General features: G+C 50.5%; 2 protein-coding genes and 1 pseudogene across 8 annotated transcripts; 1 reads left to right on the forward strand and 2 right to left on the reverse strand.

Moving 5' to 3' along the window:
- The first annotated feature begins 6,315 nt into the window (after positions 1-6,315).
- Positions 6,316-37,482, forward strand: NSG1 (neuronal vesicle trafficking associated 1). The gene is made up of 5 exons (XM_086705464.1): positions 6,316-6,473; positions 6,770-6,924; positions 10,448-10,564; positions 29,217-29,327; positions 36,109-37,482. Exons 2-5 carry the CDS (start codon positions 6,796-6,798, stop codon positions 36,310-36,312), a joined length of 561 nt encoding a protein of 186 aa, XP_086561590.1. The 5' UTR covers positions 6,316-6,473; positions 6,770-6,795; the 3' UTR covers positions 36,313-37,482.
- A 768-nt stretch (positions 37,483-38,250) lies between these two features.
- On the reverse strand, positions 38,251-159,525 carry STX18 (syntaxin 18). Of its 7 annotated transcripts, XM_086705458.1 has the most exons (12): positions 159,252-159,525; positions 139,919-139,987; positions 88,888-88,955; positions 77,793-77,908; positions 75,951-76,028; positions 75,720-75,786; positions 61,514-61,629; positions 51,849-51,937; positions 42,645-42,703; positions 41,274-41,343; positions 39,532-39,612; positions 38,251-38,828 (listed from the first exon to the last, which is right to left on the reverse strand). In XM_086705458.1, the coding sequence occupies exons 1-12, from the start codon at positions 159,417-159,419 to the stop codon at positions 38,733-38,735; spliced, it is 1,077 nt and encodes a 358-aa protein (XP_086561584.1). In that variant the 5' UTR covers positions 159,420-159,525; the 3' UTR covers positions 38,251-38,732. The 7 variants fall into 7 exon arrangements, with proteins under 7 accessions (XP_086561584.1, XP_025777324.1, XP_086561587.1 ...); XM_025921539.2 differs by lacking the exon at positions 139,919-139,987 and having other exon boundaries at positions 159,252-159,523; XM_086705461.1 differs by lacking the exons at positions 139,919-139,987; positions 159,252-159,525 and adding an exon at positions 140,371-140,613.
- A 124,765-nt stretch (positions 159,526-284,290) lies between these two features.
- On the reverse strand, positions 284,291-286,549 carry LOC112858274 (RNA-binding protein FXR1-like; annotated as a pseudogene).
- Between the last annotated feature and the right edge of the window lie 526 nt (positions 286,550-287,075).

The raw sequence follows: 287,075 nt of genomic DNA on the forward strand, positions 1-287,075 counted from the left end.
ACGGGGACTTCTAAACTGGGGGAGGTTAAGTTATCATTCTAGCCCAAGCCCCTCATCTTGTAGAAGGGGAAACTGAGGCCCGGGAAGGCCCTTGCTCTGCCCAAGTCCACACAGCTAGAGCGACTCGTTGCCGGTGATTAAGGGAGTGACAGTGGCTCACCAACGCAGGCCCTGGGGGTACCATTCAGGGGTATCTTCCTCCCCCTGTTTTGGGGCCTACGTGGAACCTGGATCTGAGGCGTAGTCAGGTCCTCTGGTCTGACTCCCAGCATGGGGAGTCCCAGTCTGGTCCCGGCGTGGGGCTGGGCTTGGGGCAGGCGGAGGGGTGGCATTTTTGTCGAGAGTCCACGCCTAAGTCCTTGAAGTGTCTGCTTTTCTCCCTTCTTCTGCCGATGCGTCTTCCAAACATCTTCTTTTTAAGTATTTTTAAAAATTTTTAATTCATTAAGAGAGAGCACGCACGCACAAGCAGGGGAGGGGCAGAGAGAGAGGGAGAGAGAGAAAGAATCCCAAACAGGCTCTGGGCTACAGCGCCGAGCCCGACGTGGGGCTCGATCTCACGAACTGTGAGACCCTGACCTGAGCCGAAATCAAGAGTCAGAGGCTTAACCCACTGAGCCGCGCAGGCGCCCCCGCCCCCGCCCCCCCAGCATCGTCTTGACGACCATGTGTCACCTCCGCCTCCACGGCCTCGTCCGAAAGACGAAGAACAGAACCTCACAGGCGCTTTGAGGACGTCGAGCGCCGGCACCTGGGGCGCACCTGACTGCTCACTGCACGTGAGCTCTTATTCACGCGGTCATTTCCACCGGTCACGATGGCTCCTCAAGACGGTGGCGAAAGGGATCCCCTGAGGCGGTTTTATGTCAAGGGAATTGTTGGCCAAGGGGTGTCACCGTGTGGGTCATTAAGACTATATAGATCGAACGACACACAAAAATGCCCCAAATTCAAAACAATAACATAGTGAGTCACCAGCTGACTGTGAGCCCCACACTATTTGCTCAGGTTCTCCAAGGACAAAGAAACATCAATTTCGTTCATTCATTTTTTAACCATTTACTGAGTACTCAGCGTGTGTTAAGTGCTGGGGTCAGAATACGATGGTGAAACACCAAGGGCCACCAGGGAAGTGGACTTATGATTTTGTCTATACCTTATGTATTTAAAAATTTTTTTTATTACATTTATTTTTGAGAGGCAGAGAGAGCCAGAGCGTGAGTGGGGGAGGGGCAGTGAGAGAGGGAGCCACAGAACCCGACGCGGGGCTCGGACTCATGATCTGTGAGATCGTGACCTGAGCCGAAGGCGGACGCTTAACCGACTGAGCCACCCAGGCGCCCCTATACCTTATGTATTTTTATATAAGGGTTGGCGTTTTCCAGAAAAGCGCGTTTGCAATCAGGTTGAATCCAGGAGGGGGCGTGTCTCGGTGACATCACGGGCAGACCTGCCTTTGGCCTGAATGAGACCATGAATTTTCTTACTATACCCTTGAACTTGGCTTTACACACCTGACATTTAAATGTCTGAATCTGCTGCGAATGTGAAATGAGTGGATGCCTATGCCATTTAACGTACGCTCTCGGAGTATCTGCTGTTCCCCAGACTCTGTTCTAGTCTCAGGGGATGCAGAGATGAACGATTAAGCTGTTCTGCCAGGATTGGCTCACACTCCAGGAAAAGGTATAAATACCCAAACCCAGCAGGAAAGAAGCATAAAGAAGCTCCAGGGAAGCCTCAAGGAGGAGGTAACACTGGATCCGGGCTTTGAAGGATGAGGAGTTTGCCAAACGGACAGGGGATGGGGATACATTCCACGCCGAGGAAACCGCATTTGCCCAGGCTTGGAGGCAGGTGCTTTGGGAATGGGGAGGTTGGTGTGGCTGGAGTGTAAGGTTCAAGGAGAGACGGGGAGGAATGCTCAGGTGGACTGACTCTCCCCATCTGCAGAAACATCCAGAAGCCCCATTTCTCTCCCTCGTCCCTGTCAGCGTCCTGACCCACGGAGGACTAAGGAGCTGGGACAGAAAAACTGGAAACCCATCAGAAAGGAGGATGGGCACAGAATAGGCAAGTCCATAAAAAGTCGTAAGGTCTTAAATGTCTCACCATCAAAAATAACCGCACACACGCGCAAAACAACGTAAGATGATAGACGTGTTAACTAACCTCATTGTAGAAATAACTTCACCATCTACATGCCTATGGCATCATCAGCTTGGACGCCTTAAACGTACACAGTTCTATCTGTGTCAAGCTGGGGAAACTTTTTTTTTTTTTCCAACGTTTATTTATTTTTGGGACAGAGAGAGACAGAGCATGAACGGGGGAGGGGCAGAGAGAGAGGGAGACACAGAATGGGAAACAGGCTCCAGGCTCTGAGCCATCAGCCCAGAGCGTGACGCGGGGCTCGAACTCACGGACCGCGAGATCGTGACCTGGCTGAAGTCGGAAGCTCAACCGACTGCGCCACCCAGGCGCCCCTGGGGAAACTTTTTAAAAACACAGTGTCTTGTAATTGTCAGTAGGTTAAAGAAGGTGGATTAGCAGTTGCCGGGGAGGCTGGGGTGGGGGAGGGGAGAGTGGGTAGCGACTGATAATGGGGGACAGGATTTCTTTTTGGGGTGATCCAAGTGTTCTGGAATTAGTGCTGATGGCTGCCCAACCTGGAACATACTAAAAACCCAAACGACGTGCGCCCTTCAAAACGGTGAAATTCGCGGTATGGGAATTACTTCGCCATGAGACAAAAAGACATGTGGCCAAAGCATCTCAGGAATTCGCTGCCCTGCTCTGCCGGGCACTCCGTGGCCTGGGACCCAGCATGTCCCTCCCTGAGCTACAGAGAGGCTCACCAGGACTCTGGCGGGGAGGGTGTCTCCTCAGTCACTCGGAGCGCTGATCCTGTGCCCACAGCAAGCATCTAGCCAGCACCTCATCCTGGCTCCACATAAGCCACCAAGAATAGAGACCACAGGGATACCGAGTGGCCAGCAGCACTCAAAGCCGTAACAATAGCTGAAGCAGGTGCTGCTTTTTATAGCTCATGTGATTTAAAAAAAAATTTTTTTTAATGTTTATTTATTTTTGAGAGAGACAGAGACAGAATGCGAGCGGGTTAGGGGCAGAGAAAGAAGGAGACACAGAATCGGAAGCAGGCTCCAGGCTCCGAGCTGTCAGCACAGAGCCCGACGCGGGGCTCGAACTCACGAGCCGTGAGATCATGACCTGAGCCGAAGTTGGGCGCTCCACCGACTGAGCCACCCAGGCACCCCGCTCATGTGCTTCTTACAGCGTCACTGTGATGGAGGTATTATTGCTATCATCTCTCTGGATGGGGAAACTGAGGCATAGAGAAGTTATGCAATTTGTTTAAAGTCACACAACAAGGAAGCAGGAAAGACTGGAAATCCGCCCCCCCCCCCCACGATACAGTCTAGGGGCGTCACTGCGAGGCTTGAACTTGGAAGTGGTGGCAGCAGCAGGGGGCAGTCCTGCCTCCCCCCCCCCCCCCCCCCCGCCGCTGAGGGCAGATGGGGCAGGGGTTGCTGCCATTGTCCAAGAGGTGGCAGGTCTGTCTCCTGGGGCAGCCCTAAAGTATCCTACAAAGAGTCATTTAGAAAAACCAAATACTGGCCAAAGACCTTGCAAGGGGGTCTAGGGTGGAGAGCAAGTCCTGTTGATTTTACTGCGTATATGCTTCAAAACACCTTAACACCTGTCCACAAGCACCCTCGGCGGGCAGCTGTCCCCTGTTCTGTGACTCCGGCCTCTTCAAGCTAATCTCTTGCGGAGACCCCGCCCCTCCCAGAGGCCTAGGTGAACCCAACGGTGGCCCCCCCACCCAGGATCCCCAGGACCTGTGAACGTGTCCTCCGGTAACCCAGTGAAGGATTTCGAGAGGATCACCTTATCCGGGGTCACCGAGTGGGCCGGAAATCCAATGACCGGGGCCGTCACGGGGGACACACGGAGGAGAGGAGGAGGCAGAGTGACCGCGGGGACAGACAGCGGACTGACGTGGACAAGCCTAGGAATGCCTGGGGCCGGGACGCTGGAAGCAGGAACGTTCGCCCCTGCAGCCTCAGCAGGGAGCGTGGCCCCGTTGACCCCTGGCCTCAGGACTTCTAGCCTCCGGCTCGGCCAGGCTACACATTTCTGTAGTTTTGTTTTTTTTTTTTTTTAATTTTTTTTTTCAACGTTTATTTATTTTTGGGACAGAGAGAGACAGAGCATGAACGGGGGAGGGGCAGAGAGAGAGGGAGACACAGAATCGGAAACAGGCTCCAGGCTCTGAGCTGTCAGCCCAGAACCTGACGCGGGGCTCGAACTCACGGACCGCGAGATTGTGACCTGGCTGAAGTCGGACGCTCAACGGACTGCGCCACCCAGGCGCCCCACATTTCTGTAGTTTTAAGCCCCGGTTTGTGGTAAGCTGTTAGGGCAGCTACAGGAAACACATTTTCTGGCACATTCTTTTCCTCCCCGCGCAAGAGCGCTGTCTGGCTCCCGGGTGATCACATACTTGATCCAGAGTCTCCCATGCCCTCCACCTAAGAACCTGCCATTTCATTTCCCTCTTCCGTCGGCTTCTGGTGGGTGGGCTGTGGGTTTGCGCACCTGCATTCCCGGCATCCTTCAGGGCCAGGCCCAATTCGGACCCCCCCCCACCCCCCACTGAAACCGCCAAAGTCCCAGTGACCAACCCCCCGTGAACACCCGGGACGGCACACAAAAGGGAGCAAGCGGCATTGGCTGTCCTCTGCTGTCTCTGTAGAACCGTGGGTCCTTCCTGTCCCCATCCTCCTCAGCTGGCAGAGCCTTTGAGGGAAGGAGGCGTACACACGGGGTCCCGGGGGGCCTGCCCCGCAGCTGCCTGTGTGGGATCCCAACCAGAGTGTGTGTGTGGCCTGTGCTGGGGTCTGTAAAGTGCTGGCACCTGAGATGGGATCAAAGCCCCCCCCCCCCCCCCCCCATGAGGCACACGTGGTCTCTCCTGACCGCTGAGTTGAGCCAGACCAGGGACTGACCCAGCCCGGCACCTGAGCGGATTCTAACTCCCTTCCTCACCTGCTGCAGGGAGTGTCCAAGCGTCAGGGGGGAGGCTCCTGGGGTTCCACATAAGAAACCCGAACCCCACACAGACATGCGGTATCACTGCATCAGCCCTGTGGCTTCAGGGCCTTTGCCAGAAGGAGGCTGGTGGCCAGGCGCCAGCCCTGTGGCAGGGGCGGGGGCCTGGGACACCACCAGTCTTCCGCAGGCTGGCTGGCTGGGGGTAGCATCTGCCCTGTGGTCAAAGACCCACTTGGACCCTGTTGGGGACCAGCGCAGGAATCTAATTACCTCCGGGGGTAAGAGGGGGTGGGGCCCTCCTGGGAATTTGGAAGTGGGGTTCCTAGCCTGGGCTGTTCCCGCTGTCTCCGTGCATTCCCTGCGGTTCTGGGGGGGAGGGGAGGCAGGTCCCAGTGGTTCTCCGTTGGCTGATGCAAAAGGCCCGGCCTCAGCCTTCGGCCGCGCGACTGGGGTGTGACAGAAGGACTTTGGGGACACCGACGCTGGGCCCCAAGCAGACAGGTGCCTGGAAGGTACCGATTCCCCAGCCGCCGCCCGCCTCCAGCTGCTGGTCTTGCCGCCGCACCTCGCGCGGTGGCTCGTCTGGGGAGGCCCGCAGCCAGGGCTGGCTCCAGGTCTGCAAAATGACGCCCTAGTCCGGGCAGCTGCGACAGCGGCCGTACCCCCCCGCCCCCTTCATTCCCGAGCGTCCTCCTCTGCGACCCGGACGATCCGGGCTGCGGCTGCAGGGAAGGGACCCCCCGCTTTCTCTTCCGAGGGGACCCGAGAAACCGTTCCCTGTCTCTCCGACGCGGCGCGGCGCGCGAAGCGCTCTCCCTGCCCCGCGCACCTAGCCCTCCGGCTCCGCCGGGGCGTCCTCCCAGCCCGGGCGCCGTCCCCAGCTCCGGAGGGCGCTCCCGGCACGGCCCGAGGTTCCCCCCCCAGCCCGGCCCCGCTCCGTTCCCACCCGCGCCTCCTGGCCGCGGGGACGCCCCCTGCCCCCTCCCGCCTCCCGGGTGCCCGCCGCCGCGCACGGCCCCCGCCCCTCCCCCCACTTTGGGGGCTGCCCCCCCCTTCGCGCCTCCCAGCGCCGCGCGCGCCCCCGCCCTCGTTCCCGGGGCGCCCCCCGCCGCCGAGCGGCCGCGGGTCCCCGGGGAGCGCTCCTTTGTGCGGCCCCGCACGCTGCGTCAGGGCGGAGTTGCCGCCGCCGCCGCCCGCGCACTCGCCGGCGCACGGGCGGCCCCGGGGGCGGCGGGAAGGGAGGCGGCGAGCGGGAGGAGGGAGCGGCCGCGAGCCCAATCGCTCGGCTCCCCCGCCCGGCCCCGCGCGGCGCCGCCTCCGCCATTGCTGCGCGCGGGAGCGGCCGACGCGGAGGCTCGCGGCGCGCTCGGAGCCAGACCTGCGAGCCGGCGTGGGTGAGTGCGGCCGGCGGGCCCGACCCTTCCGCCCCTTCCGCCCGGGGCGGGGTCCGCGGCCGCCGGGCTCCCCGGCGGGTGGACGGGGACGGCGCGCGGGGGACGGGAGGGTGGGAAGGCTCCGCGACGGGGCGCGCCCCCTCCCCGGCCGCGGTGCGCCCCTGCGCTCGGGTCCCGCGGGGGGAGGGGCCGGGACCCCCCCCCCCCTTCCCCAGCCCCGCCGGGTCGGCGTCCTCCCGACTCCTCCCCGGGGGCGGGCGAGCTCGCGGTGACTCCCGCCCGGCCCTCCCTCGCAGGCGCTAGCCTCGGGTCTCCCGGAACGATGGTGAAGTTGGGGAACAATTTCGCGGAGAAGGGCACCAAGCAGCCGCTGCTGGAGGATGGCTTCGACACCATCCCCCTGATGACGCCCCTCGATGTCAATCAGCTGCAGTTCCCGCCCCCGGACAAGGTGAGAGCCCCCCGGCACCCCCGCGCCGCCGGGTGCGCACCCCCAAGTCTCGGGCGGCGGCCGCAACAAAAGAGACGCGCGGCGGTGCGCTGGCAACGCGAAGTGGGGGCGAGCCCGGGCGGAGGGAGGAAGCCCCCCGGGAGGACGACGTGCCCGCGCGGGATTCCGGATCGGGAGACGTGCTCCCTCCCCCCCCCCCCCCAGCCTTGGGTGACAGCTCCGTCCTGACCGGGGAGCGCGGTGGGGGAAAGGTCCCTTCTTGATTTTCGTGAGCGTCTTGTCCTAGAGAGGTCCCTGGCGCCACAGCCGCCGCCCCAGCCCTGCCTCAGGGTAGCAGGGGGCCGTGGGTCTGGGGTGAGTCTAGGGGCGCGGCTGCCCCGCGTGCCTCCCCAGGTGGAGCGGTGTCAGCCTGACTTGCCCCCTCGCGGTGGGGAGGCCCCTCTCTTTGGCCAGATGGACCCTCCTCAGGGGCTGAATTCCCGTCCGCATCCTCTCCGCCCGCCCCTCCCAGACTGGCTGTGGATGCTGCAAGGTGTCCCTTCTTACAGGGAGCCTCCCACCTCTCTTTGTTCCTTTTGTGAAATCTTCAAGTCAGGGCTCTCTCTGCTCGCCCGGGTATTAGTGTGTGTTAGTGTAGCCGGGGACAATCAATCATTCGTCATCCTTTCCCCAAAGTGGGTTTTCTTTGCTGGATTTGAAGAGTCCCTTCTTTTCTTCAATACAGTATCCAATCAAGTAGTTTCTGTACACGGAGGAGAATATTTTCAAGAGCTAACACTTAAAAAGGTAAACATACGATGTTTAAAAGTCTCCACAATTGTACAAGCCCAAACCTGAAACGGTAATAAACGGCATCCGTTCTGACCACCTTGCCGCTGCTTAAAAACCACCCTGGCCGCGACTAAGCTCATTCTATTCCCCAAAGTGCGTTTCCTCGTATTGTCTCATTTAGCCCTGGTGAGGACGGTCTGACTCAGGTCTTTGTCTTTTATTCCCGCACGATGGGGATTGCTGACCACCAGGCGGGGACCAGGAGGGGGGAATGTCTCTGCAGCGGTGGGTCCTTCCTTTCTGGAAGATTCCTTCATTCCCATGTGGACTCTTTGACCTACTCAGCTCTCTGGAGTGGTTTCTGTCCCCCCAACTTTATTGTCTGTGTTTTGGGTGGGGGCAGGGGCAGGATCGTGGCTGGCAGCAGGTGTCTTGAGTTCAAGAGGATCAGCTCGTCGCACCTGTGCACCCAGGCCACGTGGGGCCACTCTAGGGCACCGATGGTCCCGAGGAGCTTGGGGGAGGGGTGGGGCCGGGCTGCCTCAGCTGGGCGGGGGAGCTGGACTTGCGGGCCAGTTCAGCCCGGCCCCACCGCCCCCACCTTCCCCTCCCAGCTCAGCCCAAGAGTGGTGGCAGCCTGTGCCAGGAACGCTGCGTCCTGAGGCAGCACCTCTGTCAGGTGACTCCCGCTGCTCAGCCTGAGCCTCCTCTTGGGCCCTCAGTCTGTTCCATTCCAGAACTGTCTGGCACTCAGTTGACTTATACCAGGGAGGGGGATTTCAGGCAGGTGTGCAATCCATTGGCCAACCTGCTGTGCCGTCCAGAAGTGGCCCAGGTAGGTCTGAAAGAGAACGAGCCTCCCATCCCTGGGGGTGTTCAGACAGAGAGGGAGCTGGCAACGATGCTCCAGGGACAGGAATTCTAGCGGGAACCAATGATTAGGCTGGAAGATTTCAGAGGTCACGGATGAGTAGACTGACTCTCAAAGAGTTCACGAGATGTGCCCAAGGTCACGTGGCCGAAGGCCACACTCCTCCCGGATACAGAAGCTTCTGGCAGGGCCTCATGCCCCGCCCTGCTCGGGACCAGACATGTGTCACTCAAGACCTCGCTTAACCTGAACAACAGCGCTGTGATGCTCACAGCCAGGGTTCAGGGGGGTGATGTCACCTGTCCCAGGTGACATGGCTTATGGGGTCAGGGAACGCTGTCAGGGTTCCAGGTGGAATCTGTCCTGAGCATGTGTACTGAGTGCTGAGGTGCCCCAGGGACAGCAGTCACGTGGCAGCAACGTCGGGGCGTCTCACCGGACGTCTGATGAACGCTCGTCAGGGGCCAGGCACTTGTCTGCGTGCTGGACGGGCTTACGTTTCTTTAACGAGCTGACATTAGGAGGGAACTACCGTTGCCGCCCCTGTGGTACAGATGTGGAAATAGAGGGTCTTGTCCAAGGTCGCCTAGTGTCAGTGGAAGATGCAGAGGGATCCGGGCTGACAGAATACCGACCGGGCTCCCTCCTCCTCCGTACTGCAGCCCAGTCGGAGACGCCTTGTTCCCGCTTGCAGGCCAGGACCCTGAGGTTCTGAGCGGTCAGGCACGTGCTCAAGGTCACACAGCCAGTCAGGTGCGGTTGGGACTTGAGGACAGTAGGGTGATGTGCAGACACTGCCTCGGAGCCGGCTGCCCCTCCCCACGTGGGCGCCCAGGCTGTCACTCCAGGCACGCCCTCCCTCTCAATGTCTGGAGAGCTGCGCGCACAGAAAGGAGCAAAGAAGAAAGCAGGAGTGTGGCCCTTGGGTCACTTTTCGGTGGCGGCTGGCACGGGCCGCTTTCTCTCCCAATTCCTTCCTGGAGGCTGGCTCCAGGGTCCCGGCTCCCTCGGACAACGTCTCCAGCTCCTGACTCGCTGGGTCTTCCTAGGTCTGCCCTCCCCCAAGCTGCGTGCCGCCCTCTCTGGGGGAGGAAGAGCGTGGGGGTCGCTGGCTCTCCGCAGTCCAGCGGCCACTTGTTGGCTTCCGGAAGTGGGGGACCAGGGGCTGGAGACGTGTGAGCTCTTGACGCCTCCCTGCCCGGTGGGGACAGGAGAGGAAATGGTCCCGGCCGCAGGTGTGAGGAAGAGGGGGCCGGGAGCCTGAGGGAGGAGGCTGGAGGGCGGGCCGGGGCTCATCTGAAGCTGGGGGGGGCCACAGGGGAAGGGGGTGTACGGGGCAGGGTAGGGCCGGCTTCCTGGGTGCAAATGCCTCTCCCACCTCACAGGGGGCAGAGGGGAAGAAGAGGAGGGAGACCCTCTGGGGGCCGCTGCAGGGGCAGAAGAGGGAGAGGATCGTGGGGTGGAGACAGCCACGAGGTTGATTTCCTTGCGAGCTGGCTCCTGCGCCTGGAGGGAAACGGTTAATCCGCTGTTGCCTCACTTTACCCACGGCGTAGAGACCAAGGGAAACCAAGCGCTCTCCCCCCACCGCTGGGCTTGCGATATGAGTGCAGTGAGCACCGTGTCGGGAGTCCACCCTGCCGCCTATCGGCTTAACTCCTCTGCCCCCGAGTTCTCCTACTTCCCTCCTGGGGCTGCTGTCAGGGTTATTAACAGGTAATTTCTTAGAAGGCCCCGGCATCGAGATTTCCCATAAATGGGGGCTGTCCTCATTCTTTTTGCCAAACACTTGGTGGCCAAACAGCGACTCGACTGCCCTCTTTGTGTCTGGATGTATCTGGCCGCACCCCTGACGCTCTGCTTCTCTGTTTCCCCAACAAGGTGGTGGTGAAAACTAAGACCCAGTACGAGCCCGATCGCAAGAAGGGCAAAGTGCGCCCTCCCAAGATAGCCGAGTTCACCGTCAGCATCACCGAGGGGGTCACCGAGAGGTTTAAGGTGAGTGGCCCCCGATGGGGACTACGCTGCCTTTGTGTCCAGGAGGGAACCACCGAGCTGACCCACGAAGTGAGGGGGGTCGGGACAAGACACGGTTCATCTGGCTGACCCCCACTGTGCAAAACCAGCCCTGTGGCTTTTAAGTTTTCTTCATTTCCTTGCTTTTCCAGAATGACCACACGTAACTTAGTGTTGTTGGGCTTTTTGGGGTTTTTTTAGTGTTTACGTTTTTCAATTTTAACAAATGACTTTTTAAAAAAAATTCCAGCATAACTAACACCGTGTTCTGTTAGTCGCGGGTATACGGGTGCAGCGTAGCGGTTGAACAGCTCTGTCCGTTACTCGGTGCTCCTCACGGTAAGTGCTCTCCACTCGCTTCCCCGACTTCACCACCCGCCACCGCCCCTCTGGCCGCCACCGGATCCTTCTCTATAGCCGTGAGTCCAAGGGGAAAACCCACCCCTAAACTTTCTTTTAGACAGCAGTCACCCACGTGGGGAAAATCACTTCCCAGACTTGAAGTCTTTACCTCCGAAGTTCCAGGGAGGAAGCAGACTAACAAAGATAAGGCGGCCTACTCCCCACGTGCAAGACCCGGTTCCGGGCCCCTTACTTGTGCCAGCTGAGCTCAGTGACCCTCCTCCCCAGAGGGCAGGTCTGTAACCCATCTTGCAGGTGCGGAAGTTGAGGGCCGGGGCAGTCCCAGCTGTCTGGGGATCAGCCTCCGTCCTTCACTGGCCCCGGCAGTGTGCGGAGGCACGGTCTGTGCACGGGCCGTTGGAAGCGCTCACTCGTGGAGGGGGGAGGCCTCTCTCTGGTCGGTTCTCTAGTGGGGTTAGAGCTGTTGGAAGGGGCGGGGTTCCAGCCAAGTGGGGGGCGGGGTGGAGCCTCCCCCACAGGCTGGGTGGTCTCTGAGGGTGGGAACAGCTGGGCTGCTTGAGGAGGAAGTTAAGACACTGATCTTCTGGGCACTTGTTCTTTGGGAAACAAGACGTGGTAAAACGGTGCCCGTCACCCAGATTCAAAGGGGTGATTTGAGAGACACCACTGGGTGGCCCAGACCTTGCAGAGGGGCCGTGGCTGCCTCTCTGTTCACCCCGTGTGGCTGTGTGAGCAGTCTGCTCGTGTCTGGGTGCACAGATGCTCGCACACCCACACTCCCAGCAGTTCCCACAGCACCTCACGCACTGTGTGCGGTTCTAGCTCACGAAACCCCGTGGGTCGGTCGCTAGGTGCGAGCGAAGCCCGCAGAGGTGAGGCGGCTCCGCGGGGTGACTGGCGAAGCTGGGGTGCGCTGTGACCTTGAGTCCCTCCTTCCCATCACTCCGGCCTGCCTCGTGGGCTGGAGGGACACCGTGCCGGGCCTGCCTGGCCCGCGGACCCGTCAAGAGTCACGATCTGCTGTGTCCGCGGGGCGTTCACCCATGTTATTTGTCTGCCCCGAGAGGTGGGTACTTCTAGGAGAGCCCCTTTCCGGCGGGAACGTTGAGGCACAGAGAGGCCCACGTCTGTGGTTCCCGCTGGTGCCATAAGGACGGTACGTGGGCTGAGAAGCTCGTCCGGTGGCTCCCGGCTTGGCAGTGTATCTGTGGCTTTAAGCTCATGACCGGGACCGGGTTGGAGTGACTCAAGGTCGACGTCTTTTTCCACTCTGGCCAGCCGGCTTAGCAGGTGCCTCATCTGCGGCCACTCACGTGACCTGCGCGGTGCGTGCCCTGGGGATTTGCCGCCTGCCGGCCCAGGCAGAAATGACCTTGGTTTCAAGGTCATCATATCCATCATTCTGATGGCTGACACCACCTGGATATCTGGGTTTCTCATTCCGGATTTGACCTTTGCCCTTCTCAGCCCTGGCGTTTTAGGTCCCCGCGGAGTGGGGTGCAGCGTGGCACCTGAACGGCTGCCCATCGTCTCTTGTGGTCCATTGGGTGCAGGCTCTGTCCCCCAACTCCGGTGCTTTCCCCACATGCTTACCTGCTGTAGGTCCCCAGGTTCCCTGTTTAAGGCACAGGTGACGCACATTGGCCACGAGGGCTTTGGGCAGCCACAGCCGAGCATCTGTGTGGTTACCTGGTGCCCGTTGCCCAGAACCCGAGGGCTCAGAAGATCTGAGCCCGTCCCTGTGGACTGGGCTGTGGTGGCAGGATCCTGTCTCACCTCTGCCTCCTCCTGCTGGCTGGGGGATGTCTGAGAAGGTGATGTATACAGCAGGCGCTCAGTAGAGCACTGCACTGCAGTGAGCCCGTCTCCCCGGTTTTCCGCATAAACAGTCCAGGCAGGTCCGTGTGCTTATTAGCACCTGCCTCCTCCTTAGGGTTCACGACCACCCCGGAGGGGGCGGTGCTTGCCCGTTTCACAGATGAGGTTTTCGAGTCCCAGGTGGTCACCAGGCGGCTGGGGTCCTTCGGACTAGTCTGTTGTCTCCGAGGCCAGTGCCTTTCCACCACACGGCCTGCTAGGCACACCTCCCCATTGGGCTCCGCCTTCCAGCTCCTTCCAGTCCCGGCTCAGATACCAGCTCCGCCATGCAGCCTCCAGGGATTAACCTGACCCTCCTGGGGTTCCCATTGCCAAATGTTAGGAGACAGTAGCAGCATCTAAACAGGGAGCCGGACTCCGGGTCAACAAGTCACCTTCCTCGCTGGCAGCCTCGGGATGTGTGGTGGGCCACATACCCGAGTGTTCTCCAGGGCGAGCATCGTTTTTCTCTGGTCTCTTCCTTTTGTGTCACGTTGTCCAGGGTCCTTTCCGCCCGGGGCCCTCCTCTGAGGGGCCGTTCTTGGGCCATGCTTCTCTAGGTGTGACCAGATGTCCTGGCAAGGTCCAGCAGTGTGGCCTCTCTCTGCCAGCCAGGATGACAGCCCCTCCTCTTTGGGGCTATATATAGGCACGGGAACAGCTTGATGAATCACTGGGTGACTAGCCATGCTGGGGGCCCAGAGTGCATGGGGACTTGGGGAGATTTCCAGGGTTTTCCCGCCGGACCCTTGCTTGTTGAGTAAGGCAGCTCCCCATGGAGCCCTCTCTCTGGGCTGTATGTGGATGTAAGTCCTTTCCACGTGTCACCGGTTCCCTCCCGGCCAGGCAGATGACCCCCAAGGTCACGGTCAGGGGCAGAGTGCGACCTGAACCGTGTGGCCTGGCCAGCTTGACCGGGAGGCCTGTGGGCCAGACGCTCACAGCTGAAGGACCTGCGTTCTGTGGGCACCTCGGGCTTGTGCCCCGACACCATTCTCAACAGGGAGGGAGAGTTAACCTGGTTCCCTACGTGTCGGCTGTGGGGTCTGCGTGTGAGGGGAGGCCCCCAGTGCACTGTTCCTCTAAGTGTGATCGGGGGCCGCCTGCAGTAGAATCACCTGAAGTTTGATTCTAGCGGAGGGACCTGGACCCTGGGAATGTGCTTTGTGACGATGAGCTCTCCCGTGGCCCTTCGTGGCTGGAGGTGCATTCTAGCACAAGGGCAGGGCAGGCTCAGGAGGGCCGGCACCTTTCTGAAGTGCTGATGGTGTTCACCGTTCTGGAATGTTCTCCCAGCCTTTTCTTGCCCAATTAGGTGTCTGGCGTCTCTGAGTGGAGCCCACAATAAGGCACGCTCCTCCTGCGACGCATCAGCTGGCCGAGGGTTGGGGAACTTGGGGGGGGAAAGGTTGACCCGGAGACGGATCTGTGATGGAAGGTTCGGCCTCCACCCTGGGCCGTGCTGGGGGCTCCGTCACAGTTTTGCTTTGGACAGAACCTCTTTCTCATCCTTTCGGTGACTGGGCGGCTTCTGTGTGGCTCCCAGCCCAGCCACCGCCTCCGTTCTTTTCGTCTCCCTGTGTGAATTGCGGGAATGGAACTGCGTCTTTCAGCTGTTGGAGCAACAAGTAAATAACGTGTCCCCCTTTGTCTCTAATTTGTGCGGTTCGGGAGCGGGGAAGCCGGCTGCTTTGCACCTCCTCTTTATATACCTTTGGACGGCATCCTTGAGACGAGATGTCTTTTTGGATGTTACTTTATGGTTATCGCTCGGGAATGAATCTCTTGGCTCCCAGGTTGCTAGGCTGGTTGCTAGGTAACCGCTGATGGGGAGAGGGTTTTGTAAGACTCCGCCACACTGGGATTGCTGGATGAATCACCCAGCAGCGGCCAAAAGCCTAGGCTTGTGAAGAGGTTAGTCAAGGAGGGAAGTGCTCGTTTAATTAATTGGAGGTGTATTTATGCGGAGAATAAACACAGGCTGAGATGGTTCTCAAATTAAGTAAACCTAAACATCTTTTCAGTCATGTGTTCCCACTCACCCACGCAGGGCGGGGTGTCAGGGTGCAGCTGGGGCTGCTTGCTTAACGCCCCCCTCCCATCTTGGAAGATGGAGGGACCGTAATTAGGCAGATTAAAGGAAGGCTCCGTCGGGGCTCTCCTGAGCCCTTTATGCTCTGTGGCTGCCACGACGGAGAGCTGTTGACATTTCTGAGACCCACATGCCTTCTCTTTGTGAGTTAAGGGTTTGGGTGAGCAACCTGCACCCCCTCCCCTGGGGCCGTGTTTCCTCTGGGGCTCCGTGAGATTCCAAGGTCAGCCTTGCACGTGAACGCCTTTCGTGGTCCGCGCAGAGCTGGGAGGATGTCCTAGGAGGAGAGACCGAGTTCGTCTAAATGGCCCCCTGTGTTGGCAGTGGATCCTAGGGTGGGGGCATCCCTTTGCATCCCGTCACAAATGATTCTGTGGGTGGTTGGTACCTTCTTCTCACCTCCTTAATGACCTTGAGCTTCCTGTGCACCCGGCTTGTTTTCCACACTCTCCAGTGATCCCCCGGTGTGTTTCGAGACGCATTTGTTAAATATTTATGAACGGCAACACCATTTCCTTGGTGTTCGGCAGTGGGGGAGGTCTCCAAGCAGTGGCACTGGAGATCCCAGAATTGTTTGGACACCCCCGTAACCTTCAGCCGAGCGCGGGACTCGGATGCCAGGTTCTGCGGTGGCAGAGCCCACGGTTTTCTGGCCCAGCTGTCGAGTGGGGGCTTCATCCAGAATCGGATAATAAGTGGTTTGAGTCATCTTGGAGAGGGGGTGTCTGTGTGTTCACTTTTTTGTCGGTTACCTAAAATATTTAGTGTTGCACATGCTTGAAGATGTCAGGATTCATCCTATTTTTCCAAGTTTTTTTTTTTTTTTTTTTTTTTTTTTTACTGCATTACTCAGCAGAAAACACGTTTCCTTTCCCCTCCCCCCTGAGGGGGGAGGGCAGAGGGAGCGGAGGAGGGAGCACCTAGCAGCCATCGACCCAGAGCCGACTCAGGCGCTGAGTTTTATGAGTGTCATTCCTTTTTGTGTTAGTAACAATCTTGAAGGTTGATCTCGCTGGCTTGACTTTGTAGGTGGGGAACGAAGGTCAGAGAGGTTAAGGAGCAGGCGGACGGGCAGCCAGCTAACCGGGGGTGGAAACAGGATTCAGACCCACATCCACCTGCCACCCCAAAGCCCACCAAGCTCTGTCTCCCACACCGGCAGCTGCACAGGACCTGCGGGCCGGCTCTCCCCCACTTTGGATGTCCCAGTCCCACCCCCCCCCCCCCGAGCAGTGACCTCTCCCAGGGGCCCCCAGCAGGAGAGGAAGCCCCACCTGTAAAATGGGGGTGCTGCCCCGTTCCCCACTGATCCTTAGAGAACTAGGGTGTGGACCAGGGTCTTATAAGTTGAGTGGCTATATAACTTATGGCCCAGATTGGAACGCTTTTGAGAGTGACCATGGACACTGCACATTGGGGATGCCAGGGCGGTAACCAGCAGCCAGGACTGTCCTAAGAATCCAGGGTACGTGGTCCCCTCCTTACAAAGTTTGCCCTGAGGCCCACATCTTGTTTGCCATCCATTCCTGGCTGTTCTTTCCAGAAAACATCCCTCAGCTCCGTCTTGCCTCTGGGGCTGGGCTGCCGGGACCTCTGTCCCAGGCTGTGTCTTGCCTGCCTCCGGTCTCTCTCCCTGGCCCATGTTTCCTTAGTGCGGTCAGATCTACGTAACGTAACTTTTATACTTCAAAGCGTTCAGTTCAGTGACATGTGATCTGCATTGTTGTCCAACCATCACCACTGTGTAGTTCCAGAACATTTCATCACCCTGATAGGAGACCCCCTGCCCATTAGCAGTCACCCCGTTTCCTCGCCCTGTCAGCCCTGGGCAGTCACCGATGTACATTCTGTCTCCGGATGTGCCTGTTCTGGACATTTCACATGGATAGAACCATACAACACATGGCCCTCTGTGACCGGCTTCTGTCACCGGTGTGTTTTCACCGATCATCCCTGTCGTAGCAGATGGGTGCTTCATTTCTTCTTCTTTTCTTTTCTAATTTTTTTTAATGTTGATTTATTTTTTGAGAGAGAGAGAGAGAGAGAGAGAGCACACAAGAGGCAGAGAAAGAGAGAGAGAGGATGGGAGGCACAGAATCCGAAGCAGGCTCCAGGCTCCAAGCTGTCAGCACAGAGCCCGACACAGGGCTCGAACCCACGAACCGTGAGATCAAGACCTGAGCCAAAGTTGGGCACTTAACCGACTGAGCCACCCAGGTGCCCGCCTCGTTCCTTTTTGTGACTAATACTGGGTAGTATGGCTAGACCGTCTGATTTATCCCTTCATCCACGGATGGGCACTGGGGCCGTTTCCTCCTCTTGGCTGGCGGGAACAGCGCCGCTGTGAATGTTCACATGCAACTTTTGTTTGAACACCTGTTTTCCGTTCTTCTGGGTTTGTACCCGGGAGTGGAGCTGCCGGTTCGCGCGGTGATCTTGTGTCTGACACACCGAGGAGCTGCTGTTTTCTCTGGCAGCTGCACCGCCCCCCAGCGCCCCCAGCAACGTGTGCAAGGCTTCCGGTTTCTGCACATCCCGCCGGCACCTGTCATCCTCCGTCCCTTCAATTCTAGCCGTCCTAGCGGCTGCAAGGCAGTGTCTCACTGTGGTTTTGATCTGAATTTCCCGGGGGGCTGATGACGCTGAGTGCTTTTCCCCCCGCGCTGGCTGGCCGTTCGTGCATCTTGTCTGGAGAGGTGTCTGTTCAAGTCCTTTCCCATTTCGAACTGGGTTGCTTTTGTGCTGTTGAGTTGCATTCTGGACACCAGCTCCTCATCAGATCTGTCATTTGCAGATGTTTGCTACTATCTGTGGGTCGCCTTTTCATGTCTTTGCACAAAAACATAATCTGGCACAAAATTTAAACGTTTTGAGGTACGATTTATTTTTTCTTTCACTGCTTGTGCTTTCGGTGGTACTTCTAAGACACCATTGACCTCTCCCGGGGGCCCCCAGCAGGAGAGGTGTGTCACCTGCCAAGTCTGAGGTCATGAAGATTTACCTCTGTGTTTTCTTCCAAGAGTTTTATGGCTTTAGCTCTCACATTTAGGTCTTTATTCCATGTGGAGTTAATTTTTGTGGATGGTGTGGGGTAGGTGTCGAGCTTCGAGCTTCTTCTGTCTGTAGAAAGCCAGTTGTCCCAACACCAGTTGTTGAAGAGACTGTTCTTGCCTCCCTGAATGGGCATGGCGACTCGATTCAGAAACCAGTTGATCTTGACGTAGGGTTTAATTTCTAGACTCTCTGTGCCATCCCGTTTATATGGTTATTCTTATGCCAGTACCGCACTGTCCTAATTACTGTAGCTTTGCAGTAAGTTTTGAAATTGGGGAAGATGAGTCCTCCCACTTACTCTTTGCTTTCAAGATTGCTTTCGGCTGTTTGGGATCCCTGTTTTTTTTGCGTCTTCCCTGATTTAGCAGTGTTTTTCCGTTTGCAGAGTTCAAGTCCTTTCCCTTTGGCCGCAGGCAGTGAACGACAGCAGGGCGAGTGCTGCCTGTGACCCTCACCGGTGCAGAGCACTGGTGTTTTTGTGTCACGCCGTAGCTGGTGCCCGGATCCCCTCCTTTCTTTGAAATCACAGTATTTCTCAGATCTTGCTTGATGTTAATAAAGAAACAAGCATATATGTATCATCAGTTTATATCTTTTGCGGTCTTCTGACAACAGTGTTTCAGCACGATGGGTTGTCCGCGCCGTCCCAGGTATGGTGTTGTGCGTATCTCGAGCATGATTCGGAGAGGGATCTGTAGCCTTTTCTGGCTCCCGGAGAGTCAGTGGCACAAACACAGCGGACACCCTGTGCTGGGCTGGCCCCTGGTCCCTTGAAGGCCGCGGCCCAAGGCACGGCCTGGGCCCCCACGCGGCAAGTGCCGGTGGACACGGCCAGGAGTCCAGCTCCGGTAGAACAGCTGTGATTGCCTCCCACAGTCTCCTGCTCTGGAGCTTTTACTGACAGCTGCACAGAAGTGGTACACATTTGGGGGTGATGTAGAATCTGCTTCCTCTCACTCACTCTCGCTCACACGCACGCACACATCGGTGGCGAACGTGTCCTTCGGCTAACTTGGAGCCTCCTAGTGTTGTGAGAAATGGTAACTTGTCACAAAGAGGCGGCTGCCTCCTGGAATTCTGCAAGTGCCCAGGAACCGTCTGGGTTCCTGCTTCTTGATGTGGCAGACAGGGACCTGTGTCACCTGGCTTGGGTCCCCTCCTGCAGGACATGTGATGTGCCAGCCACACTGGCCGAACGCACTGCGTCCCTTGATGCTCTGGGCTTTGGCACAGCCTTCTTCCTCTGCAAACACGCCTTCCACCCTTGCTGCCCTCATGAGCTCCTCCTCCGAGACCCAGACCCCCCCGCCCCCACGTCTTCCCCAAGCACAGTAGGGATTCCCCTCCTCCTCCTGCCCCCCCCCCCCCCCCCCGAGTCATGATGAGTTCACACCACGCAGCAGAGAGCAGGGCTGATGCGGTGGGGCCAAGGACAGGTCAAGGTAGCCACCTTCTTGAGAATGTCCACCAGCCACCTGGGATTCTGTAGGTGGAAGAAGGCAGGGCCCTGGGGCCCTTTTTTGCCTTTGTAAGCCCCTTCGTCCTTAGGAAAAGAAAACAGGACGTTAGCATATGACTGTCTCGGTCTGAAGAATATAATCCAGGCTGGACCCATTATCATCATACAGTTCTTTTCTTCCTGGTTTTACAACAAAACTGAAAACCATTTTTGTGGGCCAGGGAAAGCGTCCGTCGCCAGCACTGGGCCCCGGGGTGCCCGGCAGAGACAACGGCTCTGAAAGAACAGCCCTGCTTCTAAGGAAAGGTGCTTCTCCAGCGCGGGGGCTCCCTGCCCCCCACCCCTGCCCACAGCCACGCCCGAGCGCAGGCGACAGCAGGCGCCGTCCGTCTGGCAGCCCAGGCTCTCCAGGCCTCCAGGAGCCCGTGGGGGGCACAGCAGCCCCGGGGCCCCCCTCCTTCCTGTGTGTGATCGTTTGCTTCACAAAACCCAGACCGACTGGCACCTCTAGAAACTGAACTTGTGCTCCATTTGACGTGGGTATGCTCGGGGTTGGCTCCGGGTGCAAGTACTCGCTGAGAAGATGGGCCGCCGGCCAGCTGGGTCCAGTGACTCTCTGTCTCCCTCGGCGCGCGCTGGGGCCTTGCGCTCCAGAGGAGGTGAATGAGCTCCCGGGGGCATCTGTAACAAAGTGCCACCACCTGGGTGGCTCAGGACAACATGCACGGATTCTCTTACGGTCCTGGGGGGTCAGAAGCCCCGAGTCAGTGTCACTGGGCTGCATCCGGGTGTTGGCAGGTGCTCCCGCTGGGGGGCTCCCGCTGGGGGGCTCAGTCTCTTGGGCTTTTGGAGCCGCCAGAGCCACGGCCCCCACGCTTCTTGGCTCGTGGCCCCTTCTTCCACCTGGCCCAGCATCCTCCAGTCCCTGCTCTGTCTCCTCTGCTCCCTCCCGTAAGGACGCCTGGGACTTCGCTCACACCCACCCGGATATTCCAGGAGGTCTCCTCGCAGGGGCAGAGTCACTTTTTGCGTAGAAGATAATGTGCACAGGTTCCAGGGGTTAGGACCTGGATGTCCTTGGGAGACACCACTCAGCTTACCCAGCCCGTGTGCCCTGGGCCGGTCACCTACGCGTCTGAGCCTCAGCGTCCCCGAGGGTAAAACGCAGCCCATGGTGTTGCCTTCGGGAGCTGTCAGGAGGAGTCCACGAGCCGTGGTTAACCGTCTGCTAGAGCGCAGAGTGTGGTGGCAGTCTCTGGAGCTACCCTTAATAGTGGTGTTTGGGCACAGGAGTGCCCAGGCTGGGTGGGGGGAGGGGAGCTCAGCAGCTCTCAGGCTCCAGGAATCCCATGCAGAAGGGGTTCCTCCGTTTACCCCGTCCTCAGCTTAGATTGTGCACGGGAAGTGTCTCGGAAGTTTTAAATGCTACTGAGGCCTAGTCGTTGCCCCCCCCTCCCCCCACCGTCTTCTGCCGCCTCGCTCTGGGTGGGGTCCTGGTGTTGGGATCCTCAGAGGCTCCTGGGATTCTAACACAGCCATGGTTCCGCCCGTTTTTGTGCTCAGGCTGGGCCACTGCACGTGGCTGCTGCTTCGCTGCCTGCGTGTGTCCCTGGGCTCGTCGGACTACCTGGGGGTCTCGTTAGCTCGACTCGAAGGTACTGCCTTTTCAGCGACCGGGCCTCCGTCACACATCAAGGTGCCAGATGCGATGGTCTCTGAGCATCTTCCGTGTCCCGGTGCTGCAACACCGTGAGGGGATGGGCTTTGTGAAGCAAGGGCTCGCCCTGCCCACCCCCGACTGCCCAGCTGGGGTCTCCTGGGCTCCCCACCATAAACCCGGGGGCTGGGCTGGCATGGCCACTTCCCGGCGGAGAGGGGCCACGTGCCCTTTCTGGAGTCACGATGCGTGTGGGCCTGGCGGGCCTGGAACCCAGGGCTCTTGACGCGCGTTGGGCAGCGAGTGGCCAGTTTGTCGTCTAGTCAGACTATTCTGGAACTGGTTGAAAGGTGGGGCCGCTGGGGGCTCCCCAGGATGCTTCTGGTCAGGGTGTGTCGACATAGGAAACAGCCTAAAGGGTACTCCCGCGAAACGGCTCTAAGTAATTTCACACTTCTTTCTAGAATGTGCCTAGCTGTGTCACGGGAGTGGGGAGGTTGGTGAGACTCTCCGAACTGGGACACAGTTTCGTTTCACTTGAAGCACGGAAACAGTAGATGCTGGGCTGTGCGGTGTCCATGCTTGTGCTGCTGGTGCTGGGAGACGCTGGGATGTTCCAGAGCCTTCCTGGAGGGGAGGCAGGGGCCCGGCCAGGGTTTCAAAGGGCGAGGAGGAGAGCAGGTGACCCCACCTGGCATGCTGGGGAAGGGACAGGGATGGCAGCAGACAGAGAACACCTCAGGGGACGCGAGCCAGCCCTGGCCCTCCCCCCCCCCCCCCCGAAACAGCTCCAGCCCTCGGGGCCGCTGTGGCAGGTTCACTGCTGGGGGCTTAGCCAGCAGACGGGGTGTGTCTCCGTTCCGAGGGTCAGAAGCCCAGATACGGGTATCGGGTATCGGCGGGGACGTGCTCCCTCTGAAGGCTGGAGGGGAGTCCTTCCTTGCCTCTTCCCAGTTTCTGGTGGCTCCTGGCGGCCCTCGGCTTACAGACACCTCCCTCCCACCCTCTATCTTCTCGAGCTTCTCCCTGCTTGTAGGTCTCTGTGTCCTGTCTCCCCTTTCATAAGGACACTGTCAAATTGGGTTAGGCCCCACCCTAATGACCTCAACTTAATCACATCAGCAAAGACCCTATTTCCAAATAAGGCCACATTCAAAGGTAGCAGGGTGTAGAACTTCTATATTTTGGGGAGGGGAAGACACAGTTTAACCCATAATGGGCCTAGCACATGAGGCTGACCTCTCTTCAGAGCCCTGATCCCTAGTCATTCTCCTGATGAACGTGGAAGAGCACGAGGCTTTGTTCCCCGCCTGCAGACATAAGATACGCAGGTGACCTGCTTAGGCACGCAGGTGGCAGAGCCAGGAGCCAATTCTGAGCCGGCTGGGGAATCTTTCTGGAAAGGCCCGGGGCGCTCTCCTCAGGCCACGATAACCGCAGGGGTGCCCTATGCCAGGTGGTGAGTAGGAAACCCACATTTCTCTTCCGACCATGGGGCACTTCCCAGGTTTGTGCAGACCCTGGGGCCCAGGAGAGGCTTGGAGTTTGCAGAGGTGTGGGGGAAAGAGCGGGGACAACCCGCAGGGGAAGGGCTTTGCTACACCAGGCGCCGCCTCCCGACTGTCCCTGGATTTCTCTGCCTCCCTCCTTTGAGTCCTCCGGGAACCGTCACGTTCGCTCTCCTTGGTTCCGTGGGCTCCTCGGTCATCAGGCCTGGGAATCCTGGTTGCAAGGCCCAGGCCGGGTTCCAGGAGGAGAGTGGTTCCCCACAGCACCGCCGAGAGATGGGGCTTATTTTTAAACCTAAACAGATGGGGCGCCGTGAACCAAACACAGTCGCGGCTTCCAAATTCAAGGGACAGGTTAAAGACTGCCCTAGGACGTGAGAGCGTGTGTGCGTGCGTATGGATTTTAATTGAGAACTGTTGTACACAAACCATTAGTTTCAGGAGTGAGACACAGAGACTCCGTATTTGTACATGTCGTGAAATGATCACCAAAATGGAGTCCAGGGAACACCATCACCACACAGCTACAGTTTGTACACGTGATGAGAACTTTCAAGGTTTAATTTCTTAGCCACTTTCAAACATACAACACAGTATTCTTCTTCTCTATCGTACCCCCAGGACTGACTTACCTTAAAACTAGAAGTTTGTACCTTTGACCACCTTCACCCATTTCGCTTACCCCACCGATCTGGTCGCTGTATCTCCGAGCTTTTTTTTGTTTTGTTTTTAATTTTTTTCAAACATTTTTTTTTAAATGTTTGTTTATTTTTTGAGAGAGAGAGTGCGAACAGGGGAGGGGCAGAGAGAGAGGGAGACTTGGAATCTGAAACAGGCTCCAGGCGCTGAGCCATCAGCACAGAGCCCGATGCAGGGCTCGAACCCATGAACTGTGAGGTCATGACCTGAGGCGAAGTGGGAGGCCCAACCAACTGAGCCACCCAGGGGCCCCACCCGAGCTTGTTTTTTTTTGTTTTAGATTCCACACAGAGGTGAGCTCATAAGGTACTTGTCTTTCTCTTCATTTAGCATAATGCCCTCGAGGTCCATGCTTGTTGTCATCGCAAAGGACAGGATTTCCTTCTTTTTCTGGCTGAATACTACTCCATTGTGTGTGTGTGTGTGTGTGTGTGTGTGTGTGTGTGCAACACACGCATACACACCGCCTTTTCTTCACCCTCTCGTCCATCCATGGACACTTAGGTTGCTTCCACGTCTTGGCTGCTGTGGATGAGGCAGATATGAAAACGGTGTATTCGTACCGACTGTTTGAGTCCGTGCTTTCACTTCTTTAGGGTATATACCCCGAAACAGAATGGCTGGATCACATAGTAATTCTGGTGTTAACTGGCAGAGGAGATGCCGTACTGTCCTCCAGAGTGGCCGCACCCGTTTGCTTTTCTGCCAGTGCTCAAGGCTTCCTGTTTCTCTGCATCCTCTCTGGCACGTGCTGTCTCTTATCTTTTTCGTAACAGCCATTCAAACAGGTGTGAGGGGTCACTCCCTGAGGTTTTGATTCCCTGGTGATCGACGTCGAGCGCCTTTTCACGGTCCTGTGGTCCATCCACAGGTCTCCTTTGGAAAAATGTCTGTTCGGATGCTCTGCCCATTTAAAAAGTTAGATTGTTTGGGTTTTGGCCATTAGATTGTAGGACTTCTTACATATTTTGGATACTTGCCCCTTGTCAGATATATGACTTGTATTTTCTCCCACACAGGAGGTTGGCGTTTCCATTTTGTTGATGGTGTCCTTTGCTGGGCAGAAGCTTTTTGGTGTGATCTAGACCCACTCATTTATTGTTGCCTGTGTTTGCCTTTGCTTTTGGGGTCAGATTTAAAAAATCATCACCAAGACCAATGTCAAGGAGCCTTAATCTTCTAGGAGTTTTATGGTTACAGGTCATTATGTCTTTAATTGCTTTTGAGTTAGCTTTTGTATATTATGTAAGAAAGCGGTCCAGTTGCAATCTTTCGCATGTGGCTCTCCAGTTTTCCCAACACCATTTATTGAAGAGACTGTCCTTTCTCCGGTGTATGTTCTTGCCTCCTTTGTTGTAAGTCAGTTGACTATGTGTGGGTTTATGTCTGGGTTCTCTGTTCTGTTTTTATGCCAGTACCGGACTGTTTTGACTGCTGTTGCCTTGTAATATAGTTTGAAATCAGGGAGCAGGATACGTCCAGATTTGTTCTTCTTTCTCAAGATTGCTTTGCTTATTTGGGGTCTTTTGTGGTTCCATCCAGATTTGAAGATTGTTCTACTTCTGTGAAAAATGCCACTGGGATGTTGACAGGGGATTGCATTGAATCTGTAGATTGCTCTGTGCAATTTGAACAATATTAATTCTCCCCAACCATGAACACAGACTACCTTTCCATTATTTGTGTCTTCAGATTCTTTCATCAGTGTCTTAAAGTTTTCAAGGCACAGATCTTTCACCTCCTTGTAAAATCTATCCCAAGGTATTTGATTCTTTTAAATGGAAATACAGATGAGATTGTTTTCTTTTTTAGGTAGTTTGCTATTTATGTATAGAAACACTACAACTTTCTGTGTATTGATTTTGTGTCCTACAAATTTGTTGAATTGTTGATTACTTCTGAGTGATTTGGTGGAGTCCTTAAGGTTTTCTATGTATAATGTCATGTTGTCATACAAAGGGTGATAGTTTTACTTCTTCCTTTCCAATCTGGGTGCCTTTTATTTTTCTCAGGTGCTGTGGTGAGGACTTCAATACTATGTTGAACAGAAGTGGTGAGAGTCAACATCTTTGTCTCATTCCTGATCTTAGAGGGAAAGCTTTTAGCTTTACACCATTATGACGTTAGCTGTGGGCTTGTCCTATGCGGCCTTTATTATGTTGAGGCGTGTTCCCTCTATACCCACTGTATTGAGTTTTTTATCGTAAGTGGATATTGAATTTTGTCAAATGCTTTTTCTCCATCTGCTGAGATGATCATGTGTTTTTTATCCTTCGTTTTAAATTTTTTTTTTTGGGGCGCCTGGGTGGCGCAGTCGGTTAAGCGTCCGACTTCAGCCAGGTCACGATCTCGCGGTCCGTGGGTTCGAGCCCCGCATCAGGCTCTGGGCTGATGGCTCAGAGCCTGGAGCCTGTTTCACATTCTGTGTCTCCCTCTCTCTCTGCCCCTCCCCCGTTCATGCTCTGTCTCTCTCTGTCCCCAAAATAAATAAACGTTGAAAAAAAAAAAAATTTAAATTTTTTTTTTTCTTTTAATTTTTGGGACAGAGAGACAGAGCATGAACGGGCGAGGGGCAGAGAGAGAGGGAGACACAGAATCGGAAACAGGCTCCAGGCTCTGAGCCATTAGCCCAGAGCCTGACGCGGGGCTCGAACTCACGGACCGCGAGATTGTGACCTGGCTGAAGTCGGACGCTTAACCGACTGCGCCACCCAGGCGCCCCTATCCTTCGTTTTATTCATGTGATGTATCACATCGTGGGTGCTGAAGGTGCCTGCCTCCCTGGAATTGGTGTACCCTCTTATGCTGTGTGATCCTTTTAATGCATTATTGAATTCAGTCTAATACTTTGTTGAGCAGATAATACTCTTTTTAAAAAAATTTTTTTAATGTTTATTTTTGAGAGAGAGAGTAAGTGTGAGTTAGGGAGGGGCAGAGAGAGAGAGGGAGACAGAGAATCCGAAGCAGGCCCCAGGCTCTGAGCTATCAGCACGGAGCCCGACGCAGGGCTTGAACTCATGAACCATGAGATCATGACCTGAGCCGAAGTCGGATGCTCAACCCGCTGAGCCACCCAGGTGCCCCGATTTTATTTTACTTTTTAAAGGGTTTGTTTGTTTATTTTATTTATCAGAGAGTGAGCATGAGTGCGGAAAGGGCAGGGAGCGAGGGAGGGAGAATTGGAAGCAGGCTTTACGCTGTTAGTACAGAGCCCAACATGGGGTTTGAACCGACGAACTGTGAGATCGTGACCTGAGCTGAAGTCAAGACGCTCAACCGACTGAGCCCCCGCCCCCCTCCCCGGGCACCCCGAGGAGATAACATTCTAACAGGGCCTCTTAACTTCTTGTGTGCTGTGCTCTGGACTTCTTGGAACGATGTTTTCAAATGCCCAAAATAAAACACGAAGGCTTGTGAAGGAAGCCAGTTCTGTCAAACGCAGCTCTTCTCACCGACCACCCTGGCAGAAGCAGCAGCTGCTCTTGACCTCGTGGAGCCCCCCGAGCTGCCCCCAGGGGCTGCCAGCAGATGGCTGGGTCCCGGGCAGGGCAGGTGCGGCTGAGCAGCAGCCTGGGTGAGCGGGGGGCGGGGGGGGCCCTTGGGAAGGACAGGGCGGTGGGCGTGAGGGGGGCTCTGCGGCCTGGACCGTGAGCCGGGCCACCCATGCGGGCGCGATGGTGGGGACAGGGGGCAGCGGCCAGGGCAGACGCGTCCTTCCGCAGCGCCCGCCGTCCTCAGGAGCACCGCGTGCGTCTGCAGCCCTCCCACCAGGCCTGGGAGCCGGGTCCTCTCATTGCCCCTGGTGGGCAGGAGTCCGGGTCCGGCGGAAGCTGCCTGCCCGTCCCAGGTGTCGCCAGTGGCAAGGCGGCTCTTGCCGGAAAGCCTGGGTGTCCCAGAAGCCCCCCCCCCCGCGCAGATCTGACCTTCTTCAGCTCCGTGCCCTGCCGTCTCTGGCCTCCCTGGGCCGTCTGGGGTCTGAGGCTGCATTCTTGCCGTGTAGTGCAGTCACCACCGGAACCCGGTGGCCTTTCCGATGGGCGCTTTGAGCCCCGAAGCACCTGTGACTTCATCTCCTGTCCCTGTGTCAGGCACGGGCTCCACGTGCAACACAGGCTGTCCAGGCAGGCGGAGGGCCTCTGACCCTTAGGGTGACAGCCCTGACGGTCCAGATGAGGGGGTCGCGGGGTCACGGGAAGGGAAGAAGGGACTTGGGGGGCAGAGAATGGGGATGGGTGGGACTTAGGGATGGGCAGGAAGGGCCTCAGGGAAGGGGATGCGGAGACTTCTTGGCTGCCTGGGGCCTGAGGGGCTGTTCCCTGGACAAGGGGACACAGGGGACAAGTGTCCCGGCTGCAGTGAGTGGGAGGTGGGAGCAGTGGGGAGGCGGCGGCCAGGCTGGGCGTGCGGGAGAAGGGAGAAGTCTGGGTGCCCCTGGGCCCCAGGGCGTGGGAGCCGCCTGGAGCGTGACGAGTGTCAGCACCGCGCCAGGAAGGCACAGTGGGCTGCACCCTTCACCTCCGTGCCGCCCAGCGCTGGACTGGGCCGGGTCCGGCCAAGGCCGAGTTGCAGGCCTCAGAAGGACTCTGAAGGCTGGGGATGGAGAGCCCGGGAAATGGAGGCAGGGCCCAGCGATGGGGAAACACTCGCTGTGGTAGTTCCTACCGTTCCTCGTGAGTGTCTGTCCAGTTCATTCCTCCCTCGTATCCTCATGGCAACTGGGAGGTGGGGAAGTGTCGTCTTGTGTCACAGGCGAGGGGCCTGGGGACCAGAGAGGTTCAGGGGCTTCCGCATGGCACGGCACAGCCCAGCGGTCAGACCAGGGCCGTGGTGCCCGGAGCGGGTGTAGGAGGCCACACGGGGCTGGTGACTTCGGTTCACAGCCGGGCCAGTGTCTGTCCTCCAGGTGAGCGGGCAGTGCGTACCAACTTCCCCCACACATCCCGTGAGGCCCAGCGCCACCCTCCGCTTCCCCAGATGGAGAGCTCGTACGGTAACTGAGGCCCCGCGGTGTCAGGGGACCCGGGCACGGGTCCCCTGAGGCCAGGACAGGGCTCGCCCCTGGGCCTCTTGTGCAGCCTCAGGAAGCGGCACAGCTGTGCCCGCCCTGCCCCCGGGGGGAGGGGGGCTGCTCTGTGCCAGCACCCAGGGCCGCGTGGCTCTGAACCTGTCCCCCTCCTCAGGAGCCTCAGAGCCCTCCGTAACCGGGTGGGGAGGGGCAGCCCGTCAGCAGGAAGGCTCCCGCTCCCCCGAGCTGACCGGCCGTGCCTTTGCACATCCTTTTAGCCTCTGGATGTGCTCTGCCCCTGCCAGGGGGCTCCCAGCAGCCAGGTGAGCACCTCCGGTGCCCGGACCTGGTGTCGCATTGTCCCCTATGCCCTGTGTCCTCCCGCGGGGGCCGGATCGCCCGCTGTTCTGTCACACGTCGATCCGCAAATGTCAGAGGAGCACACGCTCCGTGACGGCGAGCCCCACACCTGGGCTCGTGGGGACTGCCCTCTGGGGAGGGACACAACTAACTGAACATGCGGGAAACTTGAGGGCAGAGGTGATGGGGGCCCCCAAGATCCTGTCTTTCCTGCCTAGCTGGTCCCAGCTCGCGAGGGCAGGGCTGGGGCCCCGGGCGCAGGAGACATCTGAACAGCTGGTGGCTGCCGTGTCACCTCAGTAACTGGCAGCAGGCAGAAAGTGTCCGTGACGTCGATCATCCCTGTACCCGAGCTCTCCCCACAGGGCCTGGAATCCTAAAAACGGGTCACTCAAAATAACGGTGGCATGTGGAGATCGTGAAAAACGCAGACGGTACCAAACGTCCAGTGGAACGTGATGCAGCTGAAGCCTTCCTGGGGCTTTTCCAGCTGCGTCCCTCCAGAGACCGTCTCTCGTCTGTCCGGCCGCCCCACACGTGGTCCTCGCAGCCACCCTGACGGGCCCCCCTCTGCCCACAGGTCTCCGTGCTGGTCCTCTTTGCCCTGGCCTTCCTCACCTGCGTCGTCTTCCTGGTCGTCTACAAGGTGTACAAATATGACCGTGCCTGCCCCGACGGCTTCGTCCTCAAGGTAAGGCCCCGCCCCCGGTCCCCCACCCCCCACCCCGTGCCTTCTCCGAGGGACACAGCCCTGCTCTGGCCCCGGGTGGCCTGGATGGGGCCCCTGTGGAAGGGAGCAGGGGAGGGAGGCAGAGGGGCAGGGGGAGAAGGCAGGGTGGAGCTGTAAACAAGGCAGCTTCTGGGAACGGACCTCCGCGGGGGGGGGGGGGGGGGGGGGGGCGTGCGCAGAGGCCCGGAGGGAAGGGGAGCAGAGCTGGGCACTCCCCACCTCCCGCCCGTGCCTGTCCTTGTCCCTCCGGCACCTGCTTGGCCAGCTCTCCACACTGGCGGAAATGCCTGCTCTGCTGATGCGACGCGGCCTTGTTCCAGAAAGCCTGAAAGTGGCACAGAGGGTCACACAGGGGAGGAGTGGAGACGATGGAGGGGAGGAGGGAAGGCAGGAGGAGGCAAGATGTACTCCCAGTGGACTCGCTCCCAGTTCCCACAGCGCGGCATCTGGCCCCCCACCCTGACCCCCCACGTTTGGTTCTGACCTCTCGAGAGCCAGCGTGAAGGGAAAAGCTACCATTTCCAGGGGCCGGTGTTGCCGAAATCAAAGCCGGAGAAGCCCGTGCTGAGCACGTACACGGACAGGCTTGGTCTGTCGCGTCACCGGGTGGCTTTGCTTTGGGTCTCGCGGCTGTGAGGGAGCAGAAGGCTCGCACGGGGCAGCAGGCTCAACAGACCTCCCGCTTCCCGGCATGTCGCCCGTGCGCAGTGCTCTGACCCTGCGGCCCTTCCCCGGCCGGCAGGTATGCATTTTGTGCGTGCCACGTACAGTGGCTGCCGCTGGTATTCCGGGTGCAGCACAGTCGGGGCCCATCGGGTAGAGACCCCCACCTTTGGGAAGCTCCCTGCCCTCCTCAAAAGACGCGTGGAATTGGTTGTATTCTGAGTTAGGGTATGAGCCCTGGAAAACCAAAGAGCAAGGCAGGGTCGGGCGCTGCAGTTTCTAGAGGGGTGGTCAGGTTGCCTCTAGGAGGCCAGTGAGGGAGCTGCGTGGGGACCCGGGGAACCCCCCCACACCCCACCCTTTCAGCAGACCCATCCGCACCCTGGGCCAGGCTATCTGGAGGCTCAGGAGGCACCACGGTTTAGAGGAGACCAGCCCAGAGGCCTTGGGGGGGGGCTTGGAGGAGGGCAGGGCTGGCCTTGACCGAGTACGTACATCAGCAGACTCCGGAGGCCGGCCGGGCCTGACCAGGTGGGCTAGGGGAGCGGCAAACACGGTTGATGGCAGAACGCAGGCAGGGTCGGCCTGGAGGCAGCGGGGGATGAGCCAGCTGTGGCCAGTCTGTGCACCACCTCTGGTGCCAGGCAGAGGCCCCCGGAGTGCAGGGGGGTGGGGAGTGACAGGACGGCCACTCACACTCAGTGGCCCAGGGAGGCTGGAGGGTTGGCGAGATGGCCCAGCAGGCTGCCACAGGGAGCCTGGGAAGAGACTCGGCAGGGTGCTGGGGATGGAGAGGACACCCACATGACATAAGGCTGAAGAGTGACTCTGGGATGCAGGGGAGAGCCTGGTCCAGGGCTGGGTGACGCAGGGGGGCCGAGGTCATGGAGAGGAAGCAGAGCAGATGTGGGCACGGTGCCCTGACGGGACCCACGTGTGCAGAGGACAGCTTCGTGGGACTAGACGGGCTGCTCACAAAGAACAGGGGCCAGCGGCTCCATCAGGAGGACGCAGGGTCCGCGTCTTGGCTCTTTCTCTGGGCCCGGGGCACGTGTCCTGCACGGAGGAGGAGGGTGCAGCCTGAAGCTGCCCCGCCCTCCCTGCAAGGCCAGGTTCTGCTGGCGCAGGCAGGTGGAGTCAGATCAGAGATGAAGGCCTGGTTCTGAGAGTCCTGGCAGGGAAGGGGGCAGGTGCCTGTGCGTTCAGAGGCCGGGGCGGGTGATCCTGGTGCCCAGCTGGCACCAAGTGAGTGTTCCGTAGCTGCGTCCCTTGGGAGTTGGGCATCTTCCACTGGCGTTTCCACCTAATTGGGGGCAGATGTCCTTCCTGGAAAACACAGCTGGAGGGCTGGAGAACTGCTAGTCTGGGTCCAAGAGCCCTTGGCTGAAGCTGGAGGGGGGAGAAGTGCGATGCGTGCCGAAGTCCCCTCCCTGCCTTTCCGCCTGTTTTGCGATTGCACATGTCACACACAGACCTGACGGTTCACAGGGGTTTTCACACGGGGATTTCTGAATGCTCCCCAAAACCTGGGTAAGTACCGGTAGATCCCCATTGTATCGGTGGTTAGATGCAGCACGGATACGATATTACTTGTGCCCCAAGGTCACCCCCCATGGGTCCTTTGTACATATTTATTCAGTGCTTCCTGTGGGGAGCCCTGCTGGGTGCTGGGCATGTGGTGCAGGACGGGAGGAGTCCAGGCCCTGCCCGTGGGGCCGGTGTTCCGGTGGGGAGACAAGTGGCAAGCAGACAGGCAGATACCCAGTGCCAGGCAGAGAGGCGGCCAGGGTGACTGTGCATGCCCAGGGTCACCGCTTCCAGGTCACCTAGGGTGCAGACTGAATGAGGAGTCCATTTTGCCCGCGGTGGCGAGGGCCTGCTCCTGGACTGAGGCCACAGACTGGGCTGGGTCCTGCTGACCCCAGAGCTGGAGGGGGGCCCGTGGGAAGGGCTGATGGGCACGGGTGCCGCAGAAGTCCTGGCACAAAGCAGAGGGCAGGCACCTGCGCTGCGGGTGAGGGGAGGCTCCTTGCGGCCAGGCCTCCCCGCCAGAGTGTCCCGTCCTGACAGGTGGGCAGGGGCGGGGGCGGGGGCGGGTACTAAGTTCCTGCCTTTTTCTTGAAACCGTGAAGCCGTCATAGGAGTTTCACGGGAGGGTTTCCACATACTGGGAAACTGCCCGGCCCTGCGTGTTGACGCAGACGGTCAGACACCCCCGTTCTCTCGGTGGAGTTCGTGCCCGAGGAACACTTGCCAGTGCTGACCATGTGCCGGGGCTGGAACACGCTTCCTCGGATTACCTCGTTGGTGTGACGGTCATTTGCTTTCATGGCTGAGAGATGAGGGGCAGGGCCCCCCTCAGGGGGACGTGTGGCTGTGATTCTGGCCTGATGGGGACCGGGTCAGAACATACTGGGGAGCCCCTGGCCCCATGCTACTTCGCAACTGGGGTTCTCACCTGCCACCTGCCCACCGTGGTGCTTGCCCCGCATTTGCTTCCTGTGGCCCGCGTGCGGGCAGTGGCAGAACCGCCCGTCGCCCTGGCCTGGTGCCCCGAGGGCAGGGCCACTCTCTTAGGCCTGGAGGCCCTGTCCTGGACTGGAGTGGAGTCCCACACTGCCCGGCGGGTGCTGGCGAGTGTCAGGGGGAGAGGACGGAGCACAGGTGGCAGTGCGGCTGGGGGGGTGGGGGCCACCTGCCTTGCCGGACGGGGGCGGCTGCTTCCTGACACCCGGATGTGGGCGTGGGTGAGCGTGGACACATCCTGCCTTCTTGCCCGAGCTGCCCATCGCGGACCACAGTCCTCACGGCCACCCAGTATGCGGGGCCCCTTGGCCCCATCTCGTAGATGGGGGGGCGCCGAGGCTCAGAGCGGGAGGAACTGCGGTGAACTTGGCCTGCAGCGTGGGCCGACTCTGAAGCCGCCGCCTGGCCCACCGACGGGCTGGACAGGCAGAGCAGGGTGTGGGGCATGCCGCAGTCCTTTGTCCTTTCTCTTCTGGAAATAGTCCTCCGTGCTCCCAGAAGGTGGTTCTGATCCTTTGACCAGAGGAGGACTGTTCTCCGCTGGCGGGGCAGGACCGGGTTGAGGGGAGAGCATGCGTTCATTCCGTCCCCTTTCCGCTGTCCGCGGCAGTCACTCGTCTCTGGGTTACCCAACAGGGAAGTACCCACGGCACCCGCCTGGCATGCAGGGTCTGTCCTGGGGAACAGAGGCGTGTGGACGTGTCATCCACCCCTGCAAGACCCCAGTGCTGTCTGTACCCCTTCGCTGTCTTCCTAGACCCAGCAGTGATGAAACGGTAGCTCGTGGGCCGGGCACCGGACCAGGCACGACAGCCTCCATCCGTCAGCAGCCACACCGAGGAGGCCCCGACCTCGCTCCGCTGAGGGGCCAGACCTGCCACTTCTCGGTGTCGGAGGAGCACAGCCCGGGTCTCCTGAGTGAAGGCCCCGGGGAGGGGCACGGGGGCTAGTAGGTAGCGTAGGGCCCGTGGCCCGGGCTCTGGTGTGTTCCTTCTGGTGATCCTGGTGCCTGGCACAGCTCCTGACCCTGCTGGACAGCCCACCCGAGGGAGAGCCGACCCCCAGCCATCCTCGTCCTAGACATGAGGCCGGCATCCCAGGAGAGCCATCCGGGCGGAGAGGGACTCCGATCACGAGCGGCCGCTACGTCTGAGCGGCGGGAGCTTTTCTGTGACGGGGGCGTCATCCCTGCTCTCTCTGCACAAGTCGTGTGCTCTGACCTGTGTTGCTGTTTCTGGCACCGAGCAGGGGCCGGGCTGTGTGGAGCCGCCCACTGCGGAGGCCTCGGGGTTCAGAGGGCGACGTCACAGTGTGTCGCTCGCCTGTGAAGGTGCCGAAGGCTGAGCCGGTAGTGCAGGCAGGGCGCGGGGAGCCGAGCCGCGTTCCCGAGGCCTGTTTGCGCCCGAGCTGGGGCTTGAGCTCTGGCTGAACCAGACACTGCCAGGGCTCTGGGAAAAGAACGTTCTGCCCCGCCGGCCCTGGGGCAGACTGTTTCACTTCTCACTCTTCTCGACTCGGGAGTCCAGCGGGTCACCTGTTGGTGGCCTCCCACGGCAACACCATGTGGGGCGCTGGGCACTCTGCTGTGCCTTCGCGTCTCTGGGTCTCATCTGCCCCGGCTGGAAAACGGGGCTAACGGCACCTGCCTCGCAGCGAGAGAACGTGCATGGGAAGCGCCTGGCCAGCTGTCAGGTGCAGAGAGAAGGTCGGGAGGAGGAAGAAGGTTGGGAGGAGGAAGCATGGGTGGCGAAACCCCAGTCCCGTTTTCTCTGCTGCCGGTGAAGTGGCAGGTGGGCGTTACATCTGCGGGCAGATCTCAAGGAGCAGCCTTCTTCACCTGCCGTTGGGTTTTAGAGACCGAGGAAGAGCTGGGCCCAGGCCAGGGGGAGGCTCCCCTGGTGCATCCCGGGCCGGCACTCGTGTCTCCCAGCGCCCACGTCTGAGGTGCAGCAGCTGTGGCCGGTCGGCCTGGCGATGGCCCGAGGTGGCCAGAGATGATGTCATCAAAGATCCTGTCACCTTCTCCACTAGGCGCTTGCCCAGGAGAGGTGAACGGACGGTCTGCACCGCTGGGCGTCTTGCGAAGCCCCAGGAGTTAACTGGTCAGAGTGCCGTGGATGGTGCCTGGGCTTCAGATCTGGGCGGTGCACCCGCCAGCGGGGCGGCCTTGGCCGAGACACCGTGTACAGCATGCGGAGCCTCAGAATCGTCTGGGGAGGTTTAAGGATACAGAGGTGCTGAGTCAGACCCTTAGCGGTGGGCAGAGAGCCTGGGTCCTCAGACTCTTCCTGGTGAGTGTGGAGGTGGCCAAGTCCAGGCACCCGTCTTTGCTGTGGTCTCCCCTCACTGAGGAAGAGGCCGTGGCGTTCGTGTATTGCTTTGGTTGCTCAGACACACAGGTAACGTGGCTTCCACGAGGCGGGAGGTCCGTCTCTCTCACATGAAGGCTCCAGGCAGAAGGCAGGGGGGGAGGCGGTTCTGTGAGATCATCCTGGAGCCCCGATTCTGTCTTGTGCTGCCCTGCCAGCGCCCCAGGGCATTCTCCGCCTCTGGGCAGTCAAAGCCAGTGAGAAAGGGCCGCGGGAGAGGTGGAGGGTGGGCATCCACGCCCGTCCCTCTGGCCTGGCTGGGAAGCGTAGTCGTTAGCTCGGCACCAAGCGCCTGCTTGGCTCGGGAGAATGCGAGGTGGAAGCCGATTATCCGCAGCCCCGCCCACCTCACTCGTGGGCCCGGTGAGCTGCACGTGTATGGTGTGCTCGGGCCACGTCAGCTGTGGTGGCCCAGTGGCCTGGGTCGGCTCCTGGACCCACCAGCAAAGGCAGCCTTGGGTGCAGGATCTCTCTGGGGTCCTGGACGTTTTACCAGCTGATGAGAGCTATGGACTGGACTCCCCCACCCCAGGCCCCCTCAGGGTTCCGTGGCCTGTAGGGACAAAGCCTCTTCCTTCGTGGACAGCTGCCTGGGATAGCCCACTCCCTTGCCCACCCCGCCCCGCCGTATTGCTGTCTGGGCTCCTGCTTTCTGGGTCACAAGGTCACACCAGCTCCCTGACGGGACTTCTAGCCCTTGTGTGGCCGTCTGACCCCGGCCGTCCTTCCCAGTGCCCTCCTCACCCTGCTGGCACTGTCCTGTCTGTGAGGCCCATCTCCTCTGCCTTGAGGGCGTGCCCTCCCCCGACCCCCTCCTCTGGAGAAGGCCTACTAAAGATCCAGCTCCCAGGAGGTTTTCCTGACTTCCCTTCTTTTACTATCTGTGTTTCCAGCAGACAGGTCCAAAGTATTTTCTGGTAGATGTAACGTAAATGACAACTAGTGGAAGGTCTTTAGCGAAGCAGGACAGCTCATCGTGCCCCTGCAGCCCAAGCCCCGCTGCGTCACGGCCTCGCTAAGGAGGTCTGTCCTGCCGCGGTGGGACCAGCGCAGGTGGTGGCTGGGCTGTGTTTCTCCTCTAAGCCCAGGGAAGGTCCCCGTAAACACTGGGGGGTGTTCACCGGAGACCCTCCGGCACCCCCGCAGCATCGAGACGTGTGTCTCCACGGCCCCTTGTCTTTCAGAACACCCAGTGCATTCCAGAAGGCTTGGAGAGCTACTACGCGGAGCAAGACTCCAGTGCCCGGGAGAAGTTTTACACCGTCATCAACCACTACAACCTGGCCAAGCAGAGCATCACACGCTCCGTCTCACCCTGGATGTCGGTTCTGTCGGAAGAGAAGCTGTCCGAGCAGGAGACCGAAGCCGCTGACAAGTCAGCTCAGTGAGACGGGCAGGTTCCTCACAATGTGTCACTCGAAGGTAACAAAGGGACTTGGAGGGACGTTTCGTTAAATATAATTACCGATAATTTAGAGGTTACTCATTTATGGTGCAACCGCTTCTGTTTGCTCATGCTGCTTTGCCAATAAAACTTGCTGCCGACCGCTCATGGGCATAAGATCAAGTGCATATCAGCATTGCTTAAAGAGCTGTGACACCACGTTCCATGTAAAGGAATCTTAATTTAGCTGCTTTACTGGGATTTATGGGATGCCATCAGAAAGTAAATTTACACTGGATATGCAAGGGGTTTGGATTCAGATAAATAATGCGTTTCGTGGAATCGATTTTTTTTATCGCCCTCCCCCTCCCCACCGCACTGCTGTTTGCAAACCTTACTCCACAGCCATATTTAGACGGGTCCCCACTTGGTTAAGAGCAAGCTGTACTTCAGATTTCTTCCCACCTTCAATCAGGCGGCAGCCGGGCCATCACCATGATGTGTGGCAGTGAGAGGTGCAGAGAAGGAAGGAAATGGGACGTCCGGTGGCGGGTGCGCCCTTCCCTTCCCCGCGCCCACTCCGAAGCGGCCGAGTGTCCCGCAGGAGGGCCCGCTCGGGAGGCGCTATTCCGCCCCCTGGAGCTGGCTGGCACCTTGGTGCGGAGAGCACCGTGCTTCAGGCCGGCGCATGTAGACCAGGTCCGGTGTCCCAGCACGTGTGGTGAGGGGCTGTGGGAGGACCCTGGGCCACGGGACTGAGGAAGTCCAGGCCCCTGTAGGTAGTCCGTCTGCTCTGTGACGTGTTGAATAGGAGCGACACCCTTTGGTCTTTTTTGTTCTGTCCTGTTAATGAATAAATTTGCACCAACAGCCCTGTTAGCGAGTTAGTTTTTAAGACCTTATTTGTGTTGGCAAAGTGAAAATGTAATTGCTGGGAAGCCAAGACTGATTTTTATTTTGTGAACTAGAAATCTTTTCATGTAAGAAGCAGGCAGGGGAGGCTGGGAGGGGCTGGCGTGGCAACTTGCAGATCCACTGAGGACATTTCAATTCACGATCTTTGTAAAGAAGTTACATTTCAAGCTGAATCTTGACATTAAAGGATATGTTTACAAAATTGCCAGTTAGCTAAGCTACGTGTGTAAAACCATTAAATGGAAACCAGGCATCCGCAGACATTTTCTTCCATGTTATCTGTGCTGTTTCTGGTGGACGTGTCAGAAGTTTCACTGTTTTCAGTAGGTCAAAAATAAATGGCAATGAGTTTGAGATCTGTTGCAAACAAGCGTGGTGGCCACGGCCAGCTCCATCACTGCTTTCTGAAATATGCTTCCAGAACCGGATTCTATTATGGAGGGTGTTTCGCAACCATGACCGTGGCCTTGGAGCCGGGGCGCGTGTTCTAGAGCTGCGTGCTGTGAGGGTGTGACGTGAGCACACACGAGAAGCACTGACTACGTGCCAAACTCTCCCGCACAGATACACCTCTGAAAGCTCTAGCCCGCGTAAACGCACTGCTAAGGCATCACCCCTTTGTATTTTCTAGTAGACGCTTTATTGACTGTAAATGCATTCACATGTAACTTTTGACGTTTTCACTCTGTGCAGAGAAAGAACACAAGGGTCCCTGTGGCTGCACCACAGACTCGATTTTGCATACACAGCACACGATTTTGCAGGGGGCAACGCAGAGCCCTCGGCACCCACACCGAGGTGGGGCCCCGTGAACACCAGCATGCTCTCTGCACAGATGTGGTTCCCACTGCAAACAGGAACACCTGTTCTAGAGGGACAGGTGCACGGGCCCAAGGGCAGACAAATGCTCCTTGGGCCCCAGCAGCCCCTTGCTGAGGGCCCAGGGTCTGTCCCCACACCCCTTCCCCCATAGGCAGGCAGGCGTCCGCTGACCTTCTGTATCTGGACCCACTGATATTACACAAAGTAACCGTAGTTGCATTTATTATATTTGAGGCAAAGGCGAGTTTTCTACAACGCAGCGACTCTGCAGCACTTGGCTCAGGCAGACAAGAAGCCACAGGAAACTAAGTGATGGTCACTTGCCGTGAGAAGTTATCACCCAGCACTCCTCCCTAAGCCACTGGAAGGGCCAGGTCGGTGCCTCCCTGAGCCCCGCCTCCGGGCAGCCCCTCCACGTGGGCCGCCAGTTTGGGTGCAGCCAGTAACGACCCCCCTCTCTTCCACCCTGCCTCAGGAGTGCCACGCAGTCCGCTGTCAATTTGTGTTCATTAGTTTCTTTTTCAGCTACTAAACGGGCTAAGACCACAGGTCTGGGTGTCCCTTTTGCGGGAGCACGTAGCTCTGCCACCGCCCCCTCCCCCCACCGTGGTAGGATCTGGGCACAGCCCTGGTCCGATGCCGGAGACCCTCGACAGCGCCCCATGCGCCAGGAGCGAGCAGGGCAGACTAGCTGTCGTACCAGTCCAGGAAGAGCAAGGAGAAGGAGCACATCACCAGGAAGAAGAGCACCCACACTCGGAAGCCGGCGTTGTTTTTGATGGCCTGGGGGGCGGGAAGGGCAGGAGCACAGGATTTTGGGTTGAGGAGTGCTCACGCCCTCCGTGTGTCCGCACGCACTCCCTACCCTGGAGCTTATGCTTACCTTAATTAGTAAGCAGAGCCAAACAGTGGGTTTAGAATCCACCAGAAAACAAACAGGCGTCTCCCCCTTATTCAGACGTCCTACACCCTTCTCCCAGCAAACACCCGGAAACGGCCCACGCGGGGCCCAGGGTTAAAAAGAGCCCCACGGCTGGCCCGGCAGCTGTAGCGGCCCAGGAATGGTCCCACGTCAACCCAAACCGAGGACCACACTCAGAAGACCACGTCCACTCAACAGAGTCCACTGTGGTGGCCTCGATAAACAGGGACCAGGGCTCTGGCCCTCGGGGTGGGGGGTCCAACAAGCTTCTCCGGTGGCGCCCACCCCTGGTGCAGGTGGCTGATCCAACCCTTGCCAAGAGTGACCTCATGTGCCTCCGATCGCTCCTTTGGAGGGCTGTGAGTCCTGTGTCTTGGTAATAGCAGGTGCCCCAGGTTTGGCGAGGACAGAAATGTGACTGTCTTAGGGGTCAGTACGGTTAGGAGGTCAGCCCTGCAGGCTGGGCCCCGGCAAGGCTCTCACGCAGCCCTGACTGCCCGCAAGACTACCACCGCTGCCCGGACGGGGAGGCCGGTGGGGCCTGGGGGGCCCAAGGGTACTCACCTCTCTGATGTCTTCGTTACCCTCCTTGATATTCTCAGTCGCCCCTACAACTAACTGGTGAATGCTGTCGATCTCGGCTTCCTATGGAAGAGGAGAGGCAGGTAGACCCGACCACCGTCTCCTTCCCCGAGCATCTGGACATCAGGAGCCAGCAGCAGCCAGGGCTTTACAAGCGGGAGCCTGTGGGTCCTCGCCGGGTCCCGAGGGGCAGGCACAGCCCCGTTTTACAAAAGGGAAAGTCAGGGTTCAGAGAAGTACAGTAATTTGCCAAGAGTCACACAGCAACCACGTGGCAGGACTGGGACCAGAACCCAATGCTGTTGCCCTTCCACCCCCAGCTGCTACCTCCTGTGCCACTTGCCGGCCAGAAGGGACAAACGCGAGAGCTGCCAACACGTAGCAGCCACCGCATGCCAGGGGCTTCCCTCTGGTCCCCCGCGTATTTATGAAATCCAGAGACATGAGCTTCCAGATGCGTGTGCTTTCAGACATGCACGCTAGCTTCAGGGGAGCGCTTCGTGTCTTACCATCTGTGTCTCTCTTAAAAAAAAAAAAAAAGAAAACCTAAACCGTAAAAACATCAGCTCCCGTGTACTGAGAGCCTGCCACGAGCTGGAAGTGCGTCAGGAACCTCGAGCCCCAGCCCTGAGAGTGCGGGGGGAACATCTGCCCAGTCTGAAGAGGGCAGTGTGGCTGGGGTGCCCAGGTCACCTGACACACTGGAAGTCAGGATTGGATCGGAGCCAGTGTGTGACCCAACGTGGCCTCTGAGCTCTCCTGCCACTCTGAGCTGTCCCTGGAAGCAAGTCGTGTGCTCTGACAGGGACAGCTGACTTAGCTGTTTTATGGGTCAGGAGGCTGAAGTGACAGCCATCAGGCTTCTAAGTGGAGGCTTAGCACATACACGCTTAAATTGGTCCTTCAATGTAGTTAGAAAGGGTAACTCGTGATCCCGAACTTTCCGTCAGACTGCACATACCTAAATTTACAGCGATTCGACTCTGGTTGTGAGGTTTCGGGCAGGTTTTGTGGGGGCGGGAGGGTCTTAGGCCAACTGGGCCAGTTTAACACAATGCAGCAGAAATGATTTTGACTCTGAAACCGTTCCACGGTCTGTGGATGCTAAAAAGAAGGATAAATTTATCGGGTCCCTAAAAGTTTTGCCAGTTACTGGCCGGATGAGTTTCAGAACTGGAGGCAGGAAGAAATAACATGAAAATCCTCTTCAGAGAACAACCCTATTTCCTGTGTGGACGGGACACCTGAGGTGGCACGGACCTGGCGTTCCGAGAGGGCCAAGTGTGAGCCCTAAGTCACACTGTCGACTGACAGGCTGCTACCCGCCAGGTGTGCTGGGTGTTTCCTGCGGGTTATCTCCGAGCCTCACGACGGCCCTGCGAGGGCCACTCCGTTTGCAGACGGGAAAACTAGCTCAGAGGCACCCGGAAGGAAGATCTACCCAACTCCCTCCTCTGTGGGTGTCACTGCACACACGGGCCACCACACCCAGTCTGGCCTGGGCCAGCCAGCAGTGGGTCAGGTGCAGAGAGCTCCCTGCCCCGCACAGAGGCTGCACCGGGGGGTCAGGAGGCCCTCACGTGAGGAGCTGTACGAACCCACGCGGCTTGGGGCACATGGCTGCAGGGATCAGGCAACCTCAGAACAAGCACCCTGATGTCACAGTAGATGTCACAGTAGATTCTTTTTAGCTAAACCTTAAATCGTAATTTTTTTTTTCTTACCTGTTGTAAAACCTTCTCTGTGAATATCTCTTGGAGCCTGGAAATTTCAACCACTCTCCCTTCGATTTGCCTTCATTAAAGAAAAAAAAAATTACACACAACTATTAGGAGGTGGTGGTCCTAGCAGGAGTGTTACACATTTCTAAATGGACCACGTAAGTGAGAAATGGGAGGGGACACCACATCATTCGTGGGGGGGCACCACGTCAGGCTCAGGAAGGAGGAGGCCAGCATTGCACTTCCTGGCTCTCCTCTGAAGTCTCTCGCTTAGGGGGCACGCTGCACTGCGGAACCAGCCCTCCCCTGCAAGCTGACCCGCGGTGCCCCTGCCTCGGAGTCTGCACCCCTGGTTGCAACAGGCAGCCTTGGAATGCTAAGGCCCGTACCCGGCCCGGTAACCATGGTAACGCGGCGGAGACTCAGAACGCCAGTGTGTGCCGACCACTCAACGTCGTTACCGCCCAGGAGGTCGAGGGGCAGGGTGCTGCCACCCAAACCAACTTCCCGGCGAAAGGAAAAGTCCTCCGGTTCTGTCTGAAAACGTATCTGGGTTCAGAAACCAAGCGTCTGAGCTTCTCGCTGTTTCAGGGCCAGCAAGGGCGCCCCGGGCGTGGGCTGGGGGGTGGCACGGGTCTAGAAATGGGGGCGGCAGGGGCTGAGCCTGTCGGGGGAGCCGGCCGCCGCTCCTCCCGTGCTTCCGGGTGTGGGAAGGAAAAGTGAGGCGGGCGGGGACTGAATCTCGGAGCAAGGACCGCAAGGCCCACAGAGCGAGGGCAGAGGCCGCAGAGGAGCACAGGTGCCATCAGAGTCCCCGGGGGCTGTGGGTATGGCGTCAGGACGCACTTTCTTTTGGATGAGCTCACAGCACAGCGGGTTTAATTTCCCTGCCAAAGCCCAGGCCTTCCTTTCAGATGCTCCAGACACTCTCGGGGAAACAGGCCCCACCCACGTGCCTCCCCTAGACGGCGGGGCAGCGATGGCTCACGTGGGCACGGCCACTCTCCTTCCACGCTGCCGACCCCTTTGCTGAGGGGGCAGACGGACCCCAGCGGAGCCATATGCAGGAGGCTGCACCTGGCCAGCCATCCCTCACAAGGCCCGCCCCCTTACCCGGGAGCGATGAAATTAACAGCCCCTAACCATGCAACTTGCGGTCACTGGAAGCCTGGAGGCAGCACAGAGGGGGTGACCTCCCAAGGGCCCGCAGGTTAAGGGGAGTCACTGAAGTTGGGCAGCTGCCTTGACCCCGAATGGCTGAGGGGGGTGCACGTGGCCAGGGCCACAAGGGGATGCCTGGCCATCGAAGTAAATGAAAAGTTCCCAGTTCCTAGAAAAGCTGAGGCCATCAGCTCCTAGGAACCACATACATACCTCACTTCATCGAACAGGCTGTTCATCTCACCAATTAGGCGCTGGTTCTCTTGTTCAAACTGTGAAGAGACAAACACACTAAGGGTGACGTCATACTCAAAAGCAACACGGTCAAAGGCAAGAGTCTAGCAAGGCGTCTGCTCGGAAATCTTCGATCTGCCCTCCGAGGGTGGCCACCAAGTCCCTCCTTCTGGCGTGGAGGGATGCGGCATCAGTGTGAAAACATCCCTGTGGCCGGACTTCTCCCTGCCTGTGAGCCGACGTGACGCCTGGGAAGGTGCGGGCGGGGTGGGGCGGGTCGCCTGCCGTCCTTCCTGCTGCTCTGTCTCCCTCTGGCACTGTCTTAAGTGGGGCACTGAGCTCCAGCGGCTCAGCTGAGGGCAGGGCAGTCTCATTTCAGAGCCACGCCTTGGCCAGTCCACCGTGACAGGAACACAGGCCCAGCAGCCCGAAGCGCTGTGTTCCTGGGCTCAGGCTGGCGATCGGGCTTCAGGACTCAGTCTGGGTGAGGGCGCCACCCTGACACCCGGGAGCCCATCGGAGCCACATAAACTCGGAGCAGACAGCTGCTGCCCCCACCGTTCCTGCCAACTTGACACCAGCCCCACAAGAGGATGGCACGTCTGAGGGTTCGCCGTGCCGCGGGGCCAGATCTCCTCCTCACTGCGGGACCCGCTACCCCGCCTTCAGACGCCCACTCCACTGCCTGAGCGTGTACTCAGCCCCGGGCGGGGGCCCACGTCCCACAGCCCCAGCTCGAACGCCACCTTCTCCGTGACCTATCCCGGCCCCCGAGCTGGAACTTCTTTCTCCAGTTTCTAACCTTGGCCTAGCACCTTGTGAAACCTCGTGAAGATCTCTCAGGACGTTAGCCATTTTCAGCCCGGTAATAAGCTGTGCATGTCCCAAACTCCCCCTTGACTAGGAGCTGCCTGAGGGTGGGAACGCGTCAAACCCAAGTCCGAGAAGGCCTCACGCGCGTTCTTTCCTTCACATCTACTAAAGCGGCAGTCCCGTCCACAGCTGTTTTCGGAGGCACGGTCTGCGCCAGGCGCTGTGTGGGGGGACGGGTGGAGGTGAGCTCTGGGCCTCCCAGGCTCTGCGATCCAACTGAGGCTCCAGCCAGACTTGCTCAGTGAAACAACAATGGAGGGAAAACAACGGTTAGGGAAGTCACGGCAGACACCGTGCTGAGCAGGTCACGTGCAGGGACTCACGTTCTCCCTGCCCAGTCGCCCCCTGACTTCACAGGGAGGGCATGTGCAGTGCTCACTCTCTGCTCCGTCTGCCCCCCTCCCCTCCCAGCCCCCCCCCCAGCCCTCCACGCGGGCACCGTCCCGTCCTGTCTGCCAGTTCACCCGCACCCTTGCTGCATCCATTCCCTCCCTGGTGCCTGTGCTCTGCCCCCATCACCTCTCACTCTCCTCCAATCTGCCCCCCACCCCTCCGTCAGAGTGATCTAAGATGCTGGTCACGTCACACCGCACCAGGCTGGCCCTGTCCGTGGCCCTGTAGATCAGCGCTGAGGCGCAGCCTTCTCCTGCAGCCCACTGCCTCACTCCTGCACAGACTAGCTGAGAGCTGATGGAGGCCGCCGCGCACCAACCCCCCACCCCGCGGGGGGACTCGGACTGTTTCCTCGAAACCCAGCGGAGGCACCTTCCTAGTGACCAGACGCACCAAAGCAGATTTAATCACCTTCTACCATCTCCTGTCTTTTATAATATAAAACTCCCCTGCACTTGATCCATCGCTACACTTCTTGCCCCTGTTGGGGGGCCGTCTTCCCGCCTGGGGTGGGGCTTTCTCCTCTGGCCTCAGCACAATGCAGGGCCTACCACACTGCAGAGCACCGGTTGTCAGTCCCCCTGCTTGTCAAAACACAAAGGGGCCTCCACTGCACCCCAGACCTACTGGGTCAGAAAATGGGTGGGCCGTCAGTTTCCAGAAGGGCCGGCGGGGGGCGCTCTGCTGGGCCGCCTCAAGCACGGGCAGGATGCTGACACAGTACCAGGACGGCCCTTCTAATTATGAAATCAGGCTATTTAAGGGAATAAAAACTTCACTCTTGAGTTTGAAACTATCAGCCCTGTTAGCTGTCAACTCAACAGTTACTTCAGAGCCCAGTAATTTAAGGAAAAAAACAATTACTTCAGCATGTAGGTGCTCATTTACTTTCACTAATTCTCCCAGGTTATTACTCAGGGTTTTTCTCAGGGGGCTGGGATAGGGGGCATTTTCTTATTTTTTTAATGACAAAATACGGCCCTGTCCTTTTAAATCCTCAGACCTTTTATGCTTTCTAAACTACTCCTAAGCAAGACTAGGGGTTTGAGGTGGTTTACTGCGGGAACGTCCCCCGGAACAAAGCCCTCTCTGTCCCCTCCCCAGCTCTGGGCATGAGGCACCCACTCCCCCTCTCGGGGTTCTGGGGAGCTGTTACTTCTGAAGGACTCCTGTCAGCAGCAGGATCAGATTCTGGCTCTGATTTCCTTTCAACCTATGGGTTCTTAATGCCACCTGAGAAGTACCCATTGGGGGTGGGGGTGGGGTGGGGGTGAGCAAAGGGGGGCGGAGCAAAAGAAACAAATGCCTCGAGGGATCAAGCGGTGACAGGGCTGAGGGGAGAGTTTGGCGTGGCCAGGACCTTTACAGAAAGCGGCCCCCATTTGGGGGCGGGAGTTACAATGGAGCTGTGTCTTCAAAAACATCACCTGTTTTTCCCATAGCCAGGTGCGAGGGACCCACTTAATAGGGTCTGGCAGGGCTCAGGCAGATCAGGTAATGGCCAGGCCGCTGACAACATTCACCTGTGCCACATTTCAGGGTGGTTTCCGATGCTGTCTTGATGGCCAACCTGTACACCTCACCCCTCCTCTGCAGAGGAAGGCAGGGAGCGGCAGGTGCAGTTGGTGGACACGCCCGGGACTTCAGCGAGCCAGCCCCTGTGGCCTCAGTGGGAACTCCTGGGGTGACTGACCCCTGGACCAGTCACTGGCTTCTGTCCGGCCTGTCATGTGACAGGGCCTCTTTGTGAACAGACGTGGTGATTCTTATCCTTTCCTGCCTGATGCCGAGGGTGGGGAGGGATGATGATGGCTCCTTTACCTTCAAAGCTATATGCCCTTGGGCAGGTAACTTTTCTGTGCCTCTGTCTTTGTCACTAAAATGGGACGGAGACAGTACTTACTAGAGAAAGACGTGCTAATAATGCATGTAAAGTTGCGTACAGAGTGCGTGGCACATACAAAGCCCCCACTAAATGTTAACTATTATTAATCTCCTGGGACTGAGATTCCAGATACGCAAAATGAGTCATGAAATATTCTGAAGGCCCCTTCCACCTCTCTGGTTTCAAATTTTAGAGGGCACTGTGACTTGAGCGGGATCTGGGGCACTCACACAGCATTCACTGGGGCTCGCTGGCAGCTGGCTGGTGTGGCATCCGTCCCTCAGAGGGACAGGGACCTCACAAGGTGCAGTAGCCAAGGAGGCCTGGTCTCCACAGTCAGCACCAAGGACAGGGGTACCCCCCCACCCCCCCTCCCCAGCCCAGGAAGACCAGCCTGCCTGTCACAGGGCCCCCGGTTCTGTGAGGCACTGGAAAGCGGGACACGAGGCCTGCAGGACAAGGAAGGTGGACAAGCAGGGCCCGAGAGGCATGACAGCAGCCAGCCTGTCTGTGTGGGCCTCCTGCCGTGGCTCCTTCCACTCCATACTGTTTGGTCTCCCACCAAAATGCAGTGCTTTCGCTCAACACAGATGGATGTCTGGAGCAAGTTCCCCTGACCGCTCAAGCATGGCGGCAGGCACCACATTTAAAGGCCTAGGACCTGGGAGCTCGCTGTAAAATGGGGCCAGCGACAGTCCCTACCACACGGGGTGGCTACATTAATAAACACTCAAGCGGTCAGGGCCGTACTTGGCATGTGTTGTGTGTTACATGCGTGTTAGGCAGTATTAACTGCCTCATTCCATTTAGAAGTCAGATTTCCAAACAGAGGGCCCCAAAAGGGTTTATTATCTGCTTTAAGGGATACAAATCCACACTGTGAATACACTGTTACAGAAATCCTTTTCTAATCTAATCCTCTTTACTATAGTTTTAAAAAGAAAATCACTCCTACAAAAGGCCTTTGGGTACAAGATGAAGCCACAAGAAGTTGTTTGCATTGCAAAGAGGCAAGAGCAGCTAACTGGACCAAAGACTAGGAACCCACAGGGGCTGGGACCCACAGGGGCTCGGCCTAGAGAGCAGTCTGCCCCCACCACCATGGCCCAGGACCTCTCCGGTTCTTCAGATGCGCCTCATCTATGCCAAACGCCTGCGTTCACATGGCTCTGTGACCCTCACCTCCATCCCCACCGCTACCCCTGCGAACCTGAAACCTCCCCAGGGTGTGGACCTCAGCCCTCGGCTGCGTGGTGCCCAGATTCTACCAACAGTTCTTGCCAGGAGCTGAGTTTGGGCCCAGATCACGAGCCCTGCCAGCCACCCACCTGGTGCTTCCAGCGGCCTACCACAGGGGACGAGGGCTAGGGACACCTTTCATGCAGATTTAGGAACAGAAGTCATGCGCATGGCTTTAAAAATTATCCTAAGGGATACATCAATAAATGCAGGTGGTTTCACTTGAGGCGAGTAAACTGACTGCAGGCTTACAAAGGAGGTATTTTCTCTATGTAACATCAGAAAACAATCTGGTCCCACTCAGCCTGACCGCAAAACATCTGCTTATAGTAACTCAAACGTTAATATACCTGCATCAGGAGTTATAAATGGAAATTCAGTGTGCAAATCACATAACACTCAGCAACCATTTTGGGACACGTAACAACTGCTCCTGTGGGTGAAATAATGAATTAAATTGATATTATAGGGCTTAATTCATTATTTTACCCTGAGGAAAAATTCCAAAACAGTGATTATGAATTATGACCACAATTTGCTACAACACTTTCCAATTTAAAACCAATAGTGTCGTATTTATCTCTCTTCATTTTCAGGCTTGAGCCTGTTAAGTAAGATTTGGGTTAGTCAGCCTGTAAGTTGTGGTACTTGGCTATTGTTCCCAATTACAAGAGAAGTTAAGTGAACACTTAAGAGCTTGCCATGGAAGTTCCGAACGTTACAGCCTTCTGCCCACCCACTGGCAGTAGAACAACACAGATGAGGAACTCCTGCCGGTTCTGACTGCTTTAGTCACTGAGACTGGGACCCTGAAATAACCCGCATCACTGGGAATGGTCAGTAACATGTTTTTAGACCGCCACTCAGGACAGGACACAGAAGAGGGAACATGGGGTGTCAACAGTCATTATGCACAGAAAAGCTTTATGACGTGAACCTGTCTTCTTCACGTGCATTAGCTCCAACCACATCCCGGACATGTGCAGTGAACGCAGGTGTGCACAGGGACAGAGCCAGCGTCCCAGCGTGGGGGCCACCGCCGGCCGAGCAGACATTACTATGTGCCCCACACTCCGCGAGGCACCCTCTATCCGCTACTGCATTCCCGACCATTCCATGGGGTGCTGATTCTTGCCATACTGAAGTGCAGGAAGGCTAGTTTTCTTGCCCCAAACTACACAGACAGGAAGTGATATAGAGGATTGGTAAGCAACTCTGCCAGGTCCCTGAGCCCACGCTCATTCATCATCTCTCAGTGGGACGGAGCATCAGTGGACGAGGCGCCCCTGCCACGCGCCTTCGTCTGGTCCACCCCACCACGTGCCCGGAGGCTTCCAAAGGTCGCGCATCGGCAAGGTTAACAAACTGCCTATGCTCACCACGACCAACAGGAGAAAGGCAAACTTCTCTGGCAAACAGCTGACTTATTCTAGCTACTTCCTTTATGAAGTATATTCTGCTTACGTACAAATGCATTCAAGAAAAAGAGTTACACATATTTTTTTCTCTAGCAAAGAGATGTGGTCCTGTTACATTATTTGAGGGAAATATTAAGCCATTATTTCCATTAAGAAAATTATTTTGTACAAATTGAAGAAAAAAAGGTGAGATTTTAAGAAACTTGCCATCATTTGGCTGTAAGAAGGGGGTGTGACCTAATCGTCCTTTACTTTGACTTGTTGGTTTCTCTGCCTCCGCCTGCCTCCCCGTGGAGAGTCCCCAGGGGACGTCCTCTGCCTCTCCCTCTCCCCAGCACGCACAGTTTCGGACATCAGCAGTAGGATGCCTCCCACATTCACGTCTCCAGCCTGAGCATCCAGGCCACTGCCCACCAGACACTTGCCCTGGATGTCCCAGAGGCGCCTCGAACACCCACGGGTCTCAAATGGAATTCGGCATCCCTGCCCCACCCAGCCGCCTCTCCCTTCTGACTGCCTGCATTGTCTTCCCAAGTCAGAAAGCTCCAGGCTCCTCCTCCTCCCAGCCCAGCCCCGCCCAGCCCAGCCCAGCTCAGTCCAGTCCCCTGCACCTCTGCTTTCTGTCTCCGCTGCCGTGCCCTGGCCAGCCCCTCATCACCTCCTGACTAACTAGGATCCACGCTGCAGCCTTTCCCCGGCCACCCTCCACTCTCGAGGCCTCTGGCTGCCACATCTGAGTCTGGGGAGCAGTGAGCACATACTCAAGGTCAGAGGGTGCACTCTGGAACCCAGGAGAATCTGGAGAATGGCAGGGGCCTGGTGAGCCGTTTGAAGTTGTTTTAGTCCATTAAGACAGTTATTTTTGTCTGTAATGAACAAAGATAGCCCTGCTGATTATTCTAGACAAAGTACCACAGGTTCTGAGGGGACACCCCAAAGAAGTCCCAGGAAAGTCACGGCTAAGAGTACAATCACTGCAATCAGTTTTGTGCTTCGGAGCCCGGACAGGAAACCACTCAACCTGGGGGGGGGGGGGGGGGGCGGGGAATAAATGTGGAACTGTACTGTGTATAAAATACACATCGAGCTGCCACTGCCACCTGCATGACCTTTCACGCTGCTGTGAGCGTGGCACGCACACCACCGTCCTCTCTGCACACGCGCAGCTGTGACCCAGGAGCCCGAGCCCTGCCCAGTCCCATCCATCCTGTGCAAGGGAGAGCCTGCCTATGTCTCCTCACCGCCTGCCACACCGAAGGGGAAAGGCTGAGGGAGCCTGTGAGCACCTGCCGTGTGCCTGGCACCGCAATGCAAGAACCTCCTGGTCAGCTCACTCAGTCACTAGTGCAACGGTGAGGGGGCCACAAGTGGGTCAGGCCTGGGGTGGCCAGGTGGCTAAGTCGGTGAAGCGTCCAACTTGAGCTGAGGTCACGATCTCGCGGTCCGTGAGTTCGAGCCCCGCACTGGGCTCTGTGCTGACAGTTCAGAGCCTGGGGCCTGCTTCGGATTCTGTCTCCCCCTCTTTCTATGCCCCTCCCCACTTGCTGCGCTCTCTCGAAAATAAATAACAATAATATAAAAACGAGAAAACAACAACAAACAACAGCAACCACACCAGGTGGGTCAGGCTTGGAGAAGAAACAGGAAGTCTGGAGAGCAAGAAGGTTCCGAGCCAGTTCTCTGCCCTCGGCGGCCAGCGTTCAAGGGAATGGGCACGCGCACCTGGCCACCCTCGCGGGGCCCTGCCTGCAGACCTGTGCGTGTGACGTCTCGCAGTGGGCCCGGCGTGGCTCGCTCCTCTGCCAGCCCGTCCGTGTCAGTTTGCCCCGAGGCTCCTACACAGGCTACACTCCCTTACGCCCCCAGATCCCACCGGGGACTCCCGTGAACCAGGACACAGGGGAAAAGCGCGGGCTCAGGGCACAGGACGCAGCTTGCCTGTTCTACTGGCTCGGTGACCGTGGAGGGCTTTAGAGGTTTTGTGCCTTATTCTTTTTCCCGTGTACAGAGGGATAATTCCTACTTCACTGGACCGTTATAAAGATCAAGTAAGACAACATGCATACCGGCTTGGCATTTAGGGAGCATTCGTAGGTGTACACAATAGCAGTAATAACTTAAAGCTTGCATGTCTCGGAGTTCTTACTGGTGATCCTGCCTGCAGCTTATACTCACCCAAGGCACGCACCCACCCAAAAACCACTCTAGGCTCCAGGAACATGGCAACAAAAGCGCAAAAGCCCCTGCTCTCGTGGCACCTGTGTTCTAGTGGAGGGATGAGGGAATAAAGGGGCAGAGCGGCCGGGGAGGCCTCTCTGAGGACGTAACACTTGGGACCCGCAAGACACGAAGACAGCAGTGAAGAGGAAGGGGCTGGCAACACGAGTGCCTCGGTCGGAGAGGCTGGAGGCTGGCACGCGCCCGGACCCCATTCTGATGTGACAGCGCTCCGGCTCACAGCTCTACTTCTCTTCTCCCGCAGGCGACTTGGGGTAGAAACGTGTGAGCCGATCAGTCATAAGCTCTACCACTTATCAACAACCGGGGGACCTCGGGCCAGACACTCTACTGATTCTGCCAAAGTTGAAAGGAGACGGTAATGCCCCGCCACCTCTGAACACGATCGTGAACAGGACCAGGGAGAAAACGAGCCCTGGAAAAGTTCTGTCCGCTGTCAACCACGGTGTGAAGTGACTTGCTGTCATTTGTCAGGGACAGCCACTGAAAGCACGCCGCGTGGGAACCAGCTTCCCCGCTCTTCAGGCCGAGGACAGCCTTCCGCCAGGGCAGCGCTAGGAAACGTCTGCTCCCAACCACAGACGGCGTATTCCCTTGGGCTCCGTCATGCCAACGTCCAGACGCACTGTGGGCAGACACTGCTCTCAAGGAGCTGGCGGGGGCTCCTGCCAAACCTGTCGGTTTCCTTTTGAAACTCACCCAGAGCGGACAACCTACAATTGGCAACTGGACCTTAGCAGTCAAGGTGTGACTACATTTTTCAGGCATTACTTCTGCTCTCTCCGCGTTAGCATAGCGTCGGCAGTTCAAACAATTAAAAAGCAGCACAGCGGTAATTATAAAAGACCCATTTAGTCTGGAGGACTATTTTATTGCAGCTGAAAAGAAATCTAATATTAGTACAATCATTCCAAGGCAATTTCTTCTTTAATTATGCTACGGCAAATTTAAAACTTATGAAAAGCATATGAAGAACTAGGAAATCAGGTGGAAAAGTTGTATCCACAATATGTATTTATAATTTTGAAAACTCGCTATAACAATCAGGGCAAAGGCGTTTAGGATGACCTCCTACTTGGGGAAACGGTCTTACCAACACTAGTTAACAACACCCGACTGGGCAGAGAGCAGCCTTACCATCTGTATTTCTTCTGGGGATAATTCGTCTTCACCTTTGCCGTCTCCCCACGTGCCCAATTCAGGTTGGGATTCAGCCGGAACCTTTTCTGTTAAAGAAAAAAAAAAAAAGAAGAAGAGGAAGAAGAAAAGAAAGAAAAGAGAAACAGAAGGCAAAATACTTCCTTTTAGACGGTGCTGATGCTGGCTTGGGATGCAGGCACACCGCAAGCATGAGCTGTTACAGCTTGTCCACACTCGGTCATCTGCTGGCTCATACTCGGGCGCTGTACCATGACCCTTCTACAGTGTTTAAGCTTGTGCGTGCATTATGTGCATGTGCGTGTGCCCACGTGTGTGCGCGTGGGCAGAAGGCGCCCCCTGCACAGTCTCAGTGCCACAGTGACTTCGGCAATGGCTGCAAACCAAAGGGCCAGTCTTCAAGTGTGTTTTACCACAAAACACAAGCTCACGCATGCCCTCCCTCTACTGTTTAAACATTGCAATATAAGGGTATTTTCACTAAAAAAAACCGCCAGGACAGGGGTGCCTGGGTGGCTCAGTCGGTTAAGCCTCCTACTTTGGCTCAGGTCACGATCTCGGGGTCTGTGAGTTCGAGCCCCGCGTCGGGCTCTGTGCTGACAGCTCGGAGCCTGGAGCCTGTTTCAGATTCTGTGTCTCCCTCTCTCTGACCCTCCCCCCGTTCATGCTCTGTCTCTGTCTCAAAAATAAATAAACGTTAAAAAGTTAAAAAAAAAAAAACAAAAACGCCAAGCCAGGACCTACCACTCCCTAATCCTATTCCTCCCCCAGAAGGAACCACTGTTAGCATTTGGTGTGGCCTCACAGACCTTACCCAGTGTGTTCACATACAAACACCTATGTAATTCTCTGCGCCACCACCCCCACTTCAATCCAGTGTGTGTACACAACAGTGGCTTATAAAACTTGCCGTGTAGGACTTCACTGTATTTGGGAGATTATCCTGAATCTGTCACATAGATCTGCCTCATTCTCTTGAAATGCTGCAGGATATTCCACTGCAAGGATACATGGTTCTTCATGTCCCGTCACCCCATGGATAACCCTTCGCTCATCTGGATCTCTCCGTGGTACAATCGCTCCGTGTGCCAGTCCTTACTTGGAGGCTCCGGGTGTACCCCGGGACGGGCGCCCGCGCATCAACTGTTGTTGACTGGACCTTTTAGAGAACTTTTTAACTGCAATCACAAATGCGTGATGGATGCTTGATGAAGTGCACCAATGGCTCGGGCTCCTAGGAAGGGCTGCAGCAGCACGTTAGAGAGGCCCGCGAGGTCAAAAGGGGTGTGCAGTGGGAACAGGGCAGTGGACGGAAGTGACCCATCCTTGATGGAGACTGTAATGGGTTTTTTTTTTTTTAAGTTAATTTACTTATTTTATGAGAGAGCTAGCAGAGGAGGGGCAAAGAGAGGGAGAGAGAGAATCCCAAGCAGGCTCCATCCACGCTGTCCATGCAGAGCCCGACATGGGGCTCGATCTCATGAACCGTGACCTCACGACCTGAGCAGCAACCAAGAGTCGAATGCTGAACTGACTGAGCCACCCAGGCGCCCTGTGGGGTCTCTCTTTCTAAAGATGAGTGTGTCTGGTGTCTCAGCGGTGCCTCTAGGCTCGTGAGCCTGGCGTTGGGTACGGCTTTTGTTTCTTCCCTCAACCTCAGTAACTTTCCCATAGCTGGTCTCGGCCCCGTGAGATGCGTGAAAGTCCAGAGTGTTGGTTTTGAGACTATGATACGGGAAAAGAATGTGTGATAGCACCAATTTAGGTATTATTATTCCAGATACATCATCACAAAAAGCCTCCATGTATCCAGAACATTGTGCAGGTTTAAAAAAAAAAAAATGGCTGTTTTTGCCAGAACTGTATTTATAAAGTTTATATATGATGTATATATACTAAATATACACGTAAATATAATAAACGTGGAGAATTTACACATAAAACGTAGGCTGAAAGCACCTTTAGAAACTGGCGGGGTGTTTTTCTGAGAGGCCATCTTCAGGCAGGAACCTCTGCACATTTCACTCACCCCACCCCCACCCCAAAGGCCCTGTGTTTCCTGCTTGACCTCGTTATGGGAGCCGAGTCAAGCTTCTCCTCTGATGTTGCTTCCGGAGAAGAGCACCAAGATGAGAAGCGTCCGTTCACATCAGGAGCTCTGAGCTGGAACACAGAATTTGCTAAGAGGACGTGCGCTCTATAACATGCTCACGTGGACAGCCACCGGGGGCCACCCTGACCTGCTGTCATAAACACTGGCCTGAAGCACAGTGCTCTTCACGCCGTCCTTGATGCAGACCTCCAGTGGCCCAGCCCCAAGACTCACGTGCAAGCTCTCGGCCCAACAGGCCCTCGACACGGCCCAGCCTCAGTCCCCACAGAACCCTCCCCTTTGCACACGCTGCACTAACCGCGTCCCACACGGCTCCACGCTTTCTGGCCTCGGAGTATTTCACATGCCGTTCCCTCTGCCTAGGATAAAGCTTCCATTTTCGGTCCAGACTCATTTCTCAGGACACTGCCTCCTGAAGTCCCCTCTGAGTGGACCCTGTTCTTCCCACCTGTGCCCTCTCTCAGGGCACGCGTCACTTTCTCAGGGGCTGGAAGCTGGTCACTCCCGTCAATCAATTGTGAGTTCCCTGAAGGCAGGAACCAGAGCTCATTTGAGAAGTGCAGGCAGTATTCACAAATAGCCACACCCATCTTAGCACCAGGGGAAACCGATGTGAGCAAACAAATTACAAACGGGTATGTCAAAGTCTCATCCTGGCACAGTAAGAATATGGAAGAGGCCTGAACCTCAGACGTGGACGGAAGGTCTGCCTGACCACAGAGGTCCCCGATACTCCAGACTAAATAAAAAGTCACAAAGCTAGTGGCTTTTTAAAAGTCGGGAGTGTGGCAAGCAAGAAGGCACCCTCTGCCTAGAACTACACCGCCTAGTCCTAAAGTATTGAGAATACAGCTCATGTTTCAGAGGAGAAATGAAACACCGACAAGATGAGACAAAAAGATTCCCTGTCGCCCGAACCTAAAAAGCCCTTCTTCTACCTGTAGATCCACTTAGTATGACGTCCATGGGCAGATGTGTGGGCCCTAAGTGGGGGACAGTTGGGGGAACAAGAATGACCCCCCCCCAGCATCAAGGTCGGGATGGAGATGAAATGTCATGGGCCTCCAGACAACAGGGCTGCACAGGGGTGGGCACGGCTTGTCCCCTTCCCCACGGGCTCTCGGGGTGGGGTGGGGGGAATGCAAGCCTGGAGCTCCACGTGACCCCTCCCCATGACTCCCAAGCGTCTCCAGGCCTGAGGCTCTCCCCGAGTTCTAGGCTCACTCCCACAACGGGCTGTTTCCACCTGAAAATCCATCAGCCGGCTCAGACCTAGCATGCATAGACGAGAATCCTGGTGTCGCCCTCTCCCCCAGCCTCCCACCCCCCACCCCAGTGGGTGCTGGGTGCTCTTCCCAGTCTTGCTGTCAGACTCCTCTTCCTCTCCCTCTCCTCCCTGCAGTCCCCCCCACCCTGCTGCTCAAGCCCCCAGCCTTGGTGCTCTGTCCCTCACATGTCCCATCCCACCTACTCACTCGTCTGCAGCTGCAAACTAGGGCTGGAATTGGAGCATTCCTCCCGCCCACCACCTCGTCTCCACCACTGCCCTGACATGCACCTGTCACCCAGCGCCCACATCGCAATCTGTCCGGACAGGCCCACAGCTGCCACCTCTTCCTCACTCCGTCCCACTCCATGCAGCAGAGAGGCTTGGACCACGTGCCGGACCTGCCATCCTCAGCCTGAACACGTCCAGACACAGAATCAGAGGGAAACCTTCACTGCAGCCCGGATGGCCTGTCCACGCGGCTTCTGCCTCCATCTTGTCTCCTCCTGTGCCTCCCCACCGTGCGTGTGTGCGTGTGCTTCCATGTGCCGGGCCCCCTTTCCCCCTCGACCCTTCCACTGGCTGGATCCTCTGCCTGGAGAGCTTCCACCTGAACGAAGGCTCTGATTTCGCCACATCCTTGCCCACGCTCGTTATCACAGGCATACCTTGGACTTCACCTTGGACTCGGACTTCACTTTCGTGCACTGCGCTAGTTTTCCAAATGCAAGGTGCGCGGCAACCCCGCGTCAAGCCAGAGTGTTGGCACCATTTTTCCAACAGCATTTGTTTACTTCGTGTCTCTGTGCCACATTTTGGTAATTCTCACAGTATCTCAAACCGTTTCATGATTGCTGCACCTGTTAGAGTGATCTGTGATCAGTGACTATGACTCACTGAAAGCTCACGTGACAGCATTTAGCAGTATTTTTTAATTATTTTTTATTTTTTTAGCAGTATTTTTTGATGAAGGTATGCACACTGTCCTTTACGCGTATGCTGCTGCATACATAACAGACCCCATAAAGTGTACGCATGACTTTCATATGCACTGGGAAGCCAACAGTTTCCTCTGACTCCCTTCCGTGTGGTGGTCTGGAACCGAATCCACGGCGACTCTGAGGTGTGCCTGTATCTGCGTAGTCGTCCTGGTGGGTGTGAGATGGCATCTCGTTGTGGTTTTGATGTCCATTTCCCTGAGGACCAACGATGTGCATCTTTTCATGTGCATTGGCCACCTGTATGTCTTCCTTGGAGAAATTTCTGTTCAGATCCTCTGCCCGCTTTTAATTTATCATCTTGTTGTTGGGTCTAAAGCATCCTTTGTACATTCTGGACGCAGACCCTTTATCAGGTGTGGGATCCACACACACCTGCTCCCACTCTATGGGCGATCTTTTCACTTTCCAGCTTTACTGCCCGTCGAAGCAGCAGAAAGGGTTTCACTTTGACGAGAGCCCATTTGTTCAGCTTTCCCTGTTGCCACTTGTGCTTTGGGTGTCCTGTCCTTAGTAATCCTTGGTCAGATCTGAGGTCGGGAAGATTCGGCCCAAAGAGCTTTTAGGTCCCAGATCCGTTTAGGTTTTTGGTCTGCTTTGAGTTAACTTTTGTATAAGGTGAGGTTAAGTGTGGAGCCGCCCTTGTGTGTGTGGTTGTCCCCTCCTCCCGGCACCACCTGAAGGGACTGCTCCCACCCCAACGAGGCGTCTTGGCCCGCCTGTCGGAAATCGGCTGGCCGCACATACACGGTTTTAGTTCTGGACTCTCAGTTCAATCCTGCTGCTCTGTACACCTATCCTATACGTACCCTGTGTTACTGCTGCTCTGTTGTGAGTTCTGAAGTTGGGAAGTGTGAGTCCTCTTACGTGTTCTTTTTCAAGGCTGTTCTGGCTATCTTGAGTTCCCCGTACATCCCTCATGGATTTCAGAATCGACCTGTTAATTTCTACAGAGAAGCCAGCTGGCACTCTGATGTAGAATGCACTAAAACTGTAGATCAATTTGGGGTATATTGACACGATCTTGGGAAGTTTTTCCATTTATTTGGGTCATCTTTAATTTCTTTCAACAATGTTTTATAATTTTCAAAGTAGAAGTTTTACACTGTGGTTGAATTTACTCCCTAAGTACTTTATTCCTTTTGATGCTATAAGGGAATTGTTGCCTCTTAAATTTCATTTTCAGATTGTTCACTGAGAATATATAAAAATTAAACTGATTTTTGTGTATTGATTTTGTATCCTGCAACCTGACAAACCAATTTACTACTTTATTTTGGGAGATGCCTTCAAATTTTCTGTATACAAGATCAGGTAGCTGGTGAACAGAAAAAACTCCCTTCCTAATCTACATTTTAATCTCATTTGGTATCTGAGCCAACCTAATTGCCACCCAGTGCTAAATCTGAAGAAGGATACGGCCCAGTCCTTGGTGTTGAGCGATGGATCCACACGCTAATGTGAGATGTGCGGTTTGGTAAGCTAGCTCACATAATGCTCACAACAAACCACGGCTACACGGTACCACAAGAAAGTGCAGACTCAGAGTTTAAATAAATTGTCCAGGTCATAGCCCAGGACAGAGGCCAGGCTGTGAAACCAGCCCAGTCTGTAAGCCCTTCCATGACACCATGCTGCAGCCATGTTTTTTTCTCTTCCCCTGCAAACAGGAACTAGACAAAGGTGGGCTACAGTATGGTAATAGCTTTCTTTTGGCAAAAAACAATACGAAGTATTTAGGAATCTGTTATATACGCAGGGATTTATACATACAGTACATTGTGTACATTTTTAATAAGAGCCAGTTCAGATATTATTATTCCTTGGGATTCCACGTAACCAAGGAAGAGAGGCCTGCATAACAAGCATCACCAAATGACCTTGAAGGAAAGGGTGGCCTGTGGAGTTGAAGGGACAGTGAGGCTGAGCCAGCAGAAGCAGGCAGGTGCCAGGCTGAAGGGGAAAAGGCAGGAGAGGACTGGCCATAGGGCAGCTCAGAAAGACATCCCAGGACCAAGACGGGAGTGGGGGAGTGTCTCAACACACAAGGAGAGCAGTAAGCAAAGGCAGCACCAATGACAACCTTACACCCTCCCCCCTGTACCCCTGAAAGGTAGGTATCATCACTCCCATTTTAAAGATGGGGGAGCTGGTGGGCGCCTGGGTGGCTCAGTCGGTTAAGGGTCCTACTTCAGTTCGGGTCATGATCTCACAGTTCGTGGGTTTGAGCCCCGCGTCGGGCTCTGTGCTGAAAGCTCAGAGCCTGGAACCTGCTCCGGATTCTGTGTCTCCCTCTCTCTCTGCCCCTCCCCCACTCACGCCCTCTCTGTCTCTCAAAAATAAATAAACGTTAAAAAAAATTATTTTTTTAAATGGGGGAGCTGGTGCTCAGAAGTGTCAGTAGGTGTTGGAGCTGGGATCACAATGCCCTAGAAGAGACAGTCTTCAAACCATTCTGGGTCCTAAGCAGGGGTCAGAAGCTAAACTGGAGAGTTTTCCCGTTTTAATATATGGTGGGCTAATAACTCGTGATAACTTGCGATTATAAAACAACAAATGCTGACTTTACAATAAAAATATAAACTGTGAGGGAGTGTTCTTTTACTCTGACCGTTTACTTTCTATTGCCCAGAGGCATTAGTTCCTTTTACATGAGGAAACACTTCCACAGCAACTAAAGGCAATCAGCCTTTCAAATCACCTCCCTCCCTCCCCGTCTTCCTCCGCTTTCTTCAACGAAGACTTACTGACTTCCTCGGTGTCAGGCACTGTTCTGGGTGCCAGTGTGAGAATAGTGAACAAAACACAGACATTCCTGTCCTCGTGAGAGCTACGTTTTAGTAGGAGAGACAGGTCCTGAAGAATATAAATGACTACAACAAACAGAAGGCTAGCGGTACGTGCCGGGGAGAAGGATAAAGCAGGGAAGATGGGAGGTGCTGGGAGGCCTCGGTCCTTCATCTTCCCTTCACCCATCCTCCTTCTGGGGGGACCCCAGCCTGTCTCAGGGGATCGGTGCTGCCTACAGACCTGTCCCCTGACCTCTAGACTCAAAAACGCAACTCCCGACCAACCTCTCTGCCAAGCATCTCAAAGTCAACGAGCCCCACCACTGAGCTCCTGATCAAACCCATCTCCGCATCTCAGGGAAGGACAGCAAACCTCTCCCTCGTCAAAACCGCCACAGCCTTCCTCCACCCCTCCTGCCTCTCACGTCTACGTACAGGAAGCGATTTCTGTGGCTCTACTTTCAGAACGAACCCAGAACTCCACCACGTCCCCCCACTCCCCTGCCACCATGTGTGTGTGCTCACCAGTACCTTGTTCTGGGTGACTGCGGCAGGCTCTTAACTGTCACTATTTCTCTTCAACAGAGCAACCACAGGGGCCCTGCTCAAACCGGGTTTGACAGTGCTCTGTGCACACCTCCCCACAGCTTCCCACCTCCTTCAGAGTCAAACCCACAGTCCCCAGGGCACTTGGGTGGCCCAGGCAGTTGAGTGTCCGACGTCGGCTCAGGTCGTGATCTCACGGTTTGTGAGTTCGAGCCCCACGTCAGGCTCTGTGCTGACAGCCCAGAGCCTGGAGACTGCTTTGGATTTCATTTCTCCCTCCCTCTCTGCCCCTCCCCTGCTCACGCTGTCTCTCTCTCAAAAATAAACAAACATTTAAAAAAAAAATTTAAAAAAAAAACGTAACAGTCCTAGACTCCGTGACTTTGGTGCCCGGGTATTTCCCGGCTGGGTGGCCCCCTGCCCTCTCCCTTGCTCTCCAGCCTCCAGGCTGCTCCCCCACCATAAGGCAGGCCCCCGTCTCGGGGCCTCTGCACTTCCAATGTCCTCTGCCTGTGACACTCTCCCCCCAGGAGACACGGGGCTCGCTCCTCACTGCCCTTGGGTCTTTACTGAAATATCAAGGTCTCTGACCTCTCTGACAGGCCCAATCTCTCCTGTTACCCGGCTCCGCGAGGGCAGACTGGCTGCATCTCTTCACGTGAGATCTACCCTCAGCTGGGCCCCAAGAATCTGCACTGGCTTCTCCCCACTCTCGTCAGCCCCAACAATACTTCTTGCATGAATGAATGATTAAATGAGTATGCTGTGTCTGGTTCGAGTAAATGCAAACACGGTATCCCTGTGTATTGTCTTAGGAAGGGCAGGCCCCGTTAGTTCACGAGTGATGTCGGGGCTCTCCCTCGTTAGGGACCAGTGGACACAGGAGTGCAAAGCCTCTGGCCCATGGGGTCAAGGCAGCCACCAGAGAGGATGGGCTCAGGCTCTACAAAGAGTGACTCAGGTGCTGCCCGTTCCTTGGTTTCTCGATTTCCTCACACATACATGACGACAGCACCACCTCAAAGACCCAAGGAGACTCGACCTGTTGATGCCCCAGCAGGAACCCAGCACAGTGAAGGGGCTGGTGAGACACCAGTTTCCCTGCCCCCCGACACGGTTCCCAACTACAGAAAGGGTCTCTGGCATCTTTCAGGCGCTCATTCCTACGCTGCATTCTGAATCCCCTCTCTTGTAAAAAGCAGGGAATAAATCAGATGGGGAGGCATATAAATCCTGGGTCCACCATTTATGAGCTTTTCAGTTTCCCAGCCTCTCGGAGCCTTTCAGAAGGCTCATCTGAGAAACAGGCTCATGAAACGCATTCCAGAGGCCTGCTCTAAGGGTGGCGGTGATGTCCGTAAAGATTCAGGGCAGGGCCTGGCATCTGGGAGACGTGCAGTAAATGAGAGCCACTGTGACAATACGGAAGAGGGGACTGACTCTCGGCCCCTGGATCACCAGCATCCCGGGATTCACACAAAGCAAAATTCCACGGCCGCCACACCTGAGATACAGCAAACCAGGCACACGCTGTCCATACACGGCGGCCAGGCAGGGTCAACGCTAACAGTATGCCGAGACCACGGGGACGGCGCAGCACGTGGGTGCCGGGGCCCCTGAGACTGGCGTGCACTATTCCTCGGGCAGAGAGCTCTTCTTTTCTTCCTGGTTCTCAGTCTCCAGTCCCCAACCTCGTGATGCACCACAACTCAGGTCCCTTCCCCGGACCCCGCCAGCTCCCAGGTGACTGCAGCAGCCCCCTGTGCCGGCCCGACAGTCACTAGCTCCAACCGGGACAGAAAAGAGCTGGCCCTTCTGTGTTTCCCTCGCTTTATGCAAATGCAAACACCACAAGCTGTCTAGGACTGTGTTCCTTCTTTGTCTGCTTTGCATTTGTGCCAACGTGTCCTAAGGAAGATTCTGATGCATACCTGGATATTCCTCAGTGACAGATTTTTCTCCAGAGTCTTGCGAAGGACTCCGTGAAACTTTCTCAGAAGACACGGATGCCCTGGTCTTTGTCCTTGGTTCCGGTTCCAGCTTAGATCTAAATAAATAATTAGCAATCACATAAGTTGCTTCTACAAGATTCTGTCCTGACAACACACGCAGTCACACGTGACCCCCGCACACTGGTTCTGTGCTCTCCGCCAGAGAGCAGAGTTGCTAACCAGCGGCCATCCCAACGCACCTCCCGCGGGACACTCACTACAAGGTGCCAGCGTCACTGCCTGCACGGGGTGGGAGTGGGGGGGGGGGGCGAGTGCAGTCAACAGACCAAGGAGAGAACGCACAACCCTGCCCCACAGACCGACACCACACCCAACAGCTGCGTGGCAAAAGCTGACTGTTCAATCCAGGAGCTGGCTGTTTCCCACCAATGCAAAAGTGTGGCTAAATACATACACATGCACACACGGGCACACATGTTATGTAGTACGTGTAAGTAATTCTTAGAAGAGTTAACTATAAAAGCACAAGTCTTTAAATATCCACCGGATGGAAGCGACTGGTCTCAGGAGCCATGGCCTCTGCACGTGGCAGCCGCCCCAGGGCTTCTCCTGTGGCCGCATGGCCTCACCTGGGGGCCAGGCTTCATCGCACTCACCCAGAGAGGCCTTCTCCGACCCTGTGATCTCAGACAGGCTCCCCCACGTTCCCCCTGTGCCACAGCCCTTGTATTCACAGTGGCCACCGGTCTGCAATGGCCCAGTTCATTTGTTTACTGCCTGCCCCACTCCCCAGGGGTGTGTGCTCTCGGTGCAGAGGTCTGGGCCGTAAGCCGTGGTTGCTTCACAGCCCAAGGTCCCAGATGAGTACCCGGGATTCAGCGTTTAAGAAATACAGCTTGTGGGCGCCTGAGTGGCTTAGGTGGTGGAGCATCCAACTTTGGCTCAGGTCATGACCTTGTGGTTCGTTGGTTCGAGCCCCACACCAGGCTCACTGCTGTCAGCGTGCAGCCTGCTTCGGATCCTCTGTCCCCCTCTCTTCTGCCCCTTCCTCAATTGCACACCCTCGCTCAAACATTAAAAAAAAAAAAAAAGGAAATACAGGTTGCCTGAATGGATACAACGGTCAGTAATGAGCTAGTAAGAGAAAAAACTTGATTATGGAACAAGCCTTGTAATAGCTTCACTGGAATCCACACAGCACTACGGCAATGACAGGTGGACTGCCAGAATGATCTATGAGGAGTTCTGTATGACCAGCCAGAAAGCATCTAAATAAAAAGAACAATGTAAATACGTGTATGGATGATCTTGCTAATGCCAGCTAACATTTACTGAGGGCTTATTATGTACGGGGCATTTTTCTAAGTATGCTGTGTGGACACACTTACTGAATGCCATACGTCCCTATGAGGTAGGTAATGGTATTAATGACCTTTTTACAGAGGAGGAAACCGAGGTATATGGCAGTTAGGAAACTCTCCCAGGTCACACGGTCAGTAAATGGCTGGGCCGGAACGTGACCTCAGGGAACCTGCCTCCAAGGCCACGCTCCTAACAACTCCATCAAGAGGATCCTACCCATCAGGACCCATGAGAAGGACTTGTGGTCAAGCGAATTTGAGGAAGCTGGGTGGGTATTTTACTAGATGGGTATTTTACTCTACACATTTTCAGTCTTTAATATCCTAATATACATTGTGAATTTCCCAAAAAGACGTCTCTTCCAAAAAACCTGGCTGCAGAGACCATTTTCATGGAGTTTTGGGAAAAGACAAAGGTTCTGAGAAAAGCTGTTTAGGAACTGCTCCGCTACGACGTTCATAAAAGAATTCTCAAAAATAGCAGTAGTATCAACCGTCCTAAACATCCAGCTACTACGGCTGGGAAACAAATCACCCTAAAGCTCAGTGCCTTGAAACAGCAATAATCGGTACCGTCCATCAGCATGTCTGGGGCCACAAATGTGGGAGTGGCTCGGCGGGGCGGTTCCGAGTCCCGGTCCTTCACGGGGCGCAGCCCGACGGCAGCTGGGTCTGCGTCACCCAAAGGCTTGCCAGAGGCTGGCGGGTTCATCGGGACGAGGCTCCCTCACAAGGCTCCACTGCAGGTGGGTGCCGGCCCGGAGCCGCGTCTCCCTGTCAGGGGCCACGTTGTCTCCCCAGCGCAAGGAGCGTCTGAGCCAATGGCAGAAGCAGCAGTGCCTTTTATAATAGCCGCAGGAGTCACACCGTCATTGCTGTCCTACACCACGGCCCAGGCAGTGACAATGGTCCACTCGGGCTCAAGGAGAGGGACACGGACCTCACATCTCCCTCTCAATGGAGCAGCGGCGAAGTCGATTTTAGTAAGACCATGTGGGATGCGATGTGTTTGGATGCAGCCACCTTTGGAAAATCTATCGGCTATTCTAAGCATCACAAATACACACAGAGACATATCCATCACAGCACGGCTTGTAGTAACAAAACAATGGCTTAAATGTTCGTCAAAAAGTGCCAGGCTTACGGTGAGAAGATTCAGGGGGAAAAGACCCCATTTGCAATAGCCAAAACAACAGATAAACAACTAACAATGACAACAAGTATCACAACATAAACTGAACAAGAAAAGCCCAAAGCCTATGTGTGAAAAACTAAAAGATTTTCTTCAAAGATATAAAAATATCCTGTAACAAATGGAAAGAGATATCATGTTCTTGGATTGGAAAAAGAAATATCATAGAGATGTCAGTTCTCGTGGAATTTAAGAGACAAAACAGATGAACATGGGTGATGGGAAGAGAGAGGCGAAGATAAAACAGACTCTCAACTATGGAGAACACACGGAGGGTTGCTGGAGTGGAGGTGGGGGTGAGGACGGGGGAGGACAGGGGGAATGGGTTACACAGGTGATGGGGATTAAGGAGGGCACTTCTGATGAGCACCAGGTGTTATATGCAAGTGCTGAATCACTGAATTCTACACCTGAAACTAACAATACACTGTATGTAAACTGGGATTTATTTAATGTTTATTTGTTTTTGGTGGGGGTGGGGGGAGAGGGGGAGAGAGAGAAGAGAGAGAATCCCAAGCAGGCTCCACGTTGTCAGTGCAGAACCCAACGCGGGGCTTGATGACTAACTGCAATTTAAATAAAAACTGGAAACAAACACAAATAAATAACAAATTTATTTTAGCCATAAAAAAAAAAAGATGTCGGTTCTCCCTAAATTAATTTATAAATGTAAGCATACCGATCCGAACAGAAATATCAGCAGGTTCCCCTCCCCCATCCTGAAACCAGACCAAATCAATTATGAAATTCACCCGGAAACTTGCAAGGATGTTAGGAAAAACTGTAAATAAATATCGAACTGTACTTAATGACAGAGCTGCTGATGCTCACAACTCCCTGTCAAAGACATGAAGGTAAGAGGACTAAGCACCGTGCAGTAAAACGTAAAGGGTAAGATTGACGGCAGGTAGCTGGTGTTCACTGGAAACTCGACTGTGCTATAGACGTGAGAATGTTTCCAGCAAAACGTGCCCAGAAAAACCCTACACGAGAGAGCGGTATCAGGGCCTGGAAAGGCTGACAAACCACTGACAGAAAATTCAAAAAGAGGCTCGAATGTACGTAGATATTTAGCACACAATACAAGCTTAGTCAGGGGGCTGAAGGATCAAAGTTTCCTCACTTTGCGCACCAAGATCAAGTCCAAACGCACAAGTGATACAGACATAATAAATCGTACACGAGGGAGAAACACACGGGTGAATGCTTCTCTAAGCTAGGTGTGGAAAAAAGTTCATATGACTCAAAATCCAGAAGCAAGAAGGGAAAAAATGATGAATTTAACTACATAAAAATTTTTTGATACATTTTGTTGCCCGGCAAAAACACACCAGAAGTGGTGGGGGATGCCGACAGCAGGGGATGTGAGTGAGCGGGACCAGGGAGGGGTGCACAGAGCCTCCCTGTACTTTCGGCTCAATTTTGCTATGAACCCAAAACTGTTAAACATATGAAAAGATGCTTGCTCTCACTCAAAATAAGATAATGCATGCGGCGCCTGGGTGCCTCGGTTGGTTAAGGGTTCGACTCTTGATTTCGGCTCAGGTCATGCGTGATCTCGTGCTTGTGGGATCAAGCCCCGAGTTGGGCTCTGTGCTGAGTGTGGAGCCTGCTTAACATTCATTCTCCCTCCCTCTCTCTCTCTCTCCCTCTGCCCCTCCTCCACTCATACACACATGCAGGCACTCTCTCTCAAAAAAAATGTATTAAATATACTAAAGTTAAAATATATTAAAATTTAACATTAAAATATATTAAAAACATATTTTAAAAAGATAACGCATATTAAAAACTACACCAGGACATACTTTCTTGCTCTGGAAGACTGGCAAAAAATCACAAGACTAGCGGGTTGGTCAGTTTGTGGAGAAGCAGACACTTTCACAGATTGATGGGTATGAATGCCAAATGGTGTTAAGTTCCATGGAGGGAAATGTGGTAACATCTAGTGATGTATATGGGGGCACCCGGGCAGCTCAGCTGGTTGAGCGTATGACTTCAGCTCAGGTCGTGATCTCGCAGTTCGTGAGTCTGGGTCCTACATGGGCTCGCTGTTATCAGCGCAGGGCCCGCTTCCAAACTTCTGCACCCCGCTCTGTCTCTGCCCTCCCTCTGCCCCTCCCCTGCTTGTTCTCTTTCTCTCTCTCTCAACTAAATAAAACATTTAAAAAAAAATTTACAGACCTATTACTCTCTAATGCAACAATCTTACTTGTGTGAATCTATCCCAAAGACACAGCAACAATATGAAACGGTTTGTACAAGGCCGTTCATTGTAACAATTATGTAATTCAACTGTAGTACAGTCGAAGCCTGGAAAGAATCCGAACGCCCATCGCTGTGGCACTGGCTGTATCACCTTGGGAGTGCTACGCCGACGTGGAAAGACATCACGAAAACGTGTGCACGCACAGCTGTGGGGCAAAGCACACAAGAGGAAGAACTGTGCGCAGGAGAGAACGTCCTGCACCTGCTAAGATGCTGACAGAAAACCCACAGCTCACCGCATACTTTGTGGTGAGAGACTCCATGTTTCTCCCTAAAATGAGAAGAAAGGCCAGGATACAGTAGACCTGAACACCAGTGGACAGAGAACAATTACAGACTTTGTGAGTTTCTGGTATGAAAACCCAGCAAAGACATTACAAGAAAGGAAAACTAGACAAACGCCCTCACGAACATAAATGTACATCTCCTTAACAAAATATAAGCGAACCGAATTTAATAATATATAAACACAACCATGCATCATGACCAAGGGGGGTTTACCCCAGGTATGCAAAGTTGGTTTCACATTTTTAAATCAATGTAATATACTACATTAAAAGAAAAGAAAAAAACCACAATATCATCTCATTAGATGCAGAAAGAGCATTTGAAAAATTCAAGATCCCTTCAAGATAAAAACCGTTCACAAACTAGGACTAGAAGGTGTGCAGGAAAAGGTTGACTCAGCAGGTTTGGGGTGTGCCAACTCTGCCCATTAGAAAGAAGCTGGCCCTGGACCAGTTCCTGGAAGAAAACCTCCATGCTCCTGGAATATCATGCCTGATAAGCAATGTTTTTGTATACCTGGAGCCTTGGACCACACCAGAGAGTTTATGCCAACCATGTGATCTCTGATGGGGGCCTCAGACCAGACTGTGCGGACCTGACCTCTGGAGGGACTGGAGACAGAGTAACGAAGGTCTGCTATTTGGGTGCTCCGTGCCTACATGACTGACTCCCAGTGAAAACCCTGCGTGTCAAGGCTCTAGTGAGCTTCCCCGGTTCACAATATTCCATACGTGTTGCCAGACATCACACATTTTCATTGCCGGGAGAATTAGGTGCGGTTTTCAGAGGACAACTGGAAGCTTCATCTAGGTTTCTCCGGGACTTTGTCTTACATGCCTGTTATTTAGCCTTGCTGCTTTTAATCTGTATGCTTTAACCATGAGTACAGCAGCATTTCTAGGAGTCCTCCTAGCAAATCACGGAACCAGAGGGGAGTCTTGGGAACGCGCGACAAAGAAGGGCATTTCCTTAACCTGATATAGAGCAGCTATATCAGAATATATCAGAATACCTACAGCTAGCATCGTAGTAAATCCTTGCCCCTTAAACAGACAAGGCAAGGATGGCCATTCTTTTTTTTTTTTTTTAAGTTTACTTGAGAGAGAGAAAGAACACGAGCAAAGTAGGGACACAGAGAGGGGGAGAGAGAATCCCAAGCAGGCGCCGTGCTGTCAGCACAGAGCCCGGTGTGGGGCTCGGTCTCATGAACAGTGAGATCATGACCTGAGCCGAAATCAAATCAGGAGTCAGATGCTGAACCGACGGAGCCCCCCAGGGGCTCCCCAGTTCTGACTACTTCTGTTCAACATGGTACCTTCTACTGGCTTGTATGCAAATGCTGAGTATGCAAATGCCGAGTATGCAAATGCTGAGCACACTGCACAGCATATGCGAAGAGCTGCACAAGCTGGCTGTTCCTACCACCCTAACTACCACCGCGACGGCTATCATGACTGCGTAGTAAGAAAAGGCAGAGTGGTTTCATAAAGAAAACGTCTTGTGCAATCCCCAGGCTACATGCACTTTTTCTTCTACCAAGGTGCAGACCAATGGGGACAGAAGAAACCAGCTGACACAATCCATCAACAGTTTTAAAACTCCGGGGGAGGGGCCACCCCTCTCTAGTCTGTGCAAGGGACCCAGTGCAGCCTCCGACTGCTGGCCCAGCCAGGGCTGGTCTTCCAGGTCGGTGTTGCGTGGTAAGTGCGGGATGATTTAAGGAGGCCTGACAGACCGGCAGGGGAGAGGGTGGGGAGGGGGGTGGTAGCCGCATGTGTGAGCGATGGGCGGCCTTCTCCTCGGCGGTTTGCTCAGCAGCGCCAACCTGCCGCCCTTCTAAGAAGACCCTCTAGGCCGACAGGGTCCACAAGTCCCACGGCGGTCAGAGATACGGTCCTTACCACACTGTCTGGCTGACCGAGAAAGGTACATTTAGAAATAGGGTTTGGAGAGGAGAGGGAGTTTGAATTCTAGCCTGCCGCTTATTGGCAGTGTGACCATTTTCTCCCCAATCCTCTTTGAGTTTTGTTCATCTGCAAGATGGAGAAGACAGCGCCTTCTAAAAGTGTTCTCGCCAAGACTGGGACCATCCGCGAGGCCGTACCCAGCAGGGGAGGCCGGCACACAATCGATACTCTCCTGGCTACTCTTCTAAGTGCTGGACCTCAGTTGCCGTATCTGTAAAGTGGCTTTCAGTAGCTTTCGTTCCAGCCCAAAGAAACAGATCTTCATCCTGGTTTTCCCCTCCTCATGTCTGTGACAATGAGAAACCTGGCTTCCAGAAGTAATATCGCACCTCAAAGCTGTTGCAAAGGCTAAATGAGACGGTAGATGAGAAAAGTACCGTGTAAAATGTAAGTATTTTACAAATTCCTTCTACTGCCAACTCCGAGCGTAGAAATTACGAGGGGCTTCGCAGAGCAGTCACTTGGGCGCACTCTTGAGAGAGGAGTGATATTCTGCCAAGCACGTAAGGGCACAAGGGTATGGAGGCACAGGGAAGCCAGCAGTGGGACCTCTGGGTCAAGGACGGCCCTGCCCTCTGGAGAACTATTTGGCTATTTAATAAAGAATTCTTTTATACTCCCAGAAGCCGTGGGTGAGAGTTCCAGCTGCTGCACACACACTCCCGCCCCCAACACCTGTCACTTTTATTTTGGCTATTCTAATGAATGTGACATGGGATCTTGTAGGCTTTCATTTTGTCGCGAAACAATCACACGCACAAAAATCTTGAGTACAAAGAACGCTTTCTCCTGAACCATCAGACAGTAAATTGCCAACCTGATGCCCTTTTCCCTCCGAGTATTTCAGGATTCCCTGAAAACAAGAGCATTCTTTGATACAACCAGAATATAACCATCAAAAATCGGGAATTTCACGTCAACACGTGACTTCCAGCCTTTCCCTGGACCCCATTCTAACTGGACTAGCTGTCTCGTGGACATCCTTTAGAACGAAATCACACAGTGCATCCAGGGCATCCATTTTTTGTTAGGCTCCTCTGGTGTAAACAGTTCTTCAGTCTTTCCCCGAGTTTCATGACCTTGAGACACAATAACGTGCCAGCTATCCTCTAAGAAGCCCCTCAGCTTGCGTTTGTCTGCTGTTCCCCACGGTTGGAGGCAGATTATGCATCTTTGGCATAAAAGAGTGACACTCATCTACGTTCTCCCCAGGGCCTCCTAGCAGGTTGTCCCAGATTTCCCTCCGTCACTTGGTTAAGGTGGTGGCTGCCAGGCTTCCCCACTGCGGAAGTTACTCTTCCCCCTTTGTAAGTCTGAGTACTGGGGGAAGGAGTGCTTTGATGCGATGGAGTTATCAATGCCAAACCTTCAATGCACTCACTTACGGATTCCTATCTAGATGGATGCAAGATGTCCTATTTTATTCAGGTTATCTTCTGCTACTAGCATTGATTTGATGCTCAAACGGTCTCAAATTTGGCCAGTCGAAGCCCCTTCAAACTGTCCTTTTCCCATGTCCCCGTCATCCTCTGAGCCCTTCCCTGCTGCCTGCTATGACAAAGGTTCCAGGCTCATTTTATACTTTTCCCTCCTCTGGCCCCAGACGGAGCCATTTCTGCAAGGAGCTCTGGTTCCTGGAAGCTGAAATTGCTACTTAGAAGCCAAGATCTGAATGCTAAGTATGCTTATCGCTACTGGGGTGTCCCTGCTTCCAGGCCATTTGCACTACACATACATACTCACTTACAACCATAGTTAGTTCCGCATCTATCTATGCAAACTGAAAACCATGAGTTCGCACCCGTACCTTCCATTCCAATCTAACACCACAGGGTTCATTCCGGTTTTAGCCCTTTCACTTCCCGGAATGTGCAAAACCGGCTTCCATCATCCTTATGTATTCACTTGTTTGACCAATCCTATTATATAACCAAGGGGTCACCTCCACTGCCACTCTTCCCCCACAAGGGCGCACCCCCCCTCCTCACTCAGGCTCAGGACCTGACCAACCCTTCAGAGCTGTGGCCCCCACCGCTTTACACACCCACCTGACCCTGCCCCACCCCGGGGCTGCAGGACTGAATTGTTGAGGAAGAAGGGCTTAACTGACTTTTAAATAAAGGGCTCTGGGAATGTCTGTGATCCTTTGTGTGGAGAGTATGCTAATGTGCCAGTTTTCAATTTAAAATGAATAAAAGATTACAATGCAGTAGACAAAGCTGAGAGCCTTTTTTTTTTTTTTTTAACAGTGATAAAAACAGATCTCATTATACACAGAATGTTTCTTGCAATCCTCAGGGAAATTACAAATTAACTAGTTGAAGGCACTTTGAAAAAAGCAATTTTTCAAAAGTCATCAGAATGATCAGTTTATACCCCATGATTTATTTAAATTGATTTCTCTAACTGAAGGCTGCTCATTTCCTAACTGCAATCAACACAGTTTCCACCTGGCCAACATCTGTTTCCAAATCCCTTATTTGAAAATCTTGGGATTCTATTTAAAATCTGAGAAAAACAGGGGTGCCTGGGTAGCTTAGTCATTTGAGCATCCAACTCTTGATTTCAGCTCAGGTCATGATGATGGAGCCCCACGCACGCTGGGCCTACGTGACATATTTCCATTCGTTCATTTTCTTTCCCTCTCTCTCTCTCTTTCTGTCTCTCGCCCCCTTCCCTCCCTCCCTCCCTCTGCAGCCTCTTTCTCAAAAAACAAAAACAAAAAAATTTTTGAGAAGAGCAGAAAGAGGGAGAGAAACAGATTTTTCAGTTTTGAAACAAGAAAACGTGTGGAACAACTTCTTGCCCTTATACAAAAGTTAGAGAAAAGTGATCAATGTTGCAGAGTTAAGTACGGCTCTTACACTTCTTTTCTGCCCCCAACAAAGGCTCTAGGTAGAAAAAAGATATTTTCAGTATCGTTCCATCATTTCAAAAGTGACTTTCAGACGAAGGTATCTCCTCTGGCACAGGCACCGTGCGCTCCCACAGCAGGAGAACCTCACGCCACCTTGAGCAAGTCATCTCCACACCCACACAGGTATCTACTGGGCACCAAGCCAGGGCCGCACAAAGGGGGCTCCGCAGACCAGCACCAGGCTACCGACTGTTTGCTACTGGTCTGCTGCAAGACGAGGATAAAAACACAGAGTAAACACACAGAGACATTTACGGCGATCTGACGTTGCCCCTTCATCAGAAACACATCCTGCTCATCAGTTCAGCTCAAACTATGGTGGCAGGGTCGCCCGCGCCCCAAGCTGTGAACCCGACCTGCGCAGTGGAATACACCTCCATCCACGATGGATGGCAAAGAACAAACAACAACAAAAAAGCGGTCCTTCACCTCAGAAAGCCTGTTGTAAGCCAGGGGTCGGCACGCTTTTTCTGTAAAGGGCCAGATGGTAAATATTTCAGGCTTTGTGGAACATCCATGATCTCTATCTCGTATTTGTTTTTTTCCTTTTGCTGTACAGTTGCCAGGGGAATGGAAGAAAAAAGTCACATTTAACAAGGGTGCTACCCTTCTAAGACAACAGTCATAGACAGGGAACTGCAGAAAGGTCAGCTGAGACTACTTCTGGCTACGTGAGCAAACATCTCATCCAAGTAAGTGCCCTTTGATAGGAGAGATTAGTGTGCCATCACCTTGTCTGAAAAAAATACCAGCATAGAGTCTCTTTTATCCTATACTATGACAGATTGAAAACAAGCAGTTCCTTAACTAATAAATAGGCTTTACTTTTGCCTAGAACGAAAGAAACATGATAGTGACAACACTGCCATAAAACATGAGCCCTTGGGTTTTTCGAATCCGTTTTATGGAAATGATTTTTATCAATAACCATCACCAATCAAAACAAAATAATACAAAAGCAAAGTTCCCACAGATCCGACTTGACGATTAAAAACCCTCACAGCCAACTTATCTTCAGGCACCCTGTCACTCTTTCACTCGAGAGCCCTCAGTGAGTAGCCTCCCCAGGCCAGGCCAGGCATGGTGCCACGTAATGGGCTCGGGTGGTGCGACGGCAGCCCTCTGAGAGCATGTGGGTTACACGGGCCATGACGGTGAGCAGGGGACCCACACAGAAAGGAGCCACCAGCACGGCCTGCGGGAGCCAGGGAGTCTCTGGAGAGCAAGCAGCATCCTAACTGGGGCTGGAAGGATAAATCAGTTTGCTTGCCAAAGGAGGGCAGGGAGGAGGGACAGAAGATGTAGGGTTCCGTGAAAGACGTTCTGGGCAGAGAAGTCAGCGAGCATTAAGGCATGAGGGCTTCAAAGCACAAGGCCTCTTCAGAACACAGACGGAGTCACGTATGGTCAGAGCAGAGATCCACAGGGACCGACCAAGAGGCAAAGGCCGCTGTCCAATCACGAGCCTTGAATGCCATGCTACGAAGCTCTGTTTTGGTAAGACATGGGGAGCAAGAGAGTGGTAAAATTTCATGTATGTTTTGGGCAATGTCTTCTGGGACAAGGTGAGGAAAGAACTAGAAGGAGGCTGGACTACACTGTGAGGGTCACACAGTTATTTCCCTCAAGGTCTTTTGCTCAAAGTAACTGGCACAGGGCAGCTATCCGGCAGGAGACGAGGCTGTACTTGACTTGTGGAAATGAGAACAACTCCCATCTGACTGACGTTAATTGGTCAAAACCTCCGCTGAGAACCAAGAACTGAGGCGGCGGCAGCAAAAGCCCGTTCTCACTTGACCCGGGGTGCCTGTTGAGTCTCAAGTGCCGGGGTCCGCTTGGCTGGGGAAGCAGAAACGGGCGCCTCTCCGGCTGGTGGCTGGGAGGCAGAGTGACCGCCACCCGGTGTGGACGGTAAGTCACACGCGGCCAGAGCCCACTCTTCTTCTTCAGGGCCGGCTCTGGGCACCCCTCCTCCCACACCCCTCCCCAAGCCTGGACTGCCTGCCTTCTCTGTCGTCCCTTTCTGGGATCCAACGCAAAGCCTGCTGAGAAATCCGCCACGTTGCCCCGGTGTTCAAACCTTGCTGCGGCTGTGGGGGGCGGGGCAAGTCACCCAGATTCCCCGGAGCCTCAATTTCCTCTACAAAACCACATGCTCATACTTAATATTAACAGGGAGGATCAAATGTCGGGGATCAGATGAAATAAGGTGACACACTGGTAAAGACGCGGTAAACGCTTCACCGGAGGTAACAGTCCAAATGAACACATGCGAACGCTTGCCCTACAGACACCGATGCATTTTGTTCTCACAACCCACCAACGTAGGTATTCTGAATTTGTCCACTTCACGAGTGAGGGAACGAAGGCATAGAGAAGTCAAGCAATCGTCCCAAAGTCACACAGCTGGTAAGTGGCAGAGGGGGGACAGGGACACAGGCTGCCTGGCGTAAGGTCTGAGCTCTGAGGCACGACGCTGTGCTACTCGATGGCACCGTTTCCCCTTCTGAACTTGCTAATTAGTTATGAGACATCTTGATGAAACTGGCTACCTTTTCGTGTTTCCATAGCAACCAGCCTGAGTCTTCGCTCCTTGAGGGCAGACTCTCTCTCTCTCTCTCTCTCTCTCTCTCTCTCTCCTTGCCTCTCCTCATTGCCTTGCGTAATAAACAAGTAATTATTTGCCGACAGGTAACACATTAACGTATCCACTTAGTATCCCCTGCAAATGCTTCCACTTGTTGGCATTTACAATTTCAAATGCGTCTCACCAGCGTGGGGACAAGTATCCGTGCAGGCCCGAGACTGCTCTCTGGAAAGACCTGTGCACAGGCTCAGCCCTGGGCTGGTGTCTGGGAACTGGGACTTTGGGAGGGTTCCCGCAACCCTAACTGCTAAGAGTGGCTCCCTGTGCTTGAACCGTTGTGCAAACAGTGTGGTTCATGCGGAACACGGGCTTTCCTTCTGGGAGTCTGGAATTTTGGTAAGTGCCAAGCAGAAAGCGCCTTTGTGAGCAGCCCCCCAGTAAAATCCCTGGGCCAGTGAGCTTCTAATAAGCTTCCCCAGTGGCCAGTTCACACGAGTGGTCACAAGTCACATCCTGTGTGACTCCACTGGAGGGGACCCTTAGAAGCCTGCTCCTGGCTTCCTCTGCACCTCGCCTGGGTGCCCTTTCCCTTTGCCATCTGCTCCGTGCCCTCTCACCGCAGCAGATCTCGGCCCTGAGTCCCACAGGCCCTGCTAGTGCAGCACCGAACCGGGGCTGGCGCTGGGGGTCTCGACACAATCGGAATTAAGAAAAGCTGCCGCCCAATAGTACGTACTGTTACCTTCTGAAAGAACACCCTCCAGTCTTCTCAAGACCAGTTCAGAAGTGGTCAAGAGTTGAGGCCCGGACCTTCACTCCTCGCTCATTTAAGAACCCTGTCTCAGGCTGGGCAGCTGGAGGGGAAGCAGTTTTGAGTCCCTGTGCCCCACAAGCCGGCACGTGCTCCTCCAGGGAGGACAGCTCGGGGGACAGACACGTGCCACGGGAGATACCGAAGCGTGCCTCTGCTGCTTCCTGGCTGTGTGGCCTTGGGCAAGTCATTTAACCTGCTGGGGCTCTAATGTCCTCACCTGCCAAAGAGGGTTCGTGACAGCGCCCGGCACCGAGCGGGTGCCTTGTTAGAAGGGAGGTGCGTGCCGCGGGTGAGCTGGGGGGGGGGGGGGGGGGGCCTCACTGGCTGCTGCGCCCCAGCTCCGGTCTCAGGAAAACACTCTGAGAGACCACGAGGAGCGGCATGGGGGAGGCGGCAGGGAAGGGGGGCGCAAAGAGAAAGAGGTGAGATGGCTAAAACTGCGCCAGCCTCACAGGGTTATCTACACAGGGTGGGCGTGCGTGTGAATTCTGAACCACACAGCCTGGGCTCGAACCGCAGAGCTGCTACCTCCTGAGTTCCCCACAGCCGCCCCACAGCGGCCGCCCCGTCCGGAAATCAGGGATAACAACAGTACCTGCCCTGTAGGGCAGCTGCGAGCTAGCGATGAATCTGGTACCGTGCCCAGCACAGTCAGGGCTCAGTAAGGCCTGGCTATGGCATTTTCCGAGGACACCCGAGCTCCGTACGTTGTAAAGCATGAAGACTCCACAAACGTCCGTTGTCGTTATTACTATTATTAATTACGGAACACCAACAGAGACAATACTCACAGTCTCTTCTTATCCACCACTCGCTTAACTCGGATGGCTCTTTGTTCTGAGTAAAGTTTACAAACTCCTGTTGTAGGGAAAACACCAGAACAGAGACCATTTAAAACCGCTTGTCAGGCAAGGGTGTCACGAAACATCATGAGACACTATGGTCTTCAGCTAGCAAAGCTACATCTTGCATCACGCCTATCGTGCAATGCCACATTTGACCCTTAAAAGAAAATGAAATACTTTTCAAGTAATCTTCAATGAAATCCAAAACGGCGCTCCTGTGCTCCTTCACTTGCTGGGAGTGTATCTCCTTGTGGGCTGGAACAGAAAAGGACAACAGTCAGGTCTCCGTATTCAATTACACCGAAGAACAATTCATCAGCTTCCTTAGAACAGTTTCTCTATTGAAAGTATTTTTAAAAATACGGCTATAAAACAAGCCTTCTGTCAAGTGCCATTCCATTTGTAAAAGAGTAAGATTTACTGGGCTTCGCACGAGCAAAAGATTAAACCTGTAGAACAACTACAGTCAAAGAATTTATGGTTTATTACAGCACGCAGGGCTCGTACTCGATGTGGCTCACTTCTGGAGAGCTGACCCCGTTTGTACTGACAGCATCCAAGGCTCAAGCTGACCTTCAAGGAACATGTTTAAATCAAACTCAAACCACACACCAGCCGGCCGGTCGGTGCTGTTTTCCAGCTTGGAATGCTCCGTCCTCCCCCTTTGCCATTCACGTTCCAAGCGCCCCTCAGACCTGGAGGTAAGCCTTCCTTCTCAAGGAAACCTTCCTGGACTGTCTTAGCCACAAGGATGCCCGGCTTCTGCAACTATCACGTTGTCTTCGAGTCCATGCCATCCATTGTGGCAGGACAGCTCCCACTCACTGGGAGACCGGGTGCCTGCGGCGGGCAGGCCCTCTGGCAGCACTTAGCATATATTACTGCTAATCCCAAAGGCAATTTGGAGCTCTGTTTCTTTCTTTCTTTCTTTGAGCACAAAGAAACCGCCACAGTTCAGTCAACAAGAAGCCCAAGCTCACACGGTTTGGTACCTAATTGCTGATTTTATTCACAATCATGTATTTTCTAGGTGATTTCAATGAATGTACAGGCCCTTAGGGGGACAGGACATGAATCACGTTTTTATTATACGGCTGCGTAACCTGAGATTCCCCTGAGCGATTCAGCGGATCCGTGAGACTGCACACAAAATTTTGGGTGTACGTGTATTTCTCGGGCAAGAATGCCCATAGCTGTCGTCAGACTCCAATGGCCCTTCAGGGCTGTGATGGAAGCTTCCCAAGTAGAAGTCAGTGTCAAGAACACAGCAGTCATCTGCCCACTCTGAACTTTGGGCTATTTCATGCAATCTGTATCCGTCTAAGCAGGCTATGAAAGAATCCAGGAGGATATACGATTTGGGAAGCTATCTCACTGCCTCGATAAAAGTGAAACATCAGTGGAAGCAAGTGACTAATAACCCAAGGGCCAACTACGGCTCTAAGCATGGGCTGAATTCAACTGAATTCTCGTAACAACCCAAAGAGATATGCCCTGGCACTGTCTCCATTTTATAGACGAAGAAACTGAGGCCTAAGGTGGTTAAGTGACTTGCCAAAGCCATCTGGGCAGAATGTGGTGGGGCTGGGGTGGGCACATCAGCCCCCCCTGGCTCCACAGCCCTCCTCTTCGGCACGACAGTTGGATCCCAAAGTCCAATACTACAGCTAGAGCGCGGAGATGACCCTCTTCCGTCCTCGTCCACGTGCCTCGACCACGGCCCCCTGAACGCCACACACAACACAGGCACGCACACACCATCCGTCCGCTGTGCCCCGGCACCCTTACGAAATGTTTGGTTGTGCCTGGAGAGGTCCTTGCTACCCCCTCCCCGACCCGCGTAACCCGAACCACGGCCTCTTCCCTACTTTTAACGGCTCAGGTTAACACGCTGATCAAGAAAAGAAGAATTTTAAGTCCTGAAACCTACACTTGAGCAGGGACACAAGACAGAGCGTCAGCCGGCTGTGCGCACGAGCCTCGTCCGATCAGTCGCGCTGGCGGCTCAGAGCACCTCACCTTGTGTTCGCAGTTGCTGAATCGCTTCAGAGCAGGTCCTCATGAACGTCTGAGCGTCCTGGTCTATCTGGTCTCGCTCTGTGTCTGTCATCCTCCCGTACTCAGACATGATGTGGCTAAAAAGAGAAAAAAAAAAAAAAAAGGTGGGGAGGGGAGACAAAATGTTAGAGCAGCAGCAAATGACCGCCACTGCTGTGTGGACGGGGAGGGAAGGGAAGAGAGAGCTTCCCTGCGGACGTGACATTTACGCTGAGACCGGAGGTGGGGAAGAGGAACTGACCAGGCTGTGAGGTGGGAGAAACAGGGGCTAAATAGCGGAGCCAACACCGGCGAAGGCCGCTAGGTAGGCAGAGCTTCCTGCAAAGACCCACCTGCAGCCGCCAGTCCGGCCAGGGCGAGGCGAGCAGGCCTTGGCAGGCACGTGGGCTCTCGCTTTAAGAACAGGGGCAGCTACTGAAGGCTTTCCCCGTAACACGAGGGCAGAAGTCAACGAACGTCAGGAGGCCTGTGCCGTGGAGGCCCTGCGGGTGCGTGTGAAAAGGTGTCAGGCTGCCGTCTTTCCACACACCGTCTCGGAAACTCACAATTAAAGGGCTTTCAGACCATTTCATTTCCCCCTGATACTAAGTTAAAAACTCAAACGTGACCGAGCTGGTGAGGGCGCTCGCCTGCGATAACCCAGCGCCGTGAAACTCAAAACGTTGTAATTCTAGTACCTCGCTCGTCTTCCTAAGAGCCGGGCAGGGGTGGCATTATTATTAATACTCGAATGAAACACTCGAGACATTATCACTGAATTTAGGGTCACAAAATATCAGGTCAAAAGGGACCTCGGATAATGTGCAGACTCAGTTCATTCCGTCCCCATCCGCTAGCCCTGCCAGCCACTCATCCTCACCGGGGATAAAACACCAAGTCCCGATCGGCCCGGCCTGACGTGTGACCTACTTCCTGACACTCACCCTCCTGCCCTGCACCCCGCCTGCACCGGCTGCTTTGTTGCCCCCGATCAACCACGCGCGCCCCCGACCCTGCGCGGCCTGCCACGTCCGCATCCGGCGGGTGGTCTTCCCGCAGCCGTGCACGCGCCTCCTCCTCATTCGGATCTCTGATCACAGCCGGCTTCCGTGACCACCCCCTGGCTCACCCCGGCACCGCCCTGTCACCGATTCTCAGCGCCTGTGCTGGGGATTACGCTGCTGTCTCTGAGCTCCAGAGTCACCTTCTGCTCCGCTTTGTGACACAGGCTGGGACACTCCGGACCGCACTGCTCCTCCCCTGCCATCTCCTCCTCACCGGCTTCCTTGGCCTCACGCACTTACTTCTCCCCGAAGCAGTGACGTCTCTCTCCTCCCAGGAGAACGTCAGCTTCACAAAAGCAGGGATTTCATCTTTTTCCTTTCTGTTTCCCCAAGACCTAAAACGGTGTCCCGCACACGGTAGCTGAACAGGTAGTTTTGCGCCAGACTCTACTCTCAACGCCTTACGCGTATTTCGTTTACTTATTTTTGATCCTTGCGATTCATCCATTCGTTCACTTTTATACTAAACCCCATTGGCTGGCACTGCGGCAGGGGTCAGGGCTCCAAAGCTGAACAAGGCTTATTTCTGATCCCCGCACAGGGCAGGCACCAGGCCACAGGTACCTGGGGAGGAGGAAGGGGCACGAGAGAGAAACTGCGCTGGATGGTGTTGGTCTGCAAGTGGACAGTGGGGCCCAAGGGGGGAGAGGTCAGTTTGCGCAGGGCGGTGCCAGGCGGGCACGGCGGGGGACACTCCCACAGGGGATGGCGAAAAAGACCTGCTACAAATCCCCAGCCCGCGGGTCAGTGCCCGGATCACCACACGACAGACGGTCTACGCGAGGCTAATCTGAGTGTGGAAGGGAAAACAGGAGTACACCGGGCGGTCCCCACAAACTGAGCGTCCACGCTATGGGGCTCTCGGGGCCTCAAGTCGCTGCAGGGACACGTGCACGGTCGGTGTCTCCACAGTGAATGTAGAGCAATGTCGACACTATTTCTCAAAGAAACACGGACAGTGTTTCGATAAATACACGTTCACTTACAACTGTGCTGAACCTGCAACAGCTACTTCTCCAGCATCGATAGGTTTCCCCCCAAACACAACGACCACACAAATACTCCATCCGCTGTCAGCTGCAGAGGAGCCCTTGGGATACAGAGGTTAGGGCCTGCTGGTGCAGCCACGGGAGGATGTGTTGTTTTTTTTTTTTTATTCTAGAGAAAGAGAGAGCGAGCACACAAGCAGGGGACAGGGTGCAGAGAGAGAGAGAGAGAGAGAGAGAGAGAGAGAGAGAGAGAATCTTAAGCAGGCTCCATGGTCAGCACAGAGCCCGACACGGGGCTCAATCCCACGACCCAGGGATCGTGACCTGAGCCAAGATCAGGAATTAGATCCTCAACCGGCTGAGCCACCCAGGTGCCCAAGGAGGATGTTAAACAGAGGAATCTGCACTTCGTGCAGGGCCCTCTGCGGTGGCTGGCCTGGAGGCAGATGAGAGCAGAACTGGGTGGCCTGGTCATGGCTATGGGAAGACATGAAGAGACCCCAGGCTGAGGCCACGTTGGTGGGGAGGAGGCACAGCAGGTCCGAGAAAGACCGAACAGGCCGAGGACTGACTGGACGTGCAGGGATGCGGCGAAGCCCAGGGCGCCCAGCACAGCAGGCATGGTGGCGGCGGGGGGGGGGGGGGCGGAGGGGGGACAGATGTTTAGGTGGCACGCGGACCTGAGGACATGACAGGTGAGGACACAGAGCCAACTTGGAAGAAAGTTCAAACTCCTGTTTCTCTGTGATAATTTAAAAAGAGCACCAGCTACATAATGGCCATTTGAAACATGTCCGTCAAAAGTGATGAAGGCTTGCTGGTGCCACATTAAGTATCACAGTAACAAAATTATTACTATTTTGAAAAGGTTAACTATCTGGTAAATAAATTCCAAAAAATATATATTCTCATAGGACACATATAGAAATTCATCACACTTTAATTTTATTTACTTCCTTTACGAGGTACAGCGGGGTAATTTCATTACAGACCTCAATTTACCGAAATATTAGATTCAATGAAGGGAAACCATGTTAGGTATATAGGTCTGGACTAGTCAATTTACTTCAGGGGGAAAGGAGGAAGAAACTGGGAAGTTTATTTACAGGTTTAGAAATCTAAAAGAATATATGTATTTTTTTAAATTATTTGCTTGATCTGTATGTTAAAAAGGGGCAAGTTCAAAATCACAGAATACTGCTGGCACTCTGCCCATTACTTTAATATGCAGTTAAATGCTTCCTGAGGGTAAGGAAGAGAAAGAAGAGTGTAAATGATTTTCTACTCTGTTTCAAAGGTTACTGAAAAGGTACGGACAAACGTTAAAGGCTACAGTCTTATTTTTGCTATAAATATTACATAGGGGCAAGTACAGAACCCTGTCCACAGTATACGCCCAACAGACGGCACGGAATTACCTCATTAATGTCTGGGCTTCAGATGTGAACACAGACCCTGCTCTCAGTAAACTACATCATGATGGGCAACATCCACGGGCTCACATATATGCTCGCACATCACAAAGGCGAACGGTTATGTAACGCCTCCCGTGCATGAATACAACTCATTGTGTTAAGTGCTTCGCATATGTTTCCCCATTTATTTCTCAAAACTCTAGGAGGTGGGAACTATTACACTTTTCATTTTACACACGAAGCAACTGAGGCACAGAGGGGTTAAGTAACTTGCCAAGGTCACACAACTAGTAATTGGCAGAGCTGGAATTTGAACCAAGGCATCCTGGCTCTTAACCACCACCCAGGGGGTCTCTCGTGTCACAAAAGGGAAGAGTTCAGAAGACAGGATGCTTTTTTCCCACTAGTTGACGGGGAGGAAGGCGATCTATGAACCAAATCTTGAAAGGCAGGATGTGGCCATGGGGAGACCAGAGTGGACACTCTTACTAAGTAACGGGATGGAATCAGGAGACAGCGAGCCTATCTGGAGAACAGTCAGCAGTTCGATTTGGCCAGAGCACAGAACAGGTAGAGCTACGAGCTCTTGGTGGGTCTCCAGTGCCAGCGGAAGTAGCTGCATTCTGTAGCCCATCGAAGGGCTCAGCCTCGTGAAGATCAATGTGGCAGTATCTCATTAGATGGAATAGAGGGGGAAGATCAGTCAACGGGTTATCGAAACTAGACAGAGAATCCTGCCTTATTCATCTCTGTCTCCCTACGCTGTGTAAGAGGCAGGTGCTAGTACATTTCTGCCGGGCTGAAATTTAAGAAAGGGGCACTGGGCAGGGTGTGGGTGATGGCAAGGACTGGGAAGAGGTAACGGATCTGAGACATAAAGCTGTCAGGGACGGAAGAGATGCTGGAGGCACAGCCTCATCAGCTCCGGGGATCTGGGGCCTGGGTGAGCAGCAGACATTAGTAGAAAACACAGAGGAGTGAAAGAGCTGGAAGTAAGGAAGGAAGAAACCGCCATTAAGGCTGGTCCTTATAATGCAGTTGAAAAGGACAGAAGTACTGATCTGGAGACCAAATGTTCCATGACCGACACTTTGTTTTGAAAAAAGGAACCAGGGCAAATGGGCTTTTAGAATCATTTGGTGATAAAATCTGAGGAAACTAAAGGAGATTTTAAGTAACAAAGGACGGCTTTCTGATGTTCTATGCTCTTGTTTTAAGGAAAAGGGAAAAGTCACTGTGACATTCAGTATCGTGGCCACAGACTGCGGCAGGCCGGAGGCCACAACCCACGGCCGACCAACTGAAAGGGCAGAAGACACGGTGCCATCTAGACGCTGTGGAAACAGGCCGCTTTCCCGTGACGGGCACTCGAAAACCACCTGTTTGCCCGGGTCTTGTCGAACTGATTCGACCATTTTAATCCTAACCTCCAGAGGGCCACTCAGCAAAGTCTGGCTCCAGGAAGGAGGCCGGGGAGTGGGAACGAGACCGAGGACAGCGGTGGCCGGTGGTAAGACCAACAGTTAACTGCACACTGTTTAGCTGAGTTTAGGAACAAGTGGAAATCAGACAGACAGACATCACAAGACTGGCTCCATCAGGTGGGTCCCAAACGGTGCCGGGCAGGTGTGCTCCACGTGCCTTCCCTCGCTCCTTCTCCGCGCCCCCCCCCCCTCCGCCAGTGCTCCTCAAGCCGTCCTCAGGGTGAGCGATAACTGCTTCCCGGTTTTGGAGAATGCCCCCAGGCTCCCCCACTCCTCCCGGCCTCCTCTGCTGGGCCCGCAGACACTACCTTCACTCCGCGTCCAGGGTGGATGGCCACCTACCAGCTCTGCCCCACCTGACACCAGGGCAGCCCCCGCAATGCTCCTTCTCGCCCCTGCACCATCGACCATGTGCGCGCAGCGCCTAGTCGGGGCCAGCACAGAGCGAACGCTACCTATGTTAGTTACCCAATAGCATTTTTCCCCCGTCTACTGGATCTTTCCCCCAAATGTGGCATTATTCTCCCATTTTAAACAAATAAAATGAAACAAAACCTCTCAATTCCATGTCTCCTAAGAATGACTGCTAATTTCTCTCTTCTTAAAGGTGAAACTTCTCCAGTAAGTTTGCACCCAGGTCCCCAGCATCTGGACCACTGTTTCTTGACCCCAATCCAAGGAGACTTTACTCTCCTCGCTCCCAGGGCACCAGCGGCCCCCACAGGGGCTCAGCCCTTACCCAGTTACACTGCACACACTGGGAGGAACCGGGGGCTTCCCCTCCCTGACTCAAGTGTTCTTCCTCTGGCCTCCACGACACCACCCTCCTGATTTCCTCCTACCTCACCCACTGCTCGTTTTCAGGCTTTCTGTGGACACCTCTTAGCCCCCTGAACACTTAAAGATGGACATTTCATGGCCCAGTCCCTGAAATCTCTCCACACTGCCCGCTGGGTGAGTTGGTCTGGTCTTGTGGCTTTAGCGGTGCAAATACCAGCTTTATGCCCACAAGTCCCAAACTTCTATCTCAGCCCGAACCTCTCCGAGAACTTGAGGCACGAATATCTAACCGTCCAATCAGATGTTGAATTTGTGTCACGAATGTGCCCCACCTTGAGCCCCTGCCTGCTCTTCTCAAACCCGCTCCTTGACTCGACCTTCAGAATATTTCCAGAATCTGTCCTCTTGTTATCACACCCACTGCTCTGTCTCTGGTCCACGATGCCATGACATCCCTCGCCTGGATTTAACTGGAGCCTCCTTGGAGGTCTGCTGTTCTGGCCTCTCCTAACACAGCAGCCATACTGATGCTGTTACAAAGTGAGTCATGTCCTATCACTCGTCCTTACCAGACCTTCCAGTGGCCTCCCCCCCCTTAGAATAGAAGCCAAGGTCCGTGCAAAAGCTACAAGATCCTTAAGATGGCCTGTAAGATCTGGCTCCTGCTGTCTCTCTGAGCTCATCCTCACCTAGGCCCCAACCCTCCTGCCCCATCACACCAGCCCCCTTGCTGCTCCTGCAACGTTCCAGACATGCTCCTACACCCGGACCTTTATACTTGCTGGCTGCCCTCTTCTGGAACGTTCTTTCCCCAGATATTTACATAAACTGATCCCTTCTTTTAGGTGTTTACTGAACGTCCCCCTCTTAATAAGGCCTGCCTTGACCTACCCTAATAAGACTGTACCCTTTCTGACGTTTCTAGCCACTTTCCCCTCCCCCTCCTCCTAAAAGCACTTATCCTGCTCTAACACTCTGTATCGTTTACTTTTTAATTTTGTTTATCTGTCTTCCCCCACAAAAATCTAAGTTCCCCAAAGGCAAGGACTTTTTGCCTGTTCACTGCTGTATCCGCATCATCAAGAGCAATGCTTAGGATCTGGCAGGCTGATAGATCGGCGCATCACAATCAAATACTTTTTGAACGACCCGACTCGGTGCGTGAGGCTGATGGCAGAACAGGCTTGATATACAGCTGCATCTGTGCTCCTCAGGAGGCCCCCTGCAGAGCCCTTCCAGAGCCTTCCCTGGAAAGCTTCAGGGGCAAAGGCAGTGACTGCATCCATCCTAGATGATGGGAGAGAAGGGAGTAGTGAGCCTGGGCCTCTCAGTCCCGGGCGTCGGGTGAGTCTCCTCTCTCCTCCCTGCGCGAGGCACCTTCCCACCCCCTGACCCCAGCCCCTCACTTTCTGGGGCAGAGTTGGAAGGACAGAAGGAAACCCCTCGGTTCTTGGAAAACAGATGGTCCTACTCTCAGCGGAACCTGGACCTCCCTGGCATCTCATTTTCTTAGCTAGTTTGGTTTAACCAAGGTCACACCAGGTAATGCTAACAGAATGTGCCCTTCGGAAGGGGCACTCCATCCCCCCAGCCCCTCAGGCAGAGCGGGGAAGGGAAAACAGGAGCAGGGGGGCCTCTGGTCTTGTGCTCCTCCCCAATAGAAACTAGAAACACTCTCATCAGAAACGGAGGCGAAAAGGGGTCAGGGACAAATAAACAAGAAAGATACCTCCAAGTGAACACGCACCCCGTGGGTGGAGCGGATCTATAAATGACTAATTCCAAGAACATTAGATTAACATCCTCCTACTCTCTATTTTGATTTAATGGAAACTCGGCTCAGGGAAACTGAAAAGGTCTAAAGGTTAATTTGATAAGACTGATTACTCAATTAAAAGGTGATGTTCCTTTAGGAACATTACCCGTTAACCTTTCGAGTTGGAAATTGACAGTATGGTTATTCTATTAGTAACAACAGAAACCAAGGAAGTTTTCCCCCCAAGTGGTATTGTTTTGTTGCCAAGACATTGCAGAAAAGGTACATCTACCAGAAGTGGAAACATTATTTTTAATTAAAATCATTCAAGAGATCCAGCCAGAGGCTACCTCATTGCGTGCTGCTCTGCTCTAGTAAAATGTCATTACTAAAAAAAAAAAAAAAAATTAAATGGGTCAATAAAGTCTGAGCTCTACATTATGGAAAAAATTACAGCTTCCTAATTATGTCAAACTAACATAGCTTTATGGGTCTGAAGGCAATTTTTCTTTCAATTCCATGATCATACTTCATCTAAAATGTTCCTGGCCAAGGCCAGCACACTGGGAGGCAGAAGTGGTCAAAGGCAGGCCGTGGACGGTCTACACCGTCAGGAGGGGGGGACCTGCTGGGGGACGACAAGGGCGGCCCTTCTCTATCGGGAGAGAACGCATGTCACTGAGGGGATGCCTACCCCCTAGTCCTAGGTTCTATTAAGAACAACAGAAACCAAGGAAGTTTTCCCCCCAAGTGGTATAGTTTTGTTGCCCTCATGCGGGAGGGCACTTCACTGGGCACGGGCACGAACACGCACACGCATCTAGCCACGGCTCTGTTCTCTCTCTCCTCTCCGGGATCTGCTTGCTTACAGAGAACAGATGTCCTGCTGTCTTCCTCTCTCTCCTGTGCTATAAAGGGGCCTGCCCCGCTCTCTGTGCTCCAGCGCCTGTGACCGTTCAGTGGCGGTCATGGCTGAGCGAGTCTAATTCAGGAGCCTTCATTCAACAAGGCCGCCCGCCCTCAGACCTAAGCTCTGCCCGCCCCCCTGGATTTTTACCGGTGATAAAGCTGGTAACTCGTCCATCTCATCACGTTCACCTGACTCCTGCATGCCATCTCTCTCTCCTTCCCTCCCACCGCTGTCGGGCAGGAAGGAGACGCGTGTTTTTTATTAACTGACCACCCCCCCCACAAGTTCATTATAGGTCCCACGGGGTTCCAACCCTATTGCCGTTCCCCAGGGGGCTTCTATGTGCCAGGAGCTTGCGCGTCTCACGTAATCCTCACGAGAACATTATCCACATTTTACAAAAAAGAAAACAAGCACAAAGACGTGAAGCGAGCTCTAGCCACTCACACAATTAACACTGGGCGTCCGTGGGACTGAACTTGGGTGTGCCTGACCCCCTGAGCCCACGTGCTTTGCAAGGGACGCAAACGGGTAGGACTGGAGCCCAGGATGCACGTGGTGGCAAAGAGCAGCTGCAGCGGGGAAAATGAGTCAAAGACTGAGTTTCCACAAAGGGGAGACGGATGAGTCGGGACCAGGAAGCCTCAGGGGCCAGAGCTCCGACACTCAAGCCACCCAACCAGTAAGTGGCAGAGCGGGACCGGCCCCCAGAGATCTGGGATGTCCATCTGTGCATCTGCCGCAGAGCAGCTGGGAAGGAGGGAGCCGTGGGCCAGCAGCTGGCTCTACTGGGCGACAAAGGGAGAGGGCTCGGAGCCGTCTGGGAACACGGATGCACACTGTGTGGGAGCTGAGCAGAAATAAATGCCTTTAACATCACTTTTATCGTCAGAAGTTGAGGGGCGTCTGGAGGGCTCAGTCGGTGGAGCGTCTGACTTTGGCTCAGGTCATGATCTCGCGGTTCCTGAATTTGGGCCCTGCATCAGGCTCACCGCTGCCAGCACAGAGCCCGCTTCAGATCCTCTGTCCCCTCGGCTCTCTCTACCCCTCCCCGACTCACGCTCGCGCACGCGCTCTGTCAAAAATAAATAAGCACGTTTTTTTAAGAAAAGGTGAAAACGATTGCCAAGTTATAGAGCAGCACCCTTTACAATCATCTCGTAAATGCATGGAAATGCACTGCATTTCCATTATACTGTCTTGTATGAATCTCTCGACTAGCTGGTGAGGGATCATCAACCCCTCTGTTTAGAGCAGGGCTCTGCAAACGCTTTGAAAAGGGCCGGAGAGTAAATACATTAGGCTTTGCAAGTGGCACGGTCTGCCGCAGCCCTTCACTTCTGCTGTTGTGGCGCGGAAGCAGCCAAAGATAATGTGCAAATGAATGGGTTTGGTGGTATTCCAATAAACTCTATTTGTGGACACTGAAATGTGAATCTCGTATCGTTTTCATATGTGGTGAGATCTTAGTCTTTTCTCCAAGCTGTTTAAAAATGCGAAAACTATTCTTAGCTCACAAGCTGTACAAGAACAGGCAGCTGGGTGGACTTGGCCTACGGGCGGTAGTTCGCTAAGTCCCGGTTTGGAGAAAGACAGGGTTTTACAGATTAAATGACTTTCTCAGGTTCACAGTGCTAATAAGGGAGTGGGGTGGCTTGAACTAAACCGACATTTAAAACATCTGCCTTGTTGGATGCCTTTTCAAGGCAAAGGGAAGTTAACAATGGATTTCCAGGCAAGGCCTCTATAGCCACTTATGTGACCTAAGGGGTCAGGTACAAAGGGAGGAGCTAGACAGAGAGGTTTATGCCAGTTTGGTTGAGTTTCCCAAAATGGCTGCAGCTTCCACTCTTGTGAACTATCAAATCAGTACTGGAGACACACACACACCTCGGGAAATGAGATTTGCACTGCCATCTAGTGTTGAGCTGTTACTTTAACTGAGAGCTTAAAAAGAAGCTCTTCTTGGTACTATGCACTAAGAGTGAGAATTTTACGACATTCCAAAACCATACGAACAAAGCACATTTAAAAGTATAAAATTACTTATGATGTCATTTCGCACATCCCATCCAACTTTCTCGTGAATTCACACAGTAGGCCTGAAGCGGAGTCCCATGGCGGACAGTCCACCCCACTGCCAGGTATGAATGGAGGTCAGGAAGCACAGGAGACAAGGTGTCTGCCCTGCAACGCTCCTGTATCTGTTGAGAGCCGGAGTCCATTCCAGAAACCATTTTGGAAGGCTCAATCAAAATGCTTTCTCTCTTTTAAAAAAGCAAGCTAACCAAACCCTCTCTAGATGCAAGAAACGCACCGACATGACACGTTTTACGTGACCGGCAGCGTTCCATCGTGGGTTCAGTAAGTCCGTGCTGAGAGGGTGGGTCTCGCGTGTGTCTACGTGTTTCCCAACGTGTGTGGCACCAACACAGATGCAAACGTGTGGCAGCATCGATCCTGAAGATCGTGCCGTGGGGGGCACTGGGACTTGGAGGGTAGAGAAGAGCCTATCTTGGGGACGGGCGGTCCTTTCTGCCACCGACACCACGGCCGAACCGATCTTCCCCACGGCGACTCTGGGTGAGTAAGTAAAAAGTAAGGGCAAATGCCTCAAAAGGAATATAGGTATGGAAAAGAATTCAGTCACCAAAGCCATGGTAAGAAGTATGCACTTACCTATAAGCATTAATGTAATCTTTCCTGTGTTCCAGGAGAAAATCTCTCAGTTTGCCAATGTGTGAAATCTAGAATGAAAAGAAAGCAAACTGTTAACATGGGGGGGGGGGGGAGGGGGAGGGAGAGAGAGAGAGAGAGAGAGAGAGAGAGAGAGAGAGAGAGATATGGATATGTTACACTCATGTGTAATTTAAATTAATAGAGGATGGAATGCAGGTTATAGAAAAATTTTGAAGCCACAAACGGGACGACTTCGGTTTGGATTCTCATATGTAGCTGAGCCTTGAACAATGCGGGGTGAGGGGCGCCAACCCCCACACAGAAAATCTATATATAACTTTGAACTCCCCAAAAACTTAACTACTAGTAGCCTACTGCTGACAAGAAGCCTTACCAATAACATAAATGGTCAGTTCACACATATTTTGTATGTTATATCATATACTAAATTCATACAAAAAACCAAGCTAGAGGAAAGAAAATGTTATTAAGAAAATCACAAGAAAGATGGGGCGCCTGGGTGGCTCAGTCGGTTGAGCGTCCGACTTTGGCTCAGGTCATGATCTCATGGTTCCTGGGTTCGGGCCCTGCGTCGGGCTGTGTGCTGACAGCTCAGAGCCTGGAGCCTGCTTCAGATTCTGTGGCTCCCTCTCTCTCTGCTCCTCCCCTGCTCGCACTCTGTCTCTCTCTCAAAAATAAATAAAGATTAAAAAAAAATTTAAAGAAAACCATAAGAAAGAGAAAACCCACTCACAGGACTATACTGCATTTATCCAAAAAAACAATCTGCACATAAGTGAACCCAGGCAACCCAAACCCAGGTTGGTCAAGGGTCATCTGTTGTCATTAACTTGTTGGTTCACTTTCCCAAAGTCGCCCCTGAACCTGTAAGTGTTGTGATAGATCTAGGATGTTATGAAGAGATGATCTCTAAGGAACTTCCAGATTAAGTAAGATCATGCACGTCTAACACTGACACAACACATGCTCAACAAAGGCCAATTCCTTTCCTTATGTGTCTTCTAAAAGTACAGACAAAAACTGCATCTTCCAAGTGTTCTGGGGACGGAGTCTAAGGCTGGAGATACCAGGTGGGGCCCTGCAGAGCAGATAGACAGGTGGGGCCCTGCAGAACAGCAGATTTAAAAGCTTCAGAGGCAACGGCAGATTCCCACACAGCAAACCTCCATCTTCCCGATGGCCTACTTCCACGGATGAACTGAAAGGACACCAGGTACAAAGGACTGCCTCTGTGACGGCTGGGAACTAGCATAAGCAAACCCTACTCTAAAGCACCTACCGTGTGCCCAGGTACTGCGTGTGGAGCTAGGGATTAAAAACTAAGTAGAATGAAGTAAAAAGAGGTGGGAAGAAGTCTAGGATCATGGTCGACAGGGACAAAAGTGTCTCCAGAAGGAGAGACTGATTAACCAGGCTGGCGGCCTGCTTTGTCCTTGGACCAGCGCTCACTCGTTTTCCTAATGCCCCTGCTACCTCTTCCAGACACACACAACCCCGGCCTTGAAGGGTCCGCTGAACTTTCATCTTTTCCATGACAGTTTTTCTGTCGAGGCCAACTCAGCCTGTTTCTCGCTTTGCTCTCAACCTAAAAGCACTTCTGCATGCCACCCACGTGGCACCAAGTCACTCACGGCCACGGCCTCTGCTTCCCTGTCGGAGAGCCGCACGGGCGGGGGCCGTGCAGCCCCCACACAGGTCTCAGCGCCACATGGGGCACGGGGCTGATCGACGAGTATCTGTGGAACGAGAGTATGTCTAAATACAAAGATAGTATTTATCACAAAGAAAACATTCAGCGTTTGTCTGGAGACAGGTCAACAGGGGATCGGTTCGGTTTCCCACAGGGTCTAGATAAATAATAAATCTGGTTCGGAAAAGGACCTTCAGGCACGTGCAGAGCAGGAATCACACTGAAAATGAAGCGTGGCCACGGCATTCGCTTCTTTGCCGGGTAACGACCCAGGGTTGAGAGTCTGTCCGCTAGCCCTGCCCTGTTAGGTATTTTCACTCACACCACCTCGTTCTCTTCCCTGCTGTCCTGCTGTGGGCACTCGCGGCACTGCTCTCCGACGGGAACCAGTGTGGCAAAGTGAACCTCACGGAAGCTAAGGGACTCACCCACCGTTACCCACTTAGCAACTCAGCCTGTTTCTCGCTTTGCTCTCAACCTTGCCAGCGCGTGGCAAGGCTTACAGTCAAACGTAGGACCACCGGAGTCCACGTCCGACCTATTTTCCTGTACAACACAGCTCCCTTCCTCACACTCTTATTCCTACTTTTTCCACCTCAGCTGCCTTACAAAATCTGCCTTTTAAGACCGTTGGGGAAAATACTCAAGAGAAGCACAAACGAAGTGTTTACTGCACCACACGTTAGGAACTGATCACGTTACCGTCCTGTTTTCAAACTCGCAACGGTTTCTGTCCCCTTGCCCAGCCACTGCCCACCAGAGGCGAGGTGAACGGCGGATGCTACAGGACATCTGGTGGTGGGGACTTCTGGATTTAAAACACGCTGCAGCCAGGGGCACCCGCGTGGCTCAGTCGGGCAGCCGGCTCTTGACTGTGGCTCAGGTCACGATCTCATGGTTCATGAGATTGAGCCCCGCGTCAGGCTCTTTGCCGACAGCTTGGAGCCTGCTTGGGATTCTCTCTCCTTGTCTCTCTCTCCCCTTCCCTCCCTCTCAAAAATAAACAAACATTTAAATACACTACAGCCAAAAGCAGCAGTTCCAAGGCTGATTTGCCAAAGGGCAGCCAACAAGTAACCTCCAGGCCTGAACAATGGAGTCAAGTCCAAACTCCCATAAAGCACTCAAGGCCCCTCACAGTCCAGCTCCACAAGTCCCGTGTGGCCTCAGTCCCTGCCACACTCCCAGTAGGCGCCAGGCTCCAAGTCCCAGAGATGCCCAGCACGCACACCCATATGGTTCTCCTTTTCCCTGCAATGCCCTGCCCACCTTCCCTCCTGCACAGGCTTCTCCTCCTTCCCTCCCTGTATCTGCTCCACACCCCCGGGCACAGTCAGACCCCACTCGCCCACAAAATGTGGCACCTTGACCTCACCCCTTCCTTCATGACCTCCCTTCATGACCACAGTGACTGATTTCAGACCAATTTCCCTTCAGTAGATGGCAAGCCCCTAGAGGGTGATGGGTACCTTTCCCTTTCCTGTGCTTATCAGGCACAGTTCCCGGAGCAACGCAGAGCCTCAAAAACTGTTACTGAATGTTGACGAAACAGTGGGTACCGGAGAAGCCCTAAAGAACTGTGTTTGCTGTTGCAGGTACAAAAATGCCACCCTCCCCCTGCAAAGGCTTCCAAGTCCCGTGAATACGTTCTGTTAGAAGGCAGAGGAGAATTAACATAGCACATGGAATTCAGGTTCTCATCAGTTGACCTTCAAATAGGGAGATTATCCCGGCTCACCCAGTAGGAAGGCCCCATATAATCACAAGGGTCCTTAGATGTCGAAGGGGAAGGGCAGGAGGGAGGGCAGAGTGAAGCAGTGGGAGGAGGACTGGTTGCTCTGGAGACAGAGGAGGGAGCTGAGGACGCAGTTGGCCTCTACAAGCTGGGGAAGGTAAGGAGACAGATTCTCCCTTAAGTCTCTCCAAGAAAGAACGCTTCCCTGCCCAACCTTGATTTCAACCTACAAAGTCCCGTCTTGGACCTCAGACGACAAAACCGTAAGATAATACGTTCTTGGTGCTTTAAGTCACCGGGTTTGTGGTAAATTGTTACAACAGCAGTAAGAAACTAATACAATGTGTCCTAATTTAAGCTGCTATAACAAAATCCCACAGGCCGCGTGGCTTAAACGACAACACGGTCTCACAGTATTGGGGGCTGGGAAGTCCTGGATCAAGGTACCAGCAGACGTGGTCTGGCGAGAGCCCTCTTCCCACGGCGCAGAGAGCTGCCTTCTTAACGCACCCTCACGTGGTGGGGAGGGGTCATTGCCAAAGACAGCTTATTATATTTCAACAATTCTATTATGGCTCTTGTATTTCCAAATTTGCAGGGGTGTGAGCACTTGTATGCTTTGAATTGTGAATGTTTCCACATCTAGTGGTAACTTTAAAAGAATCACTTCTGTGTGTGTCCAAAGAGAACGTCCCTCACTTTTAAAAGGAGAAAGGCCATTCCGGTGTCAAGTTTGACAAGGAAATCGGAGTAAAATGGAAATTTTATTGCCCCATAAAGATCTAAACTAGTGTCTTAGTCTTGGTATCACTGAACGACATGGAGGGGGTGAGGAAGAGTCTCGGGAGAAGGAACAGGTCACTGGAAAGGTCTCTGTGGGACCAGGTGAGTGACAAACGCAAGGGCTGAAAACAGGGAGTATTCCGGGGACTGAACCATGTGGTGGGGCACATCACAGCCTTGGGCAGGTGAGGGACACCCCATCTTCACAGCTCTGTGCCTTCGTGACTGCTCCTGCTCTGCCTAGAGCAGCTCTCTTCACCCCAACCCCATGCCACCAGAAGAATCCCTGCTCGTCCTTCCAGGCTCCACTTAAATGTCACCTCCTCCGTGAAGCCTTCCTGAACACCTTTCTTAGTATTTTACAGATACCTGTTAGCACTTTCCATTGAACATAACAAGTATTTATCTGTGACCCCCCACTAGACTTCAACTGAGCCCCGTGAGGTCAGGATCTATGCCCTGTTCATTTTTGTATCTCCAGTAGAGAATAAATGTTGGAAAAGGAAAAGGTGGGGGGGGGGGGGAGTTTGTGGGGGGTTGGAAATCCAACAGAAAGAGCTTCAAGATCTGAGAAGTCCTGACGTACAAGTTGGGTCAAAAAGGTATCAGACCTGTCACAAGATTGTACCTACACAACCGAGTGAACCAACAAAGAAAGAGGAGCACACCGGCCGTCTGTGCGTGTTTCTCCTAGAGTCAGCACGTGCGCCCAGAGGGGGCAGCGCAAGCACTAAGGTCCGAGGATGCACACCCTAGCACGCTTCGCAGGAGCCGGTCTGCTCTCACAAAGCCCGTCACCTTCCAGCTGACTGATGGCCGGCCCACCGCGGAAGGAAGAGTTTTTATGCCCACCGGCTGTGGCTTGACTACACGGCTACATTATATGAGAAGCGTCCACTGTCTCTAACATAAAACGTAGTTTAAAATGAGACGTGAACTGCAGGCCGAGAGAGAAAAGGAACACAGGAGGTATTTAATATCTGATGCATTATGATTCACTTCCCTGTTTTTAAAATCCTTCTCTTTTAGAGAAATACACTGAAAATTTACCAATCAAATAGGACACCTGGGATTTGCTTCAAAACCACATGGAGAAGAGGGGAGCATCAGACGAAGCAGGACGGGCCGCGGGCCGGTAAGAGTTGAGGATGGGCACACGTGTACCTGCAGCTTCGTCATGCATCCTGTCTGCTTGAGGGAGTATCTGAAATCTCCCTTGATAAAAAACATTTTGAAACATCTCCCATTTAGCGCTTTCTTCCCTTAACACTTTTAGTCATTTTGTGTGATTTTCTGCTGTCCACGCTTGAACCAACAACTAAATTCCACACACAATCTCTACCGGCTTTATTTCTAAGTACTTGCAATCTTTGCTTAGAATTCCATTTATCAGGGTGGACGCCCCTTTCAAAATCCAAAACCGTCACCGAGAAAAGACGGTATACCAGGCTTTTCCCAGAGCTCTTCCCATTCCCAGAGCTGCGTGCACTGGCTCACCTAATTCTCCCAGGCGTGACCACAGGGGACAGCATCACGCCTATTTTACAGGTCACAACACGGAGTCAGAGACGGGACAGACCACGTGCTGAGGGACACCTCGGGGTGAAGTGTGGCTGGAGCCCTGGCGTTCTAAGTATCAGGCTTGCGTTCTCAGCCTCCAAATTAAAGCGCACATTGTGGACAGGTCACAACTGCAGTTTTCCAGCACAGTATCCACAAAGGGATGACTGGGAACCGAGAAGAGCATCCGAGCGAGTAACGTCCAGCTGTTCCTTTCTTCTCAGATCCCGTGTTCAGCAAAGCACCACACACGTGACTACAGCCGACGGCGACCGTCACTCACTGAGCACCAGCCATGTGCACCAGGCAGTGCAGAAACTGCTCGGCACGGGCTGCCCTTTACTCTCCCCAGAGCAGCCCGATGAGTTAGACATGACTGCTGTTCCCATTTAAGCAACATGAAAACTGAGGCCATGCAAGGTTACAAGGCTAGTAAGACGCAGAAGGGGGTGGGGGGGGGGGGGGCGTTGCACCTGGATGGCTCAGTCGGTTAAGCATCTGACTCTTGCTTTCAGCTCAGGTCGTGATCTCACGGTTCCTGGGTTTGAGTCCTGTGTCGGGCTCTGCACTGACAGTGCGGAGCCTGCTTGGGATTCTGTCTCTGATCTCCCTGCCCCTCCCCAGCTCGCACTCTCTCTTAAAATAAATAAATAAACAAAACAACAAAAAAAAAGACACAGAACTGAGACTGATCACAGGTCTCTGTGACTCAAAGGCGAAGTCACTTATCCTGTATTATTCTGTCAAAAGACTACTAATATTTAACTTAATGAAGTTTGACATCCTTCTTCCAAGTAACAGAAGCTGGGTTTCGTGTGAGAGTATTTGTGTACAACGTTGATCTTAAAAAACGTGTTTAACTACAGCGGATACAGAAAGATCTGCAAGAAAAGCTTCCACACACAGCGCTCGTTTTAAAAGTCACCTATATGTTACAGTAGGAATATTCACATATCGGAAGAGAATGTTGCCACTGGCTCCAGCCGTCTCCTCCCGGGTCGGCTGCTGGGTCTCGCGTTCTGCGACACGGCAGGCTTGGAATTGGCGAGGCCACCCGGATGTCGGGGGGAAGGCCCACAGCCATGAGCAAGGAAACAGGGCGGTCAGGAAGAACAGCAGTCTTCCTGACGCTCAGCTCATCCTGAGCTTCCTTCAATCCTTAAACAGCCTCAAAATATGGCTTAAACGTACAATGAAGGCAATTTCCCCAACGGCTTTTCTTCCCTGCGTTTGAGTTCCCCTGCATCCACCTTTAGCCCCGGGCGGACATGGGCAAAGGAGTCGACTCTGGGCACATGACTGCGGGTCTGGGTGGAGCAGGGCGGGCAAGAGAGAGAAGGGCAAGAAACCCAGGGGGTTTGGCAGAGACTCCTGGGTTCTGACCTCTGCTTTGCCACCCCCTGCTGAAGGAGACTCTGCTCCCCCACTCCTGAGGCTTCAGGTGCAGGGAGACTCCAGTGGGGCCAACACCCTGGCCTCAGAGGGAAGAGGAGCCACTTAACTGGTTTCTGATTTGGAGAAAGGAGAATGGGCACGCTCGGCTCCTTCTCGCCCTCTCCGTTTTTCCCATCAGCCAGCCAGCCAGCCAGCCAGCCAGCAGAGGGGGGATATTCTGACCCAAGCTTCCCCCATGTTTCACTACAAACCTAAAGCCAGGCTCCCTGTGTGGATTTTCATGTTCTAACTCCTGTATTTCTCTTTCAGGTGGCTCCAAAATTGGGCTGAGAAGAAAGGGGTGCTTTTATAGGCTCCCCTGAACTCTTAACCTTGCCAACTGAAGTTTTGAGCAAGTCGCTTAATCTCCCTGGGCTTCGCTACAAAGAGAGGGTGGCGAATGCAATTTCTAGAAAACAGCAGCAGCACGAGCTACCTGCCAGCTTTTACCAGTGTCGGTACTACCCGTCCATTGTCTCATTTGCTCCCGACGGCCCTGTGGGTAGGCTCCATTATAATCCCAGGTCACAGATGAGAGGACATGGAGGGTACACATCCCACGTAAGTGGTTCAAAACCAATGGGAGACTGTGACTCCCAAAGCAAGTGCTCTCCAAGTCCACCCAAAAGATGACCCCGCCGTCCCATCCGAGCACGGCAGGTCTGTGAGGCTTGCTTTTACCACGAGTGTAGAAGGAACATTTTGAGATCAGAAGTACCCAAAGCTGAGCCGAGCTGTTCCGGTTCAAGGCCTGGTCTCCAGCTATGGGACAGCACAAAGCTAACAGCCACACTCCAGGGTCGGCCAGGATCTGGCCTCTTTAGGAAGTTGAGACTTAATCAAACAAGTGATTTGAACTGCATTCTGAAACTACAGGTATTCATGTGGCCCGTTCCTTTCTTTCTCTGAACATAAATTCACTTTTAAGTGGCTATATTTAAATAAGACTAATTCCCAAAATCATCAAGATGTTGAAATTCTCTATAACCCATCTACCATAAAAAGTGTGCATCCTAATCCAGATGCATTTGACAGGGGAAAAAAAAAAAAGACTGTCACATCACCGTCCTTGTACATACGAGGTTTTACCAGGAGGGACCAAACTAAACCCCTAACATCCCAGCGTGCACACCAATGAAATCCTGTGAGGTACACAGGATTGTACCTGGGTGAGCCTGGTGTATTCTGGGTGAGCCTGGGCCGCAGACATGGATGGTTTCCCACAAGCATATTGTTGAGCATGGAGGGGAAAGCAAGGTCGCCCAAAGCACATACTGCATGATGCACTTATGGAAAAGATACCAAATCATACTTAAGGTTGTACACATACACAGAGAGGAAGTCGGAACACTGTTCTTCAAAATACTGATGGTTGTCTGGGTGGTGAGATTTGGAGATTTTGCTTTTTTCTTAAAACCTTTGTGTACTTTAACATTTTTCTATAATCAGCATGTATAATCTTTGCAGCCAGACAAAAAATACTTCTGGACAAAAAGGCAAATCTTCCCACATACTTCCTGACAAAGTACACAGGGACTCCCCATTACCGACAAATCAGGCCTGATTCCTTAAGCCCGAGGCCCTGGGTGTCCCTCTCCCTGTGGACATCTCCAGATTCGAAGCCCACCCCCCACCCGATCCCAGTCTTCTTGCCCCAAGCCCTCTGCTCAAGTCTGATGCCTCCTAAAAGCCTTCTCTGCCACTCCCAGGCCAGGTCAAGGCCCTCTCCTGCACGTGGATCTCTTTCAGAGACGTTAGCATCTTGTGAAATGTTTTCGGGTCTATCTGACGTAAGCTGCTCAGGCGCACGCCTAGCCCAACGCGGTTCCCCGAGGGTGATTCTGTGTTCCGAACCAAACCCATCATCTACCCCTTTCAACAGCTAAGAGTAGGGTTCAACCCCGTAGCGCGGCGGCTCATACTTCCCGTTATCCACTAGATGGCGACCCAAGTCTTACAGCTGTAGTACTAACAGGAACTCTAAAACACATCACCACGTTTTCCCAAGGGCTTTTAAAATTTCTCTGGTTCTTTGTTTTTTGATCTAGAATCAAAGCATTATCAAAGGTTAACTGTTCTGTGCAGGCCGAAGCTGAGACGCCATTGTCTGGACATCTACACGTGCGCTCGGATGAGCCCAAGTCGACGACGTGCAAAGACCGCGCTGGAGGCAGGTTGGGCACAAAGGGAGCTCCAGGGGCAGGAGCATGGCTGCCATCTGCCATCCCAGGCGGCAGGCCCAGCTCTGTCTGGGTGGGTCGCCCACAGAACAGTCCTGCGAGCTGCTCCTTCCCGGGGACTGTGTAAATTACCCAAAGCGAGATACACCGTAAAACAAAAAGCCTGGTACAAAACGGTGGGATTCTTCTCAAAGGATGGCTGCCTTTTAACTGGAGAGAGTTCAAAGCGGTCACAAGTGTCCTTTGCTGGTCACAGCAGTGGTTTGACTTGCAAGCCACCCCCCACACTCCCCCCCCACCCCCCCCCCACGCTAGGAATTCTGTTCTGCTGGCACTCACAACACTTCCAACAAAGACCTGATTGATTATGAAACACTAAGTACCGATTTGCATAATTTGCCTCTGCAAGAAACAACCATTGTTCAAGATTAAAGAGACTCCAGTAGGTCCCTCTGGCATATTGTAAAAAGTTCCCTGTAACACAAAATCATTATTTTTGTTTCATTCAATCAGTGGACACAGCTTGCTGTTCAGTTTAGTATGCAGCCAAAGGCACAGCCAGAACCACCGTTGTATAAGTGTTTGCCAACTACTGATAAGCTAACATGATTTTTCACAAGGACTGTGTTCCCAAGTTTAATTTGGAGGCCCACTAACTAAATCTGAATCCACTCCCTTCAGCCATAATTGAAAATGCATCGATACCAATTACAGCTACAAGTTCAGAACCAAGGCGCCTCTGGAGCATGGCGACCCTGCTGCAGTCACGCTGTGGGTCCCTGTGCCAGAGAGGCTCCCCGCTGACTTGTCACCCACAAAAGAGCCTGGCAACGCCACAGAAATTCCACTGGTGCCAGGTCGCAGCAGCTGGTCTGTGAAGGGACTGCATACATGAAGTGGCCCTTTCTTGCTTCCTTCTTTTCTTCGGCAACTGTTTGGGAAGCAAGAGCCACGGGCTGGGCCCCTCCCAGCACTTCCCCCCTAATTTCTATTGCATGACACCACCCTTGGATGAATGCAGGGTACTGAGGGGTGACAGTCACCGCGGGAGTGCTGGCCACTCTCTACCCGTCCTCACAAACTCCTGAGGAAGCTCCCTGCCCCTGCCCTTCTCCAAGGAACCAGCAGTCTCCCTCTGCTTCCTGGGACCCCACGCTCTCTCCCTCTCTCCGGGTTCTCCTCTTAAGCCTCTGGCAAACTTTTCTTTGCCTTCCTTCATCGCTTCCTCTGCCTTTGCTAACCCGTGAACCTTACTCAGGCTAGACTCACTCACTCCCACCCCCAGCTTTATTTACCATCTACAGAACACTCCCACCCAGCCTCTGCCCTGCTCCTGTGTTCCAGGTGAGCGCATCCAACCTCTCCTGTGGGTCCGCTGGTGCCTCAAGAGCAACATGGAGTGTTAATTATCCAACCACTCACATTCAACCCTCCTGGCCCCCTTCCTGTTCCCCCAAGGAGAAAGAGCCTCTCTCTTGCTTCCTCAAGATAGAAAGTCTCAGGGCTGCCCTCTTTTCTACCCCACAAATTAAACTGGTCAGGCAGGCCTATCCATTCAACTTGCTCAACATCCGCCAAAGGAACCACTGGCCACCCTCTCCTCGGCACTTCCTGCATCACCACCCCCACATTCCAGAGGCGAAAAGCCTTTCCCTGAAGCAGCCTCCTCTTCTGCCTCTGCACTTTGGCACCTACTGTTCCCTCTGCCTGGAATGTCTTCTTTCTCATCTGTCTTCTACTCAAATGTGCTGGGCCCAAGGAGGAATTAACATGGCATTCTGGGTTCGCTCCCACTTTCTCTGCAAAAAGCCTTCCCTGAGGCATGCTGTATCTGTTAGTTGGACGTTATATACATTACATACATTGTACATGCATGTATAAATATATACTTGTAAACATACAAATGTTAGCTCCATAGATAAAGTGCTGTGTATCCCCAGTCTGGTAACTTCCTTAGAAGACACAAGGCGATTGTGACCTACAGAAAACTGTCTTCAGTAGCTAAATAACCTACTCTGGATATTTGCTAAGAACCAGTGCCACCCTGGACTGTAGTTTCCAGAATTCAGCATGTGTTGACACACAGACAGACAGACAGACAGACAGACAGACACGTGGGGAGTGGGAGAATGAGAAATGTGTGCGCGAAAGATGAGAGAGACTGGTGTTCCTAGTTCTACTGTCGGTCCTGAGTAGCAGACGGGAGGGACGGTTAAACAAGGAGACAAGGATGATTAACATTTGTTGGGATGAATTTGGCGGCCCAACTTCCCATATTAGCAACCTGAAAAGTACCGCTTCTGATAAATATTAAGCCTCTATCCCTTTAAGAAATTTAGAAACCAAGAAAAGAAAAAGAAAAAGAAAAGAAAATCTTAGGTTCTCAGTGTTAGCGAGATCATCGAAGAACTCAGGACCTAATGTCGAAACGTGAAGAGCCCATACAACGTTGAATGACCCACGGGGCTCAATGCAACTTTCACTTGTAAACAGGTCTCGGACCTCTTCAACCTCAAGCAGCAGCAGCAGCAGCTTATCACGTGCTCAGCCTTTCCCCCCTCACTCCTCTGGCCCCAACCTTCCCTCTCCAGCTCCTTATCTTCTCGATCACACCTTAATCTAATTAGACATTCTCATCCTCACTCTTCTGGCGCCCCAAACTGCACTCACTTGGCATTGCTAGAACATTCCCATTTCCAAACTGTCCACTCCCGGCCGGTCTGGCTTTGCTCTGTGCCTCACGCATGCTACGTGATACACAGAGCGCGAAACAGGTAAATCTCTCCTCTCTTCCTGGATTCTCAAGACCAGAAGGGGCCTGGCAGGCGCTTACTGCTTTGACGGTGGGGGGCTCACCATCTCTCCCAGGTCGCCCGTTCTAGTTGGAACAGGACAAAGTTTTTTGTCCCTCGGAGTCAGGTTCAGCTCGTGGGGCCCCCCTCCACTCCCTACGTGAGTCTTCTCTCTTCTCTAAGCTAAACGTAGTCAAGACGCTCAGGCTTTCTTTAGTCTCCTCTGAATGCTGCAAATTACGGGCCTCAAAACTCAAATGCAGTTCACAGAACAGACTCGATATTCTGTGTGTCAGCAGGAAATGCAGGGGAAAGCAGAAACATCACCTCCCTTATTCTAGCCTTTAGGTTTCTATTGATGCCGCCGAAGAGCGTGCTCACTGTCATGTCACCGGGTCAGGACGACTTAATAGCTAGCGTTCTTTCTTTCACGACTGGTGCCGCTAATCTCCACCTTCACTATATTCCTATTTTCCCCTGGCCTCCTGTTATTTGCCGCTTGACCATTCTGCCATTAAAGACACCTGTAATTAAAAATAATTTTAAAAATGGGATGAAAGTGGGGCTGGAAAAGCATGGAATTATCATAGTCCCCTCCAGCTCCCTGAGCTGGACAACCAGCTCAACCAGTCACACATGCCCCAATAGTCCAAATCCTCAGTCCATTAAAAAAAAAAAAAAAAAAAAAGTTTCCTCTACAAAATATCATGGAGACCTTGTTAAGTGCCTTCTGAAAGCAGATCTCCTCACCTACCTGCCCAGCAACTGACACCAATGAGGCTGGGGGGAGGGGGGGCGCGGGGAGCAGTATGGCTCCTGCTTTGTAAGCCTGTGCTGGTTAATCATCACTACTTTCTTCTCTGTGTGCCTGGAAACCTTTCTTTTATTTGTTCCCTTGACAAATATGTAAGACCCAGAACGGGCCAGGCACAGTAAGAAAGGAGGTAATAAAGAAGAGAGGGAGGGAGGGAGGACGACGAACACAGGAGGGGTTCCAACCCAAGGTTGCTACATGACCTCACACTGCTTTTCAGATCCCCTCCAAGCCCTGTCTGGTCCGGAGATTATGCACAGAGCACGTATTCAGAGACTGTGTGCGTACAATGCGTGCAGAGAAACTGAATGTGTAGAGCTGGTATTCTGTGTGTGCAGACACCGTGTGTGTGGAACGTGTGCAGACAGCCCTGTGTGCAGAGACAGGGCGTGCAGGGTGCACGGGTGCTGCGTTGCTCCCAGTCCCGGTAATTCAAGCACAGACTCTACAGAGGTGAGTTCTCATCCAGCTCTGACGCTGGCGATACACGGTCTTGCTGCGCTTACGTTACTTCTCGGGCCCTGACCTCCGTACAAACGAGAGAAGGACTCTGAAGGCCACCACAAGCCATCGACGAAAGTAATGTCCGTGGAGGGTCTGACACCGCGTCTGGCACGCAGCACCTGCCCAAACGTTGTAAGTTTTCTTCTCCTGCTTCCCCTTCATCCCTGCTTGAGTCCCACCCACGAGGCCAGGCCGGTGTGCAGCACTGGGGACCGCGTGGGGCAGCGAAGGGAAGGGGGGCTGTAGAGACCTGGGCCACGCTAAACGGCTATGGCCTCTCACCAAGTTGCAGCACCAAGGAGTGTGGGAAGTTGCAGAGTCAGAAGAAGAAAAAACCTGGATTTGGTGCAAACCCAGCACAATCGGAGGACGAGTAACTAACACTTACTGGGTGCGTGCTCTGTGCCAGGCACCAGGCTCGGAGCCTGAGACGCACATACTGACTTGCTTAACCCTCATACCACCGCTCGGGGTGGGGGGAGGCTGCCCCCCTGTGAAAGAAAGAGAAAGAAACTGAGGCCCAGAGAGAAGCCGCACACACTGCTCGTGGCTCCACAAAAGGTCGCTGACATAGCACAACGCGGTCCCAGACAGTCTGGCCACAGAGCCAACGAGAACCGCCTCCATGGTGATGGGCGGCCCCCACAGCCTCCGCGGGCAGGAGAAAGGCAGCCAAGGGGACACAGGGCAAAGAACAAAGGGCAGTGGCAGAGGCAACCCCACCCAGGGTCCGTTCCGCGAGGGCGGGGCATCTGGAGAAGCCTTTCTGGAAAGCAGCTCAGGGGCAGCTCACCTGGGCACAACCCGCTCGGGAAAAGGGCTGAACTTGGCCTCATGCCGCCGTCCCTCGGGACTCTGGCCCCCTCCACGTCCAGCTTAACACTAGTGCACGAGGTGAAAAGCACATGACACCTACACGACACAAAAGGCCACACCGGGTTCGAACGCACCTTCTCGCACCAAGTCCCCCCAGAGTCAGAAGGGATCGCCAAGTCCTCAGCTGTGCATCAGAGGAAGCGACCGGTTCGAGCTCAGGGGCCACGAAGAGAGCGCAAGCTGGATGCTAGATGCTAGAATCACAGGCGGTGAGCGAGACACCCGTACGAGAAGAGGCCGGGCGCAGGGAGCCAGCCCCCTCACCCTCAGCCCTCGCCAGCCGGGTGCGGAGCGGACGACGGGCACCGCTGAAACGGCATTTCTGTCCTGGCAAGCACTCAGCTTCCTGTCAGTCCTGTGTCCTGGCGGGGTGCGCCTCCAGCGTCCCTCCCCTGCACCCCAACACACTCTCCTCCGCATCTTTCCTCCTTTTTCTCAGTGCAGGTGCTCTCTTCCAAAGAGCTGTCTCCAGACTCGCCACACGCTTTCCCCGCCACCTCCGTTCGCACCTGCACCCCACAGGCCGCCCGTGCCCATTCGGCTCCTTTGGAGAACACAGAGTGCTTCTGGGCAGGTGTGCTGGACGGGCAGGGTGGGGGACCCCGCTCCTGAGCCAGCTCTAGGACCTCAGGGTCACTGCTCTGGGCCTCGGTTCCTCACCCACACGCTGCTAAGGTCAGACGACAACGTCCTTTTGACTCAAACACGGAGATACCTTTTGGTGCTCGATCAACGTCAAAGCTCCTTATGACCGAACCCTGCTGGCTTCTTTCCAGTCCTGGGTGCTCGGCAGGAGTCTAAGGGCATATGTACTTGGGATCCTCATTCATTAGGGTTAATTGTTATTTCTGGCTCAGGGATTTCAGCCACAGAACCTTGGAAAGTCTGGTCATAAGAAATGAGGAACATTTAGGTAAAATAGAAACAAAAGAGGTACCTGGCTTGTACGTATCCTAAATGTTGCTGGGTACACTTGCAACAAAAATGGTGACGACACACATGTAATGCCTGCTATTAGAGAAGAGCTATCAGGACTTTGTGCAAAGGATGCCACCTGACCTTCATCAGAACCCTGTGGGGGGGGGGGGGGGCACTATTATTCCCTCTCTCTAGAGGGGAGGGGCAAAATAATGGGCTCAAGGTCTCCATTGGAAGTGGGAGAGCCGTACTCCTACCTCTCTTGGCTCTCACTGTGCCCTTCAGAACTTTGACAAGAGGGTAAGAGGAAAACGCACTCCGTTTATATTTTAGTTCCTCGAATTAAAACCCCAACCCTATCTCTAAAATTATTCAGATAGCTTACAAAACAAACTGTGAAATTCAAATTCGAGTTTCATTTTCTAGGCAGGGGGGTTATATTCTTAACTTCTTGAGCCGCCTTCCAGAAAGAATCATGAAATATTTTATGGCTCCTTACCTTTCTCAAGGGCACAGACGCCTCGGAGACTCTGGCAGAAGCTGTGTATCTGATCTCTTCCCTAAAGGAAATAAATATTCCCACAGGCACAAAACCATTTTCTGCTTTCCATTCTGAGAGTCAGAGGAACTCGGTTAAGGAACTCGGAACCACAGGAACTCAGGTCAAGAACCTCTGGTGTTGAAACACGGTTCAACCAACAGACACAAGCACGGGAGGGTACAAGCTTTCTGAAGACTTCTGGGCGGAAGGCAGCATTTCAGCTCGGCGCCCAGAGACAGCAGCCGGCCGCCCGTCTGCGGCGTCGTCAGCACGGGAACGCTGACCAGTCACACTGAAGGATGGGGGGAGAAGCGCGGGCCCCAGGGCCTCCAGGGCCAGGGACGGACCACCGCATGACGGCCACCACACGCCCGCCTTACAACGTGTCATCAGCGTCCTAAACGTTTGGTGTTTACCACGTGTCAGGCGCCGCGTGAAGCCCTTGCATTTGCGTAACAGAGGGAAACGGCCGAGGAAACCGAGGCACAGAGTCGTCGAGGAACCTGCCCAAGGTCCTACCGCCAGCAAGGTGAAAAGCCGAGGTCCGTGTTCCAAAAGACACTCCAAAGCCTCCGCTCTTAACTTCGTCGGCCTGCGTCCCCAAACTCGGGCCCTTCGACGTGAACACCTGAGCTGAGGACCAGAGGAGAGCTTCCAGGGAGCCCTTTACCGCCTGCCCCACGCCAAACTCACCGAGACGGAGCAGTCCACTTCGCTTATCAGCAGCTCCAAAAGCCCGTGCTAAATGTCTTCTAAAGCCGGCCAGTCCGTGCTAGAAAATACTAAGCACGTAAAACACACCTCCACTCCACGGCAGTACCTTCCGTATCCCAGGAATACGTTCGCTCCTTTTTGCGGTGAAAACTAAAAGGCTTTTTTAGAAGCATGTGTCCAAGAAGAACTGCATCAGATTCGTTTTGGATTCCCAAAGCCTGGCAGGGTTCCTAGCTCCGCAAATGCTGCTGAATCAGTGATGTATTTTATCAAGAATGTGTCATTCTAAAATACACATGAAGGAACAGCCGTTCCTAAAACAGGTGGTTACGATGTATTAAAAGTTTAAAAAACTACGGAGTTTTCTCACACGGGTTTTGCAAACGTCTCAGTGTATACCAAAGGCGCACTCCCCGTGTAACAAGCAGCCAACGACTGCACACAGCTGGTAATCAAAGCAACCCTCCCTGCGTAAGGTGAAGGGCATCAAGTGTGCGGCCACAAACAGGTTCTAGCCCAAAGGCAGCTTTCTTTTTAAATTTTGTAATTTATTTTGAGACAGAGAGAGACAGAGCATCAGCAGGGGAGCAGAGAGAGAGGGAGCCACAGAATTTGAAGCAGGCTCCAGGCTCCGAGCTGTCGGCACGGAGCCCGACGCGGGGCTTGAACTCACGGACCGCAAGATCGTGACGGGAGCCAAAGTCGGACGCTTCACCTACTGAGCCACCCAGGCGCCCCGCCCAAAGGTAGATTCTTACTAGGAAGGTTAAATAAATGCACTCAAAAACAGGAAATGCTGCCCTACTGACATTTTTTAAACCATCTTTTTATTTGAATTATAATATCAACCATAAGAAGGAGACGTTTGCGAGGATGACAAGGACCGGCACGTACACCTACAGGAGTGGGAAGACCGCACATAAAACTGACATCCCACCAGCTGCTCCCACTCTCATTCTCCTGGGATCCTAGCCCTGGGTAGAAATTAGGAGCCGGGAACAACACAAATCCCCTCACGCGCAAGCCGGGGGCACAGGCTAGTTCTCCCAATCTTCCACCCATGGCAGCAAGTACCGTTCCCGTCCACCAGGTGGTGCCCTGCACCACACTGTTCTTCCACAAACCGTACAGGACATCAAAATGACAACAGCTTGGTTTTAAGATGATTTGTCTCTTGAGGATATACATTTGGTTTAAGTTTCCACTGCAAAGTTAGAGTTCTTAAGATAGGTCATGCAGATCAATTGCTCCTGTAATCTGAAACTCAAAAGAGCAAGTAATATCTAAACAAGGGGAAGGGGTGGCCCTGAGCTTATAAGGTTCTCTAAAAGCCAGGAGACAGTCAGCCTGGCTACTTCTAATCTCATCATCAAAACTGCTACCTCGTCCAGTTTCTGCTTCACATCAGCAAGGAGAAGAGTGAAACCAACGACGGGCAGTACAAAGGGAGGACACACATTCAACTTCCATACCACCTGATGGAGGCCGATGATTTACATTCAACAGAAAACACTGCTTGATAAGACTCAAGCCCCAAAAGTGGAAGTGCTTTGCTTCACTAAAACATGTATTTTTCTCTGCTGGCAAAAACAAAAGCAAAGGACTCAGTGTGCATTTTATCATGAAGGTCTGAGAAAGACGGCTTGGTAACAAGACACCAGCCTCTCCTCCAAAGTCATCTTTCAACGGAGTGAATGGGAATAAAACGCAAAGCGTGCTGGCCTCAAGCAGGAATACAAACGTTCAAGTTCCGAGCACAGTCCAGGCGTTGTTTCATCGTTCCCTGTCCTCCAAGAAAATACAGATCCCTTTCCTTCATTACGATCTCCTTTGGAATGAATAAGTACTTCCGTACATGTGCAAAAAAAAAAAAAAAGGGCAGAAAATATCATTTCAAGGAATGTCACAAACATTCCAACATCCTCTGCTTGAAAAAAACGAAAATAAGATTGACTGGTTTCTCAGATTTAGAACAAAACTAAAAATCTCTAACTGCTAAGTTTTATAAAATAGGGACTAGCCTGATAAAAATTGATTCTTACATAAGTGTTCAAAATGGCATAACGTAATTAGTTGCTAATAAATCATTTGCCAGAGAAAAATCTGTGTATAAAATAAACTAGAAAAGTAATGGTTAGATCCTGAGCTATATGTTACATACAGATCTTGATTTTGAGAATCAAAGCCGCTCTCTTCATCCTGCTTTTAAGATGTACTGTTTTGCTTAGACACAAAAATTTTTAAGTCTTATATTCGAATATTATATTCAGAACTCAGTGTGAATGCTTTAAAAGTAAAACCAGTATATACAATTTAAATCTCTCTTAATAGTTTTTATCATTAGGTAAAAGCATCTGAAACACCACTATGTAAAAATTTCCTTTCTTATCATAGAAACAAATTTCAGTGAAAGCCACATGTCAATTTGTAAGCAATAAAATTGTCATCAAAACGTAACACTGTCCACCCAAACACGTATATACGCACTTTTAAGGGACCCATGTGACAGTGTCCTGAAAAAAGGAAAGTAAAACTTTACAACGTTCAAGGAATCTTTCAAAAACTCTATAGTATATGTTAGTCGATATCTGATGATTACTATTTCAAAAGCGCCTGGATGTAATAATTAGTAAAGTGATATCCTTCTACACTTACAGTGTCCCTACAGTAAAAAGTGAACAAATTTCCCCAAGAATTGGAGTGTAAGCAACTAAAATTAAAATGTCAATTTGCAGTTGTGAGGTTAATGCCATAACAAGGAGATTTAAAACATATTTTAGATTAAGGCTTTTAAATATTATTTTTATGTATTTATACTCTATGATTGTGGTCTATTTCAATCATCAAACCAACTAAAAACTTTTTCCTCCTTGCAAAATTAAGAATCTCACTATCTGCTAAAATTTAATGCTTATTTTGTAAAAACTTGTTTACGTTTTCCTGGCAAACAAGTATGCATTTTGTTCTTTAAACGGAGTCTATAAATAAATATATAATTTCTCTGCCTATAGTTGGAAAGAGGCACCCTTTGGGATTCCTATAGCAATCACTAAGGCTCCTAAAAGAATTGTTAAACTTCATCCATATTGAAAAACTCACGTTTAACCCTTATTTTCAATTACAGCCAAAGTCTTTGTTCCAGATCCACAGAAATGGACACCCCTCTCACTGCAGTGTGTTTTAGAAGAAAACATGATTAAATGTCACATCTGACTTTCACAGATCCCCAATTTGCTTCTTGAATGTTTATTATCAAACTCTAATCATGACTTTCACAAACTTATTTATACTTTCACACAAACTTCCAAAGTTTTCCCAACTTAAATAAAAACCCACAAAAACTGTGGGAAATGTTTCGCTTGAAAGATAAAAGTAAACTGGTCCAAATGTACATTTGCAATAATCAGTGTTTACTTTCGTTGCTCACACAGCTTACAGCACTTTCAGTATCTGCATTCAACTTAATTTTCTCCTCTCTTAAAAAAAAAAAAAAAAAAAAAAGGAGGGAAAGTAGTTTTCTTTCTCCCCCGTTTTGCTCTTAAAATATAAACTCATTTAATGCAAAGCATTCCTGAATCAGGCATGTTTTAAACTACAAGCGTATCTAGTCTCAACAGCATTCATGTTACATACAAAATGCCATTTCTTTCAAAACTTCAGTCTGAATATTTTGTGAATCTAATTTTACTTTTCCTAATAAACAGAAGACGTTTTACTATACAAGACCCAATTATAACTTTAGTAAATAAAAATAGCAAAACAAACAAACAGACACTACAGTACTAAAGTAGGAAAGAGGGTCTTAATTCATTTATGTAAAAAGTTGGGGATTTGCACTTCCATAGATGTTGCACTACGTTTATTAAAATACGACGTTACTTTTAGCCTAGAAACAATTTATCAGTTAACAGTTATCTACTCAGAGAGAAAGTATACTCTCAGTAAGTAAAACACTAGAAACCATTTATGCTGTCCTTGTTCAGAGCTGCTTAGAAAACTGGGCTATGTACTTTTAAAATAATCATTAAAATCAGTCTAAATAGTCTAATTGTGATATAGTTAATCCACAGTCAACTGATGCCATCTAATTCTAGAGACAGAAATCTGTCTCTCAAAGGGGATCTAAGAATACCCATATTTGTAATACAGTAACATGTGTTAAAGGTAATAAAATGACAAGAAAATATTTCCTAATAGAATGAATATATTTTAAAGTTTGTATGACTGGCAACAGAAAAGACTTTTCTACTATTTAAAAAAAAAAAAAAAAAAAAGTCTCCTGACAAGAGATTCTGGGTTTGAAGTATGCCACACCCCAGTTCCCAGGCCACGAATCCCAGTTCATTTTTTAAAATGAGGTCTATTTCCTGTAATTTTAGATATTTTAGAGTACAATTATTTTACATTTTTATGATGCCTTTGGGGTATCATTACAAATATTTTTATGTGTTTAAACTTAGGAAAGTAAAATTAAGTAATAGCTTCTCTTAAAAAGAGCTGTCAACTCTCTCCTGAACAAAAATCTTTGTTTTAAAGCAATCTAGAGATTTATATCCCTAGTAACCATAGAAATTAATCTTAAGCTTTAGAAAAAAATTGCATAAAATGCTCCTTATTTAATTAAAATCAGAGCTCTGCTCTTTAGAAATAAGGACCCTCTTTTGAACAGAAAGAACTCTTTCCACAGAGTAGAATTGTTTTAAGTCAAGGTAGCATTCTTTGTGATAAAGTAATCAAACACATGTTTAATTGACTCTTGAATTTGTGTGCACACGAAGTTAAACACTTTGTTGGAAAGGATTTGCTCAGGGAAAACACTCACCGAACACTTCTGGTAAGAAAAGAAAGTGAAACACACAGGATCCAAACCGTGTTTGTACATTATCTAGGCGGTATAAAAAGAGCAAAGAATTTAACAGTAACAATGAGGAGAACCACTCCCAGCAGAACTCACTTTGTTTCCACTAGGAAACTGGAAATACTATTCACTGCGCCTTAATACGAAGACCCATCAACACATCAGAACTCAGACTTCATCCCGTGATGACTATCACTTTCTACTTCATGCACTAAAACAGAGACATATTCTGAATTCTCCTCTCCCCATCTGACTGTGAAGTTTCGCTCAGATTTAGAAGCCAGTGGGGGACGTCTGGGGAGGGGGCAGCGTTCTCCCCAGCCACTCTCTTCCCCAGCAGTCTGACAGAATGTGTGCATCTGAGGGACGGTCAAGACAAGTCCCTCAAACATTTGTAAGATGTCAAAGTTTTCAAGGCTTATGAAACTCAGGTTCCGAAGAAATCTGGTGAACTCTCACGAGACTTAAATTTCACAGCTTCAGGTTTTTTCTGCATAATGAATATTTTTTAAAGTTAAGTCACATTCTGTTCCCACTATACTTTTTAAAACATGCTAATTTGGACTTTGCATTTTGGAAAAGTTGAGATAAACACACAAAAAGGTTAAGAGCTCAGTGTAGAATCAGGAAACAAAGATAGTGATGGCCATGTCAAAAACCGATATTAAATATTTGCAAAGTGCTCGTACAGTATATCGTAAACACCAAGTAAAGTGCAAGCTACAAATGTTCCTGCTTTCAGACCATCCAAGTCTTTGACGAGGTCTGGATAGGTGTTTCTCCATGCGAATTTAGGTTCTGCTAAGCCGGCTAAACAGTTATCTTCTCTAAGAAACCCGCTTTTTGGGAAAAGACACAGGCATTTACCCCCACACTGTCCATAGCTAATTTCACAGTCCTCCAGAGGAAAAATTTCCCAAGGGTTTGAGCGAATCGAGACGTCTTGTATATGGGACAGAAAATGATGAGGAATTACAAATGGTAAGAATAGGTAGTCTCCACCGTACCTGACTCCAGACTGTGGTCACCTTGGTGATTCTAAAAACTCTTTCGGGGGTGGGGGAGCAGGGATTGCTCTGGGCCGGGCAGGGGAGATGGGACACAGGAATCAGGAACTTTGATTCTGACATTAGGAAGCGGCACACCTTAGCGTCTTCATCGCAGACTGCACACGTCCCTAGCAAGAAGGCCCCAAATTCGACATACATGTTACATGTCAATGAACTGGTTCACTTTTCATTCAAATTCGAGTAATCACCAAAGACAGAAATCTACAAATCTATTCTCAAGTATCGGTAGAAAATGATGTTTAGTCGTAAAATAATCTCAGAGCATAATGCCGTTTTTGAAGCTTTAACAACATGATGTTTAGTAGAAACAAAATGCCAGTGTCTACTTGAGTTGCAATACCTTCCTTTCCCCTCTGCTCTTCACCACAGACAAGCAAGACCTTATGAGATAACAACACCGTTTTCACAGCAAACACAAGAACCGGAAAGAGGTTTGTGGGCTTTTCACCACGGTTCTGTCGGTATTTTCTTGGTGCCTCTCTCTCTCCTGTAGGAAAAACTGACAAGGTAAACATAAACTCTTTCTCCTCCTTCCTTAACCCCATGTCCCATGGTGGCTTCCTTTAGGACTTTACCTAACAGGCGAAAGTGTGCCTTGGGGGGTCAGATATTCCAGGCCCGAAGTGTTTTTCCGAAAGGTTACAGAACATAGACTGTGATGAAGTAAAAAGTAGCAACAATCAAGGCAACAGAAAGCGTTTGTTAACCAACTGCTCGTACACGTATACGGTATGGAAGAAGCGTCTGGGCTCACACTGTGCTCCTGGTCAAGTCACTTCTTCCTGCTTCGTTTCCTTGTTTGTAAAAGGACGACACTGCATTCCCTGATCCCTGAAGCCCATCTGAGCTCCAGAAACTCCATGACTTTTTGTATCTGACTGAAAACGAACAGTGTATTTTCAAGCAGTCTTTCATATCTCGGTTTTATGGGTAACTAGAATTTAATTTACAACGGAAAGAACAGAGCATTTATTTCCGACAACCTACTACGGGACAGAGTACACTCCGTATTTTCACAACAATATTACCACCCCTTCCCATTTTATAGGTGAGAAAACTAAGGCTCAGATTAGCCCCAGATGCAAAATTACATGTGTCCAATGAACTATTCATGCTCTTGGCACACACACGGGCTCTCCCCTGATGCAGAATAACGATACGCTGAATCACCGCTGAGAAACTGCCGATCCAGTGCTTATGAGTGGGAGATGCCGTGCCGGGTGGGACATACCATCCCTCCGTGCACCCCACTGTACACAGCTAAACCACAAAGTGGTCCGCCCTTAACCGCAACAGGTCATTAAACACCTACATCTGCCGTGAAATTGGGGGAAAGGGGGAATGGTAGACTGGACAAACAGGGAGGGAGTGTGACCTTGGACCTCGGAAACAGGAGAAGAGGGTACAAGGTACTTCTCTCCCCACTGGCCTCCTCTACGAGCTTCCAGAGGAGTTCAAACCAGAAGCAGGGCTGAGAACCACCGATGACGAGGGCACAGGAAAGAGGACTCTGGAGTCAGTCACTAGCTGTTTCCCAAATACTTAACCTATCTTTGCCTCAGTTTCTCCGTTTGTAAAATGGGAAAAACTAATAGCACATACCTCACTGGGTGTGGGAAGATGAAATGGGTGTTTTCCACAAAGGGCTCAGAGAAATGCCTGGCACACAACAAGCACTATGCAAACAGCCGAAGGCCTCGAATGCCCAGGAAAGGGCTTTCTGCAGGCCAACGGTGTTAAATGTTCTCTTACGCAGACGTGACAGATGACAGCCCTTCTTCTTTCTTGTGGTCTTTCTTCCCTGTATATTTAACTCTGTATTTAAATGCAAAAAATAAATGGTAACCTCATGCCACTTCACCTCCAGCTTCCCCACCCGTGTGTGAATTTACAAGCAGGAAAAAACAATAATAAAGTTCATTTTTAGGGAAAGTAATCTGTTGAGTTACTATAACAAGGAAGATTTTTCATTTTAAAGGAGGGTCTCACAGTACCCTAGCGGCAAGAATAGAACAAGTTAAAATGGATGGATGAAAGAGTTCAAAACAAAATGACAGAGCACAGTGGTGCTACCTAAAAACTGCCCAAATCTGAAACACTGGGCTGGTGAACAAGAACATCAGTGACCATCACATTACGTCATTTCAAGAAATCCTGTAGATGAATTACATTTTTTTTAATCTTTATTTTTGAGAGAAAGAGAGAGAAAGTGGGGGAGCAACAGAGACAGAGGGAGACACAGAAGCAGAAGCAGGCTCCAGGCTCCAAGCTGTTGGCACAGAGCCCTACACGGGGCTCGAACTTGGGATCCACAAGTTCATGACCTGAGCCGAAGTGAGACGCCCCGAATTACATCTCTTTAAATAAGCGTGGCTTCACCAAAACCTCTTTGTCATATGCACTTTCAAAAACAAGATTTCTTCCCCCCCCCCCCTTTTTTTTCCGTTTCTTCTTTACATTCCCGAGACAAAGGTAAAGCAGACAGCGCTAAGATCCTCAATTTCAAAATGAAGACACGGAGAGTCAGAAGGCCTGCCCAAGGCCACCGCTGAGGTGAACCCCGATTTCTTAAACAGCAGCGCCAGCGGGGAGGTCAGGGGAAACGCAGCGGCCTGGGCAGCGAGGCGAAGCGGCGTCCAAAGCCCTCAGAGGCCTCTCCCCTCCGGGTCAGTCCCCGCGTGGGAACCCGGCGCGGGCAGATGCCGTGGCGGCCGCCGCTGCGTCAGCGACGGGAGCCGGGGCTCGACCAGGAGGCCCGGTGCCAGAGGCCCCGTTGCTGCGCGCTGCTCCCTGCCGCCCACCGAGCTACGCCAGCCGATCGGCCGGATCGGCCGGCTCGGCCGGCAGTCTCTGCGGCCTGCGTGGCTCCTGGGCGCAGGCCCCCCCACTCATCCCGGCGGCCTCGCCCGTGGCCAGTGCTCGCTGCTGGCCCTGGGCAGCCTCGCCCGTCCCCGATCCAGGGTCCACGCTCCCACGCCACCCACCGCGCTAGCCCGCACTCTGGAGGAGGAGGAGGAGGAGGAGGAAGAGGAGGAGGGGGAGGAGGGGGAGGGAGAGGAGGAGGGGGAGGGAGAGGAGGAGGGGGAGGAGGAGGAGCCAGGCCTGGGAGAAGCGTGCTGTTTGACAATCAGCAGCTTGGCGTGTCCTTCCAAGCCTCCCATGATGCTGCCTACACAACAGCGGGCAGAAACGCTGGCCTTCTCACCCTTGCCGTGCTCGGCAACCGCCGCGCCGTGGGTTCTGGAATCCGAAAAGGCCTGTCGCCAGCCACAGCAAACCGCGGGGCCGTGTGCAGACTAAGGTGCTCTGAGGCCGAAGCGCTCGGGGGGCATGCAGAGAGGACAGGCGCAGGGAGGCCGTGCGGAGCAGGGACTCACACGCCCCGCGCAGGACGCAGGGAGGAGGTTCCCTCCAGCGCCAGCCGAGGCAAACCGGCCTGTGTCTGAGGGCGCTTCGCCGACGCCTAGCCAACGTTAAGAGCTGGCTTCTTCATGGTTTACACAGAAACGAATTCCATAAAGCCAGCGTTTCAAGCCGCGTACTTTCTGAGGACTGTGGTTGGGCCCGCCACCCCCGCGCCACCACCCAGACTGGCTGCAGGAATGGATAATCGCAGACCCGCAAGAGGACAATGGCCCAGATTCCCCCTCGGGCTCCACAGAGCCCGGGCAGCCGGGAAAGACAGGGCACTCCCCTCCTCGCCCCCCAGGATCCACACAAGAAGGCCTCTGTGGTGCAGGTTTAGGACAGGGTGACCTGTGACTCAGCTCTGAGGCTCAGGCTGGAGTGCCAGGATCATGAGACAACATGCCAACAAAGAGCACAGACTTCCAGTTTCCAATATGTTTATTATGCACCATCAATGAAGCAAAACTGTTGGGGGGGGGGGGGGCGGCGTGGAGGTTGGGGAAGGCAAACTAGAAAAAAATGAAGTCATCATTCAACTTATTCGGCAATGACTGACCAGGCCCCAGAACAGAATGTTGCTTCATTATTCTGTGATAAATACCAAAAACATCAACAGGCGATTGAACATCTATTTACTCATTCACTGGCACTCACAGAACACAATGCACCGGGCAGTTTTAACCTGTCCTACAAAGGGGAGCCCGGGGGGCTCAATCGGTTAAGCGTCAGACTCTTGATTTCCGCTCAGGTCGTGATCTCAGGTTCGTGAGTTCAAGCTCCAAGTCCGGCTCTGCACTGACAGCACAGAGCCTGCTTGGGATTCTTTCTCTTTCTTTGTCTCACGCTCTCTCTCTCTCTCTCTCTCCAAATAACTTTAAAAAACCAAATAAAAAATAAAAATGCACTGTCGTAAAAATATCAACTCAGTTAATTCTCATCAACAACAACCTTATGAGATATAATATTATCCCTATTTTACATATGAGGAAACTGAAGCACAGACAAGTAAAATACTGTACCCAATGTCACTCAGCTAACATGTAGCATAACTGGATTAAAACCCAGTTAATGTGGCTCCAGAATCTTTGTTCTTAAGTGCTGTCTATACTGCCTAACATGCTAGAACTTATAAAATCTGCCGGTATAAGATGTGTCCACTGGTCCTCAGAATCACCTTGTCATACCGTCCTGTGATACATCTACTATGCCTAGGACAAAATTCGTATTGTGCCTACTGAGGTCAACTAAGATGAACTCTACCTTCTGAGACACAAGACTAGAGAGAGACAATATGCTATCCCAGCCAGAGAAAGTATTTCTGGGTGTTTACATCTGAAGGTATATGATATGTGTCAAAAAAGAGGTATGATTACTAATTACTGTCACTGGACAGATGCTGCGGGTTTTTTTCTACTTGTTAGAAAAAGTCACTTAAGACGTTAATGATATTAATGAGGAAAATCAAACTTAACTCTCGCTCCACAGAACCTCAGTGAATACTGCTTGTCGTTATAAAGTTACAACTCATTTATACACATCTTCTCTAAATTTCGAAGTTGTTTGTTTTTAAGAATAAAAAGTGGAGGGAATCACGTAGAGTAAAAAAAAAAAGCAAACGGATTTGAAGCAACTCTCTTACTTCCTTGCAAAGTAAGATAACAAGCCCAATAATAATAAACCCCACATGGCCGACTACTGCCAGTGTATCAGCAAAGTTCCCTACTAGACTCCCTGTACTTTGAAACAATCTCACCCATTTATTTTATCTTCAATGCTCAGCAATGACCGGCAATGACTGGCACAGTCCCAATTGTCCATTAATATTTACTGTACTGCTAAACAAAAGTAAGTCCATGTGTGTGGACTGTTCGTGTCATTGGTCCAATCCAAAATCAAAGACTTTATAATCTCTCCAAGGAATCCAGTTCTGTAACGTTAATTCACTAGTACATAACACCATCGTTGGGACAAAACAATCAGCTAACACAGCACAGGCAATCAGGATATTTAGGAAGTATAGTAACAATTAGCTATGTCCAAATAGGTATAGGCTAGTATTCCCAAATATCAGGCAAATAACAAGGCAGTTTAAGTGTTAAGATAAAGATCTTGGTTTCATAACAGATGAGGAAAAGAGAGAGAAAAAGATGTGGACGATGAGAGATGCTGAACACCGGGGAGACGGGAATCTCCCTCTCTGAGGGCCTCTGACCACAGACATCATTTACTTCACAGGGCCTGGGGCTATTTCTGCAAGAAGACAGAAAGCTCACCTAGCGGCATATACCAGCTCTAGAATTCCTTGGTTATACAGCATGTGAAACAAAACACACAACCGGGCCAAACCCGCAAATGAAGAAAAAAGGTGCCACTGCTCAGCCAGGGGACAATTTGAGGCTCTCCTGAATTTACATAAAACAAACATTTCAAAAATTTACCCCAGTGCCTAACAAACTTTCCTTAAAAGATCTTTTCTTTTAAATTAAAAACAGTAGCTTTATTAATGCACAACCCATTTCAAATTTGAAACACAACTCTAAGCCATACCTTGTGGAATGGAAAGCCATAATTGTAATGTGGAATGAGACCAACTGAAATCAATGTAAACTATCTGAAGTAAGTAAATACTTTTTTTTTCCTAGGGGGTAGTATAAAACGTATGAAATTACATAGTAAGAAGTTATTAATTTGAAATTATGAAGTGGAATTGAGGACTTCAAAATATTCATAGATTTTTTTTTTCCAAAGACTTTTGAAAGCAGAGAAAACCATATCATGCTCTGGAAAAGCTTACCTTTCAGAAAAATAACATTTGCTTTGCACAGCTGCTTGACCGTGTACTGCAGAGCAACAATAATCTGCATCCCCCCCAAGCCCAGCACCGATTCAAGTGGAATTTTCAGGTTCACAGGTATTACACCGACTGGCTTCTACACACACACATTCGTTATTTAATAGCTAATCCAATTTAATTATTAAACCTGAGCCAGGTGAGAACAGGAACCGTGTCAAGTTACCTGTAAAACAGACTATTATGGCAAGCAGGTTTATGAAAACTTCAACAATCACTAAGCAAAAGAATCACGAGCAGCAGAACATTACCGTGAAGTCAGAAGAACTAACCAAGCACCAGGCACTCAAAAACATTTGCTAAATCAAAGACTAAAGGAATATTCGTTCAATGGGGGAAAATGGCTCTTCAGATTTATTTTTTTCCAAATAAAATGACTGTTGATTTAAACAGCAGTTATTGTGGATTTCACCTGGCTGTCCATGGTCCAGAAGGGGCACTGTCCCCCACCATTAGCATCCACGCCCCCAGGGACAGAGGTGGGGCAGCCGCCTCAGCGATCCTGTCCATGATCCTATCCTCAAAGGGATTTTAAAGTGGGTTCTTCATCGCTTGGTATTACGAAAAAATGTGCCTCTTCAACCATATTTCAAATTTCTTGTTTTGTAACTTTATTTTCTGCTTGTTGTGGATGGTTTATGAAATATGCAAAATATAAAGAAGAAAAAAAATCAACCCATAATATCATCACCTAGAAATAAGCTTTTACCGCTTTGATATATTATGACCCATTTTGTGTACATATCCTTTCTATAACTGAAACCATTATGTATACAAGTCTATATTCTATTTATTTTAATTGACACCATAATGAGCACTTTCCCATGTAATTAAAATTTCTTCTAAAAATTACTTTCATGGCTATATACATCTCATTGTTTAAATTTACCATAATTTGACTTCCTCTATTGCTGAATGACTAGGCTGTTTCCTCTAATTTGTCACAAGGATAAATTAAGCTGTAATGAACATCTTTTTGCTAAACCATACCAGAATATTTTTCCATACCCAAAACTTTATCGGATTCTGATTCCTAAGATAAAGAGAAATTGCAAGGCAAAAAGTTACCAACAGCTTTAAATGCTGACTTGCATCGCCAAACGGTCTCCCAGACAGGAGGGGATCTCTCTGCCTCACCCTCACTGGCCCCCCAGGCCCCGGCACTGGGCGGGGTCGAGCAGGAGTGCTGCCAATCAGTACTCACCGCCCCCCCCCCACCCCGCCCCACTTTGTGTGCCTGTGCAGAACGACTGCATTTAAAACAGTAAACAACACGATTATCGTGGTATCACTATTCCCAATTTCTTTGGCTCAACCTAGGGATAATTTGCTATAATACCGGGTGAAGTGAGCCTTCAGTTTCCTCATCTGGAAAGAGGAGAGTCAGGTTAATCGGCCTCTAAGGCTCTGCTGAGTCCTAACGTTTTATATCTTACCTGTCATAGTGCCGACACCCTGGGTGCAGGGGCCCACGGGGCACTGACAGAGGATTACAATGTAATGTAGCTCCTTAAAGCTGTTCAGCTGTTACTCATCTTGTTTTTCCTGGAGCAAATCATGAACAATAACTCTGCCAATTGGAAATACTTAAATACAATTGCCATACTGTTTTATAAAAAGAAAGATAGCATTTACTTCTCGTATTTAAATACACAACCTAGCTTTTGATTCTCAACTCAGGCCCTATAAAACTAGATGCAACAGCTGGAAATTCTGATTCAAAATTACGACTTCACGGAAAACCAGACGCTCCATGGAAGATAAGGTTTCCTGGAGAAGTGTAGCATTGTTAGAGGCCATCAAAAATCTGTATGAGATTTTCTTCAGAAAAACAGAAACCTCCAAGATACTACTGAGCATTAAGAATCTGCACATTAACAGAAAGATGAAGCCGCCAACCTGCAGGTCACGTTCCTTAGCAGCAATTAAGCGAATTTATTTGATGCGCGCACATACAGCTCTTACCCTCCAGCTCTTACCCTCCAGCCGTAACAGGCCTCAAAGTATCTGCAGGGTAACTCCAAATCACTGCACGTACAAAGAACACAAATGACAACACTATTGCTTTTAATCCTGTGAAAATTACGTTAGGTTAAAAAGTACTAAAAATACCCTAAATATTATTTCAGCAGCAAATTCAAGCTTACTAGGTCAAAAACCTTACATGTAAACACCACTATTTTCATTCTTGAAAATTAAAAATTAATTTCATAGCATATAATACTGTTCAGGAACGAAAACATTGTCCCTTTTGTGTCCTTTCAAAGGAAACTGAAAAGGTTAATAGATTTGAAGTCAAGTTTTACGTAAACATTTTACATGAAAGCTCTCGCCTGGATCAGGAGAGAAAAATACGGCTCTTTTACTAGATGCCCGGAGTCGAGGAAACCGTGACTGACAAAACAGCTCACGTGCTCACACACGAGTCCCAGGAGGCCGGGGGCGGCCACCCCTGGGGGTACGGGCGGGACTTGCCAGGGCACACCCGCACACACCTGTAAGGGGGACCCGTGTCCAGGCCCTCGGCGTCCACACATACTCGCTCCCGAGGCGGCCCTGCCTGGGGGTCTGCTGAAACCCACAGCCCCCCGGGCTCTGCTTTCCCATGCGCCCTCCACAAGCACCTCTCCCACGTCGTACAAGAAGGATGCAGCTGTCACCGCGCCTGAATCTGACCACGGGACACCGTCCTACATGCACATAAACACGTGTCGCGAAGGAAACTCGGACGTGCCGGGTGAGCTGAGACCGGGAGCGGCTCCGCTGACCAGACGAAAAACCCGCTGCAGCTCTCCGGGCACCCAACTTTTCTCACTAAACTCGATGAAGGAAGGATCGCACTGAGCTGTCATCTGACAGGTTATTTTTTAAAGTTCTGGGGGCATCTTGGCATGTCACTCAGAGGAAGTTCAAAGAACTGCGTGCAGTGGCTGTGCCCTAACAAACTCCTTCCATTCTTGTCCATTTATTTATGCAAGCGACGTTTCTTAGCTCTCATGTTGTAGGAGATGAAAAGGAAGAACATAGTGGATATTGGACACTGTCATAGCCTAGAAAAGAGCTGCTATATTCACCCACTTGCACATGATCTAGTTAAAAACATCTGTTGCCTTAAGGGCTTTTTTTAAAAATTTTTATTTATTTTTTTTTTTTTAAATTTTTTTTTTTCAACGTTTATTTATTTTTGGGACAGAGAGAGACAGAGCATGAACGGGGGAGGGGCAGAGAAAGAGGAAGACACAGAATCGGAAACAGGCTCCAGGCTCTGAGCCATCAGCCCAGAGCCTGACGTGGGGCTCGAACTCACGGACCGCGAGATCGTGACCTGGCTGAAGTCGGACGCTTAACCGACTGCGCCAGCCAGGCGCCCCAAATTTTTATTTATTTTTGAAAGAGACAGAGCATGAGCAGGGGATGGGCAGAGACAGAGGGACACAGAATCCGAAGTGGGCTCCAGGCCCTGAGCCGTCAGCACACGTCCCGACGCGGGGCTGGAACTCACAGACCGCGAGATCATGACCTGAGCCGAAGTCGGTGGCTTAACCGACTGAGCCACCCAGGCGCCCCTTACATGCCCATTTTTATTGCACAGAGGTATGAGAGAGTGATCAAAGTTTCACTTTAAAATGTCAAGTTTTATAATATCCTGGAAATCATACCCTTTCGACTAAACTTACAATGACAAATTATAGATGTCACCTTGAAATACAGGTGTCTGTATGTGTGTACATATTTTTGTGGGAAAGAATTTTTCAAATTTCTTTTAAAGGATAAATGAACAAAAATGCATAAAGGTTTATGGTCTGGTGGGGTGAAGAACACTGAACATATATAATTACAGACGATTAAAATTCTACGAAGCAAACTCATAGGGAGACTGTGAGCATAAAATAGAAGTGCCCAACCTAGTCTGGGGTGGGGGAGGGCCATGAAAAGTAAGCCTCAAGAGGACAAGGATTGCACCTGTCTTACTCACTTTTATATTCCCAGGGTCTAGAATAAACGACTGAAGGCAATGTTTGTGCTAAGAAATAAATAAAAATAAGGAACTGGCCTGGCAAAGACAGTGGAAGGAAAGGTGTTTCAGACAGAGGGAACAGCATACGTAAAAGCTATGCGGCAGAGAACATGAAATGTTCAAGGAACCAAGCTGAATCATATCAGGCTCACAATCTATATTAGAGATTTTTTTTTCCCTAAAGAGGTAACTGGAAATTTTTTAATCAGGGAAGTGATATAATCAGGTTTATTTTTTTATATATTTATTATCTCTCAGGAAAAAAATATCTGTTGCTAATCAGGAAGAAAGTAGTCATTCATTCATTCATGAAATATTAACTGAGTGGTATTTGTGTCAGACACTATATTGGGCACTAGGATATAGGAGTAAACAGACAAGGAAGCCCTGCTAGAACTTGCAATGTATCAAAAAGGATTTATGTTAAAAGAGTGAAAAGAGAAGCTAATTGGGAGACTGAGAGAAAACACGTACTTGCAAATCATGGATCTGACACAGGACTTGTGCCCAGAACATATAAAGACCTCTCTCACGCCTAATACTAAGAAAACAGTACTCAATTTTAGAATGGGCAAAAGACTTGTCCAGACACCTCACTAAAGATGGCAAATAGGCACATGAAAGATGTATTGCGTCATTAGCCATTAGGGAAAGGCAAATTAACATGAATTATCACTACACGCTTTCTGAAATTGCTAAAATAAAAAATGCTGCCAATACCAAGTGCTGGTGAGGATACGGAGCACCTGGCACTCCCACAACTGCTGGTGATAACACAAAACGGTATAGCCACCGTGAAAAACAAGATCGGAGTTAACTGTTTTCAGTAACAGTCTATCGAGATAGAATTCATAGGGCATATAATTCCCCCATTTAAAGTAGGCTGTTCAGTGGTTTCCAGTATGTTTACAAGTTGTACAACCATCACCCCAATAATGTGTTTTGTTTTCCCCATACCCATTAGCAGTCACTCCCCATACCTCCCCAAACCCTCCCAGCCTCAGGCAACCAATCTACCTCCCCAACGTCTACCAATCTATGTCCCTGTGGATTTGCCCATTCTGGACATTTCTTACGAATGAAATCATACTACATGTGGCCCTTTGTGACCAGCTTCGTTCACCTGGCATGTTTTCATGGTTCACCCATTTTGTAGTAAGGGTCAATACTTCATTTCTTTTCCTTGCCAATAATATCAATTGTATCTTATTTATCTATTCATCAGTTGATAGACATATGGATTATTTTCGCTTTTTGACCATTATGAATAATGCAGCTAAGAACATTTGCGTACAGGTAGTTTTCTTATAACATTAAGCATATACTTACCGTTCCCACTTTTGGGTACTTGCCCTAGAAAAATGAAATTTATGCTCACCCAAAAACCTGTACATAAATATTTGTAGCAGCTCTATTCATAATTACCAAAGACAAGAAACAGCCCAAATGTGCTTGAACAGGTGATGGATGGCCATAGTACCTCCACATGATAGAATACTACTCAGTAATAAAGAAAGAACTATTGACAGATACACATCTTGAATGGATCTCAAAAGGACTATGCTAACTGAAAGAAGCCCATTTTAGAAGAGTTAGATACTATGTGATTCCATTTACACAACATGCTTGCAAACACAAAACTACAGCAAGGGAGACCAGGTTGGGCAGAGGGGGACAGGGAGACAGGTGTGGCTACAAAGGGATAACATGAGGGAGCTTTGGGGGAGTGATGAAACTGTCCTGGATCCTGATTATGAAATGGTTACAGCAAAAGAGAATGGGTGTGTGTGTGTGTGTGTGTGTGTGTAACGTTAAAAATCCACAGAACTATATAGCAGAAAGGTCAATTTTACTTTCTGTTAATTTTTACAATTTTACGTGAAAAATTTAAAACTATGGTTAAGAAAAAAAGAAACTAATGGAAAGACACACACAGACTCTCCCAGCACCTTACGCTCCAGCTTTGGATAGTAAGCTTTCCTTAACTGCATGCCCATCATCACCCATCAGTCACCGTGCCAGAGAGCTGATCTCAGAACAAATGACTTTGGCCATCCTAACACAGACGGACAAGGTATTCTGAATCCAAATGTGGGTGTTTTTGCACTTAAATACTAGCATGCCTCCCATAACTGCTTGGGATAATTATGAATCATTACTAAATAAATCAATCACAATAACACCCCACCTAGAGTTTAAGACACAGGAATGCCTAGGTGGAAAGCACCTGGTTTCAGGACTTTTAACCCGGGGCTCATATCCTAAACCACTACTGATTTTTGTTTTCTGTGTGTTCAAGATGTCTTAAGTCTGTCATGTGGCCTTTCCATACTTCCCATTTAAGCTGCTTTGGAAGAAAACAGCCTCTCTTTGGACCCCCCCCCCCCCCACTCCCCTTCTTGCCTCTTGTTTATGCTACATAGCCTATATTTAACTTTAGATGATACCAAACAACTTCCAAGTTTGAAAATCCAGGGTTTTGGGTTACAGTGAGAAACACAATGAAACATCACTTTAATTATGTAGATTTTATATATGAAGTTTATTACTCTGAAGCAAAGACTGAGTCCAAAACTTCAGGAGGTGGCGGGGGGTGGGGGGACAGAAGGGGGGAGTAGTACACCCCAAAATGTCAGGATCATTATTCTAAAATCAACAAGAAGGAGTTGGGGCACCCGGGTGGCTCAGTCAGTTAGACGTCTGACTTTGGCTCAGGTCATGATCTCACAGTTCGTGAGTTCGAGCCCTGCATCGGGCTCTGTGCTGTACAGCTCCAAGCCTGGAGCCTGCTTCGGATTCTGTGCCTCCCTCTCTCTCTGCCCCTTGCCCGCTCACGCTCTGTCTCTGTCTCTGAAAAATGAATAAACGTTAAAAAAAATTTTAAATCAACAAGAAGGAGCTGGTTTGTAACAAAAACTGAATTGAACTTGGGAGTCAAAAGACACCAATTTGAATGATCATGGTTTTGTTCATAATCTAGTCAGACTCCAAACAGATAATAAATAATAACCATAGTATGTTAAAAATAACATAATAAACAGTGTTAATAAGGTATGTTAAATGGTGATAAGTGTTATGGGGAGAAAAAAAAGTAGTAGAGTAAGTGAAGGGAAATCAGGTAGAATATGGGGAAAATCTAGGTTGAACGTGGGGAAAGAGGCGAATTATAATTGTAATGGGGTGGTCAGGATGGTCGCATTGAGAAGATGATGTGTAAGGACATGTTTGAAGGAGGGGAGGTTAGCCACAGAGTTAGCCACACAGATATCTGGGGAAAGCATTCCAAGTCCAGGGAGCAAGTCCCCTAAAGTTCCCTAAAGGCCCAAAGACAGGGATATTCCTAGCATGTGTCTACTAGAAACCTCCAAGCAGAGATGTCAGGCAGGTAATCAAACAGAGAGTTGGGAAGAGAAGTCTAAGCTGGGAATAAAAACTGGAGAGTTACTGGAATTCAGATAATAGTGCTGTGAGGCTGGATGAGATCATCATCATCATTCTTTGAACAAATATTTAATGAGTGCCTGTGTGTCAACTCTGTGCCAAAGAGAGGGGAAAGAGAGAGAAAGAAACTCAGCCTCACAAAATACTCTACGGTTCAACTCTAGTTTAAACAGAGCAATTGAGGGGAGGCCAGGGGGAAAGAAACAGAGAGATAATCCCCAGTCATGGTTTTAAAAAAAAAAAAAAAAAAAAAAAGGCCAAAGAAAATTTAAATAAAGATTTAGTGTAAAATGTAGGTTAATACTAAATCTGATTCTTAAAAAAAATTTTTTTTAACATTTATTCGTTTTTGAGAGACAGAGAGAGGCAGAGCATGAGCGGGGGAAGAGGCAGACAGAGGGAGACAACAGAATCCGAGGCAGGCTCCAGGCTCTGAGCCCTCAGCACAGAGCCCGACCCGGGGCGCGAACTCACAAACTGCAAGATCATGACCTGAGCCAAAGTCGGTCAACCGACTGAGCCACCCAGGCGCCCCATTACTAAATCTGATTCTTAATCTCGGTGTTAAGCTGCAGGGCTCTCTATGCGCAAAGTCTCAGATCATCACTGACACTGCTCATCAGCCTGTTCATTGAGAAATCCATGAACGGGAGTCGGAATGTACCTTCTTTCTGAAAGTTTCAAAGAGGAACTTTGGCTGCCCAACCCACGTAAATACAGATGCTGGCTGTTCCTCCCGCCAGCAATGCTAGATCAAGGCTGTTCCAAGACAGCGTTAGGTTTAGTTCCACATATCTGAACTTTTCTTTTCATCATAGCTGTTCATAAAAATGGGTATTTCATTCCTCCTGTATGAGCGGAATGTGGACCTCAAGAGGTATTTTATTTTATTGTTTTTTAAATGTTTATTTATTTTTGAGACAGAGAGAGACAGAGCATGAACGGAGGAGGAGCAGAGAGAGGGAGACACAGAATCCGAAGCAGGCTCCAGGCTCTGAGCTGTCAGCACAGACCCTGACACGGGGCTCGAACCCACGGACCAGGAGATCGTGACCTGAGCCGAAGTCGGACGCTTAACCGACTGAGCCACCCAGAGGCCCCTCAAGAGGTATTTTAGAGAAGGCAGCATAATTCTGATGCAATACTAACAGCGACTCATGAGTGAATGGGCTTTGCTTCAAAAGTTTGAGTTTGGAATATGTTGTTTAGGAACCCAAGAGACAACAAATGTCCATCCGAACCTGGGTGGCAGCTGAATTAACAGTCCCTCTAAGCCCAGGGGATGGGATATCTGTACATGAGGTCAGCTATGTGCTGGAAACTCTGTTCAATGTGGGACTGAAATGTGTGACAATAACCAAACTACACTCACGGTTTATGTATACCACCAGGTTAGTTCAGGTTCTCTTGAAAGGAAACTAATTCTAGCTAACTTTCAAAAAGTGCAGAAGGGGAGAGAGGTACTGAATGGATGCTAAGGTTATTCAACATGTTGGCAAGACGGATTAAAATTCAGGGATTATCAACGTTAAGCCCCCCTGACCTTTTGAGCCAGATAATTCTGTGTGATACGGGAGCTGTCCCAGACACTGCAGGATGGTTTAGCAGCCTCCCTGGCCTCTACCCACTAGATGCCAGCTACAGCTCTCTAGCTGGGACAACCAAAAATGTCTCCAGACGTGACCAAATAACCCCAGGAGGAGATAAAACAGCCCCCAGTTGAGAAGCCCTGGTTTAATGAAAAAAACACGGGAAACGCAACGACAGAGCCGGGCCTCTGAAACCACTGGAAGCAGAGACTGAAAACACCTTTGATTTCTAAGTCCTTTTTCTCTGCATTTTAGCTCCATTCTCAGCAATGGACACATGGCCACCAAACAGCTCCTGAGTTTTGTTCGTTAAAATCTAGGCCTCTGAACAAAGAATGAGTCTCTTTCCTAATTCGAATTTTTAAAAACTCCTAGGGAGGGATTCCGATTGCTCTGATTTGAACCTGGTCTGGGACCTGGAGGGGAGGGGGTGAGGGGGTGTTACCTGGCAACACGGCAGCATCCGCTGAAACCACCAGTTTGAAGTCAGAGGCGGGATCAGTTCCCAAAAGGAAGAAGGTGCTATTGGTGATAAAAGGTGGGTTTGAGGACAAAGAAAAAATAACAGGTATGTACCACAACCATTTAATATTGGATAATCAGCATAACCACTACAAACAGCCACGGTTATTAACAGTTCTTCACGATATTGAACTGGATTTGTTTTTCTAGATTTGGGGCGTGTTTGTGAGTAAGGTACTCTGGGAAGCATTTGAGTCTACTGGGAGACCATTATTAATTTTTGGATAAGTGGGCAGAGGACATAATATCTATTCTATGCTCGGCTGTTTTGTCACTGATGTATTTTAAAGTGAATTTCTGGACGGTACATTTAAAAAATCCACAGATGAAATCTGGGAATATTACTATTACTATAATATTACTGCCCACAGTCAGACATGACAAAGGACTGACGGTTGGTATGCTTTGTGGGCTACTAACAAAATATACTTTAACATGTGACTCTGCCTAAGTCAACGGAAGACCATAATTGAACAACCATTGCCCAATTTGTGGGCTAACAGAAAACCAAATGTTTGCCTTGAAACTTTCCAATTGGGTTCAAGAATAAAACCCAGGAATAAGATAATATACACATCAAAAGGACATAATGCATTCAATTCAGAATTAAATGAAGAAAACAGTCTAAGTTAAAAAATTTTAAGACTCTCCCAAAGACTAAGAGGAGATAGGACCGAGGAAATCCTTCCTGCTTCTCTCACTAGCAACTCCCAGAAATTATGTTCTGTGTTCATTCAAGAAGCACTTACTTGCCCCTTGAATAGAGAGCGGGCGGGGGCGGGGCAGGCCGGGGCGGGGCGTGGGTACGCTAGCCTGGATCGCAAATCTCAGCTTTGCCTCGCATGGCCAGAACTCCTAAGGGGCTTTGCATGCATCTGTGAGCTCCACAGAAGTAGGCTCGAACACCTGATTAGAACCTTATCTCGGAGGAAGCACCCTTTATTGGGCCACAATTAAAGGAAGGACGGAGAAAACAGTCTAAAGGTGTAGAGGAGTCCTTTCAGTCAGCTTGATGGGAGTTGGGCCTAATGGTCACAGCCCTCTCTGTTCTTGGCTCTGGGCTATAGTTGGTTTTTGGGGCGACACACCCCAGGGAGCAACATAAAGAATTCGTAATATTTTCGAAGCCCATCACTGGATTACTTAAATACGGCACCCTGGAAATCTCCAAAATCCCACGGTTACTAAAAATCACATTTCTTCATTTTAAACAGACACCCAACAAAAAGGAATAACCAAGATTCTTCATCCTCCAATGGGGAAAAAGTGGCCCCACACTTAACAGCTTCACTGCCAAGCCAGAGGTCAGGAGGTCTCCTTGCTAATGCAGTAATAATGTGCCAGTTGGCTGTGATCAAACAACTATAAAGTTCTATCTTTTCTTATAAAAGACTGATGTTCAATCATTGCTTTCACAAATGACATGATTTCTCTCCACCTTGGAGAAAAGCATGCAAATATGTGAGTCAGTACTGGAGGTAAAACTGTAAGATTCCACCTTCCACCACGGGGGACAATCCAGCCTAAAGAGAAATGATGGGCAACCCTCAGACTTCAAAAACCACGAGGCCAAGACCTGTACACTATGACTTCACTGCATCAAGCAGCACCCCAAAAGTGTTCCACAAATGTACACCGAGCGATTCCTTCTGCAAGGCTTCTCCATGAGTCAGGAAGACTCGTAGATATACAAATCAGAGCAATGTTTCTCAATCTTCTCACTACAGATGGGAAAGCAGTTGCATAAATAATATCGCAAGTTAAGCAATCAACTTGTCAAGCTCGGCAACAGATAGTACAACTTCAATGGAAAACACACTTCATGAGTCAAATTCATTTTATCATTGTTCTCATTTTTAAAAATTTACAGTATGAAATAAAAATGTTCTTTCTTTCAGCTATTTGGTTATGGTCAAAAGAGACAGAGAGAGAGAGAACACTGAAGTGTTGTTTAGATGCGATTTCTATTAACTTTTAAGGATCCTTCACTCCTAACCTTTCAATACTAAGGACCCTGAATGGATGATCCACTTTGTCTCTATTTTTCAACACAACCATTTATTTAATGTTAATCCCTTTTATTTAATCTTAATACCTTAGGAAATGGCTTCTCAACTCTTCACTGAAACTATTCTCTACATGATAACCGGCTGGTCTTTCCTCTGTTGCACGATTCTTAACCGATTATTTAATCAAAACTCCCTCTTCCTTGGGATCCATGGTATTCTAATCTGTATCCTTTACCCTCTGAAGGCACACCCCAGGAAGAGTCCTGGCACCTGGCCAAAGGAGCTCTTTTTAGCACCTTTCTCCCTAAATTTGACCTGTGGAATTCACAAACGTCCACAAGGCAGCATAAGCAGGAAACACGGCATATGTTTTGTTGGGTGAACGCACTGTTGTCTTAGGAATGTTCTCCTCCCATACTCACTGTTCAGTATTCAACGACCTCACTCAGCTTCAGCCACCCAAATTACCCCAGCAACTCCTTAGTGTTTTCTACTACTTTTGCCATTATTGTTATATATAATCAGGTATGTTTACATGTGTTTATTTGTGGATGCCTATCTTTGTGGCCCAGCGGCCTTCTGTGGCCTATATTAATAAAAGCTAATACTTATTGAACATTTACTATGAACGGACACTACTCCTAACTATTTTTGTAACAACCCTATGAGGCAGGCACTTAAAACCCCCATTTTACCAAGGAGAAGACTGACACACACAAAGGTGAAATGACTTGCCTGAGTTGCACGGCCAGAAAGGGCCAAAGCTGGGGCTTGAAATTGAGGCAGACTAGAGACCAGCATCTCTGTATGCCACACTCACTGTATGTCTTTACATTGGCCCATTGTTTTCTTTTAGATGATGTACTTGTTGGGGCACCTGGGTGGCTCAGTTAAGTGTCCAACTTCGGCTCAGGTCATGATCTCAAGGTTCGTGAGTTTGAGCCCCACATCGGGCTCTGTGCTGAGCTCAGAGCCTGCAGCCTGCTTCTGATTCTGTGTCTCCCTTTCTCTCTGCCCCTCCCCTGCTCTTGTTCTATCTGCCTGTCTGTCTGTCTCTCTCTCTCTCTCTCTCAAAAATAAATATTTTAACAAATGTAGATGATATACTTGTCAAAGGCAAGCACTATTTTCTTCCCAACTATTCTCCCAGTGCCCAGTAGAGCACTCGGACAAAAATAAGGTATGTTAACTACACGAGTTAAGGATTTATACTTTGACTGCATTTCTTTTATTTCTTTCACTTGATTCACTATATTCATTCAACAAATGTTTTTTTGCATTTCTATTATGACCACGTGCTATAGACTGAAACCAAACAGGATATGGCCAGTGCCCTCAAGAAGTAGGGAAAACTAACAGTCAACATTGCAGTTATAACAGACATAATTACAGGCTGTGTCATTTCGGCCAATGAACAAACTAGCACAATTTTCTATGGGTCCAGAATGTATATAAAAATAAAATTTATAAAATATTTACAAAGAACTTTCCTGTACCGGGGGGTAGGGTGACAAAACCCTGATCTGAATTATTGTCCTGCCACTTTGGGGTTTATGGTCAAGTCAAGTTGGGTTCTCTGAAGCTCATGTCTCTTACTCATCTATAAAACAGGGAGGCTTTCCTAAAAGGACTGTTAAAATCAAGTGAAAATGGCAAAATGGAACATTTTTAAGAAACGCTGGCTATTATACACATACTGAGACCTCACATGGGCCCCATAATAGCACAACCCTTTGTCAACAGAGCAGAAAGCAATGTCCTCAAATATAAAAAACATGATTTCTCCAAGACTACGTTCGGTGAAGTACAAATACCGGGCAAGTGCAAGTATATAAAAAAGAAGGTGTAGTTTGGAGCAGTAAGGTTTCAAAGGAATGGATCATTTTTTTAAAAGAAGAGTAATTGGCTGGCTGAAAGGAAAATAGAGGGTGTTGAGGGCAGGGCATCACCACGCCTAGACTCATCTGGGGAAATAAGACCTATATGATGAAATGGCATAAAAGGAAAAGGAAAGGGAGAGAAAGACCAGCAGTGGGGCGCCTAGGTGGCTCAGTCGGTTGAGCATCCAACTCTTGATTTTGGCTCAGGTCATGATCCCAGGGTCGTGGGATCGAGCCCTGCGTCAGGCTCCGTGCTGAGTGTGGAGCACTTGAGGTTCTCTCTCTTCCTCCCTCTCTCTAAAATTTAAAAAAAAAAAAGGGGGGGGGGGCTTGGATGATCTTTAAAAAAAAAAAAAAAAAAAGGGATATAGTGACCAAGCCAGGGAGAAAGGGCAAAAGGCAGACAGAGAGTCTATCATTCAGCCAACAAGGAGCAAGTGCTTGCCACAAGCCAGGCATTGTGTCTGATGGTGCTGGAATACAATGGGAGAACATAACACACGTACAGCCTTTGATCTGAAGAAGCTCATAGTCCAGTGGGAATGGCATAAACAGGTTTAAAAAAAAAATACAAAAATCCGAACCGCGCTAAGCACCATGAAGAAAGTAGCATCAGGGGCCCACATGTTATGTACGAAAGGAGGACCTAGGAGGGAATGCAGGTCTAGGAACTGGGTAGACAAAGAAGCAAGAACGTTTTTACTGAAATCGGGTGAGGGAGTAAATGAGAGGATCCAAGGGGCCTCTCAATTCCGTACTTTAGAAGACTAATCTTTCACCTTTTCTGTGAAGACCCTAAGAAGCATGGGGATGGGAAGGAGGCAGTTGCTGTCCTACTTACTGTTCTTGAGCAATGGTCTCCTAGATCTATAAAGCATAAGGTGTCTGTAATCTTTGGGTTTCACTTTCCCAGTGTAATTCTCAGAAAGCACATCCAGGCCACCAGGTAAAACTACACTTCTCCCCCATGACAGATTCCTTAAAACGTCCAAGGACAGCAAAACCTCAATGAACACACACACACACACACAAAAAGAATGTGGCATACTGGGAATGGCCATAAAGTTCCTAGAAAGATTCATGCTCTAATATGCAATGATTACAATCCAATAAATACCTCAAAATGTGTGCTTCCAATGCTAACTGGAAGGTGACTGACCTTAATACCAAGTAGTGGGGGAAAGGAGCACTGACGACTGCATAAGCACTCTCAAAACTGCGCATCTTTCTGTTCATCGTGTGTTTTAAGAGAATCTTGAATGGCCAAGATTCCTAGATAAAATGTCAATGTTTGGAACTGGCCAGGGCATTTCAAATTCTCACTCAAAGATTCATCAAATCATAAGCAAACTTATTAAGAGAAACGGTTTGAAGGGGGTTTTTAACACTACGCACTGAATCTCACAATGGATACCAGCTGATGAGCAAATGTAATAAAAATGTGTAAGGAGAAAAAAACCTGTAAGACATATTTGATAAAAGAGAGATGTTTTAGCAGCAGTCTACATGCATTTTTAAAAACATCCTATCCAGTGTGCAAAGCAACTGAAAATTACCTTAACTATAGTTTTCTAAGCTGAAGAGGAAAATAAATTATTTTTCCTAGCACATAAAGAAGAGTTCTAGTCAGCAGCAATATTTTAAGGGCTACTTACAAAAAAAAAAAAAAAAAAAATCTACTCAGGGTATAATCCCCTCCCCCACCCCGCAGTCTTGTCTCCAGTGCAAATTATTGATTTGCAGGCATAAGTATTCAGAAAACAAACATCTGATTACAGCATAAGGTATTGCTGATACAAAAGCTTTTGTGATGAGAAAATGCAAGATCTCAAATCTAAGAAGGTAAAACACCAAGTAGCAAAAATGAATCCTTTAAGAACTATCAAGCCAAACAAAAAATAAAATTAGATATAAATTCAAGTTTTAGACTGTGGTCAATTGAGGTCTAGACAAAACCCTATGTTTGTTCACTGCCTAGTCTCCAGTCTGCTCCAAGTTTGAAAAGGTAATTGAACACAGTCTATAATTACTGGATTAGACACAGATGGGCTCTGTACATTTCAGGGGGAAAAAAGCACTGTTTTGATTCATTTTATGATTGCCTGTAAGGTCAGACTTTTCAAAATGTACTTTCATCTGTTAAATGGTTTCTCAAATTCCCTGGGGTATATCTTCAATAACTGTGATGTTTTAAGCAATTTGGGCCTATCAGATCCTGTCTTTGAATGTAACTAGCTGCCCATTTTCTAGTATTATAAATGTGCATGTAGGTTAATTGCTACATCTCTTACATATTTTCTGAAGTTGCAGTTTTGGGGGGAAAACTGAAAAACTGTACCCCTTTTCCGACAGGAATTGATTATGTTGGTGGAGATTTCCAAAGCAGGGGGAAAAAAAAAAAAACAACTTAGGTATTTGATAATAAATGATTTAGGGTCATCCAAAGACGATGAAAAATATTTTCTACCTGACTCAAGTGAAAAACAGAAACAAGGAAACATCAACTTTTGGACAAAAATTGTTAGGCATAAAGTTTAGATTTCTTACAACTGAATAATGTATAAAACATGAGAACACATGCATGACTCAAATCCTATGCATTTTTATATAATAACTATAAATGCCTAGGACATATATTGTCCGTGCTAACACAAAAAGGAAAACTATTTCCTAATCTAAAAGAGGAAAATACCTAAACATAGCATTCTATATCACTTACAATTGGTGATGTCATTATATAGCAATGTATTATAAATTCAGAGTGGAAAATAATACCTAACTTGGAGAAATGAGTCCCCTTAGGTCCCTTTAGGGTAGTGCCTACCCTATTTCCAAACATCTCATATTAAAACAATTTATTCAGTAGAGCTAGACATGAAATTTTTAATTGTGAAAATCTGTGGCATACCCAACAGCTTGGGTTAAAATGCCATAAAAAGTCTTCTTTGCTTAGTGTACTTAGCCACAGAAAGCAGCTTCTCAGGCTCAAAACTCGGTCAAAGGAGCCCCCAACTCCACCACACTGCCCCCAGGAAAAGCTGTAGAATATTCCAAGGACGGCTCTGGACCAGCGGTAGCCAGGCTGCCAGCACATTCTTCATTTCATTCCTACTTTTCGTAACGTCACGGTATGGTATCACATTCTACCTTTTTAAATCTCCTTTCCGATTACAGCTTCATTTTCTACTCCCCAAATTCACTTCAGTTAGCTACCCTGTGGTCCCATGACAATAGAAACACCCTAATACCCCAAAAATTAAGACGACAGTGTAGGATAAGGAATAATTCCATAAAGTTTTTTTTTATATGTTTTAGGAAGTCAGTTTTGTGTGTTTTAACAGATAAGGAGGAATTTAATAATAAAAATTTTTTTAAAACCTTAAGTTGAAATTCATGAAATTACACATGTAAGCAAGAAGTCCGTATACTCAGAAAAAGATTTACAGTCATGTAGTAAATTTACTGACTCTCTGTAAGATGCATGAACGTGATCTACTTTTAAGTCATCTCTACGCCCAACGGGGGGCTTGAACTCACAACCCCGAGATCAAGAGTCACACGCTCTACTGACTGTGCCAGCCAGGTGACCTGAATGCGATCTACTCATAACCTCCTCTTCTCAAAAACCAAGGAGTTTCTAAATCACACAGACGGCCTTGTGTTTTTAAAAACACGCTAATTTGAAAAGGGAAAACTGCACAGACAAATGTTTATATCACTATTTACGTGAACACGGCTATCATCTACAAGTGGTCCTATAAAATGTTGTTGCAAATATCACGATCTCACATGTACTAAAGAAGTGGTTTAATAAAAAAATTAAATCTATTATATATTTGTTATATCCTTATATAAAACTGCTGCTTATGTAAAGCTGCTTCTCCTTTATATTTCACATATATTTGGATTTTCTTATAACAATTTGCTAACCGTAAGGTACATTTGTATTTAAATGACTAGAAGCTCAGAGTACAACGTAAATGCTGTAGAAAATTATTAACAATTTCCGTCCGTTTTCCCCATAGAGCTCACACACAAAACCAAGATAATATCAGAATAAGGCACTTGTACAAAACACCATGACAGAACTCGGCGTTGTTACTGTGTGTTTTATACTTTCCTTCCTAAGGGTGTATATAAAAACTGAGAGCAACAAGTCAACCAAAATGGTAAAAACTGCCAAGGAGGGAAGTTTCTTTAGGTAAATCTATTTGTGAACTTAAACATGACTTTCACGAGACTGGTTACCAAAAACCGTGCTTTAATGTAGATTATAAACACGCAACAACTTAAGAGGTTTTTTGAAAACAAGATATACATGCTATAAATTAATTCCGTTCTTCTTCCGTTCCTCCCTCCTTCTCTTCCTTTCTGCCATAATTTCATTTCCAAAGCCACAGAAAATATATTCTGAAAACTTATAGCGTGTTGAACTTGATGTGTGTTATTCTGCGTTGATGCCCGAGTTTCCCCTGACTCTAGCTCACAAGCATTTTGCTCACATACACATGCACTTTACTTTTTGACGTTAATGTTTCAAATAAATTGCGAGCTTAAAATCATGAAACTGACTATAAGAAGAAAAGCCTGGAAAGATTTCTTCCTAGGCTTTCTCAAAAAAGGCCTTTCCTTTTTTAAACAATTTACATGATGTTTTATGGTCCTTTTAGAAGAGAATTATAGTAAATGGCACTCCAAGTGGGTTGTGTGAACCCACAAACCACTCCTCATAAAAACTGCTATAATTTTCCAGGACAGGGACAATAAAATATCATACATACGCCAAAGCTAAATCACGGTGTGACCACAGTAACAAACACATTATTTTCATGAAAATTAAGCATGATAAAGCTAACAAAGAGATGACAAAGAAGAAAACTTCTGACGGCTTTTCCTCAATCAACTTAGTACTTACACAGCGTTTACAGAATTTTCCTCCATTTCCTAAATGGCTTGAAATACAGGTGCTAATCTAGTACTCAAGTTTTTATGTGTCGTTCATCTGTTTCCAATGAGATTAAGAAAATAAGTAACTTCAACTGCAGCTCAAGGAACACTTTTAAATAAGCCAACCTACCTACCTAAATTATTAACATTTTTGTTTCTAATCAAAAGTTAAACTTTATGGCAAGTTCTAAGGAAATTTTGAGGAGATGCATTTCCCATTTCAGACCACTAGGGACCAATAAGTGTCTTCCATTCCCAAAGGAGTAACTTCGCAGTTGTTAGAACTAACACCCTGCAACCGTGAGCAGCAGAACCCCCTCCCTAACAGAACCACACTCACTATCTGTAAAGCAGAGGAGACCTGAACACTGGATAGAGAAAAACGGGCTGAACGAATGAGAGTTTTAAAAGATGAAAGTTGTCCAAATGGTGCCATTTGTTAATCACCATCTACCCTGAAAAACTTCCCAAGGTCCCTTTTCCCATAGTGGAATTATTAAACATTGAAACTGAAAAAGAATATAAAACCATGCTTTTCTGACCTGGGGGTGGGAAAGATGGTAATGCCACACTGATACAGAAAATAAAGCCTGCCTAATACAATTCACTGGCGCTGATCACAGCAGCTTATTGCTAAATCAGGCATAGTACTGAAATTAGGATCGGTAAGCCAAGCCAAAATATCTACAAAAGAATCTCATTTACAGAGAGTTATCTTATGATGCAATAACCACGGTAAGAAGAAACAGCATTTTCTCCTTCAATCTGTTATGATTAATTCTGGTTAGAGAGAGCTATTTAACATATTTACAACACTCCTTTAGAGCAAAACCTTGGGAGAGAACTGGAATGAAATAGTATAAAGCCCTGAAAAAAAAACAGATACAAACCTTAGTAGATCTATTTTACTGCTTTTTAGATTCTTAGCTAAAATGGATGGCTCTTTCTAGAGTAACAAATGATGCTAAACTTTATCCAGTATTTTTGCACATAGCTCCAAGCTCCCAACTCTTTCCAAAAGGCCACTATAATTTGAATTTCAAATTTCTAGGAGAATATGGCAGGGATTCCATTAACTGCTAAGACACTGAACACAGAAATCTGTTCCTCCTCCCACAACCACACAAAATATAAATAAGAACAAGACAATGAGTTAGAGAACAAAACAATACACTGAAACGTATACTTGTCAAATCCTGTCATACAAAAGTGGACATTTTTATATGAAAAAATATTTTTGCTCCTAAATCAAACTTTGATAGGACACTTAAAATATTTATACTATTAGATACAAAGAACAAATAGTCACATTTAAATAATGTGCTATTAAAAATGAATTCATTACTCTTGAGCTTACAAAAAAATTTTGTATGATAAAATATGTCATTGTACTTGTTCAGACAATGAAGTGAGCCTTTGTTTGTGTTTATTGGAAATGCCTTCCATATTCTGAGGCTCCAAATCAGAGCTTCCCAAATGGAATCTGCAGAGAAAAAACACTGATTCCAAAAAGAAGACTGTGCAAACAATACACAGTTCCAAGATAAATAAATCTATCCAAACCAACTACACTGTTCTTCCAGGTTAATCAAAGACTCCTGCCCAGCGAAATAGATCTTCCAGAGAACATAAGATGTCCGCACGTCAGAGGCTTACAATTAAAATGATCTTCAGAATTTAAATTTTTTCATCAGCCCAAACACAACAATGAACAGTTTATCTAGTTGTACAAATAGATTTAAAGAATCTTGGAAGATGTAAAATACATTCAACTCATCCTACAAAATCCGATCTGACTCCTCCTCTGTTCACCAAAGTCGACCTACCCACCGAAGCCACCCCTCCACTCTGCCCACCCCACTCCACTGCCTTTACTGGACGCTATGCTATTTGTCTAATATGGCAAAATCCTTACAAGCAAAAAGAGATTCACTGGATCTCTTTTGGCTCCATGGCCTGGTTTCCTTTCGGTCCACCTCACTGACATTTCTTTGGCCCCACAGCATGGGGGTACAAGCCGATCTGCATGGCTGGCTATACGGACATTTCACGAAGCGTTTACAATTGACCACACAAACACAATACCACAATGTAGGTCAACTTGTGCACTCAAATACCAATGTGAAACTTATATGGAAGTAAAATATAGACATAAATCTGAAAGGGTAGAATTCCACCCAATGATCCTAAAATTATTTCAAGGAATCAATCTCCAAGAATGCATCACGAAATCAGAAGAGCCCAGTTAAGCTTTAAGAGGGGGAAAAAGAAGAAAGAAAGAAAATGAAAGACTTTAGAAGCGGCAGCAAAGGTTTCACCAATCATTATATCATTGAGAGGGCTCAAACTACAGATGAAGTTAGAATACAGAAGATTGTAGAGAGGGCATTTAAAATTATTAACTGATCAAAAATTTGTAGTTGTCATTAAAAAAAAATACAACTTAGCAATTCAGTTCAGAAAGAAGAATATCCCCAGGAACATACACATCTGTTTAATATTACAAGCCAACTGTCAACATCCTAAGTGAAGTTTTAATTTAATATTTTTTCTTTCTTGATGTTTTACCTTTAATCAATGCCTCATGAGAGTATCAGCTTTCTATAAGAAACTGTTAAATATAAAGAAATGTTATTGTAGCATGTTTATAAAATCATAGTTCGAGAACTTTTTATTTTTCCAAAGCCTGACCACAACTTAATTATCTGCAGGACATTCCAGGCTCACAATTGCAAGCTCCAGTTCCCAAGCAATTTTAAACAATATCTACTGTACAGGACAGAGGGTACACAACAGACCGCAACACGGTTATATTTCCAAAAGTCAGCATTAGGCCCTTTAGACATGGTTTTTATTTTCATTAAACAATATTTGTTTCCTCACTAATCATTAAATGGTTTTCATCACTATTGCCTGTTTTCCTTTCACATGCCGGCTGTTAGCATCAGTGTTTGTGTTCATAATAAATAAAAAAGTGACCCACCCGGTTATTTAAAAATGAACACACACGATGTCTGGTTCAACGAGTGCTAGAGATTCGGCAACATACTCACACCCTGAATACTGTTCTATTTTCATCTGGACTCTAAAAAACTTTCATAGAGTAACAGACTCTGTACATACTCCTTTAAATCAGGTTTCAGCTTCATGCCTGCTTATGTTATTGTGGGCACACAGATCTAATCAGTGGTTCAAGACATTTACGTGGGAAAATGGAAGAGGAAAAAGAAAAGACAGCAAGTTCATATTCCTGACCATAATGGAGAGGAGTTGAAAATACTGCCAATTCCTACAGACGGATGAGAAAAGCAGCCTGATTAAAAGTATCATGCCAGTAACTGACCAAAATGCGGGGGAGCAACTAACAGAGCATTCCAGAACTTTAGCAAAGACTCTGAGGAAGGAAATTAAAAGAGAGAGAGAGAGAGAGAGAGAGAGAGAGAGAGAGAGAGAGAGAGAGAGAGAGTTGTACGCTATGAGGTATCAGGAACAATTTAAAAATATGTCAAGTGTGGAAGAAACAAAGCTGCTTCAAAGTCAGAGGTAAAATTAACAGCCAATGGAAAAAATAATCCAATAAATAATCTGGAAAATCTTCAAGAAGTCTGATACTTGCATCGTTGTACTGGAACCACAAGAGTTTTCAGACAAGGAAATGATTTAAGTCCAAACAAACTAATTTTCCATTTCGGATGAACTGCCTCGGAGAGACAGAGAGGGATACACAATGCACAGCATGTACAACGTTTATTAGTTTCTGCGTTCATCAAACACTTTATCACACTTCCTACATGCCAAGCACTTTCAAAGTGCTTCGCTCCTTTAATCTTCCAAAATTAGGTACCACTTTACTCCCATTACCCACAAGTCACCCACCAGTAGGTAGGGGAGCCCAGAGTCCATGCGCAAAGCCACCACGCCACAAGCCATCTCAGGTGACATTACCTTTGCCAAGGTAAGAAGAGGTCCATTACTGGAGGGACCCACGTGTCTAACTTCCCTGACTCCCCTGAGGCCCTCTTCTCGTTATGAAAATCCCCTCCGGCAATTCTGCTCCTTCCTTTAGGCCTCAACCTCCGCCTACGCTCTGATGTCTCCCCATCTGCATCTCTGGCTCAGAAACCACCCCCCCCCCCCAGGTCCACTTCTGTATTTACAACTGCCAAATATGTGTCCCTTGGCTTTTAAGCAGGCACCTCAAATAACTATAAAACCGCACTCATTCTGGCCACCCGCCTAGTCACCCACAATTAAAACCTCGAAGTAGTCTAGGACCCACTGGTTTTCATCTCCTACATCTAACAAGTCCCAAATCCTGTCAAACAGACCTTGGATCTGTCCTCTGTCCTCACGGTCACCGGCTCGGCTCGGGCCTTCACTGCATCTCGAGGACACGCGGAGGCGGTGCCAGCTCAACCGGTCTTCCTCCTCACCTCTGCCGAGTCCACCAATGGCCAGCAGTAGGATCCTTCCAAAATCCGTACCTGACCGCGTCCGTCCCCGGCCCCAACCTTTTCTAGTTCACCATGGCCTTCGGGATAATGCCCCTCCCTTCCCGTTCTATTCTCCTTCAAGGCTCAGCTCAAGACTCACCTCTCCTGGGAAGCCCTTCCCCCTTCAGCCCCTCCCAAGTGAAACGGTCTTCACTTCCACCTCCAGATCCATACATACTTTGAGAACAGCAATTATCACCACGTGCTGTAATTTATTTGCCCCTGGGGCTCTCTTTTCACTAGACTATGAGTTTCTCCCAGTCTCACTCACGTTTGCCTGCCTGATACCTGGCTGCATTCGTGATGTACGCTGGAGGCTCGATAAATAGCGAGTGAGGAAATGAAAGAATTCATTCTCAGAGATACCCTCCATTTCAAGCGATATTAAAAATCTAAGGCGGAGTGGAAGGGCACAATCTCGAGTGCAAGTACCTTTATTGTTGGCCACCCATATCCGCCGCTCTCCTCCTCCTGGAAAGAGCTCCCCGAATTTCCTTGGAAATCATTCTTCCCCTACTCTCAGCTATACGAATCGGGTGGAAGGGACACTGCTCCAGCTGCAGGGCTGGGTCCTAAGTAAAAGCCAAACTAACAGTATGTCCTCTCCCCCTGGGGACAGGGATGGATTTAAAAATAGGCTTGCGAGTCAATTCCAAGATTCTGATGGATACTACACGGACCGGGCCCCTCTCCTTCCCTGGATAGAGCAGTATGGGAAGCAAAGTCTGCGAGGACTACAGCTTTCTGGCCAGTGTGAAGCAAGAGCTGGGAGGTGCCCTAAGCGAGATGCTAACACCATGAACGGCAGAACAGAGAGGGTGAGAAAAGCCAGGCCTTTGGTGACACTGTCGTGTCCCCTGGGTCCAGCCATGCCGGAGGCGAAGTCATACCACGAGACTTTTCGAGTGTTGTATAAATCAATACATTCCCATGATCGTTTAAGCAAATCCGCACTGGGTTGTCTGTACCTTGGAGCCACAAGACTGCTGATACAAATGATACACATTTGAAGGAATGCACAGGAAAACGAGGCAGAACAAAGGGTGAGAGTGGCAGCAAGTTAAACCTGACAGGCGATGGGAACCGTCAACACGGTGCCCCACACACAGGTAAGAGAGAGACTCAGGGTGCCCGCCGTGCCAGGCGGCAGCCACCAGGCCCTCGTAAGGGGTTGCCTGTGAGCCCCTTATGAAAAGAATAAAGTTTTATAAAGAGCTAGAAAAAGAAATAAAAAAATAACAAATGTTTCTTTTTAAAAAGGCCTTTATGAGAAAAAGAAAAGGCTGTGGGATAATTTAATCTGGAGAAAGCAAGTCCTAGAGGCAATTTAACTTGGTGAAGGGTTATTTATAAGGAGGTGACTAAACAGCTGCTCTCCAATTTCACAGGGAAAAGAATTAGAGGAAATTGATTTACATTTCAGTCCAAAGCTGAGGCAGGCAAAAGGAAGAAGTGCTGGAGGGAGAACTGTTAATGACGAAAAAAAAAAGCTAAATTAAAAATTGGGTTTTTTATGGCTTTTAAAAGATGGAAAATCACCTACGTTGATTACTTTAGTTTTCAGTCAAAGTAGTAAACACGTATTTGAGAATGCCTTCTATGCGTTTACTCACATTCCACTTACCGAATCCCCACTGCGGGCCAGGCGCGGACCTAGGCCCTGGAACACAAAACCAATGACCGAGTCACTGCCCCGTCTCAAGGCTGTGGTGCCACGAGGTGAAATGCCGAGAAGCGTCAAATCAGAGTCCCACCTCTCCTTCTCCATCCCCCACACCCAAAAGCAAGCAATAGGGTTCGGAGACCGCGCAACAGCACTTGGAAGGCTAGGCAACGATGCGATCATTAAGATCATTAAATGAGAACCCAAAACGGTACGGCGAAGGTGCCACGGCCGGAGTTCCTTGCTTAATGAGCAAATGCTTTGATTTCAGAAGAAAGAGACTAGGAGAGGAGAGAATGTGCCTTTGAAGATGGGTAGAATCTGAGTAAGTGACGGGGGCGGGGGGGGGGGGGGGGGGGGTGAGCCATCCAAGCAAGAGAAACAGCAGGAGCCAAAAAAGGAGGCCAGAAAGCGGAGGAGGCTGGTTTAAAGCCGGCGGATGACCGAGGAAGGTGTAGGCTGTAAAAATGGAAAAGCGGGCAGTACCGGCTTTATAAGGGCCTTTGAACGCTGGCCAAATAACCAAATTCACTGTGTGGGGACTGAGCAGTACCGAATGCTTCTGAGCAAAGTAACCTGATGAAAGCAGCGTTCTCTGCACAGCGGCTGGGCTGCAAGGGAGATGGGGGGCTCAGAATGGTTGCATCATCTCGGCTCAGGCTCAAAATGGCGAGGGTCTGAACCCACATGGGGGGAGAACGGACGAGAGCGCGGGAAGCACCAGGCGTTTACTCACTTCATCCATTTCGCAAATATGTGTGAAACTCCACACGGCGCTCTGCGCTGTGATGGGGACGAGAAGCCAGCCCCCGTCCTCTCTCGGGCCGAGAATTAACTGGCTGGGGAGGCTAGGAAAGGGGGGACCGACAGACACAGCTGCAAAAATGGTGCTCCGCGTGGACCAGTGTCTGGTAGGCTCTCATTCCGAGAATTTTATTTACACAAGCTGGAACAACAATAAAATCCCAAAATGTAAACAAGAAAAACCAATCCTCCCAAAATATCACTTCATGTGTATCATGGGAGACACTGATTTGTGTTGCCGGTTTGAGTCATGGAAAAGTATAGAAGCAAATATGCCCGTACTGAGTGAACGGTACCAAGTAATGAAGAGAAAAAAGGCTTTTTAAAAAGAGAAAAGATTTTTTTAGGACTGAAATGTTTCCAGATTTCATCTTTTGACATAACTGAGATATAGTCACAGATTTCCCACTTACCCACAGATAGGTATTTAGAAGCTTTCAGAAAATTCATCACCTCTCCTTGATATCTCTTTTTTTTCCTCCTTTCCCTTAATTTAATTTTGATTTAACTTCCTCTTGTCACTGCTTGCTTACAAATCACAGCCTCTATGTCTGGAGTCAATTAGGGCTATAAAATACCCCACCACGCCTTCATCTGGGGACCCATTTATATATATTTTCTTATTTCAAGAGGTAGAACTAAGAGCCTGTAACTCCAAAAGTTTCCAATCAACCATCACATTCTATTCTTTGGAAAAGTATGCTTCTCTCCACAGCTAAGAAGACAACATCAAACTACATATTTTGCAAGAGTATTTCCTTCCCACCTGTATAAAGATGAATTGTGCTTTGGGAATTCATTTGCAAAAAAAAAAAATGGGCTGAGTGTGCGTAATAGATGCTTAATAGCAATAACATTAAAAAATCTTTCTACCATTTAAAATTAAATGTAATTTCCTTATTACTTTAATGAAATCCCTTGGAGTTAAAGTATTTAACTGGTCCCTTTCACATCAAGTATTCATTGTATAATTCCCTTTAAATATCAGGTATATTAGGTATGTAAACTGTCCATTGACAGAATAAAAACACACATTTCCACTGAAACCGAAACAGGAGAAGGACAAGGCAGCTTGATTCAGAATCTGATAATGGGTTACAGATTCTCTTCCAGTTCAGATTTATAGTCAAAATGCCATAAGAGCCATTTACCACCTCTAACCTTTCAGGTCATATTTGGAAAAGAAGTACGAACTGCCAAATCACTAAGAGAAAATGTGTCTGAGTCTAAAATTCTTGCCTGCTCCCTACTGCGTGCGGTGTTGAGCTACAAAGGGGAAGAGAGAGAGAGAAAACTGTATCTCCCAGGAAAACCACCTTAAATTGAAAGGTAGAGATGAATCGTACAAGGCTCTGCCCACGGGGAAGGAATGCCCTTTGTCGCTGTCTTTCAGGGCCAGCCCTGAGTGGGGCTGCAGTGCGATCCTGTCTGTTGCTGGCTGGTACCAGCCTAGTGACTAACCCCATCCTACCCCACAGACGCCTGATATACACAAGGAGAAAATTCTAGGGCTGTCGGGCAGACACCTAAACCGTGTCAGGACTATGGATCCAAAGTCAAGCCTTCTCTCTCCTAGCCCTCCAATCTCTTGCTGGACCGCCCCCTGGCTGAACCCAATCAGAAGCCAGAGAACAAGGAAGCCCAGCCAAGCACTCCATAAAAATCAGCCTCCTCGGGCAAGAACAGCATGGAAAACGTAGAGAATGGATCTGGAAGGGCCAAAGGACAAGACAGGGCACACTCCATTCCCGATTTCTCACTCCTTCGGTTAAACTCAGCTTTTCTAGGGGATTTTACCATCCTGTGCTTTCCCTCCCTTGGGGCCTCTGTCACATGTTCTGTCCTGCCTTTCTCCATCTCTGCGTGTGCAAAACCTTTGAGGCCCACCTAAAGGTCACCTCCTCCACAAAGTCTCTCCTCAACCCTACCCAGAAGTAGTCATCTCTGTCCTTTTAATTCTTGAAGTTCCTCAACTGAGGACTTCTAGAATTATGAACGTGTCTTACACTTACGTGTGTACCTATCGCTACCCAGGTATTTTAGATATGTTTACTTGTTTATTGTAAGTTTCCCACGAGAACATAACCTCCAAGAAAGCAGCGATTCCGTCTTATCTTTGCTCCATCCCTAGTGCGAAAGACAGTGCGCAGCCTGTAATAGGTGCTCAATAAATATTCACTGAATGAATGACTCGAATGCCCCCTTCCAGAGTGTAAGCATTTGAGGGCCAAATGGAAGTCTCTTTCATCTTTTATCCTAAACAGCAATCTCAACACCTTCCTCACTCACAGGCAGATACTCAACAAATATAAGCTGGTCATAAAGTAGTTGCTTTATTTGAATGAGGATCTATGAGGTACCAGATACACTGCGAGCAGCTTAACACACAGTATCTCATTCACTCCTCACAACAACCCTAAAAGATGGTGTGGCAGAAGTGTGCCTCCAGGATCGAGGCCCTCATTCCCCCAACTTCCAGAACTGCCTGCTGATGGCTCACAGCTAAGTCTCTCTAAGGAACTGCCCTCAGCAGAAGGAAGATGCTTCACCCTCAGGGGGCCTCCCCGGGGCAAGCCCACATCCAACGGCTGACCACTACCGTGGTTTTACAGGCCTCACCCCCTGCCTCACCGGGGTAATTCTGAGGCCATCTCAGCTCTGGAGTCCTCCACGGGACTAACTACTGAACGAAGAAACAAAATCACTAACGAGTGCCTCAGACCAAAGAACAGAATTAGCAATTTTTCAAGTATCTGTGATGTAAAAACTGGGTCTCCTTCCTTCTCAGTGACTTTACTATTTAAAACCATAAACCTTCTAGTCTTTTCCCCCAAAACATACCTCAACACTGCCTTAGAAGAGATGTATGGTCACTGGGTAATTGTCAATTAAAAAAAAAAAAAAGGTTTGGAGGCAGCTGTATTTCCCCCACAAGGGAGTCAGGGACTTTCAAATATATATGATTTATGCACCAAAATGTGCTCCTAAAGACAGCAGATGATATGACAACACGCCAAGGAGAAAACCTGCAGAGAGCGGACCTGCGGAAGGCCAAGGCCTGGAACAGCGCTCCCTGTGTGCACAGCCGGCCAAGCATTCAGAGCCTGGAGACGTAGCAGGGAGTCCCAGGGACCCGGCGCACGCGCTGACACCATCCTGGGCAGGCCACTTAACCTTGTGAACCTTGGTCTCTCCAGGAGTAAAGGAGCCTGACTTAAGGACAGTCGACTGAGCTGTAGCGCTGGGAGCACAGCGCCAGGTAGAATAGGTGCTCGGCAAGTGGTAGCTATTATCACCGCTTCTGAGTTTGTAGAATGACAACCCGAAAGGTAAAACATCAATGCAACATTTGTGGATGATTTTCTTGTACAGGTTAAGAAAGTCCGATCGAAAATCCAGCTGACTTACAGGAAAATTACTCCCTTTACAAAAGGTTTTACCGCAGACTTCCTTTAAATAGGGGCCCCCTCCGCTCTGCATTTAATATATAATCAGATACTGCCTATTCATGATCTTTCTAATCAAAAGATACTAATTTTTCTCCATTTCCTACCACAGCAAATAAAAATTCATCTGCGGGGAGTTTTGCTTTTTCTGTTTTACTTTTTTAATCTCCTTTTTTTAATGTTTATTTTTGAAAGAGACAGAGTGCGAGTGGGGAGGGGCAGAGAGAGAGGACGAAGGCACACAATCGGAAGCAGGCTCCGGGCCCTGAGCTGTGAGCACAGAGCCTGATGCGGGGCTCAAACCCACGAGCCGTGAGATCATGACCTGAGCTGAAGCTGGAGGCTTAACCGACGGAGCCACCCAGGCGCCCTTTCCTTTTCATTTCAGAAGAAATATGTGCTCATTAAAGAAATCCAGGATGACAGAAGCAGAAGAAGTCACCTGGAGTCCCGTCTCCCAGAAACAGCCATGGTTACCTTTTGGTGTATTCCCTTCTGATCACTATTTCCATACCTAGAGGATTTTTTTTAATTCTATATACATAGTTTTAATTACATCTGGTTTGGGCAGTAACTCTTTTAACCTAAAACGGTCAGCAGTTTCACTCATGCCATGGCCTGCTCTGCAGTGTGCCGTATTTCCCTAATAACTTCCCTGTGCTTGGGAATACTGCCACGGTGTCTCTTTTATAAAGTACTTGTGATAGTTGCCATCACCATCATCTCACAATCGCCACCTTTATTATTATGGAAACTATTGCTGGCAATTTTTAAACTCAAAGACCTCACACTTCTAGAAGACAACATATTCATTCATTAAAAAAAAAGTTTTTTTAATATTTATTTTTGAGAGAGAGAGAGAACAGGGGACGAGCGGGGAGGGGGGGACGACACAGACTCCAAAGCAGGCTCCAGGCTCCACGCTGTCAGCACAGAGCCCGACGTGGGACTCGAACCCTGCGAGCCGTGAGATCGTGACCCAAGCTGAAGTTGGATGCTTAACTGACTGAGCCATCCAGGTGCCCCTCATACTCATTTTTACTTTCTTTCTTCAGTTTTGCTTTTACAATGAAATCTTTAGTTCACCTAGAAATATATCTTAACGTATCGTATGTACAATAAGAGATAAGGACCAAAAAACAACAACAAAAAATCTTTCTTTGTTTTCAAAGTGCTAATCAATTATCCTGAATCATCACTGAATAAACCTCCTTTTTCTTACTGATTTACAATACCTCTTTTATCAAAGGTCATACATCTAGCCTAATATGCTTCACTGATCAATCTACAAACACATATATTATTTTTTTGTCTCTAAAATGTTTTATTTTCTGGCAAAACCAGTATCCCCACCCCAACACACACACACACACACACACACACACACACACACACACACACACACACACACCCACCCACCCACCCCTACTCTTCTTCAAAATTATCCTCACACATCTTTTTTTCTAGGTGCATTTCAGGACCACTTACAGGCTCCTCTCACAACAGTTCTGTTGGAATTTTGTTGAAAGCTGCACTAAACCTGCCAATTAATTTAGGAATAATTGATGTCTTTATAACACTTTTTCTTCTCTTCCAGTACACAAATTGTTTCTGTTTATTCAAGTCTTCTGTATCCCCAAAATTTTGAAGTTTTCTTCAAATGGGACATTTCCATTTCTCATTAAGATTGCCTCTAGAAATGCTTTTTGTTACTACTGTACATGTTTTCATTGGATTTTAAGTGGTCATTAACTAGATACAGGCTGGCCATTGATTTAGTACGTTTGTGGTGCACAGAAGCACCGGGGGCCTCTGTGGTAGGGCCAGAAAGCGCCTCCCCCAGGTTGTTTCACAGTGCAGACAAAGCAGCCCCACTGGCCCAATCAGCCAGTTTCCTGTCACTGACGTACAACGTGCTCACACCCACCACCTACTCAATTTCACTTGTTCTCCACGGCTCTGCTCCCACTTAAGAGCTTTTCCTACTACCCCTATCAGCTACCCCCTTCTATATTCCCCAGCACTGATAATAAACTCTAATATTCCTTGTATCAATATTAGGACATCCAAACATTAAATGACACTGAATTTTTTCTATTTGAGAAAAGATTAAGCAACAAGTGAATTGGCATAGTTTTTACCTTTTTCATGTTTGTTTATTTATTTTGAAAGAAAGAATGATGGAGCGTGCTTGGGAGCTAGCAGGGGAGGGGCAGACAGAGGGGAAGAGAGAATCCCCAGCAGGTGCCAAACTGTCAGTGTGGATGGGGCTCAATCCCACAAACTGTGAGATCATGACCTGAGCTAAAATAAAGAGTTGGACACTCAACCGATTGAGCGACCGTGGTGTCCCTATATTTTTTTACCTTTTTTTTTAAATTTTTTTTTTCTATTTTTTTACCTTTTTAAGAGATCATAAATTTGAAACAAATTTGGTAAAAATACACTATTTGTTTAGTATAGTTATAAACTGGAGGCACTTGGGTGGCTCAGTCGGTTAAGTGATCGACTCTTAATTTGGGCTCAGGTCTAGATCTCACAGTTCATGACTTCAAGCCCCGCACTGGGCTCTGTGCTGACAGCATGGAGCCTGCTTGGGATTCTCTCTTTCCCCCTCTCTGCCCTTCCCCTGCTCCTTCTCTCTCTCTCTCTCTCTCTCTCTCTCTCTCTCTCGCTCGCTCTCTCACGTGCGCGCCCAAAATAAATAAATAAACATTTAAAAAAATAAAAAATAAAATGATGATAAACTAAAAGTGGCTCAAATATTTCAGTAGGGGTTCAGGTAAGTAAGTTATGTGAAAGTACTTTTAATGGCTATGCAGTCAAATAAATTGAACACAATCTACACTGACATAGAAAAATGTTCATAATACTGTTAAGGAAAAAAGGCAAGAAAGGGGCAAAAAAGACTAACTAACACCAGTATAGAAAAATTCTTTTTGTTTAATAGGAAAAATATCTGGAAAAATATACAAGACTGTAATAGGGGCTATTACTCCTGGCCAGGAGTATTATCTGTGAACTTTATTCTCTTCTTTATTCTCTTTAATGAGCAAGTACTACTTTTCGTTGTTAAAGATTTTATGTTTAAGTAATCTCTACACCCAACACGGGGCTCATATTCACAACACCGAGATCAGGAGTCACAGGCTCCACCACCAGCCAGGCACCCCAAGCACTTACTACTTTCATAGTCAGATTTTAAAATAATTAGTGAACGTCAAAAACATTATCTTGCTGATAGCATCCCATTATAAGAAGAGTATATAATCACTATCAAATCAAATGCATTTGTAGAAACATACCAAATGCCAGCTGTGAAAAACAAAATTCATCTTCTCATTGAAATGAAAAATTGTGAGTAGGTAGGAACTCAAGAGGAAAGTAACACAAGGCATTGATTGAGCAGTTGTCACTGCAAAATTTTTGCATTTTAAGATATATCCTGGAACTTACAGAAAGAAGAGTACTGAATCCTGGAACCATCCTGTCAAAAAGGTCCTTAAGGATTATCTAGCCAGAACTCCCATTAAACAAATAAGAAAAATGAGAAAAAACAAAAACAAAAACAAAAAAAGAGGTTAGGTGAGTTCTCGAAGATCTCAAAGTTAACTAATGACAAAGTCCAAAAGTATTTATAATTCAAAACCTACGCTTTTTGATTCCTTTCTCAATTCTGGAGAAAGATATGCTGCAGTCTGTCACTTCTATTTAGAGTATAAAAGGCAAATGTTCGTTTACCAGGGTTTTCTTATCATCTAACTAAAAAGTGAACAAGAATGTATACAATACTGTGAAATGAAGATTTACTCTCTTGGTTAAGGAGAGCTTCTGTGCTCTAACAGAAAGCTTTGACAAATAGCCATACATTAGATTGTGGCAAGCAGGAGCTAGCAAAGTCTAGTATTTACACACTTTGAAGTCAGGAAGAAAAAACTACTACTGAATTTAAAATTGTAACTGGGCTGTGGGCTTTTCCTACCTGAGTTCTAGGAGCTCATTCAACCCACCACCCTTCCCTTCCTCTGCTGTATTCACTTTCTTTTAGACTGGTTCTTAAGGGATCTCTTTTTAAGTTAATTTTAAACCTTATATGTCTTAGAAAACAGAGTAAGTTTTTCATATACAATCCGTAATTAACCACTGTCAATTTCACTGATACTCTGCCCACCAGAGGGAGCCCATGTAGATTTCCACGTAATAAGAAACCTCAAACATCAAGTTTGTATGAATTCTAGAATATTATTCATGTATCAATATTGTAAACTCACTTAATAATATTGTATTTCTATCCTCCCCAAAAGATAAAAGATAAATGAGGTCAGGCATGTAAAGTCCTTAACAGAGTTCCTAACCTAAAGCAGAAGCCCCAAAAGGATTGATTTTCCAAAATTTGTATCCTCCTGAGTACTAGTTACAGTAGTCAAAATAAATTAGCAAATTAACTTTTTACACAAGTTGATCTGAGCTTGGTTGATATCTGTCCTGATACACGGCTCTGCCCTCAATATATTGACAAATGTAGTTCTCAAGCCTACAAAAGACAGCCAGAACCTGGAAAGGAGAATTCATTAAAAATGTCATCCTCGGGGCGCCTGGGTGGCGCAGTCGGTTAAGCGTCCGACCTCAGCCAGGTCACGATCTTGCGGTCCGTGAGTTCGAGCCCCGCGTCGGGCTCTGGGCTGATGGCTCAGAGCCTGGAGCCTGTTTCCGATTCTGTGTCTCCCTCTCTCTCTGACCCTCCCCCGTTCATGCTCTGTCTCTCTCTGTCCCAAAAATAAATAAACGTTGAAAAAAAAAATTAAAAAAAAAAAATGTCATCCTCATTTGGGTGGCTCAGTGGGTTAAACGTCCAACTTCAGCTCGGGTCATGATCTCATAGTTCGCAAGTTCAAGCCCGGCATCGGGCTCCTTGCTATCTCCCTGTCAGTGTAGATCCTGCTTCAGATCCTCTGTCCCCTTCTCTCTCTGCCCCTTTCCCGCCTGCGCTCTCTCTCTCGAAAAATAAATAAAACATTTTTTAAAAAGTCATCCTCAGGGGACCCGTTTCAGCAGTCCTGTCCTTGTAGGTACACTAAACTATTGGTGACCTGCCAACTAGAAACTGAGGAAAGAGGGAACCCATTCTAGAGTTTTCTTGGGATGAAGGAGAAAAGCAACTATCCCTGAGAACCATGCTTCTGTAATATGTGATATGATCATCACCACCAAGATGAATTTCTTCAAAGAACAAAGAAGGCACAACTGGGGGGAACAGAACTCTGCATAAGAACTTGGCATCGAAAGGAGCCCAACCAAGTCTCGGCTCCCACCTGCAGCCCGTGAGGCTGGCCCGCCTTCTCCCACTTCTCACCACAACAAGGCCCAGCCCAGTGTTTGCTGGGTCTGAGGTCGACTGCACACCTCAGTACAGCTGACCGACCATAAGTACCGGGTGCCTATTTTGTAGACTCAACAATCTCCAAGATCGAAACATGACGAAGCGGGAGGACCCCGCTGGGTTCCAGCTATGCTCTCCAACCCAGATTTATCAGAAAGCACTGCCATTGAGGACCTATCTACCACTTGCTGTTTCAACAAAACTCCCAAGTCCATTAGGCTCCTTGGATGTAGTCTCTCTTGTTTAGAACTGAATGACTGGCATTCCACTCTTTGAAAACAACACAAAATTACTGTGATGTCTATTAACTTTTCGACCAGAAAGCTGGGAATTATTCGACTTCTTCCTCTTTCTAACCCCCTCCTTACTACCTCCTACACATCTACTTTATGCATCCACGTCCGTCCATCCTACTGCCACTGGCTTCCCCACTTTCTCCTGACGTCCTGCAACCTCATTAGCCCTTCTAGGTCAGTCCTGTTACATTCCAAACCCATCCTCAATATGGCCGGGTATTTTAAAACACAAATATGATCACGTCAGGCCCCTGCTTGCGTAGCTCAGAGCACGAAGTTCAAACTGTACAGCACTGCTGACAGTGCTCTCACCCAAGAGGGGCCAACTTCTCCTTAAAAGGCCAGAGAGAAGACGTTTTGGGCTTTGCAGGCCTGGATGCACTACAAGCCTGCCACTCTAGCCCCAAAGCATCCACGGCCTCCATGTACACAACGCAGGTGGTCACACTGCAATAAAACCTCATCTGCCAAAACAGGCGGCAAGAGGGGGCGGGGGTGTGCCCGGGGGGCTCAGTCGGGCAAGCCTCATACTCCTGGTTTCCACTCAGGTCGTGATCTCATGGCTCATGACATCGAGCCCCACATCTGGCCTCGGGCTGACAGTGTGGAGCCTGCTCAGGATTCTCTCTCTCCCTCTCTCTGCTCCTCCCCCCATGTGCCCATGCTCCCTCTCGCTCTCTCTCTCACAATAAACACATGAACTTCATTTAAAAAACTGGCAGCAGGCCAGATGCGGCCCGTGGGCCAAACCGGCCCCCCTGCTCTATCCAGTCCAGTGAAGCGTCATCTCCTGCCACCCTGACCCTCACCCAGGGCTCTTCCAGGGAAGGGCCCCTCCACCGCAGTCTTGCCTCTGCTCCCCCATCACCCTGCTGTTGTGCCTCTGCGCCTCTGCTCACACTCTTCCCTCTGCCTGGAACGTGATTTATCACCCTTCCTTTGTCTGGCGGAACAGCTCTTGTCCTTCAAGGTCCAGGCTGGTCTTCCGCTAACTGCCCCTCAAGGAGATTTAGTTTTCCTTCATCTGTATTTCTGAAGGCCTGAGACACGGGTCCCAGAGCTTTTTGTGTCCTCACAATTCCTGACACAAATTAGGTGTCCGATGTTGAGGGAGGACGAGGGAGGAGATGAATTATTGAATAAAGGGAATTCCAAAAGCTGCAGTCGTCCTAAGTTCTGGGAAAAACTCAGAGGTGCAACCCACGGGGGCTCTCAATACCACAGGTCTCCACCACGGAGCTCTGCTTACAGTACACACTCGGTTAACACGATCCATAAAAACACAGTATCCTGAAGCTAGAAGAGGCCTTGGAGAACATCAATGCGGTGGTTTTAACCAGTGTGTCTCTGGGTGTTAGGCTTGCTCCCCAAGGGGCTCCTCAAGGAGAAGAGAAAAGGGTGGGAGAGTGACAGGCTGGCTAATAAACCATTCTCTTCCTAGCCCCTGACTCCAGCCTCAGCCCAAGCTGTTCCTTATTTCATCCGCAAAAAGGTTTCTGTACTAAAAAAGAAAAAAATCTAGAGGATTCTAAAAATGCATGTTCTGTTTACAGCCTCCATTCTAAACCTGTACTGTTTCCTGATATATTCCTGTCCTGTTTCGCCATATCTCCAGTATCTCTGGTTCCCAATGACCCCGGCACCTGTTGCCTGACACTGCTTCTTAGAAGAATGTTCCCTTGACTGAAATCCCCAGTTTAGGAAGTATTACACACAATCCTTGGAATAATGTCTATTTCCAGCTACTATGGATAATAATCCAGGTGGTCCCTCCCAGCTCAAGGTCTGGGTCCCTACACTGGCACACAAGGCCAACTGTGTGATTTCAAAGGACTCAAGGAAGACCTGGGGAATCAATGCTGAGCAAGTTACAGGTGTGACTCATACCTGAGCTGTTGTACTATGTACGTGTCTGCTTCTCCACTAGACTATAAACTTCTTGAGATAGGAACTGAATCGTAGTCATAATAAAAGAAACTATTTAATGTTTACTCCAAATACTGGAGTAAGTGTGAATATATATTGTGTAATATGAAGGGATCATATTCGGATCACACATTTCTAGAACTGGAATGTGCACAGAGATCAACCACCTCCAAAACTGAAAGCAAACCGACACAGTAGATTAACACTTCTTCATTCATTCAAGAAATATTTATTGAGTACCGGTGTTCCTGTACTGTCTAGAACCATGGATTCAGGGGTAGACTACACAAAGTCCTTGTTCTCAGGAGGCTTATATTCCAGTGGATGCACAATAAATAAATGGATACAACACATTAGATAACAAAAATAAAGCACAGTGAGGGACAGGAGAAGGAAGCTACTTTATACAGGGCAGTCAAGGAAGGTCTCACTGAGGCAACATTTGAACAGAGACCTGAAGATCAAACCACATAGAACCAGGGGAAAAGTGTTCCACACGGAGGGAACGACAAACACAAAGGCCCTAAGGTAGCAACCCATCAGTTCAAGTGAGAAAAGCGAAGGGGTCGGGGAGCTGGAGCACAGTGAACAAGAGGAAGGGGGGAGGAGGAAGAGGTGAGGTCAGAGAGGGAGCAGGGACCAGAGCAGCCGGCTCTGGGCCACTATAAGAACTTTGACTTTCAGCCAGAAACTCAAGATAATCAGTTCCTTAAAAACTCTAAATGAAAACAAGACATGTAGCTCTCACAAAAGCAATATGTAATCAACAAAGAAAACTTCATCTGTGTGCCTTATCTGAAAACAGAATTTCCAGAGCTCAGGGTCACTATTACTTATATGGAATCACAACGTCTTTGCTTTACAAGAAATCGCAGTCATGTAGTCTGAGCTCTCAGTGTAACCAGTGGAAACTGAGGCCCAGAAAGAGCCTGAGGCCTGCCTGCTTGTACTACAGACCTGGTAGTAAACAGCACAGGTTTTCTGATGGTCTGGTCCGTGCTTCCCACTGGCTGGGATGTAGTGTGGGAAACAGCGTCACACGAGGGTCAAAGGACCTGGCTTCTGCCTCTGGCTCAGTCCTATGACTCAGCTACCATCACTCTGAGCAAGTCATGTCACTTGCCTGGGCATTACTTCTCTCACGGACAAAATGAGAAGCCCGAATAACGTGAATGCAAGATCCTTTTAAGTACTTAACGACAAAGTCCATGGTTCTGCTTTAAGCATACAGATTCTGTTTTTACTCTGTATCAGGCAGGAGGCCAAGCAGATTTCAAGTTGAATGTCAGGCCTAACAATTGGCTGCCTCGGCCACAGTGCTGCAAAGGATTCTGAGCGCTAAGATCTACTAGGAAATTAGCACTGGCCTCCACGGTCACAGGGAGGAAGACAGAGGAACAGATGCCTGCTTGCCACACACGTGCCGTTGCTGAGAAGAGTGCCACCTTAACCAGCAATGCTGCTGTCTCCACCACCGATGCCCTTAGTACCTGCACAGGATTTTCACGGATTCCTCTGTGAACTTTCTTGGTTCCCTTTTGTGAGAAAAAAAGGCAAGTACAGGAAAGCTAAACGGTTTGGGGAATATAGCTTAGAGCCACTGATGAAAACATCTGAATGGCCTACATGGGGTGAAGGCGGGGGGCAAAGGGGAACTAATGATCAGTATGGTTCCCTATGATACATAGTCTCAGAAGATGCCAGTAATTAGCCTATGAGTTCAGAAGGGTATGATCATACCCATGTGATAGAAGTGAAAAATGAGACTCAGGTAAGAGGACTTGCCCAAGTCACCCAGTTCTACGGAGCAGAACCCAGATCTTAAGCTACGTCTTCTGAATCCAGGCCCCAGAGCTCTGTCCACTCCCAAGGTCCCCCACACTCGCCTCACAATCTAAATGAGTTAGTGAGGTTCCCCCCGCAAAGTGGCACACTCATCATTATTGAGAGTTTTTCAGCTACAACAAGTACCACATCCCGAGATAGGAATGTTATTACTACTGTCTGTAATTTAATGGGTAGACAGGCATTGAGTATACATGAATTCAACAAATTTGGGCATAAAAGTTAAATACTCAAAGGAATGATGATGAAACCAGCCTATGGGGTAAATTAAAAATCTAGTTTCAATACAGTTTTACTGATCTTGATAATACCTCTAGGACGATTCAGAAAAATGAAAAACTGACATCAGGAATGAGAAGAACTAGAGTTGGCCGGCAACGTGCATCTTAGAAATGATCACGCGTGCTTCGAGGAAGGCATTCAATGAGAGATGTTACTATCACCTGCTACTGTTCCTTAGGTCTGACGACCAGAGCTAACCCCGAACCAGAGTACGTGCTCCTGGTATTGACCAGACTTTGACGTATAAACAATCCAGGACAAACAAAACAACAGCCGGCCTTCTGACACATCTGATTGTGGCAGGAGTACAGGACACCCCCTCACCTGCTCTATACTAAATCTGGGGGGAAGAGGGTGTAGGGGGAATGGTTGCAAGAACAGGAGGTAATACACCAAGCAACTACAACATAAAATCAAAATTCCTCAAAAGAATGCAAAAAAAAAAAAATGCATGTTTTCCCTACATCAGGAAGGGCAGGAGTCCTGAACAATGCAGCCTATGTCCCCACTTAACTGACTCTCCAAGCCTTAACACCTACTCACATCTTCAAATCTCAGAAATGACTTCCAATGGCGTGCAACCCAACCCTCTCAAACATCTCTGACAAGCAGTCATCCCTCTGTTTAATTACCTCCAGTGACAGGAAATTCAGCAGCCCGGGGTCCTGTTACTGTCCCTGAGGCTCATTAATTCAAAAGCCTAAAGCACATTCCTATCCCTCAGGAAAAGGCCTAAGGCCTAACCTCAATAAGGGTTCCATCCTAACTGTGCGTCTTGTCCCCACCACCTGCGTATCTCCTACTCCTGAACACGATCCAAAATCAGCACGGTGTTAATAAATCAGTGATTTCAGGGGCGCCTGGGTGGCTCAGTCGGTTAAGCGTCCGACTTTAGCCCGGGTCACAATCTCGCGGTCCGTGAGTTCGAGCCCCACGTCAGGCTCTGGGCTGATGGCTCAGAGCCTGGAGCCTGCTTCTGATTCTGTGTCTCCCTCTCTCTCTGCCCCTCCCCCGTTCATGCTCTGTCTCTCTCTGTCTCAAAAATAAATAAACGTTAAAAAAAAATTTTTTTTTTTTTAATAAATCAGTGATTTCAGAGTTAGAAAGGGCCCGCCCAAAACCCAAAACGGTGACCTTCACAGATAACAACTCCACATGAGGAACCTCAGGAAGAGCCTGGACCAAACTGGGGGGAGGCAGAGGGAGAACGTCCTAGTGTCCTTTCCTCTCATTTCAACCTGAGAAGCCCCTCTTCTGATCTGCTATAAATAGGGGATCAAAGCAGTTTAAAAGTCTTCTGCCGTTTGAAGGGGAAAAAAGGGGGAACATTTACAGGTAAATAAACTAAAGCCACAAAATTTGCTTCATAACCTTGTACAGCTAATAGTTGCAGCGTTAAGACAACCACCTGGTTTCTTGGCCCCTTCTCTAGTACTCTCTACCACATAACATCTGTCTGCCTGCAGAGCAAAGTTCCCACATTCCAGCCACACTCACATGCTTATCAAAACAATTCAATAGCATTGCAAAGTGGCATATTCCTCACTCACTGGAGGTCAGACAGTATGATAAGTTGCTCCAAAAAAAATCTGAAATGTCATTACCGCCTAACTTGTATGTGATTTAACACGTAGACGCGCACTGAGTACACATAAACTGAGCATAAAAGTTCCCTATTTCCACATCTTTGTGCATCTCTTCTCTTGAGATGCCATTCTCCACCTTCTGACACTGGAACCATCTACTCCTCTTTCAAGATTTGTTTCAGGCATCATCAACTCTCCAAAGCCTTTCTTTGCCCTCAGGGAGAACTGACCACATCCTCCTCTGTACCCTGCACAGTATCTATGAGGCTGTAGGATACTTGTTTTGTGACCGTCTCCTCCACCATTCCTTTTAAATTGTGTCACTGTAACAAAGCAGGTGCTTAATAGATGTTTACTGATGGACTACCTGTATTCACCTGGCCCAATCCCCCTTCTGACCCTTGATTAAGCTGCCACACATTAATTCATGCATTTAGAGATTCATTTAAAACTATCTGAGTGTCTACAAAGGACCAGGCATCGATCTGATCGGACTGTATGCCAAAGAGAAGTGGATTCACCGTGAAATTCATGAAGTTTAACTTTCAGGACCCCTCACCTGCCCCTTCCAAAGCTCTGAACCTCTTCTTGTGCTTCGGTATTTTTATTTCTTAAAGGGGACAGACAGAATCGTATAAGCTTCAAGCTCCACGTACACCAGATCCACCTTTGGGGCCAACGATACAACAGTGAACAGGGCAAAATGTTCTCTCTCCACTTAGAGAGTTTCCTGTTCAGTGTGGAAGACAAGACAACCATTTGTCCACTCATTCATTTATTCAAAAGCCATTTACTCAACAGTGCTAGGAGTCGGGCACTGGAGATTCTGAGGTCACTGCTCCCACCCTCAAGAAGTTTTCCGCTCTCCTGAAGGAAAGCCTGCTGTGTTCAGGAAACAGAAAGGAGTTTAGAGGACTGTAACAGAGTGTTTGTGAAAGATTATCCTAAACCTAAACAGTATCCTATCCTAAACAGTATCAAGACTGGTCCCTACTGATCCCTAGCTTGGGCCCTTAACCGATAGCGGGAGGCAAGACGAAGAGAGAGGTCAGGTGAATGTGATCTTTGATCTCACTGAGCCGGGAAGGGGAAGAGGAGGGGAAAGGGGAAGGAGAGAGGGACGAGACGAGCAAACTGAAGAGGCGAATACACTGTGGTCGGTGCTGCGACAGAAAAGCAAAGGCCTGTGAGGAAGTGTCTCCGGAGTCCAAGTCCGCAGAGACGGCGGGCTCAATACCTCGCAAGGCAGCCCGAGAACTCTGCGGACAAGAGATTTTCGAGTTCCCCAACATGCCTTCCCATCCCTCGAAACGAGGCTGTTCCTTTCCCAAGACAGCTGTCGGCTCTCCGGTCCCCCACTCCAGACCGCTTTCTCCAGGCTACTCCTTCACACAGCGACTACCGGCCAGGGGCCGGTTTGGGGTCTGGGGTCCACGTCGCGGGTCCGCCCCCCTCGCCAGCCCGCCGTTTCCATAGCAACCAGCTCACCACTTCCCGCGCCCGGCTGGAGAAGTCGCTCTTGGGCCGGGGGCTCCGGCGGAACAGCTCGTCGCGGCTGCCGTCAGCCCCGCCGCCCACCGCCACTCCCAGGGCTTTGTTGCGCGTCTTCACGGTCTTGACGCTGGCCCGGAACAGCAGCGTGATATCCACCGCCATGGCGACCCACACCCCCGACCCCCTTCCCGGCCGGCCCACGTAAGCAGTTTGCGACGGCGGCGTGCGCCCTCCCGGCCGCCGGGGGACCGGTCCGTTTCCGCACGCCTCCCCCCCACGCCCGGCGCCAGAGCGAGGCGAGAAGAAAGGTTCCGGCCTCCGCGGGGTGACCGCGGCGAGAAGAGAAAGGTTCCGGGCTCTGCCCGCGCGCGACCGCGGCGGCCTGGATCCTGCGGCGCGCGCCCCCGCGCCCTCTTCGCCTCCCGGGAAAGCTCGAAGGGCTTGGCCGCAGGGAGAGGTCCCGCTTGGGGCGGACGGGCCGAGGGAGCGAGAGGATCGAGAAGCCAGAAGACTGGCTCCCCTCTCTGGGCTCTTCCACTGGCTGGGCCGGCCGCGCGCACGCGCGCGCGCGCGGGGGACCTGGGTCTGGGGCGCCCTGGAGGCAACCCAGCCTGACCCTTGACCTCAAGGACTCACCTTGCGGGGGACAGAAGCACGTGCATGGTGACTTCCCGGATGCAATGAGTGCTAGGGTAGAGCAGGTGTGCAAGGCATAGAGCCAGAGGCCAAAGGCCTTTATTTTTCAGCCTGCAGCCTCCTGATCCGTAAAATTACACGGCAGCACCTTGCTCAGTGTTACTGTGACCATCGAAGGAGGTAACACGTGTAAAGTTTTGGCGTGGCTTGGCTAGGATTCGCCAATAAAAGTTATCAATGCTGTTAATGCTGTTTTCATTCTTGTTATTATTTATGGTAGGGAAGAGTAGAGGAGGTGTCATTCAAAGCAGGTCGATTTGAAGGACGGGAAGGAACTTTATCAGATAGAGACCAGGGCGGAAGTGTCCCCAGTTTCTGTGCATCCTTGATGCACGGTTTTTAAATACCCTCTTAAATCATAGTTATTTTTTTTTAAAAATTTTAATGTTTATTTTTGAGAGAGAGCGTGAGTGGGGGAGGGACAGAGAGAGAGGGAGACACAGAAACCCAGGCAGGCTCCATCCAGGCTCTGAGCTGTCAGCACAGAGGCGGCGGGGGGTCTCAAACCCACTAACGGTGAGATCACGACCTGAGCTGAAGTCTGGTGCTTAACCCACTGAGCCACCCAGGTGCCCCCATAGTAATTTAATTTAAATGCAAGTTAGCCAATGAGTTCATCCTACATCCAGGCTCAAGGTTGAGATTTCATTCACCGGCTCATTGCTTTGTTCGTTTGTTTACTTTCTGAAGACGATGCCCAACTAGAATGCGTGAAAACAGCGGTTGACACAGCAGGGTCAGCAAGGTAGACATTAGCTTTCGGACACCAAGCTGCTCTTTTCACTATCCTTCCCTCACACGTGGCCCACGGTTGGGTTTTCCAGAAGCGGTGGGACTTGTCACATGGCGAAAACGTTGAACGCTCAACAGCTGCCTCGTATTAAGCCAGACTTTAAAGAGGCTTGCAAAAAACAAAACCGTGCCGTTCCCACTCAGGTTTTTTGTTTCTGAAATGTATTCTTTCGCAAAAGGATCTCATTTATGCTAATATGGAATGGATTTGTTTTTGTTTCAAAGAATGGTATAGGTTTTTGTTTTAATTTCTAATGTGGTAAATACCGATAAAGCCCATGGAAACAAAGTTTATTTAGGGTTCGCAATAATGTTTAAGTGTGGAAAGGCTTTCTGAGACCAAAAGTTTGTTTCAAATAAGTTTGTGAGAAATCGATGTCATGTGTACCTGAAAGGAGGAGGGAAAATGTTATTTAAAACCCCAACTGTAGCCATTTCAGCCTTCCTGTATGAGGAAAATAAATTTCCATAGAGCTTTCTTACACCCACGTAGTAGGAGAAAATGAGAAATTACTAAATCTCTGCCAATGATTCTGTATTGCATAAATGGCCCTTTGTTTTATGGAGACATTAATGAATCTTTGGCTATGCAAAGGCAAGCCTGGGGCAGAGTAGAAGGAAAGAGAATTAAATCGCTCTGCATAATAAAGTGAACGGGATTGAATTAAGGGAAAGCTGGGGAAGCCAGAATCCTAGGGGGAGGCCTGGAAAGGAAAAAGTGGTTCCTTGGGAGGGATTTTCCAGTGGGAGGGGCTGGGCTACATCAAACCTTCAGTGAGTAGTGCCTTGTATGAGTAGTAAGTTGGGGACAGTTGGCTTTTGTGGGGGCAGGGAAGGTGGGGACAAAGGTCTAAGTTTTCTGTCTGCACCTGCAAGAGCAGAGAAGATTGCGGAGATGACACCCAAATGAGCTCAAAACATCAGGCACTAAAACCACAAGTGACTACAAGTGCGTAAAATTCATAGAAAAGTCACAGTGATCTTGAGGCTATTGGGCTTATGGGATAATGAGATTATATTTCCCCTCTGCCATGATGACCCATAACGTTTCAATGTTTCATCAGCCTAGGTCCCTGGGTAAAGATGACACTGGGGCACAGCCAGCCAAGGAAGTGTGCTGGCTTTGAGAAGTCAACTTTTGTTCTTATTGTCGATGGAGATTTGTGGTTTGTTGTTAATACAGAATAATTAGCCTATCCTGATTGATACAACCCGTATCCAGACTCTGCCCAAACAAGTCTGTTGGATGCATTTTACAAAGTTATCTCCCAGTGGGTAAAAGGTGGAGAGAAAGGACTTCTAGATTACGCCTATACCTAATCAATAGCGTTAGAGTAACAGAAACCCTGGAGGACTCACCATGCCACGGTAGAATTCACACTGAAGAGAGCATTTGGAGAACTTCAAATTAGGAAGTGGACTTTATTTTATTTATTTATTTTTAATGTTTATTCATTTTTGAGAGACAGAAAGAGAGAGAAAGAGAGAGTGGGGGGGGGGTGCAGAGAAAGAGGGAGACACAGAATCAGAAGCAGGCCCCAGGCTCTGAGCTGTCAGCATAGAGCCCGATGCGGGGCTTAAACCCACAAACCGAGAGATCAGGACCTGAGCGGAAGTCAGACACTTAACCGCCTGAGCCACCCAGGTGCCCCGGAAGTGTACTTTAAAAGAAAATCATTATTCATTGGAAAAAGTTTTTTCTCATGGGTGCTAGAAAGGACCATGACTCTAGGGATGGGAAGCTCAAACAATAAACTTTTGTTCTCAAGAAAGAACCTAGCTGGGGCACCTGGGTGGCTCAGTCGGTTAAGCATCTGACTTCGAGTCAGGTCATGATCTCACAGCTCGTAGGTTTGAGCCCCACGTGGGGTTCTGTGCTGACAGCTCAGAGCCTGGGGCCTGCTTCGGATTCTGCATCTCCCTCTCTCTCTCTCTCTCTGTCCCTCTCCCACTCATGCTCTGTCTCTCTCCAAAATAAACATTAAAAAAAGAGAGAAGAACCTAGCTAATAAATCAGAGTGATGGAGAAGTTGGAACCCTCGTACGGTATCGATGGGGATGTAAATTGGTGAAACCACTATGGAAAACAGTAGGGAGGGTCCTCAAAAAATTAAAAATAGAGCCACCATATAATCCAGCGATCCCATTCCTGGGTGTGTATCCAAAAGGATTGAAATCAGGAGCTCATAGCAGCATTATTTACAATCGCCCAGATTTGGAAGCAACCTAAATGTCCACTGATGGATGAATGGATCAAAACATGTGGTATATATGTCCAATGGAATATTCTTCAGCCTTATACTAGAAGGAAAACCTGCGATATGCAAGAACAGGGATTAACCTAGAGGACATTGTGTGCTGCGAAGTAAGCCATTTGCAGAAAGACAAATACTGCATGATTCCACTTGTATGAGGAATCTACAATAGTTAAAAAGAAGGGAAGAGTAGAAAAATGGTTGCCATGGACAGCGGGGGGGGGGGGGGCGGGGGGAGGGGAAGGAATGGGGAATTGCTGATTGATGGATATAAAGTTTCAGTCAAGCAAGATGAATAAATTCTGGGGATCTGCTGTACCACATCGTGCCTAAGGTGAACACTGCTGTGCTTACACTTAAGAATCTGTTAAGTGACTACATCTCATGTTAAGCATTCTTACCACAATAAAAGGAAAATTAATTTAAACAACAACAACAACAACAAAAAAAGGAGGATTTCTCCCAGGAGCTCTCTGTCACGAGCGTGCTGTGAAGGCACACCCACCAGTTGGGTCTTCCCACAATGCAGCCTTTATTCAATCATAAAGCAAGGCCAACATAATCAATAAAGCCACTTCGGGATTCCAAACTCGGTGGCGTTTCACCGCGCGTTAAACTCCGCTTCTTACGCGTCGCACGACACACAAGATAGAACGGGAGGTGGGTAGGAAATTAACGAACCAAACTCCAAGTCAGTCTGTGAGCGTGCGGTTGAATGAGGCCTCCGTCTGGTCCGGGGTCAGCTGTCTGCATTTATTGCTTATTATGTCCCAGCAGCCGAGGATCTCTGTTCTTTTCAGAGATCAATCAGGCAGAGCCTTCAGGGGCAGCTGCCTGTTTGAAGTGGTCAGACATTGAGGGGGTCAGTGTCTGAGGAGTCTGACAGTTCGCTGCTGAAATCCTCTCTTTTTAAAGGGATTTAACCAGCCTTGGGCCTCTGCAGACTTCCTCTGCTTCTGCTGGTTATCAGTTCTGAGCGTGTCATCAGCTGGTGTCCGTTTCGGCGTCATCTGGTAACCGCAATGCCCTTAGCCACTGTGTCATTGCTTGACACAGGCCCCTGCTTGACATGAGGGACTCCATCTTGCCCTCTACACTCTCCCAGGAGAGAAAAAAGAGCGAGGGCAGGCAGGAGGCAAATACCGAATGCTGTTGTGGTCCAACCCTTCTAGCGGCAGCCTCTGCCCCCCCTCCCCCAACCGGAGTGTATAAAAAAAGAGGGACCACATTCCTCATTCTCACCCAATTAATTACTGGCTTGGGTTCTGAGCCCCTCGCCCTGACCCACTGGCCTGTTTCCTCCTTCTTTCTATCATCTCCCCCTGCCGTGAGGAGCTAAATGTTGGCCCCCAAAAGACAAGTCCACATCCTGATTTCCAGAACCCCTGAATGATTACATTATCTGGAAAAAGAATCTTTGCGGATGTAATCGAGGATCTTGAGATGGGGGGAATCATCCTAAATTATCCAGGCCAGCCCTAAATCTAATGGCAAGTTTCCTTATTAGAGACACACAGAAAAGAGGAAGTCATGGGAAGATGGAGGCAGAGATCTCTGTGTTTGGGGGCTAGTGAGATCCATGGGTTACCTGACTGGATCTCACTTTGTGGTCCTTCCCACCATCAGCAAGCGTCTTGGGAAAGACCCCTCCCCTTCTGACCTCCCCAGGAGGCTTTCATACTTTCCTGCTACAGGAATACTCCGTGCAGCTGGCAGTGAGTGCCGAACGTGATGTGCGTCGAGTCTGACGTTGGAAGCAGTAAGCTTCCAGAGACTGAGTTAAGACTCCTGTCAGGATCCCTTTACTCTATTTCTTCAGGATGGTCCTCGGCTACCTAAAGATCGTTGAAGCTGAGAGTCACAGTCTGGGTGGGAATGGCGAGCCCGGACAGCAGGCGGAGACAGACGCCCCTCCACCGGAACCCCAGCAACCACACAGATGTGCACACACGTGAACAAAAGGCGTCGGAAGAGAGAATAGGAAGTTAGTGCTCTGTTAACCCTCATCAGTATCTGATCTGTAGCCCCCGGACGCCGTAAGGCCTGCCCCAGCCTCAACTACATCACACATTCATCGTGAGCCTCTCTGGACAGTGATAACTGTGAATGTTTTAACACCTGAGGAATTTTTGTAGGGTACGTGAGGGGCCCTTATCAGATCTCTGAGTGATTTCTATTAAAAAAAAAAACAAAAAAAAAACAAACAAAGTCCAGGGAGCAATGAGTAGAGCACAAGTAATCTGGGGCAAGTTACATCACCTCTCTGAGCCTTGTCTGAAAAATGGAGGAACGCGGCAACCTATTACCCACTGCTGATTCTATGAGCAGGGATTTCCTCCTAAATCCCTTGCACACCTCCCCGTGGAGCCAGTATGAGTCATCCGGTTGTTGGGTAACAGCCACCAGTCTGCAATTTTTCAGTTGTTTGGAGCTGATCTACCGATGTTTCTGAGCTGAGGACGTTGGCTCCTTCGCAAATATCTGTGGGGCGCGGAGACTGGATGAGGGGTCTGTTCTGCAAACTTGGGCCTCGTCTCAGAGGAGAGCTAGAAATTAGAATGCTACCAGACCTCTTTCCATCTCTCTCTGCCTCTCTCTCCCTCAGTCTAATTATCTCTGCAAACCATCATTCTCTGCTTCTTAGTTCATGTGACCGATCGTGGGTCTCCCTCACCCCCAGCTGAGTTTTATATGTCGTGCTTCTAGTCTCAGCTGTATCAATCCCCAACCCAGATTCTGAGCATGCAAACAAAAACGAGTCCAGCTTGGGACACACATCTACCCCTGGTTCAATCATCTGAGACTCAGCACCCAGGGCCACATGGTTCAGACATGGTTATCAGGACAGGCTCCACTGGTTGGAGACTTTGGGGGGTATAATAGTTTCCTGCGGCTGCTGTAACAAATCATCACAACCTCACTAGCTTAAAACAATGCAAATTTGCTGTGTTACAGTTCTAGAGGTCAAAATTCCAAAACGGGTCTCACTGGACTAAAGCCAAGGTGTGGACAGGGCTGCATTTCTTTTTGAAGGTCCCAGGGGATAGTCCAATTCTCTGCCTTCTCCAGCTTCTAGAAGCTGCCCACATTCCTTGGCTGGTGGCCCCTTCCTCCATCTTCAGAGCCAGCGATGGCTCGTGGGGTCTTTCTCATTCTGCCTCAGTCTGACAGTGATCCTCCCGCCTCCCTTGTCCAATTTAATTTTTTTTAATGCTTATTTTTGAGAGAGAGACAGAGTGAGAGTGGGGTTGGGGGGTGGTGAGCAGAAAGAGGAAGACACAGAATCTGAAACAGGCTCCAGGCTCTGAGCTGTCAGCACAGAGCCCAACGTGGGGCTCGAGCCCACGAACCGCAAGATCATGACCTGAGCCGAAGTCGGAGGCTTCACCGACTGAGCCATTCAGGTACCCTGTCCCTCATCAGATATAAGGACCCTCGTGATGACATCGGGCCCGCCCAGATAACCCAGGATGACATCTCTATCTGAAGGCCAGCCGATTAACAGCCTTAGCTCTATCTGCAAAGTCATTTCCCCTTGCCATGGGAGGTAACACGCATGATATACTCACGGATACCAGGGACTAGGGTCTGGACACCTCTGGGGGGGCCATTATCCTGCCCCGTCCGGGGATGGGGGTAGCTCTGACAGAAAGGTGGGGGGGCTGTTGAACTGGGCAGATGCCCCTTGCTGTCTTCCTGGATGAACAGACACACCTGTTCTTTTCTACTTCCCAAACGATGTTTCTAGGCCTGCTCCTTAGAACACTCTCAGGTTCTACAGAAATAAGGGAAACATACCTGCCGCCCTTAAAGGACGGACTCTAGTAGCAACCCTTCAGATAGCCTCAGTACAGGCTAACTTTCCTCTGAAACCTAGCCCTTTCTAGCCCTCTGCCTAACCGGTTTCCGGGGACTCAACTTACAGCAGTGCAACCGATAGTTACCAGCACCGAAGTCCTCTTTTCCCTCACCCCCACCCCCAGGTTTGGAAATTGGTGCCACCTCTCCCCAGCCCTCACTTCACCCACCCCAGGAGTTTCATAAATCACCTCATAAAAACTCATTTACTGGCTTCCCTGACATAATGGCAAAACGAAACTGCTCGGTGCAGCCTCGGAAACCCCTTCTAGAAAACATATGCATCGTTTTACGGGCATGGCATCTTGGTGCCCAACCTGAATTTCTCCCGTCTTCGCTTTTCTGACAGTATCTTCTGTAATTAAGAAGACTGAATCCTCTCCTTTTTATTGGGTTGGACAGCAAATCGCAGAATAAATGCTTTGCCCTGCACTTTAAAAGGATTTAATAGGAAAATATTTTTCCTACATCCTGTTTCAAGGGGAAAATGTGATTTTAGGGGGACATTTTATAGTTCACAACAGGATATTGAAGGGCATTTGGTTTTGCTTAGTTTATTATGGCTGTGTTTCTCTAGCATGAAGTGGTGTTTTTGCGATTATTTAGATAAGTCTGATTGAGGTAGGTAGATAGCATAGAATTATGGGAATTTAGGACTGAAAAGGGCCTCAAATATCATCCAGGCCAACTCTCCTCATACTTCAGATGGGAAAGCAAGTGACTTGTCCAAGATCACACATTAAGCTGGTGGGTAAAGTGAGGTTAGAGTCTTTGTCTGCCAACTATCCCCTGGCCCCCAGGCCAATTTTGTTGTGAGAGCGGGGATGGAAGCAGGAGAGTGGCATTTATACAAAGGCTCACATATGAATCTGTAAGTGCTTTTGAATTTGACAACTGGGGTAATGAGTAAGTGTGGATTTGTGTATGTCTTATCCGTCCATCCGTCCATCCATCCATCCATCCATCCATCCATCCATCCATCCAGTCATGCAGCCCTATTCCAAACACCTTTTGAGTGTCTACTCAGTAAGTGACACTGTGTTTAATGCTGAAAATACGCAAACCAGTCTGAGGTCCCTACCCTGGAACAGGTCAAAGCCTAACGGCACAGACATATTGACATAGAAAACTATAAGTAAACGTAGTAAGTCCAATAATGGCGTTTGCTGCTTTTATTTATTTCTTTTTATTATTTTGTTTGTTTGTCTTCAAGAGAGAAGGCACGAGCAGGGGAGAGGGGCAGAGGGAGAGAGAGACAATCTCAAGCAAGCTCCACACTCAGCATGGAGCCCAGTGAGGGCTTAATCCCATGACCCTGGGATCATGACCTGAGCCAAAATCAAAAGTCAGAAACGCAACCACCTCAGCCACCCAGGAGCCGCACGTGTTGTTTTTAAATGACATCGCTGGAGAATACAATGTTTTAAACTTTATGTATTACTAGCCTCCTCTCCGGGGACAAGAAAAGATCAGCAAGAAGTAGGCTGAGTCAGAGAGCCCCAGGTTCAAATCCCAGTCGGTTACTTATTAGCAGTGAGGTCTTTGGAAGATATTTCTGTATCTATGAATTGAAGATAAAAATATCCATCCAACAGGGTTGTTGTCAGCGTTAAATGAGAAGATCTATATGAAATGTGTAACACAGCATGTGGCACAGAGCTACTGATGAAAATATAGCCCTTGCAGCAGCGAGGAGGTTGAGGTTGGTGATAGATTAAACTCCACAGCTGGTGGTGCTGGGATAGCCGTAGGTGCTAGAAAGCCCTCTTCAAATATTGGCAGGAGCCTTCTTTACTTTTGGGTCTCGGCCTCACCAGTGAAAGTGTGCTGTTCAAGAGCGAAAGCTGAGACGGTACCTTGGATCGATGTCGGAACTGAAGGAAGCCTTTAGAAAATAATTGGCTACCCTGGTTTGGGTCAGCCTCAGAGAATGTTTCTGGGAGCTGGAGTATTTATTCTGGAGGAGAGAAGAAGAGTCAGGGAGACTGTTGAAATAAAGTCCTCAAGCGTGTGAACCGGGGATGGAAAGCAGCCGTTCTCTATTTCTGTTTTGGACAGAACGAGAGGAAATGAGCTTACATTGAAGCGTGAAGGATTTAGGCTAAACTTGAAGAAGAATTTCCTGGATGTGGGTGTTACTGGACCTCGGAATGAGCCACTAAGGTGTTTAATATCAAGACAGTGTCTCTTCTGGGCCACAGATCTTGGCGGGTGGGAGCGATGGCTACACGCTCAAGCTCTTTCCAAACCGGAGAGCCCGGGACACTAACACCGTCCTCCAACACAAGGACGCGAGGCTCAGCCACCCCCAAACTGCTGTCCTAGACTTTGGTCTATCCTAAGAAACGATTGTGATGCTAGCTGGATGATTACCTCGGGCAATCTGCGGTCTGACATTCCACAAATACCACAATTGCTTGTGTAGGCAACTCCAGCGACCGAGCACCTCCCCTCTTCGAAATTTATTAAGAAATTCTCTGTACGGCTTCTTTCACCGAAAGTGCATTTAATAAAGCTTGGAATTTCCTCACAACGCATTTCTTCTCGTTGATATATTTTTAGGTCTCCACTGTTCCTTGTCTGCACCTCGCTTTGCTTCGTGGGCATAAGGCAGGCCAGCGTAGCGGGATTCCAAAAGTTATCAATAACCAGGAATTGGCCGCCCTCCTGGAACCCTACCCGACCCTCCCAAGAAAGCCAAGTTTCTCGTGGTTAATTTAGGAATCCTTTAAGCCAGTCACTGGTTTTAATAATTGTTCATTAAAAGGGCAGGCAATTTATAGCTCGAAGTTCAAACTTGAACATGAAAGTCTCATTGTAAGCATCAGTGGGAACAGTTTCAAGTTTTGTTTCCCCCCAAAGTAGCCTGTGGTGGGTTAGGTTTTTAGTTTTTTTTTTTCTTTTAAGTAGATTTAAAGTGGAGTGGCTGTAACCGACACGAGGTTTTTAACAAAGAACCTGTATATCAATCATTCAGCGGCTACCAAATATGCCCCGACAGGCCCCAAAGTGTTTCATTGGAAATGTCAAATATGTTACAACAACGCGTTCGTTTAACCGAAGAGATTCCCTAATTGTAACCAAAGGACTTTCATATGTCTGATGCCTACTGTGGACACACAGGACGCTGTTGGTGATTTCGGATGAGCGCAGACCAGCGCTCCGTCCCCTGTTAGAGATGGAAGGCATCATGGTCCCCATAACGGAACGTACTTTTATCCGGTTAATCCCCTACAGAGTCCAGAAAAATGTGCAAATGGTCCCTTTGCTTCAGCTTCTTACCCACGCGGGGCGGACCAAGGGAGGAGAGGCTCTTTCACCCAGCATCATTCCAGAGCGAGACCTTAGCCTCCCCTTCCCTGGGCTCCCACCGCCTCCTCCCTGTTGAGTTCTAGTCCCTTCGCCTGGCTTAGCCTTGGGGATTGTAGGTTCCAGGAAATGGAGGGTGGGAGGGGAGGGGAGCACCCATTCCCCACGAGGAGATCAGCTGAAGTTTCTGGCTTGGGTGACTAGTCGGCTTTACTAGAGACGGAAGACGACGACGACAATAATAACCAGTCCTTACATAGCACTTAATGGCTTCCTTCCTCACAAACGCCATTTGAAGCGCTCTAGGGACCATAAATCACACAACCCTCTGAGGTAGGTAATCTCATTCCCGTGTTGTAGATACGAGAAGCCAAGGGACAGAATGGTTAAGACACTTGCCTAAGGTCACACAGCTAGCAAGGAGTAGAGCAGAATGGAATCCAGGCAGCCCGACCCCACTGTCTGGAATGCCCCCCCACGGAAAGAGCCTTCATGCCAGAAGCATCTGTGGGCCAGCCAGCCGGCCGGAAACGTAGTGCAACTGCAAGAAGTCTGCCTTCGAGACCGGAAGTGGATCCAGAGACAGACTTAGGGGCACCTGACTCTCCCCCCGCCTTGGGCACCTGGCCTGGCTAGACCTCCCCACCGGGCTGCCCTTCTGGGTCTGCCTTGCCGGCTAGATCAACATCCTCTCCTCTTCTCCATTTCACTCACTCTCGCCCACACCCCCTCCTGTTTAGCCACCCAATCCCACCCCGGCATCTCCAGGTTCAGTTTACGCTTTGTGCCGCTGGAGTTACTCTGGTGCCTAGAGTCCTGTCTCACCGTTCTTCTGTTGCCCGCCCATCACACTTCTGGTTCCCTTTCACACCAGCATCCCAAAGCTCACATTTATACACAGGTGGGGTTTTTTTTTCCCCTCCATTCTGCTCTGCCTCACCTCTGCTCCTGCTCAGGGTGCAAGAACATGCAATGGCCCCCTACAAATTCTGTAAATTACACAAAACAGTTTCCAAATTTAGGGAGGGAGCGGACAGCAAAAGGAAACACACGATGAAGGAGTTTTTGCTTGGATTCGGTATCTTTCCACTGGCTGAAGCATCATCTTCCCGAATTAGTGAGGTCTGGGCAAAACCTGTAGTGGGCAAGGATGCTCCGCTTTCAAGACTTCAGGGCATTGATCATCCTGGGTGGGGCCGCGGCGGGGGCAGAATTGGCCCTTAGAGGCCAATCTGCTTTGTTAGGATGCGTTGCCGGACTGAAACAGTCAGGCTGATTCTGTAAGTACAGAAGGACCCTGTGTTTGTTACACCCCTAGCTATCCCCCCTTCCGATTTTACTGTCCATCATCCAGCTCTCAGCTAGCTAACTTTCTGTCCACCCATCTATTTAACACTCAGATCCTACCTGGTTCGCAAAAGCATCTGAAAAAGGTAGCCAGAGATCTGGAGCCGACAACTGAGGCAAGAATGGGTCGCCCAGGGAGCAGGAAATTCCCAATTTGAGCTTTGCTACGACCACAGGCCACTGTCCCCTAAGTAGTTTGTGACAAAGACTGAGCACTGGCTTTGGAGGCAGAAACTGCTCGTTTTGATACTTGACTCACCCAGCTACCACCATTATCCAGTTCCTTCACCTGATTTCTTTGTCTTCAAGATCAGAATCACACTTCAGGGGCTCCTGGGTGGCTCGTCAGTTACGCATCCAGCTTCGCCTCGGGTCATGAGCTCCTAGTTCGTGAGTTCGAGCCCCACATCGGGCTCTCTGCTGTCAGCCTAGAGCCCCCTTCAGATCCTCTGTCTCCCTCTCGCCCTCTGCCCCTCCCCCCACATTCTCTCTCTCTCTCTCTCTCTCTCAAAAATAAAATAATCATTAAAAAAAAAAAAAGTCAGGGCGCCTGGGTGGCTCAGTCGGTTAAGCGTCCGAATTGGGCTCAGGTCGTGATCTCATGGTTCATGAGTTTGAGCCCCGTGTTGGGCTCTGTGCTGACAGCTCAGAGCCTGACGCCTACTTTGGATTCTGTGTCTCCCTCTCTCTCTGCCCCTCCACTGCTCTCTCTCTCTTTCTCTCTCAAAAATAAATAAACAATTTTTAAAATTTTTAAAAAAAGAATTTTTTAAAAAAATTAAAAAAAATTTTTTTAATTTTTAAAATTTTTAAAAAACACTTTAATCACTGGGGTGTTAGTAGATGAAGTAATACCGTTAATATGCTCATTATGTGATATCCATCACCGAGGCGGACAGCAACTATTTTGTTCATTCTCCAAGTATTTACCGAGTATTCGCTATGTGTCAGGCACTGCCCCAGCTGCAAGAATCATGATAGGGAATAGGATAGATCTGCCCTCATGGAAGTTTCTTCAAGTACTCAGGGGCCTCTTCCTCAACAAAAATGCTTACACCGGGTACAAGATCAATATATAATTTTCCGAAGCCTTGGGAGCTAAAGCAAGTGAAAGAAAAGATATCAAGACCCAGAATCCCAGACACGTGCTCATGTGACTTCATCCCTAAAAATTAACAAGAGGTTTTGCTGTGTATTGTTTGTTTTTTAGGAAACCTATAGCTGTTTATAGAAAAGAAAAAGTAAATAGGGCCTCGCGTTTCAGCTTCAGGCATAAAGCTCCAGACATTTTTGAGACCCACAAGGGTAGTTTTTTCTTCTCCAGAAGGTCCCTCCATCAACCCCCGCCCCCATCTGCCTTCCTTTTTCCTCCAAGGGAATAATATAAACAAACTCTACCTGAGAATATTGCAAGAAGTACATGCCAGGGTAGAAAACACAGCCCCGACAAAGCCTAAAGAACCCAGGATTCATTCATCCGTTCATTCATTCATTCGACCGGTGTTTATTGACAGGTGAGGTTCGGCGAGGACTCTGTACCTCTTGGGGACAAAATGGTACAAAACGAATCGACGCAGGTGTCAGGGAAGAGAGGCTTCTACCCACAGAGACAGGAAACACGCCTTCTGGAAAATAATGAGTGTTCTGGAGACACACAGATGCAGCTTCTTCCATTTTCCTTCTGCCTTTCCTCCCTCCCTTCTCCTTGGAAACCAGTAGTAAAAGAGAAATAAACGTCCGAGAGGCAGACGTGGGGAGAGCTTTAACATCTAGACTAACGGGATCAAATTCTAGAGACGTGGAAGAATTTGGCACCCGTTCCTAAGCCCTCATTGGATGCTTGGGTCTCTCCTGGAAGATCTCCAACGAGGGACTCCCATGTTGTACATAGATACTCCCATGCATGAGGAGCTCTCTCCTTTCTGGGAAAGCCCTTCGCATTTGGGGATGCCCCAGTTTGTTCACTGAGCAAATACTTACACAGCCCCCGATGTGTCCCTGGTTCTGGACCCGGCACCAGGAATACCAAGATGAATCAGACCCACTCGCTGCTCTCTAGCGGCTGCCAACCTTCTTGCTCCTTTGAGGCCCCCACCTCTGCCCTGCCTTCTCCCCGTTCCCTCGCCCATGGCGTGGCTTTTTGTCCGGTCACCATGCGCCCGTGTCTCTTCACGGAACTGAGCCCCAGACTTCAGGTGTGGTCTGGCACGTGGGCCTCTTGGGTCTCCCGGGCTGAAGACCGTTCTTGTATGAAAGTGGCTCAGAAGCTCGTTAATGTTTTTGGCTGCCATGCCTACTCCTGACTCACAAGAGCTGGCAACCACAGGTGCCCCTGCCTCTGTTGCATGTGATGCTGTTAAGCCTTGCCTCCCCCATCGCCTCCCTGTGTGGGGCAGTTCTGGACAAATGTTCAGCATCTGACACCTGCCCTTATTAAACTTGGTCTTGCTACATTAGTCCCCTTGTTCTAGCTCCTTGAACTTCTGAATCTTGTTTGTTACCCCAGAGGACCTCAGAAGCTCTGCATCTCCTAAAGTGTGTGTGTGTGTGTGTGTGTGTGTGTGTGTGTGTGTGTGTGTGTTTGCATGCACACACCTGGGTACAGCTCTGAGAAGCCCACCCATAGGATTCAGAATACTCCTCCGTGAATACAGCTCATTCATACCCAGATTTACTCACTCTGCAACGTTTCTTCAGCATCCCCTAATAAAACTTTCATTCTTTGACAATTTCTTGCCTAAGTATTACAAAGAAGACAGAAGCAGATTAATCCACACAAGGGAGTGAATGATTGATAGTATTCGTCCCCTTCTTAAACTGCCCTCCCCCCCCCCCCCCCGTGTGTCTGCTTGTTAACACAGGTGAAAACCTTACTGGTGAAATGGCAGACGGTAATAGCAGCACTAAGGAGAGATTTGTTTTAAACTGTTGTCAGTTAGCTAACTGTGACAAAGAGATCTTTCAATGTAATACCTGACCCTCTCCACTGTTGGGGCTTCTAGAGAAGGTGGCTGGCTACCCTCAGGATCTAGAAAGGTTTGAAAAATCCTCAAGAATCCTTTGGGGAATCCTTCTGTGCATCCCAGTTATCTGCTCGTAAACTGCATTGAGCTCAGAAATGCGGTGCTTACCCCAGAACCCCAAGATCCTCAAATCTGTCTCCAGCTTCAACTCTTAACTTTCTCCCTTGTTATTGGAGGGAGATGGCGAACTTGGGTCCAATTCTGTTTCTCAAGGCACTTTCTTGTCCAGACCATACGTAAGTAGAGTAAAACTTTGTGTTTTCCCATGTTGGGGTGACTAGGCTTTGCACTCAGGAGTCTGGATAGAATTGAGTAGTAGAGATTTAGCAGATCGAGCCTTTGGGTAAATTCTAGTTTGGCAATAATACCACTTTCTCATGTTTGTTTTTTTTTAAAACAAAGATTCAGTGGCCCAATGGCTATAAAATGCTTAGCATAGTGCCAGGCTTATGGTAAATGTCTCTAACTATTTATTAGCTAAGAAAATACAGACCATAATACTTAACACAAACCCCTCCTTATCGTAGCTTAAACAGAGATGAGAGGTATTTTCCTCATATAGTAAAATGTCTACAGTAGTTAAAGGCATTGGTTCAGCAGCTCAGAGATAATGGGGCCAATGTCTCTGAAATGTTTTGGCCATTCCCTCATGGATACAAGGGGGCTGCTGTAACTCCAGCAATCACATCCTTGTTTAAGCCAAGAGAAAAGGAAAGACTACGCTAACCACACCTGATTTCTTTTATCAGGAAAGAGAAAGATTCTCCCAAGAAACCCATGAGAAGATTTCTGATTAGGTCTCCAGTGCCAGAACCGGATCACATGGAAGCTCCCTCGCTACAAATCTAGGGGACGGGATACTCATGACTGGCCTACCAGCAATGAGCCATCACCAGGAAGAAGTAGGGGGGTTAGATACTAAGGGTGATTACCACATTGATCATTACCAGCTTAAGCCTGCCTTTCCATTCACGTGCACTTCATTGGTAGTGAGTTGTTGAGTCACCCTGTGTCGGTTATGAAAATTATTCAATGTACTTGCAGTTCTGTGCTCTAGACCAGGTTTTCTCTTAAACTCCTCACTCCCTCCTTCGCCTTCAACTGGATACCGCTTCCTGCCATCTTCATTCCCTAGGAAGGTATCTGTACTGGTCACAATGGCTGATGATGCCGTGTAACAAACAGCCCCAGGATGGCTAATTTTGTGTGTCAATTTGACCGGGCTCAGAGATGCCAAATAGCCGGTAAAACATTATTTCTAGATGTGTCTGTGAGGGTGTCTCTGGAAGAAATTACCATTTGATTGGGTAGACGGAGTAAAGATCTGCCCTCACCGATGCGGGCAGGCACCATCCAATCCACTGAACGCCTGAATAGAACAGAAAGGCAAAGGGAGGGGGCGCCTGGGTGGCTCAGTCAGTTGAGCGTCCGACTCTTGATGTGGCCTCATGGTTTGTGGGTTCGAGCCCCACGTCAGGGTCTGCTGACAGCATGGAGCCTTCTTGGGATTCTCTCTCTATCTCTCTCTCTCTCTCAAAAATAAATAAATAAACTTAAAAAAACAAAAGCAAAGGAAGACCGAGTTCTTACCCTCTCTTCTTGAGTTGGGAGGTCCATCTTTCCAGCTCTTGGAGCTCCCGGGTCTTGGGTCTTTGAAGTCCGGAACTTACACCAGCAGCTCCCAAGCTCTCAGGCCTTTGGACTTGGACTGAATGACCCCACCAGCTTTCTTGGTTGTCCCGCTAACAGATAGCAAATTTTGGGACTTCTCACCTCCGTAACCACGTGAGCCAATTCCTATAATAAATCTCTCATCTGTATCTATGTCTATATCTACATATAGCTGTATCCTAACTAATTCTGTTTCTCTGGAGAATCCTGACTATCACAAACCCCCAGGTAGCAATAACATTTGTTTCGTGCTCACAACAGGTCGGCGGAAGAGGCTCTGGTCCAGGATGTGGGCTCGGGTCTGCTTATGTGTCTCATTCCAGGCCCCTGCCTGAAGGAACCGCTCCTGCTTGATGGACGTTCTCCTCGCGGTGGGGCCGAAAAGCAGGAGACCGAAGGAGGCGAGCACATTCACAGCTTCTGCTAGCATGGCGACTGCTCATACTCCGTTGTCAGTCAGAAGGCCAAGTCCAGCGGGGAGGATTCTTCCTCCCACGGACAGAGAGGGGAAAGCCGACATTTGCTGAATGGGGGTCTAATCTGTCTTGCGTTCCCCATTCAAAGGTGGGTTCGGAGTCTTCCTGGGACACCTGTGGTCCCCAGGGCGTCTTTGTGTTCCAGCTTATTACTCTTTGCTGGCCTTATCTGCTCAGATGTCTACCTTCTCTGCTAGACTAGACAGAACTCCCAGAGGACTGGGGGCTTGTCTTGCCCACCTCTGTGCCAGCAGGATGGGAGGAGGGTGCAACACGGGCCAAGTTTCTTGGGGTGGGGGGGAGTGCGTGCATGGAGGTGAGTGCCACCTTTAGAGACTTAAAGAAGCCATACTGTGGTAGGGCCCCAGGTGACACTGGTTGGGGCTTCATGGGGGAGGCAGCAGGGACCCAGATGGGGTTCATTCTGGCCTGGGGGTGTAACGGGAACAGATTTGGGTTGCAAAAGGATTCGTGGTGCCGAAACGTGTTAGGGAACTGTTGTGGCATCCAAGCGAGAGGTGGGAAGTGTGACTGCCTTGGTCACGGTGGTCAATTACTTAATAGTTTTTCAGCAAACCAGTAATGATCTAAAGTTCAAAAAGAAAAAGGAAAAGAACATGAAGCATAAGTTACTTGAACGCTATGATCAGACTCCAGTTCCCAACACTACTTTAACGTGATTTTAGTAGCATGGTGAAGCTAATAAGGTATCCCCAGAATACAGAACAGAGGTCTGGTCTTCCACAGGCTACAACGTCATACATCTTTAAGTCCCCCCCCCCGCCCCCCGCGGCCAAAGTAGCATCTAGAAGAACGCACCCTTCTTTTGAGGGCTTGCCCTGTAATTAAAAAGTTCAACAAATAATTCATTTCATGACCATTCCAGCATACCAAGCACTGAGGACAGGGACAAAGACGCGGCCGCTGGGCTCAGGTAGCTCCTGGTCTGGGGACGGTGAACAGTGGTGGGGAACAGAGGAGTTAACAGACGAAATACAAAGGAGTAGAAAGGAACTTCTGTTTATCACTGGCGGGAACGCAAGACAGTGGAGCCGTTTAGGAGGACACTTTGGTGCCTTCTTACAAAACCGCGTACCCTCTTACCATATGACCCAGCAATCGTGCTTCTTGGTGTTTATCCAGAGGTGCTGAAAATTTATGTCCACGCAAAAGCCTGCAGATGCTTATAGCAGCTTTGTTCAAGATCGCTAAAATTGGGGGACGCCTGGGTGGCTCAGTCGGTTCGGCGTCACGCTCTTGATGTTGGCTTGGGTCATGATCTCACAGCTTGTGGGATCGAGCCCTGTGTCCGGCTCTGCGCTGACAGTGAGGAACCCGCTCGGGATTCTCTCTCTGCCTCTTTCTCTGCCCTTCCCCCGCTTGCACACACACTCTCCCTGTCAAAATAAATAAAGACACATTCAAAAAGATTGTTTTCAAAAATTGCTAAAAACGGAAGCAACCAAGACGTCCTTCAGTACGTGAATGGAAAAAGAAACGGTCCATCCCAGACAATGGGATATTATTCGGCACTGCAAAGAAACAAACTATCAAGGCACAAAAACACCCAAAGGAACCTTAAATGCACATTACCAAGTGCAAGAAACCAATCTGCAAAGGCTGAGCTGCTATGATTCCAGCTACATGACGTTCTGGAAAACTATGGAGGCAGGAAAGAGATGAGTGGTTGACAGGGGTTAGGAGGAGGGAGGGGGAGCAGGTGGAGCACAGGGGCTGTTGAGGGCACTGAAACTACTCTGTGTGATACTATCATGATGGGTACATGCCATTATACATTTGTTCAAACCCATGGAATGAACAACACCAAGAGCGAACCCTAACGTAAACTACAGACTTTACTTAATAACTCATCTATATTCATGCATCAATTAGCATACCACACGAATGCAAGATATTAATAACAGGGGAAAGTGGAGGGGATTAAGGGGGCATAAGGAACTCTGTACTTTCTGCTCACTTTTTTATTTTTTTATTATTTTATTTTATTTTATTTTTTTTAAATGTTTATTTATTTTTGAGACAGAGAGAGACAGAGCATGAACGGGGGAGGGTCAGAGAGAGAGGGAGACGCAGAATCCGAAGCAGGCTCCAGGCTCTGAGCTGTCGGCACAGAGCCCAACGCGGGGCTCGAACTCACAGACCACAAGATCGTGACCTGAGGCGAAGTCTGACGCTTACCCGACTGAGCCACCCAGGCGCCCCTCTGCTCACTTTTTAAAAATGTGAACCTAGGGGCGCCTGGGTGGCGCAGTCGGTTAAGCGTCCGACTTCAGCCAGGTCACGATCTCGCGGTCCGTGAGTTCGAGCCCCGCGTCAGGCTCTGGGCTGATGGCTCGGAGCCTGGAGCCTGTTTCCGATTCTGTGTCTCCCTCTCTCTCTGACCCTCCCCCGTTCATGCTCTGTCTCTCTCTGTCCCCAAAAAAATAAATAAACATTGAAAAAAAAAATTTAAAAATGTGAACCTAAAACTGTCCCCCCCATGAAATCTATTTAGAATACAAAGGTGATAACGTGCTAGAAGAGATAAACAAAGTGTAACGACAGCACAGAGAAAGCAATGATTCACTTTCCCTGAGCACATGCGGAAACCTTTCCAGAGGAGGTGGGTTTGAACTGAATCTTGGAGGATAAGTAGAAATTCACAGGTAGAGGGAGAAGAAAGGCGTACCAGGCACACCACCTGTGCAAGGATGTCAATGCCAGGATCATTGTCTGTTGTGTTTGCTGACATACGCCCTGAGTATCTAGAGTAGTGCCTGCCGTAGGGAAAGTGCTCAATAAATATTTGTCGACCAAATGAATGGTAACCTGGCAGGACCTGGCAAAATGGAACTCTTATTCCTAGCTTGGCACAAGGATTCTTATTTTGTAAACATTGTTTAAGTTTTTTTAATGTTTATTTATTTTTGAGAGAGAGAGACAGAGCACAAGCAGGGGAGGGGCAGAGAGAGGGAGACACAGAATCTGAAGCGGGCTCCAGGCTCCGAGCTGTCAGCCCAGAGCCCGACGTGGGGCTCAAACTCACGAACCGTGAGATCATGACCTGAGCCGAAGTCGGACGCCCAGCCGACTGAGCCACCCAGGCGCCCCACAAGGACTATTTTTAAAATGTGACATGTACTTATTTTATAAGCTCTGCACCCTATCCATTCTCAATGGCTAAAAGGATATCAAATGTTTCCAGTTGCTCTAGGGGAAAAGCATCTTTTTGTTGTTGGTGTTAATGCTCTGAAGGTACTTAGATGCTAAGGAAGGGATTGGATTGGGGGAGATGGAATCTTGCTTATGGTGTACATTTATAGATGAGCAAAATCAAGAACTGAAAAGTCACATTTTAAGACTGCTTTGTGTTCTCAGGATGGAGCCAACAGCCTGGGGACTGGAGAGTGCTCAAGTGGCATCGGCCACCTTGGCCAAGAGAGAAAGCCCATCTCCAGGAAGGTGTTTTTTTTTTTTAAGTTTATTTATTTATTTTTGAGAGACAGAGAGAGAAGCAAGGAAGGGTCAGAGAGAGAAAGAGAGAATCCCAAGCAGGCTCTGCACTGTTAGCACAGAGTCTGACGTGGAGCTCGAACTCACAAACTGTGAGATACAACCTGAGCCGAAACCAAGAGTCCGAAGCTTAACCAACTGAGCCACCCAGGCGCCCCTCCAGGAAGGCCTTTGAAGCAATGACTGAGCCGGAGCTGGAGGGGAAAACACCACCCCTGTGAGACTTAGCTGAGTCCCCAGGGGCCGGGGAAGTCTTAGATGAAGGAGGCCACAGTGGCTGGCACCAAAGAGGAAGCTTGGGGAAACCCAGCCTCTGTCACCAGGGTTTTCCCTCTCTGCGCTTCAGGCAGAGGCTGTGTTCTATCTTCCTGATCTTTCACCGCTTGGAATCTCTAGCTCCTGGACTTGGGTGGTCAATCACATGACCTGGTCAAGGATGTATTTCTTACAAATCTTCCCACTTCCTGAGGAGTAACTGTGACCACACGCCGTGATGGGGGGTTTTACAGAGAGCTCCACACTGACCAACCATCAGGCCCTGGGTGGAAGGAAAAACAAAACAGAGTCCACCGCCCTGGAATCACCCATTTCTCCAAGGGTCCCTGCTTCCTTTTGTTGAAAATGGTATTTAGAAGCCAAAATCTGGGTGTTTTGTATGTCTACTCCTTTTGGAGTATTATTACTTTCACATTCTCTTAGCGGCATGGAATATGTGTGTATAACAAACACAGGTATGCAGACATATTTTACTATATTTACTGTTGATCCTTGAACAACATGGGCTTGAACTGTGAGGGTCCAGTGACAGCCGTTTTTTGTTTTTTTGTTTTTTAAATACATGATTTATTTTTAATTTAATCTTTAAAAATTCTTTTTGATGCTTATTTACTTTTGAAGGAGAGAGAGACAGAGCGTGAAGGGGAAGGGGCAGAGAGAGAGGGAGACACAGAATCCGAAGCAGGCTCCAGGCTCCGAGCTGTCAGCACAGAGCCCGACGCGGGGCTCGAACCCACAAACCATGAGATCATGACCTGAGCTGAAGTCGGAGGCTTAACCGACTGAGCCACCCAAATGTCCCCGTTTGTTTGTTTGTTTGTTTGTTTTAAATAAATATAGTACAGTACTCATAAATGTATTTTCCTTATGATTTTCTTAACATCTTCTTTTTTCTAGCTTACTTTAGTATAAGAATACGGTATATAATGCGTATAGCTTACAAAATATGTGTTAATTGTTTATGTTGTTAGTAAGTCTTCCAGTCAACAGTAGGCTATTAGTAGTTAAGTTTGGGGGAGACAAAAGTTACACACGGAGTTTTCAACTAGGCGACAGAGGGGGAAGGTTAGCGCCCCTGACCCCTGCGTTTTTCAAGGGTCAACTGTAACTATTTCTGTATCTAAGTAGCTATTGAAAACCATACTTCAACACCTCAAACTACATCGACACCTCGAACTACAATGCAACCCACAGGGATCTTCCCATATCTACAACTTGATTCTCCAACAGGGAGAAATCTTTCTCCCTTTAATATTGTTTGCCTCTCTGATCAATCCCCTTGTGTATGAAGAATCCTCCTCTCCATGGCCACCCCTTCCCTTTCAAGGATGTTTTTTCCCTCCACCGAGCCTCTGCTACCTGGTGTTAGGCATTCTCCCTGCATGGACCGTCGCCCTGCTTGGGCTCTGGCATCTCCACAGGGTTACCCTTCACACCCTGGATCCAACACTTGGCACTGAGCTGCCCCCTTTTGGTGGAGGCTTTTCTCATCCAGCCAGAGCCCCAACACTCACACTGGGTGGCCTTCACACATGGCGCTCTCCTGGGGTCCCCATGCCCCACTCTGGGCCACGGCTTACTGCATTCTAAGGGATGTGTGGCACGCTTGAGAATGGGCCTCACAGACCTTCGAGCACACCAGTGGAGGAGACAGCGAGCCCTCATCTGTGCTCTGAAAACCAGCTTTTCAGTAGCGTTAAGTACATTCACATTGTTACGTAACCATCATTACCGTCCACATCCTTGTCTCGCAAAATCGAAACTCTGTCCCTATTCAACACTCCCTTTCCCATTCCCTGCTCTCCTGCCCAACCCCTGGTGATCGCCATCGACTTTCGGCCTCTATACATGCGATGACTCTAGGTCCCTCCTATACATGGAACCCTATGCTATCTGTCCTCTTGTGACGGACTCATTTCACTCAGCACAACGTCTTCAAGGTTCCCCATGTTGTATCAGGTGTCAGAATTTCCTTCCTTCTTCAGCCTGAATAATATTCCATTGTATGGATGGGCCAACCACGTTTTGTTTATCCATTCATGTTTAGCGACATTTGGTTTGCCTCCATCCGCTGGGTCTGATGAGTTAGGCTGCTGTGAACATGGTTACGCAACTACGTTGCAATCCCCTCTTTGAATTATTTTAGGTATTTACCCTAAAATGAAACTGCTGGATCAGACGGTCAGTCTGTGTTCAGCTTTTTGAGGAGCCACCAGACTGCTTCCTACACACCACTTTGCATTCCCACCAACAGTGCACAAGGGTTCCTACCCTACGTTCTCTCCAACGCTTCTTATCTTCTGTTTCCTTCTTCCTTTTTTTGTAATAGACATCCTAAATGTAGTGCTTTTTTGGCATACTACATACTCCACTTATCTGTAATGTTTATTTTTTTTTTCTTTCACTGAACTCAGGTTCTTGAAGACAAGGATCTTTGTTTCACTCACTACTGTGTCCTAAGTACCTAGAAATAAAAGGTCAGCACGCAGGCAATGCTCAGTAAGTATTGTGGGGACAATGAGGTTCAGAGGCGGGTGCCTGTCCAAGGGCATGCAGCCAGTAAGAGCCAGAACCTGGACTTCTGCTGACGTCCACAGAGCGCAGGCGCTGGCCCACCGCTTAGGCTCCTGTCTCTGCTCCTGCAGCATCACGCTGCCTCGAGGGTTGAATGGTCCGGAACCCGCAATGGCTGCAAGGCTTTGGGAATAGGGTAGACCAACCCTCTTTGTAGCTGTGGAAAAGTTGTACCTATCTATTATCGTAGTCCGTAGCTCTGCCTTTTTCGAAAGCCACAAAAAGCACCCGTGTCTTTGGTCCTCCCTGAAATCATTATGTCATTACTAATTTTCCTCAGGTTACTATTTGTTGTTGGAGCCCGAAGGACCCCATTCCCAGAACCTGCCTGGTTCTTTCACACCTCTTTGGTCTTGCACATACTGTGCCTTCTGCTTGAAAATTTCCTAAGACTTCATAAATCCCTCCATGTCAAAGCGTTTTGACTCTGTGAAACTTTGACCCCTAAACTTGACCCCAAATTTAATTCATCATTTTTTGCCCTGCTGCTAGTTTCATACTTAGCGGCTTCTTTTTATTTATTTAATACACTGTCTGCTTTTCCTACTACGTTGTGAATTCCAACTCCCTGAGATAAGTCCTTCCTCATCCATTCATCAAATCTGTATTGAGGCTCTGTGCTAGGCTCTGTGCTGGATACTAAGAAAGAAAATGGAAAACGAGATAACAGCTCTTCCCTCAAAGAGCTTGCAATCTACTCAATAAGTAACTGAGCAATCATAATCCATAGTGTGGGCACAGGGCCAGATGGATGGTAGATGTTCAATGAATGTTTGTTGAAATGTATTAAGACTGGTGTGGTTAAGAGTATAGAATATGGTCCTCTAGAGTCTTCTCTTTCCAGTGATAGTTTATTCTTTCCAATGATAATGATGATATCACCAGTAACATCTAATAATATCTATCCAGGGCTTACTGTATATTGAGCACCATGCTAAAATGCTTACCATTGGCTTTCTCAAATACTCTTTTTTTTTAAAGTTTATTTATTTTTGAGACAGAGAGAGACAGAGCATGAACAGGGGAGGGTCAGAGAGAGAGGGAGATGCAGAATCTGAAACAGGCTCCAGGCTCTGAGCTGTCAGCACAGAGCCTGACGTGGGGCTCGAACTCGCGGACTGTGAGATCATGACCTGAGCCGAAGCCGGACGTTCAACCGACTGAGCCACCCAGGCTCCCCTCTCAAATACTCTTTATAACCCCACTCTCAATTAAACGCAGGTCCTCAATACCCCAACTGTAACTCCCAAATTCAAAATGCTGTGAAAACAGGCAGGTTTTTTTGGTAACTAAAACCAAACCAACAACATAACTATAACTACACCGTCAGCAACCACAAAATCATCATCCACAAATTTATTTGGTGGCAAAATCTTTTTTTTTTAATTTTTCTTTAATGTTTATTTATTTTTGAGAAAGAGAGACAGCGTGCGAGCAGGGGAGGGGCAGAGAGAGGAGGGAGACACAGAATCCGAAGCAGGCCCCAGGCTCTGAGCGGTCAGCACAGACCCCGACGCGGGGCTTGAACCCACGAGCTGCGAGATCATGACCTGAGCCGAAGTCGGCCGCCCAACCGACTGAGCCACCCAGGTGCCCCTGGTGGCAAAATCTTACCAGAACTCGTGTGAGGTTATTTGTGGTCCCTTGTTTTTCCTACTTTCTGTGATCATGCACATGATTCTTTGCAGACACATTATAGTATTTGGTTGACAACAGGGTGCTGTCCCGGCCCCTGCCAGAGGTGTATGTACCAAGAGTGTACTATGTTTCTGCAAACAGGGAAACAGAATTCTGAGCATCTGTCCTAATGGTTTTCAAGAAGAGGCTCCGGGCTTCTACTATTACCTTCTTGTTTTTGGATGAGGAAACTGAGGCTCACAGAGGCCAGGTAACTCAAGATCACTCAGTTCCCTCCAGGGCAGTCTAACTCCAGAGCTGAGCTCTGAAACACGACACTGCCTTCCAGTCTTTCTGATCGCTGTCTAGCATCATTCACGTGACATTCAACAACCTTTACTGAGCACCTACTACGTGCCGGGGCTGGTGATACTACGAGGAATAAAGTACCGCCCTGGATAGCAAGGAGCCAGTTGTTTGCTGGATGAGGCAGACACAGAAATAAAAAGAACGATATAGGGATGCCAGGGTGGCTCAGTCTGTGGAGCGTCTGACCCTTGATTTTGGCTCAGGCTGCGATCTCACGGTTCATGAGATCAAGCCCTGTGTGGGGCTCTGGGCTGATGGCACGGAGTCTGCTTGGGATTCTCTCTCCCTCTCTCTGCCCCTTTCCCGCTCGTGCTCTCCCTCTCTGTCTCTCAAACTAAATAAATAAACCTTAAAAACCGCAATGATACAGTGTTTTCCGGGCGGTGGCGTGGCTCACCAGCTGTGAGCTGCTGCGGTGGAGGCTGAGGGTGCTCTGCCCAGAGCCCTCCTCCCCAGATGCCCTTTACTGGCTCTGTGTGCCCCCCAGCCAAGCTTCTGTGTGCTCCGCGCTTAAAGAGTCACACTGCCGAGGACTACCTTGAACTGCTGAGGACACTTCCCCGCTGGCAGTGACAGCCAACTAGTGTCCCAGCCCTGCCCCCGCTGGCGCAGCCCCTCCCCCACCAAGTAGCCAGAGACTGATGCCCCGGTAGGAGAGCGGGAGGGTTCATCTTCCTTGTCTCCCGGCAGAATCAGGCTGATACCGGGCCTTCACCTGACCTTGAGTCCTGCCTGCCCTCTTCCTCAGCTCTGTTCCGCTTCCTCCACTCCCCTACTGCTTTCTCCTGGGGCCACTTCCTTCATCAATCCCTAGCCCACTAACTCTCCCCAGGGTCCGCATCTGGGGAACCTGGTCCAACGCATCGCCCACCCAATCCCTACCCTCCCTCCGGCCCCGCTCTCAGGGCGATGGACAGGCTCCGGCCAGGACTCCACGCGCGGCTGACTCTGGCTCCAGGGCTCCTGTGCTGAACCAAGAAAGGGCGGAAGGCAGAGGCCTTCTGGGTGAGGCCGGCGGGGCCTCAGGGGAGATGAGCTCAGTAGGTAGCAAACAGAGGGAAGAGGCTTTCCAGGGGACGGAATAGCATTGGGGCTGATGTGAAAGATGGAGGAACCCAGAGGAGGTCAGTGTGTTGGGAAAAGGCTGGAAAAGGTGAAGGGCCTGGGTGCTGGCTTGGGCCCCACACCTCTCAGCTCCATCGTGTCTCCATTGAGAAAGAACAGTAACCCCGTGCCCCAACACACACACACACACACACACACACACACACAGACACACACACACACACTACACACACCTCACACCACATACACACATCAGCTGCCCTGAAACTGTGAGGTCCCTGCCTATCCAGCCAGGCCCAGGCCAGGGTTTGTGCGGTGATCTACTCCCACTGGGTAACCTCTCTGCTCAGTCTCAGGACTCCGTCCGGCGCCGAAACAGCCAGAAGAGACGGAAGATGGTCGGCGCCCGGCTTGACTGAAATCGACCAGCAGCGTTTCGGTGCCGCGGCTCCGGGGAGGGCGTCCCCCCACCTCCCGCCGCGGCCGCCGCCGCCGCCGGGTCAACCGCGGCCCCTCGCGGCGGGGCAGGGACGGACCCCACCGGGCCGCCTCCGGAGCGGGACGGCCGCGCACACTTTGAAGTGAGGCGGGGGCCGGGCGGGGGGCGAGCTGGGCCGCGGGATCAAGAGGCAGCGCCGCCGAGAGGCGCCGCAGGGCAGACGAAGGGCGCTCGGCCGCCCGGCCTCGAGGGCGCGACACAGGCGGAGACGGGCGCGCGGCGGGGTCCCGGGAAGACGCGTCAACCCCGCGCCCCGGCGCCCGCCCGGCTCCCCGCCGGGTTCCCCGCGCCCCGCCTGGTCCCCAGCGTCCTTCCTGGTCCCCCGCGCCCCGCCTGGTCCCCAGCGTCCTTCCTGGTCCCCTGCTCTCCTCCTGGGTCCCCGCGCCACGTCTGGTCCCCCGCGCCCTTGGCCCCCTGCGCCCCGGATGGCTCCCCGAGCCACATCTGGCCCCCCAGCGCCCCGTCCGTTTCCCCGCGCAGCGACCCCCGGCGCCCCGTTTGCTTCTCCGCACCCCGGCCCCCCCCCCGGCCCCCGGCGCCCCGCCTCCTCCCACCCTCAGAGCCCTCCGCGCACCTGCCGGCTCCCCGCGCCTCTCCAGGCCCCACTCCCCGGCGCCCGGTGCGCTGTCCCCGGACGGAAGCGCAGGCCACTGCGGCCGCAACCCGAACGCACCTTTGCCCGGTCCCGGCGCCAACGCAATTTTTGTTTGTGACTGTGCGACCTGGGGTTTCTCCTACAATGTGAGAAGTTCCCACACGTTCTTTGCACCGTAATAGACTTCAAGCGCCTAGTGGCTAGGCGCTCTTCTAAATCCTTTAGCCCTTAGGAACCCATTTCCGTCGTGTCCCGTAACCCTGCCAGCTGGGTGGGATGGTTAGCCCGGTGGCACAGAGATAGGAAGCCAGGCACGGACTGAGGCTCCAGATTCCAGAGGCAGAAACGGTGCCGCCAGGCTGGCTAGCTCCAGAGTCCCTGACGGATCATGCTTTTAGATTTGGTGTTTGGCTCATCTGCTTTTTTTCCTCCCCACTTACTTTACTTAAAAAAAAAAATGCATTAAAATATTATTTATCTTGGATACTGAGGGTTTTTTTTTTTCCACCGTCTTAAATTTTGCGTGCCAAGCTAGTAAGATAATGGCCAGCCAGTACCCACTCCTCTCTCTCTGCCCGGCCCTGCAGGGTTTTGCATTCCTCCCTGCTCCCAGCAACTGGGATTACTCCCCTGGGTGTTTCAGAAGGGGAAAAGCCGAAGCTCACAGTTGCTAAGTGACTTGTCCCAGGATTTCTGGCAGGCAGGTCTGACGCCAGCCCTGAGCTAGTTAAGGTACCAAGTTGCGGTAACTTGTAGGCGATGAGGTTAGGGACCTCTGTTTTGGTGGGCCCGGCCCTGGTCATGGCCAACTCTTAAGAAGAGTGAACGTCACAAACATTACATACAGCCTTTTTATTACATTATTTTGGAAGGAGTTTTCATAATTTTAATTTTGCTTTTACTTGGCTGCCAGGCCCTGATTTACAAACGGTTGCGATTTCTTAGGACTGGTTGGGCACACTGGGAAATTCTTGCCAAGTGAGAACATCCAAATCATTTTTCCCATGTAATGAAACTTTCAGGAATAATTAATTTAGCAGGTTAATGATGTTGACACGGTGCTACCTTCTGCAGACATTTAATTAAACATTCACTCGTTTTGACTTTGCAGTTTGCTTTTCTCCTGGGGAGCCAAAAATGACTTTTCCGGGTCGCCAACATTTTTGTTGGAAAGTCTTCTTAGCAGCCTGCAAGTCCTTGCACTTCCCCTAGGGTAGCTGGCCCCTAGAATGGTCCCATCCACTCCAGCCCCGGCCCCACGAGAAGGGGGGACGTCACCTCCCACCATTCTACTGTTGTGGCTTTTAAGGATGCACAACCCACTTTGGCCAAGCCCCTGCTAAGCTGTGAGCTTCTCCAGAGCACGTTCTGTCCGTAACCGTGCCTCAATTACCCTCCTCCCCGATGGAGGGAGGAGACTCACCAATGTTGGTTGAATCGTGACTTTATCATAGCAATGGGGGAAAGATGTGCAGCAGGAAGCATATCAGGAGAGGGGTGGGGAGTCCTGGGGCTACCGGTAATGCTGTGTGTCCCCACCGAGGTCTCTGCCCCTCTCTGCTTCTCAGTTTCCCATTCTGGAACATGAAGCTAGACTAAGAGACTTCTATTCTGTTGCCCCTTTGGGTGCTACTACGTTTCTGAGCAGCTATGGGTTCACGGAAGAAACGATTTGGTTTCATCCAAATGAGCAGTACGAGAAGGTAAGTCTTCAAGGGTTGGCTTTGGCAACTGGAGTCCATACAAGTTCCAACAGCGGTGGCTTGTGATTTTCTGCATTTCCTTCTGGGTGCATTCCCCCTGTGGCTCCCGACGTTTCTGGAATCCTCAGCAGACACCGCACAGCCTTCCTGTGTCTTGTGGCACGTGACCACCGGGCTGTAAGGACCTGGGACTCTTTGCGGCGAGCCTGGCACCAAGCCTGAGGCGTGGCAGGTGCTCAGTGCGTGGTTGTCGGGGAAGAGCATCTTTTCCAGGCGAGGAAATCGAGGCGCAGGGAGATCGGAGAGGAAGCAGCCACGTCGGAAACAATCCACCTGCTGTGTTGTTTCTGCACGACTTTCCCCAGAAGAGGCGGGAGCTCGTGTGTCGGCATCCTGGATGGACTGACTTCTCTTTTTCTTTTTACCTGGAGCTGGAACAGGAGTCCCAAGAAGAGTGACAGTTGCCCAGGTTGGGGCCAGCTAGGGCAGTAGCGAATGCGGAATGGTGCCACGGGGTCCTTTCAACCAACAGTTACCAAAATCGTTGTCGTCGTCCTCCTCCTCCTCATCAACAACAACAAACATTTGTGCAGTGCTCTTTGCTGTCCTGAGCAGCCGTCACATCCTTGAACCCAGATGACCCCTGCATGCACCCTGGTGGGAGGGGAGTGCATGGCTGGGGAATCTATTCAGCCCAAGCCAGAGGATTTGCGCAGGAGAACAATAGCCCCTTAAGCTATTGTTTCCCAGCGGCCCTTTGATTTTCTTAGCAATTTTTTGGTGCCTGCTCTCTGACCCCTTCCTCTATTTGTCTCCCGACACACCTCCTCCCCTTTCCTAATTCTCCCCTCCCCCAACACACACACACACACACACACACACACACACACACACACACACAGAGTCAGGGGGAGAAAACCAGTGTGTCCACCCCCAGATTTCCCACTTTTGATCCTCTCCCCTGTGACCAAATGGAGCCCAGCTTCAGAGACCAGAATCGTGGCCCATTGGGGGGTGACCTGGGGCAAATCAGTTCATCTGTTGGTCCCACGCGTCTCATTTATAACAATGATAATTTTACGCAAGGTGGCGTTTGTTGAGGATTCGTTGTTTGAGACGCTGTGCTCAGTGACTCTATCTTTTTTTTTTTTTTCAACGTTTATTTATTTTTGGGACAGAGAGAGACAGAGCATGAACGGGGGAGGGGCAGAGAGAGAGGGAGACACAGAATCGGAAACAGGCTCCAGGCTCTGAGCCATCAGCCCAGAGCGTGACGCGGGGCTCAAACTCACGGACCGCGAGATCGTGACCTGGCTGAAGTCGGACGCTTAACCGACTGCGCCACCCAGGCGCCCCTCAGTGACTCTATCTTTACCACAATGCTAGGGGGTGACTATGACTGACTATGACTGTCTCCACTTAGCGGACGGGGAAACTGAGGCTTTGGGGAGTTTACCTGCCCAAAGTCACCCAGCTGGTGGGTGATGGAGGCAGGACATCACAGCTTGGCTGACAGACATCAGAGGTCACTGTAGATTCACATACAGTTGTAAAAAAAATATTACAGGGGCACCTGGGTTAAGCATCCAACCTCGGCTCAGGTCAGGATCTCACAGTTTGTGAGTTCGAGTCCCCGGTGGGGGTCTGTGCTGACAGCTCGGAGCCTGGAGCCTGCTTCGGATTCGGTGTCTCCCTCTCTCTCTCTGCCCCTGCCCCCCTCACGCTCTGTCTTTGTCAAAAATAAATACACATTAAAGCAATTAAATAATAATAATAATAATACAAAGAGATCTCGTGACCCTTTACCCAGTCTTCCCTAGTGGTAACATCTTGCAAAACGAGTGTAAGGTGTTGCAACCAGAACATTGACATTGATGTAATCCACCAATTTTTATCTAGATTTCCTCAGTTTTACGTGTGTGTGTGTGTGTGTGTGTGTGTGTGTGTGTGTGTAGTTCTGTGCAATTGTAGCACATGTGCAGGTCTGTGCATTTACCCCCAGTCAAGATAAAGTCTGGCTCCATCACCAGAATGACCCATCATGTTACCCAAACATGACCACTGGTTCCTACCCCCACCCCCCATCCCTAACCCCTTCAACCACTAACTCTGTTCTCCTCTCTAGTTTTGTCCTTTCGAGAATGTTCTGCAAATGGGAACACACATTTATATGCATTGGGGTTGGCTTTTCTCACTCGGCTGGATTTCCTTGAGATTCACCCAAGTTGTTGTGTACCTCTTCGGCTTGTTCCTATTCACTGCAGAGCGCTGGTCCATGATGTGGGGGTGCCCCAAATTCATATTCATCCACTGAAGGTGGAGGAACTTTCATCTACTTTCTAGATTCTATCTATCATGAACGAGGCTGCTATGAACATTTGTGTACAGGAGTCTGTGTGAACGTAAGTTTTCATTTTTCTGGAACAAATGCCCAAGAGTATAGGTCTTTGCTTTAAAAAAAAATTTTTTTTTAACATTTATTTATTTTTGAGAGAGAGAGAGAGACTGAGTGAGCGGGGGCGGGTGGGGGCGGGTGGGCAGAAAGAGAGAGACACAGCGTCCGAACCAGGCTTCAGGCTCTGAGCTGTCAGCACAGAGTTTGATGCGGAGCTCAAACCTATGAGGGTCTTTGTTTTTCACCCCAACTTTGTGTGGCCCTCCAGATCAGATAAATAACAAAGATAATAACACCACCAACGAGAAAGGAATATTTATTGAGATATTGCTAGGTATTTTGCACTATCGTAAATATTTTGCATGGATCAACTCATGAGTCCTCAGAATGACCTTAGGCCTAGACACTAGTATTATCCCCATTTTACAGATGAGGAAACTGAGGTGCAGAGAGGCTCTATGGTCCAAGGACAGACAGGTTGTAAATGGCCAAGGAAGAATTTGAACTAGGGCTATGCACTCCAGATCTTTCTCTTTCAGCACTACCCTACCTTTCTAAGAATTGAATTTCTTTTCTGGCAGACTTTTATGGGAGAAAAACACAAGCCCAGCACTTTCACATGCCTTAAATACATGGCTGTATGAAGTTTTACAAAATAATGCATACCCCCTGGGAACCACCACCCATCCCAAGATACAGAGCATACGTGATGCCCAGATGTCTCCCCCATGCCTGCTCCCAATCATTATCTCCCATGAAAGGGAACCACTATTCAGACTTCTGTCACCATAGAGTCAGTTTTGCTAGCTTCTGAATCGTGTATACATGAAAACATACCGTGTGTTCTCTTTTGGTATCTGGCTTCCTTCACTTACCGTCATGTGTGAGACTCATCTAGGTAGCTGTGTATAGCCACAGTTGATTATTTCTTCCTACTGTTCTGTATTCTAATTGTTTGGCTATGCCACCCCGACACTTGTATATCTCTTCTCCGGTTGAAAGATGTGCTTTCACAGTTTGGGGCCACCTGGTTAAGGTTGCCATAAATACTCCTGACAATGTCTGTTGGTGCCCATACGTACACATTTCTGTCGGGTCGATACTTAGGAGTGAACAGCTTGATCTTACGGTGTGCTTTCATCGATTCTATTAAACAGTTTTCCAAATTATTTGTACCAACTTACGCTCCCATCAGCTGTTTAAGAGAATTTCAATTTCTCCATAGCCTCGCCAACACTTTGTATGATCCCTTTTTACATGTTAGCCATGCTGGCGGATGTATCTGGTAACCCATGGTTTTAGTTGCGTTTCTTTAACGGTTTATGACGTTGAACACTTTTATATATGCATACTGGCCATTTGGATGTCTTCCCTTTTTAAAAGCCTGGGGGCTCAGTCAGCTAAGCGTCCGACTTCAGCTCAGGTCATGATCTCTGAGTTCATGAGTTCGAGCCTCATGTTGGGGTCTGTGCTGACAGCTCAGAGCCTGGAGCTTGCTTCAGATTCTGTGTCTCCCTCTCTCTCTGCCCCTCCCCCGTTCATGCTCCGTCTCTCTCTGTCCCAAAAATAAAAATAAAACGTTGAAAAATAAATAAATAAATAAATAAATAAATAAATAAATAAATAAATACATTTAAAAAATAAAAGAAATGGAGATATCTTTTTCTTAATAATTTATCTATATATTTTGAAGATGAGTATTTTACAGGATATATATATATACACACATATATATATACACACACACATATATATTTAAATATATGTATTGCTTGCCATTCAGCAGCTTGCCTTATACTCTCATAGTGGTGCCTTGTCCTTATCTTTTTGATATTGGAAATGTGTGTCTTCTATCCTTTTTTTCTCATCAATATTTATCAGTATTATTAATCTGAAAAAATCAACTTTAGGATTTGTTGATTTCTCCTGCATGCTGGCTTTCCATTTAATTAATTTCTGCTTCTGTCTTTATTGTTTTATTTTCTTGGGGGTTAGTTTTCTGCTCACTTTCCAGGTTTGGATCCGAAAACTCAGATTAGAGGTCAGCACATTTTTTCAGTAAAGGGCCAGATAATGAATATTTTAGACTTTGAAGGCCATATAGTCTCCATTACAATTATTCAATTGTAGCATTATAGTAAAAAGCAGCCACAGATAATACAGAAGCAAATGGGTGTCTCTCTGTTCCAATCCAACTTTGTTCATAAAACCAGATTTGTTGGGGGGGAGGTTAGATTTGCCTGATGGACTATAGTTTGCTAACTGTTTTCTGATTCAGATCGTTGACTTTCAGCTTTTTCTTCTTTTCTAACATTTGTACCTATGTTTATAAGTTTCCTCGTAAACTCTATGAGTTGTATCCTACAAGTTTATAATGTGTCATTTTTTATTATCAATATATTTTAAAATTTCCATTATGTTTTGGTTCATGCATTATTCAGAAGAGTATACCTTAATTTCCAAACATTTAGGGATTTCCCAGGCATGTTTTTGATTTCTACTTTAATTCCACTGAGGTCAGAGAATATATCTGTACGATGATAATCCTTTCGAATTCATTGAGACTTGCTTTATTGCACAGCGTGTGCTTTATTTCTATAAACATCCCATGTGCTCTTGAAAAGAATATGTACCAGGAAGTTGATGGTTACAGTGCTTTGTATATTTTCGTTGGCTCATGTTCGCCCATCATGTTGTTCAAGATTCTCCTTTTCTTTCAGTTTCTGTTTTGTTATTTTGAGGCTGTGTCATTATCTGTGTACGAATTTAAAAATTTTAAATAATAGGTGTTGGCAAGGGTGTGGAAAGAAAAAGAAACTTTGTACACGGTTGGTGGGAATGCAAATTGGTGCAGCCACTAGGGAAAACCGTATGGAGCTTCCTCAAAGAATTAAAAAAAAAGTCTGCTCCTAGGACTTTATCTGAAGAAGATGACAACACTAACTCAAAAACATATATACACCTCCTTGTGCATTGCTTCATTATTTACGATAGCCAAGATTTGAGAACATGTGTCCAATGAAGGATGAATGGATAAAGATGTTATATATAGTGAAATATTATTCAGCCATAAAAAAAAAAGAATGAAATCTTGCCATTTATGACAACATGGATGGACCTTGAGGGCATTATGCTAAGTGAAATAAGTCAGAGACAGACAAATACTGTATGATCTCACTTATATGTGGAATATAAAAAAGAAAAAAAAATCCAGCTCATAGATACAAGGTCAGACTGGTGGTTGCTGGAGGCAGGACATGGGTGGGGTGGGGGGCGGTGTTGCAAAGTCAGTGAAGGGGATTAAAAGGTACAAACTTTCAGCTATAAAATAAATCAATCATGAGGACGTAGTATGTATGGTGACCATAGTTAATAATATTGTATGCATTTTTGAAAGTCGCTTAGAGAGTAAATCTTAAAAGTTCTCACCGGGGCAATGGGTGGCTCAGTTGGCTGAGCGTCCGACTTCGGCTCGGGTCACGATCTCACGGTTCGTGAGTTTGAGCCCCGCGTTGGGCTCTGTGCTGACAGCTCAGAGCCTGGACCCTGTTTCGGATTCTGTGTCTCCCTCTCTCTGTGCCCCTCCCCAACCTGTGCTCTGTCTCTCAAAAATAAATGAACATTAAAAAAAAATTTTTTTTAAAAGTTCTCACCACAAGAAAAGGAAATTTTGGGGGCGCCTGGGTGGCTCAGTCAGTTAAGCGTCTGACTCTTGATTTTGGCTCAGGTCATGATCTCACGGTTCGTGGGATCGAGCCCCGCATCAGGCTTTGGGCTGACAGTACGGAGCCTGCTCAGGATTCTTCTCTCCCTCTCTCTCTCTGCTCCTCCCCCATTGTCTCTGTCTCTCTCTAAATAAATAAATAAATACATACATACATAAATACATAAATAAATATTTTTAAAAAACGAAAAGGAAATTTTAACTACACATGGTGACAGATGTTAACTAGACTTATTGTGCTAACCATTTTGTAATATATACATATATCAGGTCATTATGTTACACACCTGAAACTGATACAATGTAATATGTCAATTATTCCTCAATTTTTAAAAAAGAGTATTTATTGTGGCGAAGCAGAAATCAGGAGATTAAACCGAAACTACTTTCGAACAGAGCTCCCTGAGGACTGACTCGTTGCTCCCAGAGAAAGTGTCCTTTCTCTCCAATCATGCTCCTGGCCAGCTGCCAGCTGTCCCAAGTATGGGACAACAATCTATAGCTAATTTTAAGTCAGCTTTTCGTAGATTGGTCATTACAGTACTGTCCAAGAGTACCAAATTCTAGCCTGGGGGTGTGATGGGGATTGGGGGCTGTGACCCAGGTGGACTAGTGGGCTGGCCGTGCAGGGTCATAAATGTCACTAATTTAGTTTAAGCCTGATCTGCCATACCCTGTTTAAATTTACGTTGCCTTTATAGATGCTCTGCCTTACATTAAGCCTTTCATCCGGTACTTTCCAGATACAACTAAGTACTATTCTATGAAGCACTAAGGGCTCATTATTGGAATATCCAAACAATTCAAAGAAAAGTTAACAATAACTTAACTCTAAACACACCAGGGTGGGGACACCATTTTCACACTGAAGAAGTAATTGTATTTGACTTAGAATTAGCAGAACCTGGGGCACCTGGGTGGCTCAGTCAGTTAAGCATCCGACTTCGGCTCAGATGACGATCTCACGGTTCGTGAGTTCAGGCGCCGCATCAGGCTCTGTGCTGACAGTTCAGAGCCTGGAGCCTGCTTCGGATTCTGTGTCTCCCTCTCTCTCTGCCCCTCACCGCTCACACTCTCTCTTCCTCTCTCTGTCTCTCTCTCAAAAATAAATAAACATTAAAAAATTAAAATAAATAAAATAAATAAATTTTTTAATGTTTATTTATTTTTGAGAGACAGAGCGTGAGTGGGGGAGGGTCAAAGAAAGAGGGAGACACAGAATCCGAAATAGGCTCCAGGCTCTGAGCTGTCAGCACAGAGCCGGACATGGGGCTTGAACTCACAAACCGTGAGATCACGACCTGAGCTGAAATCGGACGCCCAACCAACTGAGCCACCCAGGTGCCCCAACATTAAAAAATTAAAAAAAAAGAATTAGCAGAACTCTCTGAAACCCATCTTCTAAGAGAAAAGAAACCTTAATACACGCAATAAAGACAATTTTTATATCATTTTGTTAAATTGGTTCTTTAATATTGTGAAATCTCAAGTAATAAATCTTGCCTTGAAGAATATATTGTCATTTTTTTATGTTTACTTTTTATTTTTGAAAGTGAGCTCATACGCGCAATTAGGCAAGCGGGTGCACGAGCCAGGAAGAGACAGAGAGAGAGAGAATCCCAAGCAGGCTCCTTGCTGTCAGTGAAGCCTGATGACGGGGCTCGATCTCACCACCCGTGAGATCATGACCTGAGTCGAAATCAAGACTGAGCCACCCACGTGACCCTTACCTTCATTTTATTTATTTTTGATTTATTTAACTTCACGTTAGCTAACATACAGTGTAGTCTTGGCTTCAGGAGTGGAACCCAGTGATTTATCTCTTACATATGACACCCAGGGCTCATCCCAACAAGTGCCCTCCTTAATGCCCATCACGCATTTAGCCCATCCCCCCTGCCCATCTCCCGTACAGCAACCCTCAGGTTGTTCTCTGTATTTAAGAGTCTCTTATGGTTTGTCTCCCTCTCTGTTTTTATCTTATTTTTCCTTCCCTTCCTCTATTCCTTCATCTGTTGTGTTTCTTAAATTCCACATAGGAGTGAAAACAGATGTATCTGTCTTTCTCCGGCTGACTTATTTCACTCGGCATCATACACTCTAGTTCCATCCACGTTGTTGCAAATGGCAAGATTTCATTCTTTCTCATTGCCAAGTAGTATTCCATTGTATAGATCTATGCCACGCCTTCTTTATCCATTCATCAGTCGATGGACACTTGGGCTATTTCCATAATTTGGCCATTGTCCATAGCGCTGCTGTAAACATTGGCTTACCTTCATTTTAAAAGTGGCATTTTCACTGGGTGTGGAATTTTGGTTGGCCACTTAAAAAATGGCATTCCATCATCTGGCTTCCATCATTTCTGTTGAGAAATCCGATGTCAGTCTTACTGTTGTTCCTTTGAAGATACAGTTTCTTGCCCTTTAGTTACCAGAAGTTTATTTTATTTACTTGGCTTATACTCTTTGCCTTTTCAGTTTGACTGTGATTTGCTGTCCTTGAGTCTGACTCCCTGTTTTGACATTTGATGGTGACAGTGTTTGATGGCCACAGCCCTCGGGTCCCACCCCTTCCTGTCCCCCGCCCCGCTTCCCCCCCTCCGCCCCCACCTCTGGGCAGGCCAACAAAGTCTGGCTGCTCCCTCCACCTGTGCTGATGGGAAATTCAAACCACACAAGGCTGAGTCATGTGTGGGAATCCTGATCCCAGCTCTGTTCCCTAATCACCATCAAAACCCAAAAACAATCTTTTTTCCTGGCTCTCTCAATCTTTTTTGGACCTGCTAGGGGGAGCCGGCCCTGCTGTCCCCAAAGCCTCATTATGTGATTAAGAAACCTTTTTCTTCCCTACTGGCGAATGTGTAACATCGTGAGCCTCAACATCTGAACCAAATTTTAAGTGGGTGGATAGTGGCGAGGGATCCGCTCCCCTCTGTGGGGGGAACACAAGTCTACGTAGGTACAGGCTTCCCCAACTATCCAAAAGTCGAGCCTTTCTGTGAAACCTTTCATAAACCAAAATGGTGTAAAGTGAAGACTATGGGTTGCCTTTGAAAGTTCGTATAACGTCCGGGTGCCTGGGTGGCTCAGTGGGTTAAGCGTCCGACTTCGGCTCAGGTCCTGATCTCGCGGTCCGTGAGTTCGAGCCCCGCGTCGGGCTCTGTGCTGACAGCTCGGAGCCTGGAGCCTGTTTCAGATTCTGTGTCTCCCTCTCTCTCTGCCCCTCCCCCGTTCATGCTCTGTCTCTCTCTGTCTGAAAAATAAATAAATGTTAAAAAAAAAATTAAAAAAAAAAAAGTTCGGCGGGGCGCCTGGGTGGCGCAGTCGGTTAAGCGTCCGACTTCAGCCAGGTCACGATCTCGCGGTCCGTGAGTTCGAGCCCCGCGTCGGGCTCTGGGCTGATGGCTCAGAGCCTGGAGCCTGTTTCCGATTCTGTGTCTCCCTCTCTCTCTGCCCCTCCCCCGTTCATGCTGTGTCTCTCTCTGTCCCAAAAATAAATAAACGTTGAAAAAAAAAAAAAAAGTTCGTATAATGTCACTTCTCTTTGTGAAAGACCTACGTTACTATGGTAACAGCTTTTTCATGAAATTAAAAATCCCCTTTGGATTTTTTTTTCTGATCAGTGAAAATCGGTAGGTCTTTCATGCACACACACACACACACACACACATTCATTATCTAGATGGATAGATAGAGATGTATTTAAAAGGATTTATTTTAAGGAATTAACTCGCATGATTGTGAGAGCCGATGAGTCCACAATTTGTAGGGCCAACCAGCAGGATGGAGATTTAGGTTAAGAGTTGATATTGCAGTCTTGGGTCCAAAGGCTGAAAACTCAGGCAGAATTCCTTTAAAATATATATATATATATATATATATATATATATATATATATTTTATATTATATATATTTTTGTATATTATATATAATAGTATATATTATATATATTATATATTTATATATAATATAATAAATAAAATAAATATATATTATATATATACACATGTATGTATATATACATACATACATATATATGTATGTATATAATATATACATATACATATATATGTGTGTGTGTGTGTGTGTGTGTGTGTGTATATATTTGGGGAGCCTGGGTGGCTCAGTCAGTTGAGCATCCACCTTCAGCTCAGGTCACGATCTCACGGTTTGTGAGTTCAGGCCCCGTATTGGGCTCGCTGCTGTCAGCACAGAACCTGCTTCAGATCTTCTGTCCCCCCTCCCTCTGACCCTCCCACTCTCTTACTCTCTCTCTCTCTCTCAAAAATAAATAAAACATTTATAAAATATTCGTTTTATTAAGTAAACTCTACTCCCATCATGGGGCTTGAACTCATGACCTCAAGATCAAGAGTCTCATGCTCCACCGACTGAGCCACTGAGGTGCCCCCAGGCAGAAGTTCTTTGTTGCAGTCTTGAGGCAGCATTCCCTCTTCAGGAGACCTCAGTCTTTGCTCTTAAGGCCTTCAACTGATTGGATGAGGCCCACCCACATTATGTAGGGCAATCGGTTTTACTCAAAGTCAACCGACTACAAATGTTAAAATACCTTTCCACCAACACCTGGACAGTGTATGGCCAGACAGTGGGTCACCTGAGTCCAGTCAAGTGGACACATTAAGTTAACCATCAAATGGTTTTCTTTCCCTCCTCTATTCTTGGGACTCCAATTACAAGTTAAATATTTTCTGCACGATCTCATACACATCTAGTTTTCTGGGGGGGGGTTATTCTTTTTTTGTTTTATCAGCTTTAGTTTGAATATTTTTATACTCCTATTTTCCAGCTCAACAGTTCTGTCTTTTGACAGATTTATTAGCCTAACTATCAGACTTTTATTTTCTATTGTATATATTTTCCCAATTTGAGAACATCCCATCGATTCCTTTTAAACTAGGTGCCACCTTCTGGTGATTTTTCTCCGTCATTTCCTCTACTTTCGTGGGCACATTAATTGTAGTTATTTTAGAGTCTATGTCTGAAAACTTCAATACCTGGTTCCCCTGTGGTCTGGTTTCGCTCTTTATTTTTCTCTTGATTTTCAGTATTTAATCCAGCTGTCTGGCCTTCCTAGTAATTTTTAGTGCGTGCTGATAACTAGTTGTGAAAAACGGTGGCACTTCTGGATGACATCATATTCCTTCAGAAAGACTTTGATTTTCTTCTTTTCAAAACATTTTTAATGTTTATTTTTGAGAGAGAGAGAGAGAGGGAGAGACAGAGCATGAGCAGGGGAGGGGCAGCAGGAGGGAGACAGAGAATCTCAAACAGGCTCTAAGCTCTGAGCTGTCAGCACAGAGCCCAACACGGGGCTTGAACCCACGAACCATGCGATCAGGACCTGAGCCGAAGTCAGATGCCTGACTGAGCCACCCAGGTGCCCTGAGTCTGATTTTCTTCTAATTGACAGATAAAGCATGGCGGCCCATCTTTAATGGAGGCACTTCTGGCTTGCCTCCCATTTACACATATTCTTAGGGTGTAGTCCTTTTAAGGTCTCAGCTGGAAGCCTGAGGTGTGTATTAGGAAACTTCATCCTCGATTTCCCCTGAACCCCAATTTTTGCTTCCCCAGCGCCACGGGACTGCCGAATCACGTGCTCGGTCTCCTAGCCATTGTGTTCTATTGGGTTCTGTGTCTCTCCCCGCGATGGTGTATTTCTTGGGGAGAAATGGAACGCAAACTTCTCCGTGGTCCCTGTTCTCTGGCATCTTGTAACCTTATAACCTCATTTAACCTTGGTTACATCCTTTAAGGCCCTGTCTCCAAAGACAATCCCATTCTGAGGTTCTGGGAGTTAGGACTTTGACATATGAATTTGGGGGGGGGGGATACTTCAGTCTTAACAGGGCTCCCCAAGATTATGGTCTGTGGTAAAGCTGAGACTGAAGATGAGACATCCCTGGTGCCTCCCTGACCCCCCGGGGATGAGTCCTCACTGGAAGAACACATCTGGTCTCAGGCCTCGGGGCCTCACGTGGTGGGTGCTGAATGAATATCTTATGGAGCAGACCCAGACTGTTCTATCAGCACAATACAGTTTCTCCTTCCCTAATGTAAAACTTCTCAGGCCCAGAGAGGGCAAGCGGTTTGCCCTCGATCACACAGCAAGTTGGTGGCTACAGCCCAGCACTCCTGCCTCCAAGTCAGTGTGTTTTGTCCCTACACCCAGCTGGGCCTCTTCCACTTCTTCGGCCCCTGCTAGAATCAGAGAAAAGGGAGCAAACCGTGAGTCGGGGGAGTAGGCACCGACCCGTCTCCTCTCACGGGACATTTCTGTTCAAATCTCTGCACCAGGCAGAGGAAGAGAAATCTAAGCCACGTGTGTGTAGCGGGCTCACGGCGTTCCGAAAGGGCTGGGGAGGTAGCGAGGCCCGGGCTGGGAGGCAGGGTCATCCTGGGGGGGGTGGGGGGGGCCCGATCTGCTCGTCCTCCTGATTGTCTCCCCACAACCCCAACCTCGTCTTGTGACACTGGTGTGTGTGTGTGTGTGTGTGTGTGTGCGTGTGTGCGTAGTTGGAAAATTGGACCGTGTGTCTGCATTTAATGCTACAGTTTTCCAGCCCCCTTAAACCAAATGAAAGGAAAGCCAAGTTAGCTCTTGTCTTCCTATCCAAGTTATAATTTAAAATCATAAATGAAAGTGAACAACTTTCCATGGAAAAGAGGAGATCCCTAATTGGTGGTCAAAGTCGCCAAGAAAGCTTCTTGAACCTCCTGAGGGGGCGCTGAGAGGGGCTGAGCGGGGCTGAGAGAGGGCCTCCGACCTTGCCGCCCAGGCTGGCTGTTGTGTGGCACCTCCCCAGTGGGCTCTGGGCTGTGGTTTCTCATCTGCATGGGTTTGTTCCATCACGGACGGATTCCCCCTTGTTGGCGGGTCCCTCCTCACGCGACAGCGACTCGTCTCCACGCACTGTTGCCGTGGGTCTTTACGTCTGCACGTTGGAAGGGAAGGCCTCTGGTCCCCAGCGCGGGACTCTGACTCTGGCCTCCTTCAGCAGGAAGGTGACCTCCGAGATGAGTGTCGTAGCTCTCAGGGTCCCCAGGAAGGCCGAGCGCAGGCTCTGGGAGGGCAGGAATCAGGGCACTTGTGGGGCTCAGGGGGCCGAGGAGCAGCGCAGAGCAGCTCTAAACCCAGGAGGGGGTGTGTGGGTCCCGACCCGGTGCCGTGTCGCCCTGTCTGTTTCCAATCCGCAGTGCGGGGGCGGGGCGGGGGCCCCCGCGTGGGTTTCCACGGCTGTTGTAACGCATCACCAGGGGGACGCAGCTCCGGATGATCCAACCGTGGTGGACGCACGTCATTCCATGTTTGTCGAACCCCACAGAATGTGTGCCACTAAGACAGCCCCTCCTGTAACCATGGACTTTGTGCCCCGCTTGGGCAACGGCACGGGTCAGGTGTACTGAGAGGGGTACTGAAACACAGCTCGCGGGGCCCCAGCCCCGGGCTCTCTCAGTCGGCGGGTCTGGGGAGGGGCCTGGGAACTTGGCGTTTCTTACAAACTCCGAGGTGATCCGCTGGTCCGGCAATCCCGCTTTGAGAGCCGCTGGGCCAAGTAAGGGAAGGCAGAGTTCCTGGATCGTCCTCCTCACCGGCTCTATCTCTGATGGGAAGACTAAACTCCTAAAAGATCACTGGGGCCCAGGAGCTGGGAGAGGTGGCTGCCTGGTGGCAGGGGCCCGTGTGTCCGGGTTGTTAGTTCACGGTTCCTGCTCTGGACAAAGCGTGTGATTGCAGCCGGTGAGAACGGCGCGTTCGGAAATAACTGGGGCGAAAGAGAGGCTGGCAGAGATCGCGCTGGTCACGGGGACCCACAGGTGGTGGGTCCTACGTCCCGGCTGGATGTGTGGTGGCTTGCCCCACGCGCTGTCACAGAGGATGCAGGCTCCGTGGGCCCCTGCAAATGAGGTCCCAGCGACGCCCCAGCGGGGACAGGTTTACCTGTCTCCTGGACTGAGAGAAGGAGCCGGAGGGGGAGTCTGCTTTTAATTCTCCGAAACAAGGAGACTGGATCAAATAACCCGCGGGACCAGCTGACCCGCCCGGCCTGTGATCCTGTGCGCTCACGGTCCGAAGCTAATGATGTCATCGCCCTGGGCTGTGTCCGATCTGTGTAGTTAGGTTGATGGGATTAATCAGCTCATGTTAACATGCTGATGACGGTGATCTAAAGACCAGCATCTCAATAGGATCCCGGGGCCCGAGGGACTAAAGTGGAATCATTTGGATTTTTTACAGAGGTCATGGTTGAATTATCACAAAACTTCCTTCACTCAAAGCAGATGCTTATTGAGATTAATCTAGTGTGAAAAGGGAACCCGACGGAGTAGAAAAGACATTGTCTCCTCAATTATGTAACAGGACACCTCCTCATTGTCCCCGACTCGCTGAAGATGATTCTGCATTTCCTCCGGGACGTCTCAGCGCGCTGTGCGGACTCGCCCTGCAATCCCTCTTTTGGGGGCTGTTCAATGAGATCTCAGTGTTCACACGAAGGCAGAGTGGGCAGAAACAAAACGGAGCATCAATTGAGAAGATGGAGGCTGCGGACAGGACCCATCCTTCTGCTGAAACCACGTACCTAGCAATTTCTAGAGATGCGCCGCGAGTGAAGATGGGAAACGGGCCGGGGGAATGACTGCTGCCCTTGGGGCGGTAGGTGCCTGCGTGACTCATGTTGGAGACAGACCTGCTCGTTAGGGTCCAGAGGACAAGCGCTGCGAAGGGTCTCATCTGTTCCCCCATGTGTCGTCTCCTCCACACTCTCCGTCTTTCCCTTTTTAAAGAAAATACGTTCTCTTCCTCGTTTGCCTGTTGGTGACACGGTGATCCTCCTTAAAACTTTTCCCTTTGTTTCCGAGACCCTCTGGGATGCTGGCCCTGTTCCTACCTCTTGGCCTGTCCTGTCTCCTTCCCCGGATCCTCCTCCAGAGGTAATTCCTTGATGGCCCTGGCTCCCCAGGGCTCAGCTCTGTTTCTGCTCACTGGAAACACTGTCTTCCTGGTGTTCCTTTATCTAGTCCTGCGGTTTCTACTGTTACGTAAGCCCAGAGATCGGCGAAGGCAATGCTATCCCCCTTAAATAAAACGAGAGCTTCCCAGGTTAGCGGTGACAAGAGATCGACCTGGGGGGGTGAGGGTGGGGAGGGACAGCTAGCCCTGTGGTCCCTGCCTGGGTTTTCCTTTCTTTTCTGCTCCCCCTTCTCTGGGGCACATCAGAGGGGCCCGGTTTTCTTGCAAATCTCTGGCCTAACAGCAAACAAATCCTTTCTCCTTGGCTTTCCGAACCAGAGACGAGAAGGAGCCTTCTGAGGATGTGACTACGTACAAGGAAAAACACAAGGGGTGTAAGCCCAGTGAGACCACAGAAGGTAAACAGCATGGTTTGCAAGGTTGAACTGGGAGAGGTGTGCGAGTTATGGCTGTGTAACAAATTACCTCCAGACAGGGTGGCATAACTCACTCATTTACTATATTCAGGGCTTCTGTGGTTGGGAATTTGGGAAGGCCTTCCAGGGACGGCTCTCCCCTGAGATCCCGTGTGGTTGCACTTACGCATTGGCTGGGCTGCATCATCTGAAGGCCCGAGTGGGGCTGGAGGGTCTGCTTCCAAGGTGGTTCACTTGCTCGGCTGGCACGCTCTTTCTGGCTACTGGCTCCTCTGCCAGCGGGCCTCTCCAGAGGGCTGCTTGAACATCCTCATGGCATGGCGGCTGGCTTTCCCGACAGCAAGCGTTCATTGCAGGAGCTGTGGTGCCTTCTAGCTAAGCTTAGGAAGCACACACTTCCATTGCCTTGGTGTTCTATTAGTTAAAAAGGGTCATCTGTGATTCTGTGTGGGAGATGACCTCCCAGGGGCATGAATGTGGGGGAGGGAATGGATCACCAATGGGCTATGTTGGACGTGGGCCGCCACAAGAACCCATCTCTAGGACTTACGGGGCTGTCCCATTCCATGAGCTTCTCTATGAGAAGAAGCTTTCGGGGATCTTAATTTTTTGGCTTCACCCATAGCCAGAGGTCAAGCACCAACTTGCCAAGAACCCCTCTTCCAGTTTTATCTTTAGACTTCAGACGTAGAGAATTTAGTTAATCCCACTCCTCAATCCATGGTTTACTTTCATCATGTTCCATGTGAGGCTCCTTTCTTGCCTTATCTACATATTCGTTTTATCTTCATTCCGTGCCTGTGCTCTGTCCTTGACACCCACTTCCCCGTGCCTATGACAGACAATCACTTTAAAACGTATAATGGGATGGGGCCCCTGGGTGGCTCAGTCAGATAAGCGTCCAGCTTTTGGTTTTGGCTCAGGACATGATGTCCACAGTTTCATAAGTTCGAGCCCCACATGGGGCTCTGCACTGACAGTGCAGAACCTGCTTGGGATTCTCTTTCCCTCTCTCTCTGCCCCTTCCCCACTCATGCTCTCTCTCTCTCTCTCTCAAAAAATAAACTTTAAAAAAATATTTTAAAAAATAATATAAACAAATAAATGTATGATGGGGGTCTGGGTTGGCTCAGGCTGCTTTTACAAATGCCACACACTGGGGTGGCTTAAACAATACACCTTTATTTCTCACTGTTCTGGAAATCGGAGGGTCCAGGATCCAGGTGCCAGCAGATTGCATTCTTGGTGAGGACCTTCTTCCTTCCTGCCTTGCGGATGACTGCCTTCTTGCTGTCACCTCACATGGTGGAGTGAGAGAGAGAGAGAGCTCTGGTCTCTCTTCCTCTTATAAGGACACTAGTCCCATCGTGGGACCCCACCCATGCTCATGACCTCATCCAAATCTAATCACCTCCCAATGTCCTGCCTCCAAATACCATCACCCTGGGGGTTAGGGCTTCAACGTATAGATTTTTTGAGGGGGACACAAACATCCAAAACATCCAGTCCAAATCAACGGGTATCCTTGTATTTGTGCATATTTGGAAAATATGTAGTGTTGTTTGGTGCATTTATAGACTTTTTATTTTCATGGCTCTTACTGGACTAAATATGGATATTGCTTTGTATCTCATTCGGTTCATCGAGCACCCATCTACTCCAAGCTATGTTTCTGCCACATTTCACTCACCTATCCTTCCAGTGAGGGGTGGACACTCAGATCACGTCCAATTCCCCTGCCACAGTGGTGCTTCAGAGAATCCCTTGTCCTTTAGTTCTGAGTGAGAATTTCTCTGGGGTGCCCCGAGGGTTCCTGGGTATGAAACATACACATACTTAAGACGACTATGTACAGTAGGTTAGCTCTCAGGGCACACATGACTTTCCCAGACTCTAGACCAAAGAGAATGTCTGCTTATCACTCTTGTTCAGGCATTCCTGCTAGCGCCCGAAGTTTTTATTTAAAAAAAAAAAATTTTTTTTATTATTATGTTTCTTTATTTTTGAGAGGCAGAGAGAGACAGAGCATGAGTGGGGGAGGGGCAGAGAGAGAGGGAGACACAGAAAACCCGGGCAGGCTCCAGGCTCTGAGCTGTCAGCACAGAGCCCGTCACGAGGCTCAAACCCATAAGCTGTGAGATCATGACCTGAGCCGAAGTTGGACGCTTAACCCACTGAGCCACCCAGGTGCCCCAGGGCCCAAGGTTTTGATTGAGAAACAGGACTCTTTTTCCAGGAAGCCAGATGAGTTGGTGTCCACACAGGGGCGAGGGTTCACACCTACAGGTACATCTACGGAACGTAGCCCAACAAGGCATCCTAGCATCCTAAAAAAAAAAGGGTGTGTGTGTGAAAGCATCATGCTAAGTGAAAGAAACAAATCACAAAGGGCCACATATTGTATGATTCCCGTTTATGTACAATGCCCGGAATAGACTAAGAAAGTAGATTAGTGGTTGCTGGGACTGGAGAGTGGGAGAAGGAGATTGGAGGTGACAGGAGATACTGGGCTTCTTGTTAGGAATGATTAAAATGTTCTAAAAGCGGGGCGCCTGTGGGCGCCTAGGTGGCTCAGTAGGTTGAGTGTCTGACTTCGGCTCAGGTCATGATCTCACGGTCTGTGAGTTCAAGCCCCGCGTCGGGCACGGTGCTGACAGCTCGGAGCCTGGCGCCTGCTTCAGATTCTGTGTCTCCCTCTCTCTCTGCCCCTCCCCCACTCATGCACGCGTGCATGCGCTCTCTCTTTCTCAAGAATAAACATTAATAAAAATTAAAAAAAAAAAAGAAAAGAGAAAAGCAGCTGGCCCAATGAAGCCCTCATACTGGTGGTCATTATAATGCAAGGGGCGTTTGAAAAGACTCAGAGGAAAGATCGTATGAAAATACCCAGTGAAACATTCCAGTCCAGCCTCCCCACCCTCCCCCCCCCACCACCAGCCGGTCTTTTTGAGTCTTTGTCTTTTTTTATGCCAGAATATCAAGTTTTCCTCTTGCAATCCTTCCATTAAAGAATGGTTTATCTGGCCATTTGTTTATGTGTGGAAAATGCATAAAAATTTATAAAATAAACCCATTTACTTCCAGACGAAAGTTAGCATTTTGCCCGGAGTGAATTTTTGTGGCTGAGTTATAAAATTCTGAAAGTAAGGGTTTCTAATGAAACTGTGCTACCCTTTAATGAACATTGCCGCCCTCGCTATAATAAAGAATGTACACTATTTGGCATGATGCACTCTGGAAAAATCGCCTAATATGTAATATGAGTGATTGCCTCCTTTGTGAGCCAAGCTGTGTTTTCATTTTGTGGGGTCATTCAGCTCAACAAGTATTTACTGAGCGCCTACTAGATCTCACTCACTGTGCTGGGCAGTGGGGATTCGCGGATAACATTGCTGGGGGTACAGCTTCATAAAGAACAGTGAGCTCTTGGCCGGGCACGTGTTGGGCACCGGTCTAAGCGCTTTGCATGCCCACAGAATCCTAACAGGGTCCCCATGTACAGATGGGACACCGGACGTAGAGAGAGGTCCAGATCATTTGCCCACCATTCTGTAGCCAGCGCGGTGGTTGGTTAAGTTCGGTGCGAGGGGGTCAGCACAGGGGCCGTGGAAGCCCACAGGGGGGCCACCTCCGCATGCGGTGTGGGAGGACCAGAGAGGGCTTCTTGGAAGGGCGTGCTTACAGGGGGCAAGGGCTGGTGAAGGCGAGACAAGACCAGCCAGCACACTCCCTGAGCTTAGAAATGGGTCAGTGTGTGCACCCAAATGTGCATGCCTGTGCTGGACCCACATCGTGGGCAAGAGCATCGAGGGATTCATCCAGAGGAGTGGGCAGGGATCAGCATGAGGAACAGTGTAGATGCCACCACAAGGAACCTGGGGACTATCCTGCCCACGAAGGAAGGCCCGAGTCAGGGTTTTAAGTAGGAGAATGACTCACAAGTCTGCCTAATAGGTTTCCCCACCGTAACTGGAGTATTTCGGGACACAGCATGGGATGCTCATTTGGGGACTGGGAGAAAAACGGAATACGGAGCGAAAAAATACGGGGGTGCCTGGGTGGTTCCGTCGGTTGAGCGTCTGACTCTTCATTTTGGCTCAGGTCACGATCTCAGCGTCATGGGATTGAGCCCCGTGTGGGGCTCTGTGCTGAGCGTGGAGCCTGCTTGGGATTCTGTCGGTCTTCCTTGCTCTCTGCCCCTCCCCCACTCGCTTTTGTTCTGTCTCTCAAATAAAAAAATGTTTTGAAAGGGGGAAAAATACAATACTATTTTAAAATTCCATCCAGGCTGCTGTTTCTCTCTCTCATTAGATATATTTGTATCCATTTCAGCTGTCAGCCCCACAGGTTTGAGTCTTACCAGGCTTTTTTTTGTTTTGTTTTAAGTTTTTTAATGTTTATTTATTTTTGAAAGAGACAGAGGCGGAGCGTCAGTGGGGGAGGGGCAGAGAGAGAGAGGGAGACACAGAATCCGAAACAGGCTCCAGGCTCCGAACTGTCAGCACAGAGCCCGACGTGGGGCTCGAACTCACGGACCCCGTGAGATCACGGCCTGAGCCGAAGTCGGATGCTTAGCCGACGGAGCCACCCAGGCGCCCCTGAGTCTTACCAGGCTTTTCGCTGAAAGCAGGATGTTTTTGCTGTCGTAACAGCCGGCTCTGTCTGAATGCTTCTCAAACACCAAACACCGTGCAAACATCATCCATGTTTCCACTCATCTAGTCCCCACCGGGACTCTACGAGGTAGACACAGCTGCTGTCCCACAGCTGGGGACAGTCCGAGGCCCGGGGGACTTTCCTCAGCATCTCGGGGCTGGAAGGCGTTGAGCCCGCATTTGAACCAGGCAAATGGCTCTCCAGTCCAGGCCCACCATTCTTCAACTAATGAATTTTTCCCAGGGGCGAGCCACACGGTCACTGGCCACGGGCGGGCTGTGGACTGACCTGTGTCCCCCTGCCCCGCTCCCGCCACCCCCAAATTGCTGTGTTGAAGCCCTCACCCCCGGTGTGATGGCATTTGGACATGGGGCCTTTGGAAGCAATTAGGGTTCGATGAGTGTATTTATTACAGGAGCACCACACAGCTCGCTTTCCCCTCTTTCTCTGCCATGTGAGGAATGAGAGAGGAGGAGGCTGCCTGCAAGCCAAAGAAAGAGTCCTTACCCCAAATCCCACCGTGATGGCCCCCTAATGTCGGGCTTCCAGAACTGTGAGACATAAAAGTCTGTGGTTAAAGTGCTCCAGACTATGGTATTCTCATGGTAGCCAGAGCAGACCAAGACCAAGTCAGCCAAGATACGGAATCTGTAGTGGCCCTCGGAGCAGGTGGGGGCACATGGCTGCTGGTGGCTCTGGCTTCCTGGTGGACCCCAGTGAGCCATCTGATGCGATCTGCGTGTGTGTGAGCCACGGGGGGAGGAAGGCAGTGCGGAACCACGTCCTGCTTCGGAATGAAGGGCGCTGTTCATACGCTGTGAAACGTGGCTCTGTCAGAAGTGTGCGCCTTGGGACGGGCACTCCGGGACCAGGATCCAGCTCTGTCACTCACAGGCTCATTGTATGGTTCTGGACTTCAGTCTTGTCACTGTGCAATGAGGGTAGTAACGCCTCTCAGCACGGATGTGACATTTATATGGGATCCTGTAGGCTCAGCACCTGTGAACGCTTGATAAATGGTGGGTGCGATGTCAATGTAAAATTTGCCTTTCTTTCTTTTAAGTGTATTTATTTTGGTGGGGGAGGGGGAGGAGGGTCAGAGAGAGAGAGGGAGAGAACGAGGATCCCAAGCAGGCTCCACACGGTCAGCGCAGAGCCCAGCGCGGGGCTCGAACTCATGAACCGTGAGATCGTGACTTGAGCCGAAGTAGGATGCTCAACCGACTGAGCCATCCAGGCGTCCCTAAAATTCGCTTTTCAATACCTAGTTCAGGCCTCCCTCATCTTGGAGACTCTCCCTGGTTCCTCCCCTCAGTTGCCTGTGTATGTCACACGTGTTGATGGTGGCTTCTTCTGTTACGTTCAGACTGCTCTCTGACTTATCCACCTGCCTCCCCAGAAGCACAGACGGATCCTTTGGGTACAGACTGCCTCCAGGTGTAGCAGAAGGATGGGGGGGGACCGTGGGCACGTGTGAGGCCACAGAAGGGAGGAAGGTCATTTCAGAAAGAGGTTAACAGGTAGCACAAGGTTCCCCCCGGGGTGCCTGGGAGAAGAGTCAGAGGGCGAGCAGGGGTGCCAGCTGTGTGGGAGAAAGGCGCAGGGGGAGGTTTTAGGGTGAACAGGGGTGCAGAGAGCTGGGGCACTGTCCCAAGCACACAGGTGCAACGCTGTAGGGTTTTGAGCAGAGAGGCTCTGCTGAAGTCTAGGCAGGAACCCTGAGTGCAGCATAGAAATGTCTGGGCAGGGATGAGGCTGCAGAGAAACGAGCAGCCACGGGGTTCCCAGGCCCTCTCCAGGGACCTGACCCTTCTCCCCTTCCCAAAGGTGCGACGGGGAAGCCGCGCTGGAGTTGGGAGGCTGTCCTCCATTTTTTTGGCCCGTGATCATTAGGTTTGCTGATAAGTGGGGATTATTAATTAAAGGGATAAAGCGTGTGTTTCCAAGGGTGATTACCGTTACTGTAAATCAGACTTAATGGTGGCAGAAATTCATTAGGGATTCATTTCCTAATGATAACGAATTGGCTTGAGCAGATGTCAGACTCAGCCGTGACCATAATTCTAATTCCAGGCTCCAGGAGTGGGATTCCGAGGAATCAGAACAGCCTTCTAGGAACGCTGGGGCGGTTTTAGTGTGTGCCCGGGCAGCCGCGGGGACGTGGGCCTCTCCTGAGGACCTCTGGGCCTTTGCTCTTGCCCAACTCTTCTAGAAACAACGTTCCTGCTACCTTGTCCCTTGAGTCTCACTTTCCTTGGAAGTTTTCCCTGACCGCCCCCAGGGCAGGGCCATTCCCCTCATCACCTCCTCTCTGGAGGACAGCCAGAGATTCTGTTTGGAACTTGGTGGCCAGAGAGGAGCTGCCTGGTCCCCAGGTACACAGATGCCTAGGCTTCAGCAGGTCCCCTGGCTGGTGAAATTCACAGGACATTAACCAAGGCAGCGGGAGGTAAAGGACGCCAAGCCTGTTGCTAAGCCCCCAGTTTCCTCGCCTGTAAATTAAGATATCAACGGTTATTGTGAGGAACACATAAAAAAATACACACCAAGCTCAAGTACCTCGCACCTGGTAAGCACTCAACAAATATGAGCCATTGTTACCACGATTTTGCTGAACTAATGAGGCAGAATCTCCAACTTTGTAACCGGGAGGAGAGCTGTTTGGTTTGTACAGACCAGCGCCCAGCATGGCAGCCCAGGCTTCAGGAGGATTCCATGAGGTGTAGGTGGGAAGGGAGAAGGAGGCGGAGAGGACAAGGAGGGACACGGGAGGGCCTCGGCCTCGCAGGAACGGCAGGGTGTGCCCAATGAGTGGGGAGGGAGGACGGATAGGGCCTGGCCCTCAAATGGTCCAAGACGTGGATGGCCTCTGCAGCCCTTCAGCTCAGCGAGCAGAACGACTGTTCCCAACGCACGACATGGCCCGTCTGCATCTGCTGTCTCCAGCCGAGTGCTTGCAGAGCGAGTTAGGCAAGGATCCTGTCCGTTAAGGAAAAGGAACTAGGTTCGGTAAAGTTGAGTGGCCTGCCCATGGCACTCAGAGGAGACTCAGGCCCCATCAGCCTGCCTCCGTACCGTCTGGAAACCTGACCAGCTGGCCTCAGAGGAGGAGGGCTCCTCTCCAGACAGCTGGCTGGGTTAACTCAGTTAGGACGGAGGGGGAGGAAAGTCTTTTCTGATATGGCATTTTGTTCGCTGGGCCGGGAGTTAACATTCGGGTCCCTGCGAGTTGCCAAAGCCTCTTGGGAATGTAATCTGTAAGTATCTATTAACATTTGGAAACATATGTTGTCTTTGATCCTGCAATCCCACTTCTGGGAATCCGTCCCGCAGAAATGAAAACCCTAGAATGTAAGGCTATAGGAACAGGATGTTTACTGTCGCATGTTTGTGGTGGCAAAAACCTGGAAGCAATCTGAAAGTCCATCAGGACTGGAATAAGGTTGAATAGGTTATGATACACGCCTTTGGGGGACATCGACCTTTTAAAAATTAGATTTTTATGTAATTATCTGGAGTGCTGTCCATGATACATTGCTAAGTAAAAAACAAAAAACAAACATGCAAAAAAAAAAACAAAAAACAAAACAAAAAAAAAACGCTTCAAGTTGGCCAGTGATGTGAATGATGCAGTACCATAAAAAATAATTAAAAAGTTCTATATGTGGATTTATATTAATTTGCTTGGACTGCCCTAACAAAGTATCACAGTCTGGGAGGCTTAAAGAACAGAAATATTATTTTCTCAGTTTTGGAGACTCAAAGTCTGAGATCAGGGTGTGGGCAGGGTTAGCGCCTGGGAGTAGCTTGGTGTCACTAGATTTGGGGTGACTGTACACAGTGGGGAAATACTAGAAAAGGAGACTGGGGCCGGGCTGTGTAGACACCCTCCCCCAACGAAAAAGTAAGACCCAGAGAAAGGACACATAGACACCTGTTCCAAGAGCCTTCCACATTTAACCTCTATGAGTTCTTACCAGCGGATGAACTAGGGTTATCCTTCCTGTACCGATGAGGAAATTGAGGGGTGAAAGATTAAGTAAAGTGACTTGCTAAAGGTCACGCATTTAGTCAGTCGTCCTAACCAGACTCCGTACCGGGGAGGCAGCACTCTTCTCGTGGATGATCTCGAGATCCATGACGGGGGCCACTGTCACTGCGTCTGTTGTGTTTCGGTTGCCCACTCCTAGTAGCTAGTGCTGAGACTGATGCCTGGCAGAGACAGGTTCCATTCTTCAGACTTGAAAGGATGAACAGATTTTGTGACTCGGGGAGGACTATGCCCGTGTATCAGGTGAGAAAATTGAGGCTTCGGATGATTACCTGCCAAGGTCATCTGGGCGCCTCCACACCAGGATTCGTACCCTTTCCTACCCTTCCTCCCAGCGGCCCTGTCACATCAGGGGTGTCTATTCCCTCCAGGTGAGGGCCTGGGAGGCGGCCTGACTTCTCACAGTAAGTGGAGGGGGACAGTAATGACGTTGGCTCTCACCTAATCCCTCAGAGGCACGTTCTCACGACACATCTGGATGTGGTTGGCCGTGGCCCCTCGTGCCGAGGATTTTGTTTTGGAGTGCCTTTTTATAGACGTGTAATGAAATTCTCTTGTGCTTTGCAGAGCCTGGCCTTGCCCTTTCAAATGTAATCCCAGGTCCAACCGGAAGTTGGAGGCTTTCTGGTTGTTTTCCTAACAGCAGTGGAGACAGGTGTACCTCTCCTAGCCATCCTAGCTGTTTGAAAGCCAGGTCACTGCTTAGGTGGTGGGGCTCGTGGCTGGGGGCCCATCATGCTGGGCGCGTTAGCTGTGACCTCATTCAATGCTCTAGCACCCCCAGGTAGGATTACTACCCCCACTGGACAGAAGAAGAGACAAGGTTCAGAGAGGTTACAGTTCCTGCCCCAGGGCCGTTGCTAAGCAAGTGACAGAGGCAAGACTGGTGTTTGACTACATCGTGCCCTCCTTCTTCCCTGTCTTCTGTGTGGCTGCTGCCCGAGGCCACATCCTGGCCATGGTTCTTCTGGACCATTTTACACCCTAGGCTCCGGGCCTCGATTCTCGTCCCTTCCCCTTCCTACCTCCAGATTTTCCTCAATCACAAATCCCTTCAGCCACCCCCCTGCTTAAAACACCAAGGAGTCTCCACTGGCCCTGGGAGAAAATTCAGTTTGTCAGCTAGAATTCTTTCCTCCATTATCATGATCTCACGGTTCGTGAGCTCGAGCCCCGTGTCGGGCTCCACGCTGACAGCAAGGAGCCTGCTTGGGATTCTTTCTCTCTGCACCTTCCCCTGCTCTCTCTCTCTCTCTCTCAAAAAAAAAAAAAAAATGAAAAATGAGTTTTCATAGGAGTTGTCCTTTTGGAGAGAGGACTTTTTAACAGAATGGAGCTACTAAGATAGATCGATAATAATGCTAAGTAGACTAGGGTCGCATACTTACGCCCCACACCTCAAACAGGTAAGAGAAGGTACCTTCTGCATTTTCTGTGAATGACCCAACCTGTGAGGCTGGGCACCAACAGAAAAGAGAGAGGAACCTATAGTCTGATAGTCACGGCATCTCAATCTCTCCCACAATTAAGTCTCCTGGGGTCACCGAGTCTCTTTGAGGTGAGTGCTCAAACTTTCAGGGTTCATCCTTTTCTCTGGGCGTCCACAAGGATGGGATGAGGTTTCCATGACCCCGTCGTGCTTGGCTCTGCGATAGACATGTCCACTTTGGCCTGACCTGGCCCCTGGGCTCCTGTGGGGGATCTAATGAGGGGCAGCTGGGCCCTGTTGGCCTTCTGGGGCATCGTCTGGGCACTCGTGGCAAACGGTCTTGACTATTTCCCTCTGTTCTCAAAGACCCTGCATTCTGTGGCCTCTTCCTTCTGACTGGGGCCTCTCCGTGTTCCCTCAGGTTCCCGAAGGTTCGTGGGAACCTTCAAATGCTCTGTTGATCTTGGAGAATGAGCAGTGTCTCCTTAGGGTCATGTATCTAGACATCTCCTCTGTCCATTTCCTCTTGCCCTTGGCCGCCATGGTTGCTGCTGCACCACATGCAACGTGCGTCAAGATTCTCCTAGAAGCTCGTAGCCTCCTCTGGCTGTGCCTGGGCAAGCGGGTCGGGAGCCTGATGCAGCCGTAAAAACTAAGATGAGTTTTCTTCCTAAGCTCCCGGCCCCATTAGGAGTTACCTTCATGGCTTGACTTCCCCTCATGCCTGCAGGGCTAACCTTTTATTGGTACGGAACATTCCAGCAGGGCAAGTTAGTGGCAAGTCAAGCCTTTACTGAGGCAAACTCTGCCATTGTTCCTTCGTGCCTATTTCCTTGTAGCTGTTTTCGGGTGTTAGAAAATTGGATTAAGCTTCAATCGCATTTTCCCCTAAACACAAAAGTCCAAAATTAGTAGCACATTTCTAACAGACCTCACTTAAAGCCACATCAAATTAAATAGAGTCATTTTAAAACGGTCCTGTATATATTGTGCAGCATGGATTGGAAAGGTTTATGAAGTGAGGTATGTTTGTAAATACTGGAAAGCTCAAAATTGTTTTGACCTTGTGATATTTGAACCATATTCTTGTAAATCGTATTCAACTTGGCCTTAACATCCTGTGGATTTACAGTCCTTGCCCCATGACATACTGCTTTGGAATTTTATTACAAGCTCATTTGATGATGTTTTGTTTTTATGAACCTTGATGTTATCCAAAGTTGCATAAGATCAAAGGATGCTGAAGACAGAGGCCTCCTTTGAGAGCTCCTCTTCATCCTGCAGAACGCTCCCATCTCGGGGATGCATTAACTGAGGCTCGGGGAATGAAAGAAATTATTTAAGCCACCCGGAGTGCGGGTGTCTGGGCTGGGGGTTGAATGTGAGACTCCTGGGCGCAGATTGGGTGAGTGGACTGACCACACGCTTTGAAGGGACACAGGCCGGCCTCAATTCCATGCCAAGCTACCTCCCCCACCGGCTATGTGACCTTGGCTACGCTGCTCACCTCCCTAAGCCTCCCTTCCCTCCTCCCAGCCCACCCCCCTGCCCCTGCGAAGTAGGGACATGTATCCGTATCTCAGGGAGGTTTCAAGAGTTAAATGAGATGATAACAAGCATGAAGCACAGATCCCCAGGTCTGGTTCCTGGTCGGTGCCTACTTCCCATTCCTTCCCTTTCCCTAGTGGCTCCTTGCCCAGCGCATATTCCGCTAAAATGGGCTGGGCGTGGGGACCACCGGGGGGCAGGGGCACCACGGGGGTGAGGGCGATGATGCATCACTTCGTCGGCGGACGTGCAGGCTCTTGGGGACCAAGTGGCAAGGGGTCCTGGCAGGTGGCTGTCACAGGGCTGTACTCTCAGGTACGGACGCCCTGGCTGTGGAGATTCTCACACCGGAAATCGCTGCCATTCTTGCCGCCTCTCCGGACTCACACATGCCTTCGCGCCTGTGCCCCTCGAGGCCTGAGCCCTGACTTAGGAACCGTGTTTGGCTGTCTGTAACAGAATGTCACTAGAGGGGCTCAACCAAGGACTGCTTGATGCTTTTTCATCTCACGGGGAGTCTAGAAATGGGCGGTCCCGGCTGGTGCAGCGGCTCAGTGATGCTCTGGGGCACTCTGGCTCCTTCTGTCTTCCTGCTTCCCACTTCCAGTGTGCGGCCGCCATTCACCCGGTCACTTCCTGGTTGCGGGCTGGTCACTTCCTGGTTGCGGGCTGGTCACTTCCTGGTTACAGGCTGCCACTTCCTGGTTACAGGCTGGTTGCTTCCTGGTTACAGGCAGTCACTTCCTGGTTACAGGCGATCGCTTCCTGGTTACAAGCAGTCGCTTCCTGGTTACGGGCTGGGAGGTCCAGCCCCAATCTCCCAGGTGAAGTGCCGGAAAAGGAAGAAGGAAGCATCAGTAGAGAAGGAAGTAGAAGCTTTCCCAGAAATCCCTGGCCAGCACTCTTCACACATAATGGCAGATTAAAGATGGCCAGGAATTCTTTGTCACTCTCCTCATTGAAATGAAGGGCTTGTGTCCTCTTCCCTTAACTCTGAGTGAGCTCAGGGCCACTTGAGCTCTCAAAGGAGGCTTCTGTCTTCCAGACTGAGACTTCAAGGAAGTGACAGCTCTTATTCCCTTTCTCTTGAAACCCTAGGTCTTGGAACCTAGCCCCCAGGCTGGGAGGAGGCGGAGAAGCCTCCAGCCTACAGTCGCCAGACACAGCCAGCACCAACTTGCCAGCCATGGGAGCAAGCCATCTTGGAAATGGACCCCCCAGCCCCACTGAGCTGCTACAACATGAGCCCGACCCACACGCAGTTTATAAAGGAGATAGATGATGGTTGGTGTATGAAGTCACTAGGTATGGGGTTGGTTTTCTGCTCTGTGATAGATACCCAGAGCGCAGGCCGTTGGCCAGAAGGGTGTCACACGGTCACCTCTAAAGGCAAAAGAGGCCGCATGTGTCTCTAGCAGCCGCACTATCACCTGGAAATGGAAAATGTGTTCTCTCAGTAAGGAAGAAAAGAACAGGTAGAGAGGAGGCAACTGGCAATGCGAAACCGGCACCTGTAATGGTCTGTCAGCTTCATGGTTGACAGGTCGTTTATCCCCTATCACTGTTCTCTCTCTCTCTTATTATTGTTTACCCCCCAAAGAATGTACTCCATAGTCATACAGCATGCACTTCATATGTATATTTATAAATTATACATGTGTAATGACTATAAATATAGCGAATGCTATAAACCTTACACATAATAGGCTTCTCAAAATGGGGTTTTGAAAATACCAAACAAGATTTTAGAAATATACATATTTATCTGACTCATCCACAGTACCCAAATGAAAATTAGTGATAATCTTTTGAGTGCTTTAAAAAAAAAGATCTCTTGGGGTGCCTGGGTGGCTCAGTCGATTAAGCGTCTGACTCTTGATTTTGGCTCAGGTCGTGATCTCACTGTTGGTAAGTTCAAGCCCCATGTCGGGCTCTGCACTGACAGTGCAGAGCCTGCTTGGGATTCTCTCTCTCCCCCCTCTCTCTCTGACCATACTTTGCTTGCTCTCTCTCTCTCAAATAAATAAATTAAAAAAAAATTTTTTTTTTTTAAAGATCTCTTACTTCAGATGATCTGTAGCTAACATCTCCAGGCACAATACGTAACCATTCAAGGAAGTTTGTCGTTAATGATAGTGGGGGCGAATCCATACTTAGCTCACTTTCTCGATGAATTCTCTGTCTCTGTCTGTGTCTCTCTCTGTCTCTCTTTCTCTCTCAGTGCCATTGCTTCGGATGAGATGTCAGGGTTTTTATTGAAGAAATGACAAACAGCTCACACTTGGAGGAGGAGAAGTTTACATGCTTAGTATTTCCTTTAATCAGTGGTTGCTTTGCAGAAATTTGGTTCAGCCATGTGTCCATAAGTGTTCACGTAACTAGTGAGGTAACATAAAGTTGCAAATGTTGGAGAAGTGAATAAAGTTCGCCGAAGATGGCCGATGGGGCTAAAACCAGGTCTGGCCTCCAGCTTAGAGACCCCTCTTCCGTGTTCTTCTTCCTTTGTTTGCTGCGCGTGCGAGCCCCCCACAGATATGGAAGCTGACGACTATAAATTACCCTCCCCACGGGCATTCGAGGCTCAGATCTTTGGAGAAGCAGTCTCCTCTGAGCCCGCTGGTGTTAAATAAATCTCCAATGCACCAAGATCTCCGAGTGCCGCTTGGCTTTTCCCACAGCGTACCAGCCTGGTTCCGTAACACAAACACACTTTACCTGGGAGAGATGAGCGCGGGGACACTGAACAGGCTAGTGGGGGAGTGGGGACTGTTTGGACCCCCCACCTCCCGCCGGGTGAGGACTCTCCCTTCTCAGCTGCATGCTCGCGTGGGCTCACCAGACTCCGTGAGCTCCTGGGCACTGCCATCAACCCAGACAGCAGACACAGGCTGGCCTGATTTCCCAGGTCCTGCTGTTAGATAACAATACATCAAAGGAGAAATTCTTAGGCATTTTTCTTACATTGCTTCGTTGCCACTTTGGAGACCACCTGCCTCTTACACCATACACTTCCTGGGGACAAAGCTCACGTCCTGTTCATCTCTGAATCCCCAGTGTCTGGGGCCTTTCTGACACTGGGAAGTTGCTTGCCTGGTGTTTGTTGAATGAATGAATGAATGAATGAATGGACAGGACAGGTCCGCGAGGAGCAGGGCCCCAAGTTCTAGGGTTGGGCTCGGGAGCAGAAATGGGGAGCTGGGCCTGAGGCTCGCTTCAATGGTTCCTGCCTCATTTCTCTGTCTGTAAATGGAGATTCAGAACAGTAATACGTGCCACACCCGTTGTCCCGAGGAACTTATGAGCCGACGTGAGAGAGAAGAGTGAGGGCTCTCCCGGGGCCTGACGCTGTACAGGCTTAGCAAACATTTGTCCCTCCTCCTGGAAAAAGAGAATAAAACGCGGTGGCAAAGCCAGTGCCTGGAGGCTGCTGGGGTGACTGTTAGCTTCCTGTTACTGTTGAAAAGATGACCACGGATTTACTCTCTCGCGGTTCTGGATGTCAGAAGGGCGACGCGGGTCTCATTGGGTTCAAGTCAAGCTGAGGGCAGGGTTAGTTCCTTCCTGGAGGTTCCTGGGGGAGAATCTGTTCCTTGCCTTTGCCAGGTCCTGGAGGCCACCCCCATTCCTCGGCTCGGGGCCCCTCCCTCCATCAAAGCCACAATTACATCACTCCACTCTCCCACACTTCTGTGGCTGCATTGCCTTTTTGTCACTAACCTCTGGCCTCCCATTTATAAGGACACTTGTGATTCCATTGGGTCCGCCCTGAAAATCTGGGAGGACCTCCCCATCTCAAGACCTTCAGCTTAATCACATCTGCAAAGTCCCTGTGGGCCGTTCACGGATTCCTGGGATTAGAATGTGGACATCTTTGGGCCGAGGGAGCTCACCTGTCACAGTGAACTGCCACCCAGTTTGTCCGGGACAACCAGTTTTAGCCCTGGAAATCCCCCGAGGCCCACGCAGGCTGGGCCTGTCGGCCCCGCAAACAGGTGGCATCACATTAATGGCTAGGAGACGGGCTATAGGGTTAGGCAGACCCGGGTTGGAATCTCCTTGCAGCCACTTCCTGGGTGGGTATGAGGATTATAGAAGAAAACGTGTAGAAAGGTGGCACTATTTCCATTATTAGGTGAAGTCTGTGTGGGGTGCAGGGGGGCCCTGTGGAGCCACGCCCAGCCCCTTATACCTCTTCCTGAGCCTGTCTCTCCTCAAATCCCACCCCAGCCCACAGGGCCCCGGCTACCCCGTGGGTGCTCTCCCCTGACCCACGTGCACTCGGCAAGGGCTGAATGCTATGAGCAGGGCCAGATTCTAGCAGCCTTGGACGTCCGGCCGCACTGCACAGCCCTCAAGACACCTGAGCGGGAGGGGATGGGCCAAAGCAGGTGAATGTGCCCCTTTTTTCTGAACTAAGTCCAGCACCTTGGCTGCTCCCGAGGGCGGAGGCAGAGGGCGGCTTCCTGGCGTTGTCAGACCACTGGGTCCCTCAACCGGAAGTTCAGGCTATGGACGGTGGCCTTGGCCAAAAATCCAGTAAGGCGGGACCTTCCTGGGCTGCCTTTTCTTCCTCCGGAAAGAAACAGCGCGGGGAGAGCCCCCCACCCACGCGCCCAAACACAACAATTTATTTAAGTTTATTGTGAGGTCACTTGTTACTTGACTTTGGGCTGTTCTGCTGATTGGTGTTTGTTTAGGAGACAGATCTGTTCTGCATGAACAGGTCCCGGGTATTTCACCGCCCCCTGCTCCCCTCTCAACTGGCTCTACAGGAGGTGGCTATACAGTCTAGGGACAGAGGAATCTTGACCTTGGAGAGGCAGTCGGCTTGAATTAGAGAATTCTGCATCTGCATTGTGATTACATCTCATTTGCATTTCACTTCCTGCCTCTACATTTGGGAGCCCTGGGCATCTGTGGCTGGATTCCTGCATTTGAATGAGCGTCCCCCTTGATGGGGCTTTAATGATGCTCCGTCGGGCATATCCAGATCTGCTGTGTGCGGTGCCCTGGGCTGCAGGGCAACCGGCGAGAGCCTAAGCCACGGTTAAGACGGCAACGAAAGTTCCAGAAACCCCCTCCGAGCATGTGCTGGCCTGGCCGCTGGGCCCGTCCGCTGCCGCCTGGAGCCGTAGTCAAGCAGGAAACCCCCTGGTTGCAAAGTCACCCAAATAATTGAATGCAAATCACAAGTAAGAGGATAGATCAGTGGCTGGACGATACACTTCTGGTCTCAGCAGAGGGGCAGCCCCCTTGAGAGCCTCATTCTGGCTTTCCTGGTGTAGCCTCCCCACTCTGGCCACACTACACAGCTGGCCACGTCTTGGCTTAGGCTGTTCCTGCCACGGGACAGCCGCCTGCACGTCGTTTGACATTCATCCCGGGCATCACCCCCTCAAGACATGCTCCCCGTCCTCCTGCTGGCCCTACACTCCACTGTCCCTTCCCCTGTGTGACTTGCCATTGCCCTGATGACACTAGATTGTAATTTGATGAGGGGGCGTGGGGCAAGCTGAGGGCAAAATACGGGCTGGCACCCCCACCCCCACCCCCACGCCAGGTGGAATATGTGTGACATTCCTCGGACACTTCCGGAAGGGGGCTGAAGTGCTTGCCATGGTGATGTGGGAAACTAATGAAAAATGAAAATTCCCTTACCGCCTGCCGCCCATTGACAAATCCTTGAGACCGGCAGAGTGACCTGCCTCTACGGGCTCAGCTGCCTCAACGATGACACTTTGCTAGTGGCAGAAGAAAATCTTGGCTTCACATTGTCCCAACCTTGAAGATCTGTAAGTCGACTTCCTTTATCTCAACTCCCCCAAGATACATGCTGGAAATCCTACTCCAAGTTTCTGGCCCCCTGATATACATCTGAAGGGGCTCATGACTGAGGTTTCCTTAAATGGTAATGAATGGCGATTCCCTGGCAACAGCTGGCCCCTCAAGGTCCTGGAAACCTTGCTTCCAAAATTCCTTAGAGACTCTATCCTTGACCCCCTCCCAACTGAGGGGATATAATGAGTTACCTGTCACGACCCCAGGGCAGCCCTTCCTGCCTACGGGTCCTGTCCTCGTGCTTTTTGCACCAAAGACGTCTTCGAGAATTCTTTCTTGGTTGTCGGCTCCGGACCACCCCACCGTCATCCCAAAACTTCATCGTAATTGACCTGTTTACTCTCTGTCTTTCACGTTCGTTTCTCACATTTGTTTTTAGAGGAAGCTTTATTGAGATAGAATTCACAAAACATGAACTTCCCCATTTTAGAGTGTACAATTGTTGGGGCGCCTGGGTGGCTCAGTCGGTTAAGCATCCGACTTTGGCTCAGGTCGTGATCTCACAGGTGGTGAGTTCGAGCCCCGCATCGGGCTCTGTGCTGACAGCTCAGAGCCTGGAGCCTGCTGGAGATTCTCTCTCTCCCTCTCTCTTTGTTCCCCCCTTCCCCACTGGCTCATACTCTCTCTTTCTCTCTCTCAGAAATAAATAAACATAAAAAAAATAATTAAAAAAATAAAGTGTATGATTGTTACCAGACGGTAAGGGGGCTGCTCACTGGTGAGTTCTAGAAGGGAGACTACACTGGGGGGGAGTAGCCTCACAAGGTCACATTATTTGTACAAATAAGAAGATCCTGAGGATTCATCTCCAGAGCCCTGGAGGGGGATTTTAACATTATAATGAGGGCAGAAGTAATAGTCTCACACTTCTGGCATTTTCTGATTCATCAGGGCAGGCGTCTTCCTGAATGCGTCTTTTCCTACTGCAACAGTTAGTTTGTTTCTAAAAGGTGGTCGTTTTTCCCTGTTGAGTTACAAGAGTTCCCTGTGTATTCCGGACACTGGACTCTTGGCCCCTAAATGATTTGCAAGTATTTTTTTCCATTCCCGTTCCCCTTTGTCATTAGTGTCCTTTGAGACCAAAATTTTAACTTTTTTCCATTCTCGTTCCCCTTTGTCATTAGTGTCCTTTGAGACCAAAATTTTAACTGGGGGGAAGTCCATTTATTTTTTCCTCTGGTTGTTTGTGGTGTTCTCTCTAAGCAACTGTTGCCTAATCCAAGGCCACGATTAGCCTTGGGCCATTAGCCCGAAGTCACATAACTAAGGAGTGGGAAAATTCCGGAGAACAGACCCAGGCACATGTTATCCCTCTGCCCCTATCTGCCTCTGAGCAGTAGGGTTTACAGTAGAAAGGGTGACAACCATGCGGGGATAGTTACTTTTTTTTTTTTTAATATTTCTTTATTTTGGGGAGAGCACAAGCCGGGGAGGGGCAGAGAGGGGGACGGAGGACCCGAAGCGGGTTCTGCACTGACAGCAGCGAACCCGATGTGGGGCTTGAACTCACGAACCACGAGATCATGACCTGAGCTGAAGCTGGACGCTGAGCCCACTGAGCCACCCAGGCGCCCCAATGTGATGGTTACTTGTAAGTGTCCACTTGAGTGGACCAGGAGGAGCCTGGATTAAACATTGTTTCTGGGATGTCTATGAGCGCGTTTCCAGGTGAGGTTAAGCGTGTGAATCAGTGACTAAGTAAAGCAGATCCCAGTCCCCAGTGTGAGTGGGTATCATCCACTCCCTTGAGGGCTAGAATAGACCAAAAAGGAAGAGGACGAAAGAATTCACCCCTGGCTTTCTCTCCTGGCTCACTGACCTAGGACAGACATCTCGGCCCATCTTCTCCTGCCCTTGGACTAGGGTTTGTGCCTTTGGCTCGCCTGCTTCTTGTGCCTTTGGACGAGGACTGAATTCTACCACCAGCTTTCCTGGGTCTCCAGCTCAAAGATGGGAGACAGTGAGACTTCTCGGTCACCGAAGCCAATTTCTCAGAATAAATCTTCTTCTCTCTCTCCCTCTGTGTGTCTCCCGTTGGTTCTGTTTCTCCGTGGAACCCTGACGCGGTGTGGAGGCCAAGTGGCTTTCCTCCCTCGACCCCTCCTCCATCCCCATAATTCTGCTCAGGACTCCCACCTCCAGGAGGCTTCCCTTAATGTCCCCTCCCAGTCCCAGTAGGATCCCAGTCTCCTACTGATGCTGGGGTAGCTGCCTTTTCGGAGGCCACACCACCCAGCGCTTCCCACATCGGAGGTGTTGCTAGAGTCCAGGGGAGTGTGGGCTCCAGATCTGACCTCCAGAAGTTGAATAGTGACTTTCAAGTGACTTCACTGAGTCTCTCTCCTCAGCTGCCAGGTGGAGATGGTCCTAACGGAACCCAGCTCTCAAGTCTGTCATGAGGATTAAATGAGAGGTTCCGGGTACCGCGCTTGGAACGGTGCCCGCGCACACAAGTGCTCAGCAAATGCTAGCTCTTCTCTATGGCACTGCCTCGCCATTTTCCACGTCGCCATGTTTGTTCTGGACCACGAGTGAACTCCTTGAGGCAGGGACCTGGCATGTAGCAGGTGCACGGTAAACCTGAATCAGCTTGAATTACTAATTGCAAAATGGGCAGAGCTAGCTTCTGCCTGGCTTCCCTCTCGGCGTGTGGACATCCCAGGCGGCATTGCAAGAGAGAGCTCTGTGCCGCTGGTCAAGTCCCACGAGAATGTCCGTGACTGTGACGATCACGAAAGCCTTGTATCCATGTGTTGTTGTGAAAGGGGCCTGGCCCTTGGGTCTGTTGAAGGACTAACTGCCTACCTCCCAGCATGGGTGACAATGATGTCCTCAAAGGCGTAAGTTGAAATTAAGCACCAACACGTCGATTCAGCTTTGATTTAAATGGAAAGAAACCGCGTCATAACTGAACTGGACAAATCTGGCACGGAAGAATTTGATTTTGATGAGCACTTTACAAGTTCAAAGTGTCTTGCTCTGCAAGGCGAGGCAAAGGAAGCCAGGAAGGAAGAGTTTTCCCAGGCAGGAAGGGGAAATTTTACAGAAGCCCTCCTGCCCATGTTTTCTGAGATGCGGCAAAAACCTGGAAAAACGGTGAACTACAAGTTCTTTCTGGATTTTCGTCATTGTTAAATATAGAATTCCTACGAAACCTCTGCAGAATGTCACGGTCAGCCTCGAGGCATGCCCATCACTGCACATTGAGTTGTTAAGTGTTTTATTTGCACATTAAGCTACTGTTTTATTGCAGGGGATGTACATTATAGAGAGAAACTCACCGGCCTCCTATCAACTGCTGTCCTCAACTGCTGTCCTCAAATCAACTGAATGTCCATGATAGGTACATTCTTCTCAGAAAATGTTCGATTCGTACACCTAGCGCTTCTCCTTCTGGGTTGTAGGGAGTGTAAAACAATGCCTCTAAGCATATCCGTGTCCAAATACAACGCCCACCTAGTTTCTTGACCCAGGACGGCTCAGCACTTTGGGGGTGTTATTGTCATGCTCTAAAAGAGGAGAATTAAGCAGGTCAGTTGGGGACGAGCCATCCGATGGACCTAGGACCCCAAATCACCACCCACAGGCAATGGGATTGGGCCAGCCAGAAGGTCCAACGTGTTCGCCGCATCCAGAGGACGAATTTCTGGTGTTCTTTTGAACAGAGACAGGCTTCCCCTGTGTCAATTCATAGCTTTTTCTGTGTCGTTGCTTTCCAGAGAAGGCAGCTCAGGATCTGCCCAATGACAAGCGTCTTTCTTGAATGGTTCATTCATTCTTTATTTTACCCACTCATCCATTCATTCAAAAGATATTCACTGCATGTCTACTGCATATTGGGAGCTCTTCTATATATTGGGGGAATAGTGAATATAACACCAGAAATCTGCACTTCGATGGTGCTTATATTGAAATGGCAGGACAGGAAAGCAGAAAATAGACCAAAACTAGAACAACATATTGTATATGAGGGAGGTGAGGGGTAGAGAGCCCCCTCCCGCCACATGTGGACGCAGGGAGAGACCAGGAAGTGGGTCTCACCAGACACTGAATCTGCCAGAGCCTTGATCTTGGCTTTGCTGACTTCCAGCACTGTGAGAAAGAAATGTTTACTGGGGCGCCTGGGTGGCTCAGTTGGTTGAGCGTCCGATTTCGGCTCAGGTCACGATCTCACGGTCCGTGAGTTCAAGCCCCGCGTCGGGCTCTGGGCTGACGGCTCAGAGCCTGGAGCCTGCTTCCGATTCTGTGTCTCCCTCTCTCTCTGCCCCTCCCCCGTTCATGCTCTGTTCCTCTCTGTCTCAAAAATAAATAAAAGCGTTAAAAAGAATTTAAATAAAAAAAATTAAAAAAAGAAAGAAATGTTTACTATTTATAAGCCGCCCAGTGGGTAGTATTTTGTTTTAGCAGCTTGAATGGACCAGGATGACCACATACAGAACTTCAGAATTTATAGAGCTTTTTTAAAAACAGTGGTAATAATAATAACATCCATTACTGTGGGGGCAACAAGTTTCATTCTGTTCTTCCAGCAAGGTTGTTCATTCATTCACTTGTTCGTTCGTTCATTCATTCATTTTTGGTAATTATTAGTTTCCTGCTTTCCAAGTGAAGAAACCAAGGCCCCGAGAAATGAAGTGACTTGTTCAGGTGGCCAAGGGAGGAATTGAACCCAGACGTGTCTGACTCCGGAACCAAGTAAGTTTTTTGCTGTCTTTTCTCCTGCCACTTTGTCACTTACAACTTACCTTTCCCGTGAAGAGAGTGGGCCCTGCTCATCACCCCCTGCTTTGTCACTCGTGTCCTTAACTCGGGCTTTTCACCTGTGTCCCCTGCCTGAACCTTCGCCTTGCTTGTCAGTCTCGGCCCCGCCCCCCCCCCCCCCCCCCCCCCCCCCCCCCCCCCCCCCCCCCCGCTCAGGGACCGGGCTTCACTCATCCCCGCCCCGCCTCCCATTAAGTAAAACTCTTCTGGGAGAAGAGTCTGAAGCCTGCCAGCACACGGCGACCTTCTTAGTCAGACACACTCAGCTGCGAGGCTGGGCGGTGACGAGGTGACTACTCAACCCGAAATCTCAGGGGCCTGACCCAGTGAGGGCACGCGCTAGTACGCGTCGCACCCTGGCGCTCTCCTGCAAGAGGTGACTTAAGGATCCCGGAGAAGGTGGGCCTTGCATTGAGACTTGACAGTCAGCAGGAATTAGCCCGACTAAGAGGTGACGGAAAAACATCCTAGGGCCGGAAACAGGTAAAGACGCGGAAGCAAGAATGAGCGAAGAGCGCACAAAACGAGAGAAAAAAACCAGATACATTGGATTGCATAAAAACGGGAAACTTGGGTGCATCAAAGGACACTATCCACAGAGGGAAAAGGCAACCCGTGAACTGAAGAGAGCATCTGCAAGCCACACGACTGATCATGTCCAAATACATAGAGGAGCTTGTATGACTCAACAGCAAAACACACAACTCAATTAAAAAACGTGCAAAGGACTTACGGGGACATCTCTCCAAAGATAAACAAATGGCCGATCGACAATGGAAAGATGCTCAACATCACCAACCACCAGGGAAATGCAAATTGAAACCACAAGGACAGGTCACTCCATTCCCATGAGGACGGCGACTACGCCCCAACACAGAAAATAACAAGTGTTGGCGAAAACGTGGAGGAACTGGATCCATGAGCACCAATGGTGGGAATGAAAGACGGTGCCGCCACTGTAGAAAACAATATGGCGGCTCCTCAAAAAAAAAAAGAAAAATCACAAACAGAATTACTACATGATCCAGCAACTCTGTTTCTGGGTACACCCCCTAAAGAATCGAAAGCTGGGACTTGAACGGGCATTTGTATGCCATGTTCATAGCAGCATGGTTCGCCACAGCCAAAAGGTGGAAATGACCCAGGTGTCCGTGGATGGATGAGTGGCTAGACTCAGCGTGGCCCCTCCATACTGCGGAAGGCTATTCAGCCTCAAAAAAGGAAGGGAGTCCTGTCGCACGCTGTAACACCGATGACTCTTGAGGACATCGTGCTGAGTGAAATCAGCCAGTCACCGGAAGACAGTGTATGATTCTGCTCACATGAGGTCTCTAGAGTTGTCAAAACTCATAGAGGCAGAAAACAGGAGGGTGGTCACCAGGTGTGGGGGGGTTCGTGTTTAATGGGGTGAGAGTTCCAGCTTGGCCGCGACGAGAGGTCCTGGCGATGGGTGGTGGGGATGGTTGCACAACAGTGTGTCCACAATTCGGGCCACTTGTTCACGGTTCAAATTGGAAACGCTGTTATATATGATTTGCCACCATAAAGAAAGGGGATGGGGGAGAATGAGTAAGGAAGGGCCTTTTGGGAAGCGTTTCACTTTGCAGAGCGGGGTGTCTGATGAGCCGGAGGGACTGGGTCGCCTTCTGCCTTCTCCCGTGGGGGCCCAGGCCTCTTGTCTCAAAGGCATTTCTGAAATGCCTCGCTCAGGAGGGCACCACTTCCTGCCGCGGGGACGTGGTGGGATCGTCCAGGGAGCTTGTCCCCGAGAATTGACCTCTCTGGCTGGCTTCCTTCTGGCCTGTGCCAGGCGCCATCTGGAACCTCTAAAAAGTTCATTTAGCACAAAGGCAGCGGCTGTGGCATTCGGGGTCTGCCCCTTATTGGGAGACCAAACTGCCCTTTAAAAAAGGAATTAATTCAAAATAAGTCCCCGGGATCACAAATCATTAACAGACGTGTTCCAAAAACGTCCAAAGAATTGCAACTTCGGGGGTTCTGAAACCTTCTGCTTTGTACGTGGGAGGGTGGTTCGGGGTGAGAGGAGGGGAGTGTCCACCAAGATTCGAACTTCAAATATGAACCGGCTTCCCCCCCTCCCCCCACATTTTTTTTTTTTTTTAAGACAGAAGAGGTATCTATTGAAGGTATTTTGTTTCATTTTCTTTTTTGTATCTTCTGGCTTCCGAGTGGGGGGCAAGAGGTTACAGTCTCGGGGGGGGGGAGGGGGGCGGCCAGCCTGGTGGTTTTTCAGCCCGGTGGAGACAGAAGGCTCCCGGGCCTGCGCGGATGCGGTGGAGACACGGGGCCTTGACTGGGATTGCTCTTTGGATCAGAGAGTCGCATCAGGCCTGAGTGCTTCACGGTGACTCACCTCCTCTTGCCCAGAGGAGGGTAGCAGGCTCCCGGAGGTCCAGGGGCCTACCCCCTACCCGCTGCTGAGGGCCAGGCCTCCCCCTGAATTGTGTGCCAATGTCCTATTTCCTGGCAAGAGAGAGGGGCGGTGACTGAGGATACACCTGGGGTGGCGGGGACAAACTTCAGCTAGAACAGGCTGCATTTCAATCCCGGGGTCTCCCAGGAGGAGGAGGCCATTTGACTCCCAAGCTTGTCCCACAGTGCCGAGCTCTGGGTGCACCCATGCCTCCAGCGACAGACCCTGGTTCTCCGGCAGGCTTTGCTATCCTCCCACCCTTCCAGTCTCTCCCTCTTCAACCAGGTTCTTTAAGAGACAGAGATGATATTTCAACTTCAGAGGGGGAGGCAGAGTGGGGAAGCCTTTCTGAATCTGACCCCTGGGGCTCTGCTTTGCACAGACCAGCATTCCTCCCGTCCAGCCTCAGGCCCGCCGCCCTCCCGAGGCCGGCTGGGTGCCACGCAGCAGTTTCCGCCCCCTAATCTGACAGTGACCGTTCGTGGGGCCTTCTCTCTTTCTCCGTGTTCCCCTCGGGGCCGGGGCCTCCTCAACTCTAAGGCCGATAGGGTCTTGTCATGAAGTCTGGCTGGAAGAGGCTGAAGGAAGACAGAAACTGATAAATTTCCTTTTGATCTCGGATCTGCAAAGCCAATAAGAAAAAATAAATCGCAACCCTGGGCCCACCGGGGTGGGTCAGAGCCGACGGAAGCCAGAAAATGTTCCTTCTGGAGCTCAGGGTTCCTTGATCCCCTGGCACGTTATGTATCCAAAGGAGGGGGGCAGGCCCTGCAGGGAGGGATCCCCCAGGCTCAGAACAAGGCCGGGGAAACTAATTAGGTGAAAATCATTTAAATGGTTTTTAAGGCATCGCTTGATTTAAAGCATTTATCACCACCTAACGCATAATTAACGGCAGGACAACCGACTGAACGCAAGCTCTCTTCTATTCAGAGGGATTATGTTAATTTTCATTAATCTCATATATTACCATCTCTCTTCGGATGAATGTTATCTTAAAGGCCCAAATGCCTTCTTTGATCTTGGGGAGAAGAAAAAAAAGAGAGGAGAGAGAGAGAGAGAGAAGAAAAGATAGTAACCCGTGTTTGTTTGGAAATGACATTTTAACAACAGGCTCAAAGTACAGGATCAGAAGTTTTTGGTATTCAGGAGTTAATCCAGCCACAAAAAGAAGGAAATTCTGCCGGGGGTGGGGGGGCAGGAGGGGGGAGGAATAAGGTGCCGGCCTGTTCCCTCATGCGAGAGTCTTTAGTTTCACTATTAAGGTTAAGTGAAGTGACTCCCTTACCCAGTTTTGTGATTCAACATGCTTGCTGCCCTGACCATCCTAGCCCGGAGCCCTGTACAATTATTTCAATTTAAAAAAAAAAAAATGGTTAAGACGATGCCACTGCTTAGTAAACGGACTGGCTGCACACGAATAGCCTCTCACCGACTGGCTGTGGGTCTGGTAACCGTTCGTCGCGGAATCCTTCCCTACCCCACTCTGCAGATGAGGTTCAAGGGAGGCCGGGAAACCTGGGGCACTTGTCTTGGTCTGATGCCATGGCAGGGATGCCTGCCCAGGAAGGCCGCCTCCCGGGCCTGCTGCTGGACCCCCGGGCTCCTCTGCCCGCCTGTGATCAACCATGGAAAGAAGGTTCCGGAGCAGACGATACAAGCTCGCCCGCCCGTTGGTCCGGTCCAGCTGAAGAATATTGCCGCAATGCCTCCAGCTTGGCGTGTGACCTTGGCCAAGTATCTTTGCTTCTGGGGCCTCTATCGCCAACTTCCCAAAGCCATCCTCACAGCTTGCATTTACGCAATGTTTTCTTGACTGCTGGGAGCTGTTGTTTTCCCATTTCACAGAGGAGAAAACGGAGACAAAAGAGCCGCCCCGCCCTGGCCAGGGTCATACGGCGGTGAACGACAGAGCTGGGATTTGAACCCAGGAGGGCGGATCACTGGGCTCTCATAATCCAGACGCCATGTTGACTCATAAAGTCAACTTAGGGGCCTTTCTAGCTTTCAGATGGTGGGATTCCCCCCCCCCGTGGGTGGGTTTGGTAGTGTTATCTTGGCTGTGGTGGTGGATACGTAAACCTGCACGGGTAATAAAATGATACAAAACTTAACACACCCAGACACTGAAATGAGTAGGAGTAAAACTGGAAAATCTGAATAAGATTGGTGGGTGGCATCGATTCGATGTCAACGTCCTAGTTACGACATTATACTATAGTTTGGTAGAATGTGGGGCAGAAACGCACCAGGGATCTCCCTGTTCTTCCTTACAACCGATGTGAATCTACGACGACTTCAATGACAATTTCAATCAATGAAAAAAAAAAAAAAGGGACATGAACCAAAAACCACCTACAGACACGATGAGGAGGAACTTCGCTGTGTGTATCTGAAACGTTGGGAATACACAAATTATAAGACCTTGTCCTTGCCTGGAAATGTAGTGGGTTAATAGATAATAGAAACAAGTAACCAGCATTTATTAAGAGCCTGGGCATGGGCACGTGCCCGTGTTAATCTCCGCAGCAATGTCTTTATCACAAGATTATTTACAAGCTCGAGTGGCTGTGTCTCAGAGAGGTTGATGATCTTACCCAAGGTACCCAGCACGTACTTGCGTATGGTGGTGGTCATGGGTTTTGAACCAGGCTTGACTCTGGATCCCAAACTGCCCTGGTCTCTCCAGACCCAGGCAGGGCTTTGAGCCTCCACTATGCCAGCACTTTCCGCTAAAATGATCTCATTCAACCCTGGTACAGTGTGGCGAGGCAAGCAATATCATCCCCACTTTGCAGACAAGAAGACTGAGGCCCTGGGGTAGGAGGAGACTTGAATCCAGTCCCTCTTTTCCTCCTATAAGGAGGAAATGGAGCAGAATGCAGGTTCCCCCAGCCCCTGGGGTTGTTCTGGGGCTCAGGGCAGGCCCAGAGTAGAAGGCAGGAGCTAGATAAGTGGGTTTCGAAGCTGAGAACAGGGCGGGGCGTGAGCAGAGCCCGGGGCTGTTTATTCAGCTTTAGGGGGAAAGATTTCATCCAGGGTCCTGGTTGGTGATAAAGCTGTTCTGTTTTCAAACCAAACATGGTCTTTCCTTCGAGGGCTGGGAAGTTAGGGAAGAAAGATACTGCGCGTCTCCCTCTGGCTCTTTCCAGCCATATCACCAACCAGATAGCTCACTGGGGGAGAGTCGCAGCGGGATCCCAGAGAGACGCAAACCGCCGTGGGCAGCTTCAAAGGACAGTCATCCAGGAAGCTGAAGTTTAAGAGGCCCTTGGCTCGTCCGTTAAAAAAGATGGCCCGGACACATTGCTGGTCTGGCCCCTGTGGTCCCTGACCCTGACCGGATGCCTCGCGCGGCTGCAGAAGTGTCTGCAGGGAAGGCCGGCCCTCCTTCAGCCCCGGGACGCATGACAGCAGAAAACCTGCACCTCCCCGTGGGGCGACCCGGCCCCAGGCCCGGGGAACCCGTTATGTTCTGTCACTTTGACACACGACCGGCTTGGGAGGGACTGAGTCTCACTACTACCTACAGACTATTGCTATTGCTGCTACTGGACTGTGGTTGTTGTGGTGGCCGATAGAGTAGCTGAGGACGGCTGCAAAAGTACCCCCATCCCACGTGTCCTGACGAGGGACCCCTTCCGCTGAGTGCTGGGGTCTCCATTCCCTCCCTCTGACCCTGGGTGGGCTGGTGACCCTGCTGGAAGTGACACTCTGCCTTCCCGGGCTGGACGATCCTCAGAGCATAAGAATGCCATGGGCACCTGCTACGCTATCCTGGCTCACTGTCCCTTGGAAATGGCCGCCATGCTGTCGGGAAGCCCAACCTGGTCCACGGGGAGAGGCCACACGTGTCCCAGCCAACAGCACAGTGACAGGCAGCCTCAGAGGCCAGACAGGGAGGTGAGGACCCTGGAAGATGGTTCCAGGCTTCAAGCTGCCTTGTTCGAGTCTCCTGGCCGAGGCCCAGATGTTGGGGAACAGACCCACTGTGCCCGAATTCCTGACCCCCCCCGAACCATGAGTAAAGGAAGATGGTGATTGAATGCCACTACGGTTTAGAAGGTCGTGCGTCACCAGCAACAGTAGCTCCAGCAAACACGACCACCACGGTGGTAAGAGCTAACGTTTATCGAGCCCTTGCTGTATGCTTGGCACTGGGTTCAGCACTTATAGGGTCTGAGGTGGAAGGGGCTTTATTTCTGGACCAGTCATTCTCAACCTTGGGAGGTAAAAAAAAAAAACTCCCCACCCCAACCCACTGGGTCAGCCTCACGCCCAACACCCCAGGGGCCGCAGGTTCACTGGCCAAGGCAGGATCAGACTGAACCCCGGAGAAGGGGCAGGCCAAACGGACTCAACTGAACGCAGCAAATATCAATAATAGCCCTTCACCGTATGCCGGGTGCCTGGGCTTGGAAGCCCTCACGTCTCTCGGAAGATAGAACGTGCAGGTGTAGGTGACCCTGTAAACCAGAGGCGCCTGGAATCCATCATTGTTAGTCAAGCTCCTACTGTTCTATGATCTTTCAAGGACCTGTCTGTCTCTTTCCTCCCTCTCTCTCTCCCTCCCTCCTGCCTCCCTCCCTCTCTCTTTCCTTCCTTTCTCCTTCCTTCCTTCCTTCCTTCCTTCCTTCCTTCCTTCCTTCCTTCCTTCCAAGGCACAGGGATGGAGAAAGTTTAAGCAACTCCCCTAAATCAGCCAGCCAGAGAGCAACTAGCCAGGATCTAAATGCAGGTCTGTTTGACTCCAAAGCCTGTCTGTCTCTTTCGTTATCCCCTGCTGCCTCCTGGAGTAAGCACTCGATGCAGGGTGAGCTCTGGGGAAGGAGCTGTTCTTTCTGGCTCAGGGAGGCCGTGGGGGGCTGAGCTGTCAGTGTCCTTTCTCCCTTCTTCTTAATAACGGGCACATTTCTACCTTGTACAGCCTCCTTCGCACCTAGGTGACCCAGCAAACACGTCCTGGCTTCTAAGCCTCGTGTGGTTCTTCCAGAAACTCGCACCCGTCTTCCCGTCTCCTGCGGGAACGGAGAAGTGGGCACCTGGAGCTCTAGTGACCCCGTCAGACTCTGAAAAGGGGTGCCCGCGGCAGGACTGGCAGGGCGGGGCCCCAAGAAGCCGGTGCCAGAAGACCGAAGGGCTCTGCTCCCACCCCCGGGTCATCCGTCTCAGCTCATCTGTTAGGCGACAGCCACTGAACTTCGATGTTGGTTAGGCCACCTTGGTTCCCGTGGAGTCTGGCTTCCTCCCGGCCGATCGTGGTCCCGGGCGATGCTGTGGGGCAGCAGACAAGGCTTTGGGGGAAGCGGGTGGGAATCAACTGGGGTCGGGTTCCGAAAGACGGGCAGAGATGAGACACGTGGGGACGGGGGACGCGAGAGTGAGGAGGGCGCTTGCGGTGGCATGCAGCACAGGACGAGGAGATTCAGGAGCCACAGCAGCGCTGCAGTGACATTTCGCGAAGGGCTTCTCGGGCCAGGGCGAGGAGACCCGATTGCAATTGTCAAGTGCTGGGGAGCCCCTCCAGGGGCTTGAGAGCCAGAGCGAGGTGATGTGTTTACAACTGTATTTCACCTTCCTGGAGATCCATTGGGGGGGTGGGGTGGGGGACCGGAGAGCGGGGAGCCCGGGCCAGAGGGCGGGGGGTGGGAGCTGGTTGGAAAGGAGGTGCGGAGACCAGCTCTCCCAGCGACCCACGGGGTAGCTCGGTGGTGGCCCAGCGGGGCGACGGTACCAGCCCTGACGGACGCACGGGAGAGGCCGGTGTGCAAGAAAGCGTGGGAGCATATGTGAAGTCGCTCGTGGCACATTGTTCTCCAACAAATCGGTCCCCAAAACTGTGCACCCTGAAAATGAACAACAACAACAGGAAGAACTAAGTGCATTTTTTTTTTTAAAGGTTATTCTCCAGGGGTGAACGATAGTTACTGTTAGGTGGGCGTGTTTGTTACTTCTTTTCTCTTGCTGGTTTCAAGCACCGTAATGATGATAATAGGCGCGCACCGCCTCAGGCTCACAGAGTTCTGTGCGGGGCTCCGGCCTAATGCTGTGTCATGCCTTAGCTCTTTGGATCCTTACAATACCCCACGAGGGAGGGTCTCTATTTTTTTTTTTTTTTTATTTGAGGACACCGAGGGTCCGAATGTAGGTGCTTGGGTCAAGGCAAGCGGGGCGAGCACCAGTGGATGCAGGGGGCTGATGTGGTGAGGGAGGGGATGACCCAGCTGGAGGCAGGTGGCCGGGACTGGGGAGGGCTGGCTCTTTGTCAGGGATCCCAGTGGACCTCGCAAGGGCCCGGCGGTTTCTAAAGCACGTCGTGTACGTCATGTACATACTTTGCTAATAGCAGGCTTGTTAGAAATGATGATTATTCTCTTGTGGAAGAGAAGGCAGAGGCCCAGAGCTTAGCAATAAGGATAAGCCTTATTCTCTGCTGCTCGGGATAAGAAAGTGGGAGAGTTAGGATGAGAACCCAGAGCTCTCTGCCTGACTCAAAACTCCTTTCTAATTTCCCTCCCACTGCCAAAGAAGGGGACGAATTACGGTATATATTAGAAATCTGCCCGTTGGGCCCTCTGACTCCCGTAACCATCAGGCTCCATACCTGTGGGTAGAATCATTTATTTTCTTTCTATTTATTTTGGGGGAGAGAGAAAGAGAGAATCGCAAGCAGGCTCCTCGCGCTCAGCGCAGAGCCTGACGTGGGGCCCGATCTCATGAACCGTGAGATCGTGACTTGAGCTGAAATCGGGAGCCTGACGCTTAACCCACTGAGCCACCCAGGCGTCCCTGCCTGCCGAATCATTTAAAAAAATTTTTTTTCAACGTTTATTTATTTTTGGGACAGAGAGAGACAGAGCATGAACGGGGGAGGGGCAGAGAGAGAGGGAGACACAGAATCGGAAACAGGCTCCAGGCTCTGAGCCATCAGCCCAGAGCCCGACGCGGGGCTCGAACTCACGGACCGCGAGATCGTGACCTGGCCGAAGTCGGACACTTAACCGACTGCGCCACCCAGGCGCCCCTGAATCATTTAAATAGAGACCTTTGACCTCTGCCTTTTGGCCAAAGCCTTACCCTTGACCTGCTCAGCCAGGTCTCATTTCTTGGCCCTGTTTCACCTGCTTCTCTTCGTGGTGCAACTTCATTCCTTGAGCCCGACCCACCACCCTGCTCCCTGACCTGCCTTCACTTCCTATGGTAATGCTTCACGGCCTGGGCTCTCACTCTCGTCCCTCCCCGCCACCCCCCCCCCCCCCAACCATCAGGCCTGCAGGTGACACACCCCTGGCTCTGCCCTGACGGGGCCCTGACAGCCAGGTGTCTGGCCTCCCCCACGCTCCAGCTCCGTCCGTCCTTTGCCAGCCACCTTCTGAGCCTCGCAAGGCCACCCCTCCAGGGGAAAAGCCCCAGAGAACACTGTGTCCCTCCTGTCAGATGTTTCCCTAATTCCCCACGGTCTGATCTTTTGCTGTTTCAGTTTATCGCAAATGATTTTCCAAGCCAGTGGATTTAATTACATTACACTTAGGGAGATTGGTGCCATTTCTTAATTACTTTCATAGTTGGAAAGCAATTACTTAGCAATCACATGAAGGTCTTCTTGTGTTTCCCGGAGCCCTGGAGCCTTAGAAAATGTCTGTGGGGACCAGACCCAGCTTTAAAGAGATTGGGTTCATTCCTCTTTGGAACTGGGGTAATTGGGTCTGGGGAAGAGGGTAGGTTTTGCAGTATGGAATTGGATAAAATGGTTTTTTTTTTTTTTTTTTTTATCACGATGCACTCAGTTGTGTAAGCCAAAACCTGATGGTGCCCCTTAACATCCTCCTCAACTCTCTGCACCTGGTCGTTTCTACGTGCTTTGAATCCCACCTCCCGATGCCTCTTAAACCTGCCGTGACTGCTTTTCCCAGTCTAGTCCAGGCCACCATCAGTGCCCTTAACTGGTCTCCCTGTGTGCACCCTGGCCATTGGGGGGAGGTTGTCTACCCCAAACCTGTGAATGTGGCCTCATTTGTGAAAAGGGCCTTTACAAATGTAATTAAAGGAAGGGCGCCTGGGTGGCTCAGTTAGGCATCCGACTTCGGCTCAGGTCGTGATCTCACGGTTTGTGTGTTCGAGCCCTGCGTCAGGCCGACAGCTCAGAGCCTGGAGCCTGCCTCGGATTCTGTGTCTCCTTCTCTCTCTCCCAGAAAAAAACATCACAAAAAATATTTTTTAAATGTGATTAAAGGATCTTGCGGGGCACCTGGCTGGCTCAGTCCATAGAGCATGTGACTCTCGATCCTGAGGTCTTGAGTTCGAGCCCTATATTTGGCGTGGAGCCTACTTAAAATTAAAAAGAAAAATTAAGGCTCTTGAGATGAGATCTTCCTGGATTATCCAGGTATACTCCAAAGCTAATGAAGGGCATCCATAGAAAAGAAGGGAAAGACACACAGAGGGAAAGTCAATGTGAAGGCGGAGGTCGAGATTGCAGCGATGCGTCCACAAGGCAAGGTTATGCAACGGACTGTGGGAAATCACCAGAAGCTGGAGAGAGGCTTGGGACAGATCCTTCCTAGAAGCCTTCAGAAGGAATGAACGCGGCCAACACCTGGGGTTTGGACTTCAGGCCTTCAGAAACTAACACGCTCCCCTTCCGGCAACTTTCAACCCTTGTCATTCCTGTGCTCTAAACCCAGTGGCCTGTGTCTCACGTAATAAAATCCAAGATCCTGCCCATGGCCTCAGGGTGACAAATTTAGACCCTGGCTCCGTCTTTCTCAGCTCCTGCCAGTCTGCTCTGGCCACCTTGTCTTCTTTGCTCTTCGTCAAACACATCAAAGCCATTCTCACCTCAGGGCCTTTGCACGTGTTCTTCCATCTGTCTAGAATGATCATTCCCAGAGACCCACATTGTTACTGTCATGGTGGCCCTTGCTAGAAGTCACAGCCATAGGGGAGCTTCCCTGGCCGCCTGACAGACACAGCCGGGCCCCATCCCTCCCAAGGTTGCTCCATTTTCCATCAGAGCACTCGTTCTGTTTCGCTTGCTCCCTGTTCTGGTTGCTCACTTGTCCACTGTTCATCTCTCAACACTAGAACGGCAGCCTCCCAAGGGCAGGGGTCTGTCTGTCTGCGTGACTTAACCCTGCACCCCCAGTACCTACAGCAGCACCTAGAACAGATGCTCACAAAATATTTGCTGAAGGAAAAACGTTTGCTGTTGAGTCAGGAGCAGGAGCCTGGCTCTGGGTCCTCTGAGTGGGCGGTGTGACCCCCAGAATCCCATCCCCTTCCCTGGGTGCCTTGTGCAGAATAAGGGAACATGAGACGGGCTGCAGGGATGAAGTGGGCTAGCTTTGTATAGAGGAGCGCCCCCCAGGGGTGCCTGGGTGGCTCAGGCGGTTGAGCGTCCGACTCTTGATTTCAGCTCAGGTCAGGATCCCAGGGTTTGGGGATCGAGCCCCGTGTTGGGCTCCGCGCTCAGGGCTTGGGATCAGTGCTTGGGATTTTCTCTCTCTCCTCCCACCCTGCCCCTCTTCCCCGCTCATGCTCTCTCTCTCTCTCTTTCTTTCTCTCTCCAATAAAAACTAAAATTAAATTAATTTTAATCTGGCCTGGGGGCCAGACAGACCTGGGTTTGAATTCTGGTAGCTGCACTCATTTGCTGAAACTTGGGAAAATTATTTTCTCTCTCTGAGCCTCGGTGTCCTTCTCTGTAAAATGGGGCTAACCAACTTCTATCGTGCTGTGGACAGGATGTGATCAGGCGAGCACACGTGCCCAGTAGACATCCTTGCCCTTTGCCCCATCACTCCACGGGCCGAAGAGGTGGCTCATCCCTCACTGCCGCTCCTCCTCCTTCTGGCCTGGCCCCTTCTTAAATACTGAACAAGGTAAGGGGATCCTCGTGGTATAAAAGGATAGTGAAAGGAAAACACCGCAGCCAGGACCTCGTCACCCCATGTATCCGGCTTCCTTTCTTTGTTTTCCCGTCTCCTTGTCCACTTTATGTTTTTCGTACTTGTAAGCATGTTGGTTATACACATATTCTTTATTTTTTTTTTAAACTTTTTATTGAGATACGACTGCAAGGTGCACGTAAGTATGCAGTGTGCTATTATTGCTTCTTGAACACACTTGTGAACCCCGCACCCCAGAACCGCCCCCCTCCCCCGCCTTGTACCTTCTTGCGGTCACTACCCGTCCTAGTCTATTGGGGCTCCCATAACAGCATCCCACTAATCTCTAGAAGGCAGTCATCTCAATCAGGGGGGTCCAACTTCATGAGCTAATCACCTCCCAAAGGCCCCCCCCTTAATATCACCCCCTTGGGGTTAGGTCTCAATATATGACTTCTGGGGGGACACAGACATTCGGACCACAGCATGACACCCGGCCCCTCACTTGTGCAAAATGCATTCATTCCATCCCAAAGGCCCCCCAAAGTCTCGACGCGTTCCCATGTCAACTCCAAGGTCCAAGTCCAAAGCGTCATCACCCCTTCCCAGTCCATCTCCTGGGTTAGGTTTTGGGCAGCCTCGCAAGGTTGAAGGGCATACAGACAACTGTCAGTAAAGATTCCTGTTTTCCTTCGTCAGGCAAAATATTCTGGCCCGATCCGTACCTGGCCTTTTTCATCGGAGACTGAAAAACTCACTCTTTTTTATAAATTTTTTTTTCAACGTTTTTTATTTATTTTTGGGACAGAGAGAGACAGAACATGAACGGGGGAGGGACAGAGAGAGAGGGAGACACAGAATCGGAAACAGGCTCCAGGCTCCGAGCCATCAGCCCAGAGCCTGACACGGGGCTCGAACTCACGGACCGCGAGATCGTGACCTGGCTGAAGTCGGACGCTTAACCGACTGCGCCACCCAGGCGCCCCAAAACTCACCCTTTTAAAGTGTACACTCTAGGGGGTATTTATTTCGTTATTTATTTATTTAAATATTTACATATTCTGAGGGCAGAGGGAAGAGACGGTCCCAAGCAGGCTCCGCACCGTCGGCACAGAGCCCGAGGCGGGGCTTGAACACACAAACTATGAGATCACGACCCGAGCTCACATCAAGAGTCGGGCTGTTTAACCAACTGAGCCACCCGGCCGCCCCCAGTGGGTTTTGAGTATAAGGCTGACCCTCAAACAACTCGGGGATGAGTGGCACCGACCCATCGTACAGTTGAAAGTTTGCTAATAGCTTTGAACTCCCCCGAAACTTAACTGCCGGAAGCCTTACTGGTAACATAAACACATTGACTAACACGTGTTTTGCACGTTATATGTATTATACATCGTATCCTTGCCACAAAGTAAGCTACAGAGAAGGTGTTACTCGGAAAATGAAAAAAGAAAATCATCAGCAAGAGAAAACACATTTGTAGTGCTGTACCGTATTTACCGAAAAACCCGTGCAGTTACCCCGTGTTAAGAGTCGACTGTATCCACTTAGGTGTGTAACCGTGACTGCTGTCTAATCCCAGAAGACTTTCATCACCCCCGAAAGGAGCCCCCTATCAGTTGGCGGTTACCCCCATTGCCTCTTGCCCCCCGACTCTCTGGCAACCATGAATGTACTTTCTAATAGTATAACTTTTTAAACCATATTTTTTTAATGTTTACTTATTTTTGAGAGAGAGAGACACAGAAGGCAAGCAGGGGAGGGGCAGAGAGAGAGGGAGACACAGAATCCGAAGCGGGCGCCAGGCTGTCGGCCCAGAGCCCGATGCGGGGCTTGAACCCAAGAACCGTGAGATCATGACCTGAGCCGAAGTCGGACGCTTAACTGACTGAGCCACCCAGGCGCCCCTATTTTCTAACAGCATATCTTGAAGATATTTCCGTATCAGAACACAAGATGCTTCTCCCTCTCTCTCTGTCTCTGTCTCTGTCTCTTTAAGTCGCAGTGTGGGGTTTCAATGTACTGGTGTGCCATGATTAATTCACAATCCCAGATTGGTGGCTTTTGGGTTATTTCCATCATTCCATTTGCGCTGTGGGATACATTCACCAGCAACACGGTTGCTCCGGTCTGAACGTGTCTCCCCCAACCCCTGCCTCCGCAATTCAATTCGTATGTTGAAATCCTAATCCACAAGGTGATGGTATTAGCAGGTGGGGCCTTCGGGAGGTGATACTTAGTTTATGAGGATACGGCCCCCATGACTGAGATCAGTAAATCTCAATTTATAAAAGAGGGGCTCAGAGCTCCCTCCCTTCCACCATGGGAGGGTACAGCAAGAAGTCATCTGTCTGCAGCCCAGAAGAGGGCCCTCACCCGACCCTACTAACACCTTGATCCTGGACTTCAGCCTCCAGAACTGTGAGCAGTAAATATGTACTGCTTATAAGCCTGTTTATGGCATTTTGTCATAGCAGCTAGAGCAGAGGCAGACAAGGGTAGGATCGATTCCCAGACAGAGAATTGCTGGGTGAGAGACCATAGGAATTTTCACTTTTTTTTATTAATTTTTTTTACATTTATTTATTTTTGATAGAGAGCACAAGTGGGGGGGGGGGGCAGAGAGAGAAGGAGACACAGAATCCGAAGTAGGTTCCGGGCTCTGAGCTGTCAGCACAGAGCCTGACTCGGGCTCGAACTCACAAACCGCGAGATCCTGACCTGAGACGAAGTCGGTCGCTCGACCGACTGAGCCACTCAGGCGCTCTGGGAATTTTCACTTGTGATAGATCCTTCCAGACCGTCTACCACAGGGTTTTACTAGACAGTTACTCAGATCTGGAGGCTAGACTGGGGACAGGTGTGGCCCTGTGGGGGTGGTGGGCTGGAGAGGGGAGGGGCCGATGCAGCATTCCATTCGAGGAATACAGGGGGCCGGGTCTGAGGCCACAGTCGGGGGCAGGTGAGGCAGAGCAAAAATACTTCCGGGAGGTAAAAGGCAAAGTCAAGGATGCGGTGATGGGCAGTGTCTGTGAGGCCAGACAGGGAGGCTGCTCAGGATGGTTCTAGGGGAAGCACAACCGGCCCACTGTCCCCTTGTATCCACTCTGACCTTCTTCTATAGTAACTGAGGTCTTAGCTGGGCACGTGACCACCACAGGAATGGCCGTGTGGTCAAGTCTTGGCCAATGGGGTGCGAGCATTGTGTGCAGCTGCCAGGGCACGCCCTGAAGTGTGGGGGCATACCTTCCTCTGCCCCTTTCTTCTCACTGGCTGGAGAGTGGATGTGAGGGCAGGAGCCAGGGGCACCATCTTGGGCCATGAGGTGGGAGTTTCCTGGTAAGGGGGAGCAAGAAGAGGGAGCTTGGATCCCTGGGAAGAGAGAAATGAGTCTCAGTCTTGCTAAGCTTCTATCATTCCGGGCCTCTGTTAGAGCTGCCAAATCTGAATGGCTGGTTTGCGCCCTTGGTTTGCGCCCTTCACTAAAACGGGGGCTGTGGGGAGCTCAAGCTGTCCATCTTTCTGGATATTGACAGCCCCCCCCCCGTGCGAGGCGCTGTGCTGTGTGCTGGGGTACAGGGTGGCCAGGGCAGACACACCTACTTCACCTAAGGGACCCTCACACACGAGCCCGCAGGGGTAGCTGAGCTGGGATGGGATCAGAGGCAGCTGAGACCTGCAGAAGCAGTGTCCCGGCCAAGGCAGGTCGGGAGCGGGGTTTCAGGCAGAGGGAACAGCAGAGAGCAGCCTCTTGGGTGCTCGACAAGAGTCTGGTGTGAGAGTAAGACTTTCGTGCCAAGAAAACACAGCTCGCTCTGACTCCCCTTCCGATGGCTTGTGCTCATCAGGGAAATGCTAAGTTCGTGGCTGTGGAAATTTTAGAAAACTCTTCGTTCCGGGGCTCGGCGATCTCCTTCTGTAAATGCAGCACCAAGCTGCGTCAGGAAGTTTCCTCCCAGTGTCAATGTTATGACATTCTCCAGCGCGTGGGTCCCTTCAAGGAATTAATTAATCGTATCTGTTCTCCTGCCGCCAACAAGGTCCCCTCAGAAGAAAGCAAGGCATCAAAAATACAGGCTGATAAGGCGGCTTTGAAAGCCCATAAAGAGAGGAAATGTTCTCCAAACAGACAAAATATGATTTCTTATGTGCACACACTGAAGGCAGGGGCTTAAAAGCGATAGGTTCCGAGTCTGGCTTACATGGGCCAACCTAACGGGTTTTTGGTCTTTCTTTATCTTTGCCCTTTTAGGGGACAGAGGCCATGCTGGGGGTTTCCTTCCTGTTTCTGTTCCTAGCTGGGGGGCTGCGGTCTTTGAGGGAAAGCTGGGTTTCGCGTGTAGCTTGGCCGAGGCTGCTGGGCCGGGTTTACTTATCAGTCATTTGTTCATTCAACTCGAGGAGGCTGTGTGACTCCTGACACCTGCCTTCAGGTAATGGGAGTGACGGGCAATGCAGATGAGCAGTGACAGAAGTGTGACAGGTGCCATGAGAGGGGCTGTGGGGACACAGAGGGGTTCCCCCCCACACCTCACGCCGGGCTGCAGGGCATCGGGGAACCTCTCAGAGCCTTGGGGAAGGGAACTTTGGGTTGAGTCTCGAAAGCTGGTGGGAGCCGGCCGGGCCTGAAGAGGAGTGGGCTGCAGGGAAGGAAAGCAGCTCTGGAAGACTAAAACCTGACCCCGTTTCAGGAGCTGTCAGGGGTGCAGGGTGGCGGGGCACGGAGAAGGGAGCCTGGGTGGCCAGTGAGGGGACATGGGAGGCTAGCAGGGCGGCCAGGCAGGGATGTAGCCCATAGGACAAGCTGAGTGTTTGCAGGCCTCACTGCTCGTACAGAAAGGCTCTACTGTGTGCCAGGAAGAGAGCAGGCAAAGCCCTACTGTGCGCCAGGGAGAGAGCAGGCAAAGCGGAGGAAGACACAGCTCGCCCTCCAACTCACCGTGCTCTGAGTCTGGATGGGAAAACAGGTGATTAGTGCCAGGTTTTAAGAGGTGTCTTGGCTTCCCGGGCCCACTGTAACCAAGTACCATAAACTACGTGGCTTAAAACAACAGACACTTATTCCTTATTCCGGAGGCTGGACGTCCAAAGTCAAGGTGTGGTCAGGGCCGCGCTCCCTCTGAAGACGCCCGCGGGGGAATCTGTCCTGTCTCTTCCAGCTTTTGGTTGTTGTTAGCAATCTTTGGTGTTCCTGGCTTGTAGCCGCCCCAGTCCCCTCTCGGCCTCCATCTTTACACGGTCTTCTCCACGTGTGCCCAAATTTCTCTCTTCTGAGGACACCAGCCATCGGGCTTAGAGCCCACCATAATGCAGTATGCTTTCATTTTCCCTTGATTACATCTGCAACTACCTTATTTCTGAGTGATGATAAGTGAGGTCACATTCACAGGTACTGGGGGTTAGGATTTGAACGCGCCTTTTTGGGAAACATGATGCAACCCACAGCAGGAAGCTGATCAAACCCACCCCTCTGCTCTGCCCTTGGGCTGTGGATCCGCTGAAGTCAGAAGACCAGTTTTGTAGCTCATAAAAGCGGTGTTTGTGAACGTGGCTTACTCGCACTGCCCATTGGACTACCCCCCCCCCCCCCACCAGACAGATTTACCCACCCCGTCCAAGCCACCCTGCAGAGGAGGGGACATAGGATCACAAATTTCTCTCCGGTGGAACACAGACCTTGAAGCCAGGGAAGAAGTTTGGCCCCACAACAAAGATGCTAAATGATAAGGGTGGGGTGTGCGGTGCCCAGAGGGGACAGGGAACAGGGAGGAGGGTGGGAGGTGTCTACTTAAGGGGCCTATTTAAGGCAGGACAGATCTGGAAGGCTCCAGAAAGAGGAGAAGGGTACAGAAACTGACTTGGGAAGTCAGCGGGGTGGGGGAGGAAGCCCCCATGCCTCCTCCTGGCATTTCCACTCCTGGGATGGATCCCCAAGTCATCAAAATACCCGGGGTCGGATGAGAGGATGCCCAAGCCACTTTGATCCCAAATAAAATAAAGCAAAGTCATCCTACGCCTGGGAACCGGCTAGGGCCCGACCACTCGCGCTCTTGTAATGGTTTCTGTCGGCGCTTCTGGCCTCTGTCCCGCAGGCCCAGCGCCCCAGGAGGGGGCCCGCTCACTGAAGTAGCCTAGGCTGCGATGTTTGGCTGTTTGCATTTCTTGACAAAGGAAATTTGTTGGGCTTAAGCTGCCAAGGGTTTGCATCTGGATCCTATGATGTCTGCCTTCGGGAGGGCTGCGCGCAGAACCGGCTGGGGGGGGGGGCCCACCAGCCTCCATGTAATTAACTTAAGTGCTCCGAAGATGAAAAGCTTACTTGCCTGGACGACTTATCTCCCACTGCTGAGGTTTCCAGAGACACCAGCGGCGGACAGTGGAAGTCAGGAAGTTTGGGCATGTTGGAATTTATTACATTTGCAGTTAAAAAAAAAAAAAACAAAACAACAACCGTAACCCAAAAGGAGAGTTCTGGATGCCAGCGCGAGGAGGTTAAGTGGAAACATAACTTTACATAATGAAGTGGTTAATCATATTTCGCTTTAGAAACACTAATATCATCAATTGGGCTCACACTTCTGTGCCTTCCAGCTTCAACAATAGAGCGGAGACATTCATTTCCTGGTTTGGTGTAACTTCTGGGGCTTTCCCTCCTGTGCCTCATCTTCCTCCTCTCCACCCCTCCCTCCTCCCGGCTCCTTTACCCCCCTCGGCGGGAGTGGAGAAGGCAGCTTTGATCCTGGATGCTCTGGGGGGCCTGGGGGAGGTGGAGCGGGAGGGGGTGGGGATTCCTACAGGTGATTTTTAGGCCCGAATTCCATTGTGACAGCAATGATTTATTTTAACTACTAACCCAGGAAAGCAGGCGCCATTGGGATGAATACCTCCACTAGCCTCTAGCAGACTAATTTTACTGTTTATGAATCACTAATATGTTTAAGGCAGAAAAGAAAAGACGAGAAAAGAAAGAATGGGGCTAGCATTTTTAGATAGCTAGAAGGAAGGCTTGGAGAAAAGGCCCCACGGCGCCCGAACAGTCCCACATGGGAAGGATGATGTTGGATTACGAGACAGAAAACACATGGGGTCCAGATAGCTGCCCCCCACCTCTGCGGCGGGCAGAGGCTACTGGCTGATGAAACACTTTCATCTGTCCCAGGGAGATAAACTGGCCGGTCTGGAGGGGCCTCTTTATTTACAAAAGAAAATTAAATCCGTTTTAACACTTGCACTGTTCATAGGAAACACATGTCGGCTGGTAATTGTTTTGAACTCGATTTCGAGCCGGGGGCCGCGCCACACGGCGCTGTTCTGGCGTTTTCGCGCTGGCTTGGGACCGGCCGTGGAATTTGCACGGAATTTCTTCCCAATTCCAGAGGCTCCGTCAGGGGACATTCCGGGCGGGGGTTGGGGGGGGGGGGGCTGGCAGAAGACTTTGCTGGGCTTCCTGCCTCCTGGAGGGAAGCGCCTTCCCCTTGGTGGGGGGTGGGGGGGGGGGTTGCCCCAGCGCTCCTGCCCCTCCCCCGCCCCCCTGTTCTTATCAGGAGATTGGAAAGGATCAAAGGGACCCGAGGCCCTAATTGAGCCTGACGGGCTTCCCTCCTGCCTGGAAGTTTTCGCAGAAAGAGAAATAAAAGGTTGGGAGATTTTCCCAAGAGGGCCTGATGGGGTTTTACAGCTGCCACGAGGTGTCCCCTAGCTCTGGGACTGCACTTTTCAAATGTTAATATGCGCGCGAACCCCCCCCCCCCCCCCCCCCCCCCCCCCCCCCCCCCCCCCGACTCTCCTGAGATGCAATTCTGATGCTGGGAGCCCAGGGCGGTGGGGTGGGGGTGGGGTGCTGGGACTCTGCGTTTCTAACAGGCTCCCTGGCTTGGCTAGTGCTGCTGTCCCCCGAGGGTCCCGCTCCTCCTTGGGGGGGGGGGTAGCACGCATCAAGTGGTTCCCATACCCCCCCCCCCCGCAGGCATCAGAATCCGCGCCCCCCCCCCCCCCCCCCCCGCAGGGTTTGTCAAAACACAAGAGTTCCTGATTCCACAGCAGACCTAGGGTGAGGCCTCAGAATCTGTGTTTCTGATAAGCGCCCGGGTGACGCTGCTGGACTGGGGGCCGCACTTTGAAAACCGTCGTCCAAAACCAATGGCTTCTCTGGGGAAACTGAGTCACAGAATGAGGTGTGTGTGTGTGTGTGTGTGTGTGTGTGTGTGTGTGTGGAGGTCACATTGCTCCTGCGTGGCAGAACTGGAGTGAGAGCTCTAGTCCATTTTCAAAGGTAGGAGAAGTGAGCCCATTTGCGCCGGGGACCCCTCGCTGTCCAGGCACTAGCAATGGGTGTGCTTTAGGACAGAAGACAGATGTGACCCGAAGCCCCCAGGCTGCTGTCTCTCCCCTGGGTGTCAAGCCATTCCTTTGCTCTGGGATGCCCTTCTCCCTCTCATGAATTACTCCTTTTCAAAGCTCAGCGTCTGCCTCGCCTCCTCCAGGCAGCTCTCCTTTCTTTCCTCTGGGCCTAAGTCTGGCCCATCAGCACTTTCTCCATCTCGGTATCATCACACATGCCACTTCCCGGCAGTGGTGGGGCCACCACGGGGGGGGGGGGGGGGAGGGGGGGGAGGGGGACATCAGAGAATAGGACAGGGAAAGCAGGAAGCAGATATTTCTTGAATGAGTGAATATCTTCCCAGTGGTGTTCTTGCCTGCTGTGTGTCCTTGGACGGTTACTTAATCTCTCTGAGGCTTGGTTTCCCCATCTGTAAAATGTAAAATAAAGATGCTAATGTTACCCCTGCAGGGTCACTGATAAGGGACATATTTGTAAACAGGCCAGGCAGACTATTGAAGAGTCACTTAATTTTTTTTTTAATGTTTAATTATTTTTGAGAGACAGAGAGAAGACAGAGCTTGAGCAGAGGGGGGTCAGAGAGAGAGAGAGAGAGAGACAGAATCTGAAGCAGGATTCAAGCTCTGAGCTGTCGGTACAGAGCCCGACGTGGGGCTCGAACTCACGGACCGTGAGATCATGACCTGAGCCAAAGTCGGATGCTCAACCAACTGAGCCACCCAGGTGCCCCTGGAGAGTCACTTAAAAATTTCTTTCTCTCTTTCCTCCCCTCCCTTCCTCCCTCCCTCCCTTCCTTCCTTCCTCCCTTCCTTCCTTCCTCACACCCCTGAGACCAAGAGTGCCGGGTGCCCCACTTTTGTTGTTTTTCAATGTTCTTGTTATTCACCATTATTACTGCCTTCGGTCAATTTTTTATCCTTACGGTCACTCTTTTGACTAAGCTTTTGCCCTTCCAGATTCCCTGGTCACATGCAAATGTATTTTGAGAAAGTTACTATCTCAAGCCCCTGTCGAGAGGCAGGACTGCCTCATACTTGCTCCGCACTTAGAGTTTCCCCGACACTTTCCCACTACCTGAGTCCCTGGAGTCACAAAGCGCCTGTGGAGGAAGTGCTGTCACGGTGAGGCTTGGGGAAGTCGAGGCACTTGCCCACGGTCACAGGCGCTGTTGGGCCTCCAAGCTCCTTCAGGGCAGCTGTTCAGGAAGCCAAAAGGTGCACCTACCTGTGGAGGGGGGTCGGTTTTCCCCAGGACCACAGCTCTCGAGTTCGAGGCCACATCCTCCTTTCTAGCTCGGAAAACAGCTCCTACAGACGATCGCTTTTCCATACTCCCAATGTGTTTTCCGAGGAACGTTTCTCCGGGGTATGCTATTCCTCCCCACAAAGCTGGGGGGTCAGATACGCTTGGGAGCACTGTGTGTGCTGCCCCACTCCTGAGCCTGGAAGGTGCACCAGCCCGTAAAAGGCCCCTAACATCTCTAGGTGAAGAAGGGACCCACTTCCTCTCAGCTCAGTGTGTTCCAGGCTCAGTGACCTTCTTCCCAACCCCATGCTGATGCACGTCGCAGGGAACTGTCCCCCGCTCTCTCCAACCCGACAGTGACAGCAGCCGACATCTGCTCTGGCTTCAGATGTCGTTTCACTGCTGCTCTCTGGCCAGAATTCCCCATCCCCCCCATGTGGCAGTCCCTTCAAGTCTCTGCTCAAACACGCCCTGATCAGAAGGCCTTCTCTGGCCCCGATATGAAACAGCGAGCCCCCGCCTGCATCCATCACCTCGCTGACTTATTTCGCTTCACAGAACTCACCGCCCCTCCCCCCCCCCCCAGCTGACATAGCTCTCTCTTTTTTCGTTACCTGACTCTTCCCAGAAGACTGCAAGCTCCTTGAGGAGCAGGGATGTTTCTGTTTTCTTCTCCACTCTTTTCCCAGTGTCCAGAACAGTGCTTGACCCGTTGTGGGCACTCAACGAACCTTTGCCAGTGGAATGAATGAATGAATGAATGAAGCTGGCTATGTGAGCATCGCTGAGCTCCTTCTCACTTGGCACCCTCGCCATGGGCATCTGGTGCCCAGATCCCCAGGCTGGGTCTTTCCAGATCCAGGGCTGGCTCCTGGCACCGAGGACGGGTCAGATATGAGCTCCGCCCCAAAGACTGTCCGGTAAAGGCGAGCTGTGCCGCAGTATGACAAGTGAGGGCTGCAGCACTGGGGAGGCACGCGACACACAACAGTAGCAGACCGAGGGCTTTGGAGTCAGGCGGGCCTGAGTTCCAATCCTGCCTCTAGCATCGATTAGCACTGCAGCATTGATCAAGTCACTTAAATGTCCCAAAGTCTCAGGTCCCCACTGTTAAATGGGGATAATAATGGAGACTCTGGGTGGTGGGTAGTGACCCGGTGTGTAAAGTGCCCCGGGGTGTCGTAGACACTCGATGCGTGGGGGCTGGAAAACAGGCATGCCGTGGCTGGAGGTGTCCCGGAGAGGCCTCCGAGAGGAGATGGAGCTTGAACGTGAACTGAAAGGGTCCCCAGGCAGAGGAGGAAGAAGACAGCATGAGAGCCAGAATGTCTGGCTTCAAATCCTGGCTGTCACCGTGGGGTGACCTTGGACACGTCACTTAGACTTGCTGTGCCTCAGGGGACCGATTCGTAACAGGGGGCTCAGCCTCGCAAGCACACAGCAAATATTAGCAGCTGTCTTCTTTATTGTTGTCACTGTGGGGGAGGGGGAGGCGGGGGTGAGCAGGGGCGGGATCCCGGGGCTTCGGGGTGCTGGTCGTGCAGACCTAATGCCGGGCTGAGGGTGGGCCTGCGACAGGTGGTCCTGACAAACCACAGAGGGACCCTCCCTTCGAGAAACGGGTAGAAGACCCTCGCGATGCCTCGCGGGCACCCTGCCCCCACCCCCACCCGGAAGCGGGGGCTGCGCCTGGTGGCCCGTGGGGACCCTTGGCTTCTAGTCCTTCCCACAACTCTCCGTTTCGGCTCTTCGAACCCCGAGAGAAGACACAGCGTCTTGGCCCAGGAGGGCCTCGGAGACTGCAGGATCAGAGGGGGTCTTGTCAGAGCAGTGGGGGGCCCGAGCCACCAGCTCCCTTCTGCAGCCGAGAAACAGAGGCTCAGAGGGAGGCATCCTGCGCCACGCGCAGACCCCGGTTCTCTGGCCCCATCCCTGGCTTCTGGACTCGTGCCCTTGAAGAGCCCGGTGGCGGAGATCCCGAGGAAGGCGCAGCCTGGCTGGTGGAGCCGGAAGCCCCAGGGTAAAGGGCCTGACCCTCCCCTGAGTTTTTAAAATATTTAATTTTTTTTAACATTTATTTATCATTGAGAGACAGAGAGAGACAGAGCACGCGCAGGGGAGGGGCGGAGAGATGGGGGGGAGGGGTGTGATTTTTTTTTAATCTTGGTTTTTCCTATTGTTTGTTTTGCTTGCATCGGGGCTGCAGAATGGGGTCTCCTTCCTTAGTAAACTTATCCCGTTGGAAATACCCGGTACTCTTTGATCCTCCCAATGGACCTGCAAGGGGCCACCCCAGGCTATCGTCGTGTCCACTTGTGCATGGCGGGTGCCTCGCGGACATCTACATCAACTTAGAGTCGAGGCCTCCCTGAAATAGAGGCTTTCTGCCTCCTGCCTCCATTTCAGGCCACTTCCTTAGATCAAAGGCCCATCTCCGTACAAATAAGACCATGGTGAGAAAGTGGCCCCGGTTAACTGTTCTTTATAGCTGCGTGACTCTGGGCAGGTCACTGATTAGGTCTGGGTCTCAGTTTCCTCATCTGTAAAAACAGGGATAACATTAAGCCTTCACTGGGTTGTTCTCAGAATTAAATAAGACAATCTGTACAAAGTACTTAACGCGGGGGGGGGGGGGGGGCACATAGCAGGTGTTAAATAGCAGCCGTAAGAGGAATTATTATTATCAGTGCTAACTCTCTTGGATAGGCAGGAAACCGTGTCACTAAGTCTCATGTCTCACTCGCTGAACGGCCTGGGGCCCCTGTGTTTAATGGAGACTCTGTCCCGAGGGTTGCGGCCAGGATTCGCTGTCTCGTATTTAGGGTTGCAGACGCAGGTACAGACCGGGGCCAGAAAAGAAGGGTCAGCGAGTGAGGCTGGTGGGGACAGTGGCCTGTCCACAGCGGACAGCGAGTGCCAGTTTCAGCCAGCAGGGAATGTCGGCCCAGGGAGGCCACAACTTCGGATTTTTGTCCACGACTTCCAATTTTTATTATTTTATTATTAATTTTTTAACGTGAATTACAAAATTTTTAGTGTTTATTTATTTTTGAGAGAGAAAGAGACAGAGACAGAGACAGAGCATGAGCGGGGGGGAGGGACAGAGAGAAGAGGGAGACCCAGAATCCGAAGCAGGCTCCGGGCTCCAAGCTGTCAGCCCAGAGCCTGACGTGGGGCTTGAACCCACAAAGTGTGAGATCATGACCTGAGCCAAAGTCGGAGGCTCAACTGACTGAGCCACCTAGCCTCCCCTATTATTATTTTTGTGTAATGTAGGCTCCACACTGGGCATGAACTCACGACCCTGAGATCAAGACTGGAGCTGAGATCAAGAGTCGGACGCTTAGCTGACTGACCCACCCAGGTGCCCCATAGCTTCCAATTTTTAAAGAGAAAATGGAAATCTGGATTTCTCTACTTGGCAATCTCGAAAACTTAAAATATGAGCTGGCTAGGGCTGCCATAACTAAATGCCGGTCCTGGGGCGCCTGGGTGGTTCAATCGATTAAGCCACCAACTCTTGATTTCAGCTCAGGTCATGATCTCACGGGTCCGTGGGTTCGTGGGTTCCAGACCCGTGTGGGTCTCTGCGCTCCCTCAGAGCCTTCTTGGGATTCTCTCTCTCTCTCTCTCTCTCTCTCTCTCCCCCACCTGTGCCCCTCCCGTCTGTCTCTCAAAATAAATAAACAACAAATAAATGGTTAAAAAAGAAAAAAAAACAACCAAAATGCTGCTTCTATTGGATTAGGACCCCCATCCCCGCAAAGACCTTATGTGACCCTAGATAGCTCTTTAAAACTCGAGGTACTCACGGAGAGTTAAGACTTCAGTAGGTGAATTTGGGGCCTGGGCGGGGACACAACTCAGCCCATAATGGCCACTAACGCAGATGCTTGTGGAAACCCTGCCTGAGCCACACACACACCAGGATCCGGGGCTCCTGTCTGAAGTGAGTCACCGGGAGCGTGTTTGTCTGGGTGCTGAGGTCCGAGATGCACAAAATCGGCTAGTTCCCGCGAGCTGACTCTCCTGTCCATTTTCCACTTTTTCCTAGGAGTCCGATTCCCGTGGGCCGAGGGTGCTGTTTGCCGGTTCCCGGTTCCTGGGGTGGGCACGACTGGCAGCTGGGCGGGAGGGCAGCCTTCAGTCCTGCTGGGTCTTTACCTGCTGTGTGTGGAGGCCTTGACCGAGGCCACCTCCCGAACCTCCTGCACCGCTGGGCTGCTGCACCTGACTGCCCGGGATCTGCTCACCTTCGTTAGTGCACAGCCTTTGGGGCAAACGCCTTCGTTAGGCCATCTGAAAAAGTCTGTTGCTGTAAATCACCCCGTTTACCACCCGCTGCTCCCTGGAAACATCTGGAGAACGCAGTCTCCTTATCTGTTTGCAGAGGAACAGCTGGGCGTGCGGGGTGGGGGGGGGGGGAGGGCTGGGAGGAGGGCAGGGATGGGGTTTGGGGACTCAGGCTGGGAGTCAAGAACTCGTTAGTCTCAAGGCTCTGGGGTTCACGGAGAGGAGACCCGAGGGCAGCACAGTCCTGTTACCCTCCACCCTGGATGAACACCTTCCTGGTTTGCTGAGCATCCTTCCCGACCTTTCGTTCTATGCCTAGAGCTGTACATACGTGTGTAAATCTATCTTTATAAACAAGGAGATCGTATCTGCAAAGCCACATGGCATGAAGTTACACGGGGAGGGATTCTGGCAGTCAGCCTCCAGAACCCAGCGTTTAATACTTTTTAAAAAAATGTTTATTTATTTTTGACAGAGTGAGACAGAGCATGATGGGGGAGGGGCAGAGAGAGAGGGAGACACAGAATCCGAAGCAGGCTCCAGGCTCTGAGCCGTCAGCACGGAGCTCGATGTGGGGCTCGAACTCATGGACCGTGAGATCATGACCTGAGCCGAAGTCGGACGCTTAACCGACTGAGCCCCCCGGGCGCCCCCGGAACCCAGCATTTAACCACCACCGTGGTTCCCATCTGCTGTGGCGTGACTTTTTTTTTTTCTGTAAACTATTTATCAGGACTCTGTGTTAATCCACACCGATACCACCGTTCTCACCCGTTGATGCTAGTTTACATTGGGAAAGATCGTAAATGCTGATATTCCAGTGTTTAATCTTGGCCTCTGGCTTCCCCGCGAATGGGATAGAGACCTAACACTGAAAGCAGTCGCTGCTCAGAGATCCGCCAGCAGACAGTCTTGTGGGGGAGCTCTTGACATGATCTTTCATGCCGTTTTTCTGAATTTCGCCAACTCTGACTCTTCCTCTCATTAATTCTCACCCTCCGATGCTTTTCCATTTCTCTGAGGGGAAAGGCAAAAGGCCTGACGAGGACCTCATTGCCTCTCCACACCCTCCCCCTGTGACTCCACGTTGCTGTCTGTCCAGCCATACAGGCCTCTCTGCCATTGCCCAGATCACATCTGGCAGGCCCTGGCCTCAGGGCCTTTGCACTGGCCATTGCCTGTGCCAGAAACTCTCTTCCTTTGAATTTCTGCTTGGCTAACTCCCTTCCCACCCCAAGTCCTGCTCAGATGTCATCCTCAGCTGCCCCATATCTAGGGTGTAATTCCCTCAGCTGCCCTGGAAGTCACTGCCAATCTCCTTTACTCACACAATTCTCCCCTTAGCACCTGCTCCCCCTAGCATATGATTCACTTACTACGTCTGTCTCCTTCCACTAGAATATAATCTCCACCACAGAGATTTTGGCATGCCATTGGCCTACAACAATGCCTGGCCAGAGTAGGAACTCAATGTATATTTCTTGGATGAATGAATAATTTGAAAGGAAACCCGTTTTCCCAGAGCGTTAGGGGCCTGGGAGTTCATCAAAACCAAGCGCCTATCCCGTGGTGGACTTTCCGTTGTCCGCTCCCAGTGGGACACGGGGGAGAAAGCCCTTCCTTCACACACTGGGTTCCCCTCAAAGACATGTATGTGAAGCATGTGACACAGTGTCCGACACGTAGTAGGTGCTCAATGAACACGGGTCCTCTTTCCTTTTCCTGGAAATGCATCTTTCAGAGCATCTGGTGGTGTAGCTGCTCGGGGCGAATGGCCTAAGGCCCTCGAGAAAGTGGACGAGACAATTCAGTGAACACCTGCTAGGGGCTGAAGGGTGTCCCCCGAAACCCGTACGCTGAAGTCCGAACCCCTAACACCTCAAAATGTGCCTGTATTTGAAGAGGGGGTATTGAAAGAGGTATTTCAGGTTAAATGAGGTCATTACTGTGAGCTTTGATCCAACGTGACTGGTGTCCTTGTAGAAGATCAGGACACAGAAACACGGAAGGACGACCGTGTGAGGACACGGGGAGAAGACGGCATCTACATGCCAGGGAGGGAGGCCTCGGGAGAATCCAACCTGCCCACAGCTGGATCCAGACTTCGGGCCTCCAGACTATGAGACAAGACATGTCTGTTATTTAAACCTCCAGTCTGGTATGATGATAAGGCCGTCTGAGCAGACCGGTACAAGCCCACAAACATGAGCGGGCTGACTTCCCCTTTATTGAGCTGCCATTTTACACGTGAAGGCTTTGCGGCTCAGAGAGGTGAGGAAGCTGCTCAGGGTCCCCCAGCTGACTTCCAAACCCCAGGCCCTTTGCACTGACTGCATCTGTCATGGCCAGAGCAAGGTCCTGAAACGGAAGCTGGCAGAGTATCAGCTTTAGCCAGGGAGCTTGACCAGAACACCCCACACATCGGCCTCCTCAATGTGGGCTCACCCCCCGGATCAGAAGTTTCCATCCTTTCGGGAGGGCGCCTTTCTTTCTGGTGAGCTTTGGCGAGGGTGCGCGTAGATTCCTCCCGGCGTCCCGTCTCCAGAAAAAAAAAATGTGCAGGATCATTTCCTCTGGGCCTTGTGATTACTCTGAAACCAGCCCTCATGAGAGCAGCTACAGGAATAAATCCTGAAGACGTTTATCCTGAGAATTCCAGGCCTAATTTATGACTCCTCCAAGCACCGGCTCACCAGCCGTCAGGGTTGTTGTAAGCAGAACAGCATCGCCAGGTCTCAGGGCTTAAATTCGTGCTGTCAGCTGGGCAGGGAGGAGGTGGGGTGCCTTCGGGGTAGGGGTGAGGGGAGGGTCTGCTGTGCCGCCAGTTACCTTCCAGCCCCCTCCAGAGGACCTGAGGCCGCTCTTAATCAGCTTCCGTCCAAGATGGGATTTAAACCCAGTCGGCCCTAAGACCGCATCAGGCCCCGAATTTATTGAGAGCAATTTGTAGGCCCAGGTAGAAACCCATAAACAAACCCAGTCAGAAGGGACTTCTGTCTTGTTAGATAAGGATGCCCAAAAAGCCAGTCTGAGGCATCGCCATTAGCCACCATCGCCACAGACAGGCCTGGATCCCTGGGAAAATTCTCCAGGGTTCAGTTCGCTGGGGCCGCTCAGGACTGCCATGGGGACACCCGAGAAGGGGGATGGTAGGAGCGGACAGACCGGGACACGAGCCCTGGTTCTCTACGCGCAGAGGGAGCCCAGGGGGCAGGGCAGGTAACCTGTCTCTGTGACTCTGAATGTGCAGGGCTGGGGTGGGGTCTCACGTGGGCACAGTAGGTCCTCATACTGACAAGCTCCTCTTCCGGGTACAGTTTTCTTTCTAGAATCCTCATCCTTTCACCCTCCAAGTGAATGTTGTTATTAATGAGTGACTGATTGATTGATGCGTTCATTTGCATCAATGGGCGTTCGGTGCATTGCTGTATTCAGTAAAAAGCGTGCCATGTGCCCGCCGTGTGCTGGTGCTCGAGTAGGCCATGGGCAATATTCCAAGCATTAGGCCCTTTCTTTATCATTTGAATGCTGCTGTTGGACTCTAGCGAGGACAGTATTGACAGGTGGGGAGGCGAAGCAGAGCGGAGAAGACAGACATCCGAGTTTCCTCATCTCCATCACGGGGGTGGTACCCGGCCCGCAGTCAGTGTGCAGCTCTCTTTGGACATATTTCTTACGTTTACCGTCATTTGTTCCTACTGGGATGTAAGCTCCCCGGGGGCAGGGTGTTTGTTTTGTTCACGAATGTGTCTGCGGAGCCTAGAGCAGCGTCAACATACGTTAGGCGCTCAATAAATATTTGTTGATTTAATAGGTAACGTTCATAATACCTCCTGAGCAGCTTTCATGGCCAGAATGGTCACGTCAGGCCCTCTCACTTCCAACAGTCCCTGGAAAACCTGCTCTTCATCCTAACCCCGAATCTACAGCATAAAAAGCCCCACTGGTTATTTCAATAACTTACGGAGTTCTGAAAAGCCCTTCTTAATCGACTCTACCTTCAGCAGCTTTCCTGACTTTCCATAAGTATCCAGCCTGGCCTGTCCACCATAGGACAAAGGTATCTGTGGGAGTGCTTCTGCTTTGAATATTGCCTAGAAGGACTCATTAAGGCTCATCTTTGGCCCAGTTTACCACCACGCTCACCGTCCAGATCACGCCCATGCCTCCTTCCTGGCTACGCCCGCCTCCCCTTCCAGGCCACGCCCACGCCCCCTTCCAGACCACGCCCATGGCTCCTTCCTGGTCACGCCCACATCTTCTTCCTGGCCACGCCCACACCCCTCCAGACCACCCCCGTGTCTCCCTCCTGGCCACGCCCACCTCCCCGTCCAGACCACGCCCATGTCTCCTTCCTGGCCATGCCCTCCTCCCCTTCTAGACCACGCCCACCTCCCACCCAGGCCACGCCCACGTCTCATTCCTGGCCGTGCCCACCTCCTCCTCCAGACCACGCCCACCTCCCCGTCCAGACCTCGCCCGCAACTCATTCCTGGCCACGCCCACCTCCTCCCCTTCCAGACCACGCCCATGTCTCCTTCCTGGCCACGCCCACCTCATCTTCCACTCACTGGGTGGACGTTTGGGAGCCTCCTTTCCCGTGGCCCGTAATGCATTTCTCTGCGCACAAAATCCTGATGCCAATTTAGACCAAGTTCCCTTACCACCGGATAAATCTGGAAATGGCTTGCCCCAGGACACAGCAGCCTCCCCATACTTCTTGCTCCCGTCATTATCTCATTCCACCCACTGTCATCAGAGGAACACATTCATACTGCAGGAAACTTGGAGAGAACATAAACGTATAAAATGCCAAAAAGTTCCTTTGCATCATTCCACTATTCAGAGGGCTGAAGTTAATATTTTGGATTATTTCTTTCTTTATTATTATTTTTTTAATGTGTTTATTTAAGCAATCTCTACACCCAAGGTGGGACTGAAACTCACAACCCCAAGATTAAGAACAGAGCGCTGTACTGACTGAGCTGGGCGGGTGCCCTGGCCTATTGCTTCATAATAGTCTATTTTTTTTCTTTATGAGCTTAGCAGCAGTTTGCATATACAATTTGTGTCCTGTTTGTATGTTAAATGATCTTACATATTATTTCATTGTTTTCGAGAGAGAGAGAGAGAGTGGAGGGAGGGTCACCGGGAGAGGGGAAGAGAGAACTTTAAGCAGGCTCCACACCCAGTGCAGAGCCCCAGAGTGGGGCTTGATCTCACCACTGTGAGACCATGACCTGAACCCAAATCAAGAGTGGGACATGTAACCGACTGAGCCACCCAGGCGCCCCTGTAAATCTCATTCTTAATGGAGGCATAATCCCTAGTGTGGATGTTCCGTCATTTCTTAACTAGTGCCCAATTTTTGTACATTTAAGTTGTTTCCAATAAACAGTTGGCCGATGAATATAGCCGTGCATAATTTTTTTCCTGTATTTTGACATATTTCCCAAGGACTGATTGCTCTAAGTAGCTATACAAGATGTCACAGATTGGTATATATTGGAGTTCACCACTTTAATTGTGTTTCAGTATACACTTCCGTGGCATTAAGTATACTCGCATTGTTGTGCCACCATCACCATGATCCAGAACTTGTTCGTCTCCCCAAACCCAAACTTTGTGCCCGTCAAATACTGACCCCCCCCCCATTCCCCCATTGCTGGCACCCACCATTCTCCTCTCTATGGAGACCTCATGGAAGTGGAACCATACAGGGTTTATCCTTTTGTACTGGCGTAATTCCCTTAGCGTGATATCTTCAAGGTTCATTCAGGTTGTAGCACGTGTTAGAATTTCCTCCCTTTTTTTCTGGAGAAAATGGAACCCTTGTACACTGTTGGTGGGACTATAAACTGGGGCAGCTGTTATGGAAAACAGTATGGCGGTTCCTCAAAAAATTAAAAGTAGACCAATCATACAATCCAGAAATCCCACCTTTAGGTATGTATCCGAAAGAAATGAAATTAGAGAGTATCAGATATCTGCATTCCCATGTTTATTGCAGCGTTATTCAGTAGCCAAGGTATGGAAACAACCTCAGTGTCTGAGAGAGATGAATGGATAAGGAAGATGTGGTATATATATATATAATGGAATCGTTTTCAGCCATGAAAATGAAGGAAGTCTGTCATTTATGATAACATGGATGAACCTAGAGGGATTCTGCTAAGTGAAATAAGTCAGAGGAAGACAAATCCCATGTGGTACGATTTGTATGTGGAATCTAAAAGGAAAAAAAAAGTCAAACTCATAGAAACAGTAGAATGGTGGTTGCGAGGGGCTGGGGAAATCGGGAGATGTTGGTCAAAGGGTACAAACTTCCAGTTATGAGAGATATAAATTCTTTTTTTTTTTTTTTTAAGAGAGTGCATGAGCGGGGGAGGGGCAGTGGGAGAGGGAAAGAGAGCGTCTTAACCAGGCTCCACACTTAGTGTAGAGACCGACAAGGGGCTCCATCCGTGACCCCGGGACCATAATCTGAGCCGAAATCAAGAGTGGAGTGCTTAATTGACTAAGCCACCCAGGCGACCCCAGAGATAAACTCTGAGAATACTGTAACATGTAATTGAACTTTGCTAAGAGAGTAGACCTTAAGTGTTCTCACCACACACACACACACACACACACACACACACACACAGTAAATATGTGAGGTGATGGATAGGTTAATTAACTTGATTATAGGAAATATTTTACGATGTATATTGTTATATCGTACCCTTTAAATATATATTTTTTATTTGTCAGTTATACTTCAATAAAACTGGAAAAGCAAAACAAAGCAACACAAAACAGAAACTGAAGGCAATGTCTTGGTAACAAGGAGGAATGATGAGGGCCAATCTAGTGCCTTTCCTGGGGGAAAAATTCTCTGACAGTTACGTGTGGGGGACCAGCGGTCAGCATTAGGTTAGTGGCTGATCAATATTCTTGTGTTTTGAGGGGCGCCTGGGTGGCGCAGTCGGTTAGGTGTCCGATTTCAGCCAGGTCACGATCTCGCGGTCCGTGAGTTCGAGCCCCGCGTCAGGCTCTGGGCTGATGGCTCGGAGCCTGGAGCCTGTTTCCGATTCTGTGTCTCCCTCTCTCTCTGCCCCTCCCCCGTTCATGCTCTGTCTCTCTCTGTCCCAAAAATAAATAAACGTTGAAAAAAAATTTTTTTTTAAAAAATATTCTTGTGTTTTGAGTTGAACTATTAAAAAGTTATTGGGTCACCTGGGTGGCTCAGTCGGTTAAGCGTCTGACTTTGGCTCAGGTCATGATCTCACGGTTCGCTCGTGGTTTCGAGTCCCATGTCGGGCTCTGTGCTGACAGCGGGGAGCCTGGAGTCTGCTTTCATTTTTTTTTTTCAATATATGAAATTTATTGTCAAATTGGTTTCCATACAACACGCAGTGCTCATCCCAAAAGGTGCCCTCCTCAATACCCATCACCCACCCAGATTCTGTGTCTCCTTCTCTCTCTGCCCCTTCCCTTCTCGCACTCTGTCTCTGTCTCTCAAAAAGTGAATAAACGTTAAAAAAATTTTAAAAATACATTTAAAAAGTTATTAGAAAAAGAATGTCCTTGCTTTTAAAAGCTGAACATTCCATCGTACGTACAGACCACATTTTGTTTATCCATTCATGCCTCCATGGACGTTTGGGGTATTTTCTCCTCTTGGCTACTGTGGGAACACTGGTGTGCACCAATCTTTTCAATATTCTTGATAAGCTTTACCATCTGGAAAAGTTATACCAATGGGCCTGTCCCCTTGCAGTGGGCACATGGCACCTATGTTACTATATTCAGCAGCTGAGGGCAACTTTTAAAATAAAAGACCTATCAGTGCTGAAGCGGGTGCTATAATAGAGACTTCCTGGGACTCTCATATATTTGTTTGTATATATAACAGATTAGAAAGAGAAGAATGTCTGAGGATCTTTCTCTCTGTGGTTTATTCCTCCAGGGGTGTCTGAAACATAACACTTTATTAGGCTCTAAGCCATCCCCTCACTCCCTACCCCTGGCCTCCAGTCTTTTTGAAATGTCTCTACTGAATCTTTTCCATCAGGGTTATATGTCTCTCCCTCCTGTCACTGCCCAGCTTCCAGCACGCTATGAAAATGTGTTCACTTGTTAACGTGGACTTTCAGACTCACCAAGGTGCAGCCCTACTTAAGTTGTTTAGCAGGCTGGTGGGTTGCTGAGGACCTGTGGTCTTGGGTGGATTTTAGGGGACATGTTGCAGAGGGAGTTCTTAAGCTCTGAAGTACCTCCCCTTGCAGACAGCACCTGGGGCCTGGAGCTAAGAGAATTAGGAGGCTTGCACAATGATTCAAAGCTAGTTTTACATCCTGTGGGGTTCCCACTTTGTAAGAGGAGATGAGGGGGTGTTTGTGTGTGTTTTCATGTCAATGCAAATGACAGGCATATTGCATGGGGGCATTTCCATGACAAAAAAAAAAAAAAGAAAACCATAATATTTACAGTTCTATCAATTCCCTGGAAATCACTCTAAATAGACGCCTATTTAGCGCCTGGGCGCCTGGGTGGCTCAGTCGGTTAAGCGTCTGACTTCAGCTCAGGTCATGATCTCACGGTCTGTGGGTCTGAGCCCCGCATCGGGCTCTGTGCTGATGGCTCAGAGCCTGGAGCTGCTTCGGATTCTGTGTCTCCCCCTCTCTCTGCACCCCCCCCCCCCACTTTCTCTCTCTCTTTCTCTTAAAAATAAACAGGAAAAAGTATATACATATATATAAAACAGACACAGGAAGAGAGCCCCTGTCAAATAACTGGAATCAATATTGAGAAAAAAAGCAATTCAGAGTTAGATGTAGCTGGTATCCAGAACGAAGCCAACCATAAGAAGCAGGTCCAAAATTGGCTTAATAAATAACTAGACTTAAAACAGAAACTAGTTTCTCAGCTAAAAACAAAATGAGGGAAAGACTTGCCTGCCACTGAGTTGATATTCACATGGAAAAAAGCAGACGCTTTCAGATCAGAGAACGAGGGAGGCTGGTGTGTCCCTTCAGGTGCTCCCCACCCCCACACCCCAGCAGCGACGGGCTCTCCGGCTTCGGGTCTGTGGTTCCACCACCTTAGAGGTGCTTGGCTGTCGCTAACTTGCGTGTCTCCATATCTCCGCAGACGACTGTGTGTCAGTGCAGTGGGCACCTCGCAGAGAAGCCCTTTCCTAAGATCAAGGTCAGGCTTGGGCATGGAGGAGGTCAGCCTGGGAGACACTAGCTGGGCGTCCGCACTACCTCTCAGCTTCCGCCTGCCGTGGGGGGTTCCCAGCTCCTGCCTCCGTGGGTGACAAGCAGATGCCGGTGCCCATGGGGCATCGTGCCCCGTCCAGCTTCGGGAGGGAGCCTGCACACAGGACGTGTGCATTTTAGAAACACCACCTTACTGCCTCTCGATGCTTCCCTTGCTGAGGACTCCCAGGAATCTGGCTTTCTGGAGCCGTTTCAGTCCTCATACCCAATGAGCAAAAAAGAAAACAGAAAATAATTCAGTTGATTTGAATTTCCTCTTTTCAAATGACCTTTGGAGATAATGGGAGGGGACTGAGACCGGGCAGCGTTTGCCCTCTGAGGGCCCACGTCTTCCCCTGAGCCCACAGTGGGCAGACCGCCTCAGCAGAACGTTTCCAGAACTTTCCGGAAAAGGCCCTCAGCTAACGCCTTCAGAGAGGATTCTCACTGCCGCGGCTTCTCCAGGGGAGGAAACTTCTTCGCCGCAGCTGGAGTGATCAGCCTTCCATGGGTGACAAGTGTCACAGCTGTCCTCACGAATGTCCTCTGGTCACCGTCCACTGTCCCGAACAGAGGCCTCACGCTGGAGAAAGGCAACTTTGTGAACACACTCACAGATTGTGTTTGTGCTTTCCTTTTCTAAAAAATGTTTATTCATTTTTGACAGAGAGAGAGAGAGAGAGCAGGGGAAGAAGGGCAGAGAGAGACAGGGGGACGGAGGATCCAAAGCAGGCTCCGCACGGACAGCAACGGGTCTCACGGGGGCTGAACTCACGAACCGTGGGTCAGACGCTTAACCGTCGGAGCCACCCAGGCGCCCCTGTGGTTGTACTTTCCATACTGTTCTATTTCACTCTATACTGTCCTGGTCTTCAGTTGTTGTTGTCTGAATTCCCTCTTTCCTTCTCTCTTTTCTGATCCTTAAATTCTTTTTTTTTTTTTTTTTTTAGAAATTTGCCTTCCTTTTTTTTTTTATTAATTAATTTATTTATTTTTTAATGTTTATTTATTTTTGGGACAGAGAGAGACAGAGCATGAACGGGGGAGGGGCAGAGAGAGAGGGAGACACAGAATCTGAAACAGGCTCCAGGCTCTGAGCTGTGAGCACAGAGCCCGACGCGGGGCTCGAACTCACGGACCGCGAGATCATGACCTGAGCCGAAGTCGGCCGCTTAACCGACTGAGCCACCCAGGCGCCCCTGATTCTTAAATTCTTAAATCAAGGTGACTTGTGATCGTGGATTCTTTATGACCAGGATCACATCTGCCTGTCTTAACTCTTTCCAAGTGTCTAGCCTCCCTTCCCACAGAGAGAAGCTCTGACTTGATAAGAATTTCCTCAGCATTTGGAGCTGGGGGACCTCCTTCAGCAGATCCTGCTTGCGGGAGAGGGGCTCCCTCTCTGCTTGGGGTACCAAGAGGCGCTGGGGTGGGGGTACTTTCCTGGGGGAATAATTTACGTTTAAATCAGCCACAAGAATGAAGCCGGTAAAAGTGCCAGGGATATTTTGCCTTTGAGGTTACAGACCTCTTACGTTGATATTAGGGCTTCTGAGCCACAGGTAGTAAAGTCCGCAGAAATGTATTTTCACAGGCAGGAAATCCCCAGGCTAAAATTTAAATGCCCTACCTGAGTGCACTTCTCACTCAGGCTTTTGAGAACCAAGATGGGAGAGGAAATCGCAGATCATTTGAAAATATGCTTATTACTCTAGGAAAAAAAGTCTTTGCTGAATTCTTTAGATTCTCGGAGCGAACATGTCTGTGCCGCATTAACACTCCCACCCCCGGCCTGGCCCCGAACTTCGATCGCTTTCCCAGTGTGCCTACTCTTTTCCTTAAAAACAGGAGATTCTTCCTCCTCTTCCATTGGTGCAATTCAGGCTGGCAATTAGGAAAAGCTGTACTTACTGAAAGTATCAGAATGGCTTTGCTACTATGGACACGGGATCCTGAGCCCCATAGCTCAGCTTGTAGCAATGTTTTCTCGCTCTCCCTACCCTCCTAAAAGTCCACTGCTAATGCCTGTCTTTTAGTCATTTTGCGTGGAGTTTGATACGCGTGTGGCTGACGACCAAAGAACAGGTGTAAGGAAACATACCTTGCAAAACATGATTCCCTTTGAGAGATGTAAGGGGTGTGTTTGGCCAGTGAGGTCTGTGGTGGGATGGTAGTTCTCAGGTTCTACACAAGAGGGCGCTTTGGGACCCCCATTGCACAAACTCGGAGGATTACAGGGTGTTGCGTGGGGGTAAATTTTGGTAAAAGTATTTCATATCCAGGCCTGCTTATTCTTGGCAAAACTACTTCGGACCACAGGTAAGAAAAGGGAAAGTTATATTCCTGCACGTTCGTGTTTTACTTTGTATGTTCATCTTCCGTGGCTTAGTTTCTTAGGGTTAGTGCCTGCTATTTTGTTTTAAGAATTTTTTTAAATGTTTTATTCAGTTTCTGAGAGAGAGAGAGAGACAGACAAGAGACAGAGAGACAGAGAGAGGGAGACACAGAATCGGAAACAGGCTCCAGGCTCTAAGCTGTCGGCACAGAGCCCTACACGGGACTCGAACCCACAAACTCTGAGATCATGACCTGAGTGGAAGACGGATGCTCAACCAACTAAGCCACCCAGGCACCCCAGGGCTGGTGCCTTCTAAAGAAGGAATCAGTGTTGTCCAACAGGCCTGGATCATTTTGCAAGGTCAGAGGCCACTGTGGGCAAAACTAGAAAATGGCCAAAGATTGTCCTCCTGTCTAAAAATGTGACCAGGTGGTAAATGTTCCCAAATGAGCCCTCCCTCCTTCCTGCTCATTCTTGTCTCATAGAAACCATGCCCACCCCTACCGTATGCCCCAGATTCGGTTTCTAAGGTAGACCAGAGCCAGGCTTTGTGAGAAAAAAAGTCTGATTGGATTCATTCCCATCGAGACATGAATTAATCACATTATCCCTACCCTAACCCTTTCAGAATTAACAACAACAACAACAAAACAAAAAACAAAAACAAACAAACAAAAACCTTAGTTCCAGGGAAGGTACCAAATTTAGGCTATAGTTAATAGAATTCAAACATCGCTATGGTAACGTGGACACAAGTCTTTGTGTTAGATTGCTGGGGGCTCAAATCCGGATCTTATCATAGGGTGACATTGGGACAGTCAGTTTTCAATAATGTACTCAGTAAATATTTATTGAGTGCCTACTGTGTGCAAGGTAGCAGGGATGCAATGATGAGCAAAACCAAGGCAGGGGACCGTCTTCCCAGGAAGTATAGTCGGGGGGAGAGGCGGACAGAAATCGGTCACTGAAATGCAGGTAAACTCACAAGCGAGCTAAGTGCGAGTAGGGCGGTTACCAGTGATGCTCTCTGCGTCCGTCTCCCCATCCCCTTGGCAGACGTGCGGTAGCATTGCACTTCCCCTCCCTTTTGAGCTTCGACGTGGTCATGACTTGCTTTGGCCAATGAGCTGGGAGCGGGAGTCATGTGTCTGAGCGACGAGGGGAAGCTTTAAGAGCTGGGGCGCCGTCTGTCACGTCCCTGCTTCGGTAAACGCGGGAGCATGTGTCCGAGAGGCAGCTTCTGTGTGGCCTGGCTCCCAGAGTGACCGTGATGAGCTAGCCCCGGGCCCCGCCCCCCTGCCAGCCCACGGAGAACAGGTTAGCAGGCAGAGAGAAGTAAAGCTCTGAGAAACCGCTGGGATTTGGGGGCTTGGTTCTTACCGCAGCAGACCCTGGCCTGGCCTGACCGATACGGCTCCGGTAGACGGGTACCTGGTGCTGTAGAAGTGAGCAAAAGGGGGGCGGCTGGGTAGAGGAGGTTGGGAAGTTAGGAGAACGTCTCTGAAGGTACAGTAACTGCATCGCAATCGGAGGAAGACGGGGAGGGGTCCTGGAGGAAAAGCATTCCAGATTTGGGACGGGGGTAGACGTGCAGGTGGAGAGAACTGCATGGATTCACCTGTCTGAACTCCTTGACGAAACAGGGCTGGTAGGTTTACTGAGAGCACCGGAAGTTGCAGGGGGAGGGTGCCCGGCTCCCAGCCTGGCGTGCCGCCTCCCAGACTCAAGAAGCGTAAGGAGGTTTGGGCTCCAGAGACCCGCCCCTCCATGCCCGCCCCGCTTGGGCAGTCCTGGCTACTGATACACCCAGGCGCGTTAGGGATCATCCGATCCTCACGCCGTCCTGGGATTCAGGTACCATTGTTACCCAGAGTACTGATTGGGGCACGGACAGGTCACGTGGCTTTCCTGAGGCCGCCCAGCTAGTGAGTGGTAAAACCTGGGATTTGAATTCGGCGGGGGGGGGGGGGGGGGGGGGGGGGTGCTGTGATTTTAGTCGCTACGTTTCCCTGCTTTTCACCGTTGCTGCTATATGGTTATTACTGTGGCTTTAGCTGTAAAGGTAAGGGGCTATTTTCCCCCACAAGCCACACCAGGAGTAGCTCGCCGCCACCTGAAAGCCCTGTGTGTGATGATGCACAACCACTTTTAAGGCCCGTTGATATCTTGTATCCGTCAGCTGTAGCCCGGGAACGCTGTGTAACAACCAAACACAAAATTCCGTGGCACTTAACACGGGGGTTGTCTGGGCCGTGCACTGAGGCGAGGCTCAGCCGGGGGGCTCCCGGTGCCGCTGAGCTGGGCTGGAGGAGCTCTGCCCCTGTGTCTCCGCTTCTGGTTATTTCTGAAGGAGCAGGGACTCCTCAGGGACTCTCCTCAAGTCGCTGGCAGAAGTGCATGGCGAGCAAGTGGAAGCCCGACGTATATACCCTTAGGGCTCGTCTGGAGCCTGGCAAGGGGCCTGCCCAGCGTAGCTGAGCCAGCAGCTCCCAGAACCCGGATGCACACCCATCTGTGGGACTGCAGTGCTCTGGAACTTTCCATCACACTGCTTGGCTTCAGGGGGAGTGTGACCTTCAGAGAGGCATCCAGGACAGGGGTGTGCGTCTGTTTCTGTAACGCGGCTGGGTGTATCAGTAGCCAGGACTGCCCAAGCGGGGCGGGCATGGAGGGGCGGGTCTCTGGAGCCCAAACCTCCTTACGCTTCTTGAGTCTGGGAGGCTGCACGGCTGCTACCACATGGCTGAGAAATCTGACGGACTCAGTGGCTGCAAAACTCCCGCAGACTGGAGCACCTCCACGCTAATCCCACATAAGCGTTGCATTGACGGGGTGACCCTAACGGCAGAACAAAGCACCCTATTTCCCTTAAAGTTTCACACTTTCCTTTCCCTCTATTTCTGTCGACTGTCCCTTGGGGCACCCAGGTGGCTCAAGCAGTTAAGCGTTGGCCTCTTGATTTCAGCTCAGGTCACGATCTTGCGGTTCGTGAGTTTGAGCCCTGCGTCGGGCTCTGTGCTGATGGCTCAGAGCCTGGTCCTGTTTCAGATTCTGTGTCTCCCTCTCTGCCCCTCCCCTGCTCATGCTCTGTCTCTCTCTCTCTCTCTCTCTCTCTCTCAAGAAATAAACATTAAAAAAATTTTAAAAATTGTTTTAAATAAATAAACAACAAAAAAATCTTTATTTGTATTGGTCGTCTCTCTCAGAAGCCACAGGCTAAAATAACTTGGCAATTGGCCCAGCCATAGAATGGGGATAATGTAACCACCCCATGAACTTGTGCAGGTAAGTACGACAACATGTGCCCGGTTCAGGGTGGGTGTATTTGTCTGCTCGGGCTGCCATCACAAAGTGTGACAGACTGGAGCTAAAACAACGGAAATTTACAGGCGTAGAGGCTGGAAGTCCAAGATCAGGAGGTGGGCAGTGGGTTCCTCCCGAGGCCTCCCTCCTTGGCGGGTAGACGGCCGTCTTCTCCCTGTGTCCTCACATCATCAACCGTCTGTGCCTGTCTGTGTCCCGATCTCTTTTTGTAAGGACACCAGTCGGATTGGATACGAGCATCCATATGAGCTCATTTTAACTTAAGTACCTCTTATTTTTTTTTTAAATTTTAACGTTTTTATTCATTTTTGAGAGACAGAAAGAGACAGAGTGCTAGCGAGGGAGGGGCAGAGAGAGAGAGAGAGAGAGGGAGACAGAATCCGAAGCAGGCTCCAGGCTCTAAGCTGTCAGCACAGAGCCCGATGCGGGGCTCGAACCTACAAACTGTGAGATCATGACCTGAGCCAGAGTCAGATGCTTAATGCACTGAGCCACCCAGGCGCCCTTAACTACCTCTTTAGAGACCCTCCCCCAAGTGCGGTCCATCGGGGGTCCTGCAGGTTAGGATTTCAGCATACGGATGTCTGGGAGGACGTGATTCAGCCCATTAACAGCAGGCGAGGTGAGGTCAGGACTCCAGGCCTTTAACGGCCGTGGGTCCTCAGACAATTTCCTTCTGCTGCTGGAACCCGGTTTCCTTATCAGAGGGGTGGGGTGGATCCTCTGAGCCCTCGGGAGGAGGCACGAGGGAAGGTCAAGTGCTGTTGCCTTGGGAAGAACAGAGAGAAGTATCCCGGCAGGCAGCTCACTGTCGGGGGCGGAAAGGCCAGTGGTCCTTCCTCCGTCAGCTGGGGCCGTCTCTGCTGCATGCTCGGGACAGAAGGGACCTCTGGCCGCGGGTCAGAGGTGACAAAGGAAGGTGGTGGCCTGACAAGCTCCTGTGATCCGTCCAGGCAGCCGACCTCTTCCCGGCCGGGCTTCCCCAGCCCTGCCTGCATCAGCAAGAGAGCCGAGGGATGAGGGCCCAGGCTGCAGGGCGTGGCCGCCTGCACCGAACTCCCAGCTGTGCTACTGGCCGCCAGAGACAGGGCAAGGACCTTTCTGTTTTTTATTCCCTCCTTTCAACCGAAGCCTTTTGGTGGCAATAGCGAATGGAATCACATGGATCAAAACCCCAAAGGTCAAAACAAACGTAGGGCAAGAACACCCTGTCCCTCGCTCCCCAGCCGCCCCGCCCTGGCGTTCCTATGCACTCTGCTCTGCCCGCTGGGCGCTCCGTCCCGGCCGTCGTGAGATACACGCGCTTTGGCGCTCTGGTTATTGTTTGCCCCATCCTCAGATGTCACGCCTTGAGCTTTATCATCAGTCCCTGGTGGTGCATGTGCAGGCCGTTTCTAATACCTGGGCCGGACGCTTTAACTCTCTCTGCCTCAGTTTCCTCACCAGGGGAGAACTTCGAACAGAGCCTGACACAAGGTAACTGTTCAGCACATACTGTTAAGAGCCTCTCTTTCGGTCACCATTCTCTCCCCCTCACTTCAGTTTCGTTCACTTATTCACTAATGCTCAAGAGCCTACGTTCGGGCTGTTCCCACTTCCTGCCCATGCTGTTCCCCCTTCCCTTCCCCTCTAATCCATCACTCCCTCCTTAGGTGGGCCCAGCTTTGTGGTGATATGACACCTTGTCCTTCCCTTCACCAAAATCACAAAGGAAAGCAAACTGTGCTGATATCAGTGAATTGACTGACAAAAAGAAATAAACCATTAGGCTGACTGAACGTGTTAGCATGTTGTTCACTCATTGCCTCAAAAATATTTTTTTTAATGTTTTCTTATTTTTGAGAGAGAGAGAGAGAGAGACAGAGACAGAGCATGAGCAGGGGAGGGGCAGAGAGAGAGGGAGCCACAGAATCCGAAGCGGGCTCCAGGCCCTGAGCCGTCAGCACAGAGCCCGACGCGGGGCTCGAACTCACGGATGGTGAGATCGTGACCTGAGCTGAAGTCAGACGCTCAACCGACTGAGCCAGCCAGGTGCCCCAAAGTGTTTCTTTTTTTAAATTCTTATTTATTTGTCTTCAGAGAGAGCAAGAGATCACACACGTGTGACCAGGGGAGGGGCAGAGAGAGAGAGAGAGAGGGAGAGAGAGAATCCCAAGCCGTCCCCCACGATGTCAGCACAGAGCCGGGTGCCAGGATCCATCCCATGAGGCGTGAGCCAAAATCAAGAGCTGGAGGCTCACCCGACTGAGCCACCCAGGCCCCCCTCAAAAACATATTTCTTCAGCACCTGCTCCCTGCTGGGCACTGTGATGGGCCCTGTAGTCCCACGTCATATCTGAGGTGCCAAGGCACACTTTCTCAGATAGCCATAGAATTCGGGAGAATGGCCCCTCCCCCACCACGGCCGCCAAGATGCGCACAATCCAAGGAAAGAGTCAAGAACCGGGTCATGTGACTATTGGAGCCTTAATCCAAGGCAAGGACATTAAAGGGTCAAGAGAGTAGAAATCGGAAGATGTCTTTGGAGACAGATGTTGGTCCCCAGGGCTGGAGATCGGGGAACGCTGCCTACAAACGCCACCCGGGTGAAAGGACACCCAAAGCATCACCCGAGGGCCTGCCGTGTGCCCCTGCCGCCGGGACACAGAGCTCTGGCACCTTCTCTCGCCGGAAGAAGCTGCAGGGACCTGTGGCAACCGAGCAGAGGACGGTCAGCTCTGGGTGTGGCCAGGCGCCCGCAGCGGGCGGAGACGCAGTACGCGCGACTCTGTCCCTTACCTTCCTTCTCTGCGCCTCAGCTCTGGTGGAGTCAGGAAGAGTAGCCAGCACGGCGAGGAGTCGGGGCGCAGGAAGCGAAAGCGATTATGAACCCCACCTTCCCGGGACAGGCGCCCCGTCTGGAGCCCGCCCAGCCTGGGGAACGGGAAACCCCAAGTTTTAAGTGAGTTCTGAATTTTGCTTATCACCTTCGTGACTTGAGACCGTCGTTGTGACTTACAGGGGCGGTGGAACTTTCTGCTATGGAGGAGGGCGCGGGAAAGTCCTGGAGGGGCGATGGGGGTTTTCACGGGCAGGAGATGAAGGGCAGATAGGAGGGGAGGGTAAGATGTAGGACCGCCACGGCCTTGCTGGTGGCGCCCGCGAGTCGGCCCTCCACGTTCGGCGCTCTGGTGACATGGTTTTGCACCAACAGGTGTCGTTGTTGAATTAGTGTGCATGCCGCTCGTTATACCCTCTGCTCCGGGTGGTGGTGGTGGGGGCAGGATCGCGTCTGCTTTGCTCACCGTTTTGTCCTCCGCGGCTGGCACATAGCAGACCCTCAATGACGTGTGCTGAGAAAATGGATGAGAACGTGTAGGGGCGCCTGGGTGGCGTAGTCGGTTAACGGTCTTGACTCTGGATTTCGGCTCGGGGCACAGCCTCCTGGTTCGCGAGTTCAAGCCCCGAGTTGGGCTCTGCGCTGACCGTGTGGAAGCTGCTTGGGATGCTCTCCCTCTCTCCGCCCCTCCCCCGCTCGCGCGTTTTCTCTCTCCCTCTCAAAATAAATAAACGTTAAAAAAAATAGAGAACATGATTCAAACGTGAGGATGTTGAAAAATAAGCCTCGTAACCCACAGAGATGAGAATGGGCAGGCCGGTGTTTAGGACCATATGTCAGCTGGCCTCGTGAACTGCCTTTTGTGACAAAAGTCGACAATAAGTCTCAGGGATGTCTGTCTCCTCCGTTGCCTCCTACAGGAAGCCTTCCTGGATCTCCCTAGACCCCACCTCCCCACCGCCCTGATTTCCCTTTGGCTCTGGCGCACCGCATAGCTGCTCAGACAGGCTGCTACTTTCCACACCGAAGCCCCAGGGTCGGCGTGTCTTCATCTTATTATTTTGTTTGCCACAAAGCCCATGCTGTGCCCGGCACACGGCCGGCCATCGGCGAGCGCAGTGTTCGGGGAAGGGGCCTGCCTTTCTTCCTTTCCAGTACCTTCCTCCCTTCCTCTTTCCAGCCTTCATCCATTTCCCTCCTCCTCCTCCGCCTGCTCTGCTAGCGTCATTTCAAAACATTTCTCTTTTCTGCCTTCAAAGCGTAACATGCCCTCCCGAGAAAATCTGGCACATTTGAAGAACCGCACGTAAACTACAACGCTGTGATTCCACGACCTGGATGTTTCCTTTACGCAAAGTTCCTTGCACTTCCTTCCCTCTGCACGCCTATTTTCTTTGGACAATTCTCACGACTCTGTGTGTGCAATTTTGTGTCTCGTTATCTTTTCTTCCTATTCTGTCGAGAGTGTTCGCCCATCATCTAAGTTGCTTTGTAAACACCGATATCGCTGACACGGCGTATTCTGTTATCGGTGGTGTCATTTATTTTCCCCTCCTTATTCCTGCCTTTATAAGCCTCCTCATTGGTACGGTGCTCTCTCCCCCCTCACTCCCCTCTGCTTTTGCCTCAAGGGAGCCTCCTGTTCATAAGCCTGCAAGTTGGTCAGGGCACTTTGTTCTTAGAGAATCGTAGAATTTTACAATTTTACGTATGCGTTTTCTTTCATCCTGAGGGCCTCAAAGCCCTTGAAAGGAGAGGATGGCTCCTGAGAAAGTCACTTTGCCCTGGAACCAAGTTCTTAGTTCTTATGAATCCCTGGTGAGCCGGGAGATGTAAAGTATAATCAGCCCCATTTACAGATGGAAACACTGAGGTGCAGAGAGGCTGTTTTCTCCTTCCGGGGCGAAGATGCCCTCTGATCTTTGAGAGCAGTAGCGGGGGAAGGGGGGTGGGGGGCGCCTGGGTGGCTCAGTCGGGTAAGCGACCGACTCTTGGTTTCGGCTCAGGTCATGATCTCACGGTTCATGAGTTTGAGCCCCACCTCGGGCTCTGCACTGATGGTGTGGGGTCTGTGTGGGATTCTCTCTCTCCCTCTCTCTCTCTGCCCCTCCCCTGCTTGCGTATGCTCTCTCTCTCTCTCAAAATAAATAAATTAAAAAAAAAAGGAACTTTGAAAGTTGTAGGAATCGACTCTTTTCTTTCCATTGGCTGATGTCCTAGTCTCTCAAACCTTCATTAGGGGTAAGTGTCTATTAGTCTTTGGCTAAACAACGACTAAACAAGGTGTCTCAAAACATTACATACTTTTTTAGAAATATATATATATTTTAATGTTTATTTATTTTTGAGAGAGAGAGAGAGAGTGTGTGAGCAGGGGAGGGGCAGAGAGAGAGGGAGACACAGAATCCGAGGCAGGCTCCAGGCTCTGAGCGGTCAGCCCAGAGCCCGACGTGGGGCTCGAACTCCTGAACTGAAAACACTACATTCTTTATGAAGGATGTTCCAGGGGGACAGGCTGGAGAACGTGGTGTAGACGTGCAACTCCCTTCAAAAGCCTGATTTGCACATTTTTACTTGCTGCGTGTCTGTGTCTCACCCCCTGGCCTTTGCCACTTTATGTCCTCTGCCTGGAATGTCCCAGTCCGCTCTTCCTTGGGCCAAATCCTGACTCGGGCGCTGAGACACATCTTCGGAGTCACTTCCTGCAGGAAACCTCTCTGTGCCCCCAGGTTGGAGTCCAGGGCTCCTTCCCCGTGCTTGTCTCTGATCACACCGCACGCTGACAAGCGTGTGTGCTCACGCTGCGACCCCTGCCTGCTGCATCCTTCCCACTGTGCTGCGGTTGACAAACACAGCGCCCGGGACAGAGCAGCACGCGCGTGTGGCAGCCTGAATGACCCTCCTCAGTCACAACTGTCTGCCATGCGGATTTGGGGGCCGTAAAATGGACAAAAGGGCCAGAAGGAGGCAGAAGTTTTAGCAGAGGAGAAGGCAAGACGAAGTCAAACTGAGACAGCGGTAACTATGTGGATGCATCCAGCTGATTCGAACTTCTGGCCCACGTGGCGGTTAGCGGTCTTCTTGCAAAGGATACTTGCTTGAGCTTTATCCATCCGTGTCATATGTATGGGCCAGTGAGGTGGTCCCCAGTCTGTCCTCTGGCCGCGCCCAGGCTCATCTCCTCTGGGGACTCTGAGCCGGGTGACTCCATCAGGACACCGTGACCGTGTAGGGCCGTGTGGGGGCAACCAGATGGCCTTCCTCTGGGACATTGGCCTCTCTCTCTCCTTCTTTTTCCTCTCTTCACTCAGGTGTTCACCAAGTGTTTGCTTGGCACCGAGAGTAGCCAGCCTCCAGACCTGGCCCCTGGTGACCCTCACCTCCGGTGTGCGTGTTCTGCATAAGCCCCTCCCCTTGAGTGGGGGCTGGGCCTAGGGACTCACTGCTAACATTAGAATCTGGTAAAGATGACGTGATGTCACTTTTTTTTTTAAATGTTTATTTATTTTTGAGAGAGAGAGAGAGTGGGGAGGGGCAGAGAGAGAGAGGGAGACAGAGGATCCGAAGCGAGCTCTGTGCTGACAGCAGAGAGTCCTATGCGGGGCTCCAGCTCATGAACACGAGATCATGACCTGAGCCAAAGTCAGACACTCAACAGACTGGCCGCTGAGGCACCCCATTATTTATTTATTTTTTTAAGTAATCTCTATACCCAATGTGGGGCTTGAACTCAGGACCCTGAGATCTAGAGTCGCATGTTCTATGGAGTGAGGCAGCCAGGCACCCCCGATGTCACTCCCATCACTAGGCTCTAAAAGACTGATTTTCATCTTGCTAGCGGGTTCTTTCTATTGACTTCCTGGCTTGCACCCTTCAGTGAAGTCAGCAGGCCTGGGGGAGAGGGGCCCACCTGGCAGGAAACAGAGGGTGGCTTCTGGCCAACAACCAGTGAGGAATTGAGGCCTCAGTCAACAGCCTATGAGGAACCAAATGTGGCCAACACTCGCTGAGTGAGCAGACCCTTCCCCGGTGGAGCCTTCGGATGAGACCGCAGCCCCTGGGCTGGTCCCTTGATAGCATCCAGCCAGAGACCATGAAGCAGAGCACCCAGCTAAGCTATGCCTGGATTCCTGACCCACAGAAACCATGAAATAATAAAGGCTGTTTCAAGCTACTAAGTTTGGGGTAATTTGCTTTGTAGCAATAGATAACTAAGATAATACCCGTTCCGTGTCATTGCCTTTGGTGTTTTCTGTAAGCACCTCTCATTCATTAGTACCCCTTCTCATGATCTTTCCCACCCTGCTACTTCCCAGGGGGTGGATGGATAAAAACCACAAGACTCCCTTGCTTCTAGGGTTCTGGATTTAATTCAGGTTCTGCCAACGAGACAAACTTGTGCAAGATTTGGAAAGCAGAAGTTTTTTCTGTGGCGGTGGTGGCTGATGGGCAGACTCTGGCAGACATGAGCTTCTCCAGTGACCACGCTCTGTGTCCCATTCCCTGCCTCTCAGTTCGTGAGTGTGGGCTGTGGGGTGGGGGTTCATCAGCAGGGATGTCCTGCTTGATTCTTGAGTTCAGAATCAAAACAGGGGTGAGGTGACCTTGAAGCCGAAAGGGCAGCGAACGGCCCATGACACCTGCAGCTCATCCAACAAATAGGTGTAAGCACCTATTTCGTCATACTGAATGCCTTCCTACAAAAAGACTTACACACGTTTCTGCTTCCTGCACTGAAGTCTGCTCATAGAGTCATTCACTCTTCAAGGCCCTGGGGTCACAGGTGAACCTGCCATAATTCCAGATCTCAACATGCCCAGACTCTAGTGATGGAGACAGAAGTTAGAAAGTACTTCCACTAGAAGGTACCTGTTTCTTAGCCCCCGACTCAGAGGTGGATTTACTACGATATTGACAAGGATGGGCTTTGGAATCCTTCATTTGCATGGGTCCCTTCCAAGGTGCCAAGAGAGAGCTTGAAATTTTGTTTTCATAATTTTGTGAGGCTTGTTTCTTAATAAGCACCCCCCTCCAGAAATTGTATAAGCTCCTGGCCCCTCGAAACCTGAGTCAGGTCCTGGATCTGGGGAATCCCATGCCCTTGATGGCTTACCCCACCAACCTTGTGGTGGAAATCTCTTCGCTCAGCCAAGACTGAGCTCCGTAGCTCTACCCCTCCCTGGACATCGCTTCCAGGTCATCTTCTGGCACTTTAAACTCAACCTTCCCTTCACCCCGTGAGTTATCTTTGGTTGAGTGACATCACCATCCACCCACTGGCCCAATCCAGGCACACGGGGTCATCACTGACTCTTCCTTCTTGGTCCTGCCTTCTTCGTAGGGCTGATGTGCCGTCGAAATTTCTGAAAGCAAGCAAGAGAAATGAAAAGGAGGCACACTGGCAATTCTGTCACCAGAAGGGCTGCCTCAAAGGGAAGGAGCTGCCTGCACCTGGGGCCCAGAGAACAGCATCCCCCTGAATAACTCCAGGCAGAGAACATGATGTGGGGAGGTCTGGAAAATGATGCCAAGGTCTAATCCCCACAACAATGCAAGGATGGAATTGGGAATACGTACCTCCAGGAGAGTATCCAGATAATTAAAAGGAGGTGGAGTGACAGGAGGAGCTGAGAAATGACTTAGAATTAAGGACCGGGGTGACCCGGAGCTCCCCTGTGCCACCTTTGCTCACAGGGTTGTGTCTAAGTGTGGGTTTCCCCAAAGCAGATCCCGAGATGAGGACTTGATTCCAGTAATTACTGTGATCCTAGGGGAGGGAACTTAAACAAGAGGAGAAAGGGAGACAATGCAGGAGTGACTTGCGGGGAAACCAGGACTCACTCCCCCAGCGCCTCTGAGAGAGGGTGTAGAACGCACCCCTGACCTGGCCCACGGGGGGCGGGGCGCCGGGTTTGACCCTCCTTGGTTGAGGTGGCTCCTAGAGTGTCAGTTTCCACTGCTCCTGCCTCGCCCCACTAGCCAAGCCAGTGGAGGCCCTGCAGCCAGAGAGATGGACATCCTTTGAGGTGCTTTGAGGACATCTGCAGTGGCCTCCCGGGGTGCCATGTGCCTTGGTGGGGCACTGATGTCATTTGAGCCAGGTGTCTCAAAGGCTAGACTCCTTCCCTTTGGTGCAAGCAGCCTGTGCTAACCTACCTACTCGCCCTGTCCAGTGGACAGTAAGAGGCACAGAGTGGCCGTCCGCAGAAACAGTGGAGACTGAGGAAAGAGCTCACTGGCTCTGAGTCCAAAAGACCAGGGTGGCGGGTGGATTCTGCTGCTTCACCGATTTCCCTGCAGCCAGGCCCTGACCTTGGCCTGGGGGCTTCCCTCAGTTCCCAGCTCCTGTTTGCACTACTAACGCTTCCTTGTCCAAAGCAGCTCTTTCAGGGTGCAACATCTGTTCCGTGCAGGTTGCAGGAGTCACTGTGGCCCCCAAAGACACGTCAGCGTCTTTGAAGTGCCCTGGCTGGCAGAGCTCCTTGCTATTGTGGGGACGTGTGGTTCTCAGCTCCTGGAATGACAAGCTTGCAGGAGGCCCTGGGGGCCTTGGCAGCCGAGCCAATGTTTAGACAGTTTCTTCTGCTGTTTGAATAAGAGCCTTAGGGGCATGGCATCTCTGCCTCGCCTCCTCTCCTGTGGCCCCACCTCCTTCTCTGTGGCCCTGCACCCTCCCTGTGGCCCCGCCTACTCCATGTGCCCCTGCCTCTTCCCCTGTGGCCCCGCCTCCTCCTCTGTGACCCCGCCTCCTCCCCTGTGGCCCCTCCTCCTCTCCTGTGGCTGGGCAGCCTGGCAGCCCAGCGTCCTGAGCTGCTTGTAAAGTTCCTCTCAGCGCTCGCAGAAACTTCACAGGTGAGGGATCTTCCAGTGGGCTTCAAGGCTCCCTGCCCCCTCCTTTTTATGAAGGCAGCTCCTTTTTAAATTGCCTTTCTTTGGGGCGCCTGGGTGGTGCAGTCGGTTAAGCGTCCGACTTCAGCCAGGTCACGATCTCGCGGTCTGTGAGTTCGAGCCCCGCGTCAGGCTCTGGGCTGATGGCTCAGAGCCTGGAGCCTGTTTCCAATTCTGTGTCTCCCTCTCTCTCTGCCCCTCCCCCGTTCATGCTCTGTCCCTCTCTGTCCCAAAAATAAATAAACGTTGGAAAAAAAAATTTTAAATTGCCTTTCTTTGACACTTAGGTGTCAAGGCATCTGAGCCCCCAGGATGACTTTGAAAAACCCTGGCTTTGGAATTTGTTCTCTCTCCCCAGCAACCATAACCCTAAAAGGCAGAGTGAGCCTTACCTGTAATTTAGGAGGCTCAGAGAAACTCAGTTGACTTTCCTTATATTGCACAGCCAGTCAGTGGCTGAATTAGGGGTGGAATCCAAGCTTGCTGACCTCAAGTCCTCCAGTACCTGGAGGTGGGTGATTTAGTGTCCAGGTGAGGGCAGGACTCATCTGGATCTGCTCTCCCAGCTTTGTGAGGATTCATGAGAAACTGAGTAGAAAACGCTGTGAAATCTCTCATAGAGGTGCAGCTGACAGTGAGAAGGGGCTTTATCTGTCTGGAATCTGGGCGCTTTCGGGAGCCAGTGTGAGAAAGAGGGTAGGTGAATAAGCCTGGAGTCAAGTTCCAACCTGGGTTCTTGAGTTTCAAGGTGTGTGGCATTAGGTAAGCCACTCCCCCCTTTTGTGCCTTGGTTTCCCCATCTGTAAAAGAGTCAACTTACTGAGTTGGGTTAGTGCTAAGCACAATGTCTGGGACACTGTTACTCCTAGTAAATGTTAGCTGTGGCTATTACTGACACGATCATTGTTGTTATCTTCACGAAGCCTCATTTAAATATGACAGCGGGTAAAGGCTCAATAACTGAGAGGGATGATGATTACTGTTGCCTTAGCAGTACTGAACTTGAACCAGGTGGGGTGGCTGCTCCAGAGGAGTGGGGAGAGTATGGCCTTTGGAGGAGATGAAGGATTCCCCTTGAAGGTTAAATGAGGCAGCACCACCATGGCATGGGCCAGGGACCACGGGTGATATGATCCTCATTCTCTGCTGCAAGTTAAATCACAACCCAAGTGATAAATGACACCAGGAAACTCAAAGGAAGGAAGGGCAGGGTGAAAGTTATTAATTAATAGTGTGGTCTTGAGCAAGTCACTTCAGGTCTTTGCTCACTTGAAGAGGAAGAAGTACATTGAACTGATCAGCCCTTCTTGGTTCTGAAATTCTGTCCATCCACACTTTCATCCACTCTTCCATTCTTCTATCCATCATCTATCCATGTATCCACCCATGCTTCACCCATCCACCCAACCCCATCTGTCTATCCTTGTGTCCATGCTTCCCATCCACCCATCTCTCCATCCATCCATCCGTCTACCCATCATCTGTCCATCCACCATCCATCCATCCATCCATCCATCCATCATCCTTCCATCTACCCACCCATGCATGTGTGCATCCGTTAATCCATCCATCCATTTATTGATCCATCATACATCCATCCTTCCATCCATTCACCCACCCATCATCCATCCATCTACCCATCTACCTACCCTTCCACCCATCATCCATCCATCCATTCTTGTGTTCATGCTTCCTATCCATCCATCTCTCCATCCATCCATCCATCCATCCATCCATCAATCGTCATCCATTCATCCACCCATCCACCCATCCATCTACACAGCCACCCATCATCCATCCATCCATCATCCATCCATCTACACATCCATCTACCCAGCCATCCGTCCATCCATCCAGCCACCCCTCCACCCATCCTTCCATCCATGCACCATCCATCCATCCACCCATCCATCTTCCCAGCCACCCATCATCCATCCATCCATCATCCATCCATCTACACATCCATCTACCCAGCCACTCCTCCATCCATCCAGCCACGCCTCCACCCATCCATCCATCCATCCATCTACCCAGCCACCCCTCCACCCATCCATCCACCATTCATCCAGCAACCTATGTTGCCCAGGCCCTGGGCTGGGCATTATTAAACAGATTAAGGGGCCTACAGCCAGATCCTTACTATTGAGGAATTTGCAGTTGGGTCCAACCAACCACAGTTGGTGAGTGGGCAAGGCTTCCAATCCCAGAGTCACTAGGCCTCTTTGCACCTTGACCTTGTGTCCCGTCTTGCCTTTGTGGGCTGTCAGACTGAGAAGGCTGTGGGTTCACACCATTCTTCTGCACCACTTTGTGTCATGTCCTGGGGTCCCCACTCCACACGCATTTCCACTTCTAATCCTTATTCGGTCTTGTGAGGCAGGGCTTCCTATACTTGTTAATCAGGCAGAGGACTGAAACTCAGAGGGATGAAGAGTTAGCCCAGAGCCTCCTCTGTGGTATCTGTCCCAATGCTCATAGAGCTGGCCTCTGCCCTCCTGGGCCCCGCACTGAGATCCCCACACTGGGTTCAGATCCTGGCTCTGTATCCTGCCAAAGTATATCCCTCCCATCTCTGTTTCCTCATCTGTGAAATGGGATAATAATAGTCCCTATCTTGTAAGATTGTTTGAGTGTTATCTGATGTAAAGCAGGAGAGTGGCCCATAGTAAGCACTTGACTGTCGGTCATCATGATTATCGTACCTATCATATACTACCTGTCAAGGCCAGACAGGCCACAGGTACATTTTTCAGGAGAGGACTAACTGCTCAGTATTGGATGGAAGGAAGGAAGGAAGGAGGAAGACTGCCCCTCAAGGCCACAGTCAAGGCCAGAGTGTTAAGAGCTGGTCCACAAATGTGCGATCTGGGGCTCTATGTCTGGCCACGTGAGGTGGGCACTGGGGCCACAGTTAATTTCTTTGAGCACTGAGTGGCAGGCCTCAAGCCTCATTAACCCCACGAGTCCATGAGCCGGTGGGATTTGTGTAATCTTGTTTTCCCTTCCGCTGGCTTCCCGGGTTGCCATTGTGCTCACACTGAAGGCTCAGTAACTCCCTCAAATTCCCGGGGTGGGGGGGCTGCAAATGGCTAAGACCTGTCTGCCCCAGTGAGAGACCCTCAAGTCACCTTAGTGCTCAGGCCCGGCCCGCCCCTCCTCACCCCTCTCTGCCTCCTCTGGCCTCCCCAACCGGGCCTGGTGAAGTGGAGGAAGGCCCCCCCACCCCGCTCCCCACAATCGCCCCCACACTTGTGAGTGTGTGACACACTCAAGGCCACACAGAGCTGAGCCTGAAAGGGAGCTCATGTTCCATGAATGTCCCCACGTGCCCGCAACTTTATTTCCACCCTGGGTCCGTCGTCTGGCTACCACATGGGGATGCCCTTCGGGGTGACTCCAGAGATGTCAGGGGTTCTACGCGAGCCCCAGGGGATTGAGGGGCAAGAGGTCACAGAGGGTCCCTGGGTTTGGGGTCGTGGCCCCCACTCCGTGGTTCAGGAGACCCTGTGCAGTTTTCTCGTCTGTGCTTTCTGGTCTGTAAGCACCACAACCTCCCCCCCACAGTAAGCAGGAGGAAATGAGGGCATAGCACACAGGAGAAGCTCCCAGAATGTTGGCCCCCCTCTTCCTCACGTATTCATCCATTCATCTGGCGGTTTGGAACCTGAGCCGTGACAGGACAGGTGTGGGGGACACCTCCTGAAGGCTATGACTTAGTTGGAATGACAGAGGCTAAACCACATTAACAGCCGAGTAGCGGCCGGCGTGATAGGCACCATGAGGGGCTGAGACAGCAAACCTGGGGGGCTCACCTCAGGAAGGTCAGTTGTAAGCAGAGACCGACCCTCGGGTGGAGGGGAGCACTCCAGCAGAGAGCCCGACTGAGCCATCCGGGCAGGCCCGTGACGGGCGACAGGGAGCAGGGGCTGGGGGAGAGCAGGGTGGGTGGCAGGGCCTTTGTGCTGCGTGACAAGCCCGAGGGAGCGTTCCCGGGATAGAGCTCTGTTTACAAATCACATTGCCCCAATAAAATCCACCACCGTTTGTCAGGGCCTTCGGACGTGGGCGTTTGCAAATTGTCCCCTCCGTTTCTCCGCAGTCTGTGTTGTGAAAGCCACACGCCTTGTGCCAAAAGCACAGATGCATTGTGGTCCCGGCGGGCTCAGGCCGGGCGTCAGAGCCCCAGAGTCAGGGCACAGCAGAGGGTGAGCCAGTGACGATCCTCCTCTTCACAGCATCTGTGAGTCCCCCAGGGCGTCCCAACGATCCACATTTCGCAGACAGACTTTGCCCTCCGTGGGTCCCCGGTGCTCCCTGGTGCCGCTCTCCCTGAGTCATCTCGGTGCCACCGCCTGGTTGTGACTGTGGTTGCGGGAGCTGAGGTGGAAGGCTGGCCGGTCGGCTGAGGGCTGCCCAGCCAGTCAGAGGTCAAGCCAAGATTTGAACCCAGAACTTAGACACGGAGCTTCCAGCAGGCCTTCTGCGCTAGGTCAGTAAATGGCGTGTCATTATCAGGGTGGTAATTTTGCGCGTCTCCCTGTGACGCTGGGCTTTGGCTCTGGGGGTTTCCGGGGTCACTGGGGACGCCAAGAGCTGTGTTTGGGTTCATGTCACACAGAGGGACATGGTCAGAAGAGTGTCCACTAGATAAAGCGAACCAGCCCTTTGGTCTCTCGAGCTCAACCAGCAACTCCTCGAACATAGGATTTGAGAGCTGGAATGGACATGGGGTCCCTTCAGTCTCAGCTTCTGCTTCTTTGTCAGAGAATCGGCGGGGGCGGAGGTTACGGGGTGAGGTTGGGCTGGGGTCCAGGGTTTCTTTGTCCCATCGGGTGGGCTTCCCACCTCAACTCAGCCACATTAGCGTTGATGCTAAAGAGGCAGCCACTTCCCATGTCATGCCCTTCCTGGGTGAGATATCTGTGTGCATAATCCAGCCATGAGACAGACACCTCATTAAATGACCTTTCGTCCCTGGGACTGTTCTTTAAGGAACACCTGATTTTAGCTTTTCAGCTCCAAATCCCCCATGTGTCAAGAGAGATTTCACACTGAAACTTGAAACTAGGGCCCGATCCGCAGGTAACCAAGTAGGTGGTCGGGCGAGGTACCTCGAAGCCTGCGTCCAATGGGGGCCCACTGCTTATATGAAGTTGGGCGAGACAGTAAGATCCCTGGACCTCTGTCTACTAGTCTAGGAAGTACAGATAAAAACAGTTCACTTCCGGGGCGCCTGAGTGGCTCAGTCGGTTGGCTCAGGTCATGATCTCACGGTTCGTGAGTTCGAGCCCCGCATCGGGCTCTGGGCTGACGGCTCAGAGCCTGGAGCCTGCTTCAGATTCTGTGTCTCCCTCTCTCCCTGTGCCTCCCACACTCATGCTCTGCCTCTCAGTCTCTGAAAAATAAATAAACGTTAAAAAAAATAAAAAAAAACACAAAAACAGTTCACTTCTCCTTGACCTCGCAAGGGGACGTATCTGTGTCAATTAAATCGATACACGCAGACAGCAGGTGGGGAACAGTAATCATGGTTTTCACGTGAGGAGTGATTTTTCTAAGCATTAATATGATCGAGTTACTCCTGTTAAAATTCTGTAGTGTTTTTGTCCTATTGTATTCGTTCATTCATTCATTCAACACATATTGAGCAACTCGTATGTGCCAGGCACAGTTTCAGGTACCAGGAACACAGCGAGAACAAAACACACGATGCTCCTGACTTGTGCTTACAGTATAGCAGGGAAGAGAGACAACAAGCGGGTTGAAGAAGTTAAGTGCGTAGCAGCTAGAGGGGGGTGTTTGAGGAGAACGTGCTGCCTCTGGGCCTGCAGTGAGGGGTAGGTGGGGGGTCCAAGAGGCAGTGAGGGCCTGCAGATGTCAAGCCTCCCCTTTCCACTCTGCTTGAAATGGAGTCGCCCCAGGGGATTTTGAGCAGATTATGCTGTAGGGGTGTCTGGGTGGCTCCGTCGGTTGAACCCCCGGCTTTGGCTCAGGTCAGGATCTCATGTTTTGTGAGTTCGAGCTCCACATCGGGCTCTCTGCTGTCAGCACAGAGCCTGCTTGGGATCCTCTGTGTCCCCCTCTCTCTGCCCCTCCCCTGCTCGCGTGCTCTGTCTCTCTCTCAAAAATAAATAAACATAAAAAAAAAAGCAGCTGTCCCAGGTGGGTGGGGGGCGGGGGGAGGGGTGGTGCAGGCTGGGACCTGGTGGGGTCGAGAAGGTGGTGAGAAACAGCAGAATTCCGTGGTTCCGTTACTCGCACTCGGTTGTGTCTGCCGAGCGGCTCCTGTGGCTTTGTAATTGTGTAGTGTGAACTCATTTTCAGTGGATACATTTGGCAGCTGCATTTCCAAGGGGATTTTGCACGTGTTTCTTCCAGGTGCCCCCCAACACCCACCCCCCCCCCCAACCCCCGGCGACTAGCTTAATTTCTAAAACAATCAACAAAGAGTGGCTTTTGATCCCGGTTAGCCTGGCCTTTTTGGTCAATGCTCGTCGGCTTCAGGTTCTTCGGCACGTGGGGGGTGTCACCGCTAACACGGAGTACGAGTGCCCTCGGGTTACGGGCACGGGTTCTTAAAGGATGATGTGGCTGAGAGAGACCAGCTTGTTGGTCGACTCCTCTGGGTCCGTGGGAGGACTTTTCTTTCTTTAAAAAAAAAAAAAACTTTTTTTTTATAGCCAGCAACTTTTTTTAATGTTACATATACTATTCTCAAGGCACATCTGATGATATATTTTATGACACAGTAGGCGTCAAAGTATGTTTAACGTGTGATTTCTTCAGGATCCCTCCCCTTTCTGGATTCCAAATGGAGGAACTGAAAGTGTGATGTAAAGACCGGCGATCCATAGTCTGTCTTTGGCCAGCTTGTCCAAGCACTATTGTAAAATGTAATATGAAAGAACTGGAAAGTACGAACTTCTTCAGTTTGTGAAACACCGTTCAGGACTGCTGCTTCTTGAGTGTTTTCTTCTTTTAAGGTATTAATCTTTTCTTCCCCTGGAGTGCGCCGTAGCTTAGAAATGTCATCGCCAGAAGCAGTCGTCGGCCCATTTATTGCCTTTTCTGAAGGACCACGCTCTTCAGTCACGTCTCTTGCCACTTCTTTCTTGTTTTTCGCCAAAGTTTCCCTTGGGACGTTTCTTTGTCTGCTCTGAGGCGCAGCTCTAGAAAAATAATCTGCAACTGTGACTAGCCCGTTTTCCTTAACTGAATTGGTATCAGATTCGGTCATCCCATCCATCAGAAGAGCATCTTCATCAGTCCTTCGTCTACGAGACCACCTACGACGGTGAGTACTGTGATGAGATTCACTGGCATCAGTGTGTGCAATCTCATCAGATTCTCTATTATCAAGTAACCTGTATGGATTGCCGTCTGGATCTTTGAGCACAGGACTGATGGAGAATTTGCCACCACGTGGTCCAGCACGACCTCGACCCCCTGAAACACTTCTCCCTCTTCCTCCTGGGCGTCTCCTCCCGTCAGGCTGATGTCGGCTCTCTCGATCATCTTCTCCTGCCAATGACCAATCACTCGGCCCGTCTTTATGCTCAGATTCTGTTTCAGGGGGGCTAGACAGCTCAGAGTTTGTACCATAACCGGAGGTGTAATTAGGGCCCCGACGACCTCTGCCTCTTCCAGTCTAAGACCTAGAACCAATCTGTCGTAGCTGTTCATCAATCTGCAGGCGTTCCATTGTTAGCTGTTCTGCTTCCTTTAGATAAGCAATCTGGTACTCTAAAAAACTTGCTCATTTCCGATGCTTTTTTTCGTGCCAACAAACACAAATGGAACCACAGCATCTTCTCTAGGTGGTTGATTTTCATTGTCTCCTTCGATTCTCACCCGCATCACACCAGATTTGTCCATTATTTCCTGAATAGCTTTGCCATTTTTCCCAGTTACTTTTCCAACAAGATTCCTAGGAACCTGAATAAAATCCTCCACAAATTCCAAGAAACCTCTAGCCTTTTTTACAGCATCAGCACTCCCTCCATAGAGTCTAAATGTGCCAGTGTCTTCGTCTAGCTCAATAGCTGTAACTCCAGGAACCTTCCTAGCTTGCTGTGTGTTCCTATTGCCAGGCCCATTCAATCTTCTCTCCCAACAAATTCCTCATGAAAAGCTGCCGCAAGTTGTTTTGTGCATTCTAAAAATTTTTTTTTTTTTCAACGTTTTTATTTATTTTTGGGACAGAGAGAGACAGAGCATGAACGGGGGAGGGGCAGAGAGAGAGGGAGACACAGAATCGGAAACAGGCTCCAGGCTCTGAGCCATCAGCCCAGAGCCCGACGCGGGGCCCGAACTCACGGACCGCGAGATCGTGACCTGGCTGAAGTCGGACGCTTAACCGACTGCGCCACCCAGGCGCCCCTGTTTTGTGCCTTCTAAATGCTTAGCGGCTTCTCCATTTCCGGACATGAGCATCGACTTCGTACGAATACTTCGCAAATGCGTGTCACTTAAAATGTTTACTGTCTTCACATTTGCTTCACTGGCAGACGGTATCATGAGCTGTGTGGTTTCTGGATGGTAAAAAATTCTGCATGCTCCTCCTTCTTTTTTAAAATCTTTATGTGCATTGTTCATTAGCACACGCCCCTCTCAAATCCTCAGGAGCATCCACTGTACATTCAAAGAAGGTACTTTTCTTTTTTTGACAGTTTTGTTTTGATGGACAGGCCGAAGTCGCTCAAATGGGACTATTTCATTGTAAGTGGCCTCACAAGCAGCGCATTCAATGACATAAAACTCTCCTTTCATCATTCGAACTTTGGCCAACACCATCCACATGGTTCCTGGTCATTTGCTCTTGAATACCTCTGCTTCGTCTCCTTCACTAATTTCTTTGTTTACATCAGGCGGTGGTGGTGATCCAACTTCATTAAGTGGAACCTGGTGTTCTGGCTGCCAGTTGTTCTCAGAAACAACTGTGAGGGATGTTCTTCCTGAACATCTTTGATAAATCCCTTGTAGAAAGCCGGTTGGAGCCACAAACCTTCACCGTCAGCTCGGCCATGTTGGAACCACCAAAAAAAAATTTTTTTTAACGTTTATTCAGTTTTGAGAGAGAGAGTGAACAGGGGAGGGGCAGAGAGAGGGGGGGACACAGAATCCGAAGCAGAATCCAGGCTCTGGGCTGTCAGCACAGAGCCCGACGCGGGGCTCGAACTCACGGACCGTAAGATCATGACCCGAGCCCGAAGCTGGACCCTTAACCGACTGAGCCACCCAGGCGCCCCGTGGGAGGACTTTTCTAATAATCTATCGTTCGCTGAAGTTCAGTCCGTCGAGGGTCCCTGCTTTCTGGTGGGTCCCTCCATTCTCATTTGCTGTCACATGTGGGGCTAAGGCCTTGTCTCCTGACCCCGGCTACCCATTACCACCCCAGTCTCTGAGTTGCCCAAACCCCCTCCCCTCCTCCTCCCAGGGTGACCACCGGGCACTCATGGGATAGTTTTGGCTCTCCGTTCCTGCCTCTTTTTGTGCCCTGGACTCTTCCTTTGTTTGTTCTTATGAGTTTGGCTCTGCATTTCAGGGAAGTT

The sequence above is a fragment of the Puma concolor genome, chromosome B1 (genome assembly GCF_028749965.1).
Source record: "Puma concolor isolate L17-30 chromosome B1, mPumCon1.1.hap2, whole genome shotgun sequence".
In the NCBI taxonomy this organism is placed as follows: Eukaryota; Metazoa; Chordata; class Mammalia; order Carnivora; family Felidae; genus Puma; species Puma concolor.

Bases quoted from the DNA above. Each gene is read 5' to 3' on its own strand.
- STX18 (XM_086705458.1), bottom strand. From the start codon at position 159,419: ATGGCGGTGGATATCACGCTGCTGTTCCGGGCCAGCGTCAAGACCGTG. The intron at 139,988-159,251 runs GTGAGCTGGTTG...ACCTTGGCAAAG, and splicing joins CCAGCCGGGCGCGGGAAGTG to GTAATGTCACCTGAGATGGC. The intron at 76,029-77,792 runs GTGAGGTGCTCT...TTTCTGTTCCAG, and splicing joins TCAGCAACTGCGAACACAAG to CCCACAAGGAGATACACTCC.
- NSG1 (XM_086705464.1), top strand. From the start codon at position 6,796: ATGGTGAAGTTGGGGAACAATTTCGCGGAGAAGGGCACCAAGCAGCCG. The intron at 6,925-10,447 runs GTGAGAGCCCCC...TTCCCCAACAAG, and splicing joins AGTTCCCGCCCCCGGACAAG to GTGGTGGTGAAAACTAAGAC. The intron at 10,565-29,216 runs GTGAGTGGCCCC...CTCTGCCCACAG, and splicing joins GGGTCACCGAGAGGTTTAAG to GTCTCCGTGCTGGTCCTCTT.